Genomic DNA, 218,554 nt, shown 5'->3' with positions numbered 1-218,554 from the left:
TGTGTTACTATCTATACATGTCTTAAATTGTTTTGTTTTGTTTTTTTTGGCTGCACCGTGGGGCTTGCAGGATCTTAGTTCCGCGACCAGGGATTGAACCTGGGCCCCCACAGCGAAAGTGCAGAATACTAACCACTGGACTGCCAGGGAATTCCTTAAATTGTTTCATTTTGAATAGCAATATAATTCCACAACAAGAAATTAAGCCAAAGAGGGGAAAAAAAATTCCACCTCTAGTATTTGCTTCTCATCTTTGAGCAGGTGCTACTCAAAGTGTGGTCAACAGCCCGGTGCCATTCTGCCAGATGTTTGCTACTGCTTCTCAGCACAACAGGTGCAGAAAACAAGAGTGGGCATTGAGGAACTCTTATGGCAATTTGACATAGTTGTTTTATGTCTGTTGAACATCTTATTCAAAAATTGAGGCTTGCATCTTGTATATCTAGTTTTCATTTTGTTTTTCTAATAATAATTATTTTTTTAATGTTTTATGTTGTTGTTTTAAGCTGCCCAGTTTATGGTAATTTGTTATGCAGCCCTAGGAAACTGATGTGGTCATTCTAATTGGTGTGCAGTGAGATCTCATTGTGGTTTTACTCTGCATATCCTAGTGGATAATGATAGTGAACATCTTTTCATGTGCTTATTTGCCATCCTCTTTGGTGAAGTGTCTGTTCATGTCTTTTGTTCATTTCAAATTGGATTGTTTTGTGTGTTTTTTACTGTTTAGTTTTGCAAGTTTTTAAAAAAGTATAATTTTAGGGCTTCCCTGGTGATGCAGTGGTTGAGAGTCCGCCTGCTGATGCAGGGGACACGGGTTTGTGCCCCAGTCCGGGAGGACCCCACATGCCGCGGAGCGGCTGGGCCTGTGAGCCATGGCCGCTGAGCCTGCGCGTCTGGACCCTGTGCTCCACAGCGGGAGAGGCCACAACAGTGAGAGGGCTGCGTACCGCAAAAACAAAACAAAAAAAAGTATAATTTTAGATGGTCGTCCTTTGATGCATACATGTTTGTCGTTTATTTTTATGGTATTTTACAAAACTGTTGATTTGTAATGGACTGGAAATTTTACAAACACAAACTCATCCTTTACCACTGACAATTTGAGAAACACAGACTAGTATGTTTCCTTTTTCTTTCCTTAATGAAGGAATAGCACATGCACAATGTTGGGTTGTGACTTTTTTTTTTTTTCTAGGTAGTTATAAATAATTTCTCCAACTTGCTCATATCTAACTACCACTTTGCAATGTTTGCAAAATATTCCACAGAGTAGCTGTGGTGTAACTTATCCCGTTCTCAAAGTTAGACTTCAGGTGAATCATTTGCCTTTGGGCGCAAGGCTTTTTCTTATATTGTGGATATTATTTTCTTAGTTCCTATTCTCACCATTGTAGTTCAGCTCGCTCTTTTATTAGAATTTACACGTCAGGCTCAGGTCAGATTTCTGGATGCCACATTCCGTGTTCTCATGAAAACAAAAGGTCACCGGCACTGAATCCAAACCCTGGAAGCCTGGCTTTTGCAGTCCCAGCCACTTGATGGTACACAATTCACTGTATAGTGAATTATCTTTGTGTTTCTGGGTCAGGGAAGGAGAGCAAGTAGGGGAGATGGGAAATGGGGCAAAGAGAAAGGAGCAGAGGAGGGAGTCACACAGAGCTTCAGAGAAAGGCTGGGGAGGACGAGACAGACTGAAGGGCAGGGAGGCAAGGTGAGTGCCAGAGGAAGGGAGAGGAAAAGGGGGTCAAGAGAGTTCAGAGGTGAAAGCAGGTCAGACACATCCACACTCTAAGCATGACTGTCATACATTAGCTGGGCAAATCATTTACCCCCCAAACCTCACTTTGTTCATATGTAAAATGGGATAATACCACCTTCCTCAGAGACTTGCGGGGATGATTCAATAAAATTAATGTCAAATACGTAGCACTTGATAAATGGTAGCTGTTTTGAATCAGTGGAAAGAGGCAGGAGGTCCCCAGGTGCCTCAACAGGGGCAGAATGGGATCTGCTAACTAATTTCCTGGTCTAGGGTTTCTTGGCTTTGGGAATAGGGATTAGGGGCTCTGAGGAGAGGGCATCCCCACCACAGTGGGGGCCACAACAAATGGTTCCAAAGAGGAGAGCCTAGCTGACCCAGCCAGCCCCGAATCATGACCAGGTCCCAGTGCCCAGCCTACTGGGGTCGGAGTCTCCCTCTCTCCCCTGAAATACCAAGCTCCGCTAAGGCCCAAAGCCTGCAACCAGGAGACTCTTGGCCTCAGCAGGGCTGGGCGCCTGGCCCAGACCTCCCCTGGGCCACTGGCTTCCTGGTGCAAATTCCTGACAGAGCACAGCTGTCCCAGGCCTTGCTGGGACACTAATGGGACATGAATGGCCCTCTGTAGGTGTGGGCCGGCTTGGTTTTGGAGCTGGGGTGAAGGAGCCTGTGGTCAGAATTGTGGGGGCTAAGTCTGGGCCAGCAGGAGGGCCACCTGGAGGTGTGTGTGTGACCAGCAGGGGGCCAGCCTCTACAGGTGTTTGTGCCTGCCCCCGTCACAGCTGTCTGGAGGCCAGGTAACCAGGGCAACGAGGACCAGAGAAGAGTGTCTATGAGGATGGAGGATGGTGATGGCAACAAGGGAGTGGCTGAATGGTACACGTGGGACAGTGTGGATACCAGGATGAGGAAGGTCAGATATCCCTGCAGGCAGCACCACCCCCTTCCTCCTGCCATTTCCCAGGCAAAAAATTCAAGCCATTTTGGTCTCCTGCCTGGCCTGTACGCAGTCTCCATCACATTGTCCTTCAGGTCCAGTCCAATCTTCTCTTTTTTCTTTTTTTTTGGCTGCGTTGGGTCTTCGTTGCTGCACTCGGGCTTTCTCTAGCTGTGGCGAGCAGGGGCTACTCTTCGTTGTGGTGTGTGGGCTTCTCATTGCAGTGGCTTCTCTTATTTCGGAGCATGGGCTCTTAGGCACACGAGCTTCACTAGTTGCAGCACGCGGGCTCTAGAGCACAGGCTCAGTAGTTGTGGCGCACGGGCTTAGTTGCTCCATGGCATGTGGGATCTTCCCGGACCAGGGATCAAACCCATGTTCCCTGCGTTGGCAGGCGGATTCTTAACCACTGCACCACCAGGGAAGTCCCAGTCCATCTTCTTTAAAAATGTTTTTATTATGAAATGCTTAAGGCATAGAAAAGTATAGATGATAATATAATGAGCACTCATCTAGCCACCACCTGGCTTCAGAGATAAAACGTGGAAGCCCCTAGTGTCCCTTCTCTGATCCTGAACACACACCTTCCCAGGCATACCGCTGTCTAAATTTGACATTTGCATGATCTCCATTGTACTTTTACTATACATTCCTTATCCAGGCACAATATGTAATATTGTTTTGTATGTTTTAAAAGGTCAGCGCTGTCCAAAGGAACTCTCTGTGATGGTGGAAATGTTCTTTATCTGCACCATCCAGTATGGTAGCCACTAATTGCATGTGGTTATCAAGCACTTGAAATGTGGCTAGTGGGGCTAAGGAATTGCATTTTTAATTAATTTAAGCTTAAACAGCCACATGTAGCTTGTGGCTACTGCATTGGACAGCATGGGTTAGATCCTTCTAAAACTTGTTTTTCCCTTCTTTCCCTCCTCCCTCCTTCCTTCCTAAGATTTCTTGACATCAAGGCATGTACAGCTACCTGATCATTTTCCCTGCTGTACAGTGTTCTATTGTATGAATACACAGCCATCTACCTATCTGTTTTCCTACTGATGGACATTTGGGTTGTTTTTTTGTTTTGTTTTGTTTTCAGTAATACAGATGATGCTGTAGCAATGCTTTTTGTACATATCCCTGCCGGTCTTTCCCAACTTTATTTCTAGTGCCTGCTGTGGCAAACAGTCCCATGACCCTGATCTGGGTTATTCCACAGCCTCCTAGCTAACTGCCTGGCCCCTGGTCTCTGCCCCCCACATTCCCATTCCTCTCCTGGCACCTGTCAGCCGCCCAGCCAGGCTGATGATTCTCAAACACCACTTTCATCCTGTGTCATTCCTTCTGAGGAACTCAATGGCTCCCACTGCACTGCATCTGATCTCACAACCTGGCCCTACCCTAGGACTCGCTGTGTTTGCCAGCCTTCTTCTGGTCCTCTGCACACATCGTGCTCTTCCTACCTCTGTGCCTTCATTTTCCATGCAAAGCACCCATTCTGGAATATCTATTTTCCTGCCCCTTGTCCACATACCTAAGTGCTTTAACATCTTTGAGGGTCCAGCTCAGGCCTCACGTTCTCTGGGGTAGTTTTCATCCTGCAGCATTCATTCAGGAAATGCTTGTGAAGAGCAGTGTCCTCATGGAGCTCACAGCCTGGCTTTCACCAGCGACTCCAGTCCACCCCTCCCCACCCCACCCCCTGCTCCCAGCTTTCTTCACTCCCCTGGCAGCTTAGCATGGATGAAGCTTTGGAATCCAGGGAGGTGTGGGTAAGGCCAGTTATGCCAACCACCTGGGGGGCACTGTCTCCCCAGTCAGATGGGCACCACCAGCCTCTGCCTCCAAGGCTCTCCCTTTTCTGGGTTTCCACCGGTGGCCACTCTCTCCATCTTCTGATGGGCACAGTCTTTACATTAATGTTTCTCTGTGTTATATCTCCATTCTGATTTCAGTCAGGTCTGGAAACCATTCCTTCAGGTGGCTTTGCATCTAATTCATCTTGTATTGATACGGTTTAATTCTCAGAGAGCATCTTACTTCCCAGTATTTAGTTCTTAAAGTGCACTTTACACTTGATCCCCACGTCTCCACAACAAGATTGTATCAAGGGGCTGGGACCATGTTCTTTACTGTAACCCCAAGGATATCTAGACTAAAACGTAACACGGACAGCCGGCCCTTGGTGCTCTGCACAGCTCGACTCAAGATGCCTGGAGACTGGCAGAGGACAGACCTGCCAGGCACTGGGGGTTGGGCAGGAGTTGGGGAGCCTGAGGGCCAAGAAGTATCTTCTGGGCCAAGACAGTTCTCTCCGAAGCCTCCGGAGTATGCTGTTGGCTGCACATCTGTGTAGAGTTTTGTCCTCAGCCAGGAAGGGATCTGTGTGGGTGGAAGGAGAATGTGGCTGCCTCTGTCCACATGAACCGCCTTAGGGAACCAGAGGGCAGGAGAGAAGCACGGGGCCTCTAACAGAACACTGAAGGACCCAGCCTCTAGAAGGAGCTGGCGATGAATTCAGCTGAAAAGAACGAGCTTTGTCCTTGTTCCACAAACCCGGGCCAGACAGGGTGGGAGCCAGCAAAGAGGATGAAGGCTGAGCTTGGTGGGAGGCTGTGAGGTGATATCTTCAGATGATTTTTACCGAGGGTTCAGGATGGAACTGGGCTAAGGGGAGCCAAGGAGAGGACTATGCAGGGTAGCGGGGAACAGAAAGACAGTATTTCCATCAACCTAAGAGGATTGGTGGTCGGGAGCACTGGGTGGGTTCTTCCACTCTTGATTCAGCCACCAACTACGGGCCTCAGCTTTACCTATTCATAAAAAGGGAGGGGGTGATTAGAGAACCTTTGGGGTCTGGTCTAGCTCTGCCTGTGATTTCAAGGATGGCTCTTGAGGCTGGAGGACTGTCCACAGTGGAGGGCAGAAGCTAACTGTGAGAGAGGACACAGGCTGAGGATGAGAGGAAAGTGGGAGAACACACCGAGTCCCTGATCTGTGCAGGGACAGAGCTGGGCCCTTCACATACCTGGTCTCAGGTAGCTTTATACTGATGCTCCGAAGACAGGATTAGCTGCATTGATTTAGGGATGAGGAAACCAAAACCAGAGAGGTCAGTGGAACTCCCCAAGGTCAGCGTCCCAGCAAGCCACAAGTGGGATTCCTACTGAGGCCTTTGGCTCCTGAGTCCCTGGCCCTTCCACCTCAGGGGGAGGCTCCTGAGGGGCAAGGAGGCCCTGTGTGTGGGTATGTGCCTGAGTGGCTGAAAAGGAAGGGACTACTGAGTTGGCTTTTAGACTAATGCTGTAGTTTCTTACATTTACAAGGTTTTCATTAACTTAGTTTTCAGTACTTTCACTTGGTGGGGATGGAAAATAAGGATTTTTTTTTTTAAATGAGAAGATGGAATATGGTAGGAAGCTGAGAAAATATGAGTTCCTGATCAGGACAGAGTGAAGACAGAGAAAGTCGACTCGAGGTCAGGAAGACAGAGAGAGAGAGTCTCAGCTGTCTACCTGGTGAGGAGGATCCTCAGGTAAGAAAGTGCAAAGATGGGGCTTTTGTGGCAAGTGCTAAATGGGTTGCATAAGTCAATACTTCGTTAATATGGTAAAACGTTAGCATTTGTAAAATCTTAGTGGTGGGTACAGACGCTGTTAGAATTGAGAATGTACCCAAATTATACAGAAACAAACAAAAGGTTTGGCCAGAGCTGCCATGTTAAGCATGAGACATTGAAAAGAAATGGCAGGGTGGCTACAGAAATATATGAAAGAAAGGGGTATGTATGTGATCGATGAAAACCAAGTCTAGAAAAAAATGTAACCCAAGGAACAGAAAAAAATTTTCCTACAGCATTTTGAACTACAGAAAAATTTAACGGGACTTCCCTGGTGGTGCAGTGGTTGAGAATCCGCCTGCCAATGCAGGAGACACGGGTTCAATCCCTGGGCTGGGAAGATCCCACATGCCAAGGAGCAACTAAGCCCGTGCGCCACAACCACTGAGCCTGCACTCTAGAGCCCACGAGCCACAACTACTGAGCCCACAAGCCGCAACTACTGAAGCCCTCGCACTCTAGGGCCCACGTGTCACAACTACTTAGCCCATGTGCTGCAACTACTGAAGCCCATGCGCCTACAGCCTGTGCTCCACAAGAGAAGCCACCGCAACGAGAAGCCCTCGCACCACAATGAAGAGTAGCCACTGCTCACCACAACTAGAGAAAGCCCGTGCACAGCAATGAAGACCCAACGCAATCAAAAATAATAAAATTAAATTAAAAAAATTTAACAACAACATGAATTCAAGAAGTAAGCAAAGGGCTTCCCTGGTGGCGCAGTGGTTGAGAGTCCACCTGCCGATGCAGGGGAAGCGGGTTCGTGCCCCGGTCCGGGAAGATCCCACATGCCGTGGAGCGGCTAGGCCCGTGAGCCATGGCCGCTGAGCCTGTGTGTCCGGAGCCTGTGGTCCACAACGGGAGAAGCCACAACAGTGAGAGGCCCGCGTACCGCAAAAAAAAAAAAAAAAATTATTGTTAAACTGTATCAAGTAAATATAATTGTATATGCTAATACACAAAATGTCCAGTTCTAGATTCAGCATAAGATAGTATACCTCCACAGAGAGGCAAAAAGCTAGATGCTATTTTTACATATTTATAAGGCCCGAACAGATTAATGTACATTCTTGACATTACAGATTTATTTCTATGTTAATTCACTTTCAGAAAGCATGTATAACCATAATATACATGGTGAGAAAGTAATTTTATTCATATGTTTGGACATAAAAAATATCATTATGCAGTGTAATAATCCCAGTTGACAGTCAGAATCATTAAAAAAAAAAACAACATATATTAAGAAAGAATTCAAGAAAAGCAACAACCAAGCCCTGATTGGGCTCCTCTGTTTTGCCGGGTGGCACTGATTTATACCAGCTGTGTACAGTCATTTGTGAGTTCATTTCATGATCAATGCCTGGTCAAGTTTGCTTTTATACATTACGGAAAGTCATCTCAACATTTGCATTTGTGCAAGCAGGCCTGCTAAAGAACTCTGCCTCTGCTTTGCAGGCAACTGAGAAAGCAGTTCATCTTTTTTTTTTTTTTCCCGTTTTATTTACATATTGAATATTTTTTTTACCTTGTGATGACAGCGCAGGTACTGCTCTCTGGAGAGACACTGAAGTTCTACTATACACCATTTCAAAAGCTTAAATGGGGTTATTTTAGATGTCAGTGCAAATCTTTCCCCAAAATAAGAAAGGACATTTTTATTCTGTTTGGGTAACTCTGAGATTTTTCTAAAGAGATTTAACCTAGAAGGCGTGAAAGTCAGTCAGGGAATGCAGCTCTTCACTATCTTTGCCAAGAGTGGGGCCCCAAGGTCAGGCCAGCCTCCAGCCAGCCCACAGGCTGTGGGTAAATCATGCGCTTCTCGGGCAGAGCTGAGCCCCTACACTTCCCTCCGCCCACGATGAACACAGAGAGAAAATGGCTCCATTCTTTGGAACCACAGACCACTGAGAGAACTTCCTAAGATGGCTTTTTTTCTTCCTTTTGAGAAAAAAGGTAAGTATTAAAAAAGAGAAGACACTAGTCATAAAAGATCAAGACAATGAAGCAAAGGAATAAATATAGACTCTGAAACAGAGAACCTAACAACTGGAAAAGAAAAAGTAGTCATTTTAAAGAAAATACAAACCACCTTCCCCAGAATGAAGAATGGAATTGCAACTCAAAAGAGCACACCTTGGGAATTCCCTGGCAGTCCAGTGGTCAGGACTCGGCGCTTTCACTGCAGGGGCCCGGGTTCAGTCCCTGGTTGGGGAATGAAGATCCTCCAAGCCACACACAGTGTGGCCAAAAAAAAAAAAAGCACACCTTTTTCCAGGAAAAACTGATAAAGAACAAGAAAAAAAGAATTCTTCAGGCACATAGATGAAGAAGAAGGAGAAAAGGAGAGGAAGAAGAGGAGCAGGGAGGGAGGGGAGGAAGAATAAGAGAGAAAAAAAGAAAGGCACCTTCATTTTAAAGGGGAATCTTACGCTGGCCTGTCTTGTCCCTACCAACAGTCAATGCTGCCAAATGACAATGGAGAAATGCCTCCAAAGTTCTGAGCAAAAGGAAATGTGATGCAAGAATACTTTACTCAGCCAAGTCGTATTCAAGCATAAAGACCACAGAAACATTCTCAAACACAGAAAACACAGCGTTGATGAGCCATCCTTGAAAAACTTAGTGATGATTCAGCCAACTGAGAGTTTAAAAACAACTCAGGAATGAAGAAGTGATGGTAAAAGTACTGGTGATGAATCACAAATCATTTTAAATATAAAATGAAGGCTAAATAACTCTGAGAATTATGGTTTCAGAGCAGAAGGAAATGCAATAGACCCTGATAATGTCAATGTAGTTATAATTCACACAAATTGGGAAGTAGAGGAAGAGATAAGGTTGGAAAAAGAGCAGCCTATTTCCTTATCTTCAGAGCCTTGAACCATGCCATCTAAAAAGGAAACCTTATTAAGAACAGCTGTAGTTTCTCAATGTTTCTCATCATCTTAACTTCACAGAGATCTTTTAGGAATTATTTTTGTGTGTGTGGGAAAGAAATGTCTACTTCACTTTCTTTTTCTTCTGTTACATTCACATAAAATTGATGTAGTGTTTTTATTCTTTAAATGTCATGACTGGGCCCATTTTAATAAAAGCATTTCTATCTAGCCTTCTAACTAGAAATACCCTCGAGATACTTAGAATGCTGTTCACCTAAAGTCAGTAGTTATCGCTGGGTGGAGGTTTTTGTAAGATCACTCAAACTGTCTTCAATTCTTTATAAGATGAATCATTTTTATAGAAATAATAAAATCATTATTATGAAAAAATAAGATTGGTGAAATACCTATCTTCAACATGGTACCTAGAGGCTTGTCAGTTTGATTTATTAAGAAAGCCTAAAGTACATGTGTCATGTTGAAGGAATGTGCCCTAATACAATGGAATTCAAACTGAGCAAAAGGACATATTGGAGTGTAAAAATATTATCATGGGATAGGAATTATAACTTCTAATTTAAAACAACCTGGATGCAATTAGATCTGCAGAGTCAACACAATCTCAATCGAAATTCCAGCAAGTTATTTTGTGAAATTCGACAAACTGATCCTGAAGTTTATGAAAGGCAAAGGACCCAGAATAGCCAACTCAATATTGGAGAAGAATAAAGTCAGGTAACTGACAATACGGGACCTCAAGACTTACTATAAAGCTACAGTAATCAAAACAATGTGGTATTGGAAAAAGAAGAGACAAAGTATCAATAGAGCAGAGTAGGGAGCCCAGAAATAGATCCATATAAATATGGCAAATTGACATTTGATGAAGGAGCAAAGGCAATACAATGAAGCAAAGATAGTATTTTCAACAAATGGTGCTGAAACAACTGGACACCCACACGCAAAAAAATGAATCTAGACCCAGACCTTATACCCTTCATAAAAATTAACTCAAAATGGGTTATGGACCTAAATGTAAAATGCAAAACTATAAAACTCCTAGAAGATAACATAGGTGAAAACCTAGGTGACCTTGGGTATGGGGATGACTTTTTGGATACAACACTAGATCCATGAAAGAAACAATTGATAGGCTGGACTTCATTAAAATTTTGAATTTCTGCACTATGAAAGATAATGTCAAGAGAATGAGAAAACAAGCCACCAGCTGGGAGAAAATATTTACAAAACATACATTTGATCAAGGACTATTATCCAAAATATACATAGTCTTAAAACTCAACAATAAAAAAATGAACTACCTGATTACAAAATGGGCCAAGGTCTCAACAGACACCTCACTGAAGAAGATACACAGATGGCAAGTAAGCATATGAAAAGATGTTCAACATCATGTTAAAGGGATTGCAAATTAAAACAATGAGGTATCACTATACAACTATTAAACTGGCCAAAATCCAGAACGCTGACAACACCTAATGCTGGTGAGGATGAAGAGCACAGGAACTCTCATTCATTACCAATGGAAATGCAAAATGATACAGCCATTTTATAAGAGCTTGGCAGTTTCTTACAAAACTAAACATTACTCTTATCATACGACCCAGCAATTGTGCTTTTTGGGTATTAACCAAAGGACTTGAAAACTTATGTCCCCACAAAAAACTGCACATGGATGTTCACAGAAGCTTTACTCATAATTGCCAAAACTTGGAAGCAACCAAGTAGGTGAATGGATAAACTGTGGTACATTCAGTGGAGTATCATTCAGCGCTAAAAAGAAATGAGCTTTCAAGCTATGAAAAGACATGGAGAAAACTCAAATGCATATTTCTAAGTGAAAGAAGCCAATGTGAAAAGGCTACATATTGTGTGACTGATGTCAACCATATGACACTCTGGAAAAGGCAGAACTATGGAGACAGTAAAAAGATCAGTGGTGGCCAGGGGTTATCAGGGAGGGAGGGTTGAAGTGGCAGAGCACAGAGTATTTTCTAGGGCAGTGAAACTATTCTATATGATATTATACTCTGTATGATACTATAATGATGGATACATGTCAGTATACATTTGTCCAAACCCACAGAATGTAGAACACCAAGTGTGACCCCTAATGCAAATGGACTATGGATTCTGGGTGACGATGTGTCAGTGTAGGTTCACTGACTGTGACAGATGTACCACTGTGGTGCAGGAAGTCAGTGGTGGGGAAGCTGTGCCTGTGTGGGACCGGGGGTATACAGGAACTCTCTGAACTTTTTGTTCAGTTTTGCTATGAACTTAAAACTGCTCTAAACACACACACACACACACACAAAACACACACATAGCCTGGATGCTTCCAGGAATTATGGATGGTCTAGTAGAGGTGGGGCACAGGAGATGAGGAGGGGAGGCAAAGGCAAGAAGTGGAATGAGGCTGGAGGGGCCAGCCAGGACTCCTTGTCTTGTGGGTAAGGGAGAGCCATTGAGGACTGCTAAGCACGGAAGTGAAGTGACACGTGCTTTAGAAAGATCACTGCGGCAGCTAAGTGGACGGTGAATTGGGATGGTAGGATGTGCATGAGAAACAAATGAGGTGGGGAGTGGGGGGGGCGTGGGAGGGAGGTCCAAGAGGGAGGGGATATAGGTATACAAACAGCTGATTCACTTCACTGTACAGCAGAAACTAACACAACATGGTAAAGCAATTATACTTCAATTAAAAAAAAAACTGGAAAAAAAATAAAGTCATGAATTCACAGCCAAAAAAAAAAAAAAAAAAAAAGAGAAATATATTAGGTAATTACTGGCAAAGCCTAGGAGTGAAACAGCAAGGTTCTAAACTGAGGCAGCAACCAGGGGGTTGGACATATGACAAGGAGGCAGACGCTCCAGAGCTTGGTCCTGACCAGAAGTAGAGGTGCTTTGGGAGACAGCTGATGGAGCTGAGCTCCCGACACTTGGATTTACAGGACTAGAGCTCAGGTGAGAAGTGGGCCGGGCACGGAGGTTGCCCATGGGTGGAAGGTAAAGCACAGAGTTGAGATCTCTCCCAGGGAGAAAAAAAAGAGGAGAACCCAAGGGCAGACTGGTAGGGGAGACCAGCGTTTCAGAGACAGGCAGAAGATCCTACAGCAGAGACAAGTGGAAAGAGGAGGTTCAGGAGGGGTGTAGTGAGTTTCACAGAAGCCGAGGGAAGGAGGTGTTTTCCACAGGTCAGTGTCAAGGGCTATAGAGGGATTGAGAAAGAAGAGGACTGAAAACAGGCAACTCTGCCACCTTTTTACCTGGAATCAAGCCTTACTTTTATTTATTTATCTATCTACCTATTTATTTATGTTGAAGTGCAGTTTTCAAGCAGGTAAATGAATAGCACTGTGGAATGGGATAATTTTTGAAGAACCTACATGAGACTTGGAACAAATGAGAAGGAATATACATTTTGTAAAAACAAGTATTTTAAAAATTAACTCCAGACTTCTTGACTTATAATCCAGATAATCATTTAACAGGATGTGATTTACCACATAGTTGAATTCATACCATGGAATATTAGCCATTAAAAAGAATGGATTAGAGAGCTATGCCAGCTGACTTGAAGAGAACTCTGTGGGGTATTGAGTAAGAAAAGCAAGAAACATCAAGTGCCTGTAATATGATCCCAATATTGACAAAGCAATGACAAAAATCTTATGATTTCTGATTGTGATTAGAGAACAAGGAAGAAAGTGTGGAAAGATACATGGCAGGGTATGGCTGTGTATATATTACATTTACCTGACATGGGAAGGGGGAGGGATAAGGTGGAGGAGAGGGAGAAGGGTGCAGCAAGTAATAAAAGAAAATAAAACAGGACACTGAACACTATATAAGAAATGGCCATATTTATGCATTTATATAAAACTATGCATATATTAAAAAGAAATTATAAAAAAATGAACACACAAAAATGACTTAAATCAAATCTCGATTGAGTTGAGTGCTGAGAGGGGCCCTAATCTTGTGGCAGTGGGGGTGAGCCAGCAAGGGGGGCTGGCTGTCCTCCTGCAAGGACCAAGGACATCCACGGATGAGGTAACACTGTGAGGGCACCTGGGCCGTGTGCAGCCGTCTGGGAGAAGGAAAATGGCATTGAGGGTCTCATTTGAATTTTGGGCAAAGTGCAAGAACAGGGGAGAGTATTAACAGGAGGACTGAGATTTGAGAACTCATGGAACAGGAGATCAGAAGTAATTGTGGGCAAAGGGTTAGAACAGGGATAACAGAAGAATCTGTGAACGCAGGCGAGTACAAAGCCGGGTGCACGTGTTAGAAGGACCAAGGCCCACGTGGACAGGTAACCCGGAGGCCCACAGAAGAGCCTCGAGGCCTGCCTCATGAGTAGGATGTGGCTACAAGTCTCTGAGGTACAGGCGAAGAGAAAACTGGAAACCAAAAAAAAAAAAAAAAAAAAACTGGAAACCAAAGAATAACATCAAGTACAGGAAAGTTCTTATCAACCAACGTACACACTTTTAATTGCAAAAAGTAAAAATTTTTGTTACATAAAACTTTAATTTACATACATTCTTTACAAGTTTGCAGTACATTAAGTTACGGTCAATATTCCACACTGAACACAGAGTAAGAGCTTAGACCATTTGGAGCACTCGTGGTGGGACAGGTGTCCCCCTTCCTCTGTTCACTGGGACCACCCCGACCCACCACCCTGGTTCCCTAAAGACGAGCTGCAGCCGTCCTGGCTCCCGTCCCTGATGGCGGCGGGGAAGAGGCCGAGCACTGAGTTCCTGCTTCCGTTTGCCTCTCCAGTGTTCTCCCCCAGCCTAGGCGTCTGTTACTGACCTTTCCCCAGGAGGGAGGGAGAGGAAGAGACCACAGCCAGCACTTTTCTGAGGGTGAAACTATGGAGAGAAGTTTGGAGGGAAAGTCGCCTATGAGGCTGGGGCTTCTCTGGGAATGCCACAGGTCTGTCCGTTTCCGTCACCAATTCTCATAGGTTAAGTGAGAGTTTGTTCCTTGAAAGGTTGGAAGTGCTCTGAGGGGCTGAAGTTTGAAGGGTGGGACACTGCTGACCTCACCTACCCCACAGAGCCGTTGTTAGGAATAATAAGGACGGCTATGCCTGGCACAAAGCAGGTGTCCCGACACCCCAATTTCTGTCTGAAACTCTAAATCAGTTTCCCTCCTCAGCACGGGTGCTTGCAGCTGTGGCTCACTCTTGGATTGATGCGGGCTGACGGACAGAGTTCAGCTGCATGAAGACAGGAGGAATGGCCTGTGGGCAGCCCCACCATGTCTGGACAGTTCCAGGCCTCCGCTTGCAGTTATGTTAACATTTCTTCTCTCTACTATTCTGAAGAGGGCTGGACATTTCACAGTCTCCAGAAAGGGAGAAATGACAGATTTAGCTCTAATGCTTAAATTATGCAGGACAGGAAAACCAGACACTAGAGGACCTGGACCATAGACGAGGTGGCTGGAGGGTTTCTCACCAAGGCCAGCACTTAAAGCCACATTGCGCCCGGTGGGTGGACTCGGATGTGGTGCACAAGGGAGACTGCCCATCCATCTTCTCTGAGATGCTTTTGCAGAAGAAGCTGCTGGAGATATGGGGAGGCTGATGGCGACACAGCACGTTCCCAGAGCCTCCCATTTTTCATTTGTGACAAGGCTCTCTCCATAAGCACCTGACCTTTATAGCCTCCTGGCTCAGACATGCGTCTGCTCTGGACCCAATATACGCAGGTCCAAATGTGGAGAGACTCTCAAACCAAAATGCTATTTTAAAGCACATCTCTGGCACTCCCGTCCTTCAGCCAGTTTTAGTGGGTGAAAAAGTTTAAAAATGAAAGTTAATGAGTGTGGAACTTCTGACTCAGGAGAGTTTTTCTTCCATCAATAGGAGAACTCAAAAGCCTAAGAGATTCCTGTTTAATAATTGATTCTCAAAAGGTAGACAAGAGCGTCTTTCTCCTTGCAACCAGACTTCACTTTCCCCTACAACCTGGCCTGCTGGACAAGGATTAGATGAGAAGCAAACATCTGCTTTGAGGTTTTGAATTTTCACAATGGAAGGCACTGGTTAATGAGCAAAATATCATCTAGACTGTATTAAAATGATTGAGGCCATCACCTGCAGCTGAGGAACTATTTTGTTTTAAAATAATTGTTCCTACGCTGAGGTCTATGCTGGGTTTTGGAAGAAGGGAATAGAAAACCGAGAACTCAAAAACAAGTGATGTAAACTCCAAGGGGACCCACAACCGGAATTGGGCAGAGTCTTTCTTCTGGTCACACATCTGGAAACTTGTGGTGATGGGAAGATGGCTGGACATGGTTGTGTTCCAGCCACATTCACTCTTAAAAGAGTTTTCAGATGGGGAGGGAAAAAGTGAAAGGCTTTTTATAAAAGTCATCTGTTAGATTCTCTCCATTTCTGGCCAAAACAGTTTTGAAAACAAACCCTGGAGTTCCCGGCTTGCTGACCCTGCCCCTAGGTTCTCCTACCTGGCTGGGCACACCTGAGTCAATTAAACCCACAGCTTCATTCCTGGGCACCATACTTGCAGTAGCAGGAAAATAATGTGGAACCATTATTGGTGGAACCAGCCATCTACAGGACAGTCCTCAGCCCCAGTTTCTTTAGTTGTAAAATGAGGATCTAATACCTGCTTTACAGGACTGACAAAAGATCAGAGATCATGTATATCGAGACACTTTTTTTTTTAATTAATTGTTTTTTTTTTGGCTGTGTTGGGTCTTCATTGCTGCACGCAGGCTGTGTCTAGTTGTAGCGAGCAGGGGCTACTTTTCTCTGTGGTGCACGGGCTTCTCATTGCGGTGGCTTCTCCTTGTTGCGGAGCACGGGCTCAGTAGTTGTGGTGCACGGGCTTAGTTGCTCTGCGGCATGTGGGATCTTCCCGGACCAGGGCTCGAACCCATGACCCCTGCATTGGCAGGCGGATTCCTAACCACTGCACCACCAGGGAAGCCCCTCGAGACACTCAAGCTGGAATGGACTGGACAAATGTTACTATTTCTTTCTCTCAGAAAATGACCCCAAATTTGTCCACTTCATAGACGTTTTGTATTTTGCCGAACAGGCAGATTCTGTTTTCATAAACCAGTTATTTCACTCTCTCCCTTCCTTGAAAAATTGAGAGTGGGGAGAGGATAAGTTCTACCTCTCTTCATAAGCCAGGACAGGTGTAGTGTCTGTTCAACACCTGACTCCTGGGGACCTCAGGACACCTGGATATAATACTTCAAACTGGTGCCAAAGCAGCCTTTCTCCCCTGAGAGCTGAATTCTGGGGACACAAGCCTCTGCTCTGGGAACTGACAAGAAAGGGAACCTAACCCATGCGCGGAGGTCACCGCCCCGTGACCTCTTACTAAACAACTCAAATTCACGAGAGCAAGTCCCTCTGTTTAAAGCAAGCTCTGCAGTTTTGCTCTTACTGTGGTGGTAGAGATGGGGAGTTATGTGGTCCCACCAGCCCCCCGACCCTGTTTCCTCATCGTTATGACCCTTTTCCCACACCGGGAAACGTGGAGGGACTTTTGCTGCTTCAATGGAGGAGCTGAGAGCTAGGTGAGCAGGGGAGATCCTGCGGCACCCTCACACAAAGACTTGGATAACTAGAAAGGAATTGGCCGGCAACCCATTGATCATTGACTGGTCAGTGGTAGATTCTGCTTTTCAGAATTACCTTGAGAAGAAGGTGAATTACTTCTCAGTATCCAGTAATTAAAAGCGGAAAACCTCTTTGGAGAACTTCTCCCCTAACATAAATCTATATTCAATTCTGAACTGGACAGATTTTTAAATGATTTTTAAAAGTCTCTACTCATCTGCTGCCATACCATTCTTTGTTGAACTGTAGACAGCTCAGGGGACCTCCCAGAGGATGCCTCAGAACACTAACACATACAAGGGTTTTTCAGTTTTGAGCTGAAGAGGGTATTTTATGAACATTTAAGGTGTAAAGGGCTGGAGTAAAATGGAAAGGGCTGGAGTAAAATGGGGAAGGAACACAAGGTAATTCATAAAAACAGAAATTTCCATCAACAAAACAGTTGCTTTGCTCCTAAGGAACCCTGTCTTCTGTTAACCCAGAGGACCTGATTTAAGAAAAATGCTGAGAGGCCTCTAAAGAACTTGTTTACGTATAAATCTTCCCCGTATGCAGCAGGGGTAAGGACACTGAAAAGGCTCGAAAAGCTTGCACAAAGCTGGCCTCCAAATGATCTCTCTGATCTAAAACCTCTTAAATTGTAACTGCTTAGCAGCATGACTTTCATCTGGACACAAAGTTTTGTTTTTCCTGTATCAATTCACACACGCCTGATTCTTTTAAGGAAAAATTCCCTCAGGTACAATTCATCCTAGTTTCACTCAAGACCATGGAGGAGGCTCTGAGCTTTTCCACCCTGGACTCTGTGAACCCTCCTTGTCCTCTACAAGCCCACACACAGGCCACTCAAGCACCTGATGATCCTCACTGCTGCTTGTGAGATGTGTAGAGAAAGAGGGCCTGGGGACAAGGTGCAGGGGTGCCTCCAAGGATGAAGAAGACCCCATAAGGAGTCACACCCACCCTCTTCCCTCACCACTGTCTGCCTCTGGTCTGTAACTCGACACAGACACCTCCAGTATCTGTTTGATTTCTGCAGTTCAGAACCAGGGCTGCAGTGTGGTTTGCTTTTTCTTCAACTGGGCAATGGCATGATCAGAAGCCAGATTTTTTTTTTTTTATTTCGGTACGCGGGCCTCTCACTGTTGTGACCTCTCCCGCTGCGGAGCACAGGCTCCGGACGCGCAGGCTCAGCGGCCATGGCTCACGGGCCCAGCTGCTCTGCGGCATGTGGGATCTTCCCGGACTGGGGCACGAACCCGCGTCCCCTGCATCGGCAGGCGGACTCTCAACCACTGCACCACCAGGGAAGCCCCAGAAGCCAGATTTTTAAGAGTCGATAAAGGGATAATAAAGGGAAAAAGGAAACAAGAGTGTCCTTCTTTACACACTTAAGACACACTAAAAGCACTTGGGGAAAACAATGAGCATAGTGAATCATCCAATCAAAAGAACATAATTTTATATTTTCACAAAAAATAAAAACACCTCACCTTGGCTCCCAGTACAGAGAGAGAAATCATTTCAAGACAGAGGGTCACACAGTCGTACGCCCAGCTGGCCAACACTCTGGGTCTGGAGTTCCTTCCCCAACCACATTACAACATCAGCTTGACACGTCTGTAAAACATCTTTCCTGCAGAAAGTTGGACCCTAAAGATCAAACCCAGGGAGGCACCCTATCCCCCTCCAAAGACATTTGGTAAAAGCAACATAGTTGACAAGAACAGTGCTGCCTCAGCAGTAAAGGGCGATGGCCCATCCAAGGGAGGCGGACCAGGAGCCCAACTTCTGAGAAGCCATCCAGATAGGCAAGGGAGAAGGGAAAGGAGGGGAGAGGCGTAAGAACTGATAGAATGGAGACAAGTATTACCTTAGGAATTACCATTTCAATTACAATCAGACTCCGACCTGGCATTGCTGATACTCCCAAGAGCCATGGACACTGGGAAAGAAGTGCACTTCTTGAGTGCAGTTTGAGGTTATTTGATCCTTTTTCACCGGTTCTAGATTCCATTCTGCTTGGGAAGCTGCAATGACTTCTTTAATCATCCATGGCTTTCCATAAAAAAGTACAGGGTGTTGTGACCAGGAAGAGAGGACAGGCAGGCCCACCTGGTAGAGGATGGCTCCAAAGTCAGGACCTGGTGACTGCCCTCTCGTGGCCAGGGAGCCAGCAGAGGGCATCATATCATGCAAGTGAGGGAAGGTATCAACTGTGCTCCCTGCCTGAAGGGCAGCCTCAAGGCTTTGGTGCCAAAAGGCCTGGAAGAGGCCAGTCTCTCACAGATGGGTATTGGCAAAGTCCTGGCCAAGCAGCTGGTCTGGAAGAGTTGGGAGGGCTGGGCTCTGGCCTTTGCTTCCAACACACAACTGGCTCACACACGCATGCACAGGGCAGGTAACTAAGCAACCAACCCCTGGAAAGTGGTTTCATCGTTTTTTGTTTTTATTTTCCCCCTTTCGATCCGGTCTTCAGCTCTCAAACCTGTTCCTTTAGTTCTGTTTCCTACAGTTCTGAGAGGGTGGTTCCATCACAAATGACCAAAGGCTGGACCCCTCTGGCTATAATGTGGACCTTCCAGTGGGTGACGCCAGCATAGCCTTGAAGGGAGACACGAACAAGGAAAGCATGTGAATGTCAAGCCTACCCATGGGCACGAGCAAGGCAGGTCCGCCAAAGCTGCCCTCAGATTCACCTACAGACTCAGAGGCAATGCTTGCTCTGGAGGTCTTTTAGCTCTTCCTGGCCTAAGTATCCCCAGTTATTATCAGTCCTCTCTGTAACCTGACAGCCAATGGGAGCCACTATGAACCAAAGTGCTTCATCACCAGCCCTCACCTGGGTAACTGTGAATCACCATTCAGCAGGTTTACAAAAGCAGGATGCTCTAGATAAGGCTGATATGGGACATCAATTCTCAGGTCTCATGTTTTTCAGCAAGAAGATAGAACGGGTTCTGAGGGGCGCCAGGACCCCCTATCCAATTCTCCTGAGGTTATACATAATATGGTCTCATTACAGAACATCCAGATTAACCCAAACCAGGATTTCCTAAATTGTATTCTAAGTAGCATCCCATAAAATAGTCCAAGGAAAAAGGGTTCCCTGGTCAAGTAAGTTTGAAAAACACTGGATTTCTCCAAGGCTTTTCAGGGCCTTTTGTACACTAATGTATACTATGTTTCAACAAGAGAGGCATTTCCCAAAGTCAATGACTCAAGAGCCCTATTTGCCAAGGGTCTTTCCAAGGGGCTCCTGTTTGCCCCCTAGGGTCATGAGTGATCTGAAGAATCGATTAGGAAACACCGACCTATATCATTTGAGCAATAGGAATAGGCTAGGAAGGTAAAGTTAAACAATTTTAACACTTCAATAACTTCCTGATGGAAAAATTTCTAAAGAATGATATATACTACCCATCTTTAAACTGAGAGCGCTGAACGGATGTGCCCTCTACTTCGTGACTCCAGAAAGGTTACTACGAGCCATGACTGTACCATCGTGGCAGGTGTGTGGGCTCACCAGCATCAGCCTCTGATGCCTGACACCCACGTCATTCTTGAAAACGCCGCCCGTCACAGGTTTTCTGGTGATCCCCTGCCCCTCAGCTTTGACAGGATAATGCTTATTTTGTCAAAAAACACAGAACCTGCTTGTCACAGTGCTATTCTTCAGGGTCTCTTAGGTGCAGGAGCTGCCACCTGTCCTACAGCCACTAAATTAGTCTCCTCCACTGTCACGGTCTCCTGCCCTCATTTTTCACTGTGGCAGCTGCAGCCACTGCTTCTATTTCTGCTGCTGCTTCAGGTGTCCACTGTCCTCCTCCGCCCTCTCCACCTCCACTCTTCTCCTGACTTGCCCGCTTCCCCTTGCTCTGGTCAGTCTCCATTAGTTCTCGACGTTCCTGTCATGTGCTGGCCTTCATGGACACTGCCAACCACAGGGCTCCTTCCCCTCTGGTCAGCAATCTGCCAGTCACAGCATGATAAGCATCAGGCTCTGGGATTTTAAGCTGTTCTGGACCAGCCACAGCAGCCTTTGAGGCACAAAGCTTCTTTGACCACTGCCACTCACCCATCTTTTTTTCTTTTTCCCTAATTCTATAATTGGCATTCTGAATGCTTGTGGGAGCCGAAAACATGGAATTTGGATAACTAAAGTGTTTCTGTAGTTGTCTGAACTGTCAGGCATCTGTAGAACATAAGACAGAAACTTTTTCAAGCACAACTACACATTCCAAACTCAGAATGCCATACAGACTTGTGCAGCGTCACTCCACTAAAGGAAGATGGTTTCGGAATAATTTCCACATAAGAATCCTCTTTTCTGCAGTAATTCTCAAGGGCCAGACCAGCTGTGCTCCATTATTGGTTAATGCTTAATTTGTGCATTATTTTTATTTTTTCATTTTTAAATTGAACTAAAAGTTATATAACTTGGTTGGGTTAAAGTTTGGCAGTTCGCAGTCTGCATCCGACCTCCAAATGAGGTGAGAGGTTTCTAGGGATTGGGGTCTTCCGAATAGATAAAATTAAAAGAAATCAACTGGAAAACCAGTCTGGGCTCTGCCAGGAACTCCAGGGCTCCCCTAGGTTTTGTGAGGCAAGAAAAGGAGGGCCAATGGTGATGCTTGCTGATTTATGTGCTTCTGCCAAGAAAATTCCACTGTCAAACTGACGGCTACTGACAGCAGTTGATTCAAGGCTGTTTCTTTGGAACGGATTTTTAGAGTATCAGGTACAGAACAAGTCACAGTGGGAAATCATGGAGCCAAGGGTGAGTGATGACTGTGAGGCTGTGACCTGGCTGTGGGACCCACACGGAAGGTAGTATTTCCTTGGGTGGCTGCTGCCCTTACATACTGCCTGCATTGTTTTATTAGCAAAACAGGCACAGAAAGGGTTTCCTCAAATCTGAACTGTACCTCCTCTGGCCTGACTCAGTGAAAGGAGTCACTTAACACTGATGCTTTGCCTAACTGATGGTGGGGCCTTGAGGTGGTCACCTCTCCTCTCTGGATCTCAATCTCCTTATCTGTAAAATAAAGGATCACTCTAAATACTCCCCATAATAATTCTTTCTAAATTGAAATCTCTAAAGCCAATGGAGGGAATTCCCTGGCAGTCCAGTGGTTAGGACCCCATGCTCTCACTGCTGAGGAACTGGGTTCGATCCCTGGTCGGGGAACTAAAATCCCACAAGCCACGTGGTGTGGCCAAAAAAATAAATAAATAAAGCCAGTGGACACATACATTCTAAATGTGCATACAAGACATTTCTCTCTGCTACATTTTCTCATTACTTCTCATTACATCTAAGCATAAATATTGACCTTTTTAATAAAAGAATGCTATTTTTGACTCTACTTAATGAATCTTTGTGAAGGCAATATTTAATTTTTAGAATGTTTTTTGAGTTAAAAAGTAAAAAGGCCCTCCAGTGACCTTGCCCGCCGGGGGCTCCACCTACCAATATCCCCTGGCTCTAGTGGCATCGCCATGGACTGGCAATGTCTTCGGCACTGGAAGGGAGGGATGAGTTGCAACATGGCCTCGCCGCTGCCAATGGTAAACAGGTCATGCATCCTATGCATCTGGAGGAGAAGACATGGGGGAAGAAAAGGAAGGAAAGGAAAACAAAATAAAACCCCGGAGCATGGGACAGTAATACACAAAAACTCTTACACATATGGCTCTGAGCTTCCTCGCAGCCTAAGCAGAGGAAAACAGTACCAAGAACACAATTCACAGTTACGTCCAAAAGACAAAAACAAACTAGTTTCTCCTAAGTATGGCATCTCCTGGTACTGAGACCAGGGTAAGATTTCTTCTATGGTTTTTCCTAAAGAGACATCGTGTAGTTTTGTGGGCAGCATCCTCAATGACAGTCCTGTAGCAGAAATGGCACGAGCTTCATAATTCACAACTATTTCTAGCCACAGTTTCAAAGTAGGTCAAAGGCAAAATATCTAATTGTATTTTAACAAAAGTCTAGCAGAGGCCAACGTGTGGTGATCTAAATAGGCAATCTTCTGAGGGTCTGGTTTGACCCAGATAGATAGTTTGCATATCCTTCGGACAATGGTCCATGGAACATTATCACTTACTGTTAGGGTTTTGACAGCAGCAAGTTCAAGTTTATACTTTTTGGCAAGACTCAAGTGAGCAGATACATGATGCTACTGATTAAAAACTAATGACAGTAAGATCAGCCTCTGATTTTGAAAGCTAAGAAGATAACCAGGATATACACCTACACAGGTAACTACTGCACTGCTGAGGGCATAATACTGCTACCAACAGGCATTAAGTGCAACCTGCTGTGTACCAGGTAGAGCTGTGAACCCTGGGGTTGGGGAGGGGCAGGGAGTAGAGATAAAGGGAGAGGTTGGTCTTGCTCAGGCTTCTCTTCCTTTCTAGATGGTGAGAGAAAACCCCTAGGGTCTCCCCTTCCCTCCCCTCTTCCCCCTCCTCCCAGCCCCTGCCCTCTAGGGAAGCTCTTTATATGCCCTTATAAAGCAGGGGTAAGAAGTCTGACTCCCTGGGCCACATCCTGGTTTTTCCGCTTGGGTCCTCTAGAGCCTTGGGATGTGGCCCTATCTTCTCCTGCTCCCCAACCCTGGTCTCTCGGTTGCTCCCACAGGCCCTGGCTATGACTCTGTGTCCATGGAAACGCTAGAGCCATTTCAACTGCTGCTATAGTGACAGAAGGAGGACTAGTGTCTTGAGCTGGCCTGTGACTGACTGGTAGTAACACTGGCAGAAGCCCTGACATATGCAGTCTTGAAAAAATCCCAGAAGACAAAAATGAGCGGATGTATCTCTGTTTCATATAGGCCTGAGAGGGGGTGGGACCATGTTCCTTCACATTCAGGATGAGGAGAAACTGACAACAGGATGGAGTGGGCCAGCCCTAGGCAACACCATGGGGTGGGTAAAGTGGGCCTTGGAGCCCCTCACCTCTTCCCCCAGGGCCTCTCAACAATCAGCTCCCACTGCTTATCTTCTATCCCAAGGCTGCCTCTTGGATTCTGGGCCCACAGACATGTGACTTTACCAGGGTCCAGGGCACAGGGATGTGGACCAAGGGCGGAGTAACAAGGCTGTGGAGGAAGGACAGCCTGGGCCAGGATGGGGAACAGATGCTCTAAGAAATCAGACTCTCAGGATTTTTGCCTATTTGGGCCACTCCCCTTCCCAAAACATCCTTGAGAACTGCAACAAGATGACTCTGACAGGCGTCTGTGTAACTGTGTATTTAACCCTTTGGCTGGGCTCCTTGGTGTCCCTGTTAAGCAGACTGGTGAAATTAACTTAAGGTTCAAGTGGGAAAACCCAAGATAAAGATCAAGGCCCTCACCCAGAATTATATCATAATTATGCAGATGTAATCATACTAGGGCCCCGGAGTTCTAGCCGAAGACAGAAGGATAAAATTCTTTAAAATCTGAGGCAACAGCCCAGCACCTCCACCCTACAGCTGGCAGACAGAAGTTCTTACTTCTAGATGAAATGATTGTTTTTAAAGGCTTTGAAATTCCTTTAACACGATTCAGCAAATTGGAGCCAAACAATAGTGTCAGGAGGTTAAAGACACAGCCCAGAGTTGGTAGGGGTCACAGTTCAGCAAATTTAATTTTTTAATAAAAGAAAATTCATCCTTTTAATTATTCCAAACCAATCCAGGCTCAAAAACCTTCTTCAGGAATGAGACTCAAAAAAAAGAGCAATTCAGAGAAAAGTAAACAGACACAAACACAGAACAGCTCTGCCCAGTCCGCTGGCCCCAGAGACGGTAAATGTGGGCTCTGGGTACTTGGCCACGGACTGAGGTGAGAACCACTGCCACACACACTGGGCTGCCTGCCTCAGGCACAGGCTTGTCAGCCTTTTTGTTCCCAAACCTCTCCATGCTCCCAAGCTTTTTGCTTTCCCGGTTCTCTATCTGAAGTTTCTCATTTGTTTTTTTCTGGGGAAAGCCAACCTGGGAGTGGAGGGTGAGGAGAGACCTCTTATTAACTTGCTGTGTCCTTGGGCAAATGACTTTATCTCTCTGGGGCTCAGTTTCCTTCTCTATAAAATGAGTAAGCTGGACTGTTCATTTACATACTATTCATTCATAGTCTGCCTGCTTTCTACTTGGAGGTAGGGAAGTCAGACTAATGGGATGCTCAGGACCCTTCAAATTTTAGGATATTACTTCCTTTAATATAGAAAAGTAACTTGCCCCCAGGTGTTAAGGGCAGGAAATACATCTGCAAGGTAACTAGACTTTCTGTAAGCGTGTCTTCAGTAAAAAGTCAGGTCTGTTGGCAAGCAGCAGGAGGAGAGAACTTTAGATTACGTGGGTGACCCCTCAATTCACCCCCTAAGTTGACATGCAGGGAAGGCCTTATGACATCAGCCCAGGTACCAAATGAGAAAAATTCTAGAGCCAAGTCCTCTCAAAATTTCCTACCTTACTCCCCACAATAGGTTCTGGTTGAAGAAGGAAGCACTTTTTCAAGGAGGCTTCTTTTGGAAATGGCAGGTAGGTGAACACAGGAAAAAGCTCACGTAAAAGGTGTGATCTGTTCAGAGGTCTTCTCCTGTAAAATGTGTAAAAGACAAAAATGTAGTTAAACTGGGCAAGCCAGACTAACTCCGTGACTAACAGAGCTTGGCAAGGGTGGGAAAACTGTGGGCGGTGGGTGAAGAGGGAAAAATGTCAGGACAATATCTGAAGTATTAGGTCCATGAAGAACAGTCATGCCAAATCAATTAATAGTAAAACGCACACACACACACAAACTCTACTGCCATGATTTGTCTGTGTGGGTGGGGTGTTTATAAAATCCAGCTAAAACAACATATAGAGGGAGAAAAGAACACTCCATTCATCCTCCCTTGGCAAAGAGACTGAAGTAACAGCAGACAGGGCAAGAGAGAAGAAGGGAGGAGGAGGAGGCAAAAATCGTGAACCTTCTGAGGTGGAGCAGCATGGAGTAGGAAGCCTGTATCAGCTCGTTACACCGAGTATTTGATCATGTAAATAAACGACAAATTTAAAGAAAGGAAGAAACACAGAAATCATCTGACAAAAGGCCTGAAAAAGCAGTTTTAATTCTCTTTGGAATGGTTCTAGAAGTAAACTGGCCTTCCTTTTCTTCTAGAAAGCAACTTTCACGTGAAGAAACAGACCATGTCTTCTATAGGACACAGCAAGGAACAAGGAGATAGACCTGGGTTTCAATTCTGGCTGCGTGACCTTAAGCAAGGTACTTAACCTCTCTGATTCCCACTTTTCTGATCTGAAAAACGACAGTGATAATTCCTACTTCCCAGAGCTATTATGAGCATCACCAACGAGTAACAGATACTCAGTACCAAGGCACACAGCCTGGCTGCCAAGAAGTAACTTTCCCTTTTATTCTCTGTGCTCTCTCTGCAGTCCTCAATGCTCAGGGCCCACTCAGCATGAACACAAATGCTAAACACATACTTAGAAGTAAATTATGAGTCTATTAGGCAATCTTGGTGTCCACCACAGTGGTGCCCCTCTTGACACACCTCTTTGGACTCACCCACTTTCTCTCTCATCAAGTTTGCAACAGTGCCCTCCTGAGCATCATTTGACTTGAAGGGTGTATTGTAAAGTGCTTGCACAGTGCTGGGCATAGCAGCGTCTTGGCAGTAACTATCCATAGTACCATTTTGACATTTGGTCTGCCCCCTCTCTACACACATGCACGCTGAGCGGCCCTTTCCACACTCACCATGGGTAAGGAAACGGGAACCACCGTTCAGGAAAGCAGCGCCACCACTTGGTGAAAAACCCTTCGGTGAAGCCTTCTGTCACCTCAGGGTACTGGCACAAAAAATGCTGAAGCCCCTCAGATGACAGGGGTTGTCCGGTCTTGGCAAGGCAGAAAACAAAAGTGCAACAAGACAACACGGAATTACTAATCATGAATGTCACGGCGCTTGATGTTTCCTAGCCAATAAATGGGTAATCGATCAGTGGGAGAATCTGCCTTCTTGCTCACCTTGATCACCAGAGGATGGAGTCTCTCAAATTTCCTTGGGGTGTCTTCCAGGAGCATCACCTTGAGGGGTAATTTCTGGGTACAGCCGGTGCAGTTGGCAGGGATGGGGTCCGACTCATTCTGCTCACACTCATTTGTCCACCAGGGGTCAAAGTCTGAGAGAGGAAGGGATATGGAGAAAGCAGATAGATCAGGTAAATCTAGGCGCCACAGCAATAGAAGCAGAAAGACATAAGAATAATTTTAAAAGCTAACAGTGATAAGTGCATGTGACCTCTGAAAAGGTACATATCAAATACATTAACCCCAGAGAAGGGAACAGACGGCTTAGGGGCCAGAGGTGGAAAGGAGAGGTACTTTTCTCTGTATCCTCCTCTAGGCTTTGTGGAAAATATTTTTTAACACATACAAGTATCTCCTAAGTCAAATCAACAACTGAAGTCAAACACTTTGAGGAGCTATATTCGGAGACATGGGGTTGGAGATGCAGTTCTTCCACCGTTTTCTAACCTGCAACCCATAGGTCTGACCCGGCCACAGCACATGGGGGAGGGGCAGGCAGGAAGGGTGGCCCCATCGTCAGTGATGAGCCCCTCCGCATGCATGTCTTCTCTGACACCCTAGGCCCTGGGTTCACAAGTTCAAGTGGAGGCCAGGACGGCTCTGGGAAGGAAAACTGAGGAAAGGGCACAGACAGTAGGGATGGAAAGGAGAGACAGGACTTTTCAGGGGCCCATCTTTGGAGTAGAGTGAACTGCATCTGCCCGTTAGCACTCTGTCCGAGCTCAGGGTGGGTAGGGGCTACTAACCATGGTCTCTAGCCCCAAGGACTGCAGGTTGGTCAGAACTAGAAGAATGCCCCCCCCAGACCCTGATGTGACAGCTTGCTGGCTCCCCACACCTTCTCTGGCCCTTCTCTGAAGGGCTGGCTCTGTTTCTATGCAGCTCTTCTCGGTTTCTCTGCGTCCCTTCCCTCTGAGACTATTCTGTTCATAATATTATTACATTACTTCTTGTTTGCTTTCTGTTCCGTTCTGGGTTTCACCTGTGTTCTCTGAGATAGATGTTTCTTTCTTTTTTTTTTTTTAAGATGAATTTTCCCCCAATATTTTATTATGAAAGATTTCCAGAATACAGTAAAGTTGAAAGAATTTTACAGTAGATATCAGTATATCCACTACCTAGGTTCTACCATTAACATTTTACTATGCTAGTTTTATCATATATCTATCACTGTTACTTTATTGCTTACAGAAGGGATTTAGAGAGACAAGTAGTAGCTTTCTAACCAACAACTTCCTATTCTGAGTCATACATAAAAGTTAAAGTATAGTAGACAGTACTGTATTGGTCAAGAAAGGGTTCTAATTGTTCACATGTGTTTCAAACAAGTGGGGCTTTTCAAATACCTCAACTAACAAATCACCATCTCCCTTTAGTTCATTTACATGTTCATATTTTTACTCATTTGATTAGTAGTAAAAGAACTGAAGTATTTAATGTTAAATTGCTTTATATTAAATCGTTACATATAATTGAGTTTGTGATTGACTTTATTCACAACTAATCCTAAGGGACCAGATACAACATAACCATATAGCACTTTAATTTTAGTATTTGAAGCATACATGCTGGGAGGCTAATGTAACATAGCAGGTCTTTTGAGTGGCCCTTGCTGACTGCCCAGAATCCCAACATCTCAGTTTTGTTGAATCTTTTATAGTTAATAGAGAACATTTCATGTAAAAAAAATATGCTAGAGAATTGAGATAGATGTTTCTGATAAACTCTAATTTGAATCCAAAATGTTTCACAGATGGTTTCTGATTAAAACCCAATGGAAACCAAATCAGGAGAGAGCCTACAACAAAAGACAACAGACGACCAAATGTGGCCGAAACCAAGTCAGTCCTTTAAACCAATAAACACACGTGGAAACCGACTCTTAACCACAAAACATTTTCTGTAGTCAGCAGAAGGCAGCAGTCGTGCAGTATAAGAAATCCTCATCGGGGGAGGGCTGTGTTTGTTCTCAGCACGTCTCCTGAGCATCCTCCATCTCCTGCAGACAGAACCTGTGTTTCCCTGAGGCAGCTGCCACCCACTCTTCTCATCCAGGGGGCTACGCACACCTTGGCACACACAGTGTTCACCAGGAGCCTCCAGGGGCAGCAGAAAACCCTTTCGTGGAACCTGTTTCAGTGGCACACTCAGGCTGCAATGAAACTTTTTTTTTTCCCTTCTGGAATATTTTCAAATGTTCCTTATTAGAGGTCAAATATGATGAATTCTTGCCAAAATACAAGAACTCTGGGTAATGGACATAAAATGAGGCATAAATAATCATAACAACATGTTACAATTATACAGCATTTCCATTTCCAAAGTACTTGTGAGGGAGGGGGTAGGAAGGGGAAAGAAAACTAACGTGCTCCGCGTCAAGCCCAATATGAGTCATTTTTGCAGGTAATATATCGTTTACTGTTTACCACATAATTACTGAGGAGGCATTGCTATTCTCATTTTACAGATGAGCAAACTGAGACTGACAGGCAAGAGGAATTACCGAGGCACCTGGGTGCAGTGGGAAGAGCACAGAGGATGCGGTGGGGCGGGGATAAGAGGACAGAGGCTGCTGAGGAAGACTGTGATGAGGACTTCTAGGGCTTCCTTCTAGGAAGGTTATTCTGGATTGTGGATTGTGGATTGTGACTAGGGTGTCCTGGAAGAGAGAGGCTGGGAAGAGGAAGACCCGGTTATACTTTGTTTTTGTCCTTTTTTGGGGGAGGGAGGGGTTGTATTGTGATGAGAGGTGAAATACGAGTCTTTTTTCTTTTTTAATTTTTTTTTTTTGGCCGCAACCTGCAGCATGTGGAATCTTAGTTCCCCAACCAGGGATCAAACCCACACGCCCCTACACTGGAAGCACGGAGTCTTAACCACTGGACTGCCAGGGAAGTCCCTATAACGAGAGTCTTAACTGAGGCAGTGGGCTTGGGAAGAAAGGGGTGATTCCAGAGGCAGTGATAACACAATCTATGGCTCTAAGCAGCACTATGGAGAATGTCTGTGCAGGCTGAGATGGCGCAAGAGCTCCTCATCTAAGGGAGACACTGGAGAGCTGCATATATTTATCATCACATTTTTCTGTAGTAATGTGTCATATTCCAAATGAATCAATTAATTATGACAATCTTCCCAGGAGATAAGAGTAAAGTGTCAGGAGAAATTCTTCTAATTTATACAAAGGTGCTTCATGGGCTAGTAGCAGGCAGTTCTGAATCTAAGGGTATCAAGAGATTATTTTAACTGTAACTTATATTAGTTTTATTCTGAGCTTTAGATATTCTTGGGATTAACAGGTATAGATATGTGAAAAGCAGGTGGAGGAAGAAAACCCAAAGAAAATCAAGAAAGGAAAAGAAAACAATAACAGATAATTTAACAAGGTGGAAGAACACAAGATAGAGATCTCTAGACATGTAAACATCAATAATGTTCTTACACTGCTGACCATAATCATTTAAAAATGGAAATGGAAAATGATCTCACTCATAAAAACTGGCAATAAATTTAACAAGAAAGGTAAAACTAGAAAATTTTACTGAAGGATATAAAATAAGACCTAAATAAACATATCATACCATGATCCTCGATGGGAAGACTAAATATCATAAAGATGTCAAGTCTACTCAAAAAATACATATATGAACCTTAATACAACTTGGACAGAATCCCATCAGAGTCTCTTATTGGTGAAGGTGGAGATGGGGTGGGGCTGTGACCACAGCATTCTAAAGTTCATCTAGAAGAGAAAATGTGTGAGAATAGCAACAGGCAACAACCCGCCCCCTGACAAATTAACTCTGGGAAATATTTAAGTGCCAGAAGGCATGCTGGGGTAATACAAATGAATCACGAAATATGGTCACTGCTTAAAATCTACAGAGGATACTCCCCTCAGGCACAGATAGAGTCAGAGACTGTATTAAGAGCCTCATGTGACAGACACTGGGCAGACTGTGGACCTGAGGACCCTCACCTCTGACTGCTCATGGGTCACTGGAGAGCTCGAGCCTCTCTTTGTGCCACACATGAGGAGGGCAGGACTAGAGGGAAAGGGCATTGCTTTGCTCTCTCTGTGTAGATAATATGAACAAGTAATTCACGAAAAATAAACACAAATGGCCTAAAAGAAACACATGAAAAGACCTCCAACTCCGCTAAAAGGTGAGACTTAAAGTGAGATACCACTTTTCAGTTTCTTGACTGGCAAAACAACGGCAATATCCAGTGTTGATGATCTACATATGCTGTTAATGAAAGTTACACATTGGTGCAAGTTTATGTAGATAATTTGTTAGTATTTATTAAAGTGTAAAATGTGAATGCTCTTTGACCCAGCTATTCTACTTCCGAGAATCTGTCTTACAGAAATAATAGTATATGTATATAAAAGTGTGTGTATATGAATGTCCCAAGTGTTTTTTTTTATAATAGTAAAAAATCTAGAAACTGTTCAATTATGGAAAACTCACAGAATGGAATAATATAAAATCCTGAAAAATGTGTATACTGGGTTGAATAGCGTCCCCCTTAAAATTCAAGTCCTTCTGGAACCTCAGAAGATGACCATATTTGAAAATAGGGTCCTTGCAGATGTAATTAAACATGAGGTGATACTGAAGTAGGGTTGGTCCTAAATTCAATCTAAATGGTGTCCTTATTAGAAGAGGAGAGGACGCACAATGACACACAGTAGGAAGATGGCCCTGCAGAGATGGGGACTGGAGTTATGCTACCACAGCTAAGGAATGCCAAGGATTGATGGCAACCACCAGAACCTGGAAGAGGCAAAGAAGGCTTCTTCCCTAGAGCCTTTGAGAAGGAGAAGAGCCCTAAAACACCTTGATTTTGGACTTCTAGCCTCCAGAACTGTGAGAAAATTAATTTCTATTGTTTTAACCCACCTGGCCTTTGGTACTTTGTTACGACAGCCTTGGAAACTAATACAATGTGTCTAGCCAAAAATATGGACATAAGCCCTTTCTTGCATGTGTGAATCAAAAACTATTTTATATTTATAGATATTAAGTATAGCTATCTGTACAGCCATGGAAAAATTCAGAAAGATGTATATCAAATTATTACCAGTGGTTGCTTGGGTGGAAGAGTTAGAGGGATAGAGGTGAGAAAATTCACTTCATTAAAAGTATATTTTTAAAAATCAAAAATCTCATACCTCTTTTTTTGTTTTCGTTATGTAAGCGTTTTTTTTTTTTGGTTGAGCCGCGTGGCATGTGGGATCCTAGTTCCCTGCTAGGGATTGAGCCCTCACCCCCTGCATTGGAAGCACAGAGTCTTAACCACTGGACCGCCAGGGAAGTCCCTGTATGTAAATGTTTTATGTATTTTCCAAATAAAAATGTCTTTGGAGGGAATTCCCTGATGGTCCAGTGGTTAGGACTCCACATTTTAACTGCCATGGGCCCAGGTTCAATCCCTGGTCAGGGAACTAAGATCCTGCAAGCCGTGCGGCATGGCGGGGGAGGGGGGCGGAATAGATATATGTATATGTATAACTGAATCACTTTGCTGTACACCTGAAACTAACACAACATTGTTAACAACTATGCTTCAATATAAACTAAATTAACAAAAAAAAGAAGGTCTTTGGAGACCATGAAAACTCAAGCTGAGATTGTTAACTTTTAATGTAGAGTTCAGTCATCTTGGAAGGCAGGCCCCTGGAGAGGTACCCGACAGGAGAAGAGGCACTGTGGCTAGGCTGGCGGCCAGCCAAGGAAGAGGGGAGTGATGAGGAAAAAGGATCACTGGAAAGGGGTAGTTTATACCATCCATCTGAATTAGGGGAGCACACTGCAAGAGGAAGAGCTACTTTTGATTTCTCTGCAGGCTTCGTCCTCAAGGTGGATAAAGAATGTGCTTATATTTGGTTTGAGGGACTAACGAATGGCCAGGCAGTGAGTAGGGGGCAGTGTACAGTTGGGGCTCTTTCTCCCCTTCTCATAGAATTTCCAAAAACAAGGAGAAGTGCCCAGACTTCAACTTGGTCTCCATCTATCTGAAAAGGTTTTATCTGATGTGTGCACTATACAACTGGCTGAAGCCAACATACCACAGAGTGATCAAAGTCCCATGCTAGAAAACAGCCAGTAGCACACAGCAGACCATCCCATGCCACCCCAGGCCACAACTTTTCTTCAATTACCTAACATGCTGCATCTCACTTCTCTGCAGCCCTCCTCTGCTTCTATCCACTCCTCCAGCACCAGACAGAAAGGCCAGTGGAAGTTGGATAGCGACTTCCTAACTTTCTTTTTATTTCCAAGGCTCCTTTATGCAAGATAGTCTTCTTATACTAGCTATTTCATACTAAAAAAAGGTGTGACAAAGAAGTGAAACTCCACGTCTAAGAGTTCAATAAAACGCCATGGTCTGTATTCCAAATTCTCACCGTGATTATGGAATCATTTTGTTGTCTGAGGTGTCAAAAATGGTCTTGCAGACAAAACACAGCCTTGAAGTTAAGAAAGGCAGAAACTGTAACCGCCCAGCCTTCTCTGCAAGTTGGGCACTCTGCAGAACAATGGTGAGCCAAGACTGTCAGGAGGCTTCCTGGTGCCTGAGAGTTGTTTACAAAGAAAACGCACTCAGGCTGGCTCGCTGTGGACAACCATAACATACTCTGGAATTCTAAGTGGAGAGAGTCCTTTTACACAGACTATTAATCTGGTGAAAAGCAAAAATCAAAAAAATAAAAAACAGATTTCTTTCCAGGACCAAAAAAACCTCCCTCTGGGTAAAAACGATAGAGAAGAAGAAAGGCACAAAGCCAAGACTAGCTCCGCAAGAGCAGGGGGACTGTTTTGTTCACTGCTCTGTTGAGAACAGTTGCTGGTGTACAGTAGGGTCTGAATACACACTCACTGAATGAATGAATGAATGAATGAATGAAACCTTGACTTTTCAGAAGCTTTAACAATAGGATTAAGTCCATGGGGAGAAAAATCAAACAAGTAATCTGAACTTGGAGAAACCTCAAAATAAGGATTAAATAAATATAACCTCATGATTTCTTAGATTTCTCATATTAGAAACGTATCTAAGAAAACCCTGCAAAAGTCCATGACAAAGTCTCTGTGACTTTCACTGGTACGTGCTCAGTATTTAATCAGGCTACTCTCCAGCAGCTTGTTTTGCTTAGCACTTCTAGCATCCTGGGCATGAGGCAGGGGTGAAGTCTCGACCTTGGCCAGGCCCCCTGCATGGATGGTAACAGGCCCAGAGCCACTTTTGTACACCGTAGGGATGGAAGGAACCCAAGAAATCATCTCGCCAACAGCTTTGCCTTCAGGAAGCAACACGTTTGAACCATTCCAAACCAGAGAGTCCATCTATTTTTATAAGTTCTCCTTGTCTAAAAATTTGTCTCTAAATGTGAGACTTTTGGCAAGTTAGTCAACCCCCTTGCTCATCAGCTTCCTCATCTTTGAAATGGACATAAAAATATTAACTACCTTACGTGACTGCCGTAAAGACTGAGGAATACACGGCACAGTATACGGCACAGTGCCAAGTATACTGTAAGTGCCCAAAAGAGCTGTTATCACTTTACTCTTTTATTTGTCAATAAACAGGTTCTAGCATTTCATGTAGCACTGGCCTGGACTCTAATTCTGATTAGGTCCTTACCTTAGTTCTAAGTCAGTGAATGACCTGCTATTCCCCAAACTCCTTGATATTGGTAGATCCACTTCAACCTTCCCTTGAAAGTTCATGGGTACATAAAGTTCCAATTATGCAGTACAGATACAGGATGCAGCTTCTCATTGTATGTGAGAACTGTCCCAGGCCTCCTCAGTATATATGGATGTTACAATTACAAATTATAAATGCCCCAAGTAAACAAGATAGTTGGGCCTACCATTCTGGAACCCGGCTTGAATGAGGGCAGAGGCAGCAGGCAGTAAATGTAATGTGCTAGACTAGAGCAAAGAAACTAAGGTTCAAGTGCTAGTCTGTCACATTTAGCTGGGTAAGCAAGCTATTTCACCTCTCCTGGTTTCAATTTCCTCTTTACAAAACAGGGGTATGTACCAGACCAACTCTATAAAGTTCCTTTTGAGCTCTAAAACTCAATGATTCCATGGAAGGGTGAAAGCCAAGAGGGTGGCTGGCAGGGTCAAAGCAGATATAAAGATATGAGGCCAGGGGCGGGGGTGGGTAAGAACTAAGAATGTGAATGTGAAGAGAAAACTGCAGGTTAATAAGAGAAAGGACTTGTCAAACAGTAAGTCAAACCTTACCTATAAGGGTGCAGGCTGGGAGGATGAGCTGGGCTGAATGCCTAGGAAAAGACTAGTTCAGGAAAATGCTAAAGGGCCAATGGCTTGGAGGACCATTTATTTTTGGACGTGCAGTACCAGCCAGAAAGAACCTTATTTCTTCGGGGACTAGGGAGCTGAGAGAGAAGGCATCTGGTGACCTGAAAGAAAGGGTTGAACTCCAAAATCAAACTTAAAGCTAGACTCTTCAGGTATACCATGTAGCTACAAACTACTCCTATCAGAGGTTAAGAGCTCAGACTCTGAAGATGGGCAGCCTAGGTTCAAATCATAGCCTTATTAGATCAGGCAAGTGAGCTAATCTCACTCTACTTCAGTGTCTTCATCTGTAAAACAGACATAAAACCAGAACCTACTGCATAGGGATATGGTAAAGATCAAATGAAAGGCAGCTGAAAGACCTAACTGAAAGGCAGCTGCTTTGGGGTATGCTTTAGGCGGGAGCTTTAGGCCAGCCCTTAAGGAAACAATTCGCTGAAGGGCTTTCCCATGGGAGCTACATTCACTTTACATCCTCCCTCGACATTTACTTTAAAGGTATTGCTAAGTAGTCCTAACTGAAAGGCAGCTGCTTTGGGGTACCATGACAATAGGAATGATTTATATATTTTTTACTTTTCTGGCCCTCTTTCAGGCCCAGCAGTTTGCCCTTCTTATACCTAGTTCTCCCCAATGTTTCTATTCACCACTTACATTATTATGCATTCTTAAGTTTCCTTCCAAGTGTTATGCAAAATGCTGTTAGTTTTACATGTCTACAGCTTCCCAGAATTATCACACATAGGAAAATAGGGTGCAGTATCTCCATTTACAAGTAAAAGCAGAATCAACAACATTAAAGACCTAAAACCACACCCTTCCAATGCTCTCTCTTTACAAGTGAGCTCTAAGGACTCATTTTTATTTCCATCTGCAAGGCAAAATATTCATTTGGAGTGGCCAAACAACCTGGTTTGTTGACAAGACACCTATGTTTCTTGACTTTTTAAACTCCGATACACAGAATGAGCAATCACTGTCCATTGACTATTATTGCTTAACTTAACAGTCTGTGGAGATGTACTTTATAAGATGGGAAGAGAGTAGGTGCCATCAACCTGGTCCTAAAAATTGTTGACTTCATCTCATGTGCCAAAGAGTAGAAAATGACTTTAGGGAGGCTGTGAGGGGAGGACAGGAAAGGAGGCTGATGCATCCGAAGCAGCAGCACAGGCTGGCCTAACTGACACGTTTCTCTGGCTCTTTCCCTACATGCTCTGGACCTTCCTGATAGGAGTTGGAAACTTCATTTGTTTGAGCTTTGTTGTTTCAAAAACAACCTCCCCAGTAAATACAAGAAAGTTATATATTTGGAATTTAAATGTTTAAATACATAAGTTGATTTTTTAAAACAACTTACACGAGACTGGGTTTTTGTTTTACAATGTTCCCTTCCTCTGATTTTGATATAATTCTCGAAACCTTTCCATGATTTTCTCAAGTGTATAAAAATAGCTTTCAAAGGAGACCCAAACCAAGTGAAGATTTTTATGGCTGATTAGGTCTTGGCTTAAAGAGGAGCATTATGATTATAAAGCTTAGTTTCAACTGCTAAGTATTTTTGAAAACACTGAAGAGAAAACATACTTCCTCAACAGTTATGCTGAAGCCTAAAGGTTTCAGAACACAGTTACACAGAAAGTTCTATAATCCATTTGTGATATTAACTTACATATTCCTTCATACAGGCAAATAAGATAAACACTAAGATAAAACAATAATAAATGAATAAAATAAAATCCCCAAATAATATCCCCTTATTCTTTCTCAAAAGTAAATTTTGAATCTTACTACATTACACTATTCTCAAAAGGGAAATCCTCAAATGGTCTATCGGACCAGGAATTCCTATGCTACCATTGATGCATTGTTACTAAATTTCAGTGCTTCTTAAATTCAACTTATTGGCAAAATTGCATACTTAGGAGCTCTACATAGTGAACTGTGAAACAGAGAAAAGACTCAGTTGAAAGAGAGGGATATACCTAGAAGAAAACCTAGCCAACAGGCTAAGGACTATTAGAGGATATGGACTCAGATGCTTTCAATAAACCAATAGCTATTTATTAAAATATCTATTATGGATAGGGATCACAGGAGAGAAAACAGTAGAGTAAGATACACTCAAATCCCTCCTATGAGCAAAAACACTCATCCCCATCACATATGTTTTATAATCAGGGGGCTTGAATTTGGCTCCACCTGGTGTGTTTCTCTGACAAGCTTCTTAATCCTGAGCCTCAGTTTCTCAATCTGCAAAACGGGGTAATAAAACCCATCCCATAGAGTTTCACTGAGGATTGAATTAAATGAGACAACATAGGGAAAGTGTCTCTCATTAGATGTCAGTAAATGTTATTTCCTTTCTCATGATATACTGCCAAGAAAGCCGTATCTAATAAATAACAAATGCAGTATTCTACCTGGAAAGGGTCTGTCTGCATCACCCCCATGCAGAGGAACTCCCTTATTTTCTGGCATATACTTCTTCGTAATGGGCAAAGACATCAGCCGGATGTGATGGATGAGTGAGCGCCAGGTATGAGCTCCAGAAAGCACTGGTTCAGGTGGTAATGGGCTGAAAGGTTGAATCACAAAGTAGGCAGTGAGCAAGATTAATCCCAGGGTTACGAGGACCTACAAGGAAAGACAGGAAATGGATTAATAATTGTCACAGCAAACAAAATACTTTTAGGCCAAGGAAAAAAAACAGGCATCTTCTACTATTTCCAGTGTGCTTTAAGAACTAATCCATTTTCATAAACAAGCCACTGACATTCACTTCTGAAAGCATTTAAAGCTTGAGAACTGTGAGGACTGCAAGGCTCACCAAACTTTTATCATACAGACCAGGGGCTATGCCCATCATTTAAAAATATACACAGAGGGCTTCCCTGGTGGCGCAGCGGTTGAGAGTCTGCCTGCGGATGCAGGGGACGTGGGTTCGTGCCCCGGTCCGGGAAGATCCCACATGCCGCGGAGCGGCTGGGCCCGTGAGCCATAGCCGCTTAGCTTGTGCGTCTGGAGCCTGTGCTCCGCAACGGGAGAGGCCACAGCAGTGAGGGGCCCACGTACCGCAAAAAAAAAAAAAAAAAAAAAAAAAAAAATATATATATATATATACATATACACACACAGATACAGTTAATGATAAATACATAGCTTTCATCTAGAACATTTAACAAAGTAGTCAAATTTGCTAATAACACATCGTAACAAAGTAACAAAGAGTAAAGGCCAATTTATTCATAGAAAAACCAAGGTTCAGTGGTGGAATCAGTCAACATTAATATTTGGGGAGAATGTTGAAGAGTTTGTGCTCTAAGCTATTTCCAAGTCAGAACACATTTTTACCTTGTACACAGCTAGAAGGAGGGGATACTGGGGTGGCCCCCTCTGAGGTTCATTCTTTTCCAGCAGCTGTCTGATAAATTTTTCAATTGCTTTCTCTGACATGCCACACTGATGGCCCGTCTGTCTTACCAAATCAACAGTCTCTGAAAGTTTGTCATAAATGCTGAGCTCATTAGCAGCAAGATCCATGTCTTCTAATACAAAATCCCTGAGAGAGAAAGAAAATGAATGCAAAAAGAAAGATGGTTTCTTTAAACTACTTCCTCCACAAAGTTACTTCCTTTAGAACAGTGCTTATTGACCAGCTTTTTGACCACCTGTGGGGAAGGAACAATTCTTCTGTAAAACACAATGAATACATTGAGACAATGTCAAGATGCAATACAAGTTTTTAAGTGTTTTTTAATTGTGGGCTAGTAATAAATGGTTCACAGGCCAGCACTGGTTCCCAAACACTTTGAGGAATACCTGTCCAGAGCACAATAAATCCCTAATGGGACTCAGAAACACTAGGTCCATCCAAAATGATTTCTGAAACCAGTCACAGGAGATCTGCTACTGGTAATTTACTAAAATAAAAAGAAATGGAATATGGAAAGTGTTGCTGATCAATTATTTCTTTCCTTTCACATAAGATGAACCTTTTAGCAACACAAGGGGAGGAAATTATCACTGAAGGCAAGATTTACTGAGGAACACATTGATATGCTTTGTTCCTGACAGACCAAGAATTTCAGACAACACAAAACCATAGCATGGTAGTGCTTCAGACTTAGCAGGTTGCAGTCCTCATGCTTTTCTGCAAATACAATCTCAGACAATAAAGAGCATTCTGTTTCTATTTTACATACTTAAAGGCCTAAGATCTATAACTCATTTCAAAATTCAATTTGCGTTCTCACAGTTATTTTAAAGCCAGATTGTTTCACAGTGGCCATAGAATTAAAGGCAAAAACTAAAGGCAAAATAGAATTCTCTGTATCATGTTTCACAGTGGCCACAGAATAAAAGACAAAAACTAAAGGCAAAATAGAATTCTCTGTATCATTTGTAAAATGAAATTAAAAAGTTCTTTTTAAAAAGTGCTGTGCTACAGAACAATGTTCTTCTTCATTTATAGGAGGAAAAGCAGTGCTTGGTATCTATGCTCTCTTCTGTTGGTTGGGTTTTGTTGTTGTTGTTATTTTCTTGCTTTTACATTGCAGAGGGTCCTCTTATTTCACATATTTCATCCCCAAGTGTTGCTAAGATCAAAAAGCACTGACAAGGTACAACTATTTCCTCAGTAAGGAGATGCTGCCCCCTGTAGAACAGAGGACAACAGTCATGAAGCTCCAGCAGAGGAAGAGGTCTGCACTGCCACAAACCAGCACACATGGCATAGCTCCTCTTCTAACAATGCCTCCTCTAATGACTCCTTCCCTTTGGTCCTCTTTCTGACTATTAACCTTTTACTTCACTAGTTCTTAACTGTGCCTGCAAATTAGAATCACCTAGAGGGCTTTTAATGAATGCTCATACCAGGGCCCCAACCCAAGGCCAACTAAATCAGAATCAGACTTCTAATGGTGGATTAACAGGCAGGTAATCTAGACTTTGGGGATTGGGGGAGGGAGGAACCCCACATTAAAGGGGACACAACCTTTCTCCAAACTCTCTGCCGCTGCTCAAACTGTTTTTTTAAGACCACAAAGGCCTTCATTTCAAGGTTCAGGTAAAAGGATGGCGAAAACTCTATTTTAAAATGTGTAGTTTTGGGAATTCCCTGGCGGTCCAGTGGTTGGGACTCAGCACTTTCACTGCCAAGGGCCCAGGTTCAATCCCTGGTCGGGGAAGTGAGATCCCACAAGCTGTGTGGCGTGGCCAAATAAAATAAAATGTGTATTTTCCACAAATGGTGCTGGGACAACTGCATATCCACACGCAAAAGAATGAAGTTGGATGCTTCCTTATACCACAGAAATTAACTCAAAATGGATAAAAGACCTAAACTTAAGAGTTAAACTGTAAAACTCTTAGAAGAAAACAAATGGGGAAATTTTTATAACACTAGATTAGGCAATGGCTTCTTAGCTATGACACCAAAAGCACAAGTAGCAAAAGAAAAATAAATTGGACTACATCAAAATTAACAATTTTTGTGCTTCAGATGATACCATCAAGAAAGTAAAATGACAACCTACAGAATGGGGGGGCAATATTTGCAAATCATATATCTGTTAAGGGACAGGTATTCAGAGTTCATAAAGAATTCTTACAACTCAATTATAAAAAGACAAATACCCAATTAAAAATGGGCAAAGTATTTGAATAGATATTTCTCCACAGAAGATATACAAATGGCCAACAAACTCATGAAAAGATGTTTAACATCATTAGCCTTCAAGGGAGTGTAAATCAAAACCACAGTGAGATACCACTTCTCACCCACTGGGGTGACTATAATCAAAAAGTCAGATAATAACAAGTGCTGGCAGTGGAACTCTTGTACACTGTGGCTGGGAATGTGAAATGATGCAGCTGCTTTGGAAAACAGTTTGGCAGTTCCTCAAAATCTCAAATGTAGAGTTACCATATGACCCAGGAATTCCACTTGTATGTACCCACGATAATTTAAAACAAATATCCACACAAAAACTTGTACGTGAACGTTTAAGCAGCATTATTCATAATAGCTCAAAAATGGAAGCAACCCAAATGTCCATAAATGGATACACAAAATGGATATTAATAATATCATACATCAATAATATTCATACCATGGAATATTATTGGACAATAAAAAGGAATAAAGTACTGATACATGCTACAACATGGATGAACCTTGAAAACATTATGCTAAGTGAAGGAAGACAGTAACAAAAGACTACGTATTACATGACTGCATTTATATGAAAAGTCAAGGATAGGCAAATCTATAGAGACAGAAAATAGATTAATTAGGGGTTGCCTAGGGGAGAGGGTGGGGAGGAATGCGGAGTGACTTAATATAGGGTTTCTTCCTGGAGTGACAAAAATGTTCAAAACAAATTGTGGTGATGGTTGCACAACTTTGTGAATATACAAAAACCACTGAATTGTACATTTTATAATGAATTTCATGGTGAATTTCATGGCATAGAAATTATATCTCAATAAAGATGTTGTAAAATGTGTACTTATAGAATCTGAACTTATCCCGTTGTGGCATTTATTACATTCACTGCTATGATTTTGGCTAAGTCACTTGGTCTATTTCCTCATCCAAAAGATAAGAGGATTGAACCAGAAAATTTTTCAAGTTTCCTCTAGCTCTAAAATTCTAGGAGTGTATGAATATTTCAGGAAGCAGAAAAAATTCAATACATTAGAAGTTAAAGCCTTATGTCCAATTGCATTCCTATATTACCATTTCTTGTTATGCCATCTGATATGTCAGGTGTTGTGCTAAGCACTGCAGAAACATTATCTCAGTAAATCGTCACAGCAATCCCATAAGGTAAGTGTGATTAATCCCATTTCACAGATGTGGAAACTAAGGCTCAGAAAGGTTTCATAACTCGCCAGGATGTGAACACAAGTGTGCCTGACTTCAGGGCTGGTGCTTTTAATCTTTATGCACACTGCCTCCCTTACCAAGTATGTTCCTATTCTGAGCAGGCAGTTCCAAAACCACAACACCGTGTCCCTTGATTATCACAAATGAGTGGGTGAAAACTGGAAAGTGATCGACTACAATGATTCCTGGAAAAAGAATAAAGCAATAACTTATTACAATATTTTTCACATCTTGCTTTTGTGACCAGTGATTCCAGAGACACAGCATTTTCCTGTTTATATGAACAAAGATATTCCAAGCAAGCAAGCAAGCTACAATAAATTATCCGACAATACCCAGTCAAAATCCATTAAAACTCAGTAGAGGACCAGAAAAGGAAAGCTGTGGGAATTCTAGAAAAAAATTCCAGTAAAAAACTTTAAAGATTTGAGAGATGGGGGCACCTGTAGGTATCCTCAGGGAGAAGAGAATGTCACATTGGTGTGCACTTAGGGGCACCGTGAAGGGGAAAGAAGTGCAGGTGAGGCTAAAAGGAGAACCAACTATCATAGGTTTTGAAGACTATTTCACAATCTTTGTAAACCTCTGCCCACTTCTGATACACATAAAAATCTCATTAAACTCCCAGTTTGTGTTGCAAATAGGTTTTTTTAAAAATTCAAGTACACAATGATAATATGATACTGAATACATACATTTTTGCAGCTGTACATCCTTCTTCTCCGAGATTCTGACACATTTCTCAAGTTATCAGAAGGGTAGTTACTAATAATTTAGTGAACTTTTCAAGAGCACATGGAGGTCTTGATAATAAGCCTTCCTTTCGCCTTTGGTAAGATCAGTGGTTCTCAACTGGGGGCAACTCTGCCCCTGAGGGGATATTTGGAAAGTCTGGAGACATTTGTGATTGTCACACTTGAGGGTACTACTGGCATCTAGTGGCTATGATGTTAATTAAACGACAAAAAAAATCTTGTCCCTTTAGGTCAGACTATAGAGCAGCTCCCTTGCTGCAATCTGCTGAAAGTCAACCCTCAACATGACAGTTTGTATTAAAAACAAAAACAAAAACCTTGTCCCTTAAAAAAAAAAACACACACAAAGTCATAGCTAAGCATCAAGTATATTCATTTAGACTGAGTGAAATCAGCTGAAGCTTGATGGCAACCCCTTTACCTCCAGAAAGAAGGTCCAACTCTGGCAGAAATGAGCTTTGCCACAGAGGGAAGTTCCGATGAGCGAGCTTGACTCTTAACAGTGGCTTATACCTGCAAGGGCACAGGCAGAATCACTTGCAGAGCTGCAAAAATCAAGGTATCATGCACCACCTTGGATATACTGAATTGCCAGAACCTTGGGAATGGGACCCAGGTGCAGAAGATTTCGAACCTCTTCCCTGCTGATTACAAACACACCCCACAATTAGGAGACATTGCTGTGGAACACTGGAATCTCAACTGGGATGATTCTGTTCCAGAATCATAGCTATTAAAATGAATAATTCTCTAACATCACCTAATATCTAGTCCACAGTCAAATTTCCCCAAAGGTCCAAAAAAAGAAAGAAAGAAAGAAAGAAAGGCAAAGCCATATAACTTTCTAGAAGTCTAGGATCCAACCAATGATCACATTATCACAGTGAGCTGTCATGTCTCTCTGGTCTACTTAAATCTACAATAGATGCTGGTGTGGTTTGTTTGGTTTTTTTCTGGCCTTTTATGACATTGACATATTTGAAGCAGGAAACCCCACATCTTTAAACATATTTCTACTTATTCCTATCTTCACCACTTCTAGTTTCTACCATGAAAAAAAAAAATCCTTCCTCTTCAGATTTCCAGAGCTCATACTCTTCCTCCCTTCAGAGTCAAGCTCCCTTAAAAAAAAAAAAATATATATATATCGGGCTTCCCTGGTGGCACAGTGGTTGAGAGTCCGCCTGCCAATGCAGGGGACACGGGTTCGTGCCCCGGTGCGGGAAAATGCCACCTGTCGCGGAGTGGCTGGGCTCGTGAGCCATGGTCGCTGAGCCTGCGCGTCCGGAGCCTATGCTCCGCAACGGGAGAGGCCACAACAGTGAGAGGCCTGCATAACGCAAAAAACACCATTCATTTCTGACCCCCTCATGCCACTGATACTGCTCTCACTAAGGTCACCAAAGGCTTTCTACACATGCCAAGTCCAAAGGACGTTTTTTCAGTTAACACCTTATCTGACCTCTCTGCAGCAGCTGCCATTGCTACCCATTATCTCCCTCAAGGGCTCTCAAACCTTGGCATAATTCTCTTGTTCTCTTCTGAGTCTATGTCCCAGAATGTTGGTATTCATCACGGTTGTCCTTGACCATCTCATTCCCTCCATGGCTTTAACCACCAGCTATTAGTGATTTCCAAATCTCTTCTCCAGTCTAGAACTCTTTCCAAAACTCAAGACCCATCTATCTAACTACCTACCAGACACCCTGACCCAAATTTCCTATAGTCCCCTATATGTAATGTGTTCCTAACTGACTTATTATTTTCCCCTGCAAACCATTTCTCCTATTATGTTCCTTTTCTTAATTAGCGGAAACACCAGTTCTCCAAATTTAAAACCTCTCCTCCTGCTTCTTCATCCCCACTAAGGAACCAATCACCAAATCCTCAATTCTACATCCTGTATAGCTCTCACATTCATCACCTCCTCTTCAGCTCTACCTAAGCGGCAGTCAAGGCCCTCAACATCTCTCCCACAGACCTTCATAAAGATATATTTAATCTCTATTTCCAATCCTCTTTCTCCTTTCTGATCCATCCTCTACAAGTTATTTTTCTAAAACACAAATTGGTGCACATTGCTCATCTATTTAAAGCACCCTCCTTGACTTCCCATGCCCTGCTAGGGAACAATTTAGCATGGTGGTTAAGAACACAGGCACCAGAGTTAGAAAAAGCTGAATGCAAATACTGGATTCTCCATCTACTGCATAGCCATGAGTCACTGTTTACCCTCTTTAAGCCTCAGAGTTTTCATTTATAAAATGAGGATAATTGTGTCTTTCCAACCATGTTGTTAAGGGATTATAAGGTGATGTATTGAAAACATCTGTCTCAATACTCAAATTAAATACTTAATAATTATTATAAGATGAACTCCAAATTACTTAGCATGGCCCTTTATGATCTAGTTACTGCCTACCTGTTCAGTTTCATTTCCCATTCCTCCCCACAGTTTTCATTGCCATACTATTTCACTATTTCACATCTTTATGCTCTTGTACACATAATTTACTTTGCTTACAAAACCTAGCCCCCAGTGCTTTGTCCAATGACTGAACGCTATCCCAACCTTCATTTTTGCCCTATGAACCTTAAACACAACTCTATCATTTTGTATTACGTCTACTTCCTTGTCTTCCTCTCACACTAAATTGTTTCTTGAAAGCAGAGATAAGTGGAGAAAATAACAACACAAATAACAGACATGGAAATTCACCTCAGAGACACGGAACCGTATCAGTGTCTGTTGAACAAATTTATAGAAAGGACCTAAAGTGATCATTCTGTTCTCAAACTAATTTGATGTAAGTAATGGTTCATTTATTTTACTTTTTCTTCTTATTTTTAAGAAATACATCAGCCTAATGAGAGTTTAGGTGAGCAAGTTAGGAACTTTACACTTGGATATTTTTTGTGGAGTTTTAGAGCAGCTGTGGAAGAATAGGGATTCAAACTGGGTCTTGAAAATTGTTTTGGTCCAAAGCAGAAAGGGCAAACAGGGCCTGTGGTATTCAAGCTGGGCGATGTGAACTTCAGTCAAAACTTCAATGTAGCAAAGCTAAATTTGGTTAAGTCATGTTGTTCCTTAGAGGGAAACTGTGATAACTCAAACTCAAATAAGCAAACTTATTAAGGGAGAGATGCCCAAAGAACATTTTATCATGGGAACAACTAAGTGAGCAAACACAAAAAGCCAGAATAATAAGTATCTGGGAATAGTCTCTATTATAAGGAGACGACCAAATACTTTAAAAGAAGTATACTGGTGAATACCAAGGCTATGCAGGCTCTTAGACCAGAAAAAGTGTAGCTTGCAGGGTTAATGGTCTTAAAATACTACGCGGAACACGAGGCAGGCAAATTTCCTTGTTCTAAAAGGAGATTACAAACAGCTCATTTACTTGGGTTAATAAAACAAGTCATATTCCTTTCTGAAATCCGAGATGCCATGTTTACCATATACCAAGATCACACTTTAAAAAAACATTCTCTCCCTAACAATTATTAGAAAAAGATGTTTCGGAGGGGGGCGGGGAATCCACTCTCAACCTACCAAAAAGAAAAAAAATAAGAGATCTGTCAAAAGGGCAGTGAAATCTGGCCGTCGCTAGCACCGCTGTGTTGGACATTGCTGTGACGCCCGCGAAACAAGTTCAATTAGCGTAGAACTCGCTTTGCTCTCCCCGGCAGAGCCAAGGAAAAAAAGAGGAAAAGTCACAAGGGAATCGACTCCGGAAGAGTTGCAGGAGGATGCCGTCAGTCTGCAAAACGCCAAAGGCTCAGAAAAGGGGCCAGCGCAGGGGCAGGAGTGGCAGTGGCCCCGAAAGGTGGGCTGCGCGAGGATGCCATAGACGGGTGCGGTGACGAGGCTGTCACGAAGCTGCCTCCCCCCTCCCGGCCTCGGGCCCCAGTCACTCACATGCGGAGCCCGCGCCCCCTTGGGCTCCTCCCGCCTCGGGGACAGAAAACTGCCGGGCGTGGAGTATAGACCGACAACTTCCTGCTTCCGGGCGCGCAACCCGGAAGCAACTCCTACGCCAAAGGCGAGGCAGCGCTCTTTTTTCCCTCCCCACGCTTCCGCCAGAAGCCGAAAGCACAAAGACTCGGAGCGCTAGGGAACTCTCGCGAGATCCGGAGAGAACGGGTTCTTGCTCCCTCTGGCGTCGTTTCTTCCTCCTCGGTCCTCTTCAGTTCTTGCCAGGGTTTCTCTTCTTCGTGGGCTACCACAGACTTCATAGCTGAACTGATTCATTCAGTGAGCGTTTGTTGAGCCTCCTACTACGTGCCAGGCAGCGTGTTAGGCATTAAGGGGTGGGGTGGGAGGGATAACGTAAATGGTGGGCAGGCCCTTACCCTTGGGATCTAAAAGAAAGGCAGGCAAACAAATCACTCAGATTTACACACGGCCCACTCATTAATGTTAATTGAGAGTTTACTCTTTGCCAGACATTACAAAGGACTTTACATTCGAGAAACTGCTTCAACAACCTCCATTTACCCTCATACCAACCAAGCTGAAGTTTATGGAAAGGTTAAATTGCTCGAGATTACACTGGAAGCTCCCTCTGTTCAGGTTCTGGTTTGGAACAGGCCGTGTGAATGTTGAACTGAACAGAATTAGGACATGGTCCCTAACATGGGCTGTTAACAATCTCGGTGAGAAGAAAATCTGACACAAGCAGTTAGACAACGATGGAAGGTGGCACTGAAAGACCAAGAAGAGAGAAGGGGAGAGAGTCTACTGTAGACAGGAAGAGTAGAGAGGTTTTCTGAAGGAGCTGGAACAAGGACATGGGCGAAGTTTGGAAAAGCATTGCAAAGAAAAAGACTAGCTTGGGCAGAGGTCTGGAAGTGGGAATGCTGGTGCCACATTTAAGGCTTGGATAATAAAATAATAAGAAATCAGGCTGGAGAAGTCAGTGAGTGGTCAATGATGAAGGGCCTTCAAGCCCAGGCCAAGTGATTTGGGACTTTAATGGGCAAAGTGAAGCCATTTAATACTTCATGGCAATATCTTGTAATATTTTGGGAGGAGGGCTTTGGCTGCTGTGTGTAAGATGTATTAGTGGGGCAAAGCCAAAAGGCAGGGAACCCAGCAAAGGGGCTTCTGAAATAATCCTGGTGTTAAAGGTCTGAAACAGCAGTGGGAATGGGAAGGAAGGGATACAATTTGGGGATCTTTGGAAAAACGAACTGACACGTCTTGATGTGTCACTTATAGGGAGCAGAGAGAAAGAGGATGATCCTCAGGTTTCCAGCTCAAAAAATGATGTTTCTGTAAAAGTTTATAATTTTGTTTTTAATAAGGGACATTTATTCAGAAGACACATTAAGCTTAGATACAGAATAAATGAAGTATTATATAAGCTACAATTTAATAGTGAATTTAGAAAAGGAATCTACGCCTCTTTGTCAACTCTGTCCTGAAGTCACTGACACCTAATGTTCTCTTGGGGACAAAAAGGCCAACAAATACTGAGCCGCTTGAGGAAGGATTTGGAATGAGCAAGCAAGACGCTGTCTTATTCTTGTGTTAAACCCCAATACATCCTCATTGTACCCTAAGCCTCCCAAGATACACGGTAAGGAACTACATAAAGTCCAAAGAAAGGAAACTCAGATAACAGACAGAAAGGACCAATGATGAAAACTTTTCCATCCAGCTCAAGGGTCATAACACAAAACTGCAGGAAGTGTAAAATTAATTATACCTTACATTAGCACAACACTCATCAGTCTAATACGTTATTTTCTGTCCATTAGTCAATGAAACCTGAGCATCCTATGTTCAGTTCTCTGCCAAGAGAGCACAAAGATGAAGGAGGCACAGTTATTCTTTCAAGGAGCTCACTGTCTACTTTGACCTTTTCAACCTTGTATACCCTTATTCCTGCTTGGCAATTAAGGAAACTAGGATTGAACTGTGGTCAAGAGCACAGGCTCACAGCTGTGGTACTTTGAGCAAATTATTTAATCTCTGTAAGCCTCGGTTTCCTCAAAGTAAAAAGGGAATAGTGATATCTACCTCCTGTGGGTTTGAAGATTAAGTGTTGTCAAAAGTTCAGAAATAAGCTACAAGGATAAACTGCATAGCACAGGGAATAGAGCCAATATTTTATAATAACTATAAATGGAGTAAAACTTTTAAATATTGTGAATCACTAGGTTATACACCTGAAACTTAAAAAATATTGTAAATCGACTGTACCTCAGGTTTTTTTTTAATTTTAATTAATTAATTAATTTATTTATTTTCGGCTGTGTTCGGTTTTCGTTTCTGTGTGAGGGCTTTCTCTAGTTGCGGCGAGCGGTGGGGGGGGCACTCTTCATCGCAGTGCGCGGGCCTCTCATTGTCGCGGCCTCTCTTGTTGAGGAGCACAGGCTCCAGACGCGCAGGCTCAGTAGTTGTGGCTCACGGGCCTAGTTGCTCCGCGGCATGTGGGATCTTCCCAGACCAGGGCTCGACCCGTGTCCCCTACATTAGCAAGCAGATTCTCAACCACTGCGCCACCAGGGAAGCCCTGTACCTCAGTTAAAAAAAAAATTTTTTTTTAATTTTTGGCTGCGTTGGGTCTTCATTGCTGCACATGGGCTTTCTCTAGTTGCGGCAAGAGGGGGCTACTCTTCGTTGCGGTGCGTGGGCTTCTCATTGCTGTGGCTTCTCTTGTTGCGGAGCACGGGCTCTAGGCGCACAGGCTTCAGTAGTTGTGGCACGTGGGCTTAGTTGCTCTGTGGCATGTGGGATCTTCACAGACGAGGGATCGAACCCGTGTTCCCTGCATTGGCAGGCGGATTCTTAACCACTGCGCCAGCAGGGAAGTCCCTGTACCTCAGTTTTTAAAAAAGTTCAGAAATAGCAGAAGTAAAACACTGGATCACTGGAATAGTAGTTAGTAAAAGTTTATTGCACACACACACACACACAAAACAGTTTGCAAACTGGGGGCACTCAGAACATGGAAAGAGGCTCAAAGGTATATTTTTATAAAGCAGCTTATACAGTGAGGAGGCAGTGGTTGTTTATTCTTCACAGTGGTTGGTTATACTATTAAGAGTTTTCCTAGTGATAGGGAATGGGTTAAAAGTGGTTACCTCACATTAATTTTGGGGAAGTTTAAGTTTTGTTTATGATTTTCAGAGGCATTAACAAGAAGTGGCCCAAGTTAAGTTTTGCTTGTTTTACAGAATAAGCTAAATTAAGTTTTACTTGTATGACTAAACTGATTTGTCTGCTCAGGGAATTTCCAAGTCTGGGCTCCATCTGTGTTTGATTTTTAACAACGTGAAAGTACACAATAGTCCTTAGTTGGATGCCAGGCACAAAGTAAGCATTCATTTAGCCATCATTATTAAGTGGTGTGCAAAGCATTTACTATATGTTTATTTACCCCATTTCTTTTTTGTCCTCCCTCCAAACCTCGTCTCATTGCCTCTACTTTGCTTCTCTTTGATCCTGAGCAAACTTTAACAACCTTGGGGCATCATCTATCCCAGCCACAGTCACTCTAAGCCTTGCTCTAGCCCTGATCTATTTGATCTTCATTCTCCTGTCTCTCCCTTTCCTTATCTCTCATTTTCTTCCCTGTCCTCCCCTCTCCCCTCTTTCCAGACTCTGCCTTTGGAGTCTAGAAGCTCTGATTTGCTGTATGGCTATGGACAAATAAGTCATTTAATTGCTGAGTCTCAGTTTTCACATCTGAAAAATGGGAATAACAACATCTACTTTATATGATTGTTTTGCGCAGTAGATTATAATGTTCAAGTGCTCTGTAAATACACAGCGCCTTACAAGCGTTAGTTACTGTCGTCTCTCATCTCTATTCCCTTCCACTCTTCCTCTCCTCAGACTGTGGGACTAGGGAATTCTTCCAAATGAAAGGTTAGGCTTTAACGCCAATAGAAGTGCAGATTTGCTGGTTGGTCACGCCTTCCACGCCTAAAAGAACCAATCAGAGCGTCCGGAGAGTGGCGCGGCATCTCTCCACTTGGAGGCCCCCTTTTATAGAGCTTGCACTTTTCTCCGTCCTTGCGGACAGCTTGCTTTCGCCTTGCACCCAAGATTCTCGTCCTTGGAGATGGGGGTCCTTCCCCTTCCTCGTCTCAAGCACCCGAACTTTGGCATCGCTAGAGTTGAATGGCGGGAACCGGAAGTGCGTGCAGCGGCGGCGGGTCCCCGGCGAGTCGGGTCCCAGGCGAATCGCCGGAAGTAGCAATTGCTACGGGAGGTTTCCGCCAGCTTCGCTATGGCGGCGATCCCTCCAGACTCCTGGCAGCCGCCCAATGTATACTTGGAGACCAGGTGAGGGTCCGGCCTCTGGGCCTGGGCTGGCGGAGGCGACGCGGAGCCCAGGCTTAGCCGCAGGGCTGGGTTCCCGGCGCGCTCCTTCGGGAGGCCGACCTCCTCGTGGAGCCGCGGTCGTGGGGGCGGCCTGAGGGCTGAGTGGGGACCGCCACTGCCTGCGTCCGAGCTCCGCACCGACTCGCGCTGAGACTTCAGCGACAGAGGCCCGATTGCTTTCCTCTCACCCCTCCGTTCATTCATCCTTTCATTCAACTAACGTGTATTGAATCTACAGGCCGGGGACGTAGGATCTGAGGGTCAGAGGTGGATAAAACACAGCCTTGCCTTTAGAAGCTTACAGTATAGTGAAGGAGACAGATTTGTAAATATTAAGGTTGTAAGTAAAACAGTTGTATAAACAGATTTTAGGAGAACACAGGAAGAAGCACATTTATTCTCTCCTATCGAAGAGTGATAATATTGAGCAGAAACAGCTAGTGCCATGCCCCTGATGTGTAGCATCACATTTAGTTTAATCCTCTTAGCAACTCAGATCATGTAGGTACAATTCCAAACTTCTCTCCAGTTTTAGCAGGAGAAATGTCAAAATTTGCAGAGTAAATGGCTTGATTAAACCCATGTAGCTAGTAAGTAGGGGAACCTCATTTGGAGCCTGGTCTGTCTGCCTCACGTGCTAGGTTCTTTAGCCCCATTCATTCCATTGCCTCCTTGGAAGAAGTTAAAAGTGATCTTTCCAAAGTAGGACAAATAACCTTAAGTAACTTCTTACTACTACAGCGCTATAAAATTGAAATTTTGTCGTCTGACCTTCATCCTGACCTTTGCCTACCTCTCTCCCTACATCTGCGGTTCTCACATCAGCAGCCAAGATCCAGCCATCGTCTTTCCATCTTTCTATTCTTGCCCATGCTGCTTTTCCATCAGAGTACAGTTGTCTCAGATGCTGCTCTTGCCCCTTGGCCATTTTCCCCACCTTCTTAATGAGAAAATTCTACTTTTTCTGGCCTCAACTTGAAAGTATGTTATTTCTGAACTCACCTGTTAGTTTTTTAAATTACAACATAAATCAGAATTTAAATCCAAGCAGTTGTAGAAGTGTGTAGAATAAGAAGTGAAAGCCACTCGTCTCTGTAAAAACACCATTAATAGTTTGTTGGATGACGATCCAGATCTTTTTCTCTGTACACATAGGCATCTCTTTTATGTTCTTTTTTTTAAATTTTTTTAAAGGAATTTTGCCTTTTAAAATATTTATTTATTTAGTTATGGCTGTGTTGGCTCTTCGTTTCTGTGCGAGGGCTTTCTCTAGTTGCGGCAAGTGGGGGCCACTCCTCATCCTGGTGCGCGGGCCTCTCACTATCGCGGCTTCTCTTGCGGAGCGCAGGCTCAGTAATTGTGGCTCACGGGACTAGTTGCTCCGCGGCATGTGGGATCTTCCAAGACCAGGGCTTGAACCCGCGTCCCCTACATCGGCAGGCGGACTCAACCACTGCGCCACCAGGGAAGCCCTCTTTTATGTTCTATTTTTAAACAATAAGATTGTATGATCATATTATATATATATTTTTTTCTGTAATTTGCTTTTCTTTCGCACACTAGTACATGCAGCCTTCTGTAGTATGGATATTTCATATTTTAGTCATTCCCTCTTTGAAGACTTAAATTGCTTCTCATTTTTTTTTTGTTAGGACAAATACTGGCATAAACATCCTTGCACATATTGTATCCTTAAGCATTTTTGTAAGTTTCTCCATAGAATAGAAACTTAGAAGTTGAAATTGCTGTCAAAAGGTATGCACATTTCAAATTTGTATAGGTATTTTCTGATTGCCATTCCAAAAAGTTATTCCCTGTATTTTACAAATATCCCCCAGAATGTTGCTCCGTGAGAGGAAAAGCACTTAGAACTGTATCTTGCACAGAGTAGTTGTTAACCCGTGTTGAATGTTAGGAGTGTGAAGGATGAATAGCAAGTAGAAAGGCTTTTAGAAAGCTATGTTCTAGCACATAGTACATTTATTAATAGAGTGCTTACACTGTGCTTGGCACTGGGTATTCAGGCTATACAGAGTTGACTCAGTTCACACATTCTTGGAGCTTAAAGTCTAGGTGAGTGATGAAATGGAGGGGAAGGCACCTGTCCTAAGTCTTACTTCTTCCTTTTCCTTAGCACTACTTCAAGGGGAAAAGCACTCATCACATTGGGCAGGTATAAAGCTTTGAAGTAATCAGATTTTGCCTTTGTTGTACCCTTCCTAAATACACACAAACTGTCCCTTTTTTTTCCCCATTAAAAGTTTTAATGAATAGGTAGTAATTTACATAGCTCAAAAATACAAAAGCTTAAAAAAGATATTCACTGAAAACCTTCCTGTCTCCCATTTACCCACTTTCCACCCCCACCCAGAAACTTATGTATGTATAAATAAATTTGAATTCCCATTTTTTTTTTTTTGCGGTACGCGGGCCTCTCACTGTTGTGGCCTCTCCCGTTGCGGAGCACAGGCTCCGGACGCGCAGGCTCAGTGGCCATGGCTCACAGGCCTAGCCGCTCCATGGCATGTGGGATCCTCCCAGACTGGGGCACGAACCCGTGTCCCCTGCATCGGCAGGCGGACTCTCAACCACTGCGCCACCAGGGAAGCCCGAATTCCCAATTTTTTAATGTCCAACTTAAAAAAAAATGACAAATTAAGTGTCAGATTTTTTCTCCTAATTCAGGGGTTGGTTATATTGGTTTACAATGATCAGTGATTTCTTGTATACAGGGTGTTAAAATTTTTAGTTGTCCATGGTTATTTTGCTTAGAAGAAGTTCCAGAAGCCCCTGCATGTTTTACTCAAAGAAGGTATCTGTGTTTATGTTATTTGCATTGTGTTGTTTTCCTTTGCTGAGCATGAAATCTGATATTTCTCATAATTTCATGATTTATAAGCTTGAAAAGGAAGAGTCTTGGAGCAGTCCCATAATGTTTCTGTCTGCTGTGACCTTGTTCTTGACTGGAGCTCTACTGTCCTCTCCCCCTGCAGCATGGGGATCATCGTGCTGGAGCTGTACTGGAAGCATGCTCCAAAGACTTGTAAGAACTTTGCTGAATTGGCTCGTCGAGGTTACTACAATGGCACCAAATTCCACAGAATCATCAAAGACTTTATGATCCAGGGAGGTGACCCAACAGGGACAGGTACAGTTAAGTCAACGTTAGTTTCTGAAGCCTCATGCTGTATAACTGGGTAGAAGGTAGCCAGGGCTCTCTTCCACATACCAGGGACTGGGTTAGTTGATTCTGGTGACTACTCCTGCCCTTGCTAGCACACCCCCTTCCCCAAACACACACAAGTGGAATTGACCAGAAACCAATCTTGACTCCCGGATTTTATAGAGTCTCTCATATCTTCCGTGTATTGCTTACTAAGAGCAAATAATGTTTTGTCTGAATTATAGTAATGCATAGAGTAGTCTGGATAATCAGGAGTAAAGAAGGACATTTGCAGTGTTTTGAGGAAAAGAAAATAGTGGGTTCTTAGATTGATTCATTCATTTAACAAATACTGAACACCTGCCTTGTGTCATATATTTTTCTGAGCTCTGGGATATGGCTGTGCCTAGAGAAAAAAAAAAAACCCACAACTTCCTGCTCTCAATAAAGCAGGAAAAGGATGTGGGGATGGGATTTTAGTAGAAAGGTCAGGGAAGTCCTGTCTGAAAGATGTGATTGGAACAGAGATCTGAAGGAAGTGAAGGAATGAACCTTGTGTCTGAGAGAAGAACATTCCCATGGAGGGAAGAGTAGACCCAGAGGCTGTGAGGCAGGAGCCTAGATAGGAGATCATGTAGGACCTTGTAGGGCATAGTAGAGACTTTGGGTTTTATTCTGAATAAGGTGGGAGCTATTAGAAGGTTTTGAGCAAAGGAGTGACATGATCTGACTTATTCTTTAAAAAGATCACTCTGGGAATTCCCTGGCGGTCCAGTGGTTAGGGGTCTGTGCTTCCACTGCAGGGGGCACGGGTTCGATCACTGGTCATCAGGGAACTAAGATCCCACATGCTGTGTGGCACAGCCAAAAAAAAAAGATCACTGACTGCTGTTTGGAGAATAGATGATGTGGGGCAAGAGTGAGAGCTGGGAACCAGTTAGAAAGCTGCTGTAGTCATCCAGGCTAGATGTATGTGGTTGGACTAGCCTAATAGTAGAGACAGTGGTGAGAAGTGACTGGATTCAGGTTATGTTTTGATAGAAATGGAGCCAGTGGGATTTGCTGAGGTTGGAAGCTGGGAAGGACAGGCATGTGAGAGAAAGAGATGGTCAAGGATGACTTCAAGGGTTTTAACTGCAGTTTAGTGAAATGTGAAGGGGGAGAGAGGAGCATGTTTGGAGGGGGAACATCAAAAATTTGGTTTTGGTTCTGGACACACTACGTTTGAAATGCTTGTCAGATCTTCTGGTGGAAATGTTGATTAATGGGATATGAGTGTGGAGTTCATGGAAAGGTCGGGGATGGAGGTATGAATTCGGGAGTTATCATTTAGTTGGGATTTATTAGTGAAATTGGTAGATGCCAACATTTATAAGTTTCAAGGGCCCTTGCTTCCCAGTCTGCATTTTCTCTCTGCTAATTCCTATTCCTGCTCTTTTGCCTTTAAATAAGCTTGGTTCTCTCTGTGACAGTTTTTTCTCAGACTTTTTCTTCCTTGTCATTCTCAGTTGTCCTTTATCCTTTATGATGAAGAGGCATTCTATTTTTTCAATATATATGGACACATTTCAAAATATAGAATATAGAGGAAAATAGAAAAAAGAATGAAAAAATCACTCATAAGAGGGAATTTCCTTGTGGTCCAGTGGTTAGGACTCCCTGGTTGGGGAGCTAAGATCCCATAAGCCGCGTGGCGTGGCCAAAAAAGAAAAGAAAAGAAAAAAGAAATCACTCATAAGTTTAGCTCCTGAAGATTCCTAACCACCATTAGCTATTCCCCCAATGTCCCACCTCTCAGAAATGATGAACGTTAACTTTTGGTGGCCATTATTCTAGACATCTTTCGTTTCAGATACCTAGTTAAAAGGATGGATAACTAGCTAGATGGAAATAATTTCAAGAGAATAGGCTATGTCATGCATGCTATTGTTTTTAAAACAAAAAGTATTTTATTTAATTTTGTATATACTTAACAGAAAAATTGACTTCCTGCTATGAAAGATGAGACAATTAGTACTTAAATTTCTACCCATTCCTATTGTTTAGGAAAAACTTAGTTTTACTTGCTTCCTGTGTTGGGAAAAACTCAGTTCTTCCCTCCTGGATTTTTCCTTTACTTTTATATGCTCGCACACAACACTTCACTGACACTTCTGGTCATCAACTGTATGGAATTTTTTCCCCACAATAAGCAATTCCCTGTGACACCAGCTGTGTTTGATTAATTTGCTAGAGCAGGTCAGAGAACTCAGGGAAACCTAAGTGCTTACTTACATTTACCAGTTTATTAAAGGATATTGTAAGGGATACAGATGAACAGAGATACTTCAGGTGAGGTCTGGGAAGGTTCTGAGAATGGGAAATTCTGTTCCCATGGAGTTGGGGTGCATTACCCTCCCAGGGTGGATGTGTTCGTCTGCTTTGAAACTCTATAAACCGTGTACTATTGGGATTTTATGGAGGCTTCCTCATGTAGGCATGATCAATTATTAGCTCCATTTCTAGCCTTTCTCCCCTCCTTCCCTCTCTGGAGAAGGGGGTGGGGCAGGCACTGAAAATTCCAAGCTTCTAATCATGACTTGGTCTTTCTGGTGACCAGCCCCCATCCAGGATTCTACCCAGAGTCACCTCATTAGAACAAAAGATGGTCCTAGTGCTCTAATCACTTAGGAATTTATAAGGGTTTCAGGAGCCCTGTGTCAGGGATAGGGTCAAAGACCAATATTAGAACAAGAGATGCTCCTAGTGTTCTTACCACTTAGGAATTTACAAGGGTTTTAGAGGCTCTGTGCCAGGAACCAGGGGCAGGTATCTGTATGTCTATACATATATATATACATATATATATATATGTATATATATATATATACAAACACACACATATATATATGTATATATGTATATATAGATATATCTTTTTTTCTATTATCTCACACCTGTCCTCCCTCCCTTGCTCCCACTTTTTTGTTGTTAGTTTTATTTTTCCTTATCAAAGTTTACAGCATTTTCCATTCTGCACCCGTGAGTCCCTCAGATACAGTGTGGGTTCTACATTTCAGAGGGTTCAGTGCTCACCACTAGGCTTTTCTATTCACAAGTGGTAGAAGGCAGAATTTATTGTTGAGTGGTTTTTATTGCAAGGGCTGGAGGGTGTTATATTTTCAAACTCAATCATGTTTGAGAATTTCTGCCAGTTATGCTTACAGTTGAAAAAGATCATGACTTATTTACTATTCTTGGGCCAGACTAATTCTCTCAGATCTTTTTAGACAATTCTGCTCCATTGCCTTCTGGTTTTGAACATGGCTTTGGAGAATACTGAGGTCAGATTTACTCCTTCCTTCAGTTCAGGGAAATTTTTTTATTCATGTTTCTGAATATTTTCTCTGTTACACTTACTGGATTTTCTATTTCAAGAAAGTAGTTATTCTTTATTTCATTGCCTTTGCCTTCCATATCTGTCACATTTCTCCTGAATAAGTGAGATGATGTTTTTTCTATTTTTTCCTGCATCCACTGAAATAATCTCAGACCTTTACTCTGTGCCTTATTCAGTTTTCAGCCCTGTCTATTTCATTCTTTACTGCTGTAATTTATTTATTAGAGCTGTCTTGGTGTCATTTGGCTCTCAGTCTGTTTCCTCAGCTCTGCACTCTTTTCACCTTATTCTGTTGATTTGTTATCTTGTCTATGAGCTCTTGTTTTCTTGGATTCTTATTTTTGTTGAAGCATCTGTAGCTGAGACAACCATGGAGAAGCCCTTCTTGGATTATATTTTCTCCCTTCTTTCTCTCCTTCCATTTGTTGTGTATGTTTGCATAGTCTCCGTGCCATTTCTTGTTGTCAAATCCACGCTTAATGTCGGAACCTGCATTGACCTTACCTTTTATTTGCTTGGGTACAGTGTAAGTGGATTCTCTTTGTCACTCTCCCTACCTTTGTGGGACCAGTCATCTTCCCCATCCCAAATGCTAGGTTGCTTTCTTTCCATTTTATTCTAGCCTGCTGAGGGTGTGGGAGAGAACACCAGCTCAGCTCGTGCTGAGTGAGCCCCTGTGGGAGGGCTGACTTTGTTCTGTCTTCCCAGACTCCATGCCAGTGGTGTCCCACTACCCCCACCCCAGGCCCTGGGTAGCCCCTGAGTATAGCTATAGCAGAGGAAAAAGAGGCCTCATACCTTTTTTTCATTTTCAGCTGGGTTTCTATAACAGAAGACATATTAGCGAGAGAAAAGCATGCAAATTTATTTAATATAAGTTCTGCATGACATTTCCTTTATAGGGAAATGAAGACCTCAAGAAGGGGTTACCTTGAGCGTTTTTAGGCTAGGTTTGATAAAGAGTGGAAAGTTGTGGGAAAATGTGAGCGGACAAAAGGGGTATGAGTATAAGCTCAGTGTAGTAAACTAGGGGAGACTTAGCAAGGCTTGTTCATTCAGATTCCTCTTGGGTGTCCCTCTTTCATGAAAGTAGAGATGTTCCTTTCCTCCAAGTATACGGAGGAGACCTCTCACTTGAGAGTCTTATGACCCTTCAGAGGAATGTTAGAAAGTCCTTCCTGCACCTGCTGTTTCTCACATTCCTTCAACTTGAAATACTCATTATGCCTGGGTGCCTTATTTTGGAGTAGTATGTCCTGATCCCTGTCATGGTCCTGTGTTTCTCCACCTAACTAAGGCGGTCGTTGCTATTACCCTGACCTGCCACTCCTGAGTGCCTGTGGTGTGTGGGCTTCTGTCTTCAAGGGCTTCTCCTTAACTTCTTCAGGGTTGTTCACCCACTCCCCTTGTTGGCTTCTCAAAATTGGAGGGTATTTGTGAGAATTCTCTGGGTGACACTCCTCCTTTCCTGATTACTACTTTTCAGGAGTGCAGGCAGAAGAATCTCTTCTTTCTTTCCCTGACTGACTCTTTTCAGAATCTTTGGAATAAGTTTGTCTCCCTTTTCTTATTTGGTTGTTGCTGATGAATTATTGGCTTTGAAAGAAATTGAATTTTTTGTGTTTGCTTCATCAGTTATTGGGGAAGGCTGAGTCTAATTCTGCTTCAGTCCACTTTCTTTATCTGAAAATGTCCTGTCAACACTTTGTTGTACTTCTTTCCTGTCTTCTTCCTCTTTCTTGTTGTCATGAGATAAAATTTTAATTCATAACACCAGTGAACTGAGAGTTCTTGATTAGTGTACAAGAATTGGAAGTGACTCAGATGTGAGTGCTCTTGTCAGAGCTTCCCTGTATTTCTGTAATTAGTTCGCAATCCTTCATAATGTCACATTTCCATGAGGTGATTTTAATGAAATTGAATCACTCAAAAGATTTCCAAATAATTGCGTCCAGCCTCAAGTATAGTGAGTGGTTGAGCAGGCTTATGGTGGAAGGCAAACAGGAGTTAGGCCCTCCTGGGTCACTAGTATGGACTGCTGGCTGACTAGGTAACATAATTTTTGCTGAACATCTCAGATTACCAGCATGTGGCATTCTGGGCTCTTCAGCAGGTCGATGTAGCTTTTCTATCCCCGATGTATCCTTTTTTTTTTTTTTTTTTTTTTAATTTATTTTTGGCTGCACTGGGTCTTCGTTGCTGCGTGCAGGCTTTTCTAGTTGCGGCGAGCATGGGCTACTCTTCATTGTGGTGTGTGGGTTTCTCATTGTGGCGGCTTCTCTTGTTGTGGAGCACAGGCTCTAGGCGCGAGGGCTTCAGTAGTTGTGGCACATCAGCTCAGTAGTTGTGGCTCGCGGGCTCTAGAGCACGGGCTCAGTAGTTGTGGTTCACGGGCTTAGTTGCTCCGTGGCATGTGGGATCTTCCCAGACCAGGGATCAAACCCGTGTCCACTTCATTGGCAGGCGGATTCTTAACCACTGTGCCACCAGGGAAGTCCTCCAGGGTCTTTCTGATACACCTTTGCCAGATGTTTTCTCAATTCAGATGTCTTTGACTTTGACCTCCTGCTTCATTTTAAACCATTTTTCTTCTTTTAAATTTCCTTTATTGTAATAACTCTATGCTGGCTCTTCTCTTAGCCCTCTGAATGTCTTTTCTCTGTTTTCTACTAACTTCTTCTCTTTCTCCTCTCCCTGTAAGACATGGCATCCTATCAAGCTCTTCCTTTCACGTTTCCAGCTCTGCACTTAGCCTCACAGTGCTCACCAGCTGCCGTGATTACAGTGATTAATTACATACTGATTATGCTGTGTGTCACCCTCACTCTGATTTCATCTCGCCTCTTAGTAGCTCCAGGAACACATGAAATTTAACGTGTTGAACAGCAAGCTCTTGTTAATTTTATTCATTTGATGAATATTTGCTAAGAGTCTGTGGGGTATGCTGTGCTATTCTAAGGCCTGTGAGGAGTATTTAAGCATTAGAAGCCAAGGCATTTTTCTCTTCCTTGCAGAGTACCCTGCCCTGCCAAGAAGACAGTGTATTCATTATAAGAAACAACTAGAAAGTAATAATATGATAAATACGCAAATGCATGGTGGTGTGCTATGGATTATGTATAGAACATTTGTTGGAATAATTCATAATGAGAGAAAAAGTACAGTGGAATGGGGTTAGAATGGGATGGAGTAATATTTTGAGGTGGGCCTCGAAGGAAATGTAGAATTTTAACTTTTGAGGGGACAGGGAAGGGCATTTTATTGATAGATTTAGGAAGAAGAGTGAATACAGAATGGAGGCACAAGTGACACCCATGTAGGGCGTGAAGGAGAACCCACCACCCCAGGTGTCGCGTCTCATGCTGGACTGGCTCTGTGACGGGACCCAGCCACCTCTCCACGCCCTGGACAGATGCATAAAATGTGATTTTTAAGACCCCCGAACTGCATGCTTAGGGGAGAGTAAGGGAGGAGCAGTTCGGGGCAGAGTGCACAGAGTAGTAGGAGACAGCATGGGGGTTAAGATCGGGCCAGTTCATGGAGACTCCCAGACGGGAGTTCAGATTTGAATTAGCATCATTCGGGGACCATATGGGACTCTTGATAAGAAAAATGTGTGAGGACATTTAATCCAGCTGTGATGTACGGCAAGGTAGTGTAGTGTGGGGGTGAACAGAGGGTGGTGGAGCTCACTGGGCTTGGGGTTGAATCTTGGCTTCATACGAACACTTACTAAGTGTTATGTTAGACAACTTATGTGACCTTGCTGAGCCGCCTTATATATAAATGGGGAGTGTGGTTATATGTACCTCATGAGGGTTGTTGTGAGTAGTAAACGAGCAGATGTTTATAAAATGGTTAGCACAGGTTCAACACAGAATAGGAGGTCAAAAAAGTATGGGTGTTTATTATTTATTTTGGTTGTTAATTCATTTAACAAATGTCTGTTGGACTCCAGGCATTATTCTAAGAGCTGGGGAAAAAATAATGAATAAGAAAGCCCTCATGGAACTCTCATTCTGGTGGGAGAGACAGTGAACAAATAAGTACGTAGTACACTGTGAGGTTGTGCATGACAAATGATATGGAAAACATGATGTACAAGGGGATAGAGCAGGGATTCTCAGGCTTGGCAGTACTGACATTTTAAGCTGGATAATTCTTTGTGGTGGGGGCCGTCCTGTGTATTGTAGAATGTTTAGCTGCATCCCTGACCTCTACCTCCTAGATGCCAATAGAAGTCCTTGGTGTGACAGCCAAAAATGTCTCCACGCATTGGTCAGTGTCCCCAGGGGGCAGAGTCACCCCTGGTTGAGAACCACTGGGATAGTGAGGGAGGTGCTACTTTGAATAGTGTGATTAGGTAAGACCTCTCTGATAAGAAGGAATTTGAGCAGAGCTCTGGATAAAATAAAGTCATGAACCATGAGAATGTCAGGGACAAGGACAATCCAGAGGGAACGGCAGTCAGAGGTCTTAGAACCAGAATGTGCCCTGCAAGAAACAGCACAGAGGCCACTGTGGCTGGAGCAGGTGAGTGAGGGGGAGAGTGGCAGGAGGTATCAGAGAACCAGATCATGGAAAGTCTTGTAAGTTGTGATGAAGACTTTGGACTTTGTCTGAAGTGTGATGAAATGTCACTGGAGGATTTTGAGCAGAGGACTGCCATGATGAGACTTGTTTTAAAAGGATCCCCTGACTTCCACATGCAGAATAGACTGGTGTGGAAAGCAGGAGGCAAGGCCAGAAGCAGGGAGATGAATTAGAAACTTTCATTGTTGTCAAAGCTAAAGCTTATAGTTTGCACTGTGGTGATAGGGGTTCTGTTGGTTCTGGTCCTCTGGGAAGCACATGCCAAGACAGAGTGAGAAATTCAAGAGATTTAATGGGGTAACACTTGTGAAAGGTAAAGGGGGGAGGGAGCAAGTGTTGGAAGGAGAAGTCTTCACATATCAGTGCAGGTCTAACATCTGTGAAAGGAGAGAGGGAAGTGGAGAAGGAGCCAGTAGAGGAAAATGAAGAGCTGCCAGTAAGGTGGGATTTCAAGAAAGGTGACATCAACTGTCTGATGCTGCTGTTGGATCAGGCAGGGTGAGGCCTGAGGATTGACCAGTGGATTTAATGACAACATGGTGGTACTGATGACCTTGACAAGAGCAGTTTCAGGGAAGTGGTGCGGGCCAACATCTGAATGGAGAGCGTTCAAGAGGCTGGAGAAGAAGTGGGATGGGGTTTTTCTGGAAATTGATGCAGAGAAATGGGGAGATACTTGGAAGACAGTGTTGTCATCATTTTTCCAAAATGTGAAATAGTAATACCATGTTTTTATGCCGATAAGAATGATCTATCAGAAAGAAAAACTGATACAGGAGAAGGGAAAATTGTAGCTGCAAAGTTCCTTAAAGGTGAATGGGATTGATTAGTATGTGGTGGTGGGATAGTCATTTGAACAACTTATTTATACAGTGTATTAATAATGGATGAAGCAAGGTAAACGGGTAGAGATGTAGGAAGGAAAGTGGATTTGGTGATGAGAACATGTGAAAGTTCTCTTCCTTTCTCTCAGTGAAATAAGAAGCAAAGTTATCCACAAAGAGCAAGGAGCAGATCGGGAATGGTGGAGGTTTGAAGACAGAGGAACTGGCATAAACTTGGGCAGACTGCCTCCCAAGGTGGACTGTTGGTCACAACCTACAGTCGTCTCTCAAAGAAAATGCTCAGATTATCTCAGTTAAAGGAGGCTCATCATCACTGATACTACTGTGTTTGCTTCATGTTATATACTACATGGTTTCCATGCATTGTCTTATTTAATTCTCATAACAGTCCTATGAGACATAAGTACTACTACTGTTACTATTTTTTGGACAAGGAAACTGGGGCTTAGAGAGGGTAAGTATATTGCTTAAGGTTACACAGCTAATAAGTGGTGGATTGGGAACTGAAATCCAGATCTCTCTGACCCCAAAGGCAAGTGAGGAAGAGAGGACTCTATCTTAAGAGCTAAAGCTTCTTGGAGAACTGTAGTATTGTTTGCTGTGTTAGATCTGGTATCTGGCATTTGCCCTGGTAATTCAATAGTAGCTCCACTAGTCAGTTCGCCCTTCCTACTGTTACTAACAAAGTGATTGTATCAATTTAGGATGCTTCTGGCTGCAAGTAACAGAAAACTCAACCACAGAGGCTTAAACAAAGAGAGCTTTTGTTTTTCTCACATAACAAAATTTCTGGAGGTAAGCAGTTGCAGGCACTGGTTCATCTGCTCAGCAGAGTTGTCAGCGACCCAGGCTTGCTGTGTCCTTCCACTCCACCATTCTCAGTGTTGGCCTTTGATCTCAAACTTGTCTTATGGTTACCAGGTGGCTGCTGCTGCTCCTGACATCACCTCTGCTTTCAAAGAAGGAAGATGAGGAAAGAGCTATGGGTGAAAGACAGGAGTGTGTTGTCCTTTTTTAATCAGGAAAGCTATAGCTTTCCTAGAAGCTCTACTCAATGGCTTCTTTTTATGTCAGTAAGTCAGAACTGGGTCATCTGGCTACCCCTAGCTGCAAACGGGACTGGTCCGTACCTGCCTTTTTTGTCTCTGAGGTTGAGGCAGGCCATGGAGAAGGGGTTGGAAATGCTCAGAGGACATCTGCGGTATCTGTTAGAGGCTCTCTTGCTGGAAGAGAGGCTTTGATTGGTTTGGTTAGTTGCCTTCTTGTGTCGAATGCCCCAGGCAGAGCTTTCACGTGGGCCTCCTAATGGCTAACTGGCTGACCTGTGGCTGCTTTAGGGCTGGATATTAATCCGTGATTCCATCAGCTGTGGCATGGGAGTGGTAGGCACAGGTAGCACCAAGTATGGTAATCTTTGTGTAAGAGACCACTCTCCATGTCTTAGATGCCACTCTAGTTCATCTTGAGAGGTTTCTACAGTCAGTGAGCAGGGGAAGGAAGAAGCACATCAGAGCAGTCTTGGGGATAAGACAGGTTTTTTCGTTTTTGTTTTTTAAAGAAACAGAAAGCACAGATCATAAAGAAAAAGATTGAGGAATTTCAACTGCAAAGAATTCTTTGCATGAGAAGATCCCATTAAAAGAGTGAGAAAAGTAAACTGGAAAAAAGTATTTGCAAAAGCATTAACTGACAAAGAATTAGTATCTAGAATAATCCTACTAATAAAATATATATAAATTTTAAAATGTGAAACCACTCGGTAGAAATGTGGCTGTTGACAGAGGAGGGAAGCTAAATAGCCAGTAAACAGGAAATTACGCACAGCTTCAGGGAAACGCAGTTTAAAACACCACAAGAGATCTGACACCTTTCAGACCGACAAACATTAGAAAAAGCCTGGCAAAAGGACCTCGAGCAGTAAGGGTAAGAGTGAGAGCACTGTGGGTGGGGTGCACATTGGGGCCACTTCTGGCAAGATAGTTGGGGAAATCTAGTAATGGTGAAATGCTGATACACTGTGAGCCTGCATATCCCCCATGAGGTATAGTCCCTGAGAGCTCCTGTACTTGTGTTTGGGAGACAGTATAAGAATGGTTATTGCAGTATGGTTTATGATAGCAAAAACATTGGAAAGATCCTAACTATCCATCACCGTGAGAAAAGATTGTGTTGTAATCAATCATTCAGTGGAACGAATGCTACAGAGAGCTGCATGGAACAAAATGGATGAATATCACTTACAGTGGTGACCCAAAAAAAGCTAACTGCAGAAGAATATGTAGAGTATAATACCATTTATATAAACCTAAAAACATGCAAACAACAGTACATTTGTTTAGGGATGCATACAATATGTAGTAGAGAAGAAAATGCATGGAAATAACAAACTCCAGTTGTTTGTCGTATTATTCTTTGTATTGTTTTATGTCTGAAATATTAAATACATTGAATAAATGTTTAAAGGAGAGGGCAGAAGAGTGGAAGAACTTTGAGGGCATAGAGTTTGGAAAACAGGCCTGTGCCTGTCTCCCTTGTATCTGTACTAGAGGAGGCACACAGCACGTTTTTACCACAGAGCTTCCTGATTTTTGGCTTTATATGTGATCATTGACATCTGTTGCCTGCTGTGCACCGGAGAACTCTTTAATCACTCCCTGTCCATTTCTCCACTATTCCGCATGCCCAAAGGAATGTTTTGATTGGAATTATTGCTGCAAACCCTACTGAGTTGAACTAGGTTACGAAAAGATAACATATTATGATTAAATGGTGCCTTTGAGGCCCAAACTACTTGCAGTTGGTCAAACTATGCCTAGTGAGTGAAGTGGGGCTTCCATGCCCTTTCCTCTCATCTCCGTCTGATTGCTTAACCCCCCAGGCTTTATCTGTGACTCTTGACTGGCCTGTCCTGTTTGTGGTACCATTCATATGTTCGGTTTCAGTTCCTTGAGAGTGGGGCCCTGAGGTTCGGGCAGTCCTTGGCTTGCAGAGATCACACTTCCAGGACTCAGCCTGCGGACAGACAGCGCGCTGCTGAACTTCATCCTCATCATGCTCATTCAAGCCCTGGAGGCAGGGCTTGACCTTAGTTTGTCCCCATAGCCCTCTTTCTCCTCTCTCGTCTTCAGCCCGAGCACTTCTACTAACCAACCCCCCACCCCAAGCTCAAGCAGGAACCTTGACTCTGTAGTCAGAGGGAACATACTGGTTATATAATTGCTGTTTGGAGGTATACTGGCATGTTGGAATTTTTGGAATGAATTTTTACATAGTTTGGTAGTTCAGTAATTTTCCAGAAGCATGGGTAGCCTGGGCCAGGTGGGAGGTTTCCCCAACTCTAACATTCACCCCCATTCCTCTTTGCATGAGAACAGCATTTTCTTCCTGAACCGGGGGCTGTGACAGGCTCCCTGTGGTGGAGCATCCTAAAAGACACAGCAAAGGATTTTTTTTACCATGGAAACACCTTACCAGGGCCCAGGGGCCTCTGGGGGTGGACATGGTGCTTTAACATGCTACTTTCACAGCAGGCTGTAACAGGAAGTGAGCTCCTTGCCTCTGGCCTGTTTCCTGGCTGCCAGGCAAGCAGAGTAAGCTGATAAATCTGCTGTTTCAGGCTATTTTGTCTTGACTGGTCAACTTGGAGAATCCAAAGTAGTTCAACAAGACATATGGTTGACTAAATAATTGATTAAGAGAGCTGTCTCCTATTAGGACATTTTTCCCTATGGAAAAATCTTATTTAACATATCATTTTTCTCTAACAACGAAACCTGGGTGCGCAGAGCGGCAAGGGTATGGACTCTTGTGGATATATAAATAACGTGTGATGTTGCTAGCAAATCATGCCCAATGCCATGTTTCTTCATATTCTCCTTACAGCATACCGCTTCTCCTCCCAATGAATTCTCCCTACTGTAACATTATTCTTTTCTGCCACGTTGCCACTCAGCACTGTCCTTGTTTCTCCTTAAGCTAGTTATCTCTGACTTAAATGAATTTTATTTTCCTTCATCTAGCTTAAGGATGACAAATAGGTTTCAATTCTTATGCCATCTCTGATCCATTAAAAATGGCTGCCTGGATTTCTGGGTTGGTGAGGATTCAGAGGCCAGTCTAAGCTCAGCAGGGAAGAATGCTGATTGATTAGCAATGTCTGTGATGGGCATAGGGTTAGGGCTTGGAGCACTCCTGTCTAAAGTACCCATAAAAATGTAAAAAATTAGGAAACCTCTTAACACATCAAACCACGAATGGTGGTTATTTGTAGATGGTTAGATCACAGGGGACTTTAATGTTCCTTTGATAATGATCTATGTTTTCTACATTTTGACAGTGAAAATGTATTACTTTCATAAGCAGGAAAAAAGCACTCAGTGTTATTTTGAAAAGAAACGTCTTACCTAAATGAAACCAGTGATTTGAATGTGCTGTGCCAATGCTTGATTCTGCTGCTGGGCTGTGTATTTGCAGTGTACTTAGCACAGTGCTAGGCATGCTTACTGATTTTCCTTGCCTGTACTCCAAAAGTCATTTAATCCTGGACCGTAGTTCTTGGTGTGAGGTAGAATGTGGGCTGATTGGTTTCCTGTCTTCTAACTGGCAGGTCGAGGTGGTGCGTCTATCTATGGCAAGCAGTTTGAAGATGAACTTCATCCAGACTTGAAATTCACAGGTAGGTATATGACCTGTCTGGACTGGGTAGGAAGAGGGAGTGGATTTTAAAAGGTCACTCTTTTGGCTGTGATTCAAGGTGAATGCCTGACACCGTGGCCTGGTGCCATGTAGCTGCCCAGCTGCAGAGCCACAAAGAGCTCTGGCGGATTACAGAAAGCGGCCTCAAGAGTCCTGAGCGATTCAGAGTGCCGATCTGAGTGATCTTGATTCCAACTGCTTGTTGAATGTTGCTGTTTTAAGCTTCCTCAAAGAAGCAGGAGACCTTCCTGAATTTTTGAGGGGAATTGGGAACATGGTCCAGAGCTTAGCAGGGATCATCATGGATAGAGGCTAGGGAGTAGGTGAAGACAAGGAAGATGAGGCCATCGGGTAGTGCAGTTGTTAGCCCTTGTGCAAGGCCAGAGAGCCTGCCCTGAGGGGAAGGTTGTCTGGTCGGGTGGTTGGTCTGGCTTCTTTTTATCCCTAGGCTGGTGTTGCAGATCCAGGCTGGAGCTATGGGGGTTATTCATACTCTTTCCTCTCTTCCTTTTTCCCACCAGGGGCTGGAATTCTCGCAATGGCCAATGCCGGGCCAGACACCAATGGCAGCCAGTTCTTTGTGACCCTGGCTCCCACCCAGTGGCTTGACGGCAAACACACCATTTTTGGCCGTGTGTGCCAGGGTATAGGAATGGTGAATCGAGTAGGAATGGTGGAAACAAACTCCCAGGACCGTCCTGTGGACGATGTGAAGATCGTTAAGGCATACCCTTCTGGGTAGACTTGCTGCACTCTTGGGCACACCCAGGTCTTCTGAGATGGCCCCAGTGAACCAGTTTCCAGATGACCTAGAATGACACGTAACTCTAAACTGCGTTTTGGTCTTGCAAATCTGAGTCGCTGAGGAGGCCTGGGGTCTTGGGTGAGTTAGAGATGGAAGTATATTTTAATAGGATGCTTCTTTTCTCTTCCCCAGTGCCTGTGTTGACAGAGCATTTGCAGAAATGCCCATGCGTGATTGTTCACAGGTTACTGCTCACTGCAGATGACCCATACTGCTCCTTCTTGTGTGTATCTGCTCTATACACTTGCAATGAAATGAAGCCAACTCTGTCATTTTACAGTGCCTAACCACCTTCTTCTTGCAGAAATTTATATTCTGGGCTACACTGCAGTCTTTGGGGGCTGACACCATAGAATTCAAAACCAAGTAGTGTCTATCAGCCTTCTTAACTGTGTGCACCCCCTATTTCAGTCTCTTGCTTTTGTTCTTCCAGGGATTGTATGCATCTCTATGTATATTTTCCCTCTCAAAACCAGAACATCAACACTGCTGTTTCCGACACTTAGACATCCCACGCAAAGCCACATTGAATTTTTGCCAAGTGAAAAATGCATCCAACAATCAAGTTTCTAAGAATGTGTCAAGTGGGGAATGATAATGTGTAATAATCAAGAAATTAATTTATTAAAAAGAAGCAGAAGCATTGACCATTTTTTCCCCAGGAAGGAGTAGAAATCTATAGTGAGCATACGGAAAGACTATGAATTCTCCTTAAAAAGCAGTATCCTCATAAAGGAGAAGCACCGCTTAAGTTTTTTAACCTAAGACTTTAGAGAAACTAGATAAGAGATTTTATATATTTTTTTTTAATCTTTCTGATTTTTTTAGGGAGGGGGCGGTGAGAGAAAGGAAGTTAATACCTATGGAATACATAGAACTTCCAAAATAAAATGCCACTGATGGTTGAAATCACTGCTGTAGTTTGATTTTAAATATTGTATGAGGTTCTAACAGCCATTTGGACCTCTGAACCCTTTCAAGTAGTATTGCAGGACTGATATTCAAGTTTTCATATCATTTTAGGTTTTTGGATCTCTAGTAGACTTCTCCCATCCAAGAGTAGGTTTGACTTTAAAAAAGCAGTACCAAAGAAAGAAGTAAGTGATGTTGATTAGCATGTCTGAGTGAGGGGGAATCCCCTGTAGATTAACCCAGTGGATGTGCTGAGAGACCTGAACCATTTCATTCCCTGAACTTGGAAGAGATACACCTGCATGTCATCACAGGCCCAGAGGCAAAATGTGTTGTGGTGTTTGTTTTCTTAAATGGGTAGTTTCTTGATTGAAAAGGGGATTATAGCTTAACTATTCATCCTTATCACTCTATATATTTTGGAAATGGTGATTTACTTTATGGAATGGCCAAACAAGGTTCTGTTCCCCAAGCCTTCCCCATGTTCAGCCTCTTTCTCCATCTTTCTGTCTCTTTTCTCTCAAAAACAAAAAAGCAAAACCCATCAACAAACTATGTAAATGACTTTGTAACCTCCCAGAGATGGTTTTGGGGTATAGAGTACTATTCTGGGAAAATAGAAATACATTTCTTTCAGCCTGGACTGGGTGGACATAATTAGACCCACCTCTAGGAGCAAGGAATAAGACACTCAACCACTGACCTTCCAGAATTATAATCCTGAAAATCCCTGCTTTCACCCAGGTCATGAGAGTGGTGGAAACATACTATCGCTACTTTGAGAAGTAAAGAAGGTTGTGATTACACTGGGAAGAGAGCTACACAGGCACAGTTCCTTGTTTCTGGATAAGTATACCAAATGTATGCCGAGGTGATCACACATGCAACATATGCCAGTTTTCATAAAGGATGTGACCTCGAAGAGTAAAACTTGAACTGTTTCAGTTTCCAGTGATTCTGCCAGTTAGCCAGAGATGTAGAAATTCCTGACTCTGTGTAAAGGGAGCTTGTGTAAAAGGAATCCTGGTTGATCCCTTTGTCATACGAGTGTCCACACCCTCTCTGGAAAAGTACAGTTACGACAAGTCTTGTGGAAGTGGGGTGTGCTAGGGCACAGATAGCTCATTTCAGTCACAGCTTAAATAGATCAAGGTGAAGGTAGGTTATGCAGAGAATGCAGGATGAGTTTGTAACTTAGATGGAGATTAATGAAGATAGGTTGTGGGACTGTGAGATCTAATCAAGGGACAGGACATACATAGCTTTGGTGGGAAGGGTAGGAGATTCCAGACTTTTTAGAGAAGGCTTGAAGTTGGGAGTAGATAAGCCAACGAAAGAAGCCTTCAAACAAGTGCCCATGGGATGGGTTAGAAGTTTGGTACCCAGACTGGAAAGTGCGTGGCCCCCAAGGGTCTTAGCCCAGGGCTTCTCACTCTTTGCCACGCTCAAGAATCACTGGGGAGCCTGCTAGAAAGCAGATCCGGATTCAGCATCCGGCTAGAGATTCTGCGTTTCTAACCAGCTCCCAGGAGATGATGACTGCTGGTCCAGATACTACACTTTGAGTGGTGAGAGCCTAAAGGTCATGTTTGTCAACATGAAATTGGGGTGGGGAGTGGTTCCTAGAGCATGGAGCAATCAGGACAATAAACTTTTCTTCTGCCTCCTAGACCAGTAGTGGTCTTAGAAAACTGAAGGGATTCAAAGCTCTTGGCTTTGACTGCTAAGATTGAGCTTTAAGAAACAATGCTCTTCCACCTTCCGTTCCCATTTAGTACACCACGGACGTCAGACCATGTGTGACACTAAGATCCTGTGAGGGCACCAGAGTGGGTGAGATGGTGTGGTTCAGTAGACATCACAGAAATTCAGGGGAGAGGTCATCAGCAATTATGACATTGAGGGTAAAGGGCTCTGGAACCAGACTGCCAGAGTTCAGAGCCCAGCTTCACTGCTTAGCAGCAGTGTGATGACTATTAATAGTTTCTTAATCTCTCTGTGCCTTCGTTTCCTCAACTATAAAATGAGGATAATGGTCATAACCTCATAAGGCTATTGTGAAGATTAAATGAGCTAGAGCAGGTACTTAGAACAGGGACCAGCATTTAGGAAACAGCTGTCCTTATTACCAGCGGCCCTTGAAGCCACCACATACTTCTGCCTTTTCACACCAACGTTGCAGCAGCCTGACCTTGCACACCTCTCCCTCCCGCTGGGCTAACCTCTGAGAGCAAAAGCCCTTGTCTTATTCCCCTCTGGGAGTTCTCTTAGCACCTTATGCAATTCTTTGAGGTTATTGCTGAATACATCAAATTAAAAATTGTTCTCTGTCAGGAAAAGATTGAGATCCATTTGCAGAAATAATAGCATTACCCCAAGTCTCCAAACCCAGGCTTTAGCTGGTATGGTAGCAAAGCCTTTCCACTAAGCCCTGAGGAAGTCCTCAGCTTGAATTATTTTTGGACTGTGTCTCCAGAATATGTCAAAATAGCTTTCCCTGCACAAGGGAAACGATTCCTACCCTCAGATCCTCGAGCCAATCTGAGCTGTCACCGTGGCCCCTTCTGGCACTACATTCTTGCAACGTGTGGAGGAGGAAACATTGAAGAGCACATTTGTTTAAGTGGCAGAGTTTACTGCCTACGAAGCGCTTCGTGGCCTCAGAGCCCTGTTGCCTGTAGGGTAGATTACTATTTTTCAGGTAAATATCAGATAGGGATCTTCCAGCAACATTTTTTTTACAGATAGGGGAGAAAAACAACAACAAAAAAGAAGCAAAGTATAGGGGAAGAAAACATGTTAGGGTCTCACTCTAAGGCCAGCTTGGTCTGATTTTGAAAAATGGGTCCTTATTTGTTCTTCCAAGTAGGTAATCCATGATCCCTAACTGAAACCACAGATGGCCAGTTTTGGGTCAGGTTTGTGGATAGTGAGATGTGAGGCTTTTGTGTGACCTTGGGCGAATCACTTTACCTCTGAAACTTGGTTTTCTCATTCATCAAACGAAGATCAGAGCAAGGCCCCTATTAGCCCTAAATTTCTGAATCTAGGTCATTCTGAGAAGATTCCTTCAGCTGCCGAATTTCCATTTAGAATGCTGTTTTGGAAATTTGCCACTAGAGGCCAGTGTGAATACAGTTTAGCCTTGCAGCTTCTTCAAAAGACAGATGCCTACCAATGCCTTTTCATGATTCTAAGCCAGGCCTGGCACCCCTTGGGTGTGGAAAACCAGCAGCTGCTCAGACTGAGTGGGGCCAGAATTGAGACATCAGCCTGGCATTGAACAGGCCTGGGAAGGCTCTCTGTCGGCACAGGCCCACCAGCCCCCTTTCCTGTCTACTGGACTAGATGGAGGAGAAGCCCTCCGTGCATGGTGAGGGTGGTTGAGCCCCTGTGCCTGGGGCCTGGTTCTGTAGCATGCCTCATTGTAAAGAGCCAGTTCCCTCTTAGCCACTTAATATTGCACTTTACAGTTGAAGCCATTCATTCAGCAAGTAATCTTGGAGCCCCTCTTTTGGGCCCAGCAATAGCAAATATTTTCAGAGCCAACCAGAAGGAACCTTAGAGGACTTCCCTGGTGACGCAGTGGGTAAGAATCCGCCTGCCTGCCAGTGCAGGGGACACAGGTTCGAGCCCTGGTCTGAGAAGATCCCACATGCCGCGGAGCAACTAAGCCCATGCGCCACAACTGCTGAGCCCACGTGCCACAACTACTGAAGCCCGTACGCCTAGAGCCTGTGCTCAGCAACAAGAGAAGCCACCACGATGAGAAGCCCGCGCACCGCAACGAAGAGTAGCCCCCACTTGCCGCAACTAGAGAAAGCCCGCGCACAGCAACAAAGACCCAATGCAACCAAAAATAAATAAATGAATAAATTTATTTAAAAAAAAAACCTTAGAAGAAAAGAAATTATTGCCCTTTCTCTGTTCCATGGTCTATGGAAGCTTCTTATATGTATTTTTCTCTTAATGTCCAAAGCCATCCTCTGAGGTAGGCATTATTATGCCCATTTGCAGGTGAGCAGACTGAGGACCAAAGACAAGTAGCACTGAGCCTTGTACAAAGTGAATGAATGTATGGAATAACGGGCCCAGTGTTGCAGGGCTAGTAAAAGGCATGTCTAGGACTTGAACTTGAGAACTTCTGATCCCAAGTTTAGCCCTTTTATCTCTACCTTTGACATACAGAGGAGGAAGATGAGGTGCAGAAAAAGAGAATGATCTGGTGGCAGGGCAGGCATTAGGACCCGAAACTCGTGCCTTGCAGGCCATCCATCCTAGAGCATCCTCAGCCCAAGCTGGCTGGGAGGCTCCAGCCTTCGCTATCTCCAAGACCCTTCTAAGCAGAGCCTGCACTAGGCCTGCCAAGGTACAGCAGGAGGGGGAGAAGGAGGGAGGGAGGGAGGAAAGGAGCACAAATGACCCTAATCAGTGTGTTTATTGGATCATAACTGTATTAGCCTCACCACTCAGCTAATCTCATAGACTCACTTTCCTCTTTGTGAGGATCTAGCCACAGCTCCATTAAAAGCTGCTGGCCCTAGGGCTTCCCTGGTGGCGCAGTGGTTGGGAGTCCGCCTGCCGATGCAGGGGACATGGGTTTGTGACTCGGTCCTGGAGGATCCCACATGCCGCGGAGCGGCTGGGCCCGTGGGCCATGGCCGCTGAGCCTGCACGTCCGGAGCCTGTGCTCCGCAACGGGAGAGGCCGCAACAGTGAGAGGCCCGTGTACCGCAAAAAAAAAAAAAAAAAAAAAAGCTGCTGGCCCGAGTACCTGTGAGGAAGCCCTTGTACAGCAGAGGTGGTGGGGAAGGAGGGAGAAAGCAATATTTCGACTTCCTCGTCCTGCTGACGGGGAAAATGGCCATTTCACATTCACTGTATAAGGAAAGCCCCCAAGGAAAGGGAGTCCAAGGTTCACAACTGTCTTTGGAAACATTCAGCTCTAAGAGAAAATGTTACCTTTGTGCCTCCCCTTTTTGAAAGCATTTGTGATACTTTAAGAGAAAACAAGAGAAGGGAAGAAACTCATGTTTGGGGAACATACCACATGCCAGGTGCTTTACATGTATTATTCCATTTAATCCTCTGAAGGCCTGTGAATAAGACATAATGTCCGTTTCATAGATGAATCCATTTCATGGATGAAGCTCCATGTCAGATGGCTGGCTCTTGGCAGAGCTGAGCTTCAGGCTTGGGGTCTGCCGTCTCCCGCGGTCATACCTGAAACTCCCACAGGAATGGTTTCCATACCATTCTCTGCCCCCTCCTCCCTCCAGCTCAGAAAATATGGAAGCTGGTTTTCCAGCCAGGTCATTGTGTAACCTTGGCAACTTCCTTGAGCCATAGTTTTTCCATCTATGGAATGAGAGGGCCAGACTTGGTTTCTCTGGTCTAAACCTGGGCAGTTTTTTTTGTTTTTTGTTTTTTGTTTTTTTTTCCAGTACGCGGGCCTCTCACTGTTGTGGCCTCTTCCGTTGCGGAGCACAGGCTCCGGACGTGCAGGCTCAGCGGCCATGGCTCACGGGCCCAGCCGCTCCGCGGCATGTGGGATCTTCCCGGACCGGGGCACGAACCCGTGTCCCCTGCATCGGCAGGCGGACTCCCAACCACTGCGCCACCAGCGAAGCCCTGGGCAGTTTTATGGTGGTATTTTCTTGCAGCACATTCTCATCTAATTGGACTCTCATACCAATTTGGAGGGGATGGGCGTATGGGTATCATCATTCCCATTTTTTAAGCTAGGGGAACCTGAGAAGCAGAGATAGAATGAGGGGTTCAAGGTCATAACATGAATCGTTGGAATGGAGACAACCCAGCACTGCCTCTTGCCCCCAGGCAGGCGGGCAGGCGGCCTCTGAGAGGCTGTCAGCAACAGCTCCCAAAGCCTGACACCTGAGCCTCACCCTGGCTCCTGATAGAATTATCAGAGAACTGGGGAACACATACTTCCTGTAATCAGGGCAACTTTTCTTAGCCAGGGGTGGAGGAGGCAAGATGTGAAGTGTGTCTGATGAGCTCCTCTCTCAGTGCAGGGCCCAGAGTTAATAAAACTCAGGGAAATCACATCAGGCAGCTGGAGATGCAAGCAGACGGGCTCCAGGGGCAGGGCCACTGGGACTTCAGCTTCCACACAAAGCCAGGCTCTTGGGATTTTGTGCACATTTCAGTTTTCTTCAGCAGCCAGGCAGGCAGATACAAGCAGCTTGGCATGAAAATGAATTTAGAGCTTGGGGAAAAAAACAAGAATGTTTCACCCTTGGTGGCTTTTCAGACTGCCCAGTGCAGGTACAGCCAGGGGACATGCTAAGGAGCAGCAGTGTAGGGAAAATCTGAGGGTGGGGGGGGTGAAATAGCCCCCCGCCCGACCCCATCAGCCTGAGGTGGGGAGGGGCACAGAGTCCTGAGGCCTAGGCAGACCCTCAAGCAACTGTGGCAGGGGAGAAATGGGAGGGATTTGGGGGAATAGACTCGATCAAGCCTTTCCAGTTGAAAGTCCAGCTCTTTCATCTCTCACCCAGGCCAATCAGGAAATCATCAAGTGTGTTGGTGGGAGGCTGGGACTTCAGGGAGGGACATGGGCTGCTTTTAAGCCTTTGAAGATTGAAATGCGAGGATTCATTCTCCAGTTCCCAAGATGCGAAAATAAGAGGAAATGGGCTGATATCAAGTGGAGAGAGAGTTCAGGAGACCCAAGAGCAGACTGGCTGACTGGGGGGTAATATATTCAAATGTAATTAAATCCAGCAAAAAGGAAGAGAGGGAGGCTGAGGCCTGGGAAAGGCTAGGCTGTGGAGGACCAAGATCCAAGACCAAGACCTTCAGGGCACGCCCCCTCCTAGGCAGGAGAAGAGAGAAGTATCTACCTAAGAGAAGTGTTTTGGGGGTTCAATGGAAGGAGAAACTCGATGACCTTGGGTGAATCCAGGCTAGCTTTCTGGAAGAGACTGTACCTGAAAGAAGGGTAGAATGTGGGCCTGATGGAGAGGAAATGGCAGGAAGAAAGGCCAGGGGCAACCATATGGCTGGTCCTGGTTGGGTGTAAAAGGCTGATGGTGGGGGTGGGGAGATGGAGGTTCACATTGGCCCTTATCGCAAAAGGCCCAGAGATGGCACACTTGCATTTATAAATAAAGTCGGGGGGAGCCATCCCTTCTTGAAGGAACTGAGGTGAGAAAAGAAAAGATCTAGGAGTTGATTCTAACCTGAACTCCTGTTAGTTTTTACCTCCAGTTGCTGCTTATTAGCAAAACAACCTTGGGCCAATTTCTTTCCCTCTCTAGGACTCAGTCCTCAGATTTGTAAAATCGAAGTGAGTTGCATTATCTTAAAAGTCCTTTGCAGCACTGAGGTTTCCAATACCGCAACTAACAATACTGAGCTAAATACTGGGTTAAATGTGTGTGTGTGGCCGGGGGGAGGGCGCATAGTGACACGCTGTGATGTCTCTGCTGGACAGGGTGAAAAGTGGAAGGGACAAGGCTCTGAGCACAGATCACATGGTGCTGGACTAGGCCCCATGGACATGCGAGGGGCTGTGTTGCAGACAGAGTCACCTAGACAAGCCCTGAGTGAAGACTGGAACAAGAGAGCCTGGTGTCAGGCAAAGACAGGGGCTTTGGTCTCACACAGTCCTGGGTTTGCATCCTGTCTCTGCCACTTATCCGTGTGAGCTTAGGCAAGTTAAGGCCCATATTCTACAGATTCCTACAGCATAACTCAAAACGAGTGCTCCAACTCCACTGGACAGAGCTTCTGAGGAGACTGGGTCTCCCTCATCTCTCTATCCCTGGCAGTGAACTAGCCCAGCTCACTCCACAGAGGAGTAAAGTTTTATCAAACGAGACAATAGCATCATAGAGTTATTGTGAGGATTCAGTGTGTGATGGATGTTAACTTCTTATTGCTAAGCTTATTACATGGTAGGTTCTCAGTAAACAAAATAAATAGATAAGAATCCCTTCCCGGGCTTCCCTGGTGGCGCAGTGGTTGAGAGTCCGCCTGCCGATGCAGGGGACACGGGTTCGTGCCCCGGACTGGGAAGATCCCACGTGCCGCGGAGCGGCTAGGCCCGTGAGCCATGGCTGCCGAGCCTGCACGTCCGGAGCCTGTGCTCCGCAACAGGAGAGGCCACAACAGTGAGAGGCCCGCGTACCACACACACAAAAAAAGAATCCCTTCCCTTCTCTGTGCTACTGGTCAAGGAGCCCAGAGATTCTCAATCTGATAGTTGTCAATTCAACAACTGAATTCGTAATAGATGCTCAGTAAATGCTCAATAAATGGAAGGCTAGATGTGAGATGTATGTGGTAGTGAAGACTCGGGCCCTGTTTGGGACTGCTAGTTGGAAGCCAAGGGTCCTCATGAAGGAGTCAGTGTTTCAGAGGGGAGAGATGAACTTTTCATGTAGTCATACGATTAACTGAGCACCTATTACGTGCTAGGCACTGTCTTTGGAGATGGGAGTGTAACCATGAACAAGGCAAAGTTCTTGCTTGCATAAAACTTGTATTCTAGTGGGGGAAACAGACAAGGGTACTGCTCTGAGGAAAAATAAAGGAGGGTCAGGGGGCTGAGTGTAACAAGGTACTGTGTTAGGTAGTGTGGCCAAGGAAAGCCCCCTGCAGGGAGGGCATTTGGGCAGAGACCTGGGTGACCCGGGACAAGTGTTCTAGGCTGAAGGAACAGCAGGTACAAAGGCCCTGAGACAGGGGCCTGCAGGGCCAATAAGGAGGCCAGTGTGGCTGGAGTGAGGACTGTGAGGGGGAGAGAAAGACGAGATGAAGTCAGAGAGGCCCATGGCCCATCAAGTCCTTTTACCACAGAGAGAGATGGAAGCCAGGGCAGGAGTGACACAAGCCGACTCTGGTTTCAAGTGGATCCCCTGTCTGGTGTGAAGATTCTAGTAGCTAGACTGTAAAGGCAGGGGAGCTTCCCTCACTTGGAAAAGCAGGAGAGGCTGGAAGGAGAAGCACAAGAGAAGTGAGAGAGGAAGCCCAGGGGTGGGAGTGGGGGGCACAGGTGGGATCCTAGGGGCAGGAAAGGCTGCTGCACCAGCAGCTGGAAGGCCCTGGGGCTTCCCTTTGCCCAGATGACTGATCTAGCCATGCTGTGATGTGGGGAGAGGCAGAAAGGAGGGGCAGGGTGGGGTTCCAGGTGGGATGGTGGGGCATCTCCAGGAGGAATGGGGGCTGGAGGCGTGGAGAGCCCTGTGGCCAGCTTGTGCCTCTTCCTCCACCCCAGCAGAACATGGCTGCTCCCCAGACCTTCTCAGGCAGGTCCACACTGCACTTGGGTGCCTGACCTTGCTGTTATTAGTGGAGTTTCTTACTGAGGGAAGAGTCAGGTGACCTTGAGTCCTTTACTCCCCCTCTCTCAACTTTTTAGTGAAAGAAGGGGTTTAACCTAGATGGTCTCCAACCAAGCCCCTTCTAGCATTTCTATTAATGGATGGAATCAGACACTGCATCTCCCCTACCTCTCTACTGCCACGGTGGTTTCAGGTTCCTGTCACGCCCTCTGTCTTTCCATCTCCCCAGGGCTCCCATGTACAGTGGTGCAGGGCATTCACCTCACAGGGGCACCCAGCCAAGGGAGTAAGTCGAGGCTCAAATCAAGCCCATAGTCTCCACAAGCCATGTTCCCTGGCTAGCTCAGGGTTACATTTACCCAAAGTCAAGAAGGCCTTTTTCCAGCTTGTTCTGAGGTGCAGTGTGGACAGCCCCCACTCCCCTGTCCCACGCTCACTCCATCTTCTGCTCCTCTGTGTTCCTTCTGTCTTACCGTCCCCAGCCTCAAACAGGGCAGGTCTGAGGGCAGCACTTACACAACAGGCTTGGGGGAGGGCGGAAGGCAGCAGCTGCCTCATCTGTGAGCTCTCCCTCCCAAGCCCTGTGGTGCTTTTCCTCTCCTTATCAATGCTGCGGGTTGCCTCTCGAAATTGCTCTGCCATCATTAACACCACGGATTAGGTTAGAGGAGAGTGTGTTTGCAGTCTTGGATGGCAAGGGCAAAACGCTGATGCTGATTATTCCAGATCTTCTGGACATGGCCCATTCTGTGCTCACAGTTTGTAATCAGAGGAACAAGCATTGGTTACATGGTGGGGTGGGCAGAGCTGTGGTTGGCTCTAATCTGGTTGCCAGGCCCAGACAACACGTCTGCAGCACCTGATGCCCGGCCGGCTGGCTTGCCTGAGTATCACAGGTGACCTCAGTTACTTGACACTGTCATATCCCTCTAAGAAGAAATGACCTCTCCAGTGTCAACACCCATAGACTGCTTTTGAACCATCAGCAATTCATTTGCGCGAGCACTGTGAGCATTTTGCTCTGGGCCTGATCAGCAAGTTTTGTGTTCTGCGGTCACTGGTTAGCTATGTAGCTATGGGGTGTCTTTCAGAGCACCCCTCCTTCAGTGTCCCCTTCTGAAAAGCCTCTGTGCCCAGAGGAGGCCAAGGCCCATGGCCTTGCATCATGGCCCCTCACCTTCTGGCCTCATATTCTATTTCTGCCACTTTCATCCTGTGCTCCAGACACACTAGGGTCCCCAAACACATCTCTCTGGCCCTTAATCATGCTGGTCCCCTGCCAGAAGCACCTGTTCAGCCTTGTCTTCCAGGCAGAAGTTAGTTCATCATCCGTAGCAGCCACTGTCCTGTCTGTACCCTCACCTTTACCACTTCAGTGCACTCCAGCCCCACATCCAACTGTCAGCACCTGTACTTCTTTGCCTGATGCTTTCTCTGGCTTCTGGAACCTGCATTGCCACTTTGTGCTGGTCAGGCCAGACGTGTCAGGGAATTAAAGCCCTCCAGAAACGGCCCTCAGCCACTGAGCCAGTGACTGATAAAAGTTGGTGTATACATACCCCTGCTCCCTCACCCCTCTGGTGGGCTAAGTGTGAGGTGTGTTTTGTATGGTGTCCTAGAGCACCTCAGTGGGAATGAGCCTTAGTTGCCCACAGTGATAACTGGTTTGATAAACCACCCTTATAGGCTGCCTTCCTTACCTCACCTCCACACTCCCCACATAGCATTTCTTTAACCTCCCCGATAAACTGTTCACATTTAAATCTTTCTCTCGGGGTCTGCTTCTGAGGGAACCAAACAGACATCATCAATGTCCATCTCAGTGTCACCTCCTTTTTGCAGTTGCTCCTGACCCTCCCTTGTGCCCATTCCTGGGGTAGAGCTGTTGGTCACTCTTCTCTACTCTCTGGGCCCTTTATACCTACCTCAACAGCACTCCTCATGCTGCATTGTCATTTATTTTCTGCATGTCCTGGGGTCCCCACTGGCCTGGAACTCTTTGGGGACAGATACTATGTCCTTTTCACCTCTATTCTCTGAGCCTAACACAGCACCTGGCACAGAGATGGTGCCCAGTATAATTTTTTTCCCCCAAAGAGCCAGCCATGGAAATGCAATGACTAAGAGGGAATGGAGAGGAACAGACAAGTTTCAGAATTTTTCTAGAAGGAGAATCAGGCGCTGCTATGCCAGATGCTGTCACATTACAAGGTTATGTGGTAGAACTTCAGTCTCACCACTCACCTGCTTAATAACCTACAGTGGCTCCCACTTGTTGTCCTCCTCAACTGGGCCTAATTTCATGGATGACTTTTAAGACCCTCCATCATCTGGCTCCATCCTAAGAGGCAGTCAAGATTTGTTCAGTCAGGCTTTGGTCTCAATGGCCAGGGTTCAAATTCTCACTCTGCCAGTTCCCAGCTGGGTGATCATGGGCAAGTTACTTAGCTTCCCTGGGATAATAATACCTCATGCCTATACCTATTTTGAGGATTTATAATCGTGCATAGTCCTTGTGAATAGATTTAAAACCACTGAATTGTACACAAAATGGTAGAATTTTGTCGTATGCAAATAATATCTTAAAAAAAAAATTAAGCATGGTGTCTGGCCCAGGATAGTCTCTTCGAAAATGGAATGGTGGTTATCACTGTTACCAAGGAAGTTTTCCAAGGGGCCCTAGCACCTGGCCAGACACAGGGCAGGTACTCTGTAAATACTGGTAGAATGAATGGATAACATATTCCACAAGTATGTCTGGAATATGTCTAGGACAAGTATGGGGTGGGGGGAGGGAACAGAGTCCAAGCCCAGTTTTGCATCCCTCAGAAAAGGAGGCCCAACTTATCCTGCAGAGAGGGTCTTAAGCCCAAACCAGAGAGTGGAGCCTTCTGACACAGCAAGCCCCCACTGCCCTGGGCATCCCAGCGCCTTTGTTCTTGTTGTCAGGTCCCAGGTTGCAGAACACAGTGCAGCCAATCCTGAGCCATGGGTAAAAGGGAAACACTTAACCCAGGCCGATGAACGTGTTCTTATTTATCTTTGACTCTGGCTGTATCTGATGTTCCGGGAATTGACTTCAAACAGAATATCGAGGCGCCTGTTAAGGCCAAGCTGCCAAAGCCAGGCCCGCGGGGCGTGGCTTTTCCGGGGCCAGCCTCAGGCTCTAGGCCTCGCCAGGACCCCTCCCCGGGGCACAGAGGCGCGTCGCGTCCAAACGCCGGGTGGTGGGCGCGGAGGAGGTTTTCAGCTCCGCAAGGGTGAGACTGAGGCTGAGGAGGGGTCGCTGGAGATTTCCTGGAGAGAAGCCACAGCGCAGCAAACCCAGAAGGGCGAAACTGGGGCAGGGTGGGGCCGCAACGGGCCTGGCTGGGAGGGGGGGCCGCCTGAGAGGTGCCTCAACTCTCTCCTCGCTCCCATGGCTGGGATCAGAGCCCTGCACACAGCAGGCGCCTACTTGGTACAGGTTGTAGAGAACCCCCGGGGATCTCGGGCCGCCCTCTGTCTGGCTGGAGGAAGCTTCTAGACGTGGGGGCTGGTTAAGCCGTGTGGTCACGACGGGCCGGGGATGGGGAGGGCGCTGTCGCGTGGCTTAGGTGGCTGACTCCGCATGGCCAGGCCCGGCGGGAACCAGAGGCGGATGGGGGAGCGCCCATACACCCACTCTGCCTAGGCCTAAGGACCCTCACTGGGAAACCGAGGCGGGCCCTCCGGGCACCGGGGTCGGCCCCACATGCTTCCCCAGGAGATGTGTAATCTGTTTCTGGACTGAGACCTGCCCTCCGTTGGGGCGCACCCTCAGCAAAGATCCCCGCCTCCAAACCTCTGGTTGGGGGTTGTTGTCTCTTTTGCACAGGTCCCTCCCCACCCCCGCTCCGCATAGACCCTTCTCATACAGATGCCCCTTGGTTCACACATCCCTTTCCCTCCCCGGAGATGGAGACCCCTCAGGGAGGTGGGGAGTGGAGGGCGGGCGCAGACGGAGACGCGCACGGCCGAGACCATCTCTAGCTGTCACTCCCCAGGCTCCCAGCATCTGGAGCCGCGTCTCCACGCCCGCCACACGCACAGAGATTCACACGCTCGCACGGACACACTCACACTAGCGCGCAGACCCCGCCCGCGGCCCCGCCCCGGCCCCTGCGGGCGCCCCCTCCGGCGCTCGCGGACTCGACGCGCAGCCCGCCCCGGGTGGCGGGAGGCGGCGGCTTCGGGCAGATTTGATTTTCCCGCAGCCCGGGAGCCCCGGAGCCAGAGCCGGAGCCGAGGAGGTGGCGCTCGCAGCCGCGTCCCCAACCCCGCCGCGGAGACCCAGCGAGAGGCGCCGCAGCCCCTGCGCTCCGGGCTCGCTCCGCGCTTCCTGAGTCCGGCCACCCCCGCAGCTCGCGCCCCATCCTGCCCCCCACACCCCTCTTCCTCTCCTGCACCCTTTCTGTCCCCGCCCCAAGCTCCCCGCCCCTCTCCCGGTGCCCCCTCCACGACTCCGCGCGTCCCTCCCGGTGCCCTCTCCCCGCGCCCCTCCGCCTCTCCCGGCTGCGCCTCAGCTCCCTGTGCTCTTTGCGTCTCTCCGCTGGGCCCCCAGCCTCCTCGTCGCGTCACCCGCGCCCCCTCCTGTATCCTCGGCCCCCGCTCCCTCCGCCCCGCTTCCCTCTCTCACTTCCCACGCCCCCTCTTCGCTCTCCTCTTTCCTCCCTTTGCCGCCCAGCCCCGGCTCCGGAGTTGGGGGAGAGCCCAGGGTTTCGGTTGCTCCGGAGGAGGCGTGAATCGCGCAGGGATTTACTAATTTGGGGTGGAGGGCGCGGTGGGCTATGGAGCAGCCCGAGGACATGGCGTCGCTGAGCGAGTTCGACTCCTTGGCGGGCAGCATCCCGGCCACCAAGGTGGAGATCACCGTGTCCTGCAGGTGAGCCGCCCGCTGGCCCTGGTCCCCGGCCCCGCCCCTGGCCCCAGAGCCCCTGCGCCCCTTTGGCTGCGACCATCTACCTCCGTGCGCCCCCTTCCAGAGTGTCCTCTTCTCCAGGACGCCCCTTTGCCTGTCCTGCAAGAGCCCCTGCCCAGCCACGGGTGGCGACCGCGGAAGGGGAAGCCAGGCTTAGGGTCGTATCCCAGAAAGTTTGCACTCTGGACTGTTGTTGCGAGGAGAGAAGAAGACACAGGAACGGGGGTCCAGACGCCCGTGTGGGGAGAGGGAGGTAGTGAAAGGACATAGCAGGGTCTTCATAGCAGTCTATTTCTGATCATCCCCTCCCCAAATCCAGAAGAGAATGATTTGCCTTATCCCTCCCAGGCGTGCCCAGCCTCTGCCTTCTGTGCCCTCCTTCCCTCTCTTCTCCCCCCTCCTTTGCCCCAACACCCTCATCCTCTCCTCCCTTACCCACCCACCATTCTAGACCCCAGGATTTGAAAGCCTTTCTTCACCTCCAACAACAAAACTGACTCTCAGGAAAGGATCAGATAGACTCATTCATACTGAGATGTGGAGAATTGATAACTTAAAGTTGCACCATTAAAAAAACAATAACTGGGGGTACAAAATCTTAAGCCAAAGGACTAGAACGATGAGTGTGGAATTTTAGTCCAGCAGGGGAGGGGGAGGAGAGTTTTTGTGGGCTACCACCCCCAAATCCTCAGTCGTGTCACACAGGCTTTGGGAGTCACTTCTCCATCTAAGCTGGGTCTCCCCCAGGTTCTCCTATCTGAGAGGAAGGCTGCCCCAGGCAGTAAGGGATACAAGTGGGGAAGGGGGAATTTATCCCTAGTGCAGTCACCCTGTGGCTGGCCTAGGGTCACTGCCTTGCTGGGATTGTGAGGGGGCACTGTGGCCTACACAGAGCCCACCTCTTGAGTTTCCGCTGGAAATGCCATTCCCCTGCCCCAAGTGACTAACAGCATTTCCGGGGTCCTGGGTGTGCACTTGTTCCAAATCGCCCAGGCCTCTCTTTGGTCAGACCTTTCACCCACCCTCATGGCACCCCAACCCTGTGTTCCCAAGTTGTGGCATTGGGGAGGTGTAGATGGAGCCAGGGGAACTGGGCTGGGATGTGAAAGAGGGAAGGACTTGGCCGGGGGGCTGTGGTTTAGGGTGAGTGGGAGTGAGGGTTGATGAAGTTGAACATAGCTGGCCCCTGCATCAGGCCCTTCTGGGGGCTCCTGTGATAACCCCACATGTCTCCCCTATGGTTCCACATACGGTTTTGTCAGAATTATCTCCCAAGGCCATTTGCATCTTGCCATTACTCTGCTGGGAGATTCCTGACTGCCCATTAGCTCCAGTCTCACCTCCTCAGCCATCCACAGCTGCCCCAGCCTGTCCTCCCTTCCGTGCTGGTGCATAGCCCTGCACCTGATGCTCCTTCCCAGCCTTCAGTCATGCCTGTGTCGGAGCTGTCTCGGGAGGCTTTTCACCTCAGAGCCTCTGAACAGCACATTCTCCATCCATATCTCACCCTGCCTTCATCTCTGCCAGTTTGTGTCCCCCCATCCTGAAAAGCCTGGCCTCGTGCTCCCCACTTCCAGCCATCCTTCTCACCCTTGAGAGACACGCAGCCCAAATCACTGCCTTCTGTGTTCCCTGGGTCCTGAGCACTCAGCCTGGGCCACCGGGTCTCTCACATACTGAGCACACAACCTCTGAAGACATCTCAGGTGTGTAGACTTCATTCCTCTTCCCCCAAAGCAACTTTGTAAGCATTTGAGGGCAGCGATCCCCACCCTGACTCAGACCCACGAACCCAGAGGAGGCAGAGGGCACAGGGCATTGTGGCTTTGGAATCAGACACTTCAAAATGGAATCTGCTCCACCACTTGGCGCAAACTTTTAGCCTCGCTTTCCCCCATTTGTCAAGTGCAAACAACGAACCTGTTATTCGTGGAGAAACCTTATTCACAGAGGTACCCCTCATGCTTGGAAGCATGGCTGGCATGTAGCAGGTCCTCACCGAATACTGTTGGAGGAATTAATTTACAGGAGTAGGGGATCGTGAAGCATCCAGCATGCAGCTTTGCACTTGCTTCGTACACAGTAGGTGCTCAATAAATAACTACAATGATTACTGTAAGGCAGTAGCACTTGGCCCCTCCTGTTTGCTCTCTGGAAGCAGAGGTGTCCAAAGACTCAAACCTTTTGCCTAAGCAGTACCTAGGGATGCAGTTGAGTTCCTGGGGGATGTGGTTCTGGGATCAACTCTGGTGTTCATTCCCTTTCCTGGGACATCAACCTGAGGAGGGCATGACCCAGGCTCTGCTCCTACCCTCCCAAAAGCCAGAGAGTGCGGAATAATGAGTTTTGGTAGGAAGGGGTGAGGAGGGAGGAGTCACCTGGAACAGAAGGGAGGCAAGAAAACAATGTGGGTCAACTTGAAATTGTAAATCCATCTCTTTGCCTCAACCAGGTCTAACTATCCAGTTTCTAGAACAGATCGAGAAACGGAGAGAGAGAAAAGGAAAAGGAGGCAAGGAGGAGGAGGATGGGGAGGAGGGAGAGCTGCACAGAATGGCTTTCTCCAGCATATTCTATACTCCATGGCCACCAGTTAATGAGAGCCAAGGCCTCCTCCCCTGCATCTCATGGTCAGCATTGACTGAGCCCGGGGGAGGAGGCTACAGGGTGCCCCTGCCCTGAGCATCTAGGTGACACCTGCTGGTGGGCAAGGAATAGTAGGGCAGGCAGAGGGGTTGGTGGACTGAGAGCTCCAGGGGGCTTCAGAATGGGCAGCTGGGGATGAGGGGGCCAGTGTTTCAAAGGAACTGGAAACTAGCATTCCTGTGAGCTAGTTCCCTTCCCTTCTGCTCCTTAGGAAGGTCCCTGCCATCCCCTGCAGCCCTAGGAGGTCTCTGCTGTTGCCTAGGGGAGGACCTGACCCCCACCATGCCTATCCTAGGACACTCCTAGCTGAGCAAAGCTGCCTGGCACAGGGGCATGTCTGAGCCCCAGCACAGGACCACAGCAGAGGCCCATCCAAGCCTCTGCTGAAGGCAGGTGACACTGTGGGATGGACATGTTTGGGCCCCTGCTTCTTTGTGTTGGGTATCTCCTGGGCTAATCTATAGTCTACTCCCAAACAGTTGTTTTCACTGATTTTGGTAAACTCGGGCCAAAGATTTTAAAGCCTCTGGTTGTCTGACTCAATGCTTGTAAGAACATGAGTCTATGGGGTCTGTCTACCTGGGTTCAAATCCCTGTGATTTTGGGTAAAGCACTTAACTTGGGCCGTGGTTTCCTCATCTGTAAAGTAAGTGTAATAATCCTTATCACAGTAGAAGGATTAAATGGATCCTTAAGCCATGAATAGTAATTTATGTTGCCTATTATTTGACACCTGAAAGTAAATAAAAATCTTTCTCTATAGGTGGTTTGTGTGGGTCCTGGAGATCTGATCCATCTAGAAAGTTCTATTTCCCCCCACCCCCAGCTTTATTGACATATATTTGACATACTGTGTACATTTAGAGATTCTGAGGGGTTGTTTTGGGAGTAAGGTAGATGGTTTGTGACACCAGATTCCAGCAGACATCGTAGAAAGTGTGAGCCACGAGCTTCTCTTTCCTCTGATGGTCTGTTCCAGACCTTTCCTGACTTTATTAGCCTCCCTGCAGACCCAGTCAAAACTCACCTGTCCAGTGTCCTGTTCCCAAGGGCCCCACTATTTCTCTATGCCCCGTCTGATGCAGGGATCCAGACCAGCGTGTTGGTTAGAAAGAGCAATTTGCATTTTTTATGTAACAGGAAACCTGTGCACTTCCGCGGGGTCTTGCTGGCAGAACCACTGGACGATTCTACATGGCGGGGCTCCCAAGACCCACAGGGAAGGCAAGGAGGGGAGAATCCAGAGGCAGGTGGTGGCTTAGCCCTGCTGGGATCTCTCAAGCAGTTGCCCTCCCCCTCCAGCTGACGTGGGGCTGGTGGGCAGCTGTTGCCTCTGCCCCAGAGATGTTGTTTTCTGCTGTCTGTTCAGGTTGGCGTTTTGGAGAGGCAGCCTAGCTCAAGAGCTGTGCCCTTAGCCTCTCAGAAGGGGTGTGAATGGGCTCAGAACACTGTCTTCTGACAGGCAGAGGGAGGGTGGCTTTGGGGGAAGGAGGAGCCTGGGGGCAGTGTGGCAGCTGTTAGAGCCATTGCTAGGAAAAAGAGGTCCATTCAGCCACTGACTACATTAAGATACTGTTTAGTGGAGCCAGAGGAATAAAAACAGTGGGATTTATTGAGTGCTTACTACATGCCAGGCACTTAACATCTGTACTAGGCTGAACCATATGCAATTGCCTGTACTCAGCTACTAACCTACTCAAATAGCGATTTGGTACAAACTCAGACTATTATATTAGTTTTCAATTGCTGCATAACAAATCACCATAGTCCTAGAGCTTAAAACAACAGCCATTTATTATCTCACAGTTTCTGTAGGTCAGAAGCCCAGGCACAGCACAGCTGACTTGTCTGCTCTGGGTCTCTCCAGGCTGAAATCAAGGTGCCTGCAGGGTCTATGATCTCATCTGAGGCTTAGGGTCTAAGCCAAGCTCACTTAGGTTGCTGGCAGAGTTTAATTCCTTGCAGCTGTAAGATTAAAGTCCTGTGTTTTTTTTTGGTTGCTGGTTTGGGGCTCTTAGCTCCTACAGGCCGCCCTCAGGTCCAGCCATGTGGGCCTCTTACAACATGGCAGCTTCCCTCTTCAAAGCCAGCGGGATAATCTCTCCAGAGTCTGCTACTTGATATAAAGTAACAGAAGTGAGTATCCTATCATATTCCCAGGTCCCACTCACACTCAAGGGGAAGGGATTGTGCAGGCTTGTATACCAGGGGGTGGGAATCGCAGGGACCATCTTAGATTTCTGCCTACCACAATTACTGCATCTTTTTTTTTTTTTTTTTCTTTTTGCGGTATGCGGGCCTCTCACTGTTGTGGCCTCTCCCGTTGCGGAGCACAGGCTCCGGACGCGCAGGCCCAGAGGCCATGGCTCACGGGCCCAGCCGCTCCGCGGCATATGGGATCCTCCCAGACCGGGGCACGAACCCGTATCCCCTGCATCGGCAGGCGGACTCTCAACCACTGCGCCACCAGGGAGGCCCTACTGCATCTTTTTTAATGCTACAACAATCCTATGAACTAGAAAAATACTAGTAGTATTTTTCCCTTTTTGCTGATTAGGAAATTGGGGCTCAGGTTAAGGAACCGGCCCAAGGCTGTACAGTTAGTGTGTTTTGGAGAGGGGGATCCAAATCCAGTTTCCTCAGACTTCAAAACCTTGAGAGCCTCTTGAGTTTGAGGATTGGGGTCTCCAAGGATGAGAATCACGGTAGGGCCTGGGTACCAACCATGGTAGATGTAGCCAAGAAGTAGGTACTCTATCTCCAAGGATGAGAGAGGCCTTCCTTGCTCAGGGATGCCAGGCAAACCCAGAACCAGAGGAATCCCTAGGGAGAAGAGACCAGAGAGAGTCATGGGATTGCAGCTGGCCTTCCCTGGCATCTAGACCATATGGTAGTAGCTTACCATCTGTCCTCTCCCAGCCCACAGGTCTCCCTGCTCAGACCTAAGGCCATTGCTGGAGATGACCTACCATTGGCAAGACAGGGTGGGGAGGAGGTGAGGGGAATAAGGCTGGAACAAGCTTTGGGGCACAGAGGAATCAGATTCAGTTAGGAATGCTTTGGCTGTAGGTAACAGAAAATCTGATAGTAGGTCAAACCCAAAATACATTTATTTTTCTCAGATCACAGTGAGTCTCTACGTAGGTTATCTCAGTTCCGTTTTGTCAGCTCACTTTGCCATTAAGGATGCAGCTATCTTTCTATTCTGCCATCATGCAAATGGTGGGCCTCACTGTTATAAAATGACTGCCTCTTTTCTAGGTATCACAACCACATCCAAAGATAGGAAGCAAGACATTGGACCAAAGGCCTCTCTCTGAAAATTTCTTTTTATCTAGAAAGCACAGTCACTCCCAAAATCTCTCAGCAGACTTCCCCTTCTATTTCAGTGGCCAAAGGCAGGTCTCATGTCCACCCCAGGCCAGTATATTAGTCAGTTTGGCTGGCAAAACAAAATACCATAGACTGGGTGACTTAAACAAGAGAAAGAAGAATTTATTTCTCACAATTTTCAAGGATGGAGGTCCAAGATCAGGGTGTCACATTCTGGTGAGCACTCTTTCCTGGCCTCAGGTGGCCACCTTCTCACTGTGCTCGCATGGCAGAGAGAGAAGGTGAGAGCAGAGAGCAAGGTCTTCTTATAAGGGCACTAATCCCATCGTGAAGGACCCACCCTCATGACCTCAAATAACCCTCGTTACCTCCCACAGACCTCATCTCCAATACCAGCACATTGGGGGTTATTGTTTCAATGTGTAAATTTGGGGGGTTACACAACCAGTCAACAGCAACAAAGGACTGGAGCCTACCTTCTCTGACTTCAGGCCATCTGCATCAGATAACTGAACCAGCATGGATTCTATTAGAAAGGGAGTGAGGAATGCTTGCTGGGTGGACAGCCATGGCCTCTGCCACAAGGAGACTTTCCAGGTGACCCACAGACTACCTGAGATCCCTGGGGCTACAAGGGGCCTCGAGTTTGGTGTCTTTGAGGACTGACTCCTCAGATTTTCCTGCAGTCAGTGGACAGCCAGTGTTAAGTGACTGGGGACTGATTTTCCAAGCACAGCTTGGCTGGACCCCTGACAACCTCTTTTCCTGCTAGTTTCCTGGTCAAGAAAAAAAGACTTAGTGTGATTCCAAAACATTGCAACGTGCCTCTGTCTCCTAATGTCACTCACCTCTGCTGGCCTAGCATAGTGCCTGAAGTTCCCAGTAGGAGAAATTTTAAGACTTGATGAATGGAACGGGGGAGTGGGCATGAGGGAGAGAAAAATCGAGCACACTTCCTACATTTCTGTTGTAAGCTATTGGCTTCACAACTGCACAAGGCAGGTATGTGACTGCGTGCACAGATGAGGAAACTGAGGTTAACTAGCTTGTGCAGGGTCACAGAATTACCATGTGGCTGTGTGGAGATTCTAGTTTGAATGGATCTGAGGCCAGAGCTCAGGCTCTTTTCCCTCGGTCACGTAGCTTAAGAGGGACAGTTATTACAATAATTAATAATAACAAAAATGCAAATAGCTCCAGGAAGGAGAGCTCTTTAAGCCACGTGAAAATTGCCTTTTAGACCTTGGTGAGGTTGCCTGGCAGGGAGACAGTGCACGGGGGTGAGGAACAGGGTTTGAAAGGGGAGATGGGTGAGTGCCAGGGGCTGGATGCCAAGGTCCCTCTCCTCCCCGGCTCCCTCCTCACCTTTCCTGGGATTACTTCTGCCTGTTAGGACAGGGAGCAGGGCAGGGAGAGATGGGAAGCCCTCCAGTCCTCTTCAGCTGTTCCTTTGAGAGCACCCCTGATGAAGCTGGGGGTAGGAAACGGGAGAGTGAGGATGTGAGGGGCACTGCTAGTGGGGATTTGGGAGACCCTGGATTTTGGTAATGCAGGCGCCTCTGAATGTCTCCGGCTTCAGAGTTCAGTCTCGGTGCTCCTGGCAAGCTGGGTGACACTGGCACACCTCAGCCCCAGCTGTCTTGCCTGTACAATGAGGCCAGTGTCTACCTCCCAGCATTGATACGTAGGGTGAACAGGGTGTCACAACAAAGGATTTGGTGCTGATTATATCCATGGTTAATGTGGCCCCCTCCCACCCTCTTTGCCTGCTTGGGGTTAACCAGATGTTTGGTGTTAAATTGCTCCATGGAGAAATAGCGTGCATCTGGAGGGCCCCTCAAGCTTCGGGGTCTCTCCAGCCTCTTCCCTGATGGTGGTTTACCTGTCCCCAGTCTGCTCTCCTCAATGAAGGCTGTACAACAGCCAGATGGACCCTGATGGGTGAGGACATGAAGGTGCTCGAAGTCCTGATCAAGCCCAGCAGTAGGGAGCAGGGAGGGGAGAACGTGGGGATTCCCTAGAAGCCACCTTATTCTCCACAGGGCTTTTGTGAGCATTTATTGTATGCCAGGCACTTAAATGCAAGTTAGTATGTGCCAGACACTGTTCTGTTTTGCATATATGAACTCCATTAATTCTCAGAAAACCTGTAGGAGAGAGGGACTATTACTACTCCCACTTTACAGATGGGGATACTGATGCATAGAGAGGCTAAGTGAGGTCATACAGCTAAGGGGTAGAGCTGGGTTTTGGACCCAGCATTGAAGATCCAAGCTATGTGCTCATCACCACCAACTTTTTGCCAGAGGTTGGAGCGATGCTTAGGGAAAGAAGTTAAACCATATTTTCGGGGACTTCCCTGGTGGTCCAGCTGTTAAGACTCCACCTTCCAATGCAGGGGACGCGGGTTCCATCCCTGGTCGGAGAACTAAGATCCCACGTGCCCCGGGACAACTAATCCTTTGCGCCACAACTGCTGAGCCCGCACACCACAACTAGAGAGCCCACGCATCGCAACGAAGAGCCCTCACGCTCTGAGTCCGTGCACCACAACTAGAGAGAAGCCCGTGTGCCGCAACTAAGACCCGACGCAGCCAAAAATAAATAAATTAATTAAATAAAAAATTTTTTTAAAACCCCGTATTTCCTTAGCCTTTGAACCTAAGGAAGCTCTTTGGGAATATGATGAAAATTCTGCAAAAAAAGAATGCATCCATATGCACCAATATGCCACATTTTGCTTATAGTTTCAGAGGGGTCCATGGACCTCTATTAGGGACCACCAGTCCAGGAAAAGCTGAGATGAGTGTTCTTGGTGTGTTTCCTTTTATTCTATAGCTAGAGTCATTTGCTAGTAAATCCATGGAGCATGTATGGGCTTCGTTTAGAGACAACCTGAATGTGTGATAATCAGTTCACTGAGCAATTTAGCACAGGAGGGACTGTGTCTCCCCGCTCGGACTTCCTGAGGCATGGCTGTGTCTCCCCTCAGACTGGGGCTCCCTGAAGGCAGGGCTGGGTCTCCCCTCAGACTGGGGCTCCCCGAGGGCGGGGCTGTGTCTCCCCTCAGACCGGGGCTCCCCGAGGACGGGGCTGTGTCTCCCCTCAGACCGGGGCTCCCTGGGGACGGGGCTGTGGCTCCCCTCAGACCGGGGCTCCCTGAGGGCGGGGCTGTGTCTCCCCTCAGACTTTTGCTCCCTGAAGTGAGGGCTGTATTTCCCCTCAGAGTAGGCATCCTAAAGGCAAGGCTGTTTTCTCCCTCTCAGACTGAGGCTCCCTGAGGGTAGGATTGTGTTTCCACAGGCTGGGGCTCCATAAGGGTCTGGCTGTGTCTCCCCTCAAAGTGGGGCTCCCTGAGGCAGGACAGCGTCTCCCCTCAGACAGGAGCTCCCCGGGGGCGGGGCTGTGTCTCCCCTCAGACCGGGGCTCCCCGAGGACGGGGCTGTGCCTCCCCTCAGACCGGGGCTCCCCGAGGACGGGGCTGTGTCTCCCCTCAGGCTGCAGCTCCCTGATGGCATTGCTGTTTTTCCTCTGACAAGGCTCCCTGAGCGGAGGGCTGCGTCTCTTCCTCTTTCTGACTGGAGAGCCCCAGCTTCTATTCTGACTCTTTTTTTTTTTTGCGGTACGAGGGCCTCTCACCGTTGTGGCCTCTCCCACTGCGGAGCACAGGCTCCGGACGCGCAGGCTCAGCGGCCATGGCTCACGGGCCCAGCCGCTCCGCGGCATGTGGGATCTTCCCGGACCGGGGCACGAACCCGTGTCTCCTGTATCGGCAGGCGGACTCTCAACCACTGCGCCACCAGGGAAACCCTATTCTGACTCTTTTAAGCTTCTCATTGCAAAGGTGTCACCCTCAGGCCCTGCCCTTTAGCACCAGGCAGTTCTCATTTCAACCTTTCCAGTGCTTTCTGTCTTTGCTGGGGTCTTCTCAACGCCCAGTGTATGGTCGTTCTTCCTGCAGCTGTTTTTGAAGTGATCTTGGGGGGAGAGCAGTGAGGAAAACAGCATTTTGCTCCGCTCCCTGATCTTGATTTAAGGAACAAAAGAAGCCAAGCTTTAGGCTGTCACTTGGACATCTGAAGAATTTCATGCTTTTTGGGGGGGAAAAATACATGTGCCTGTTGGAAAAAAGTCTCTTTGAGCTCTCTGAAGAAAGATAGTGGAGAAAAGCACTTATGATCTGGTCTCTCTGTGTCCTTGCCGTTTGAGCCCTGCTTCGCGTTGGAAGACCTGGTTTTTTACCCCTTGGCTTCTTACTGGCTCTGTGCCTGTGGGCAAGTCACTCACCATCTCTGAGCCTTGGAGTCCTCAGTGGATCAACCTCAACAGAGCACTGGGAGTGTATGTGATGGGATGGGCTTCCTGGGACCTGTAAGTAGAAGTGGCTTGTGTCACCCGTCCCGTCTCTCCTTTGTCACCAAGTGAGCCTGAGCACCCACCAGGAGAATGACCGCCCCGCTTAGCACCAGGCCGATGATGAAGACTAACCTGTCTGACGAGCCTCACTCTGTCCAAGTGCTCCACGGCAGTCCTAAGGGAGGAACTGTTTTTTAACTCCACTTTACAGGTGGGGAAACTGAGGCACAAGGAAGGCAAGTAACTTGTCCAGCGGTGGGATGTGAACCCAGCTTGTCTGACTGCAGTCCATATACTTAACCATTAGGCTCTACAGCTAAGAGGAAGTATAGGGACCGGCCCTGAGCATGACCATGTTGGGAGACAAGAGCCTTGCTCACCCACTGGCCATTCCTTTTGGTTTTCCTTCATCCATCCAATTTGCCAGGACCCTGCTCTGAGTCAGGTGCTAGGCTGGCCTGGAGCAGAGTTGGGGTCCCTGCCCCGTGTGAGAGACAGAGGCACCCCTGATTTTGCAGTGCAGAGTGTGCTGAGTATGGTAATGGGTCCTATAAGTCAGAGGATGGCACAGTACAGGCCAGAGAGAGCTCAAAGGAAATGGTTGTTGGTCAGTGTCTGTCCAAGGAAGGCAGAATTGAGGAGAATGAACAGGAATGGTTCTGGAAGGATGGTAACGATAATGTCAGCAGAGAGGGGGAAGAGGGTTTGCATTATCTTCAGGTGCCATGGCCAGGATGACCCATGCCACAGGGCTCAGTGAGAGTCTGGAGGTCACTGGGCAGGGAGCCACCGAAGCTAGGTAGCTGGGTTCTATTTCTTAGTCCAGCTGTGTGCCTCTCACCCAGGCAGGTCCCATCTGCTTCTCTTTGAAGATAAGACCCCATATCTATATCTCTCTCTCTTTCTGTCAATCTCTTTCTCTCTCTCTCTCTCTCTCACACACACACACACACACACGGTCTCACTCTCTTTCTCACTAGCTTAGACATGACTGAACCTGAGTTCCAGAGCTAAACTTGGAGGAGGCACAGACCTTGGAGAAGTCAATTGCCTTCTCTCCGAGTCTCACATTCCTGGTTTATAGAGGAATTAGAAAAGGTGACCTCTGAGGTCCCTTCCAGATTGAACATTCTAGGATTTTATGTAATTATAGAATTTCATTACAGAATTCAAAGATAAACCTCAGCACTTGCTTTAGTAAGAGTCCCCCTCACCCCACCCCCTCTTCCCCTATCCCCCAACCCTCTTTATTACTTTCCAGCCCCTCACTGCATCTCAAGTTCCACCACTGTAGAGTCATCTTTGGAATTTAGGCATTTTGTCCTTTGTTTAAATCAAGACAGACACTCCTGCCCCGAATCCTAGCACAGTACAGGAGGGGAGGGTCAGCCCAGGTCCAGGTCAGCCCATCTCGGTGTGGATGAGCATATATCAAAGTGGTATCTTACCTGTAGCTCCTGCTGCATATTTTTCAGAGCTGCCTGTGTGTCATTTCATCTGATGCTCACTGCAGTGGGCTGGGAGGTTTATCAGAAGGTTTCCAAAGGGACAGCCACTAGGGGCAGGTCTGGGAGAGGGGTGATGGAGGCCAGCAGAAGGGTCCTGTGCCTTTGGGTCACGGAGGGCTAGCAGGGTAGCTGCCTTTGGGGAGAGGACCCTGAATGAAGAGACTGGAGCAGAGGCTGGGAATCTGGTCGGGGACCAGAGCTGGTATGATTGATGAGCACCATCTGGGACCTCCCCGGGTAGCAGAGGATGCCATATCCTGGCACCAGGCTGCTGTTGCATCTATCTGTCTGTTGATTGGTCTTTGGCTCCCACCTCAGAGTGGGGAGCATGGGTGATGGGGTTGACTGTGGGTCAGGTTGTCCAGACAGGCTGTCACTGCTGATGGCTTCAGTGATGGTGACTTAGGGTGAGGTCTCCTTCTAGACCTTTCTGGCTCTGCCACTGCTTGTGCAGCATGGCTACTCCCTGCCCCTCCCTGGGCCTCAGTTTCCCCCTCCTCAAGGAGAAGGTGGAACAGATGATCCTGAGGGGCCCATCCAGCTCTGATATTTGGAGTTGGCTGGCAGGAAGCCACATAGCCTAGTGTTTCTCCTCTCTGGGGAAAGGGTGCAAGGGACCGTGGGGTCCGTGGGGGAGTAGGGGAGTGGAGGCAGAGAGGAGAAGACCCCCGGGGACATCTGGGAGGGAAGTGGGACATGGGTAAGATGGTTGGCAAGGGCAGAGCTTGACTTTAGGACAGTGTAGGAAGGAGTCAGTAGCTCCAACACGTGGGAGGGCTCACAGGAAGCCCCTTCAGCAATAGAGCCCTTGCCCGAGTCAACAAGGGTCTTCAATGAGCAGGTCTCCCGGTGGGCACCTCTGGGAGGCTGTGTGAAGCACAGCTCAGAGCTGTCCTGGGGGGAGTCAGGAAGCCGGGCATTTATCCTCCAACTTCTGCCCATCATTGGCTGCCGTGGGGAGTGTAAACTTCCTGGTATTTGCAGCCCTGCCTCCCCGAGAAAGCCCTTGGAAGAGAAGTAGGAGGAAACTGGGGGTGTGTACAGGAACTAGGAGGGCTGAAGGGGGTAGGGCCGAGCATCAGCAACCTTCAGAGCTGGCGCTCTTCTCTCTGTTGTACAGATGAGGAAACAGGCTCAGAGAGGTTGAGTCACTTCCCAGCCAGAGATCAAGTTTTCTTCGAGCCATGTTGCTTCCTGACAGCAGTGGGTCACCGTGGACTGAGGGACACCAGATGTGCAGGACATGCCCTTGCCTGATATCCCTGTGATCTCCCATCTGTAAGATGGGATAATGCTTACCCAGTACTGATCTTGCAGGACGGAGTGAGAATTGGGAGCTAATATTTGCAGAACGCTTAGTGCAATGCCTGGGGTTCAGTGAGTAGGAGCCATGATTGCACAGAGGCAGGACAGGAGGGGCTCCGAGCGCTCCTGTTGTGAGAGCTCTCCGCCTCCAAACATTGTGTCCATCATTTTTTGTTTGTTTGTTTGGCCACGCTGTGCGGCTTGCAAAATCTTAGTTCCCCAACCAGGGATTGAACCTGGGACCCTGGGAGTGAGAGCGCGGAGCCCTAGCCACTGGACCACCAGGGAATTCCCAGTCATCCTGCTGCATGAGTTCAAGTCTAATTGTTAGGACCATGTGTTAGCTCTGGCCTTGACCGCAAAAGGACCCTGTTCAAATGAGTCTGCATCTCCTGGGAGGTATCATTAATTAATCCACTGGCACAGGTGAGATGATTGAATAAACTGGCTGTAAGTAGAGTCCTGAGAGAATGGTACATTGGTGGCTTGATTTCACTTTATTTTTTCAGAGACAGAGAAGTGGTAAAAGAAGAATTGCTAGAACAATTTCTACAACATTGGGAAGATTGTGTTTCGGCCCAAGAGCAAGGGGCTGTGGGTTCCAGGGCACCAGGGTCCACAGGAGTGTGTGTTGGTGGCGGGGGTGAGAGGCAGGACGCACCACACACCCTAGGAGCTCAGCTGAGGAACCTCTGGGGCCCAGCCAGCTCCAATGAGCCCTAATAAACTGTGCTGAAGGAGCTCCTGCTTCCCGTTTGCCTGAAGCCAGGCTCAAGGCAGCCTCCGGATCTCAGTAACAGCCTGAATCCCCTGAGATCCTTGGGCTGTGCTAACTCCTGCTCTCTCCCCCTCTTTCAGGAACCTTTTGGACAAAGACATGTTCTCCAAGTCTGACCCATGTAAGTCCTGCACTGACAGTAATAACAGTAACAACAACAGCAACGGCATTATGTTTTATTTTTTTCTTTTCCATGATAGTTTATTCCAAGATATTGAATATACTTCCCTGTGCTATACAGTAGGACCTTGTTGTTTAACTATTTCATATATAGTATTAATTCCAAACTTCTAATTTATCCCTGCCCCCTGCCTTTCCCCTTTGGTAACCATAAGTTTGTTTTCTATATCTGTGAGTCTATTTCTGCTTTGTAAATAAGTTCATTTGTATCACTTTTTAGATTCTACACATAAATGATATCATATGATAGTTCTCTTTGTCTGACTTACTTCACTTAGTATGATAATCTCTAGGTCCATCCATGTTGCTGCAAATGGCATTATTTCATTCTTTTTGTGGCTGAGTAATATTCCACCATATATATGTACCACATCTTCTTTATCCATTCATCTGTCCATGGACATTTAGGTTGCTTCCATGTCTTGGCTACTGTAACTAGTGCTGCTATGAACATTGGGGTGCATGTATCTTTTCAAATCAAAGTTTTCTCCAGATATATGCCCAGGAGTGGGATTGCTGGATCATATGATAGCTCTATTTTTAGTTTTTTAAGGCACCTCCATATTGTTTTCCATATCGGCTGCACCAATTTACATTCCCACCAACAGTGTAGGAGGATTCCCTTTCCTCCATACCCTCTCCAGCATTTCTTCTTTGTAGACTTTTCGATGATGGCCATTCTGACTGGTGTGAGGTGATACCTCATTGTAGTTTTGATTTGCATTTCTCTAATAATTAGCCATGTTGAGCATCTTCTCATGTGTCTATTGGCCATCTGTGTGTCTTCTTTGGAGAAATGTCTATTTAGGTCTTCTGCCCATTTTTTGACTGGGTTGTTTGCTTTTTCTGTTATTGAGCTGTATGAGCTGTTTGTATATTTGGAAATTAAGCCCTGTTGGTCGCATCATTTGCAAATATTTTCTCCCAGTCTGTACGTAGGCTGTCTTTTTGTTTTGTTTATAGTTTTCTTTGCTACAGCGGCATTACGACTACTACAGTAGCCAACACAGGAGCCTGTACTGAGTGCTCACTATGTACTAGGCATCCTTCCCAGTACATCAAGGCTATCTAATGTTTCACCGATACTGTCTGGAGAAAGAGAACTTGGAGGTCTGACCCTTCCCAGCCCCCATACTTGTGAAGCCTCAACACAACCAAGTGGGTAGGGAGGGCTCAGAAGGTCTCAGTCCCAGGGAAACCAGTGCATTTAAGAGCCCCAATGTCTGTGGCCTAGGGGGATGAGCACTGATTTTGGAGCCCAGGGTTCTAGCCCTAAGCAATGCCGCTCAAGTATATGACCTCAGACAACTCATTGGCCTCCTCTGATCCTCAGTTTCCCCATAAGGGAAGTGGGGCTGATGATAATAATAGGCCCCATGAGGCCACCTTGGGCTCTAAAGGGACAAGCGGGTTTCAGATGCTCTCTCCTGCCACACCTCTGCCACTCAGTCCTCCATCATGCACACCTGTCTACCTGCCTCACACTTTACACTTGCTCTAGCCTAGATGTGAGTGACCCCGACCCTCCTCCCAAAGGGTGCCCCTCCCAGACACATCTATGTTCTGGGCCCCCTCCTCCAAGCTGACCCCACCCCCACCCAGACCCAACACTGCTACCCAGGCCGTAGTGTCCTGAGGTGCCTGACCCTCCAGGGCCCTCCACATCTGGGGCCCACACCTTCCTCTTGACCTGGGGTGTTAACCCTTTTTTCTCTCCTCTCCTCACAGTATGCGTCATGTATACTCAAGGGATGGAGAACAAGCAGTGGCGGGAGGTAGGTACAGCCCCTCTCCCACCGTGGAAACATCAGCCTGTTCCTGATTGTCTGTCTGTCTGTCTGTTCATCTAACTCTGCAGTCATCCCACCTGATGGGTTTCCAACTTCAGCATCTAACCCCCCGTGAAGGATAGTAAGGCGTGCAGAGTCTTGTCCTTGCTGATGCAAGAAGAGACTGAAGGTGGAGAGAAAGTTCCTGTCCTCAGGGAGCCCCAGTCTGAGGGGGGAGACAGGGAGTCCAGGCCCAGCAAGATCACGGCCTGAGACATGGGTACAGCATCTAGCACCATGTCTCAGCCAGAGCAGCCTTCCCGTGGCTTTTAACTAATGTGAGTGAGTGTGGCTTTAGTTAGGTGATTCTCCTGCTCAGAAACCTTTGGTGACTCCCCTCTTCTTTGAATCAAGTCTCAGCTGCTTAGTCTGACTTCCAAGCTCTGCCATAACTCAGGATGGCCCGCTTTTCCAGCCTTGTCTCAATTCCATTGTCCCCACCCGAGGCCTTTGGCCCCTTGTGATAGGGTGTTTAAGGAGAGAGCAGACTTGAAGTGCTCGCTCTTAAGAATCACAGACACTTTTAGTGGGTGGCTGCTAGATACCTTCAGTCTATTCCCCACCCAAAAGCCAGAGGAATCCTATTAAAACCCAAGTCAAATTCCGTCCCTCCTCTGTTCAGAACCATCCGGTAGCTCCCATCTTGCAAAACTAAAGTCTCTGTGGTGGCCCAACAGGCCCTACAGGATCTGACTTCCTTTACCTGACTGACCCATTCCCTACTACTCACCCCCTCCATCGCTCCACTCCAGCCACACCTGCCTCTTCCTGCCTCAGGACCTTTGTACTTGCTGTTCCTTCTTCCTGGAATGCTCTTTCCCCAGATGTTCATGTGGCCCCTCCACAGTTCCCTCAGATCTTGACTCAGACATCACCCTATCAAGGCCTTCCCTTGGCTACCCCATCTAACATTTCAGCCTCTCCACCCTTTCCTGCTTAATTTTGCCTCCTTATCACTTTTCACCATAAGCCATAAACGATACTCTCTGGTTTACTTATTTATCTTGTTTGTCATGTGTCAGCTCCATGAGGGCAAGGATTTTCACCTGCCATTAACTCTTACATTTTGAGCACCTGGAATGATGCCCAGCACACAGTAGGTGTTAATAAATGGTTGTTGAAGGAATGACTGGATTAGGAAAAGGAGCCAGGTGACAGAGGCTGGCATGGATGTGGCAGCTCTTGTCTCATTCCCGTCTCTGCTTGCTTCTTCCCTTAGACCTTCTGTGCCAGCTGGTTTTCAGGTGCAGAGAATAAAAGGGGGAACTGGTCAAGGGGGGGTGGGGTCCTTGCAGCCCCTGGCTCCTGTCTGAACAAAGAAGGAGCAGACCTCCTTACTCTTGGAGAAGAGGCTCTGGCCAAGCAAGGATGAGGTCAAAGTCTGGGAAGTGAAGAATGTTTTCTTCCAGGGTTGAGGAGGTGGGGGTGAATTTACTGGACTCAGAGCTGAAAGGGGTTTCCCGTGATCTTCATAGCTGTGCTCACTCCTTCTGGTGATCAGAAGAGGCCCAAGGATGGGACGAGAGGGAATTTGACCTTGGCAGCCCTAGCCATGCCCTTCTGTACCCAGACCTGGGAGGGAGGCCCAGGGGCTCCAGATAGAGACTCAGCTTGGTGTCTCCACTGAGAGAGGGAAGTATCAATGACTAATGGAACAGAGGCAGCTCCAAAGAGCAGAAGGACACAGGTCCAGACCCCAGGGCCTGTGGAAAGGGAAGGAAGAGGAGTGGTGCATGAGATGACCAAAGCCAAGAGCCCACAGGGGCAGTGGTCCCAGGTGACTTGATGAGAATGAGAACGGCCAGTAAAGCTTCAGTAATTCAGACTTCAGAAACAAACCTCCCCTTCCTCGTTGGTGGACTGACTGGAGCATCACCTGCCCTGCTTCCTGATCTGCCCTCCCTCAGGCTTGGCAGAAGCAAGCGGCCAAAGGGAATGAATTTTATCCATAAAATGTATGGGAAATATTTCCGCAGGGGCTAGGCTAAAGTTGACTTTTTCTCCCTCTCCAATACTCTAAGCCAATTAAAGCATAAACCAGATTGCTGGGGAAATGTTCAGCTTAAAGGAACTAATTACTTTTGAGACCTTTTGGCCAAGCTTCATAGAGAACAGTAGTGTCCTAATGTCTCGGTGATTCATTCAGGAAAGTCTGGAAGGGCCTCTTCAGAAGGGTGCTGCTCCATGAACCCTTAATTACATCCTGTAATGAGACTTGTCTCATTTGGGTCAGGGACAACGTTGCATCTTTTTTTTTTTTTGGCTGCGCCTTGCGGCATGCAGGATCTGAGTTCCCCAACCGGAGATTGAACCCATGCCCACTGCAGTGGAAGTGCAGAGTCTTAACCACTGGACCGCCAGGGAAATCCCCATGTTGCATCTTGTTATCACACACACTGCAGAGTGGAGCAGAGGAACGGTGACAGGCCTTGGAATCAGATACACCTGTGCTTTCACTTCTGGCTCCAGCCCTTTCTGGAACAAGTTGCTTTTTTTTTTAATGAATTTATTTTTTTTCCATTAATTAATTAATTTATTTATTTTTGGCTGTGTTGGGTCTTCACTGCTGCGCACAGGCTTTCTCTAGTTGCGGTGAGCGGGGGCTGCTCTTTGTTGCGGTGCGTGGGCTTCTCATTGCGGTGGCTTCTCTTGTTGTGGAGCATGGGCTCTAGGCGCGTGGGCTTCAGTAGTTGTGGCACACGGGCTTAGTAGTTGTGGTGCATGGGCTTAGTTGCTCCACGTCATGTGGGATCTTCCCGGACCAGGGCTCGAACCCATGTCCCCTGCATTGGCAGGCGGATTCTTAACCACTGCGCCACCAGGGGAGTCCCTTTTTTTTTTTTTAATCACAGTGTTTATTTATTTATTTTTCTTTATTTCTTTATTTTTTGGCTGCATAGGGTCTTAGTTGTGGCACGCGGGATCTTCGTTGAGACATGCAGGATCTTTTGTTGCGGTGCATGGGTTCCTCGCTGTGGCGCGTGGGCTCCAGAGCAAGTGGGCTCTGTAGTTGCGGCACGTGGGCTGTCTCGTTGAGGTGCACGAGCTCAGTAGCTGTGGTACGTGGGCTTAGTTGCCCCAGGGCATGTGGGATCTTCCTTCCCAGACCAGGGCTCGAACCCATGTCCTCTGCATTGGAAGGCGGATTCTTTACCAGTGGACCATTGGGGAAGTCCCATGGAACAAGTTACTTTTAACCTCTGTGTTTCCACATATGTAATATGGGGATAACACCTACTTGTAGGCCTGTGGTGAGGGCAAAGCAAGATGATGGATATAACATACCTGCTGTGTAGTCATTGTCTGGTAAATATCATTATACAGCATCATCCAGAGTGTTCGAGCCTTACTGGTCCCTCCCCCATTTCAGTCAATATTTACAACAGTAAGCATTCTTGAGATGGGGCGGGGGGAAGAGGGAGATAGGTCGAAAGAAAAGTGTTTCACCAAAAGTGCAAGATGGAACTAGGGAGTTTGCAGCCTAGAAGGGGAGATTCCCATGTATGAATAATGCTAACAGAGGATGTGGTGAAAGGTATTGATGAGAATAGAATGGGAGTTCAGAGGAGAGAAAATTACAGCCAGAATGTCATTTGGATTTTTCAGTGGAATTTGAACCTCAACACCAGCTATCTGGCTAAGGGATGCATGATGTGGAACAGAGGAGAATGTGGGTTGGAAGGAACTTCAGGGTTCAGCTGGTTCACCCTCCTTATCCTATAGAGGAGCAGGATTGGCCTCATGTGTTGGAATCAGGGTGCTGGACCCCAGTGCAGTGGCAGCGTCCACTTTGAGGAGCTGAGTTGATCTGGGTTTCAGTGAAGCCGGGGGGCATACACAAGGGCCCAGCATCAAAGATGGTGGTGAGGGCTTCCCTGGTGGCGCAGTGGTTAAGAATCCACCTGCCAATCCAGGGGGCGTGGGTTCGAGCCCTGGTCTGGGAAGATTCCCACATGCTGTGGAGCAACTAAACCCGTGTGCCACAGCTACTGAGCTTGCGCTCTAGAGCCCGCAAGCCACAACTACTGAGCCCACGTGCCACAACTACTGAAGCCCATGTGCCTAGAACCTGTGCTCCGCAACGAGAGAAGCCACTGCAATGCAAAGCCTGCGCACTGCAGCTAAGAGTATCCCCCACTCGCCGCAACTAGAGAAAGCCCGCACACAGCAACGAAGACCCAATGCAGCCTAAATAAATCAATAAATAGATAGATAGATAAATAAATAGATAAGTAAATTTGTAAAAAAAAAAAAGATGGTGGTGAAAGCAAAGGCATGGAGATGGCTGGAGTAGCAGGCCAGTCCAGGTCCTGCAGAGTTGGGAGATATAATACAGGGCTAATTATAAAGGAGTGGGTGGGGTTTAGGGAAACCAACGTGGGCTGGTGAATCACAGGGCCTGGGGACAGTGGGACTACTCCACGCCTGAGGAGGTAAGGGGCAGGGGTGGTTCCTGGAACCCCAACGGAGCTTGTCTACAGGAGCAGGGGCCCTCAGTGGAGGGACATGGTCAGCCTGGGCAACCTCACTCTCTCCCTACCCTCTGCTCTCCTGCCTTCACTTCCCATTGGTGGAACCCCACTGGAAGACTTAGAGCCGGGGGCAGCTGTTGATCCAGTCCACACAGGTTGGCCTCCCGGGCACAGAGCAGGGTGGGGAAGGGCTGGAAGTAGATCCAGAGGGCCAACGGAGACCATCCAAAACAGAGGGTGAGCAGATGAGTGAGGCTGGTATTCAGGGTGTGAGGCTGGTAAGATACAGGGAGAGGCAGCTGAAGGGAGCTCATGACTCTCAGGCTGAGGACTGCTGGGTTCATAGGGTCAGAATGTCGGAGAGGAGACTGACCCCATTTACAAGAGACCATCAGCACCATGCCCAGCCTTCAGGGGTGACGGTGGTAGAGCTCTGTTGCATGGGCTACCCCTGGGACACAGACTTCAAGCTATTTCTGTAGAAGGAAAGATACCCTCAAACATATCAAGGCCCTACTTTGCCTGATTCTTTGTGTGACCTGCAGAGGAAAGTATCAGGAAGGGAGAGTTTAAAGAATAATCCAGATCCATCTCTATGGAACCGTCCCTGGGATGGAAGCCTGTTTTTCCCAGTAAACACGAACCCATTCCCATGGCTCTACCTGCTAGTTCATTGCAAAAAGTCTCTCTGTTAGTGGAATCTTGGCCAAGAGATACTCATTCCATGGCCAGAGGGAGTCAAGTGCAAGCACAGCAGTTTCCCCAGGCAGGGTCTCCCATGTTTGCATAAGACCACAGAAGGATGAAAGCTGCTCTCGCAGCCCCTGGCTGCCTGGTTTCAGCTGATTTTAACTGTTTGGGTCATTTTAATGCCTTCTGAGAAACCTCCGTCTTCCCATCACCTAAATCTGTCACTGCACTTTGTGAAATGGACTCAAGATGTAATTTTAGCCCAGGAAATCGACCACTATTTGCATCAAGGCTTACTAAGTCCTTCTGCATGTCCCAGGAAAGGCAGGATGGCCGGGTAGGAGGAGTCCCAGAAACTCTCTCACTAGGAAGAGGGAGCTGTGCTTGGTTCCGCATTTGAAAAGTGTAGGGGTGCAGCAAAAAAAAAAAATAATAATAATAATGAATTTCACATTGGGAATTCCCTGGCAGTCCAGTGGTTAGGACTCCATGATTTCACTGCCGAGGGTGAGGGTTCAATCCCCGGTCGGGGAAATAAGATCCCGCAAGCCCCACAGCCAAAAAAAAGAAAAGTGTAGGGGTGATCCCTGCCCCTCCCTTGCCAGGTGGCTGTCCAGGATGAGGGCCCTTCAGAAAGGAGGAGATGGGTATCATGGAATCTTAGGGTGTCCCGCTGATCAACCCACACCACCTGCAGAGCATGTGGCCCCAGCCGCCACGCCCACATGTCCCTGCCTGAGCACTCAGTCTATTTTTGAGCAACCTCGGCCTGCTAAACATCTTAACACCAGCTGGGAATGACAGTTCATCTCTGAATATTTGGGATGATCTTCCTCAGAGCATCTTGACATGAGCCTCCACATAACTTTGACTCAACTTACTGTGTGCTGGGAGATGAATGCTGGGGACACAAAGGGTGACCAGACACTGTCTACAGCCAGAGCTCACTTTCAATTCAGGGAGGTAACAAAAACAACAATAACTACAATAGTAATGCTAATAGCAAACACATATCTAACAGTGATGTACCAGGCACTGTTCTAAAAAACATTTACTGTAGTAACTCATTTAATCCTCACAGCAACCCTGTGAAGGAGGTAGCAGCAGCATTATTATTGTTATTATTATTATTGGCCCCATTTAACAAAACAGGAAACTGAAGCACAGAGTGGTTAATGTGAAAGTAGTTTCTAGAACATGACATCAGAACTATAATAGAGTTATACATAAAGGGCAAAATTCCACTCGTTCCTAATTCCACACTCCTTAGATGTGCAAGTAAGTTGATTTTCTCTTCCACATATTCTTTATTTTTTAAAAAATTTATTTCTTTAATTTATTTATTTTTGGCTGCGTTGGGTCTTCGTTGCTGTGCGTGGACTTTCTCTAATTGCAGCAAGCGGGGGCTACTCTTCGTTGCAGTGCACGGGCTTCTCATTGCAGCAGCTTCTCTTGTTGTGGAGCACAGGCTCTAGGTGCGTGGGCTTCAGTAGTTGTGGCATGTGGGCTCAGTAGTTGTGGCTCGCGGGCTCTAGAGCGCAGGCTCAGTAGTTGTGGCGCACGGGCTTAGTTGCTCTGCGGCATGTGGGATCTTCCCAGACCAGGGCTCGAACCCATGTCCCCTGCATTGGCAGGCAGATTCTTAACCACTGTGCCACCAGGGAAGTCCCCCACATATTCTTTCAATGTTTGAGGACAGCTCACATGGCCCTGTTAGTACGCTTTGGGGCAGACCTAGAATGTGACCATTTCTATCAAGAGTTCCTCTTTATATAACTGTCTCTTGTCCCTTTGCTAATCTGGGCACACTCCCTGGAACACACGTCCATTTGTCAATGTTCTTCCCAAAGTGTGTGTCCTGCACCATTCCCTTCTCCAGCTCAGAGCATCATGGGCTGGCTCCCTCCTCACAGGGGCTTGGACTAGACAATCATGCATTCTGTGTGTTTGTTTCCAAGGGTTATATATCTACCGACATTACCTACAATTCCACTGGCCTTTTTGGCAGGTGTCTTCAACTTACTTCGTATTGAGTTTGGGGGCTCCTGTATCCTCCTCAAACAAGCCGTTATCCAAACAGAATTCCTCCAGCTCAGATTTGGCAATTGAGTTTTTGAATCTAGATGTGAAATTTTACATTTATCTCTGTTACATGTCATTTGGCAGATTCAGTCTGTCGTTATGGTCTGTGAAGATAACGTTGAATTATGACTGTGCATTCAGCATCTTGGTTCTGCCTCCTGGTCCTGGGTCAGCTGCAGTCATTGTCCACGCGAGTGATAGGGGTTGAATGGGATGGAGTGCTGTGGTCCTCCACTAGAGACCTTTTCCCAGATTGATCTCAGTTATCTAGTTGACCTTTGGGGAGTGCTGTTCAGCCACCTAGGATCTACATAACTTTGTTATAACCCATCTCATATTTCTGCGTCTGGTACCTAAGGACATCATGAATAACAGTCAAATACCTTGTCAGATGACGCCCTGAACTTGATGCCCATCCTAGCTCTGAGATTTACCACGTGACCTGGGTGAGGTATTTATCTTCTCCAAGTCTCATCTTACTCATCTGTAAAATGGGGTTAGGGGAGCTCCTTGGAAGGACTAACTAAGATAATGCTTGTGAAATGCCTGGAAATATCAACTGCAGTGTGCCATTGCCCAGCTCGGGCCCCTGGGCACCCTTCACAGGGGGAACAGCCACACTTGGAGACCCTGGGCACTAAACCAACCCTGCCCGCACCAGGAACCCAGGAGCAACAGCCAACATTCTCAAATACTCAAGCTTCCTGGGAAACCCGAGTTCCCTCCTCAGCCTGGGGCTGTAGGACCTGATTCGCTCCAAGGAGTGAGGGCTTCCAGGGGAAGAGGGGCTTGAAGGGAAGCATCCCAACCCTGTGTGTGAGGAGTCCCTCATCAGGAGGGGCTCTTTCAGGAAAGGCCGGACACAGGGATGTCATCCCTGTGTCGTGCCCAGAGCACTGTAGCATGGCATACTGGCCACTAGGATGGTGGCTGCAGATGGTGCAGGAGACCCACTCCCAGACTCTGTGGCGCCTTTGTCCCCTGCTGGTGTTTATCCTGGGTATCTCCTCTCAGTCTGCCCACGAAACTCTGCCTCTCTGGTGGTGGCCTGTCTGCCTCCTGCCCCCTATCAGACCCCGACCATCCTCCCTGGCTCTGGCCCCAAAGGTCACCCACAGGCTCATCCCCAAAGTCTCCTTTTTAGCTCCTCCTGAACAGAAGAGGGCTTTTTCCTGTGGCTCTCCAAATGACAGCTCAGGAATTCACCCATTTCCCAAGGCTCTAAGGCAAAACATCAACTTCTTAGCCTGGTGGCAGAGCCTCTCCCATTCGGACTACCCTAAACATGGCCATACGACAGGAACTGCCATGGATTCAGCCCTTGCTCTGTGCTCTGCTGGCGCATCCCTAGTGCTGCAGCCAACTGTGAGGAGATGTGATTGGCCCAGGTCACATGTAGGAACTGAGATGGGGAAAGCTGAAGCGGCTTGTGCAAGGCCATGCAGTTCATCAGTGTGGGGCTGGTACTCAATCTGTTATGAAGCCACCTAACCCTGGTTGGCCGTCCACAGCTGCCAGGCCTTTGGGACAGAGAGTGGGTGCAGGCACATCTCTGCTTCCGCTCAACCTCGACGCCAGGGCCTACACAACCGTGAAAGCAGGTCTCAGGCTGATTTCTGCCGCAAGCACCTGTAAGTTAGATTGAACCGTATGAATCTGCAATTTGAAAATTTTGGCAATTTCATATGGTCTAACAGTTAAGGTTAGACTCTAACCTAATATTAGTAAGTGACCCCTAGTCACACACCTGTCCTTACAAGCTCAGAGAGGTCCCCTGGGCCTGCCTCTTGCCTGAAAAGCTTCTGAAAGTCGGCCGAGGGATGATGTTCCAGGGTTGGTAAGGATCAGGCCACAGCAGCCTCCATCTGTGGGAGAACCTAGGGGTATCAGAAGCCCAGGCCCACTCCCAAGGCGTGAGGTCACTGGTCTCTGCAGATTCTCACTCCCTGCTTGTGCAAGTGCTTAAGTGCTTGTACAGCACTCCTAACCATCCAGGTGTCTCTCTACCCTTTCCTGTTGGTTGTGAAAAATCATTGCTAACATCCCTCTGTTAATAGGGCTCTCCAGTACCCAGGAGATAATGTATTAGAGGTGAGGCCTCCTAATTAGGGTCTTTCAAATGTAACTCCCACTCATAAGATGGATGAAACTCATTAAAAAATAATTTAAAATAGTGTGTTACACACAGTAGAACAAAACCCAAGCTGTTTGACTCCAGACTTTTCCCTCCCTACCTCAGGGCCCGTTACCTGCTATCTTAGGGAAGAAGCTCTTCTTAGCTCTGTCCCTCTCCCTGCATCCAAACACTCATAGCCCCCAGTCTGGCGTACTGCCCACCGTCACTCTATTCCTCCAGAGGAAATTCTCCACCATGCCCTTTCCTTTATCCAGCTCTGATCTACCTTAAGCTGTCTCTGAGCTCCCCAGACACCTCTGTCCCAGCAGCCAAGATTGCTCCCTGATAACTCTGATTATTTAAGCTACTCAAAGAATCAACCAAGATGTATGGAAAATCTGTGTAACAACAGGCATCCTTTACTGAGTGCCTGCCATGTATCCAGCATCTCATACTCATCATCCCTAATCCTTACAACAACTTTGCAGGCAGGTACAGATTATGCCCAGACCACGGAGGAGGGGTGGGGTCCTGGGCAGTTTTAAGAGTCAGACAAACCTGGGTTTGTTTCAGGACCCTGTTACTTAGAGCTGTGTGGCCTAGACACTTATACCTTCTGAGCCTCAGATTCCTCACATGTAATATGGACAACTAACAATACTTACCTTCTGGATTGTCTAAGGATTTGAGATAACATAGGATAAGTTGGAGGAGCCAGGTAGGCACTTGGTAAAAGATAGCTCTTGTTAATAGATCACTGATGGTGCCGGGCAATGTAGCAGGCAGTTTATACACTTTATCTCAGGTAGCCCATTCTATAAATAGCAGTGTGGAGGCCAAGAGAAGGGAAGTAACTTAGGTAAGACACTGTGGTATCCTCCGGGGTGCAAAGCTGTAGCAGGGAGGTCCCTGCCCTCAGAGACCTTACAGGGAGCTGGGGAGAACAGACACATATATAGAAGGATTTTTTAAAAATTTATTTAATTTATTTTTATTTTTTGGCTGTGTTGGGTCTTTGTTGCTGCACGCAGGCTTTCTCTAGTTGCGGCGAGTGGTGGCTTCTCTTGTTGCGGACCATGGGCTCTACGCTCGCGGGCTTCAGTAGTTGCAGCACGTGGGCTCGGTAGTTGTGGCTCATAGGCTCTAGAACACAGGCTCAGTAGTTGTGGTGCATGGGATTAGTTGCTCCGCAGCATGTGGGATCTTCCTGGACCAGGGCTTGAACCTGTGTCCCCTGCATTGGCAGGCAGATTCTTAACCACTGTGCCACAAGGGAAGCCCTATAGAAGTATCTAAAAGCCTCATTTATTTATCTTGTTGAGGGTGTCGGAACAGATCCTCTCTGAGGCCCCAAGTTCCAGACCACAACTAGTCCAAGAGCCTCCCAAGTAGTTTAGACATGAATTCTCAGCACTTCACAGCAGGGAGAGATCAAGAGGGCTAGGGAGGCTTCCAGGGGGAGACAGCACCATACTTGGGACTTGAAGGATGGTGGGAGGAGGAAAGGGCATTTCAGGAATGGGACCCGACATGAGCAAAACCTGGGGGTGGGAATGGCCTGCGTGTCCATGAGCCAGCTGGCTGTGACTCAGTCCAACTGCAGCCCAGTGTGTGCTGGAGGGAGGTTAGAAATCAGCTCCAGAGGGGAGGGCGGCACCCCCCTGGGAGCCCTGTTGGGAGTATGTGGTCTTAGATTTTATCAGGGTTTCCAGAATCAGTAGTCAGGGAACTGGCATTTATTGAGCACTTACTATATGCCATTCACTGATCCAGGCATACAGTGGAGAACAAGACAGGCAGAGTCCATGCTCTGGAGAGGCTTAGTGTAGTCAGTAAAGAAATTGGATAACTTCAGGTACTGGTTGATCAGTGCTATGAAAAAGATAAGACAGTGTGATGAGATAGTTACCTGGGAGAAGGGAACTGTTTTAGTTAGAGGGGCGTCAGGGGAGGCCCTGCTGAGGGGCTGATGACGTGAGTTGAGCCCCAGTGGTGCCATGCATTAGTCTGGGGGTGGGGAGGTTCCAGGCAGAGGGAACAGCAAGTGCAGAGGCCCCAAGGTGGGAATAAGCTCTTTTTGTCAAAGGACCAGAAGAAAGACTGGTACGGTTTGAGTGGTGTGAATAATAAAGACAGTGGACTGTATGGTCACAGAGGTTGCACAGGCAGATCCTGCAGGGCTTTGTAGGCCATGTAGGAGTTCAGACACTGCTCTAAGTGTGATGAGAAGCTATTTGAGGGTTTTGAGCAGGGGAGTGATGTAGCCAGGTTTATGTTTCAGAAAGATAACTCTGTCCCCTGTGTGCAGAGCAGATTGTAGGTGAAAGGGCAGCCGCAGGAAGACAATTTGCAGTGTTTGTGGAGCTCCTGGGATGAGATGGGGTGGGCAAGGGCAGTGGGGATCCGCTTGATCCAATGGCCAAGAGTTTAAATGTGAAATGAAATGACCTTCCGCCCACTAGGCTGTGAGCCCAGTTGGGATCCCTGATGACCAGCACAGGACCTGGCCCCCGTCATAAAATGTAGACCTTTATCAAAAGATTTAAAGTAATGAATGGACTGTTATTGTTGCTAAAGCCCAAAGCAGGAGGCAAGCCTCGCTAGGAGGTGGATTCCCAGGCCAGCATGGTGTTGGCTTTCCAGACTCTCCCCTTTTTGCAGAGAGGAGTCTGCCTCTGCAAAGAAAGGTCCCTCTTGAGCCTTGGGTCCCTTGGGCAGCCTTTAGTGGATTTTGCTCTTGTCACACAGCTGAATTTCCAGGGCCTTGACTCCCTGTCATCAGGAGCAGGCAGTCTAGGACCAAGGCCTTACTTCAGGGACCAGGTGAGTCCACAGGTACCTTTTCCCATTTTTTTTTTTTTTTCGCGGTACGCGGGCCTCTCACTGCTGTGGCCTCTCCCATTGTGGAGCACAGCCTCCGGACGCGCAGGCTCAGCGGCCATGGCTCACGGACCCAGCCGCTCCGCGGCATGTGGGATCTTCCTGGACCGGGGCATGATCCCGCGTCCCCTGCATCGGCAGGCGGACTCTCAACCACCACGCCACCAGGGAAGCCCAACCTTTTCCCAGTTTTCAGGTTAGGGCTTTAGAACCTGCTTACAATGTCCCTTCAAATCCTGACTTTTCCACTTCCCATAACCTCTCTCAGTCCTAGTTTTTTTCATCAGCACAATGGGACCCTGGGACCCTGATGCCTGCTCATTGGGCTGTGATGGGACGTAATGACAGAATCACCTCAGTGCCTTGTTGTGCTCAATACTTTAAATATTAGTATTATGCAATACAGTCAGACAAAGCTATGAGGCGGCTCTGTCCCCGGTCCTGCTGATCCGCTATAGGAGGATGACTGACATTCCTACTACCCATGCAGTCTCCACATCAGCAGCACCGTGTGATCTGCCTTGACCCTCACCACATCCCAGATGAGGAAGCAGTTGGATGGAGGGGGTCCTTGCTTCGCCCAGCGACTGCTAACAAGTGGCAGAGCTGGGGTGTGATGTGGTCTTGAGTCTGAGTCCGGGCTCCTTTCATCTGCCCAGGCCACTGACTTTCAAAATGGGCTTTTCTGTCTCCAGGGTTTGATGTGGTGCCTCAGGGGCCAACTGTGAATTTGTGTGTGGCTCCTGCCACCCCTCCCCCCATTCAGCCAGAGGTGTTCGTTAGTTCTGTGTGATACATTAGACAGGAGCCTAAGATTCCCTTTAAAGAAAGGAGCCTGCCTTTCTAGTAAACCCCGAGGATCTAGGCCAGGTCCCTTGGTAGCTGATATATCTATTTATTCTTTGGCGTTAGTGTCCAGGCACACTTCATAGCTGCAGCTGAACTGTTGAGAACGCAGGCTCTGAAGTCAAGGTAACTGGGTCCAAATCCAGGCCACCACCTTCCCAGCTGGGGCGCTTAGGCAAATGCTTAGGCTCCAAGGCCTGCTGTGAGGATTAAAGGCGTTAATTCATGTAGAGGGCCTGGCACACGGAGAATGCTCCATGTCGGCGCTTCCTGTAAGGAGCCCTCAAGTGAGAAACCACCGATGCGTATGAGGAAGGCACCGCGGATGCTATCCTGTCAGACGTCTTGCTGCCATTTGATAGGAATCATAGGCACTTTGGGGTGTGCTGGGGGACAGGTGCTATTGTGGCAGGCTTTCTCAGGCTCCCCCGTTCCCCCAAAAGTGCTGCAGCCAGACCCAAGGCTCGGCCGCTCAGGCAGGACCAGAAGGACAAGCCAGTGGAGAGTGTTTTGCCAGCAGGTTGGCAGCCAGGCTAACTGGTAAAAGGGCCACTCCCCCAGGAGCTGGGACAATTGAACAGATTATCTGGAACAATGGCTAATTAGGAACTAAGCTTTTTGGCAGGAAGTCTTTTATTATAAAGCTTGATAAAATTTCACAGGCCACTACTGGTGTGTGGGGCCAGAACAGGAACCTTCTCTGCCCAGGCCTGAGCACTGGGAAGGCCGTTGGAGCCTCAGGTCCCCCATCTCCACCTCTGCCCTTCCTCACCTAGAGGCCTTGACAAAACAGGAAATGGTCTGGGAGGCCACCAGGCCACAGAAGTCATGGTTCACTCTGTGTGCCTTTAGGTAAGCCCCATGCTTTCTCTGGGCCTCGTTTTCCTTACTCTCCAAGGAAGAGATGGCTACAGGATCCTGGACCCCTCCCGTGAGAGAACCTGAGAGAAATTTCCAGACCCAAGACGGTGGTGGACCTGGCATGGGACTTCTGTGCCCATCCCCACAACCCATGTCCTCCTGCCTGATGCCCAGACCTCTGGCTCTTCTCCCCAGCCCTGGACACCCACCCAGTCCCCTATTCCCAGAGCCAAGCAGATTCCCTCGTCCTATTTGTATTTGAGTCAGATAGATTTCTGGCCTCTAATTTTAATCCCGGTGAACATGGTTCATGAGGGTCCAGGGGCTGGGGTCTGTGGCAAGATGTTAGAATATGGCATTAAGGAGCCATCAATAATATATGAAAATTATAGGGGAGCTCCGGCTGGGGAAGGGTGGGCAGCTTGGAGGTAGATAGCAGCCTGTCAGCTCTGGCCTCCTTCTGTCCTGGCCAGCACAGTCACTGGGGGCTTCGCAGCTGTGGGGGAAGGTCTCTGAGGCTTCATCCAGCTGTAATTTGTAAAAAGGCAAGAGCTGCTTAAATCAGGGGCCGTTAAGATTGTTCAGGCTTGCAGAGCCACCCACTCACTACTGAGGCAGAGGATCGCGGTGAACACCGCGATCCTGTCACTCCTGGGAGCCCTGGCCCTCCCCCCGGGCCTCCTGGAGCTCTGTTTCTTCATCTGTAAAATGGAGATGATAATAAAATCATCTCCATGGGGGTCAGTGGGGGGTTAAATGAGATCATGAATGTGTGGAAGTGTAGTAAAGATGAGAAGTCACGATACAAAGCGAAAGGAGGAGGAGGATTTGATGGAAGGGAGAAACCTGGGAGAGGGGGGCATAGACAGGCTTCTGGGACAAGAGGGCACTGCTCAGAGCCAGAGCCCCGCCTGGCCTGGGCTCTTGTCACCGCCCGTTTCCTAATCAGCTATGTGACCTCTGTCAGAGCACCCCATCCCCACTTCCCTGCCTCTCTTTTCTCATTGGTTGAGAGGAGTTGGTTCCTTCTGGCCCTAAAATCTTCAGTTCTGAGTCAACTTGTTAGTCAATGAATGTTCACAGAAATTATAGGAAGGACCAGGACTGTGGGGTGTGTGTGTGTGTGTGTGTGTGTGTGTGTGCGTGTGTAGGGGTTAGAGGTGGGGTGGGGGTTGAGCAGAGGAATAGTCAGGGGCGCTCACCTGTGCCACCTGACCTGTAGAACCACCCAGTTCCACAGGAAGAATTAACCAGGTGGAAGGGACAGTCAGCACTGAAGAAGTTCAGAGGTTGGGCTGGGGTAAAGACTGATGGGACATAGTCCCAGCCTCATTCACAGTGTTAACCTCTTATTGTTGAGTGACTCGATCAACTCCTAATTGATTAGGAGCCAGAATGCCTGAGGTTGAATCCTGTTCCTTCCACCCATTAGCTGTGTGACCTTGGGCAAGTCACTCAGTCTCTCTGAGCCTTATCTTAGTTTACTTTTCTGTAAAATGAAGATGATAATAGTACTGCCTCATAAGGTTATTATGAATATTAAATGAGTTAATATATGGAAAACACTTAGCACCTGGCCCCTGGTAGGGCTTGGTGACAGTTGTTATCAGTATTGAAGACCAATTGTGCAGCAGATGCTCTGTGCAGCCTTTCATGCACATTTCCCTCGAGCCTTCCCCTGGAGAAGGAAGGATGTTCTGTTTTAGCGATGGGGAAATGCACCTTCCGAGGGGTTACCCAGGTGGTCTCACATAGATAATAAGTAACAGAACCCTGGCCAGTGGGGCTCCTGGGCCACTGGCCTGGCTACCCCTCTGCACCTCCCTGGCTCCAGCCCCCAGTGCCCACCCCACCAGCCATGGGCATCTGTGGGGAGTTGACCGACATGTTGGGAGACATCCCTGAGCTGCTTGCTGTCACTGCTCCCAGCAAGTGGGTTGTGAGGAAGAAGAAGAGGACCAGATTTTGGAAATCTGGAAGCAACAGAGAAGAGCCTCTTCCCAGGCTGCCTTTGTTCTGCATCTCCAGTGTCTGAGCTGGGGATGAGTGGGCCAAGGGCACCACTCCCCCCATTCTCACTAGCAGCCTCCTTGCCCAAGGGCTCCTCCTGCCTTCCCTTTCCTGCAGTGGCCAGAGTGAATTTTCTTCTCTAGGCCTGGGTGGCTAAGCAAAATTTACACATTCTACTGCCTTTTTTCTAACTGAGGCCTGGGGCATTGCTAGGTGTTGAGGGGAGCCCACAGGGAGGGCAGAGCCTTGATCTTAATGGAGCAGTTAGTTTGTAAGAGCAAAGGGCCAGCCCTGAATTTTCCCCTCAGCCTTACCCTATATGTGGAAGTTATTTGGAGAGAAACCACACAGAACTGGGACCTCCAGGGGACTTAAGCACAGAGGACCCCTTTAGATGGAGGATAGAAACCTTCTCAGGCATGGAAGGTAGGTAGGAAATGTTAGCGGTTAGGGCCAGGAGCATCTCATAGACAGGGCTGAGTTCAGAGACTTGGGAGATATATACTTCCTGGGTGGCTGGGCCAGGGTTTGGGATTTATAAAGAACCAGAGTGTGGAATCACAAATTTACAGAGCATGTTTTATGTCCCAGGCTCTCTTCTAAGTATATCACATACACTAAATCATTTAAGCCTCCAACAACTCTATAAAGTGTGGATAAATGGTCATTTCCATTTTATGGAAGAGGAAATTAAGGCAGAGAGGTGAAGGTGTTGCAGGAAGGGAGACCCCTTCCAGGGCCCAAGGGTGGGCTCTTGGCTAACACTGGGAAATTAATTGTCTGAGGAGACACACACGCTGACAAAGCAAAAGACTTTATTGGGATGGGGCGCCTGGGTGGAGAGCAGCAGGCTAAGGGATCCCAGGAGAACGGCTCTGCCACGTGGCTTACAGTCTCAGGTTTTATGGTAATGGGGTTAGTTTCCGGGTTGTCTCTGGCCAGTCATCTTGCTTGGTCCAGATTTGGTCTGACTCAGGGTCCTTCCTGGTGGTGCGTGCATCTCTCAGCCAAGATGGATTCCAGCGAAAGGATTCTGGGAGGTTAGTAGGACATATTATGGGCTGGCGTCTCCTCCTTCCTTTTGGTCCCTCCCACATTCTCCCAGTTAGTTTTCAGCAGCAGCGCCATGTTCCTTATCAGGACCTCCTGTTGCAAGAAACTTACGCAAGTGGTTATCATGGTGCCTGGCCAAGGTGGGCAGTTTCAGTCAATGGTTCCCTAACAAAGGGATTTGGCCAAGGTCACACAGCCAGGGAATAGCAGAGCCAGGATTTGCAACCAGGAAGCCTGGCCTCAGACTGCTCTATTAACTACTTCACTTTACTGCCTTATGTGGGAACCCCTAAGATCTGCCTTCCAAAGCTAGAATTAGTGGTTCTTAAAGCTTTCTGCTTCCCTTTGAGAAATTGGTGAAAACCATGGCTTCTCTCCCCAGAAAATGAGGACATGTACAGATATTTGCATTCAATTTCAGGGTGTCACAGCCCACTCAGAGCTGGTTCTAATCTAGCAGTTGCCCTTCCCTGCTGGGCTCTCTGGCATCTGTGTGGATGGGGCTGGGATGGCTACTTTCTACAAAGCAGAGGCTGTGGTGAGAGCCCTGGACCCCGAGAGTCCCCACCAAGGCCCACAGGTAGGGTGGCTGGGCTGGGACCCTGCATCCCAGAGGGCTGTCACAGACCTTGGGTACCTAGGCTGCATGGGCAGGAGTCACACACTTTACTGGCGACATGAATGTTACCATGTCTAAGAAGAATGGGGTGGGGGTGGGGACCGTTCTTGGTTTGTGTTCAGGTGAGCTGGAAATGGTATGAGTGTGTGAATGTGTTTGTGAGAGAGAAAATGTGTTTGTGAGAGAGAAAATATATCAGTCAGGGTCCCAGCAGGAAAGAGAATTCTACTCAGTTGTTTTCACTGAAGAGATTTAATGGATTTCTTTCAAAGGTACGGGTGAGGTTGAGGACACCCACAGGGACAGTGCAGCACCCAGGGCCTGGCAACAACAGGGAGCTGTTTCCACCCGGGCTTGAAGGGGCAGTGGGAGGAGACAATGTTATTGTGTGTGTGAGTGAGAGGTGAGCGTGGTGGTGGGTGTGGGGGGAGCAGCCCCTCCCAGAACCATGGTGCTGAGACTGGGCCAGAGACGGAGGAAGTAGCCCACATCCTCTCATCTCCCATCTCCCATCTGCCATCTGCCATCTGCCAGTGCCTCCCACTGGCCAAACCCAACTGGAACCCGCAGAGCAAGGGAACCAGGTGATGGAGTTTGATGGGAAACAATCTCCTGGAATGTAGAGCAGGACGGAGAAGGAGCTGGGCAGGGTGGGCCGGCAGCAGGAGACTCTCCAGCACGGAGAACAAGCCTCCAAATCAGTCTAGGACTAACTGCCAGCCCAGTGCCTCCTGCAGGTCAGGAGGCCCATGTCTTGACACAGGCTTGCCCCTTCCCGACCTTGTGGTTGGATGTGGGAAGGGAAGACCTTACTGCCTGACCTGGGTTCTCAATCCCAGCCCTGCACTGGCCCTTGTCGCAGGGAAGTTTGGCGGGACAGCTGCCCACTTGCCCACATAAATCTCGACTTCTATGTGTAGCACAGCCCCTGGGAGCCACTTAATTTAGTCCTCAAAGAAGTTTCAAGTCTGCCTCCCCTTTGAGGGTCTCGCTCAAACTGATGATATGTAATTAATGCTGCTTAATTGATATTCTTGGGACTTAGTCATAGGGGTTTTAGGAACCCTTGGGAGCATCTTTTGTGACATGTCAGGAGCTTTTCCCACTGGGTTTTGTTGCCAGGGACAAGAAGTAAGCTTTTCAGAGGGTGAATACCCTAATTTCCAGGCTTATTTCTCATTTGTACTTTCTCCTCTCTGGGAGGCTGTCCCAGCCCCTGGGGTCAAAGTCCCCTCACCTCCCCGACTGCTCAGCCCCTTCGCCAATTTCACACCACAGCCTCCCCAGTCCACACTTGCCACCTACCCAACAATTCTCTAGGGTTCTCTGCATCAGAATCACTTGGTAAAACAAAGCAGATTTTGGGCTTCCCTGCAGCTTTGTTAATCAGAGAATTCCTGTGCCTACCAGTGTTTGGTGGTCTGTGCCCCAGACTTGAGCAGTGTCAGGCCCCCTCCCATCCTTAGAGACCAAGTGTGGACAAAGGGCTTCAGAATGGAATGGAGGGAGGGACAGGCCCTTCCAGGGACCTGGAAGGGCGTTCAGGGCTGGCTTGGCTCAGGATTACCAGTGGTGAGGGGCTAACCTACCTTCCCCTCCTCCCCAAGCCCCCCTTAGCAGAGTCAGATCTCGTGCCTTTGTGTGCTTCCCGCTGCTAAAACCTCATCTCTCCAAGTCCCTGCTGGCTTGAAATCTCTAATTCTCTATGTAGAACGAAATACAACCAAATTAATTTTTCCTTTTTTTTAAAAAAACACATCAGTTCAGCTGTGTTCTGACCGTCATTAATAGGGATATAAATTGGGTCTGACACGGACCCAGTGGCTTGTTGGATTTTTAAAATCCAAGTTTTCACATTTTTTTCCTTTGTTATTAGCCCAAGTAATGAAGGCTATAAAACATCTTTAGTAAGTCCCTGGGTTTAAGGTTTCATTCACAGTAGTTTAGGATGTGCATATATGTTAATTACCCCTGGTCCTGGTAATTTATCACCGCCCAGCCAGGCTCACTTGTCCCCTTTCCTGCTCTAGGAGATATTGGGTGCCCTTGGAGTCCCCCTCCATGTCCTGTTTCCAGGGGAACTCCATTTTCTTCTCCAGCAGAGATCAATCTCTAGGGAATTTCCCCCTATTGAGCTTCAAGTGCCATTTTAAAAGCAGCGCTGTCATCTTCCCTAATGGGTGTTTTCCTTGGAGTCTCTGCCGGGAGTGGAGGGAGATGGAAGGCTGCACAAAGGAATACTTGCCCCTTCTGGGCTGGGGTTTATATAAAATACTGCCGGAGGGATTTTTTTATTGTGTTTGAGAGAGGAAGGCAGTGCATTGAGGAGGAGGTAGGTCCCTTTCTTAAGAGAGGATTCTCTCGAACCTGGGTGTTTTCCTGGAATAGTCTACATTCTAGAAAGCTATTAGGAGAAATTTTCTTTGCATCTGAAGACACGCGAGATTAAGAATTAGAAAGGGCAGGAGAGGAAAATGCAGGAACTCTTTTGCAACCAGGGTTATAAGATCGTTATGGAATTTGTGGGGTGGGGCAGGAACCTAGTCTTATTCAACTCAATGTCCTTAACATGGCCTTGCACACAGGGAGGCTTCTATAAATTCTTGTGAAGTAAACCTCATCTTTATTTGGCTTTCATAATGCTTGAGGACTCTTGGCAGTTAGATGAAGTAAAAATATAATGAGCCTTGGGGAGTATCTCTGTGCTTCCTAGAAGAGATGCTGCCCGATTCGTGAGTCATTTAATAAAGCCAATTAGATCTTCAAATTAAGAAAAAATATATATATATATATAAATATAAAATGAGCTTTGGAGTTAGACATTCGTAGGTTTAGATCCCAGCTGTGCCTAGCTGTGTGAGCTTGGGCAAGTCACTTAACCTCTCTGATTTTCAGTTTTCTCACTTGTAAAATGGGTAAATGGTCACAGGGTTTTTGTGAGAATTGAATGAGATAATTCAATGATCCACTTGATCTACTAAGCATTCAGTAAGGGGCTCAGTAAATGTTAGTTTTCTTCCTTCCTCCTACCATGTTCCTACTGAGAATCTGTGGTTCTCAACTCCATCTGCATCTCAGAATCATGTAGGAAACTTTTTAAAAATACAGTTGTTCAGGCCCTACCCATTGAGATTCGGATTTAATTGGCCTGTGGTAGGGCTTGAGCGTGGATGTGTTTTTTTGTTTGTTTGTTTGTTTTGCCACTCCTCCTGGCTCGTGGGATTTTAATTCCCCTACCAGGGATTGAACCCTCACCCTTGGCAGTGAAAGCGCGGAGTCCTAACCACTGGACGTCCAGGGAATTCCAAGCATGGGTATTTTTTAAAATCTCCTGTTAAAGGATACGATTTTTTAAAGATAAAATCACGATTCCCGTAGAAATATAAAATGAACACACGACAAAGATTTATGCAACTTATTAATCAATGAGGGACCCAGAAAGATGTTATAACTGGTTCAAATAATTCCAACAACACACACATATATGAAATCAGGAATGCTGAAATGAATTTACAAATAGCTGCAAAATTGGTCTGTATCCACAGGGTAATAATCAAATAATCAATTGCATTCCACTGAGGAAAATCCATTTGCATTTCTATGGATAAAATCATCTGCATTACTCTATGCTTTCTATAATTTACAGAGTTGTAAAGTAGCTCAGAGATAATGAACGATGCAGACCTCTATGAAATCAGATACCTGGACTACTACGCGAAACAGGATGCCCAGTGATCTGCTTTTTTGTACATTTTAATAACTTTCACACTTCCTCAGCTAGGGGGGAGCACCCTGCCTTAGACCTTTGTATATAGTTCTGTTAACAGTGTTGTCACACTGTATTGTAGTTATTTGTGTTTGAGTTGTCCCACCTATGATAGAGAAGTCCTTAAGTACAGGATTCGTGTTCTATTTATGTTTGTAACTCAGCACCCACCACACTGCCTGGCCTACTTTATAAGTGCTTAAAAACTGTTGAATTCATATTTGAATTGAATTGGATAACTCTAAGAAGCAAGCAGAACGAGTATTATTCTCCATCTTCTGATGAGGAAACTGAGGCTTTGAAAGTCTCCGATCAAGTCACACAATCAGCTTGTGATGAAGTTGGGACTCAGACCCTCTCATTGATTTCCTCATTCAACCTTACTTCATTCAACAATGAGTACCTACTGTATACCAGTCACTGGGAGCAGTGGGCTTCTGCTGTCCTTGCCCTCAGGACCTTATATGTAGGGCAACATGGCTTAGAGAATGTGAGCCAGAATGCCTGGGTTGCGCCTTGAAGTCAGCAATTATTAGCCATGTGACCCTGGACAAATTACTTGGCTTTTTGGTGCTTTCATTTTCTCATCCATAAAATAGGGAAGACTGCCATAAAAGGATTAAATAAGGTAATACGGTGTGAAGTGTTTACTGCAGCTGCTGGTGCTATAATCATGTGGGACTGTGAGCCTGTGACTCTGTTAAACACTGTGTCAGGTCCTGAACTGCAAAGATGAGGAAAACTTGGATCCCCCCCCCCCATTGCTTGAGAAGCTCAGTCTAGTGGGATGGAAAGAGTAGATCATTATTAGGTCTTGTGATGAGTGCAGCCATAGGGATATGAGGAGGATTATGGGAGTGCAAGGGAAGGGGTGGGAGTTAGAGAGCTGGACTTCCGGGGAGCTGAGTCCTTAAGCATTAGCGACTGGCCTACCTGGGGTACCTGCCAGGAGGTGGCTATTGCAGTGATTGAGGCAAGAAAATGAAGAGTCCAGACCAAGGCCAAGGCAGAGGAGGCAGGGAGAGGGGAGAGATTTAGCTGATGGAATTGATGAGAATGAGAGACTGATTCGCTGTGGGCCTGAGGGCAGGAAGGTGCCAAATCTAGTGCTCCCCAGATGACCCCACAACGCCCTGGGTGGGAGGTTCTCTTTGCAGGTTTCTAACTTACTTCAGGGGAGAAGGGGACACCTAGCTATGTCCCAGACAACTGGAAACATGTTAAGAATGATTGACAACCTATTTAAAATATTTTCATTTTGTCTGCCTATCTTGTTTAGTTTGGGGAATATCATGCCCTACCATCATGGAGTGTACAGTGCTTTTACACTTTATCTTTTAGACCCATGTCCCTTTTTAAAAATAAAATCTCACCAAAAATATCTAGTGGATTGAAGACGTAAAAGAGCTGCTTTGATGGAACTGGTAGCCCGGAACAGTGCCCACACTGTCCCCCTTCCATGACATGGGAAGGCTCCTGGGAGCTCCCAGCCCTGTGGACCACAGTCTAGCCCAGTGGTTCTCCAAGGGAGGTCCCTGCACCAGCAACATCAGTGTCACCTGCATTTTTAGAAGTACAGATTCTGGGCTTCTCTGGTGGCGCAGTGGTTAAGAATCCGCCTGCTGGTGCAGGGGACATGGGTTCGAGCCCTGGTCTGGGAGGATCCCACATGCCATGGAGCAACTGAGACCGTGTGCCGCAGCTGCTGAGCCGCGTGCCACAGCTACTGAAGACCCCGTGCTCCGCAACAAGAGAGGCCTCCGTGATGAGAGACCTGCACACCACAACAAAGAGTGGCCCCCGCTCGCCGCAACTAGAGAAAACCTGCGCGCAGCAACGAAGACCCAACGCTGCCAAAAATAAATAAATAAAATAAATAAATTTATAAAAAAAAAAAAGGAAGTACAGATTCTTAGCCCTCATCCTAAACCCACTGAATCAGAACCTACAATCTATGTTTTAACAAACCCTTTAAGTAATTCTCATGCCCAGAAATGGGGAGTGACTTACTTTAAGTCATTCAGGGAGTTTAATGGGATTTAATTATTGAGTGTCCAGTGTGTGCCAAACTCTAGTGTATATGTTGCAGGGGTTACCAAGAAAGTTAAGTCTCTGAATTAGTTATGCATTGCTGAGTAACAGATTGGCCCACAGCTTACCACTTAAACAACAGGGTCATGGATCTGGGTGTAGCTCTGTGGAATCCTTTATGTCAGGGTCTCTCACAAGGCTGTAGTCAAGGTGTTGGCCAGGGCCTCAGTCTTCTCAAGGTTCAGCTGGGGCAGGATCCACTTCTAAGTTCACTCAGTGGTCTTTGGTAAGATTTAGATTCTCAGGGGTGGGTTGGCTGATAGCCTTGGTTCTTTGCCACATGGGCCTCTCCATAGGGCAGCTCACATCATGGCATGTGGCTTCATCAAAGTGAGCAAGCAAGAGAGAGAGGGAGCCTAAGACGGAAGCCATAGTCATTTATAACATAACCTTGGAAGTGACTTGTGCTCTAGTCCAGTCTTCATTAGAAGTGAGTCACTAGCTCCAGCCCACATTCAAGGGGAGGGGATTACACAAGGGCATGAATACCACGAGATGGGACCTTCAAAGATCCCACAGTCCCTGTCTCTGCCTTGCATTTACAATTGGGGCATCAAATCAATACACACCTAATGCGGAATCAGTCAGAGAAGGCAGGTGGTCATAGAGGTGGCACAAGTTCAGTGGTGGCTCAGAGAGAAGTAATTCTCTGGTTGGAGGAATCAGGAAGGTTTCCTGGAGGAGGCAGCATTAGCAACGGACCTTGAAGGAGTGGAGGATGTGCCATTGGCTGAGAAGGGGAGGCCAGGTGGAGGCAAAGGCAGTGAGGTGAGCAAGTGAAAGGCCTGCTCAGGTATCCAGGTATCAAAACCATCTCACTTGAGAGGAACCTATATAGAGAAAGGGAGAATAAAGTGACAATGGAGATTGGAGCCATAGGTGGACGGCTTCCACTGTTAGATGTGGGAGCTCTCCCCTTGATGGGGGGGTGGGGGCAGGAGCTGGGAGAGGCGTGGCTTCCATCATTACCGGGTTCAGGACTGAGGGGCTCCGAGCCCAGTGCTCCCCTGTTCCACCAGCCTGGCCGTGAGATCCACGCCCCATCTCCTCTTGTAGTTCGGACGCACTGAAGTCATTGACAACACACTCAATCCTGACTTTGTGCGCAAATTCATCGTGGATTACTTCTTCGAGGAGAAGCAGAACCTCCGTTTTGACCTGTAAGTAGAAGATCGTGCTGAGGATGGAGCTGGGGAAGGAACCATGGAGGGGAGGTGGGGCTACAGGACCTGTAGTGGGGCGGGAGTTTCCTCACGAGGGGAGGTAGGGGGGAGCTGTGATAGTAGAGGAACCCAGGGTTGGCCCAGGATAAACGTGACAATTAGCTGAATCCAGCCCCACCTTCATCAGGAGGTGGAAAGGAGGTGGGGAGGGGGAACAAAGGCACCCCCCCCGTTTGTCTCAGTGTGGGAGGGTGCTGGGCAAGTTACCTGCTTCCGGGGTGGGGGGTGTTGAGGGAAGATCTTGGCGCAACCCAGCTCTAATGCTGGGGAGCCCTTTTCCCCCCAGCTCCCCATTGACCTCTCCCTCTGTCAAAACTTGTTCTGGGAGAGGGTCCCCTCCAGTTTCCCCTCCTGCAGAGGTAACTTGGCTGATGGGGCTCAAAGCATCTGTGTGTTTATCACAAAGATGCAGAGTGCCCCTCTCCTGAGGTTAAGGATGATGGTGGGGTTTTAGTCTGAGGAGCAGGTGGAGGAGTGGTGTTTTGTTGTTTTTTCAGGGTCTAGGGTGATTAGAAAGGACTGTGCCCTAGAGAATTGTGGACTGAGTGGGGAAGAAAAGGGGTTGGCACCTGAGAGAGCAAAGGAAAAAAATGCAGTGAAAGGAAATGACTTAGGAGGACTTGAGGCCCAGAGGAGTCAATGCAGCCCATTGTAGGGAAGTCACCTGGTGACACTTTGGAGAGAGAAAGTGCTCAGGGAAGGGGACTGGCACAATGATGACTGCCCCTCAGTAGGAGTTGTCTGTACCTAGAATGACTGGCTGCAGAGATGGCCAGTGTGAGTAGAGGCGGAATGCAGGAGGGAAGGGCTGCAAGTGAGGCTGTGGCTGAGTCAGCCCCAGGTGAAGAGAGGTGCCCAGCTGCAGGATCAGCTGCCTGTGGCGGGCTGAGGTACAGGTATTCATGCCTCCCTCTTTCCTGAGTGCTCAGGCCTGAGGGCAGGTTGGGCAGGCCTGGGCAAAAGGGACCGATCAGAGAAGGTCAAAGGGAAGGTACTGAAGTCCAAGGGCAGCTGAGCCTTAGCTGGGAAGATGGGAGAACAGTCAGTGAAGAGCAGGGTGGCTCGGGTATCTGTGAACCAGCCAGGGTGTCAGAGCAAGTTTCTTTTATTTTTTCAATTTTTAATGAGGTATAACTTATATACAGTGAAGTGCCCAACTCTTAACAGCGCTACCCCAATGACGCATTTTGATATCCATTTACCACCCAGATCAAGAGACAGACTAGACAGGCTCCCATTTGCATCTCCCTGCTATTACTCCCAGAAATATCCACTGTGTTGGTGCCTGGTTTTGGGGGAGCAGGGGTCCTGGCTCAGCTCAAGAATCCAGGCAATTTGGGGCAGGATGCCCCAGCTGCCTTCACCATCTCTCTGTTCCCTGCAGATATGATGTTGACTCCAAGAGTCCTGATTTATCCAAACACGTGAGTTCTGCCAGTGCCTGCCCAGCAATTCTGAAAGTCTCTTAAATGCCAGACTCTGAGTTGGCCTTGGGCTTCAATGTGACACAGAATGTGTCTGATGCTGCATCCTGTCATTTCAGAGCCCTCATACTTCCAGGGGTGGGGTGATGGAGGAGGTGGGATGGCTGTGAGCAGAGTGGGTGACAGTGGTCTTTTCTGTACCCTGGATGTGCAGGATTTTCTGGGCCAGGCCTTCTGCACCCTTGGAGAGATTGTGGGGTCTCCTGGGAGCCGCCTGGAGAAGTCCCTCACGTAAGTGTTCAGGGGAGTGGGACCTGTCTGGTTTGCTTCCTCAGTGATGGGCCAACTTCCTGTTCATCCTTGCTGAGGGCTGGCTCAGGGGAGGGGCAAAGCAGTCAGCCAGTCATAACAGACAATCGGAAATAAGGAGACCTCGTGGGCCTTGCCCTTGCAGGGCCTTTAACCCAGTTATCTTGGAGGGACCCTGGCTCAGTTATTAGAACCCCATGTTCCTTAGCATGGCCCGAGATACTATCTACCCCACTCCCACACCCCACCCCATCATTGTACAGGGAAAGAAACTGAAGCCCAGAGAGGGAAATTGATTTGCCCAAGGCCACACAGCTAGGAAGTAGAAGAGCTGGGATTTGAACCCAGGGATCTACTCACAAAGAGTATTCCTCAGATTGTTCATGCCTTGTGAGGCCAGAGCTGGGCATGGTGAGGCCCTCCCTATCCCACCCTGCCCTTGCATCATAGGGTTTTAAGTGCTTTTAGGGGAAGACTATTACACTGAGCAGGCTCTGGGATGTGGAGTCCCAAGTCTTGTCACAGTGGAGCGTGAGGGTGGCTTCAGGGACAAGCCAGGTTGGCCAGGTGATGGGGTGACCTCTCTTGTCCCTGTTTCAGGAAGCCCCAGGAGTAGGGCCCAGGCAAGAGAGGCCTGCACACTAGGATAAGTGTCCAGGTCATAGGGCAGGGTGGGGAGAAAGGCCCCCCACTTGCTTCTGCCAAGTTCACACTGGATGCTGTCCCCTCACCGTGATCAATAACTGCAGAATGTGTTATTGTGTGTGTGTGGGGGGGTGGTCTGTCTCCCAGGCCCTTGTCTCTGACCCCCAGTAAATGTGTGGTAACTTCAGGGTCCCCAGAAATGCCTCATTGTCCCCCCAAACATCTCTTCCTCTGGGTTCACAGAAAATAGTGATAAATAGCTATCATCTATTGAGAACAGGGAGTAAACTTATGTTTGGGGGCTCTGAAGTTTATAGAGTTTGGGGTCCCGGGAGTGAGTTTGTGTCGGCCCCTGTCAGCTCCCCACTACCTGGATCAAATGCACATGAGTTATTTGGGTCTGTGCTGTCCCCTGACCCTCCTTTGGTGGAGGGACACACCTTCAACAGGGATCAAGGAAGACTTGGGATAGGGGATGGCTAGTGGGAGGAGCCTTAAAGGGTAAGCGGGATCTAAAATGTCGAGATGCTGGGTGTTGGTGAAGGAGGGCGATCTACTCTCCCCACTGAAGACACATGAAGTTTTCATGTGTCTAAGTCTAGTTGTCTCCCAGGCTAGACCTATGAATGGCTCCCTTTCATTGGGCATCTGTTCTGAACCAGACAGTCTTTTGTCTCCATGGCCTCATGTGATTATCTCAGCAATCTCCCCATTTCACAGCCTGAACACTGAGGCTCAAAGAGGTAAAGCAGAGGTTCTCAAACTGTAGCAGGCATCAACATCATCTGGAGGGCTTGTTTAGTACAGACTACTGGGCTCCAACCCCAGGTCTGGGCAAGGACCTGAGAATTTACATTTCTAACACATTTCTAGGGGCTGTGATGCTGCTTGCCTGGGGACCACACTTTGAGAACCCCTAGGGTGGAGCTGCCCAGGGCTTCACAACAAGGTTTGGGAAGAAGACCTCTCCTTCCTCTGACCTGTGGCTCTTGGTCCTGTTTTGATGTTTGACCCAGAACAGAAACCTGTCTCCAAGAATCTAGATGCCAAGTGCTCTGGCCTCTCAGGATGGGGATACTCAGCTCATGACCTGCTCTCTCTCTCTCCACAGAATAGGAGCATTCAGCCTGAATTCCAGGACAGGCAAACCCATGCCAGCTGTATCCAACGGGTAGGCCACCAGACATCTCTAGCCCTGGAGTCCTCAGACATTCAGCCAGCTCTGCAGAGGGGGCCTCAGAGTCCTGGCCCAGTCCCTGCTCCTACCACTGTGCCTTCAGCCCTGGTCAGGGACACAGAGAGGGTCTTGGGTCCCTCCTAAAGTGGCACTTTGGGCCACTCCACAGCTGGCCCTCCCCCCCGTCCAGGCTAGAGCTCCAGCATCCCCAGCCCCAGTGGCTCATAGGACTTCAGGGAGCAAGGTGGGGCTTAGAGGTAGGGGCTGTTTCTGGGAATCAGCAGGGGCTGGGCACCCTTCCTTCCCTTCCTCTCCCCCGGCCAGTTTTCTTCCACCTCCCACCTCCTCTCACCCTTCCCCTCTCTTCTCTTCATCTCCTCCCCATCTTCTTCTCCATTGCTTCCACTGCTGGATGTCAGCCTGCTCACAGAGTAGGTTCCGCTAAATCCTTACCCTCCACATGTGCTTACCAGCAGTGGCGGGCTGGCCTTGTTCCTCCAGCCCCCACCCTGAACGTCTGCTTTTGGCTGGCCTCACGCAGATATGGCAACCAAGACCCTCCCACTCTTTCCCTTTCCCCTCCTGGTTGGAGAAAGGGTCCTCACCTGGCAGGGGTGGGGGAGCCAGGGTAGGGAGCATCTGCTTGGGGGACCAGCCTGGAGGTGCCTCTGGAGATGAGCACTTTGGCTGAGTAAGCAAAGCTCCACTGGCCTTTGCAGAGGGCTCCTAGAAGTTGGGGTCCCAGCAGCTGGATTGGCCACCAGACTAGCGGGATGTGGGAAAGAGGCCTTCAGGGGACCCAGGGATGCTCACAGCCCAGGAAGTATATGGATGCTAATTTATAAGAAGAGTAGAGAAGCAGCAATTGGAGAGGGAGCAGGAGTCAGAGAGAGAAACAGAAAGGGAGAGCAAGAAAGACCAGAGGGAGGGAGGGAGGGAGGGAGAGAGAGAGAGAGGCCGAGCGAGCAGGTGGGAGCAGATTGGGGCTTGAGAGCGTGGAAGGAAAAATTGGAAATAGAAGAGGGGCTAAGAGGCAAAGAGAGGAGCAGATGGAGAACCATTGGACAGAGGAGGCTGGTGTGAGGATTCTATCTCCCTGGTCAAGCAAATCAATCTTTACTAGCAAGGAGGGCCAGATTGGGGGGCGGGGGAGGTAGGGAGGGGCTTTGGGTTACTCAGCTCAGCTGCCCAAGTGTAGGGGGACAAGCTGTCAGGCACCGCCACCTGCCTATGGCAGGGGAACCTCGAGATGCAGCCCCTGCTCTGCTCACCTGATTTGGAGAGATTTGGGCTGTCTCATCAGCCTTCAGGGCCGGCTCCCATGCCTCCCCTGTTTGAGAACCTCTCCCTTTAAGAGCTGGCACTGGGGAGAGCTCCATCAATGGTTCTCAAAATGTGATCCACAGTCAACATGCTGGTGGCCCTGAGGCTGGCACAAGTGTGGGGCTGGATTTTATCAGCTTTGCACAATTGTAAAGGAAACCGGGCAGGGAGAGAAATGGTGCTCTTGAGGGCCTTCTCTGTGCCAGGCACTGTGTGTGTGCATATTAGTTAGTAAAATGGATGCTACAATTACACCCATTTTATGGGCCAGGAAACTGAGACTCAGAGAGGTGTAGTAGTGAGCCCAAAGTCACACAGCTACTGGACAACATGCCATTTTCTTCTCCCTCCCAGTGGCCCCTGGCTGCACTGGGACCCCCCTGGGTTAGTCCTAAACAATCGAAGTGGGATGGGCTGGTGCCTGGGGGAGGGGGCCCTCCTGATCAAAGGAAGAGGTAGCGCAGATCCCCTGGGTAGAGCTCCACCCTGGGAATTGCCCTCCTAGAGGGGATTCTCTGGGTGGGTTGACTTCATGTCCTGGTTGCCTCCCTCACAGAGGAGGCACATGGTTGGCCGGGATCTCTCTCCCCCAGAGAGACCCCAGCCAAGAAGTTTAAGAGGAGGGAGCCATGGGAGAGGGCCCGGCAAGCTGCCACCAAGAGTATACCAGTCCTCCTGCTTTACCCCCTCTTACTGCTCTCCCACCTACGATGAATCAGAGTGGCTCAGAGCTGGAATGTTCCAGGACTCTGGGGATCAGCTGGGTGCAGGGTGGGGTGGCTAGCCCACGAGGTCTTTTGCCCACAGAAGTGGTCTTTGGATGGAAAGTTTGAGGACCACTGGTCTGGAAGCCTCCGGGTGAGTCTGGATGCTTTTCCAATTATAGGACTTTCACTGCAGACAGTACCCTTCTTGGCGGGCTTTTGGGGAGCAGGGGGCGGGGCAGCTCCAGGCCTGGGGGCCTGGCCCAGGAAGCAGTGCCCTAGGCCACAGGAGACTGTGTCTTCTTAGGGGCTTTGGGGCAGATCTGCTGGATGGTTGGGGGGGGGGCGGGAGGAGGATGAAGAGGGCTGATTCAGGGAGAGTTCAGGCTTGCAGCTCTGTCTTTGTCTGACTTTCCATTCTTTCATCTTCTCCTCTCCCAGTGGTGTCCCAGGGAAGAAATGTGGCACCATCATCCTGTCCGCTGAGGAGCTCAGCAACTGCAGGGTGAGTGGCAGAGGGACTCCAGGACAGGACCTGGTGGGGGTGGGGATGAAGCAGTGACAGAGAGCAAGCTGGCCTCTCTGTGACCGTTGTGTGTCGTTGGAGGGACTCGGGGAAGACAGGGCTCCTCAGTCTGACCTGGCTGTCGTAGAAGTCCACAACATCGGAGCTAGAAGGTGTCTTCCCTTTTTACAGCTGAGCTGAGGCCCAGAGACAGGAGGAAACTCGCCCACAGTCAGCAGCAGAGCTGGGCTGGGAGCCCTGGTCCACTCCCCATCATGGCCACCGCTTACTTGTCCTTGAGCCAAGACTGCCTTGGCACTGACACTGGCAACAGAGGGGCCTTTTCTTGGAGCCTGGGCGCTTGGCATTTAGTTGTCATTTTTCACTTTTAGCTCTGGAATAGGGTGACACCCCTGCATGGGGCTGAGGGAAAGAGAGCATGTGGTATGTGCGTGTGTGTGTGTGTGTGTGTGTGTGTGTGTGTGTGTTGGGAAGCCAGAGTCTGCAATCCTAGGCAGCCCTTGGTTTTGCTTCTTCTGTGGGACTGTGGAAAAGAAGGAGATGGGGACAGCTGGCAGGTAGCCGAGCACCCAAGAAGGGGATCAGGGGACCCAATAACTAATAATGTTGATAAAATGCAGTAATGATGATAGTTTCTCTCTGTCAATGTCTGGGCATTTTACATGTTATCACTACTTCTGACAACAATCCTAAGAGATAGGGTAACCACTGTTATTCCCATTTTATGGATGAGGAAAGTGAGGTTCAGAGAGGCTAATCACCTGTTCAAGGACAATAAGTGGTAGAGCCAGGGTTCTAATCCAGGTCAGCCTGATTCTGAAACCCAGGCTTATTCCCCTAAACTACCCAGGCTTGCATGCCCCTTAGGTTAATTAGGAGCCACAGGTGAGAACGTAGAGTGTCATAAGGAGAAAAGGAGGAGACAGTGACAGTGTGAGCACAAGACCAATTCTGGGGTAACCTGGGAACTCAGCTTCCTATGGGGCTGGATCCAGCTCAGATTAGAGGGCCTGGGAGGGATGAGGAGAAACAGCATTTTCTGACCTTCCCGGGAAGGCAGTATAACTATTGTATCCATTATCTATCAGTATTTACCATATTAGAAGTTAAAATTTAGGGACTTGGGCTTCCCTGGTGGCGCAGTGGTTGAGAGTCCGCCTGCCGATGCAGGGGACACAGGTTCGTGCCCCGGTCCAGGAAGATCCCACATGCCACAGAGCGGCTGGGCCCATGAGCCATGGCCGCTGAGCCTGCGTGTCCGGAGCCTGTGCTCCGCAACAGGAGAGGCCACAACAGTGAGAGGCCCACGTACTGCAAACAAAAAAAAACAAAAAAAAAAATTGAGGGACTTCCCTGGCAGTCCAGTGGTTAAGACTCCGCGCTTCCACTGTAGGGGGTGCAGGTTCAATCCCTGGTTGGGGAACTGAGATCCCACATGTGGCGGCACAGTGCTGCCAAAAGAAAAAAAAGAAATTTAAATTATGTGTTAATTCATTTAAAAATAACAATAGTTTAACCCATTATAGGTTAACAGAAGTAACATCTTTTTTGAAAAATAAGTATATTTTCCAAAATAAAAGTCATTTGTTGAGAAGAGTGCTTTGCTTTATATTAAAAAAAATTGCTTTAACGTCTGGCTTAACAGAAGAGCTGGATTTTCATATCAGCTTCTGCAGTCAATCTGTTATGATATCATTGTTGGATAACTTCTAGAAAACTCCATGTCTTATCAGCATTATTATGAAAATAGCTTTGGCCTCGTGGACTCCCTTGGGTGTGCCTGGTCCATACTTTGAGAACTACTGGTATGTATGGGCGTATAAATTGTTAGCCAATATTAATTGAGCGATTATTCTGAGACACACACTGTGCTAAGTGGTATATAGTATCAGTTTATTTATCTGATGTATTATAATATGTAATGTAATCCGTAGAATGATGTATTATAATATCTGATGTATTATGGTCCTCATTTTACAGAGAGGTTAAGGGACCTGCCCAAGGTCACACAGCCACTGAGTAGAAGAGATGTGAGCCCAGGCAGTCTGGTCCTAGAGCCAGGGTCTTTAATGACTAGGCTGTAGTGTCCCAAACTCTGCTTTCAGGGGCTTCCAGTTGGAGAATAAGACACAGAACTGTTAGGACAGGGCAGTATAACAATGACCAAACCATCCCAAACACAATTGCTCAATCTGGTTTCTCTACTTGTCTGTTTACCTCAGTGGGTCTGGAGGAACTTGACCGCAAGACTAAACCTCCCCCTCGTATACACCCAGCAGAGGGCGTGACGTGCAGTAGGTGATCACAGGGATTCTTTTGTGAATCTGTGATTGAATGAACAGGAAGCACAAACCAATGTTTAGTAGCAGGTGATGATGAAAACTCCTATGCCTATATATGCTGGCGACCTCAACGCTGTTAGAGTCCCAACAAGAGAGAGAATGCAGCTGATGCATAGACTAGAGCTTCTGTCCAAGCTTCCTGAGCCTCAGTTTCCCCACATGTATGCTGGGGCTGATAGGGTGGCTGTGAGGATTAAAGGAGATCGTGAAGGTGACTGTGCCTAGCAGGGGCTGGGCTCCTAGTGGGTGTCTAGGAAAGGTTGAATCTGAATTCCCTGAAGCCTAGATTATAACTTATAACTATAACTTATAACTCAGTCGGTGACTTATAACTCAGTCGGTGACTTCCTCCCTAGTTTATAATTAAATAAAGTAATGTAAGTGAAAGTGCTTTGGAAATTCTAAAGCTCTAGACAATGCTGGGTACTGTTATTCGTCTAGTTTTCCAGGATTGGTAAACAGTCTGGGTTTAATACCACTTAGGCTGTGCCTCGTCCTCCTCCTTCCCCACTCCTCCCTTCCCCTCCTTCATCCAGGGATGACAGCAGTTTCTTTGATTTAAGCTGTTTCAGAGCAAGTGGGGGTTGGTGGGGGCTCCCTCCCTTCCTCTTGATATAGTCAGCTCCTTTTCTTTTGGGGCATCTTTGGCTGAGTTCTGTCTTTCCCTAGAATACTTGCAAGGAAAAGAGACTAATTCCCAGCATCTGGCTGAATTAAAATAATTACATGTGAACGGCTTTGCTTCTGTCGTTCCAGCATTCAGTAGGAGGATCAAAGGAAGAGGGTGGAGTCTGAGAGATGGTTTTTCACCAGAGCAGGGCTTCCTGCTCAAATGGATATATTCTGCCAAAGCAGACAAACCCTCCCTTCATCCATGGGGATGGTGTGGGCGGGCAGGGACCAGCAAAAGATTAGAGTAGACTCCAGCGGGTCACCAGCGTGCTTTGATGGGTTATAGAAAAACCCTTCTCATCTGGAATTTAAATACCAAGAAAGTTCCAACAATCCGAATTTGATCCAAAATATTATTCAGTAATACTTGATGTTGACAACGACGAGTTAATCTCCTGAAGGGGCCCTGAATGACCAAAGAGTTCATTATGCTCATCAGTAAAACAATGATTTTTCCGTGTAATACTGAGCAGTATTTGCATGGTCCTCACAGTTGACCAAGACTCTCATGTTAACAGTCTATTTGATTGTCACCATGGGGCTCAGGGCTGGGTAGGTATGAGTAACCCAGTGCACAGCTGCAGAGAGGTTGAAGTGACCTGCCTAAGATTGCAGGATTCTAGCCCAAGCCTTGGTTCAGGGAGTCTTTCCCTCACCCAGGGATGTCCCGAGTCTTCATGGTACATGGAACAGCTGTGGGCTTTGTGGTCTTTGTCAGGCCAGTAGCCTTTAGCAGGCATGGTGAGTGGCTGGGCTTCTGGAGAGAGGCAGTGGGGTGTTGCGGGTGCAGGGAGCAGATAGCTCCTTGCCTTTCCCTCCCCAGACTCTTAGCTACTCTTAGGGCTGCCAGCCCAGCCACCCAGACCAGCCTTGCTCTGGAGCCAGAGGATCCTGGCTGGATGCACATTCTCACTGCCTCCCAGTCAGGTCCCTGTACACACTGGGAAAAGTGTGGCTCACCTCTCACAAGCCAAGGGAGTCAAACACACTGCAGCTGCCCCTCCCCCGCCCCTTTTAGGTATCACCAGCCTGCTCCTGTATTCATTCATTTCATTTCATCAGATATGCTTTGGCTCAGTTCATGCCCTTCCAGAGTTTCCAATTTAGTATGAGAGAGAGACAGAAATTGCCAACCAGCAATCACAGTACAGCAGTGGTCCTCAACCCTGCTTCTTTTTTTTTTTTTTTTAATAAATTTATTTATTTATTTATTTTTGGCTGTGTTGGGTCTTTGTTTCTGTGCAAGGGCTTTCTCCAGTTGCGGCGAGCGGGGGCCAATCTTCATCGCGGTGCGCGGGCCTCTCACTGTCACGGCCTCTCCCGTTGCGGAGCACAGGTTCCAGACGCGCAGGCTCAGTAGTTATGGCTCACGGGCCTAGCCGCTCCACAGCATCTTCCCGGACCGGAGCACAAACCCGTGTCCCCTGCACTGGCAGGAGGATTCTTAACCACTGCGCCACCAGGGAAGCCACACTGCCTCTTTTTTTTTTTTTTTTTTTTTTTTGCGGTACACGGGCCTCTCACTGTTGTGGCCTCTCCCGTTGCAGAGCACAGGCTCCGGATGCGCAGGCTCAGCTGCCATGGCTCACGGGCCCAGCCGCTCCGCGGCATGTGGGATCTTCCCGGACCGGGACACGAACCCGTGTCCCCTGCATCAGCAGGCAGACTCTCAACCACTGTGCCACCAGGGAAGCCCCCTGCCTCTTTTTTATAACAGATATTTTATAGAACTCTTTAGTATCCTGAAGGAAAATTCATGGATATACTATACACTATTCCGAAATACATACAGGTGAGGCAGTGAGCCCTTGCAGCTACCTGGGGGGAGATGGATCCAGGCAAAGAGATTAGCTCTTGCAAAGGCCCAGGAGCAGGAGAAGAGTGATGAGTGACATCAGAGAGGTAAGGGTGTGGGTGAGTGTGGGGGCCAGGTTGTGTGGGACCTTGTGGCCGGGGAGCTTAGCTTTGAATCCTGTTAAAGTCAGAACTCTCATTGTTCTAAAGACAAACTTCAGAGAGAGCCCAGTGTCTCTATATGGGAGGCTTAGGAAGAGTCCTGGGAGGGAGGGAGAAAGATAGGAAGAAAGAGGTAAGGTGAAATGGGGGGAAGTGGTGAAGGTTTTCTGAGTGTCAGAATATGCAGGTTGATGTTTGGGGAAAATGTGTGTGTGGACAGCAGGGGTGTAAGTGTCCTTCATGATAAATTATCAGGATCCAGACATCACCTTTTAAAAAAGTTAATTTGTAATGTTTTCGTCTTAGAAATTATCTTCTGGTTAAAAAAAAAACACAGAATGGGGCTTCCCTGGTGGCGCAGCCGTTGAGAGTCCGCCTGCCGATGCAGGGGACATGGGTTCGTGCCCCGGTCTGGGAGGATCCCACATGCCGCGGAGCGGCTGGGCCCGTGAGCCATGGCCGCTGAGCCTGCGTGTCTGGAGCCTGTGCTCCGCAACGGGAGAGGCCCCATCAGTGAGAGGCCCGTGTACCGCAAAAAAAAAAAAAAAAAAAAAAAAAAAAAAAGGATGTAAGAAAACAGAACAAAAACATTTTTCCTGATGCTAGAAAAATAACATGTTTCTAACAGACAGTTGGAAAATACAAAGAATAGAAACATCAACAAGAGATAATCACTGTGAAATTTTGATGCATTTCCTCCAAGGTTTTTTTTCTGGGTGTACAAATATATAGTTTTTTCTTATAATTAGTAGAATATGGTAACCAGATTTATTTTCCCATGTCACTAGATATTCTTGGAAGACATTTTTAATAGCTGTATATCATTTTTCTGTTTATGGATGAGCCATAATTTATTAAAGCTATTCTCTTAAAGGAAACAGTATAATTAATACTGCAGTGAACATCCTCATAGCTGAATTGTTCCATTTTTCTTTGAACTTTAGTTGATGGATTTTGGTTAGTATGCCAGACACACAGCCTCAAAGAGCAGGAGGAAAAACGGTCAATCTGTAGTATTCAGCCTCTGAATGACCAAATCAACAGTTACACAACTGATTGGATTGCTTGAGAAGTCAGTCATTAAGACAGGAGAGAAAAACCAGCTTGACCTCAAGGTGGTTATTCCCGTCAATGTGTAGCAACAGGCCTAGCCTCCTAGACCAACTTTAATACTCACCATCTGCATTAGAATAAACTCTAGCCTATGGAGTCTTTGCTTCTATCCCTGAATGCCTACACCCCAGGCAGGCTGGGGCTCTGGGCCCCTCTGTGAATGCAGAAGCCCTTCTGAAGGTCACTGGTCACAGAATCACCCCCAGCTCTGAGTTGTGTTTCTCCCTACTGGAATGCTAAGTTTCAGAGTTGTGGCTAATGATTCTTTTTATTTTTTAATTTAATTTTCATTTTATATTGGAGTATAGTTGATTTACAATATTGTGTTAGTTTCAGGTGTACGACAAAGTGATTCAGTGATACATATACATATATCCATTCTTTTTCGGATCCTTTTCCCATATAGGTTTTTTCTTTTTAATCAATGTCTTCTTTTTTCAGACTAAAAAAGGCAATGTACTAATTCCAGGAAATTTGGAAAGTGCAGCAAATATTAAAGAGGAGACAGTAAATGTCACCACGGTTCCACCATCTATTTAAAAGTGCTTCTTAGGGTACAGCGTGTGAGCAGTAGGGCAAAGTGGTTAAGAACGTGGGCTCTGGATCCAGACCAAATGCCATTGCTTACGAGCTATGTGACCCTGGGCAGGTTACTTGACCTCTCTGTGCCTCAGTTTCTTCATCTGTAAAATGGCTTTATTCAGATTTTTGATATTTTATGTATCATGGATTTTTGCATTGATTTTGATTTTTTTAAATATCCCATTAGGGACTTCCCTGGCAGTCCAGTGTTTGAGACTTCACCTTCCAATGCAGGGGGTGCAAGTTCGATCCCTGGTGGGGGAGCTAAGATCCCACATGGCTTGCGGCCAAAACACCAAAACATAAAACGGAAGCAATATTGTAACAAATTCAATAAAGACTTTAAAAATGGTCCACATCAAAAAAATCTTTTAAAAAAATCTCGTTAAAATCTTTGATTATTGAGATTTTTGGAGTCCCTTAAATTTTGCACTTGCCTTATCCTTGCTCTGATCCTGGGGGCTGCCAGCAAGACCCAAGTCAGAGCAGCCTTCTATTCTCCAACCCCCCCACCCCGGGGTGTTGCTACCCTCTCCCAACCTTCAGCCCACTTGCTGACCTCCTGGGTCAGGGAGGCCTAACATGCTAGAGTGGGCCAGGCCACCATCCCAGAGAGAAAGGCTGTTTGCTGTGATCTCCCAAGCAGCCTGATTAACATGCGGAAAGATGCAAATTGAGGCAATCCTGCTGTTTTAGAAGAACTTAATATGTTTTTTTAAAAGATAGGGTGAAAAGGCAGAAATTGCAGAAAATTATATATTGCGGGAGCTGTTTTATCATCTCTGCAGTTGATTCCAGAGATGCTTCTGGTTTGGGAAAGGCATATCATGTGTTCAGAAAGCCCCACTCTCAGGCTGAGAATGTCAAACAGCAGGACCTCTGACCCTCAGCCAGAATTTGCTGCTCCCTAATCCTGCTGGTCCAGTGCATTTTATTGCCTCTTTCCTAGCCTCTTCCTGGGGTCACATGTATATCAAGGGTTGATTCATTCATTAACCCTTATTTAAGGGGAACGGTTGAAGCATAGTAAATAGGACTATTGACATAACCCAGAGGCACCTTCAAAAGCAAGTCCCCAGGCAGCTCCATGCTCCTTGTCTCACGGGCTCCCCATGGGCCACACACCCATTAGGGAGGAAGCTTGCCTTGGTTATAGCCTAGAAAGCTCTCTGAAGTTCTGTCTTATGCCCACGGATTTGACAATGGCCCTGTACAGTTTATCATAATGGGCTTTTGGCGAATGTTTCTGCGTCTGGGTGGCGTTAGGGAAGGCAGATCAGGTTGAAGAACAAAATAAGCTCCCAGCAATGCCTCCCACATATTTGCCATGGGGGTGGGGTGGGGGAATGAGATGTGGCTCACTGGCGGATGTTTCCAGTTAGATGAATTTCAGAGTCAGTCTTTTTTTTTTTTTTTTAGCTAGCTTGCATAGAGGAGACTTTTCTAAAATGGATTTCACAATTCTCTGACTTCTCAAACTGAGGCTACAGAACATAATTAAACTTATCTTGATGATTCGGGGTCATCATTTTGAATCTCAGTTATTAATCTTTGGAGCCAGACTGTCTTGTTTCAATCCAAGCTTCTCCTCTTACTAAGCTTTGTAGCTTCAGGAAAGGGTATTAACTTCTCTGTGCCTCAGTCTCCTCAGCTTTAAAATGGGAATAACGATTGTAGTTATCGTAGATAAACACAAGTTGAACATTGGCAATTCCATATGGGTCAGCCCAGGAGTAGATGGCACTCGGCGAGTGTTGGCTTCTATTCTTTTAGCTGTTCTATGCTGGGCACTGTGGACTGGTACTTAACATATATCATCTCCCTTGGTCTTCCCAACAGTCTCACAGGGGGCATTATTACTCCATTTTTCAAGAGGAGAATACCAAGACTTAGGTTAAATTGCTTGCCCCAGGCTGCTCAGCTAGTAGATGGCAGAGCTGGGGTTCCAACCAGGTGTCTGTGGCTCCTTTGTACTGTTCTGTTTGGCAGGTGCTGTGCTGGGACCATGGCCCTCCCCGTGGAGCACTAAATAGTCCTGGAAGTTAGGGTCTATTAAGTTCTGCATTAATATTTTTCTGATATTCCTACTCCCCTCCCTGATCTTGCAGGGCCCGCAGGGGTTCTCCTAGGAAGGAAAAATAAGAGCTTTGCCTCTGGATTTTGCAGCATCTGTTTTGGTTGTTTCAAATATATGTGTGTATTTTGTAGTCAACCAGTATAGGTGTCATGTGCGGCTTGCCTGTATTCATTCAGGTGAAGGTGTCACACAGGTGACCTCCAAATGTGGGAGAGGTCACTGTGATAACCACCAAGCTATGTCTGGGGAGGCTGGAGGGATCCTGGATTCCCAGACTGTCCCCTGAGCACCAGCCTTCCCCAGATGTCGCCCCTTTCCCAGTATGCTCCCTGTGGCACCAGCACCAAAACCTAAACTGCCCAGCTGAAAAGGACAGTGATGATCATCCTGTCCAGTGCATCACTTTATAGATGAGGAAACAGGCTCAGAGGGCTTGAAGAACTGCTGGGACAAACTAGAACTCAGAGCTTTGCATTCCTTGCTGGGGCTCCTACTCAGCAAAGTCTGGTCTGTTTTCTGATGCTGCTGGTTCCATCCATGGGGAGGAGCCAGGGCCCACTTTATGGGCATGTGATCTGTTCAGTCACACAGGATCTGCTCTTGGTTTAATGCTCTGCTGTTACAGTCTTGAAATCTCTTAATACTCTTTGAACAAAGGACCTCACATTTTCCCTTTTAGTGGGTCCCACAGATTATATAGCCAGTGCCGGGAGGAGCCTACCAGGTCCTAGGCTTCCTCCTCTTTCTAGACCTTGGGATGGAACTCCCCAGGGAGGCATTTGAAGTGCTCCCTCCATCCAGCATGGGATGGGATTGGGACTTTCTCCCGGGGAAAGATAGTGACTGCTGGGGATGGACTTAGAAGGCTAGAGATCTTTCTGGGAGGGTGTGAGGGAAACCCCTGAAGTCTAACTGCCTTTGTTACCACCACTGTGTGATCTTGGATGACCTCTAAAAACCTCAGTTTCCTCATCTGTAAACTGGGGAGACTAGAGGAGTTACTTCATACTGTTATAATGAGGATTTAGTGAAATAATGTATGTAAAGAGAAGGCTTAACACAGCACCTGGCATTGAGTGAGTGCTCGATAAATCAGCCATTCTCTATTCCAGGTCTGAAGTCCTAGATTTCTCAGGAGGCTCTCAGATTCCTGGGGCTTCTAGGCCTTGGAAGCCCCCAATCTGGCTTCCTTGTCCCTCTCAGGTGGGTGATGCTGAGGGACATGATAAAAGCCATCATTACCTGGGCGCCTCCATGTGCTGGCCACTGTGCCCCAGCACTGCCCCTCAGGGCCTCCCTTCAGGAGACCCTCTCAGCCCAGGCTAACCCGAGTCCAGCCCTGACCCGAGTCAGAAGAAATCAGCAACTCTAAAGATACAGGGAAGCAGGCCTTGTGAACTATAGTGTGCTCTGTGCTGGAAGAGGCATGACTTTGAAATTATGTTGAGTTCATACATGTTGAATTTCTGCTCCACCAGTTGCCAGCTGGTGATCTTGGGCAGGTTACCTAGCTTCTCCAACCCCCAGCGTCCTCATCTGTAAAAAGTAACAAAGGATTATTTTGAGGGCTAAATATGATAAGGCTGTAAAACACTGAGTTCAGTGACAGGCCCACACAGATGGTATCTAATACATGTTTGTTGAATGAATGAATGAGCAAGTGAATGGAGGGATGCTCTGTTTGCTGTTGTCAGATGTCCTTGAGGGAAGGCATATGAGGTGGTGGAGGTGGGAGTGGGGCAGGGACAGAGACCATACACAGTGGGTGTGGGGAGGGGAGAAATAGCCAAATCATCATAACTTGTACACACACAGTACTTAGTGTGTGTAATATACTGTTCTCAGCGCTGTACTCAATTAACTCATTTTATCCTCACAAGCCTATGAGGTAGGCCTTGCCTGTACCCCCATTTTACAGATGAGGAAACTGAGCACAGAGAGAGTGAGTAACCTGCCCTAGGTCACACAGCTAGTAAGGGGATGGAATGGAAGCAGGCAGCCTGGCTCCAGAGACCATATTCTTTTTTTTTTGTTTTGCGGTATGTGGGCCTCTCACTGTTGTGGCCTCTCCCGTTGCGGAGCACAGGCTCCGGACGCGCAGGCCCAGCGGCCATGGCTCACAGGCCCAGCCGCTCCGCGGCATGTGGGATCCTCCCGGACCGGGGCACGAACCCGTGTCCCCTGCATCGGCAGGCGGACTCCCAACCACTGAGCCACCAGGGAAGCCCAGAGACCATATTCTTAACCATTATATTGTACCCACTGCCCCAACCTTTGACCATGTCCTTCAAGCTGTGAGAGGTTGCATCTTCATCCCTGCCACCATTTTGGTCCTCACTGGACTGTAGGACACTGATCTCCAGAGACCCTCTTCGCCACTGAGAGGAAGCGGGCAGCGTGAGAGAGCTGGGTGGCTTGCTTCCTGCCTTGCTTCCCTCAAGAGCCAGGCCAGGCCCCAGGGACTATTGACAGAGCCTTGAGCTCTGGCCAGTTGACAGCTGATTTGTCAGGATGCAGAGCTTTCAGGTTGAAGAGACCACACGGGGATGGGCAAAGAGGAGGACATGGGGGCATCTCTGCCCAGTGCCCAGCTGGGTGCAGCGAGCTGAGGGGCTAGGAGCCGTGTGAGAGGAGAGGTCAACCGATTCTCACTAGGCCTGGTACATTCCTTATGCTCTTGGGTTGAGTGTTAGGTCTGGGTCAGCCAAAGCCGTGAACTAGTCAGGGGAGTCAGAAACCCAGGGCTCTGTTTGATAAACTTGTAGGGGTTGCTCCCTGCTCTGAGCTTTAGGCTCCTCAGCTGCAAAATGGGGGGGGGTCATGGTCCAGCTCTAGCTACCTCAGAGTTAGATGAGCCTCTTGTGAGTCAGTGCATGTGAAAGTGATACTTAAACTTGAATGTCCTCTAGGAACCATACAGTCATGTAAGGGAATGAGGCGATGTGGCCAGCGAGGGCTTGGGGTTAGGGCTTGGGGTTAGGTGACCAAGCTCAGAGTGGCTTGAGTTAGTCATTGCACCTCTCTCTGAGCCGCTCAGTACAATAGTGATGATACCTCGTGCATGAACCTTGACCGAGTGGGTGACGTGCCTGCGCTCTGCTCCAGACTTCGCACACTTGATCTCATTCAGCCCTCACCACAGCCCTTTGAAGTGTGTACTGCAATCAGACCCATGTTACAGAGGGGAAACTGAGGCTCTGAGAGGTTACCTCCCTGGCCTGGTCACACAGCTACAAAGTGGTAGAGCCAGGATTCAAACTGGGTCAGCCGGCTCCAGAATCCACCTGCTTCACTGCCCGGCTTGCTCCGCCAGACCTGCCGGGTGGGGTTGTTTGAAGATGAAATGAGACCCTCCAAAGTGTTAGCTCAGGGCCTGGCACGTGGTGCGGGGCAGTGTGAGCTGCTCTCCTTTCTAACTGGCTTGGGGCCCAGAATCCCCAGGCCCTGGGGCTGTGTCCCCATAGGGACAGGGCCCCCCTCCAGCCTTCTGTGCCTCACACCCCTCTTCTCCCTCCTTCCCACCAGGATGTCGCCACAATGCAGTTCTGTGCCAACAAGCTGGACAAGAAGGATTTCTTTGGGAAGTCTGACCCCTTCTTGGTGTTCTACAGAAGCAACGAGGACGGAACGTGAGTTCTCCGGCAACCCTTCCCCCCCACTTCTGGGGGCATGGGCTTTGCGGGGAGGGATGGACCGTGGTGACTTGCCGGGCGGGGGTGGCTTGGACCATCTCCTCCTGCTGCTGCCCTGAGGCCCCTGCTCTAGAGAGGGCAGGGGCTCTGGGTGGAAGTCAGGGGCTCCAAGGTAGTACCCTGGCCGCACAGATGGGGCTGGTGGGGGATAAGGGGCAGACTGCAAGCCCACAGTGCCATTCTGAGGGTCATTACTAAATGGCTGGCACTGGGCATGTCAGAGATGGAGGGAGCGGGCAAAAACAGGGCTAGGGCAGGAATGAGGGGCCCCTCTGATAGTCCATTCCTTCTTCCACATGCATCAGTCCACATCTCTAAGCCTTGTCCTCACTCACCCACAGCCTTCCTAACACCCCACTACACATATTCCCCCCACTACTTCCTACTCAGCCTGGCAAATCTGGACCCCTTTCCCCCAGGCTTCATTCAAAATCCCTCCCATCTTTGAAGCCTCCATTTCCTTCTCTCCTCTCCCTAATCTGGAAGCCACCCACAATATGATGGAAAGACACACAACTCGTTGGGCAATGTAGGAGGTCAGTGATGTACACAGAGGGACAGGTTCTAGGTTGAGGGTCTTGGGACGTAAGCCTCTTTTCCAACTCACTCTGTGACCCTAGACAAGTATGCCCCCTCTCTGGGCCTGTTTTCTCATCAGTAAAATGATCTGGTTAGATTAGGTGGTCTCCATGGTCTCTAAGCACCACAGCTCTGGAAGGCTGCGGCTGCTTAGCTGGGATTCTGCAGAATGAGGAAGCGGCGGGGCCAGGGAGGTTAATTAGAGAAACGCTGCTGGAGAAGGGAACTAGGAAGAAGGTTTTGAAGGAGAGGGAAAAAATGGGTCCACGGGGGTTTGGGGTTTGGGGGTGGGGGGAGGAGCAGGGAAGAATAACAGGCTGGAGAAACAGTGTGTGCAAAGCAAGTGTGCCCTGAACAGAGGGCAGGGAGGCCTCGCTAAGTCCCCTAGAATCTGAAATTCTGGGTCTGTGTGTGTGTGTGTGTGAGTGTGTGTGCGTGTGCGCGTGCGCATGCTGTGTGTGTGTGTGTGTGTGTGTGTGTGTGTGTGTTGGGAGGCAGGGCAGCAGCAGGGAGGAGGTATGTTTCAGTCGAAGGGAAAACTGATTTTTAAACTAACGTACAAAACAAGGGAAATTAGGTATGATGATTTGCATAACAAAAGGATCTTTTGTCTCACCGTAGGACTCTTAGCAGGATTTCTTTAAATAATTCTTGTTGACTTTGACTTGATTGAGGGAGGGAGGAAAAGGTCTGAGTAATGTTCTGGGCGCCCATGGAAATGTCCATGCAAGTCCCCTCCAGAAAGGAGGGCAGGGGCTGCCCCAGGGCCTGTCTCAGCGGCGAGGGCTGACTGGCCAGCAGGAGGGAGGGATTTGGGTTGTGGAACAGGAGATGGACATGTTGCAGAGTGTTTGCCAATGATTATTCTAGCAGAGCGGTGTGTAGGTTGGGTGGGGAGGGGGCGGGGGAGAGGGAGAGACTCGTGACTGACGCAGTGAACAGGTGGGAGGTGCTGCGCCAGGAGAGCTGTGGAAATGCAGGGGAGGAGGCAGGGAGAGGAGGACATGGGCAAAAGGGCAGGGCAAGACCTGGCTCTGCGGAACTAGGGTGGGGACCGCCCACCGCCCCCTCCCTGGCAGACGAGCTGCAGGGAACCCAGACTGTTGAAAATGGCAAAGGAGCTGGTCAGATGGGGCAGGCGATGGGGGTTTATTTGGGGGCGAGTTTCGCTTGAAGCATGGGCTGGATCTGTCTGGGGTGAGGGGACACCAAGGGCAGCTGGGGAAACCGATCCAGAGGGACCACAGGGAGTGAAATGCCACGCCAGGAGGGAAAAGGGCAGGAAGCATCCACAGAGCACCCATGCTCCTGGCACTGCACATACCTTGTCTTCCTCAATCAGAATCACTGGTCTGGGAGCAAGAATGTGGTGATGGAGAGCCAGGCTCGGCCAGTCGCTGCCAATCATTAACTCTGTAATTTTAGGCAAGTGTCTAACTGAATGGAACTTTATGTGATGGTGGAGATGTTCTGTATCTCACTGTCCCTTATGGTCGCCATCAGCCACGTATGGCTGCTGAGCCCTTGAAAGGGACTAGTGTGACAGAGGAACTGAATTCTTTATGTCATTTCATTTTAGTTAATTTAAATGTGAATAGCCACGTGAGGCTAGTGGCTACCATTCTGGACAGTGGGGCCCTACCCTCTGCGGTTCAGTTTCTTGGTGTGTGTGATGGGGAGAATCATAACACCTCCCTCCCAGGGAAGCCGTGAGGATTAAATGAGTTAATTCGGGTTATTAGAACAGGGTCCGGCAGCGTTAGTTACGGTTCTTTGGGAAGCTCAGTCACTTGCCCAGGGCTGCACAGCTGGAGGTAGTGGTCCTGGGGCCGGAGCCCATATCTGTCTGACCCCGTTGGTTCACACCCCCACCCCACGGCCACGTCCCGAGTGTGTGTTGAAATGAATTGAGTTGAGCTGGGAGATGACTGCAGGGACCATTTCCACACTAGGGCCTCGTCCCCCACGGCAAGTACATCAGGGGATCGAGGGGCCTGTGGATTTAGTGATGGCAAAGGGATGGGGGGGCTTGGGGGAGTTTAAAGAAAGTGGTTTCAGGCAAGAGTCTGAAGCAGAAAACAGACCACACAGGGCTCAGGAAGAAAGACCTAGGGGGGAAATGAGGCTAATAGCTTAGAAGACTTGGTCAGGCAGTTTGGCTGGCAAGCGAGAGGAGCTAGAGAAGGCAGTGGTTCCAAAGAGGTGGGGAGACGGGGAGGGTCCACAGCAGGTCTGTGCGCCTGTTCCAGGTGGGAGGTTAGGGCTTCTGCAGGGTGCGAACCTCCCTCCCTTCACCACCAGTTGCTCCTCCTGATTCTCCCTCCTGCCCCCTCCCCCAGTCCAGGTTCCTCTTCCTGCCCGACCTACTGCCCCAGCCATGGGCAGCTGTGGCCCCTCCTTTCCCTGTCCCCATTCCTGTCCCCATCACCAGCTCTGGAGTGTGTGGGGAGGTCTCCCACATGTACCTCACACTCCAGTGGGTGGGCGAGAAGGAGCACAGAAGAGAAACGCTGAGCCATGGTGACAGGAATGACATTTTGACTTGAAAATTGCCAGGGAAGAAATGGCACAGGCTGTGTGGGTATGGGCGGGGCCCAGGCACCTTCCTGGATGACCTTTCCAATCCAGGAGGTAGCTGGGGTGGATGCTGGGAAATCTCATGGGGACAGCCCCTGCCCTGAGCTCCACTCTGGCTTCCAGCTGCCCCTCCACGTGGCAGGGCAGGCTTCCAGGGCGGGGCCAGTCAGGCACGGCATGGGGAGTGGGCAGGGGCGCTGGATTGGGGCCCAGCTGGGATTAAGCCAGTTCTGCACTTTTAGTTTGCAAAGCAAGCTCATGGATTCAGACTACAAGAGCTGAAAGGGTCTTAGAGATCATCTAAGCCAGGGGCTTTAATTTCACTGGCTTGAAATGCCAGCGAGAGCTATGGAAACTCTCCTCTGAGAAATACATTTATTCATTAGTTCATTCTGAAAAAAATATTACATTCACCTTACTAAGTGCCAGGTGCTATTCTGGGCACTAGAGATATACCAGTGAACAAGGAAGACAAACCCTTGCCCTTATGGAGCTTCCATTTTAGTGACAAACTATGAAAGAAATAAGGAGAAAGGTAGACCATGTCAAATGTCAAATGGTAACAGATGGGATGGAAAAAGCAGTATGGAAAGGGACTAGGAGATCTCAGAGTCAGGGGACCAGGGGGCTGTAAATTTTAGATAATGGTTCTCAGGGCGGGTGCTCATGTCGAACAGATGACAGTTGAGCAAAACCTGAAGGAAGGGAGGAGGTGAGCCGTTAACATGGAAATTTGGGAGAGAGTCCTTCAGACAGGGGAACAGCACGCACATGAAACTCAGGCACCCAGTTCCACTGACGATTTCAAGGGTTCACAGACCCCTAAAGCCCATCCCCAGATCCTTCCATGGATCTCAGATGAAGAAAGTCTAATAGTGGCCAACTCCCTGGGTTTATAGGCAAGGAAATAGAGGCCGAGAGGGGGACAACCTTGCTCAAGGTCACACAGAGAACGGGGGCCAGAACCACATCTCCTGACACTCCTACCTGGTGCAGGAATGCTTTCTGTAGTGTTATCAAGAAATGGCTGTCTAGGAATAAAGACGCAGATGTAGAGAATGGACTTGAGGACACAGGGAGGGGGAAGGGTAAGCTGGGAAGAAGTGAGAGAGTGGCATGGACATATATACACTACCAAACGTAAAATAGATAGCTAGTGGGAAGCAGCTGCATAGCACAGGGAGATCAGCTCGGTGCTTTGTGACCGCCTAGAGGGGTGGGATAGGGAGGGTGGGAGGGAGATGCAAGAGGGAGGGGATATGGGGAATATATGTATATGTATGGCTGATTTACTTTGTTATACAGCAGAAACTAACACACCATTGTAAAGCAATTATACTCCAATAAAAATGTTAAAAAAATAAAATAAAATAAACTGAAGTTTATACAAAGATAAAAAAAAAAAGGAATGGCTGTCTAGCTTCTGCCTGGATGCTGCTAGTGACAGGCAGCTCATCACCTCACGAAGCCATTGTTTCTACTGTCTGGCAACTGCAGAGATTAACAAGCCAGCCCCTCTGGTGATCTGAATTCTGCCTCCCTTGGAGCCAGGACTGACAGACATCCCTCTCTTCTTTGCCAGGTTCACCATCTGCCACAAGACTGAGGTCATGAAGAACACCCTAAACCCAGTCTGGCAAACTTTCTCCATTCCTGTGAGAGCCCTCTGCAACGGGGACTATGATCGGTGAGATGAGAAAATGTCCCCTGTCCCCAAGCACAGGTGCGGGTGGCACGGTCACGTTGATGAGGGCCATCCCATCAGTACGAGCGATCCGATCAGAGCCTCCTGGAGCTGCGTGCTGGTGGCCCTGCACAGGGTGGAACTGGGGATCCCTCTGGCTCCCTGCCCTTCCCTCACCACACCCCGCCTTTTTTCCTCCCAGTCTGACGTTCCCATTGGTGGAAGCCCTCCCAGGTTGGGGGGATGGGAGGTACCAAGGATTTCAGAGGAGCCCTGGTGGGTGTTGGGCTCCCTGCCTGGAGCTTAGTAGCTGGTCTTTTCATTGTGCCCAGTGAGGGGCAGGTGGGGGCCAGATGGCGGCTCTAGATGCATGTAGAGGTGACCTGGTCCCCGGCAGCCCCAACTCCTGGCTGAGAGACTCTGGGGAGTGAGGATCCCAGGATATGCGCTGCCAGATGAGTTGCCATAAATGGGGGTGAGGGATGCAGTGCAAACAGCTCATGGAATTTTTTGACGCTACAAAGCCTACTCATAATACACCCCACCATTGTTTGAGTGTAGATTGTTGAGTATAGATACCAGATACCTAGTTTCCAATCCTGGCTCTGTGATGAAAAAAGCACTCTCAACCTGAGCAAGCTTTGACCTGTCTGAGCCTCAGTTTTCTTATCTGTAAACTGGGTACCTAAACATCCACCTACCTTGTAGGGCTGCTTTGAAGCTCACAACCTACATGCTAAGGCTCTGGTATGCAGAGCATTTCTGCATTTCATCCACAAACGTTTACTGATGCCCTACCATGTGACAGGCACTGCACTAAATGCTGGGAAGTCAGGAGGAAACAAAACACACAGTCTTCACCCTTCACCCAACCTCTTGGAGTTTACATGCTAGTGGGGGAGGCAGACATTAATCCAATAATTGCACAAAGAAACATATAATTACAGGTTGTGGCAAGTGCAGGGGGGAGAGGGGACACGTAGGATGGGAGCTGTAACACGGTATTGGTCTGTGTTAAGTCACAAGAACCCAGCCTGGTTTCCTGGTGGTTGCTGTAGGCAGGTGGGCGAGCTGGCAGGGGCTTCTCGGGCAGGGCTGTCCAGGCAGCCCTGAGGAAGCTGGGCCTCTGCTGGCCACCCCGACAGGAGCCCTAGGGTGTCAGAACAGATACCTCAGGGCATCCTGGATGGTGGCATTGGCTTGGGCTCCCTGGCACTCTGTTCACAGTGGCTGCTGACAGGGTATGTGCGGTGAGGTGAGGGGACAGGAGCGAGCAGACGGATGGCCTCCAGGCACCCCTGTCTCCCTCCCTATTAGGCTGCTGAGCCAGGAGATGAAGTGGCTTCTTTTCCTGCCTCTCGGCTGGGACAGAAAAGCCACAGTCTGTTCCATAGGTGGTCATTGAGCACCTAGATGTGCTCAGCACTGCGCCTCCAGCTGTGTGGCATTCAAGGGGATGTAGCCGCATTTCCATCTTCAGGGGGCTTACAGGGAGCTCAGATGTGCACACGTATATTTTAGATAGCTAAATAGTTGTGCAAAATGAGACTGGAAACAAAAATAGGCATTTCAGCCAAACAAACCCCTGTTCCGTGTCTAGCCAGGTCCTGGGGCTTCTGGAATGGTGGGGAATGGGAGGGGTTGAAGCAATAGGGTCTAAAGGAGGCTCAGGGCAGGGTGGAAGGTTGTGGGGGGCGTCAGTTCCTGGGGACAAGGGATGTAGGAAAAATGGTTGGGATAGAGAGGAAGGGAGCGGAAATTCAAGGTTGGGGGATGGGAGAACATGGCAGCTCCAGTCTCATAGGGGTGGAAGGAATTGGGATTTCTGACCGCACTGCCTAGAGGTTTCGTGGGGTGTCCAGCTGACCCCCCACAACCCGCATCCCAGGGAAGGCCTCCTAGGGCCTCAGAATCCAGCCTTGTAAGGAGGGCAGCCCAGCTCAGAGGCCTGGGCTCTCCGTTCAGCCATCGGAGGAGCTGCGGGTGTCTGGGGAAGGTGCAGGCTTTGAGGAAAGCCCAGGTGGGCTCCCATCCCCCTCCCAGGCTGAGCCCTGGACTGGTTTCCCTCCAGGATGGCTGGGCAGCTTGGGCCCTCCTCCAAAGCCAGGGACAGATTAACTGTGATGTGACTGACAGTGGTGCTAATGGAGATGTCAGGTGTGTCACACTGGCCTGGTGAGTGAGCAGACCTGCCCCCTGCTGAGCCCTAGGGTCACCCACATACCCAACAGCCACTCAGGAGGTGCAGGCATTTGGGAGGCCTCCGTAGGGCAGGAGAGGGTGGACCTTGTTCAGGAAAACAAGGCCGCTTTCCTCTACTTCCGAGGCACCTCTTGAAGCCTCACAGTACACATTGGGTTTAATCCAGCAGCCCTGTCTTCCAGGCCAGCAGGGCACCAGACACCGTGTTGGGTGCTGTGGACACAGTGAGCTCTCAGACCCAAGTCTCCTTCTGAGGTTGCTCCCAAGCCAAGGTGGGAGACATGGGTCATAATAATAACAGCAAAGGCTCCTGTGGCACTTCTGAGGTAATTGATGTATGTGAACTAATTTAATCCTCCCAACAATTAGTACCTCTTCTGAAAAAGGTACAAATACTATCCACAACTCGTAGATAAGGAAACTGAGGCCCAGAGAGGTTAAGTAACTCACCCAGGGTCTTACTGCCAATAGCACCAGAATCTGGACCCAAGCAGGCTGGCTCTAGGATCTGTGTTCTTAAACTCCAGCGCTCTGCTGATGAATGGTCAAGGTGTGGGGTGAGTGGGGTGGGACACTTGGAGGACAGGTCTAGGAGAGTTTGCTCAGGGGCTTGAGCAGGTCTGCTTCGAGATAGGAGGTAGAAGGAAGACTCAAAAGGCCTTGACAGCTGCCTGGATATGGGAGTGAAGGCGACGTAGAGATTATTAGGGTTTGGAGTTTGGAGGATGATAGACAATGGTACCACTAGTGGAAATGGGAAGTGTGACAGGGAGCCAGAGTGTGTGGCTATGGGACAGGTACAGTGGTGTTCTTCCCAGGGGAGAGGAGAACAGAGGTCTGGGAGTCCCCAGGAGGGGAGCTGGCCGAGGTCAGGAGTAGGGGGATGTCAGAGAGATAAGAAGGGACCAGAGGGCTTCCCTGGTGGCGCAGTGGTTGAGAGTCCGCCTGCCGATGCAGGAGACACGGGTTTGTGCCCCGGTCCGGGAAGATCCCACATGCCGCGGAGCGGCTGGGCCCGTGAGCCATGGCCGCTGAGCCTGCGCCTCCGGAGCCTGTGCTCCGCAACGGGAGAGGCCACAACAGTGAGAGGCCCGCGTACCATAAAAAAAAAAAAAAAAAAAAGGGACCAGGGGGAGGGCAGCCATAGTCAGGGAGCTGAGAGGAGAGAGTTCAAACAGAAATATCAACTACTATTGTGAAAAAGAGGGCCACGGGGTGAGAACCAGGGATCTGCTGAGAAAGGGCAGTCTTCTTGGAATGATGGGGGTGGAAACGAGTTAATCTTATTAAGCTTTACTGAGTCTTTAGGACATGGGCCAAATTGTGTCCTAATTGGTTTAAATACAGTATCTTATTTTGTGAGTTTAAATTTCACAATAACCCTAGAAGGTGGGTACTGGTGACATGCCCATTTCACAGATGGGGAAACGGAGGACCACAGATTATGTCACTTGCCAGGGCAAGGAGAAGGTGCATGTCCCTTCTCCAGAAGTCACTTCTGGGCTGGCCCTGTAATTTGGGGTTCCCCTGGTTTGGGGTGCCCCTGCCTTTGCTGTGTTTCCAGTCCACACAAGACCAAATCCAAGCGACCCAGCTGAGCAGAACCTGAGTCAGAGGAAGTGGACTCAGGGACAGAATTAGTCTAGCCCTCCAGTGGGGTGAAGTGGAGTGAAGGGTGATGAAGGCACTTCTCCTGCCTTCCCTGAAGTCCCCCTGCCCTGTCCTTGAATGTTCTGCGACTTGAGGATTTGTCCCTGTTAAACCAGCTTCCTCTGGGTCGGGCTGCTATCACTCACTCACACCTTCATGGCGAATAAGTAGGTTTTAGAAGGGTGTTAAGGGTACTGGGTCTTCACCTGGAGAGGGGAGAGGGTTCCCAGGAGCTGGGGGGCTGTCACATCACCCAAACTTCGGCCCCTGGATTGAACCACTTGCTTCTCCTTTGAACCCCACCACACCCTGAGCACCGGGAGGGGCTGGGCCCAATACTATGGCCTCAGTTAGGAGTGTCTTATCCCTGGTTCACACATGCACAAGCTTAACTCAGACACAGGAGCCACAGTCAGTGCAGCACAGCTGGGGTTGCACAGCACCTCTGCCATCAAGCCTCACTGCCCTGGGCCTGTGAGGCTCGATGCTCTTCTTCCTCCCAGCAGCTCCTCAGAGTAATGGACTGACTCAGTTAGTTTAGGGCGAACCCCTCAAGGCCTGTCAGCTCTCGGGACTTGTAAGCATCAGGGAAACATACCTTTTCCTGTTTTTCCTGCCTGGGAGAGGAAGAGGCTCATTAGGAGCAGACCTGCAGCTCGGCTCAGAGGAGGCTATGGACAGAGCTGCTTGGTGTGCTGGGGGGCAAGCCTGGCGTCTTTGCCAGCGTCCCCCATCCTTGCTGGCCTGCTGAGGCTCACACACCCCGCTCTGTCACTCCTGCCCCACGCGTTCAGAGACCCACAGGACACTGGCTCCCTGCCAAGAACTGCTACTGACCAGCTGTGTCTGGTTTCTGCCATTGCCTTCCCCTGCCTCTGGGCACCTCCTTCTTCCCCAGTTCTGGAGATTTCGGTCTCCGAGCTAATCTGACTCCCTGCAGCCATCCCTGGAGACTTGGCTGTGACTGCTACTGAGGTGAGTTGGCACAGGAATCTCATACTCAGTGGTCTCAACCTCAGCTGCAAGTTCAAATCCCCTGAGGAGCTTAAAAAATTTTTTTTTAAATTAATTAATTAATTTATTTATTTAGGCTGTGTTGGGTCTTCATTTCTGTGCGAGGGCTTTCTCTAGTTGTGGCGAGCGGGGACCACTCTTCATCGCGGTGTGTGGGCCTCTCACTGTCGCGGCCTTTCGTCGCGGAGCACAAGCTCCAGACGCGCAGGCTCAGTAGTTGTGGCTCACGGGCCCAGTTGCTCCGTGGCATGTGGGATCTTCCCAGACCAGGGATCAAACCCGTGTCCCCTGCATTGGCAGGCAGATTCTCAACACTGCGCCACCAGGGAAGCCCCCCTGAGGAGCTTTTAACAATTCCCCTGCACAGGCTGCACCCCCAGACCAATTGATTCTGAATCTCTGGGGTGAGGCATCAGCATCAGGATTGCTAAAGCTCCCCGGGGGATCTGATGTGTAACCAAGTTTGAAAACCAGTAATTTCATCTAGAGAGGTTAGTGGCTCTGGAAGCACATTAGAATCAGCCAGTGGACTTTTAAAAACTACATGTACCTGAGCCCTATCCAGACCAATTAAATCATGCCTTCTGGCAGTGAGATTTAAAAAAAATTCTCCCCAGTGATTTTTTTGGCGGTGGCTATGACTGGGGTCCTCCTATAGCCTCTGAGCATGTTGGCTGTCACTGATCTAGTCACCTGAGGGACTGGTGTTGGTGGTCCGAAGAGAGGCTCTCCTTGCTGGGGTCCCTGAAGGTCCCCTGCAGAGCTGGGGGGCTCTGGGGAAGGACTGGGAGACTTCAGCATTGTGGGGCAGGGTCCTGGCTCAGACCCGCACCAGCTGTGTGACCCTGGGCAAGTCACTGGGCGCCCTTAAGGCTCAGTTTCCCCATCTGAAAATGAGGGGCTGGAGGTCATCCCTCCAGAACATGCACACCAGAACCACTTGGGAAGCCTTTCAACCTAGATTCCTGGACCCTGTCCAGAGCTGCCAAGAACTGGACCTGGGGGTCTGTGTGTCTGAAAAGCTCCCTGGTGATCTGCCAAGTAGCCAGGCTAGGATGCCACCAAGGTCACTTTCAGCCTTGTCATTCCAGGAATTGGAAGTTGCAGAGCCCAGGTACCCAGGCTCAGGTCCCTGATTGAAGTAAATTCCATGTGAAAAACTATGCCACGGCTTCCCTGGTGGTGCAGTGGTTGAGAATCCGCCTGCCAGTGCAGGGGACAGGGGTTCGATCCCTGGTCTGGGAAGATCCTGCATGCCGCAGAGCACCTAAGCCTGTGTGCCACAACTACTGAGCCTGTGCTCTAGAGCCCGCGAGCCACAACTACTGAGCCCACGTGCCACAATTACTGAAGCCCATGTGCTTAGAGCCCATGCTCCGCAACAAGAGAAGCCACTGCAATGAGAAGCCCGTGCACCGCAACGAAGAGTAGCCCCTGCTCGCCGCAACCAGAGAAAAGCACGCATGCAGCAATGAAGACACAATGCAGCCAGAAACAATAAATAAATAAAATAAAATAATAAAATAAAATAATTTATTTTAAAAAACAAAAAAAGACAAAAAACAAACAAATAAAACTATCCCAGGTGTGGCCCAAATGCTAAAGTGGAGAAGAGGCTTTTTTAAATTAATTTCTTTTTGGCTGTGTTGTGTCACCATTGTGGTGCGCGGGCTTCTCACTGTGGTGGCTTCTCTTGTTGCAGAGCACGGGCTCTAGGCATGCGGGCTTCAGTAGTTGTGGCTCGCGGGCTCTAGAGAGCAGGCTCAGCAGTTGTGGCGCATGGGCTTTGTTGCTCCGTGACATGTGGGATCTTCCCAGACCAGGGATAGCACCCGTGTCCCCTGCATTGGCAGACGGATTTCCAGCCACTGCGCCACCAGGGAAGCCCAGGAGGCATTTTTATAGAGATCCAACACATGCCAGGCAGTTTTACCAACTTGTCTCCACAGCTATTCTGTAAGGCTGTTATTATCCCTACTTTAAAATGGTTTTGTGGCTCAGAGAGGTTAAGCGACACCTCCAGGTTCCCGTGCAAAGGGCCCAGCATCCAAGTCCACACCCCAGCCACTTTCCACTCTTTCCAGATCACCAGCCTACCTTCAGAGGCCTAGATTTTATTTTTCTTTCCATAATAATTCTCCTCAGAGAGACATAGTTTTCTGTTTTTCACAAAAATTTAAAGGATTTCTCTAAATGGTGGGCTTCTATGCCTTCCCCATTTTATATTTTGGTAACAAAAATCCAGTTGCTGCCCAGCGTACTGGGCATCCCTTCATTTCCTGAACAGTTTCTACCCTTGATGCAGGAGAATCCGCATCCCACCCCCATGCCCCATGGAGGCTCATCTGAAGGGAGACAGCGCCTCCTTCTGGGGGTTCTGGAACTCCAAGGCCGACTCCCTGCAGACTTGAGGAGATGGGCCGCGGCCATGGGCCAAATGATGAGATATTCATAGAACACAGGCCTGGGCAGCCGCCTCTGTGTGCCCCATTTAGAACTGAAGGCTGGAGACCCAGCTCCCCCATGCCTCTTCCACCTCTCCAGACCCTGACCCTGCAGAGGGACCCTGGCATCTGCCCCATCCCTGGGCATCCCTGGAGGACTGCTGGTACCAAGGGTTAACCTGCAGCCCTCCACCTCCCTCCTCTGCCTCTGGTCTGCTAGCCTGTTGCCATAGAAACAGGCTAAAAATAAAATGGGCTCCCAAAGCCCAGCCCCAAGCTCAGGAGTCAAAACAAACTAATTAAAGCAGCCAGGCTAAAATGTGAAGATAATTACACCCTCACTCAGGAGCCAGTCTGGCATGGAAAAGCTCAGCAAGCCATCCTGAGTCAGGACCCCTGGGTCCATCCCTGACATGCGGGGTAGCTCTCCCCCACTCAGACTCCTCGGACCCCAGGGTCCCACCAGGAGAGCCGACCCTTCTTAGGCCTTGGATCTAGGGAGCACCACACTCACACTCTAATGGCCCCACCCCTGCTAAACTGCAGTATGGCTTCATGCTGGGATCTGTGCCCCATCTGGGGTGTCCAAGAGAAGGTGGGGTGAACTGAAGTCTGAGGCTGCTTTTCTACATCTTCCCTGAAATTCAGGGAAGTCCCAATGCAGCTTTGGAGCTGCCTCTGTCCCTAAGACCTTTAAAGGCTTCAAGATAGTTCCTTTGTCTCCTGGGCTGCTGCCTCTTCACCGAGGGCCCTCGGAGCCTGGTGGGTGTTCCTCCATCCCCTTTTGGCCCAGGAGCGTGAGAAGGCCACACAGGTGCTGGGTCAAGTCCACCCCACCATGGGCCCTTTGCCTTACAGGACCATCAAGGTGGAGGTGTACGACTGGGATCGAGATGGCAGGTAAGCTGGCAGAAGGACAGAAGGTGAGCAAGGCTGGGGACAGCCCCTGGGAGGAAGGTGGGTCTTGCCCTCCCATGGAGAGAGCTGTGCCCAGGTCCCCACCCATGGCAGCTCGGGGGGTGAGGGGCCTGGGTTTCCTGTGGAGGGACCACTGCTTCGGTGGCTCATCCGTGCCCAGCTCCACTGAGGCACCAGAGGGCCCGTGTCCTGCAGGACATGGTGCAAGGGGTGTAAGAGGCCTTTTTTCCTCAAATAGCTGCCTAGCAGCCAGCCAGTGTCTAAAATCTCCCCACATTTGGAAGAATGTAGGATTTTCTGAAATGTGCATGTTCTAAGGTACAGGCAGATATTAGTGACCTCCTGAGCATTCATGACCACGTTCTCTGTGTGAGGCTAAGCATCGTGTGGTGACTGAAGTGCAGAAGATGAGCTTGGCTCTCAGAGACTCCCTGAAATCTAGCAGGGGGCCCTTGACTCCTCAGAGGAGTTGTTTGTGGGGAGCAGGGCTGATGGAGTGGGATATGGGAAAGGTGAGCATATGAGTGGACCCCAGAGCGGTAAGGCGGAGCCTGAGTAGGGCTGAGCCTAACCTTGGGGAGGCCAGGGGCTTCCTCTTCTGTAGATCTAAGTGCCCCCAAGGAGCCAGTATCACTGGGAATTCATAGACGAGGACCAGAACAGGCCTCTCACAACTTTAGTAGAACCCTCACCGGCTCCTGCTTGTCTGTTGAACCAAATCCAACCAAATCCAAGTATGTCATCCTTCCTGACTTTTGTGAGCCCTCCATCCTGTGGTGCTATCAGGGGGGTCATAGAGGGGCTTTAAGCCCTCTAATCTCCACTGGTGCCTATCAAGTCTGTGACATGGATGGGGGATGCCGTGAAGGGCTGTGCAAGTACAGCTCTAAATTAGGCCGGAGCTCCTTCCAAGGAGCTCACCTGCCCAACACCTTCCTATAAAGAAACTCTAGTGCCAACACTACTCTGCCAGCTCACTCTGTCCCCTCCTCTCTTTGCTTTAACCACATCCCAGGCAAGTCAGCTTCAGGCTTCCACCCGTGATTCACCTCATCATCTTACCCTGGAGTTCCCCATACTTTTCCTTTACCAGGGAAGCTGGAGACAGCTACCAGATACCATTGGGTTCCACCATCAAGGAGCTCGTAGTCTGAATGCTGAGAGCTGTAAATATGTAGACAAAAGACAGTGTGGACTCAAGATGGGACAAGGCCCCAGGGGCATCTCCTGGGCATCACACTCCAGCAGGCATTCCCGGCCAGCATGTTAACCACTGCCCTCTATCAGGGAGAGTGGTGGCGAAAGGCAGCCAACCACAGGGTAGATGGGAGTTCTGCTTTGTACAAGGTTTTGCTGCACTTACCATCAACACATGCTTGTGGGGCAGAGATGCAGAAGGTGTAAACACTGCAGAAAGCACCTCAAGCTGCCTGGACGGACCTAGAGCTAATTGTCTTTTCAAAAAATGTTACTGGAAAAATGTCAAGTACACAGAAAAGTAGAGAGAAGAGTTTAATGAACACTTTAAGCCTATCACCTGAATCTAACAAGTGTTACATGTTGCCACAGTTGCCTTATCTATGTTTTGATGTAGTGTAAGTTACAGTTCATAGCATTTTTACCTCTAAATATCTCATTGGGAGTGTCTAAAAAATAAGGGCATTTTTCTACATAACTACAAATGTCATTATTGCACCTGACACATTGAACAGTAATTCTTGAATACCATCTAATATTCATTTCATGTTCAAATTTCCCCAGTTGTCCCCAAAATACGTACTATTGCTCGTTCGTTCAAATAAGAATCCAAGTATTAGAAGTGGGTCCTATTCTCTAGGACCCTGCTCTTTGCTGGGTGGCTGTTGGGTTTCTTGCTCCATGGGTGACACTGGACTCTTCCCAGGGGCCCACACTCTCTGCTGGTGTGTACCCCTGGAGCAGAGGCCCCGGGCAGAACTGGGAGCCAGGGGAAGGGACATGAGAGGCGGGGGGATGAGCAGAGGCAGCGCACAGCCTGCGCCTCGCGGTCTCAGCAGCAACTTTCCCTTGCAGCCATGACTTCATTGGGGAGTTCACCACCAGCTACCGGGAGCTGGCCCGCGGGCAGAGCCAATTCAACATCTATGAGGTGAGGCAGACACCTGAGGGCTGGGGTTTGCTCTGACTATATGTAGCTCCCAGTTGCTGAGGACTAACAGTGAGCCATGGCTGGGGTTTTTTGTTTGTTTGTTTGTTTTTGTTTTTGTCTTTGTTTTTGCGGTACACGGGCCTCTCACCGTTGTGACCTCTCCCGTTGCGGAGCACAGGCTCCGGACGCACAGGCTCAGCGGCCATGGCTCACAGTCCCAGCCACTCCGCAGCATGTGGATCTTCCCGGACCAGGGCACGAACCTGTGTCCCCTGCATCAGCAGGCAAACTCTCAACCACTGCGCCACCAGGGAAGCCCATGGCTGGGGTTTTTGCATGTTCTCCTGTGAGGTGGGTGTTATTGTCCCATTTCACAGTTAAGGAGACTGAATCTCAGAGAAGTGAGGGGACTTGACCAAAGCCCAGTAAGTGGCAGAATCAAGAGGCAAACAACCTAAGCTTATCTGACTCCAAATCATTGAGTTATAGTGTCCCCCACTGAGAGACTTCTTCCAACAAGGTGGGGGAATAGAAGTGCAGGTGGGCAGAAGGTGGGGAACAGTATCAGAAGGTTCCAGGCCCAAGACCTGAGGTTCTGAGTTCAAGTAGCCTTCTGCCTTTAATCAGAGCAGTCTCCGGGCCTGCAGAATATCTTCTCTTTTCTGGAAGGAAAGAGAGGAACAAGAATCAGGATACCTCCATCTAGACCAGAGAACATTGGACAAGACATCCAGTCTCTCTGGAGATAATATCGTCTGCCCTCCAAGGACACTCTCTACTGCTGAGCCTTTGCCTGTGTGTGTGCTCCCTCTCAGGATGCCCTCCCACCTTCCACATCTAGCTCAGGCCCTACTCCTCTGGTGACCTATTTTCTCCCACTTATGAACTTCATGGATAGCATAGTTCATGCCAGACCTACTGAACTGCAGATACTTATAACCCTAATTTACAGCCCAGGGTTCATATCCTGACTCCACCATGTATTAGCCGTGCGACCCTGGCTGAGTTCTTGCCCCACTCTGTGCCATGCACACTGAGAATTAAATAAGTTACTAGAACAATGTCTGGCCACTAGTGAGCATTACGTCAGTGCTATCTCCTAGTTTCATCTGTTGAGCGCTTGGGTGCCAGGAGATTTAAATTTCACAACCATCCTACAAACTGGGTCTATCCTTACATCACTCAGCTAGAGCTGGCTTTGACTCCCATCTCTGAACCCTAATCCCTGTATGCATCCACTCCCTCAACCTGTATTTCTGTTCCGAATGGGCAGGTCTTGTGTTCCAACTAGACTGAAGCTCCCCAAGGGCAGACAAGGTGACAGCCTTTCCTGTTGCCCTGGTCACACTGGCCTGGGCCCTCCTGGGCACACCGTAGGTGCTTATTATACATTCACACTGAATTCAGTTGAACAAGGCTATTTGCGAGAATGGAATGTGGATGGATTTCTTTGAAAGAGCCCTGATCCTCACAGTTAATTGCTTTGCTTTTTGTAAGGACAAAGGACAGAGCTGTCTCTGTCCCCTCACCCAGGCAGAGGGAAGCACGCTCCGTCTCTGGACTCTTTTAAGGAGATTTTTAGGGAAGTGAAGGGAAGGGGTCAGGTCTCTTGGAGTTTGATTCTAAGGATGCTTGACAGGCTCGGATGAGGCCACGATCTCTCAGACTTCAGTGACTTGTTTTCTCAGTCATTGATCCCTGCCCCCTTGCAATCAATGAGAGAAACTGCAGCGCTGGCGGAAAGAAGTGCTGTCTTTACACATCTGAAAGGCCATCAAGTAGAAAAGGAATTAACTCTGGCAGCCCAGGGGCAGGACTTGCACCATGGAGGGCATCCCTGGCAGGCCGGTTTGGGCTCAGGAAGGCCCTTCTAGAGTCAGAAGTGCCTGAAGAGAGAACAGGCTTCTGCCAGGAAAGACCCTCATCTCAGGCCCCGGCATCAGCCTGGGTGTCCAATGCATATGCCCAGCTGTCTTCTGGCCACTCCTTAGACTCGGCCTTCCCAAACTGAATGCACTGGCTAAAGTCCCTGCAGCCCTCATCTCCCCCTGGCCAGCCAGCTCCTCCTCCTGTGTTGTCATCACAGCGGCCATGGCACCTGGGGAGGCATCCTTGACACCTCCTGCCCCTCATCCCACACCCAGTGCATGACTGAATCCTACTCCTCCTGCCACCTAAATATTCTGACATTTGTCCTCTTCATTCCCGTCTACCCCCACTGTCACCGTCTCCCCTGTGTAGGGGCTTTGTGACAGCCCCATAGTGGCCTTTCCGCCTCCTTCCGTCCTCCACTCAGTAACCCAAATACTCCTTCAAAATTGTAATTGACCACATTGCTGCCCTGCTTAACCCCCGACTGTGCATGTCACCCACTGCCTCTGCCTGGTTCGCACAGGGGAGTGGGGAGCCTCCACACCAGCTGAGATCCTAAAGGGCCCTTTACCTACAAGGGGAGTCCAAGCTCCTTCACACGGGTGCCACGCCCCAGTGACCCGCAGTCTATGTGCAACCGTGTGTGTGTGTGTGTGTGTGTGTGTGTGTAAGCAGCCATATACATCACAGCTCTAGGAGCCCCTAGGGTCTAGCCCTGTCCCCTTCCCTCTACCCATCCCACTTTCAGCCCCATCATGCCATCTGAGGCTCTCTGAACCTCCATGCTGTCTCAGTCTCTGTGGCTCCATTTGTGCTGGTGCCTCCCTTGGGGCTCCCTTTGCTCTTCTTCACCTGGTGGGGCCTGCTGGGCCTTGGAGACTCCCTTTGCTGTTCTTCCCTCAGGAAGCCCCCACCTGCACACCCACTCTACCCCAAGGTCTCAAGTGGATGCCTCTCCTTGGTGCTCCTGCTCCACCCCCCACCCCACTCCCATACCTATTACCTGTTTATCATACTTCCTGCCCCCTCAAAGACCACGATGTCCTCAGGAATGGGGGCAGTGTCTTACCACTGTATCCAGAGCCAGCACCGCTGCTGGTCCTGGGAGCCACTCAGTGCCCCTTGCACAGGAGGGCAGACCCCACACCTGCCCTGGAGACCCTGGGGATGTGAGGAGAGGGAGAGGAGAAGGCTTGGAACTCCAGCTCAGGAGTTGGGAGGTTGCTAGGCTGGCCCCTAGGGGGTGCTGGTCCCCCACAAGGAGTTCGGGTGCAGCCGCTTAGGGCTGGAGAGGCTGGTATGGGGGAGGGGGGGACTGTGTGCCAGGTTATGCATGAAACCTCAGAACAAACAGGATGCTTTCTCAGTGCCCACTTCACAGGAAGATCTGAGAACAAAACAGTGCTTTAATATTAAAACAGTTATAATTAGAGAGTGGAAATGTGGAATACAGGCAAATTTAAATATAACAGAGAAGACTTCAAAGAAATGTGCTTGAGGCCAGATTTTTCAGCGATGCCCAGGCCCCCAGGAGTCCATGTTCATTCTCCTCCACTGGGAGGGCTACTTTGGAGTAAAAGTTTGAGATCCGGTAAATTCTAAAAGTTCCACACCCTCATAGAACAGGTTGGGAAACTGAGGCACAGTGTAGTCTTGGGGCTGCAGTGTGCCCTCATCTCAACAGGCTGCCTAGCAAGCTGTCGTCCCATGAATATGTCAGTGAGCACCATGTCATCTGGGAGAATTTCATGCCTGTGGTGGCTCCAAGGTTTTTCTGGGCTTCTCTCCCCAGGCTCTCAGTTTCCACCTGCACAGCCTGCTAACCTCCCACCTGCACTTCCCACCTGTGCCCGAAATCCAGTTCTTTCTTCCTTCTGTGTCTACCTAGTCACCCATGACTCCTCCCTCTCTCCTGCCTTCAGGGCCACGCCCAGCCCTGACTGCTTGGAAACACTCCTTCTTACCTGGTCACCGTTTTTTTCCTGCAGGTGGTAAACCCGAAAAAGAAAATGAAGAAAAAGAAATATGTGAATTCTGGCACAGTGAGTAGCCACCCCCTTTCTGCCATGGGTATAGACATCCTGAGCCCCGAGCTAGGTCTGGTGGCAGGAGTCATGTGTGTCTGTGTGTGCTCCTGCGGGGTGTGGGAACGAGACCTGGAGGGTTAGAGCTTGGGAGGGATGGGGCCGATGGAGCAACACGAAGTAGACGTGTAGGAGACACCAGGCCCTGTGATACAGAATGAGACATCCCAGAGAGAAACTACCATGGGGACTTCCTGTGGAAGGAAGAGGAAAAAGAGTCGCATTTATTGGGCCCTTACTCTGGGAAATTCCCCATTTGGGTGCTTTTCACAGGTTGTTTCCTTAAGAGGCAGACATTATCATCACCTCGTCATGAAAGCGGAAACCAAGGCCGCAGGCAGGAAAGTGACTCAACCAAGGTCACAGAGCTAGAAGGTGGTAGACATGGCAGTGAGCACAACAATTAAATTCAGAGCTTGCAGCTGCTGTGGGCTGTACCCCTGCTTAACCATGACCATGCTGGGATTATACCGGCCCAGTGGCTTCTGGGGGCTGATCTTCAGGACATTCGTGCCTTTCTTCAACAAATATTTACTGTGTGCTACCATGTGCCAGGTGCCTTTCCAGGCACGAGGGATACAGCTGGGAACAAGACAGACCCAAATCCCTTCCCTCCTTGTGCTTATCGTCTCGCGGCGGGGGGGAGACAGAACACGAATATACACTCAAATACCTGTGTGTGTCAGGTGGTTGTGATTGCTGTGGGAAGAAGCAGGGTGAGGTAAATGGATAGGGAATGCGAGAGATGAAACTACTATTTTAGTTATGGTAGTCAAGGAAAGCTTCTCTGAGAAGGTGACATTTGAGCAGAGATTTAAAGAAGGTGAAGGAGCAAGTACTGAGGATATTGAGGAAAAAGAATTCTAGCTGTAGGGATCAGCATGTGCAAAGGCCCTGAGGTGGAGCCCGCCAGTGCATTTATAGAACAAACCAATGTCTTTGCAGTGCAAACGCACCCAAGTCTGTACCCTTCATGTCCCTCCCACTCTAGAGGGCCACAGCCCCATCACCGAATACAGCCAAATGTAGCCATTTGAATCAGGCCAACTGCAACTCCAGACTAGAAGAGGTCACAGACAGGGAACTCCAGCGTTCCTCCAAGGAACCTTATTTCCTCCATCTGTAAAATGGGGCTAATACATCATCCCTCCCCTGCTTAACGCACAGGGTGGCTGTGGCAGACACATGGGAGATGCAGGACTGTAAATTGCAAAGTACTCTGCTCATTCAGAGGGGGCTGACCACTGCTTCTCTGATTGTAATTGTTTCACACGCAGGCTTGGAGTAATAGTTCTTTTGTCTGTCTCACAGGACTTCCCCATACATGGTGGGATGCTTAGCACCCCTGGCCTCAGCGCATAGCTAGCAATAGAGCCCCAGTCATCATGAGACCCCAAAACTCTCCCTCAGACTCCCAAATGCACCTAGGAGAGGCAACACGTTCCCCAGCTAAGAAATATTAGACGTACAGCTAAAAAAAAAAGGTTGAAAACCACTGATCTCATCCAGCTTTCTTACTTTAGAGATAAAGAGACTGAGGCCCAGAGAGGAGATATGATTTGTCTCAGGTCACACAGTGAGTTAGGGACAGAGCAGGACTGGGCTGAGGTCTCCTGACTTTCCCTTGCTCCAGTATTTCCCAGTCTTTACCATAAAAAAATCACTCAGAGTCCAGGATGCTTGTTAAAATACAGATGCCCAGGCCAGTTCCCTGGGGTTCCATTTTAGGAAAGCCAAGCTGGAGCCCAGGAATCTGTATTTTGTGCTTCTCATACCTTACTTACTATGTGCAGAGTCTCCTGGGGATCTTGTTAAAATGCCAAGAATCTGCATTTCTACTCAGCATCAAGGTGATTCTGATGCTGTTGTTCGGGGACTATACTTTGAGTACCAAGTCCCTGGGTCAATCCATATGGCCAGGCAAGTTAGGCAATTACTTCATCCCAGGGCCTGGAGCAGGGTTCAACTCTGGCTGCAGGTTAGACTCATGTGAGGAGCTAAAAAAAAAAAAAATGCAGGGCCAGAGCCCTATCCCCAAAACCCTCATATTATTGGTTTGGGGTCCTCACTCCAGCTGCAAGATGTTTTAAAAGCTTCCCAGGGAGTCTAGTGACCACAGTCAGAGTAGAGGCCACTGTCATAGTCCATTCCTAGAGAAAGGAGGCTTTGTCCATCCAGGTGCTTAACACTGTAACCACAGCGAGTGGGGGTCTCCAAGGCCCAGCTCAGTACTCACAGACCCTCCCATTATTCGGGCTAATGGCTCGTCCCTTTGTCAAGCAGAGGCACTACCTGGCCTCCCACTGAGTTGATAAAGATGACTGAATCTGTACCAGTAGGGGCCGCCCCAAATCCTAGAGTGGAGTTGTCTGACACAGGTAAAAGTTTCCCCGCCCCAATCTTCCCTCATTTAATTGAGTTTAGCTGCCAACCTTTTCACTTGTCTCCACCATCCTAAATCATTTTCATAAAGAGCTGCCAGATAGCTACCTGTCTTTGGAAAGCTGTTGCCAGAGAGCTGCCAGGGGCATAGATCAAGAGACCTCTGCTTGGGAGAGGGGGCCCCAGTTGCTCAGTTACCTCCAGGGAAAGGACAGGCTGCTTAGCAGGAAGGTCTTGTGTCTGAGAGGGTAGAGATCAAGATGCTAGAGGGATGAGGTGGGACAAATAAGATTTAAAACAATTGCAGACCAAAGAGACACATTTCAGGATTAACAGTTAGCGGAACATGGAAGCATGGAGCTTGTCAGCATTGGCAGATCTTAGTCCTATGTCAGGAAGACCCCACTCTCCCTCCACACTCCACACCCGTGTCCACTTAGGGGAAACTCGATTCCTTGGCTTGAGCCCCTGTACTCCAGTGACAGAGACGGGACCCTTCCAAAGATGCAGTTTGGCATCAAGGTCAAGAGCACAGGGTCTGGTTCCAGGCAGACCTGGGTTCCCATATCACTTGGCCATGTCCTGGTAGTGTCCTTGGACACACTGCATCACTTCTTTGAGCCTCAGTTTCCTTGTTTGTAGAATGGAGATAATAATAGTACCTCATAGAGTTGTTGTGGGCACTGTTTGCAATGAAGTAGGCAAACGCTGGCATGTGCTGGGTGCTCCATAACTGTCAGCAATGCTCTCCGTCTGCCTAGTGCTCCCCACTGACCAAGCTTCTTTTTGTTTTCAAGGTCACGCTGCTTTCTTTTGCTGTGGAGTCAGAGTGCACATTTCTTGACTACATCAAAGGAGGGTGAGAAGAGTTGCAGCCTGGTGTCTTCGGCCTCAGGGAGAGGGAAGGGGCCCCGCACATCGACATGAGCAGCCCCACCTGGCCTCTTCAAGGCCATGGCCGAAGCCCGCGATCATGGGCGCTGAGCAGACCCTCAGACAACTCACCCAGAGCCCTGCATGCCCCTGATCCTGAGTGTCTGCAGAGGGCACTACTGAGCCACGGAGGCCAGCCTGGGTCCCGTGAGGTCCCTGTGCGGAGATGGGACCTGCAGGTGGTAGGGACTCTATGACAGAGAAATGGGCTTAGGGAGGTGGAAAGAGCCCCCGTCTAGGAGGCAGGAGGCCCAGGCCCTAGGCCCCTCTTTGCCTTGAATTTGCTGGGTTACTTTGGTCATGTCACTCTCCCTCCCTGGGCATCAGTCTACTCTGCACAGAGAGTTGGAATTAAGTGAATTCTAAGGTTCCTTCCTGCTCTGAGCTTCTGATACCGATGGTCTCTCTGGTGAGGGGCGGGCAGTGATTAACCTTCACGGTGTCATTAGAGACCTACAAAGGGCAGGAGGAACTGGGAAATGAGCCAGGGGATGGTCAAACACAAGTTTAAGGAGCAGAAAGAACCAGAAGGGTCGGCATCCAGGCAGGCAGAGAAACCTGGTGGCTCCAGCCAACAGCTCATGGAAAGAGAGTCTGACTCCAAGGTGAGGTCCTACGCAGCACGCTCCCTGCCAGGACAGGTGCCAGGGCCGGGTGTGGGTAGCCGAGCCGACAGGTGCAGGCAGGTGAGTGACTACACCTGTCTGGAAAGGAGACAGGCAGGGCGGTTGCCAAAGGCTTATCCCAGCCAAGCGGGCGCTTGGCCGCCTGGTTCTCCGGGGCAGAGGGAAAAGTCAGGCCCTGGGAAGCCACACTTACTTTCTCATGACAAGGCTCCCTACTGCCTTGAGCCTGCAGCGCCCAGGTTCGAGCTCTCCTCCTACCCCCTGAGCACATGCCCTTCCTGCAGTCACCCACAGGCTTTCCTGCCCCTCCTCCGTGCCTTCTCCAGGCCCTGCCCTGGCTCCCTTCCCCCATCGAAACTGCTCTATCTGCTCTCCATCTATTAAGCAACCACCCCTTATATTCCATGGTAATTTTCAAACAATCCTCATCCTGTTTATCCTTCTCATTTACATAGTGCCCCCGATTTACAGAACACAATGGGCTGGGTGAAGATGATTATCTCCACTTTACATAACCTGTCCAAGGCCCCAGCACTTGGTTGGTGGCAGGGCATTCCGTCACCACTTCCATAGTAATGAACCCACCTCGCAGCTCCCAGGTGAGGTGTGATAGAGGTGGATGAGTTGAAGGACTGGGTGCTGTCTCATTGAGAAGGAGCTCCCAGAGGCAAGCCCTGGCCCTCCTCCTCGGCCGTCCTCACACTCTGGAGAACCTGCGTGAGAGGCCGCTGTGTGTGTCCAGGCAGGCAGCTGATGGAGGCCTCTGTCTAGGATCCTCTCCTGCCTGGCCTCCCTCCCCCGCCCCCCTGGACCAGGAGGAAGGCTGTGGGCTCCTCTGCCCCCACGTCAGAGTCCGAGATGGAGCTGGTTGCTGAGCAGCCTGCAGGGAGTACCTTTTCCACAAAAGTAGCTGCTTTCCAGTCCCTTCCTTCTTTTAGCTGTTTCAGAACCCAGAGCAGGGTTTTTACTTAAGGAGTAAAAAAAAGCCTGACTCTCCCCTCACCCTTTATTTGGAAGAGCCAGGCCAACAATGTCCCTCAGCTGTAGTCCTGAAGGCCAGAACCACCTCTTGTCATCTTGTGGCTCCTTCTCCCTCAGAGCTTGGAGTCTACTGAATGCTCTGCCCGCAGGCAGCAGACGAGGGGGAAAGAGTGTGGGGAGGACTGTCTCTGGCCAGCAGACCCTGGGTGGGGTCTCCTGCTAACCATGTCCTTCACCTTTCTTGGAGATTGAAGGGTGCCTGAGCAGCAGCTCTGCTGTGATGAAGTGGAAAGAGGGCTGTGGTTTCTGATAGGGACCATCTGCTAAATGCAGGTGAGGTGAGCCCTGCCTCATCATTTTTAAAAAAAAATAAATTTATTTATTTATTTTTGGCTGCACTGGGTCTCCGCTGCTGTGCGCGGGCTTTCTCTGGTTGCGGCGAGCGGGGCTACTCTTTGTTGCAGTGCGCAGGCTCCTCATTGTGGTGGCTTCCCTTTGCTGCAGAGCACGGCTCTAGGTGCGTGGGCTTCAGTAGTTGTGGCTCACGGGCTCTAGAGCACAGGCTCAGTAGTTGTGGCGCATGGGATTAGTTGCCACGGCAGTAAAAGTGCCCAGTCCTAATCACTGGACTTCCAGGGAATTCCTAATTACCTTTTCATCTTGTGATTCCCCCAAGCACCTGAAGGATTTGCTAAAACAGATTCCTGCACCGCACCAAGGGATTCGGATTCAGTAGGTCCACGGGGGGCCTGAGACTCCTCACAGATTCCCAGGTGATCCTGATTCTGCTGGTCCGTGGGTGCTCTTCCAGTAGCGCTCCTACAATATTTCCCACAGACCCACAGACTGGCTTTTACTGGCCGCATCCCCCATGGTGTCATTTAACATATTCCTCTATCCCCTGTGTTTCCTGTAAACAACCAGTAGATAGTTCTGGAAGCTCAGTTAGATTCCAGTTCAGTTTTTTGGCAAGACGACTTCATTTGTTCTTCCCTCAGGGGATGCACAATGCCTGTTTGTCTTTCTTTTTAGCCAAATAAGTTTTAACCCTGAATCTGACTCCAAATTTGTGCCAGGAACACAGGGAAACCCTACTTCCCTGGCCTCATGTGGACCCAGGGGCAGGGTTTGGAGAGGAAATAAGAAATCACAGCCATGTGCCCAGCAGAACATAATCATCTTCAGAGAGCTGTCACACTGCCTAACTCTTTTGATGTTCACAACAGTCCTTTGGGGGAGGGTGTAGCTGATGATACTATACCGGTTTTCCAGAACTGGAGATGAGTGACTTCACCAAGGCTACATACCTGGCAAGCAGTGGGGCTGGGGTGGAGGCCAGGTTTCTCACTCCCTGTCCATTACAGGCCTGCTTTTGTCCAGGTTACTCCCCTGCTGTTCTTCCTCTTCTAGGACCCAGATCAACTTCACGGTGGCCATCGATTTCACAGCCTCCAATGGTGAGTGGGGGCATGGGCAGAGGAGCTGGATGGGGGCCGGGGGCCTGGAAAGGGGAGGGCTTTTCAGGGCTGTGGTAGTTGGCCCTAGCTGGGAGCAGATCTCCCATACTCTCTGGCCTCATCCTCACCGAAGAGGAGGAACTTAGGCCTAGAGAACCAAAGATGCAACCAAGGTGGCAAAGGTACCCCTAGATTGGATCATGGTCACTAACAAATCTGGCCTCTAGGCCTACATACCCTGAGCCACAGCCTTGCCCTTGAGGATACCCACTCTCCCTAGGGGAATAAGACAGCTCCTCTGGGCCCATGGAGAGCCCTGGAGCAGAGGTATTTCCTCACAGGATCGGATTGCACAGCCCCTGTGCAGTCCACCCCACAAGCTGGAGGGGAGAGCCAGAGGCAAGACTGAGCCTTGTGGTCCTCAGGGAGGCAGGAATGCCCAGGAGCTCCGTTCCTCACCCTTGCTCGGGCTTCCTTCCTCCTCTGACCTTCTCCAGTGTTGGGCTGTGACCAAGTGGCCGGGAGCAATCAATGCCAAACTTTACACTGTTAGAAACATCACAACCTTCCTTGGATTCTGGACCCCCATTAGCAGTGCTCAGTGCTCATTTCTGTGCCAATCAGAAGATGCCCAGGTCTCGTACTCCACAGGTGTGTCAGAAACCCCCCCTCATGGCTGCGGGCCCTCCCATCACAGAGTGGTGGGATGTCAGAGCTGGGAGGGGCCTTAGTATTCATAACAGTGAGGAGAGTTATAATAACATCTGTTTAATCCTCACAACAGTTCAGTGAGGTGGGGACTGTTATTACCCCCATTCTACAGATGAGGAGACTGAGGCTGAGTGGTTAAGAAACTTATGCAGGATCACAAAGCTAGTAGGAGGTAGAAAGGATTAATACATGGCAGTCTGTGCTGTGCTGCCTCTTATTCATAAACGAGCAACTAAAATATGGACAATATTAGTGGTGACAAGGGCTGTGGAGAAAAACAAGTCAGGAAGAGGGATAGGGAGTATGGAGGAGGCTGTAACTTTCAATAGGCTGCTCGGGGAAGACCACAGCAGACCTCAAGAGGTGAGGGAGCAAGCCATGTGCATATCTGTGGAAAAGCGTCCCAGAGCAGAGGGAACAGCCTTTGCCGAGGCCCTGAGGTGGGAATGGTGAGAGGCCAGAACTGAGTGAGTGACAGGATGGTAGGAGATTAGGAGAGAGGTAACTGCAGGCCAGATCAAGTGGGGTTTTGTGGGCCCTTGTAAGGACTTCAGATTTAATTCCTGGTGAAACGGGAGCACTGGGGCATTTTGAGCAGACAAGAGGTGTGATTAGCTGCCTGAGTTTTGACATAGACTCACTCTGGCTGGTGTGCTGAGTATGGACACAAAGGTGGAAAGACGGAGATCGGGCTGCTGCAGTCCTATGAGCAAGAGGATGGTATCATGGAGGAGGGGAGAAGTATAGGTGGGATTCTGGATGTATTCTGAGGGTTTAGCAGCCATGATTTGCTAAAGGAATGAATGTGCGGTAAGAGAGAAAGAAAGGGGTTCCCTTGGATGCCCCCTTCTGCATTCTGAGCCTGGTGGCTTGGAGTGTCCAGGCCGGCAAATGTCGCCATGCCCTGTCTTGCAGGGAACCCCTCGCAGTCCACGTCCCTGCACTACATGAGCCCCTACCAGCTGAACGCCTACGCGCTCGCACTGACCGCCGTCGGGGAGATTATCCAGCACTACGACAGCGACAAGATGTTCCCTGCCCTTGGCTTCGGGGCCAAACTACCCCCTGACGGCAGGGTATCCCATGAGTTCCCGCTGGTAGGAGGTCCTGGGAGAAAGGGCTGAGGGCTGACCAGGCTGGGGGTGTGGTGATAGGCCTGGGGTGGGGGGCATTCCCATCCTGCCCGCCTAGGGACTTGAGGTGCAGTCTTTGCAGAGGTAGGCTGCCTGCTGGATGTAGGGGAGCTTGTATCAGAGCTTCCAGAAACCCACTCCCCACCTCAGTCACGAGCACGTCCCCTCCAAGTCTGAAGCCGTCCACAGTGGGCTCTGCCCTCCTTTTCCTAACAAGACCCAGGTAGAGGTGGAGTGGGGATGTGGCTGAACTATTCCCCAAGGCCCCAGAAATAAGGCTAAAAGGGTGTGGGTTGGGTATGGACAACTGTGGGTGGTTCCAGGAGTTCCCTGGGTTGGTCTGAAATGGGGGCCCTGTGGAGAAGGCTCCTCAGGCCACCTCCTTTCCCTCCCTCCCATGAGCTGGGGACACTCAGTCGGTTGCTGGATCACTCACAGCAGATGTCCCTCCCATGCCCATAGGGTGCCAGGCACCGTGCTGGGCACAGGACACAGGAGGATGGAGCAGCCGCTAGCCCTTCCAGAGCAGCTCAGACTGTGCAGTCATTTTAGGGGGTGGTGGGTTTGCCCGAGGTTCCCTAAGCAGCCAGGGCTCTGGGGGTCGGGGGGATGCTGTCTGAGCAGGTACAGGGAGTAGGGCAAGGAGCAGGTCTGGACCCTGCTCACCTAGAGCATGTGCTGCCCTTCACGGTGGGCCCCGAGGGCTCCCTCCCCTGCCCCGAACCCCGGAAGCCCCACCAGAGGAGTCTAGGAGAGCCCAGGCCTGTCAGCCTCCCCAACCCTGGCTCTGCCCCCACAGACCACCCAGCTGCCCTCCTTCCCATCCCTCCTTCCTTCCTGGGCTCAGCCTCCTCGCCCTCTGTGCCCCCAGAATGGCAACCAGGAGAACCCCTCATGCTGTGGCATCGATGGCATCCTGGAAGCCTACCACCACAGCCTGCGCACGGTGCAGCTCTACGGCCCCACCAACTTTGCCCCCGTGGTCACCCATGTGGCCAGGTGAGTGTGGCGGTCACTGGACCATCCCCACAGCTCACAAGGTGCTTCCTTCTACCACTGTCCTCCCGGGAAGGGGGGAGGGAGTGTCCCTTCCCACTGATTTGCTTTTCAGGGAGGCCTGACCCTAAAGAGACCCCCTCCCACCGAAGAGCTGGCCCCACCAGTGTTAAGGGTCCTTGTGTTGGGGGGACGACATGCCCAGAGTCCCACCAGACAGACCTCTGCCCCCACCCTGCCCCAGGAATGCGGCTGAGGTGCAGGACGGCTCCCAGTACTCGGTGCTGCTCATCATCACGGATGGGGTCATTTCAGACATGGCACAGACCAAGGAGGCTATCGTCAATGTGAGCAGGGATGGGGATGGAGCATGGGGAAACCTGGGGGTGCACCTCCCCCCTCCTTTAGGGAAACCCTTGAGGCATGACTTCTCCTCTCCCTGCTGTCTTTGGGACCACTCCTGGGTTCTTGCTGTAGAGCCTAGAGGGCCAGCAGCAGGGTTTTGCGGGTGGAGGGGGTTCCGGGTGATGAAGGATCTGGCTGGCGAGCTCTCTACCTACCTCTTCATCACACTGGATGGTCCACTCCCTCCAGACTCCTATGGTGCCCTCATTAACCCATCTCTAGGGCTGCTGCCCCAAACCCCAGCCTGGCTTGGCTAGTAGAAGAGGAGGGAGGTCCAAAGAGCGGGAGGCCCAGGAACATGGCTCCCCCTACCGGGTCGTCTTCCTATATAGGGGCCCCAGCCACAGCTGGCCCTCCCTCTGTGCCCACGTAAAAGCTGTCCCACATGACAGCTGTCCCACATGACGGAGGTCCAGAGGCAGAAGAGGGGACAGGAGTGTCTTGCAGAAGCAAACCTATGACCCATTTCCCCCTCTGCCTCCTGCCCTCTCCACCCCCTCTTCCCCTCTGGTGTCCCTGTATCCTTGGCTATCCTCTCTCCCTCCTCCTCCCCCTTTTCTGTGTTTCTCTGTATGTCTCCATCCTTCTCTCCTCCATTTCCTCCCTGTCCTCCTGCCTTTCTTCTTTTGACCCACCCCTTCCTGTCCTTACCTGTGATCTCCCGTTTCTTGTAACTGGCCCCTCGGCTGGGTACCACCCCGCCTACCTCCCATGTTGTCTCCCAGGCTGCCAAACTCCCCATGTCCATCATCATCATCGGCGTGGGCCAGGCAGAGTTTGATGGTGAGTCCCCACCCCCCTAGATGTTCCCCCCAGAGGCTTCAGGCCCTTGGGAATGTCCCCTCCCAAAAGAGTGAGAGCTCACCCCAGGGTGTGTGCAACTATCTGGATGAGCAGGCAGGGTGTGAGTGTATGTTTGTTTGTACAGGTAGGGGTGTGTCAAGGTGTGTACTGCACACCCACACACCAAGGCTGTGGGGAGGAGGCCCCAAGTCACTCCTCCCTCCTCCACCCTGGGAGCCTGTGGAGGGTGGGGGAGTGGCACCATGGGCTGGAAGTCAGAGACTCACGTGGTTGGGCTCCTCCTGTCTCCTGGCCTCAGTTTTCTCATCTCTAACATGGGGGTCTGGGCTGGCAGTCTCTGTCCTGCCAGGCCCAGGTGCCCACCAATTAGTCCCCCAACCCCATGCCTTTGCCCCCCACCCCCCACAGCCATGGTGGAGCTGGATGGTGATGACGTGCGGATCTCCTCCCGGGGAAAGCTGGCCGAGCGGGACATTGTCCAGGTGAAGCCCAGACCCTGCCCGCCCCACGGAAAATGCAAGAGCCCCTCTAGGCAGGCTGACCTAACTCCCCCTTCTAGGGGCTTCTCTGGAAAGGGGCCCTGGAAGGATGCACTGGGAGCCCTAGAATGGCTTGGCCACACAGAAGGAAACAGGAGTCAGTCTTAGGGCTGGACCCACCTCTACCATGTCTGAGACTCACCCCTAACACTGTGTTGCCCTGACTGGAATGCTCTGCCATGCCCTCCCTAAGCCCCAGGCCTCCAGGGTCTCCTGTAGAACACAGAGGCCTAATTACTTGTGCCTTCCTTTATTTTCTGCTGGGCTGCCTTCCTAAGTGAGATGGCAAACCCCAAGAAGCGGGGGGAGGTGTCTTTAGTGTTGCTGCAGCCCTTTCCAAGAATGAATGTTGCTTGGTTGATTGAATCAATATCAACATCTCCATGTAGGATGGCAAATGTAACGAGCAGGCAGGTCTTTGTCCTCAGGGAATCCCAGTCCAGTCAAGCCTCAGAATGCACCTCAGTAAGCACATCCCTCTGTGAACCTCTTGCACACGGAGTCCCTAGTGCTTAGGAGATTCAGAATAAAAAACTGACATTCTCTATACCACCCCCTCCCCCATTAAAAAATTAAGGGGGAGGGGTCATTCCAGGTGTAGAGACCAAAGACAGGGCGCTAGAAACTGGAGCAAGGGCAGTCTGGGAGGTGGGACCTGTGTATGCAAAGGCCTGGAGGCAGGAGTGAGCCTGAGGCACTGGGAAGGGGGGCAGACATCTCCTGGGATAAAGCCAGAGGGGCCTGACTGTAGGTGTTGGCCCAGAAAGGGAAGAGCAGAAGCAGAGAAAGAGAGCGCCCTGCAGGAGAGGTGGGAGGAGACCCGCAGGGCCCATTTTCCAGAAGCCAGGGGATTCCTTCAGCATTTCCTGAGTGCCTGCTAAATGCCTGTGCTTGGTGCCAAGACTTCAGAGATGAAGGGATCTTGTTCAGTGGTGTATTGTTTCCTGGCATGAATAGGTGTGCAGTAAGTTATTTGTTGAGTGAATGACAGAACAGGGACTATGATACAGTCGCTCAGAGAATTCACCCTGATGGGGAGGGCTTGAGTGAAGTGGGCAGAGGCTGGGGAGGAGTGGGACAGGATCCCAGACCTGGAGATTTGGGGGACTGGTGTCCAGAGGGAGACCTCGCCTGACCCTGCCTCCCCCACTGGACAGTTTGTGCCCTTCAGGGACTATGTGGACCGCACGGGCAACCACGTGCTGAGCATGGCGCGCCTGGCCCGCGATGTGCTGGCTGAGATTCCCGACCAGCTGGTGTCCTACATGAAGGCGCAGGGCATCCGCCCTCGCACCCTGCCCGCGGCCCCAGCGCACTCGCCCCCGCAGTCCCCCGCCCGCACGCCCCCTGCTTCCCCCCTGCACACGCACATCTGAGCCTGGTCTGCTCAGATGGCTGGGGCTTAGGCCAGTAGAAAGCGAGGTGGGGTACCCAGACCCAGCTACAGACCATCCTGCCCAGCCTTTAGAACACGTGTGCCTGGGAGGCCCACAGGGGGTGGGGCTTCTGGAGACTCCTTCCCATACTGCCCAAGCCCCTAGAGTTTGGGGGTACGGGTGGTGGAGGTGGAGATCTGGGCCCCTGCTCTTCTCTCCTTTCATTGACACCTGGTTCTGGACCAGCCAGGAAGATGTCAATCAGGACGACTGGGGTCCCGCTCAGCCCACCTGAGCTATTAACCTGGGTAATCCCATCTGCTCCTATATCACCCTGAAGCCTGGGCTAAGCCTCCCACCTCCAGGCCCCCTTCTCCCTCCCCTCGTCCTGTGGTGTCTACTCCTATACCTGGCCCCTGACCCCCACCCAGTATCTATCCTGTCCCATTTCCAGTGAACCCTGTGAGGCTGCTGGGTTTGCAGGAGTGCCTGAACATGTGACCCCTCCTTGGGACCCTTGCATGCAGTGGGAGTCCTACAGACCCATGAAGGGGATGCTGTGATAGTGGATGGAGGCCACATGGTGGGCAAGGAATGGAGGCTTTTCAGGCACAGAGTCCTTTCTGGTGCCTCTCAAGCCCAGTATGACGCTGGTTCTAGACACACAGATCCACAGGCCTCTCCATGGTCTGAGCCCGTAGGTACCTCCACAGTTGGCTCCTGGCTCCAGGACTCCCCTTTTCTCCCCAGAGACTGCCCGGGGTCCTTGGGGCACCATCCTCTGCTGCCCACCTGGAGGCCTGGGCAAGAAGCAGCCCAGCTCCAGCACTCCCACACTGCCCCTCTATCCTATGGGGATAGGGGATGGGAGTCCTGGGTTCAAGTCCTGCCTCCAGCCCTCGACGGCTGTGGGAACCTGAGCAAGGCCTTTCTACCTTCTGGGTCTCAGTTTCCACATCTGTAAGGCAAGAGGGTTGACCAGATGGCCCTGGGTTTACCTTCAGCTCTGATACTCTGAGAGTCCACATTCATCCCACGCCCAGCTTCCCCCATCCCACTCCTCACCAGTGCAACCCCTTAAGGCCGTCTTGGCTTTTAGGGTCACCCTATTCCATCCCATCATCCCAAATCCACCCTTGTCCTTCAGCCTTGGGCTCTAGCATCTGAGCCTGAGCCCTTGCCCCTGCTGTGGGAAAGGTGAGAAAGATGATCTCACCCCTGGGCCCACCCAGCTGCCCAGCCTTTACCCACATGGTCATGCATGCCAGTCCCTCCTGCTGCATGGGGCTCCTCAGCCCACTGAATCTCCCGTTCCTGGGTGGAGACCAGGCCCCACCCCGTCTGTTGCCAGACACTGCTTCCCTTCCTGTCATGCATGATGGTGGTGTTTCTCTGCTGTCTGGTCTGTGCCTGTCTCTAAGACAGTCTCTGTGTGGAATTTGCCTTAAACTGAAGTAAATTTGGTTCTTTTACTAAAGTTCCTTGTTTTCCTTTCTCCTGTGAAAAATAGCACAGATGTTGCTGTGTGACAGAGTCCAGGTTCTCCTCTCTCTTTCTTCCATTCTTTTGTTCAAAAAAATGTACTGAGCAACTACTATGTGCCAGGGTCTATGCTAGGCACTGAGGATGCAGCAATGAACAAAACATAGGCCCTGTCTCCACATGGAAATTAGAACAGACACACAGATAGGACAGGGCAAACACAGGAAGCACATAATAGGTAAATAATATAATTTCCGGTGGTGATAAGAGTCACAAAGAAAAATAAGAGAATAAGAGGACAGAGAATGACAGGGTGATATTTTAGATGAGGTGGTCAGGGAAGGAGGGCCTTTCTGAGGAGATGACAGTTAGGTGAGCCCCGAGGAAGTGAGAGAGGGAGGCATGCTGATATCTGAGGCAAGAGGGCTCCAAGGAGAAGGAGCAGCAAGTGCAAAGGCCCTGAGGTGTGTTTGAAGAACATTAAGGAGGCCAGTGTGGTTGAAGCTGCATTAAGGAGGGGAGAATGCAGGAGATGGGGGTAGAGAATCTGGAATGTGCAGGGCCTTGCAGGCCACAGAAAGGCCTTCAGCATTACTCTGAGTGAATCAGGGAGCCACTGAGGAGGTGAGAGATGTGAGTAACATGATCAGATTATTCCGTGGGTGACTTTACTGCATCTGATCACTCATCTCTCAACAAGTATATACTGAGCATTAGTGCCAGGCCCTGCTCATGTTGGAGACACTGCCTCACACACAGTTGCACCCTCATGGGCCTAACCCCTGCTCTGGAGCAATAAGCAAGGAAATCCTACTACCCTGAGGTATCGACGCCAAACCAATGAGAGGGACCAGGATCTGTGGCCACCAAAGCGGGGCTCTTGGGGCAGCCTAAATGCCACATAGGTCATGTGCCCAGGATGACTTACTGCTCCTCTGTGTGATGGGACTGTCACTCCTCTCTTGCAGGATCGTTGTGTGGTCAGAGTGACACGTAGATGTGCACTCATGAAGCATGTGACATTCCCAGGGCCTGCTGCACTAGGTGCACAGTAAACACCACTTTCCTCCTTGTCCCTCTTCACATGTAAGTCCCTGTGACCATGAGGGACCGGGATCACAGGGATAGGGGATTTCTCCCTTCTCTGGGTGAGTTTGCTCTCAGATTAGCCCTCCAGGCAGCCTTTCCCAACCAGCACATCACAAGAAATTGGTGCTAATTATACCAAAGTTTGGGACTTGCTTGCTTCTTAGATGATTTTATGGTAAATTAGAGCTGATTCACCACGGTCCTTATAATTAGATGCCCCTCTGACTTGCATTCTGATCCACTTTGAGTGGGTACCGGCTGGAGTCATAGCTCGAGAAGAAGAAAGTTCCCATAACCAGCAGCCCGTTTTTACCTTAACTTGGGCTCCCGTGGGAAAGCATCGGGGGGAGAAGGCCACCTGGCAGGGCAGTCGAGGCTCAGAGCCGCTGCCACTGGTGCACTGAGAGTGTCCTTACTGTGCTCAACACGGTAGCTGGGTTCTTTCCCAAGCTGTGTTCCACAGAACACTGGTTCCCTGGCATGGGTTTTGGGAAACTGCCCACTCTGAGCCCCTCTCAGAGAGTCCCCATGGCCTTCAGGGTATTCAAGGCTTTGATTAGTCCTGTGGCAAAGAGACTATTTTGACTTGGTTCATCCCAATGTTTTCTAAGCTTTTTGACCATGGGGTCAGGGTGTGTGTGTGTGTGTTTAGCCGTAACACTATCACCAAGCAGACCATGTCGTCTCGGGAATTTCAGTAGAGACAATCTCCCTGGTTCCGAGGCCAACACAAAAGCCTGAGGCTTTTTCCCAGGAAGCCAGAGGAGGTCATGGAGTTGGGGAACTTCTCAGAGGGGATGGGGTAGGAGAGGTGAAGACCTCCAGTTGGCTCTGGAGAGAAGGAAGGGGCCTCAAAAGGGGCCCCTGCCCCTGCCGCATCAGGAAGAGAAACCACAGAGAAGAAAGGAGGGCATTCAGAAATTCACAGGCCCAGACTCACGGCTCCATTTTGACTTTACTTCATGATATTCCTTTATTGGGCTGAGAGGTGTGTGTGGGACAGAGCTGGGGGAGCACAGGCAGAGAAGGGAGAGGCAACTGAAGGGTCCCCCTGGGCCATGAGCCCCTACCCAGGCAGCCCATTCAATCCCCAGGCCTTACCCCAGGATTGAGGACCCCAGGAATGATCAGCCCCCAGATCATTCCTCTACCCACTTCTCTGCCTTTAGAAGTCCCTTTACCACTCTCACTTCAAATGCCCCTGAATTAATAAAAATAAGATTATAATAATAATAGTAATGACCAACACTCATATGTACTTACTAAGTACGAAGCATTATTCTAAGCACTTTATATGTATTAAGAAAGTTTATCTTCATAACAACACCATCAAGAAGGTACTATCATGATCCTATTTTCCAGATGAGAAAACTGAGGCATAGAGAGGTCAAGGGACTTGTTCAAGTCATACTACTAGAAAGTAATGGAGCCTATAGTTATCCATCTGAGCCCCAAGGTGGAATGGGAACAGCGACCTAGTTGCCATTTAATTGCTGTGTCACCTTTGCTGGGCTACGCCTGCCCTCTCTAGATCTTAGTCTCCCAACTGGTAAAATGGAGGGGATGGGATCTATGTCATCAGGGTCTTCCCATCTCTCTTGAATCTCAGCTCTCCCATCGGCCTAACCTCTCAGACCCCCGCCAGACCCCATAGGCTTCCTAGGGCCCTGTCATGTCCAGGCTGGGTTCTCTCCATCGCCACACCAGCCCCTCCCACATCCCTGGGATGCCTGGCTGCCACTGGCCTGCAGAAGAGGTCCCTGAGCCTTGCCTGGAAGGGGCAAGAGAGGTAGAAGCAGAGGATGGGGCTGACAGCACAGCTGGAGTAGGCCAGGATGGTGCAGAGGCTGGATGCCACAAAAGCCACCAGTATGGCAGGCAGGTCACCCACAGCTGCCATATAGCCTAGCACAGAGCAGGGTCCCCACATCCGCATGAAGACCACCAGCATTACAAGGATGAGCCCTGTGTTCTCCCGGTGCTCCCAGATGTTCTACCCCCTGGGGCTACGGGTATGTTTCCATAGGAGCCAGCCCAGGTGGCTGAAAGAGCAGCCCAGCCCCATCATGCAAGGCAGGAAGGCCAGGGATCCCAGCAGGGTAAAGTAGCAGGTCTGAGCAGGGTTCAGGAGCAAGAGGCAGGCCTGGGCCTCCTCCTCCACGACCACTCGCTGGAACAGCCAGTTGGGTAGCGATGCAGTGAGGCCCAGGACCCACGTGGCCCCACAGAGAAGCAGGCGGGCACCCAGGCCAGACGGGAGGGCCACGTCAGGCCAGGCCACTGCCACATGGCGCAGAAGAGCCATGGCCACCATGCCATAGAAGGTGCAGAACATGGTGGTGTCATTGGCAGCCTGGCTGATGGTGCAGATGGTGAGGGCCAGCCACCAGTCCTGCCACAGGAAGCTCAGCAGGAGCACGGGCACCACGCCGGCCAGGAAGAGCAGGTCAGACAGCGTGATGCTCGCCGTGAGGCTGTTGGTCAAGGTGAGGAGTGGGTGGGGGACGCCCGGACCCCGGCCCACCACCAGCAGCATCGGCCCATTGGCCAGCAGCCCCACCTGGGGATGAGGCCACAGACCCCGGCAAAGAGGAGTCGGAGCAGTCGCTCAGGTGTAGCTGTGAGCCCAGCGGTGGACATGGTGTTGGCCTCCGTTCTCCTGCTCTGGACACACAAGGACAGGATAGAAACCTGCCCGAGGGCTGCCTCCCTCTTTCCCTGTTGAGCCCCCTCCTTTCACAGACCCCTGCACACAGTGGGTGCCCTTGGCATGCACCAGCCCCTTTAGACCTCACAACAACCTGATGGCACGGGCTCCATCAGTTCCCTGGGTTCAAATCCTGACTCTGCTCCTTGGGAGCTCTGTGATCTCGGGAAAGTTACCTCATGTTTCTCTACCTCAGTTTCCTCAACTGTAAGGAAACGAGGAAATAAAGAAAACAAAACAGGTGTCAACAGTAACTGTCACTAAAGGATGAGATTCAGGTAATTTTCATTTTCTTTTTAATTTCCGTATTTCTAAAATTTCTGCAGGGAGTACAAATTGAATCTGATAAACATTATTTACATATTTAGCATATATATTTATTATAGTATATATGTTTAGTATATATATTTATTTATTGTGTATACATACATATATATTTTTTAACAAAACCTTGCCCTGCCTGTGAAATGAGCAAGTTTTTTTTTTTATATATCTTTATTGAAGTATAATTACTTTACAAAAATGAGCAAGTTTTAATTTGAAGTTCAACTGGGAAAATGAATGTGCAAGTGCTTTGAGAAGGTATAAACCCCCAACCAGTGGTTCCCAAGCAGGTCTACACATTGGGATCAGTTGAGGAGTTTCAAAAATACTAATACATGGGTCACACCCCCAAAGACCCGATTTGATTGATTTGGGCTTTGGCAGTTTTGAAAGACCAGCTTGGGAACCACTGCCTCTCCGGTCATGCTATTCGGGTTACCTGGCGGGGGGCGGGGGGAAGTGCTGCACCCCAGCTGTCAGATCTTCCTCCTCACCCCTACTCCATCCCACATGCTGAGGACATGGGGAGCGCCCAAATGAGAGAACTCAGGCTGGGAGATGGGGTCAAGGCATCCCAGAGTTGGCTCAGGGGCTGATGTCGCCATCCGCTTTTCTCCTCCACCGGGGGTGGAGGCTGGAAAGCCCCTCTGGTAGTTGGCTTAGAGCCAGGGCTGGGGGTCCCCTAGGTCCCTCCTGCAGAGCCCTGCCTGGAGGACTTGCTTGGTCTCCGGGGCCCAACGGCAGCCACTTGCCTGAAAACAGCTGAGAAGAGACCGGAGGGGGGTCTCTATAAATTCTGCCGCCAACGCCCCAGATCTCAGACTCCATTTCCAGGGGCTGCAGGGGAAGGACACTGTTCCTGAGCCACTCTCTAGGCATTTGTCATTGCTTTTTTATTTCTTCTACATGGTCCAGGCTTGCCTGCTAATATTATGAAATATGATTGGAGAGGAGGGGAGGGAAAGGGAGAAGGGAAAGGAGAAGGCTCGAAGGACCTTGCCCCTGCTCTAAGCATCCATACCTTCCTATAAGAAGCTCTATAACTTCAGGGTTAAGCTTATGGGGCACTGGAGCCTAGGGTTAAAGCCTTGCTCAACCACTTGCTTAGCTATGTAACTGTGGGCAATCTACTCAATCTTCTATGCTTAACTTTCCTTATCTGTAAAATGGGGATAATAACAGGCCCCATCTCAAAGGGTTGATGTGAGAATTAAACGAGGTAATACAAGCTAAGTGCTCAGAACAGTGCCTGGCACATAGTAGGTGCTTGGTAAATGATGGCTATTGTTCTGATCCTGCCCACCCTCAGTTCCAAAAAGCTCTCTTCTCTGACACCCCTGCCCAGGCTCCATCTTATCCCCCTGCCCTCCCCTTCTCACTCCACACCCTGAGACCCATCAACCTAGTCCCACCCTCCATTTCTTAGTCAGCCTCAAGTTAAGTTATGACCAGAGCCCCCTTGGCTGACGTGCCCTGAGAACTCACCACTTGCCTGGAAGTTCACTCTGAAGTCTACCTTGAGTCCCTCCTGCTGCCCTCCTCACCTGCCTTGTGCTGCTCTGAGGTTCCCGGGCCCTGCTTGGTGACTTGGAGCCCTTTGACACCATGAAAGTCTAGCGCCCCCTCCGCAGCTGTACTTTGCACAGAAGCTGGATCCAGCCAGAGAAAGCCAGGAGAGGCCTCTGGGCAGTTGTGCAGTCTCTTCTAGCACCCCACCTCCAAGGAACTTGAGCTAGCTGCCTGAGGCGAGATCAGAGCTGAGATGGGAGGGGCAGGCGGAGAGGCCATTTCTATACTGGATCCCCCAAAGAATAAGGGCTCTATCCACTCTACTGGCTCCCCCAGGAATCACACCCTGCCTACCTGCCTCATTAACTCATTGGCCCATAGGACAGAGATGTTGGTGCCTGCCAGATCCCCAGACCCCTGAGAGAGAGCCATTAGCAACAGTAGGACCTGCCCCCCACTCTCAGCCAGGGCCAGGCATCATTTACTCCAGCTCACCTCTCCCTCTCTGTCTGTCTCTGTCTTTCTCTCTCTTTCTCTGAGCCTACTACAGCCTAGAACCTGCTCAGAACAGGAGGAGGCTTGTGGGCTGACAGGATCCAGGAAGGGAGAAGACATTGGAGCTAAGAAAGAATCAGTGAGCAGGACCAGTAAGAGAAATGGCTGGATCACAGGAATCATTCTGCATTTACTAGTCTAGAGATTGAATGGAATCCATTAAGGGCATCTGATCTAACCCTCTGGTGGCTTCTGATACCTGAATCTTCCCCACCTCACTTCTTTGCCAAGTGTTACCTGGCTTTGGCTTGTATGCCTTTAGTGACAGAGAGCTCAAAGTCTTTTAGAACTGAGCAGAGGGATAGGGGCCAAGAGCGGAGACTGATTAAATTGATTGGAGGTCTCTTTCCTCTATCTCATGCCCTCCTCTTTCTCCTTCATTCTCTCTCTTACCCTCTGCCTCCGGAACTGTATTTGCTTGTCTCTGTATGCAACTGAGGTTTCCTCTGATTCAGCTGAGGAAGTCACCAGTACCCGAATGATTACAAAGTACCAAACTCAGCACCCTGCCCACACTGGACCGCAGTACCTGGTGAGCATTATTTTGGTTAATGGTAAGATGAGACAGTCGACATTTACAGCAAACACAGATGACAGGAGATAGTCCAACACCAAGAGGCTGTCTAAGACTCTCAAAGCAAGCTCCCTAAGGGCACTGAAATTCCCAGCCCCAGGCTATAATGTGCAGCCACCTTTCAGGAGGCAAATGTTGTGCAATTCTGGGAATTCTCACAAATGCTCCAAAGAGGGACCCTTGAATAATCTGAATCCAGTTTCCCCTGCTGCTCCCCAGGCTCCACCAGCCACACCCCAGCTGCGCCTCAAGTGTATCCGGAGATTGACACCTCAAGGCAGAGGGCTGCACCAGGGGCACCATGGCATGGGGGCAGGAGTGGGATCCCCAAATGTGGCCCCTTAGAGGCACATCTTGGGGAAAGAGAGTGGGGTTGGGGCTCAGGGAGACAGGGGGGATGGAGCATATCAGGGGCCATCAGAACATCGCTCTTCCCCAGGAATCGGATTCTGCTCGAAAGAACACCATGCTTGCAAACAGATACAGTGAGTGTGACAAGGTTCACGGGCTTTGCCAGGCATGGAACAGTGGGGCTGCTTTAATAAACAGTGTACTTTGCGATTAACAGGCCATATCAATTTGTAATCAGCACCAAAGCAAGCTCTTTGAAAAGTTTCTCTCCCACGCCTCCACATTTGCTCTTATTTCTGACTACACAAGCAATACCCAGTCATTATAGAAGATCTGAAAATACAAATACATATAAGAAGGAAAACACCCTCACACATTTACCCTGTAATTTTACCACCCAGAGATGTTTTGCCAATATTGTGGTGTATTTTCCTTAAGTCACTTTTCTAGACTTTTCTTTCTTTAAAGAGTTTTAACCTCCCCACCCCGCCCCCACCACCAGCCTTATTACTCAGAAAAGTCCTTTGGAGTACAAAGGGCAGCATTAGTGCAGCCACTCCCCTGGGATCCAAGCCCTGACCCGAGGAGGATTTTCCTGAACTTCCAAGCTGGCTGTCCCTGTCATTGCTGTGTCCAGGCAGGTGGGACAGGAGCCGAGGAACAGGAAACCCAGGGAGGTGGCCCACCTACCCTGGCCAGGCCAGGTGCTCAGGAGCAGCAGCCAGCTCTCTTGGGTGGCCTCTTGCGGGCTACCTCCACCAGTGAGCCCTTCAGACGGTCTTCTTGCATCTTGAGTGACCTGTGTGAAGATGCCTGGGCATCATTCCTCTCTCTCATCTCCCAGGGGCAGCAGGGAGGGGCCCAGGGGTGCAGCTGGGGGGCTGCCCCCCTGAGCTTCCTCTCTCCCAGCTGCTCTGCCCCTGTCCTGCGTTCCACATGGCACCAGAAAAATGGGGCCACGGAGACTTCGGCTTCCTGTCTCTTTTCTGGCATTCTCTGTAGCCTACTGCGTGCCAGGCGCAAGGGACTCTGATTATGACAATGAAGCCATCATGTCCTTGCCTTGAGTAGTGAGAGAGACAGAGAGGGGAAGGGGCGATCAGGACCCAGGAATGGGGAGGCACACAGAGGGACTTCACACCAGGTCCTGGAGGGATTTAGGGAACAAGGAGGCAGAGATGGAGCTGAGACTGAGCAGTGGACAAGGGTTCACTAGCAGAAAAGAAGGAGGGGTGTGTTCTAGGCAGAGGGCAAAAGCTCAGTGTCGAGAGAGAGCTTGGGGGTTGGGGAAGCAAAGCTCCTTCGTTCATTCATTTATTCACAATATATTTACTGTGTGCCTGGCGCTGTCCTAAATCACAGAGCCTAAGGACTAAATGGCCAGAAAGAAGCCTTGGAGGCAGCAGGGATTCAGGGCTCTGTCGGCCAGGAAGCCACATTCAGGAACTTGGGCTTTTATCCTAAAGCAAAGGGAAGCCACTGAGCAGTTTCCTGTCGGAGGGATCTGGTGTGATCAGGTTTGAAGTTTAGCAAGCTCCCTGGAGCTGCTTTGTCAGAGAAGGGGCCCAGAGACCATCTGGTCTAATACCCTTCCCCCCTCACTCACTTCATTTATTTATTGAACACCTAGTATGTGCCAGGCCCCAGGGGGAGGGGCTGAACGAAACAGACATGACTCTGCCCTCCTGGAGCTACAGCCTGGTAGGGAAGGCAGGCAGCAAAAAGAAAACTGTAACTACAGTTTGTCAAGAGGGGCTTTTTTGTTTTTTTTTCAAGAAGGGCTTTGAAGGACACAGAGAAGGTAATCCAGAATAGCGGTGGGAGGGGTTGTGGTCAGGGAGGGTCCCTCTGAGCGGCTGAAGCTTATGGGGGGGGTGGGCGCGGGCGGGGAGATGGCACTGGAGCCAATACAGTCCACTGAAAGGCATTTGGATTTTACTCTAAGAGCACTGCATTATTATTACTATTTTTTTTTTTTTTTTTGCCACACTGTTTGGCTTGTGGGATTTTAGTTCCCCAACCAGGGATCAAACCCGGCCCCTCGGCCACTGCACCAAGGCTCAGAGAGGGGACGGGAGACTTCCCAGAGGTGATGCAGCTAACAGGACTGGTAGCATTGGAGTGAGGAGACTCCGGGCAGTGTTCTCTCTCCTTCCCCAGACTTCTGAGCCCTGTGCTTTCACAGGTGCTTCCTCAGAATGGGCCTTCCCCTCCCACATGAGTCAGCTGAAGGCTGTCCAGAGATTCTGGGTGGGGAGCAGCAGGGCGGCACTCACCGGGCCAGGTTCACCACAGGCTCCAGGATGTTGTGACCCAGGGCAGCGCTGCACTCTCCAAAGGAGACCCCCAGTTCCTGCAGCCAGACAGATATGGGTACAGGTGCCATGGGGGAGACCACTGAGAGTCTAGGTGGCAGTGCCCACCACCAAAGACCTGATCATCAGACAGAGTCCCACCCACTACACCCCCAGGCAACCCCAACAGGTGAGACAGCCCATCTCCATCTCCTTGTGGCCCATGGTCCCCAGCCTTGCCCCTCTGCCCACTGTCTCTCCACCCTGGCTGGACAAGGTATCAAAGATGCCACCTAGAAAACTCCACAGCATTCAGAGTGACAGTGGGAAGCCTGTGTCCCAACTTGGAGATGTGTCCTTGGGGACATTTTAAAGTCATTAGTTATATGTATTTTTAATTTCCAAAATATTTAATTGGGGGAAATATTTGAAAATGTAGCATAAAAAAGTAGAAATACAAAATATAAAACACTCCTGTTAGTGTTTGAATATATATTTCCATTGTGTTTTATATAACCGTTTTATTGGGGGGTGAGGGGGGTGGGCTAAACGTCGTTATACTTTAGGTTAAACCATATGAAAGTGCTGTTTTGATAGACACCAAACAGTCAAATATCAGCAATCTCATATGATTCAACCTAACCTATACCCGGAGATGCAGCTGCTTTTCTGACCTCACATTATATTGTAAGCATTTCCTCCACACCCTTAGATATTTTTTAGAACAGGATTCTTAATGGCAAATGCTAGCCTCTCACATGAAGCTCCACAAATTAACCACCAAAGGTTTGTTCTTATAAATAACACTGTAAAGAATATCCTCATACAAATGTTCAAGTATACATAATACACAGGTATCCAGTACGTCATTCTCTTAAGAATTATTATTTCTGACTCTTTCCTTAGGATAAATTGCTAGAGGAGGAATTACTGTGTCAAGGAGATGAGCTACTACTTTTAAGAGGAAAAAGTTCCCACCAACCAGGAGTCACAATGATGACCTCATGATCAGGAGAAATGAGAGAAGAGACAGGAAGGAAATACGATATGGAAATGCCAAGAGGGGTGGAGTCAGAGGTAGGGCAGGGAGCGAGTCTTTGTTCCACCTTTATTATTCTCCAGATTTTCTGGAATGTAGTTCAGTTCTATTCATAAATAAATAGTATCCACTGTCCCCTGTCTGGTGACAGGGCTTTTGATGCAATCTTCCCAGGGAAGAATTTGGGTCTTAAAATAGAATAAATTAGAAGGAATGTTATGTTAATTAGAGACCAGAGATAAAATTAAGATTTGATTGGGAATTTTGAGTGAAGCTTAAAAAGATTTTTTTTTTTTTTTTTTTTTTTTTGCGGTACGTGGACCTCTCACTGTTGTGGCCTCTCCTGTTGTGGAGCACAGGCTCTGGACGCACAGGCTCAGCGGCCATGGCTCATGGGCCCAGCCGCTCCGTGGCATGTGGGATCTTCCCAGACCAGGGCACGAACCCGTGTCCCCTGCATTGGCAGGCGGACTCTCAACCACTGCGCCACCAGGGAAGCCCTTAAAAAGATTTTGACTCTGAAGATATTTTTAGGTAGGTAGGGACACTGTGGGGATTTGCTAATTCAACAGTGAGGTTCAATGTCATGCCCACTGTTACCTTCTCATGTTTGGGTCTTAGGCCCCGGGTGGGTGGGAGGCTGTCGGTCTTTGATGGGGCAAGGGCAGGAACGGATCCTTCTCTGTGGTATCGGCTAGGTTGACCTATTCATTACCCTCCAGGGAGGGGTCTGCCCAACCCAGGCTGGGGGAGGGGCTGATGCCCAGGTACTCACCTGGGCCAGTTGCTGCCCAGCCTCGGTGGACACTTGCCGATCCTCCTCACAGTCTGTCTTGTTTCCCAAGAGAAGGACGACCACGCTGTCAGACACTGCATCCTGTACACAGAACATGTTCCCTCAGCAACACATGTTGAGCGCCTGCTGTGTGCCAGGCCCTGGGTAGATTTAGCCATGCTCTCCAGGAAGCTGACTGTGTGCCACTTCCCTCCACACATGCCCACCTTTCCATATCACACCCACTCCACACTCTTCCCACCTCTGGCACCTTCCCTTCCATCTGCAGTGAACCTCTCTGCCTGCAAACATGTCACCCACTTTCCAAGGCCAACCTCAAAGTCACCTCCCCCAGGAAGCCTTCCTAGATTGCTCCTGTCCATGCCCCTCTTTCCTGCCTGTGTTGAACAGCCCAGCATTTGACTACACAGGCTGGCTTGGCTCATCTCCTAATTGTTTCATGGATAATAATGATAATAGCTTCTGTTTACTGAGAGTTTACTGTATACCAGGTGCTGTGCTGAAATCAGTTATATCAGTTAATCCTCACAACTGCTCTATGAGAAAAGTTGGGAAATTGAAGTTCAGAGAGTTTAAGTCACTCGTGCAAGGTCACAGAGTTCGGATGGGATACTTGGGATACAAACCCAGGTCTTATCAGAACCCAGAACCCAGCTCCCCTCACGTATCACCTTATCCTGCTTCTCTTGCATCTCTTCAACTAGACTAGAAACTTCTAGGGAGAAGACAACATGTCTTTCTTCATACCCCTCTTCTGTGCTAGCACATACTGCAGAATTTCAGCATGTATACATACAGCAAGTAAGTATGTGGGGGAAAGAACTAGAGATGTGTGAACAGAGGAATGATCACCTAGAGTGGCACTAGACTTGCATTATCCCCAGGTGTTAAGAAGACATCACAGAGCTTCTGTATATAGGAAAAAAATGGTCATAGGATAAAGGAAAGAGTTTGTTTTGGAGCCCGTACTATGTGGTTGTAGTTTCTTTGTACTACTATGTTCCCAGCCCATCCAGCCACATACCCTCAGTAGATTATGTCACCCATATGTCTGCTGTGTCATTTGTAATCCTGGGAGAAAAGAAGGAGTGGGAAGGATACAAGTTCCCTCTTGATTCCACACACTGGGGCCAACCCCAGCAGCCATCAGCTCACCTGGAGACAGTCCAGCCAGTAGCGCACATGGGCAAAGCTCTCCTGGGAGGTGACGTCGTACATGAGCACCACTCCATCAGCCTTGCGGAGCAGCTGCCGCGTCATGCTGTGGTACCTGCCCAGAGAGTCCGCATCAGGCCATGCCAGGTGGCCTAACCCTAAGCCCTGACCTCTCTAGGCCTCAGCCACTCCATCTGCTTCTAATTGCTTCCCAAAGAGAACGTGCATGTATTTTCCTTCTTACAGTGTGCTTATTGTTGAATAGGTAACAGTCCTCGTGGCTCAAATTTCAGAAGGTTCCAAAGGGCACCCCGTGAAAAGTCTCTCCCAGCTAACCCCACCCTCATCCTGCAGCCACCCCCAGAGGCAGCCAGAATTACCCATTTCTTTTTTTTTTTTTTTTGATAGCAAGAAGTTTATTTTAGCCATTTCTTAAATAGTTTCCCAGAGGTATTTTATATATATATTGATACATAAATGTATATGTACACACACACACATATACCCATATACATACTGTTTAAACAAATACAGTGTAAAACATTGTACCTATTAATATTCAGTATTCTGTACTTTGTTTTATCCACATAATAAAATGTCTTGAAGATATTTCCCTATTGGTACATAAAGAGGGTCCTCCATCTTTTTTGTGGCTTCATAATATTCTATTGTGTGGAGAGACTCTAATATATTTAACTGGTCCATTACTGATGGTGTTTAGGTTGTTTCCAATGTTTCATAATATAAACAGTGTTGCTATGAACAGTCTTGGTCCCTTTGATATTATAGTCATGTATGAGTTTATCAATAGAATGAATTTCTAGAAGTAGAACTTCTGGGTCACAGAAGATGTGCCTTTTCAGTTTTGATCACTACAGCTTAACCAGAAAGTGGAAAGCCAGCGTTTTCAGAAGGACAGGCGATTGGGTGGCTGTCCCCTGTTGGGATGGCCATCACAGGTGCCCTGCCATGCTGAGGAGAACTCTGGGTCTGCTGTCCTGTCTCCTGCATGGGGACTGGACTCGTCTCTCCATCCCTGACCTCCTGAATCATCAGGGGTAGAAGCTGCATTTGTACTTGGTTGCCTCTTAGCCCATATTGGACTCCTCAGGGTCGGGGCTGCCCTCCACTCCTCTGTAGCCCAGGCTCAGCCACTAATGTCGACAGTGCCCGTTACCTCTCCTGGCCAGCTGTGTCCCAGAGCTGCAGCAAAAAGCACTTGTTGTCCACCAGCAGGTTTGTGACCCGAAAATCCACTCCTAGGACACACAGAGGAGAGTCAAGCTTACTTTTAAGTTACCATCCCGGATGTGCAGCTGCGGCCTGCCTGAATACATACCTGTCCCCAGTACCAGCCAGGGTGGGATGGGAACCTCCAGCTGCTGGGCTTCCCTTTTGCTCTCCAAATCCCATCCATACTTGAGGGCCCACATCCTCCAAGAAGCCTTCCCTAACCACGCAGCTCCCACTGCACTCCCGCCCTGAAAGTTGGCCAGCGTGAGGCACCTTGCATTATTTTTACCTCTACAAAAAAAAAATCTGTCTTCTCAACTGCACGGCAGTGTTTATTCCTCAGTCTACTCAGGAAAATCAGTTTTGTTTATTTATTTTTTATAATACTTCTTGTTTCATTCCTAATTATTGCATGCATCTTCCCCCTTTACCCAGACAGCAGCCTGGGAGGGTGGAAGGAATGTTGGCTTCAAGGATGACCAGTTGGGCTGTGAGTTGTCCACCTTCTGCTGCTATACTGGCTGTGTAACCTCAGGCAAGTCACTTCACCTCTCTGAGCCTTCCTTCCTCATCTGCAAGGTGGCAACTTAAAAAGACCCACATCACTGGGTGGTTGGGAGGATTAAATGACTTATGTCCAAGGTTCAGCCTAATTTCTGGGGGGTGCTTAGGAGGTGGTAATTTTTATTATCACTATGAATTCTCATCTCCCTGAGCCCCAGCTCCTCAAATTTCACAGACCCACCCTTCCCTGTGTAATGGTTCTAGACACCTCCTGTGCCTGGAAATATGGAAGTAATAATGAAGTCCCAGGGAGGTTTGGAATCTTTGGGGAGCGCCTTCCAGCCAACCTCCATTTCCCAGGGACACCAGGCCGGGTGGGGCTGATAGAGAGGGGCTGCTTTGTCCATGCTGAGCCCACTGCAGGGCTCAGACCAGCTCAGGAAAGGGGCATCTCCTCATATTATCTCTGAGCTGGTAAGACCTTCCTCAAGGTCTAGGTCTCTCATGACAGCCCCCAGAAGCACCTGCTGCTGTCTCTGGTGGTGACTGAAGCCACAGACCACTCCCACACCCATGCTCTCCACAGGAAGCTGGGAGAAGTGGCAGATGGGAGTCCTGACCTCAGCAAAATGCTGAAGCAAAAGTCTGTCTGTAGCATCCACTTCTCTTTTTTTTGGCCGCACCACGTGGCATATGGGATGCAGGATCTTAGTTCCCGACTAGGGATCGAACCCGTGTCCCCTGCAGTGGAAGCACAGAGTCTTAACCACTGGACCGCCAGGGAAGTCCCTCAATTTCTCCTTACTGCCCTCTTTCCTCCAGGTCTAAGGAAGCCCCGGGTCTGCAAGAACTTCTGAGATTATCCAATCCCACCCGCCGTGATGATATCCAGCCTCTGCTTAAATACCCACTGTGTGATCTATTGAGCAACCCTAACCCTAACTAAACCCTTGCATTTAGTAACTTTACACCTCCCTGCCCATCACCCTCCTCAATCCACCCATGTATCCCCATACCCTCCCCCAAACATGTTACAACTTAACCACATAAACTGTTAGAAATATAATGTTTTCAGCTTCCCAAGGAATCTGCTATTTTACATGAACAACCCCAGGGAGAGGGCAAGGCTGCACCCATAAGAGGGTAAAACTTCTGGAGTGGGGGCGTGTGGTTTGAAGGCAGGTGGCCCCAGGTATGAACTTTGGGGCCCAGGTAGGGTAAGAAATTTAACTGGGTCTTCAATTCTCTGTTCTCCTCATCTGTAAAATGGGAGTAGATACAGAGAAGCCTCAAAAAATGCACAATCAGCTATAATTTGATTGGCTCTGTCTCTGGTCCTCCACCAGCCCTGCTCTCAGATGGAGGCAGGTGAGAAAGGGGGGTGGGAATGGAGCAGGGTGATGCTGAGTGGGGAAATGTTTATGGCTGAGGAAGCTGGAATCGTCCCCACTGATAGTTAAGCCAGACAGATGACAGCCACCAAGGGCACCAAACCACAGCTAGAAGTGGGACAGATTTGGATCACGCACCTGGATCTCAGGTCCTCCCAGCTGGCTAGCAGCGCATGCAAAGTTGCCTTGTCTTTTTAGAGTTATGCAATCTGTATTTTTCTCTACTGAATTTTGTGGAAACTTCTTACCACATAATAATGGGAGAGGCTCAGTCACAGGGAGGGCTGATGTAAGGAATAAGGCATGTATGCCTGGTGCATTGTAGGTGGTCAGTAACCAGTAGCTTAGGTGTTAAGGATGGTGGCCTTGCAGACCCTGTGACCCTGTTCAACATCAGACCAGGCCTCCTATGGGTCCCCTTTTCCTGACAAGTCTGCATTTTTTTTTTTTTTTTTTTAAGATGTTGGGGGTAGGAGTTTATTAATCAATTTATTTATTTTTGCTGTGTTGGGTCTTCATTTCTGTGAGAGGGCTTTCTCTAGTTGTGGCAAGCGGGGGCCACTCTTCATCGCGGTGCGCGGGCCTCTCACTATCATGGCCTCTCTTGTTGCGGAGCACAGGCTCCAGATGCGCAGGCTCAGTAGCTGTGGCTCACGGGCCTAGTTGCTCCGCGGCATGTGGGATCCTCCCAGACCAGGGCTCGAACCTGTGTCCCCTGCATTAGCAGGCAGATTCTCAACCACTGCGCCACCAGGGAAGCCCCAAGTCTGCATTTTTAATTGGCTCCCCGGGTGAGGATTCTCAGGCAGAGAAAATTTCAAGAACTTATCCTTGGGGGCCTCTCTTACATAAAGTTTGAGAACTTTATCCACTGGTCTAGCACTGATCCCCATCAGCACGCACACTGATGGGACACAAAGACGTAGATCATTCCAATTTTGCTCCTAAACTGGCTGTTCCCACAAGCTCTTTTCTGTGGCTCTATGAAATGTTCAAGTGGCCACATATCCCAATATTTTTAGAGAGAGGAGGCTTTGTGCTATGGGACATTTCATTTGCAAAAGCCACTGAATTAGACATTATCAAAAATTTACTTATAGTAATAACCATAAAAATAACTAATATTGAGCACTTAATACATGCCAGATATTATTCCGAGAACTTGATATGTATTAACTGAACTAATTCTCACAGCCCCTCTATGAGGTCAGCACTACTGTTGCCCCCATTATGCTCAGAGGGGTTAAATAATTTGCTCAAGTTCATACCACTAGTAAGTGACAGAGCTGGGTTTTGAACTCAGGCACCTGTGTTCCTAACTTACCCCACTCTACAAATACATTCTGCATAAAATATTCAACTTGCCAAAGGCCACTTCCTGCCAGAGTCTAGCTGACTGGCCTAGGGTTGGTCTTGAGCAAATTCAAGCAGCAAGGACCCTGCGGTGGCCTGCCCAGGGGCCACATGGGTGGAAACCTGCTTGTTTTCACCATCAGCCAGTGCTGGCAGCTAAATTGCAGGGTGCTTTGTTGATGTGGCACATTATTAGCTAATCAGATCAATGCAGAAAAAGCACATTACCTGTAATTAGAGATGATTAGTAAAATAGCCAGATTATGCCCATGTAAAATAACGTCTAATGCAGGGCCTGTGGTGAGGGCAGAACCTACAGCTTCCTCAGGGATGGCTTGCTTTGGGCCTGTTCCAGCTCTTCAGCCTGGTCCCCCAGGTCTCCCCTCCCTCCCCTGTCACCCTCCCCAGGTGGCCCTTACCCACAGTAGCTGTCAGCCCAGTGGCGAAGGTGTTCTGGTGCAGCAGGTGCAGGAAGGATGTTTTGCCCACATTCGAGTCTCCCAGGAAGATGACGTGGAAGGCGTAATCAGGATTGGCCAAAGGCTCACTGGCCGTGCGGTCCCCTGGGGATGGGGTCAGCCCAATGCCTCCAGAGTCCATTCCTGGATCTTCAGGCCTGTTCTCTGCCCTTGGCTCCCTGGATTGAGGGGGCCCTGGTTCTTCTTCTGCATGAGTGGTTGTAGGTTGGGGCCTGGGCTGGGCTTCCAGCTCAGCCCTGGTGGGGAGGGTTTGTGTGGGCTCCTGGGGCCCTGCTGCATCCCCAGGCTGAGCCCCGGTGTGGGGAGAGCCCCTTGAAGGTGATGGTTTTTCAGGAGCTGGGGCTTGTGCCTCAGCCTGAGCCTGTGCTCTGTCAGGTGGGAGAGGAGCAGGTGGGGAATTGTGCTGGGGGAGTTCCGAGTGCCCAGTTTTCAGGCCATGAGCCTCAACGGACAGCTCTGACCTGAAATCCTGCCCTCCTTGGTCCCCTGCTTTCCTTTCGTCAGCCCTGGGCTCCTCTTCCAGACTCTGGTGGGGTAGGGCAGGCAGCCCTTCAGACCCAAGGACCTGGTTGTGAGCTTCCTGTAGTCCCCCAGGATGGCCCTCCTGTGCATCTGGGCTCAGCTTGCCCTGCTCCAATCCATCTGTGGGAGCCTGACCCACAGGCTCCAGGCCCTGGGAGGGCTCATCCAGCCCTGCCGTGAGGGCTCCAGCTCCTGAGGACCCCAGCCCTGGCTCAGAGCCAGTGGCATGTGGGTCCTGATGGAGGGCCTCTCTCTGCCTGTGTGGCTTGGCTGGGACAGGCCCAGGCCCGGGGCCCTCGTCATCTGGGTATGAGGCCTGGAACTGTTCACTGGGCCCAGCTGGGGCCTGGGGAGGGGGAGAGGTCACATGAGGAGGGGCCCCATCCTCCAAAGGAATGAGCACTTTGAGCACAGCTGCCATCAGGCCCCCTGACTCCCCAGCTGGAGCCCCTGGAAGGCCCCAGCGGAAGTGGACCCCAGGGCTAGGCCCTGACTCCTCCTTAGGTTCCAGGGTGGGGGGCTCTCCAGTCAGCTCTGGGCTGATGTCCTGCCCCTCTGGGTTCACTCCTTTCTCTTCCTCAGTCCCGGAAGGCACCCCAGGGGGGCTTCCTAGAGACCCATCTGGATCTGAAGGTGGCTCCTGACCAAAGAGAAAAGCACACGGCTCCAGGATGGAGATCTGCCTGACTACTCGGGGTGTCTGGGGGCCTGAGGAGGCTCTCGGAGCTGGGGGTGGGCTCCTGGAGAGCTGCAGGGCACTGTGGCGGGTGCTGCTGAAGCTGCTGAGGAGCTGGTCCCAGTCATCGCTGTCCCCAGTCAGTCCGGGCAGGGGAGCCTCCTCAGAGGAGACTGAGGCCTTCTCCTCACCTGCTCTGGGGACACTAGAAAGGGTGCAGGAAGCTAAGGTCAGGTGAGGGGCGGGTAGAGGTCACACCAACCCTGTCGGCATCCATCACCATTGAGTGCGCACCTCACCACTAGGCCTTCCTCCCAGTCTTTCCTTTGGCAGTGCTTCTGTCCTGGCACACACTCCCTACCCTTCCCCACCTCCAATCCTGATCATCCTCCCAGGCCTATATGGAGCCTCACCTCCTCCAGGAAGCCTTCCCTACCATTCTGGCCCATCCCACTCCTCTGACCTGTAACGAGTAGAGTGGGTGCTGTACCCGCCAAGGATCCAGCACTGCACTAGCCTGTGTGTGTGCGTGTCTGTGTGTGTGTGTGTGTGTGTGTGTGTGTGTGTGAATCCCAGTTGTGTGATTCATATGTCATGTGTGTCTGGGCACATGACTTTCCCCTGTCTGTCTCCTTGTCTGAGAAATGGGCATGATAATTCCAGCCTGGCAGGGCTGTTGTGAGGTTTAAGGAGGGAGTCTGTGTGCTCTGGGCACTGAGCAGAGCCTCGGAGAACTCAGAGCCGCCCTCCCCTCTTCCAGGAAGCCCCTGGTCTCCAGCCCAGCCCAGGGGTGGCAGCTACTTGCCTCGGTTCCTCCTCCATCTGCCAGGACACACGGCCCTTGGTGGCGTTCAGGTGCCCCCTGGTCACCTGCAGCTGCCCCCGCACCTCTTCCAGCCTCCCAGCCAGGTCACGCTGGACCTCCCGAAGCTGCTGGTTCTCCGAGCTGACCTCCTGGTGTGTGCTGCTGAGGTGGTGGAGCTGGGCCTCCAGCTGCAGGAGGTGGAGGGTGAGGAGGAGGGAAGCCCAGGTGCCCTTCAGGGGAACAAACAGCCTCCCAAGGCCACTGTGGGGCACAGACTCCAGGCTCCTGGAGACCCAGCTTAAAACATAGGATTGGGGCAGGGGGCGGTTGTTACCCCCTCACTGGCCTAATTAGTTCCATTATCTCCCACCTGGGAGAGACATTGGAATTTGGGGGGTGGGGAAGAGAGAGGGAACTGTGTAAGAAACACAAACTGCCAGCACCACAAGGGCCTGAAGCATACATGGGATCACACCCTCCTCTGCTCAACGTTCTGCAATGGCTGCTCATCTCTGAGCGCATCTGGTCTGCAAGGAGCACCTGATCCAACAACAGGTCACAAGACTGGGAGATGGAGAGCTTCTTGACCATGCCGAATGGAAGGCAAAGGCCTCACAATAGCCTCCAAGGCCCTGCACAGTCTCCCCCCACCCCCCTCTGTTACATCTCTGACCTTCTCTCCCACTACCACACCCCCCTCACCTGCTCCCTCAGTCTGTTCCAGCCCACAAGTCTCTTTGCTGGTCCTTGAACATTCACAGCACATCATACCCACCTCAGGACCTTTGCACTTGCTATTCCCTCTGCCTGGACTGCTCTTCCCCCAGATGCCACATGGTCCACTCCTCACCACCTTCAGGTCTTTCCTCCAAAGTCATCATCTTAGTGAGGCCTTCCTTGACTCCCCTATAAAAACCCTTCTGTCCCCCTGCCCTGCTTTACTTTATTCTCCTTAGCACTTTCACTATCTAATATGTTATAGATTTTACTTGCTTATTTAGTTTACCATCTCTCTCTCTGACTAGACAATAACTCCATGGACAGGAGTTATTTGTGTCTATTATGTTCCTCAGAACCTAGAACAGTGCCTGGCACATAGTGGGTGCACTATAAATAGTTGTTGGGTGAAGGAATGAATAGCCTTGGGGGGAGAGGCTTCACATCCACAGGGGACAGGACAAAATGGTCCCATGTGGAAAGTCTAACCTCTTCCCTCGGTAGAAGGGGCCCGCCTCAGTTTCCAAGGAGCAGCTACTGCAGAGGCACCTGGGAAATCAACCCATGTCAGGTGTGTGAGACCAGGTAGCAGGACCAGCCAAGGCAACGGTGGGGAAGACTCTGGGAACCTGGTCCAGTGCTGAAGAAATGCAGGTTGCCCTGGTTACAACAGATGGTGATTTTACTAAGGTAAAAGGTCTGGAAGTTGAGGAGGGAAGAGACAATAGGGCAGGGTCTCAGACCCAAAGGCTTAGCACAATGCCAACTGGAAGTGACTATAGTTTACGAGACATGAGGTGTTGGGGTAGCAGGTATTCTGACCAGGAAGCTAGGTCAGGTTCAGCGACAGTAACAACTGTGATATGTAAAGCACCTACTACCAGCCAGGCACCATCTTAGGCCCTCAAATATAGTATCTCTAATCATCACAGCAGCCTTCTAAGGCAAAAGTTCTGATCTCCATTTCTCTAATAAGGAAACCAGGGGTCAGGGAGGTTAAAAACCTGCCCAAGGTCACTCAGCTGACAATGGAGATGAAAGTTGAACACCACCCTATCACCAAGCTTCTCCAACGTTGAGACTTTGTATTCGCCCGGTGCTTTCCTGTTTCAAAATGCTTTCCCATTTATTACCTCATTTGACACTACTAGCTGGGGAGATGCAGTAGATGTGGCTATTCCCATTTTACAGATGGAGAAACTAAGGCCAAGACAAGCAAAATTATTTCCTCGGATCTGCATGGTTTTTAATTGGAACAGCAGGAATTTGAACTTGGACCTTCTGACTCATGTCCCAGTACTTCCACTGCACTACCCGGCCTCATCTCAGAAAAAGGCCAGAGACATCGCTTTCCTAGGGGCCAGCTCTGATGCAGGGGCCCAACGAGCCCAGAGAACCCTCAGGAGATGGGTGTCAGGGTCTGTGAATCTTCAGAAACTGGGCTCCCGGGGAAACCCGTCACTCACCTCCTTCTGGCCCTCAGTCAGGCGTTGCACCGCTCGTTCCTTGGCCTCCAGTACCTCCTGCATCTGGGAGCTGAGGGCCAGGCCCCGGGAGTCGCTCTGGGGAGCAGAAAGGTCTCAGCCCCTGTATTGCCGAATCTAAGACCCAGCTGGACTGGGCTGGCCCTCCCCACACTTCACCTCCACCCAGGCCTAGGGTGCAGGGTCCAGGATGTCTCAACAAGGAGGGGTCTAGGACAGCAACCCTGGCTCAGGCAATAGGAGACAGAAACCCAGAGAGCAGAAGGAGCGGCTCCGGGTGGCACGCGAGACCTGGCAGAGGTGAGCAGGGGGCCCAGGCTCAACATTCCCCACCCCACCTCTCTGAGGAATACGAGCTCAGGGATATGAGAAGTTCTACTCCCAGCAGCCTCCTGCTGCCCCACACTGGCCAGTGGCCGGCCCGCTGCTTGGCCCGCAGGGGAGTTCAGGGCCGGGGAAGAGGTTGGCTGTCGCGGAGAGCCTACCTCAGCCTGCAGCTGCTGCTTCTCCTGCCGGATTTGCTGCTCCATCTCCTCATAGAGCTGCTGGACCTCGTGATGGTGGTCAGAGTCCCGCCTGGAAGGGGTGGGGGGCGGGGCCAGGCAGCCCATCAGCACCCCGGGACCCTGCTGCTGGCAGAGGTGGTCTGGGCCTGGGTTTGCAGTCTATGCTACTGTCTACCTCACTCTGCCAGTGGTCACTGACCCCCGTCGCCCTGAGAACAGTCGTCCCAGTAACAGCTCCTGACATATATGCCCTTGATAATGATCATCTGGTCCCATCATGCCGACTCCCATAACCATCATCAAGATGTTGTTGGTTCCTGTGGCCCTGTCTCATAGTCCCCAAAGCCCCATCACTCTGTCCCCACTTCCCGCTGTTGCTGTCCTCCTACCCCCATAACTCAGACTCCCTGGCAAGGCTGTGCCCATGCCAACCCCAGGATCACCACATGCATTGTAATCTATGTGAGTGGTGCCCTGGAGTTAGGTGCCGCAGTGGCCCTGCACCAAGACACACTGACCATTCCCCCTTTGGCTGAAGGCCTAACTCTGTCCTCCCCAGTAGGTTCCCTTAGTCACCCCTTCTTCCAGTTCAGCTCTGCCCGTCCGGCTCCCAATCCCTGCAGTGGACGCCTGGCCTCCATTCTTTGGAGCTGAGAGAATTCAATTAAGATTCAACTAAAATGTAAAGAGCACCCACTGTGTGCCAACACCGGGCAAGGCACCCTGGCCCCAACTCACTTCCTCAGGGTCAGCTCCAGAACCTCCTTGTCAGTCCGTGCTTCCTGCAGGCGACTGTTCATCTTGGCCAGAAAGCCCTCCAGGTTGCCTGCCAGCTGGGGCTCCTCCTGCTGCAGCTTCCTCCATAGGTGCCAGATTTCCGCCTGCCTGGGAGGAGAGGATAGCCAGAGATTAGACACGAGGCGGGACCAGGAGGCAGGGGGAGCCCCACTCCTCGGTTTTAATGGCAACACTCCAAGAGACTTGGGCACCTGGGCCACGAAAATCTATTTACACCCTACAAGGTGAAGCTCAAATGCCACCTCCCCCAGGAACCTTTCCCAGTTGTGCCCTTTCCCTTTGTGAATCCCCACACTTTGTCTCTCTATGGTGTGGTGATTAATTGTGGGGTGGGGGAAGTTGGGAGTCCGATGGCCCAGGGCTTCCATCTGTCTTCTCTCTTCTCCCACTCTAGCTGTGTGACCTTTAGCAAGTCCCATGCCCTCTCTGAACTTATTTGTAAAACGGCCACTGGAGAATGAGACACACCCAGTGAAAGCACCGGCTTGGGGTCTGGCACACAGTTGGCACTCAATAAATGCTGCTTTCACATAGATTTAACTAAGTCATGAAGACAGATGCCTGAGGGCTGAGCCCAGGCCAAAGCTGCCAAGTGGGTAAATCACCCCACCACACCTGTCCTGCCAGGCTGCACCCCAATCCCACCCTGCCTGCCCCACAACAGCTGCCCCACCCTCTGAGAGCTTGTCCTCACAGAGCCCTGCGGGGCGGGAGAACCTGGGAGAACCTGGGCAGACAGGCGAGGGCGATTCCCTTGCTGGTTCTAACAGACCCAGTGGGACATGGGGGGTGTGAGAGGGGCATTTCTAGGCAGTAGCCCCTTCTCTAAGCATGAGTGAACGCCAAAAGCCCAGAGCCTGAGGCAGTCTCCAAGTTCTCCTGTCTCCAGTCCTGCCCAACTCAAAGCATCACCATGCCTGAAAAACATCTCCCATCATACCCCTGGAGGACCCTCTTTTTGGCACCCTCGAGGAGCTTTGTATTTTTAAGAATTGAGTCCCCTTAGGGAGCTGACCCTTCAACTCACTAATCCTTCTGAGGAGTGACCATGTAGGGCAGGACAGGGAGGGAGAGGGTGAGTGGGATGGACTCCTAGTGGGTAGGCTTTCTCCACACGTGGCTTCATTTAATCCCACAGCAGCTCTTATGCTCACTCTGTGGCCGGGGAAATAGAGGTCGGAGGTTAGGCTACTTGCCCACAGTCGCACAGCTAAAAAGTGGCTAAACCAGGATTTCTGCCCAGCTCTACCTGGTGGCTCCCACTCGACCTTGTGTCCAGGAGAGTCCTCACCCCCACTGACCAGCAGTAGCTCTCCCTGCACCCACAACCATGATGGCCTTACTCGGGAAGTGAGTGACTGGCTGCCAGTTGCTCCGTGAAGGCAAAGAACGCCTCCTTCTCCTCAGCGTCGGCCTCCTCCTGCACTGGGAAGCTGGTGGCTACAGATCCTCGCTTGGAGGACTGTGGCCTCCTTCTGTGGAGCCTGTGGGTGCTTGGGCTAGAGCCAAAGATGTTCTCTGTGAGACAAAGGAGTGCAGAAGGGAGCAGAGTGGGGTTCGGCTCAGTCCCTTGACCTCCCACCTTGCCTTGCTCCAGTCATTGGGGATATCATTATATCTGTGTCAGTCACATTTTACAGGGCCAGGGTCATACATTCCTCACATCAACCTTTGGAGTCTACTCAAGGTAGACACTGTGTCCCTTTTACAGATGAACATCTGAGGTCCAGAGAGGCCAAAAGACTTGCTGGAAGTCACACAGCAGCTCCACGGTGGCCAACACAGTCTTTACACTCAGTCAAGGGATATTTATTGAGCAGCTACTATGTGCTAGGGACAAAATTGGCCAAAATCCCTGCCCTGGTGGAGCTGACAGTCTATGAATGCTGAAAAGGACACATTTTTGGGGTTTTTTTTAAAAGTAGTTTGCCAAGTGAGCTAAAGGAATGAACAGGGTAATTTCCACTGAGAGACTAGACAGAGTCTACTTTAGAGGAGGTGGTCAGGAGTGTCCTGAGGAAGTGACACTGGAACTGAGATGTGACTAACAGGAAGGAACAAGCAATGTGGATTTCTAGGGAAGCATATTCCAGGCTGAGAGAACAGCACATGCAAAGGCCCTGAGGTAAGAGCCAGATTGGCATGCTGGATGAGGCGAGTGGTATTGAGTGAGCCCAAGAGATTGGAAGGGTCTGGATGGTGCTGGCCTGTAGGCCCTGGGAAGGGGGTTGGATTTTGTTTCATAGGCCTTGGGAAGTCCCCAGTATAGTGGGCACAATGGACACAGATGTGAAGATGGCCTCTTGGGGCCACATGGACAAAACGTTCCCTCTGCCCCACTCCCGATTCCAGACCCTCATTTCCCTTCCCTACTCCCAGTTTCTCAATCACCAGAACTGGAGCAACCACCTCCTGGGGCGGCCCCAACCTATAAATGCAGATTCCTGGCCTCCCTTCCTGTTGTCCCCCAAACTCTTGGACACTCAGCAGACCTGAGAACTCCAGATGGCTTTGCAGACTTTAAAAGCTGAATAGTGCTTTTCAGGGTCTCTGCAAGGACACCACTCCTTCCGTTCCCTGGGCCAGAAGGTCTTCCCCCATCAAGCTCAGCAGGAATATTGTGCATCTCTGGCTTTGGTGTCTTTAGGTCCTTCTGGGCATGTCTTGAGAAGCCGGTGTTGGAGTAACCTTGGCCAGTGAAGGCTAAGGAAGGGCCAGGGAAGCCCCCACCCACTAAACATCACCCTCTGCTGCTCCCTGGGGCCTTGATTTCCTTTAATCAAAGCTAGAATGTGACCTTCTTCAGGCAGAAACAAGGCCTGTGGTCTCAAGAACAGGTGGTGCTTAACCTCTTGCTCAGGGAAAACCTTTGACTGGGGTGAAGACAAGGGAGTCATCAGAAAGCAAGCCTGGAGGCCTCTCTGGAGGAGAGGGATGCTCAGGGGAGCCGCCAGCCAATAAACTGCTCTCTCTGGTGGAAAGGAAGTCAAGTCTCCTGGGTTAGAGTCTTCAGGCTCAGCTCTGCCTTGAACCAACTGCCTTCCCACTCAGGCTAAGTGTTCTCATCTCCACAGAAATCTGTATGGTCATCCATGCCCAGAACTGCCCTTGGGCAGGTTATGAAGGTCCTGTGATTGGTAGGGAGTCCTGGGGTCTTTCCTGCCTGCCCAGCCTCGCCTCATGCTGGGCACACTCCCCAGAGGCCCTCCCAGGACAGACATACTGAGCCCAGAGCTGAATTCTTCAAGGGAGAGGCGTCCCTTCCGCTCCACATCCACCCAGTCAAAGATCATCCCCGGCTCCTCCTTGCTGCCCAGGAAGCTGAACTTGGCCACCTGCAAGGAAGAGGTAAGTTAAGTTGGGCGCTGTTCCCACTGGGGAGGGCTCTGGGTCACCCTCAGAAAAGGAGAGGGTGTTTGTCTGTAGCCATCTCCACTTCCCCTCTCCCCAGTTTTGGAGTCCCACCACCAACCTGACCTCAAGGCAGACCCTTGAGGCTCTTGGACCCTATCCAAGGCTGCCCTCTCAGCAGTACCTTGAACTTCATTCACACCTTTTCCCTTCCTCCATCCAACATCAAAACCTACCTGATCTGAGTCTCATCCCTTTAGGACTCTAATAAAGGACAGTAGCCAATTCTCCCCAGAATGTGTTTATCAGTCTTCAAAAATTATCTAAAACTATTCAATGATGCAGTATAACAGACTATGTTCTGCATTAAAATATTAATATCTAGTTTAAAATTTTAATTAGAACTTGGAGGACTTCCCTGGTGGTACAGTGGTTAGGAATCCGCCTGCCAATGCAGGGGACACGGGTTTGAGCCCTGGTCCAGGAGGATCCCACACGCCACGGAACAACTAAGCTCGTGAGCCACAGCTACTGAGCCTGCACTCTAGAGCCCATGAGCCACAACTACTGAGCCCACGTACCACAACTACTGAAGCCCATTCGCCTAGAGCCCGTGCTCCGCAACAAGAGAAGCCACCGTAATGAGAAGCCCGCACACCACAATGAAGAGTAGCCTGCGCTCGCTGCAATTAGAGAAAGCCCGCACACAGCAATGAAGACCCAATGCAGCCAAGAATAAACTAAATAAATAAATAAATTTATTTTTAAAAAAAACCTTGGAATTGCTTGTTCATGTTAAATATAGAATTAATCCTAGATTATTTTTTTTATTACATATGGGTTAGGATTAGGCTCAGATGCATTCAGCAAAAACAAACTAACAAACAATAACAGAAAAACTCAAATAGCTGAGGCTTAAATAATAAAAGCTGAGATAAGTAATCTGAAGTATTCGGGCCAGGGCTGCTGTGGCAGCTCCACTATGTCTGCAGGGCCTCAGACTTCAAGCTCGAGGCTTAACTGTCCCTCAGTGCCACCCTCCACATGAAGGTGAAAGAAGCCTCTGGAACTCAGAAATCTCTATTCCAGACAACAGAATGGAAGAAGCAAGAAGTAAAGGTGTCCTCCTTTCCTCATATGAAAATAATTCCATCCCACCTTTCCCAGATGCATATATTTTACATAGCTGCAATCATATCATGATGTATATAATGCTGTACATTTTTCTCTCTTTTTTTTGTACCTTTTTCTTATCCATAATTTCTTCATATCCATAACTCTCATTGAAATTGCTCCTTCATACTCTTGAATGGGTGTTCCAAAATTACTTACCTTTTCCCCTATTCTTGGACATTTTTTGGCTCTGTTTTCACTTCTATAAATAAAATGCAATGAATACCAAACAGAAAATTATCTAAAACTTGAAAATAAGTACAAAAAGTGGACGGCACATCCTTTCAGTATTCTACAGGGGGCCCAAGGCCACCCAAGCATCTTCTAGATTCTGTGAATGTACTTAATTCAACACATGGTACTGATTAGGGGTCCCAGACTAAATGAAGTCACATGTTGACTTGTAGATTTTGTCCAGGAGAGATGTAAATAACTTTTGTCTGACAGAACAGATAACCCCAAAGATTTATGGCCTGTTGTACATTAACCAGCTTTAAAAAAATCTATCTCAGCAATCCAATTCTAACATTTCTTTGTTAAATTGTCCAGCTTTTAAAGTGCTCTTTCAACTATTCATAACATCTCTCATTAATAAATGAGTTAAATAAAACCTCTCGTATAGACTCATTTTATTTTTGTCTAAGGGTCATGATTTTACCTTTTTGGAAATTCTACTTCGACAGTTTTGGAGGTTCATGGAGATGCCCCAGTGGACTCAGCTGTCAGAACCGAGTAAATTGCATTGCTGGAAAAAAGAGCCCCAGATGGACTCTGGGAACCCAGGAACTTTTTTTCTTGGCTCTTGAAGGGAATCCCAAGTGTGACAGAACTTTAAGTTTGCTGACTCTGTTTCTCTAGTTTTTACGTTTTTGTTTTAACTGATTTTCTGCTTCTGGTTTTGGTGGTAGCCATGATGGGGAATTCCGTTTTATGGACTGACCATTTGGAGATCTCCATGGGATACATGAAGGAGACCTAGTGTCTGTTGGTTGAGAGACAACAGAAAATCTGGTTTGCTAATCCTTTGTTGTTGGTGGTGGTGTGTTTGTTTTTCTAGGTGTGACCTCAAATCAGGTTAAGAATTTTGTGCCCGCTGGGGAGGAGAACAGCTCTTTGAAATCTGATCTGGAGAGTTTTTGTTTCTGTGTTTACTTTTGACCTGTGGCTAGGGTTGGAGAAAAGAAGCCCTGTCTGTGTGTCTACATGTCTGTAATTCAGAACGGCCCTTAACTCTCATTGTGAGTGTGAATATTTTTCTGTATCTTGGTATTAATGACTTAGAGTACTACATCTCTCACAGGGGTTCTGTGTGGATTGGTTTGTAGAGACAAATAAGTGTTTATATAAATCTAATGGCCCCCAAAGTCACAGAAAAAAAAAAAAAGAAACAACTTCTAATGCTTTAAATGTGCTGGACTTAAAAAAAATCCCTCTTACAAGAAATTGCTAACTCAGAAAACTTTTAAGGAGCCAGGTTCAGATAATTAAGGTGAATCTTTGACAAATTAAATTAAATTGGTTTAGGACTTCCCTGGTGGTGCAGTGGTTAAGAATCCACCTGCCAATGCAGGAGACATGGGTTTGAGCCCTGGTCTGGAAGATCCCACATGCCACGGAGCAACTAAGCCCGTGTGCCACAACTTCTGAGCCTGTGCTCTAGAGCCCACGAGCCACAACAACTGAGCCCGTGTGCCACAACTACAGAAGCCCGGGTGCCTAGAGCCCGTGCTCCACAAGAGAAGCCACCGCAATGAGAAGCCCGCGCACCGCAACGAAGAGTAGACCCTGCTCACCACAACTAGAGAAAGCCTGTGCACAGCAACAAAGACCCAATGGAGCCAAAAATAAATCAATCAATAAATTTCTTTTTAATGTGAAATTGTATTCAACTCAGTTGATTTATTATTGTAACAAATTTTATATCAACAGTACTTATATATATATATATATATATATATATATTTTTTTTTTTTTTTTTTTTTTTTTTTTTTTGCGGTACGCGGGCCTCTCACTGTTGTGGCCTCTCCCGTTGCGGAGCACAGGCTCCGGATGAGCAGACTCAGCGGCCATGGCTCACGGGCCCAGCCACTCCGCGGCATGTGGGATCTTCCCAGACCGGGGCACGAACCCTTGTCCCCTACATCGGCAGGCGGACTCTCAACCACTGTGCCACCAGGGAAGCCCAGTACTTATATTTTTTAGTGTGTCACCTTACACACAATTTCCGAGAGCCTTAGGTAACTTTGAAACTGAACTAATAGTAATTAAGTTAATTGATAAATAATTTTTGGCTACCTGGAAAATTTCTAAGAAAAATTTAATACTGAAACATTGATAGCTAAGCACAATTTTAAATATATATCTTTTTACTTATTTTTACATGCTAAAGAGCAGCTGTATCTTTGGGTCATGTTCATGAGCGAATTCATTTTTTCCACTTTAAATAGTTATGCAAGGGAAAGCAGGGATTCAAGTAGATATGTGTCTACCCATATTCATATCAGCTATATTAACAATAGCTAAAAGATGGAAGCAACTCAAATGTCCATCAAGGGATGAATGGATAGGCGAAATGTGGTATATACAAACAATGGAATATTACTCAGCCTTAAAAAGGAAGGGAATTCTGACACATGCTACTGCGTGGATGAACCTTGAGGACATTATGTTAAGTGAAACAAGCCAATGACAAAAAGACAAATACTATATGATTCCATTTATATGAGGGACCTAGAGTGGTCAAATTCAGAGGCAAAGTAGAGTCGGGGTTTCCAGGGGAGAGGGAGCTGGGAGAATGGGAGTTAGTATTCAATGGGTACAGAGTCTTCTTTAGGGAAGATGAAGAAAATCTGGATTTGGATGGTGGTAATTGTGATGGTTGCACAGCATAATGTCACTGAATTCTGCACATAAAAATGGCTAAAATGGCAAATTTTAAGTTATGTATATTTTATCACAATTTTTTTTCAAGTTGTGCAAGGGATATGTGTGACTGTAGAAAGTCATGTTGTGTATTTGTGAGCTTTGCTAGTTTACTAAAATGCTAAGACAGTTCTCAATTATTTACCCATTAGTTTTTTCTGGGAAATAGAGTTTAATTACTTTGTTAAAAGTTATAATCACTATGATGTTTGAGATGATACTAGGAATGAGAGTGACAGAGAAAAACAACTGTGTCTGCAAGGAAAATGGGATGTGCTTTTGCTTTACAAGGGATAAGGGAAGTGGTTTTGTCTTAAAGTGCCTGGTTATTCCAGAACATGAAAAAGCGAAATCTGAATGGATATAGAGAGTAGTAGAGGATTTGTTGAAAGGGAATCTTATTTGTCTTGATTTATAACACCTGAGTCTGAAAATAGACTATGAAGTATATGTTAACATTTTGCTAAATTTGGCTCAGTTTTTTTTTTTTTTTAAGAAGATGTTGGGGGTAGAAGTTTATTAATTAATTAATTAATTTTTGCTGTGTTGCATCTTCGTTTCTGTGCAAGGGCTTTCTCTAGTTGTGGCAAGCGGGGGCCACTCTTCATCACGGTGCACGGACCTCTCACTATCGCGGCCTCTCTTGTTGCAGAGCACAGGTTCCAGATGCGCAGGCTCAGTAGTTGTGGCTCACGGGCCTAGTTGCTCCGCGGCATGTGGGATCCTTCCAGACCAGGGCTTGAACCCGTGTCCCCTGCATTAGCAGACAGATTCTCAACCACTGCACCACCAGGGGAAGCCCCCTGGCTCAGTTTTGATGGGTTTAAAAATCAATCAATAGGGGGCTTCCCTCGTGGTGCAGTGGTTGAGACTCCGCCTGCCAATGCAGGGGACACAGGTTCGATCCAGGGAAGATCTCACATTCCGTGGAGCTACTGAGCCTGTGCTCTAGAGCCCTTGAGTCACAACTACTGAGCCTGCGTGCCGCAACTACTGAAGCCCAAGCGCTTAGAGCTGAGAAGCCCACGCACTGCAACGAAGAGTAGCCCCGCTCGCCACAACTAGAGAAAGCCCGTGCGCAGCAGCAAAGACCCAACACAGCCAAATAAATAAATTTGTTTTTAAAAAAAAAATCAATCAATCTTGTGAAAGTTTTACTGCCACATGTTATATTAATGCAAAACTAGAATTTGGCTCCATCTTTATTAAAATAATATATTGGTCTTAGAGCTCTAGGCAAGGGTTAAAAAGGGGTTACTATTAATCTTCTGTGTAAGTTGCCCGGAAAACTGATTCCATGTCTCAGCAGAATAATTTTCTCTACTTTATTTTGGCTTTATCATGTTCTAATTTTCTTTAAAACAAAAAGCAGAGTCACTTCCCCTATAAAAGAGCTAAACATCCTTGCAATAGTGTTGCCTTCTATGTTTATTTCAAAATGTTTTATTTTATTGTCACTTTGATTAAATAGGAAACCAAGTACTATTTCTCAGGATCCCATGATTCTAACTTAATCTAGTGCCCTATCTTCTCTGATGGCTCTTTTGGTTTTGCCTTCCCAACATCAGATCCTAAATTTAGAAAAAAAAATTAAAATGTCAGGATATCTTTCTCTTTATTTATTAAGTACCTCAACTCTATTATAAGAGCATCGTGGGAAGAACTGTCAGATCAGAAAAGATATTCAGCCTTGGGCTTCCCTGGTGGCGCAGTGGTTGAGAGTCTGCCTGCCGATGCAGGGGACAAGGGTTCGTGCCCCGGTCCGGGAAGATCCCACATCCCACGGAGCGGCTGGGCCCATGAGCCATGGTCGCTGAGCCTGCTCATCCGGAGCCTGTGCTCCGCAACGGGAGAGGCCACAAAAGTGAGAGGCCCGCGTACCACAAAAAAAAAAAAAAAAAAAAGATATTCAGCCTTTCCTAGGCTAAGTTTACATAGGTAAAACACTCTTAATATAAATATTTCAGAAACTGCATGCTTTAGGGGAAGGCCCTAGAGATTTCTCAATGTCTTTACTATGCAAAATATGTTCTTATCTTCAGGGGAAACACTAATCAGACTCTTAAGAAATAGTTATATACCGTATCCCAATAAAACATTTTACTCTCTTCCATTCTGATATTATTAGTTACTGTAATAACTACAGGCTTTCAGTCTCATTACTAAACCCATTTCTGCTTTCCTACCCTTGCCTGAAGGCTTGGCTACAAGCTGCAGGGCAGTTTGTGTCTTCCACAAAGCACACACTCAAAGTCTTGTGGAAAAGGACTGTACCAGGTTCTATGAACTATTGATGCTTTACTTGGGTACAGGATTCCAAGCTGGCATTAGCCGACCTTCAGACTGAGCCAATGGATCACAATTTCTAGGACTCTTTTCAGTCCAGAAGCAGCCAGCTCACCCAAGATCCAGTAGATCAAGAATTAATTACATGGAACTGAATGAATGGTTGAAGGAAATCGAGTTGTGGTTATTTGCTGGGAATATAGTTGATTTTTTTTTATTGTTTTATTTTTATGGATGTATGAGACTCTTCTCTCTGTCTTTTTGAGCTGTCTCTAAGCTTCAGTTTAGGAAATTATGCTTTCATAAACTGAAGTTTAACATTTTAAATGGTATCTGAATCTCACTTACCCCCTCCTGATTCAGAAACCAATACTTCAATACTTTTCCTGAATCTCTTTTCTTTCTCTGGCAATATAGTTATTTACACAGTTTCAGTAAGGATCTGTCCTCCTTTATACTGGGATATAATTGAATAGATCAGTTGTGTGACTGGATGTTGTATTAAAAGATGATTCTAATTTAATCAATTGTGACAAGTCCACTGTAAGGTGCACTTGTGGAAGCAATGCCTGCAAACCTCTCGCAGGAAGCTGGCCTGGAAACAGGTGATAAGGAAGGTTACTTCTGGGCAGGAGAGGGACCTTAGAAAAATTGGGAACCTAAGGAAGGTAGGAAGTTCCTCACATTTATAGGTGCTGCAGGTGAAAGATGCTAGAGAAAGTCTTATGCTTGGTTTCCATATTAGTAGGGAGGCCAACCTGTTCCAGTTTGCCCAAGACTTTCCCAGTTTCAACACTGAAAGTCCCACATCCCAGGTACCCCTCCAGCCCAGGCAAACTGGGACAGATGGTCACTCTAGGTAGAAGAGCGAATAACAGAGGTTTTAAAAGTCCAACTTAAGATTCCATATGAAAACTTCTGGAGAGAAGCTAAAATGGCTCAATACTTCAAAATTCTAGATTTGCAGAGCCCAGTCAAGAAGGCCCACATGCTTTATTTGCACCCTCGCTGCATCTAAGGAAATGATCGAGCCAAACCAAATGAGACCAGACTTTTTATGTCAAAAATAAAAAACTTTGGAGACTATTTATGATCACAGGAAATTATCTGAAACTTGGAAATAAGGCAAAAAGGTAGACAGCACATCCTTTCAATATCATATGGGGGTAAGGACTACCCAAGTGTTGTCTAGACGAGAGGAATGCACTTAGTTCATCTCATTGTTTACCTTTCATTAGAAGTCCCAGACTTATCGAAGTTACTTGTTAACTTGTAGATTTTGTCCAGGAGAGGTGAAAATAATTTTTGTCTAGTAGTACAGATAACCCCAAAGATTTATGGCCTTTTTTAAAACTGAATTCAGCAAACTTATCCTAACACTCTTCTGTAAAATTGCCTATACATATTTCAGCTTCTCAAATGGTCCTTGAACCTGTCATAACATCTTACTGGTTCCCTCACTAATTGATAATAATAATGAATTAGATAGATCTTTGATAAGTATTAACTTTATAGTTACTCAGAAGTCTTTTTTTTTTAAACCATTTTGAAAAGTATATTTTAACATCAGCCATTTGTACTTTTTTGTGGCCGTGAGGTTGGAATATAGGAAGGGTCAGTTTTGATGGGGGAAGAACAAAGTCTGGAGCATAGAGCAGCATCAGGAGGAGACAGCAGGTCCAGTGAGACTCCAGCAACTCCCATAGGACCCTTTGTAGAAAATGAAGAGAAACCAAAAAAAAATAAAATAAAATCCAGGGCTTCCCTGGTGGCGCAGTGGTTTAGAGTCCGTCTGCCACTGCAGGGGACACGGGTTCGTGCCCCGGTCCGGGAGGATCCCACGTGCCGCGGAGCAGCTGGGCCCGTGAGCCATGGCCGCTGAGCCTGCGCGTCCGGAGCCTGTGCTCCGCAACAGGAGAGGCCACAACAGTGAGAGGCCCGCATACCGCAAAAAAAAAAAAAAAAAAGAAAGAAAGAAATATGGCCACTCATTTTAAAAAAATAAATAAATAAAATAAAATAAAATCCAGCCAATCTTGGTCTAGGTCACAGCCTAAGATTACTTCTTGGCATGTACAACCTTGGCTGATCTTCTGTTTCATTGAAGTTTGCAGCCATTGACATTGTTTGATTTCCAGGGCCCTGACTGCTCCCCAAGATAAACTTCCCTGCTCAGTGGGCCTAAAATTATACCATTTGCAAGTTACTCCTTTGGCCTAAAACCTTTCCTTTGTTAATATGCAAATTTTCTGGAAGAGGGTAACACAAAAGGCCTTATCAATCATTTACACATTAGTATAAACAAATTCCTAGCCTTTCCTAAGAGCAAATTTGAGATGAGAGAAAGGGAAAACAGCAGGAAAGCTCTGCTTTCCTGGGATGGGGAGTCTCAGAAGGCTGTGGAAAAGGGATTCAGGGGGATGGGGCCTTGGACTCACCGCCAGGTCCTCTCGAGTGACAAAGCCCCTCTCCTTGGCACCACAGTCCTGGAAGAAGCCCTGCAGTTCTGCAGCTGACTGGGAGGACCAGGACTCTGGCTCAGGGGCCACAGAGGCATCCTGGCCATCAGCTGGCTCTCGCATCTGACGCCAGCGGTTGGAGCCTAGCTTCCGGGTCTTTCGAGGCACTCTCTGTCCACTCTCCATGGTGCTTTGGCCTGGGGACAGAGAGGTGAGGGGACACTGGGCTGCTGAACAAAGTCACTCCCTGCTCAGAACTCTCCCATGACTCCCCATCACCCCTGGAGAAAACCCACGGTGGCTGACGAAGCCATGCCTGATCTGACCTGCGCTGGCCTCTCTGACTCATCACCCACCCCCAGCTGACAGCCTCCCACACATCCCGCTCAGGGCCTTTGCCCTTTCTGTTCCCTCGCCTGGAATGCTCTTCCCTGAGGTATCCACATGCCCTCATCTCCTTCAATTCTCTGTTCAACTGTCAAAAGTCTTCTCCAGGACTTCCCTGGTGGCGTAGTGGTTAAGAATCCACCTGCCAATGAAAGGGACATAGGTTTGATCCCTGGTCCTGGAAGATCCCACATGCCGTGGAGCAACTAAGCCCATGTGCCACGGCTACTGAGCCTGCGATCTAGAGCCCACGAGCCACAACTACCGAGCCCACACACCACAACTACTGAAGCCTGCGCGCTCTAGGGCCTGCATGCCATAACTACTGAGCCCGCGTGCTGCAACTACTGAAGCCTGCGTGCCTAGAGCCCGTGCTCTGCAACAAGAGAAGCCAGAGCAGTGAGAAGTCCGCGCACCGCAACGAAGAGTAGCCCCTGCTTGTGGCAACTAGAGAAAGCCCACGGGCAGCAATGAAGACCCAACGCGGCCAAAAAAAAAGAAAAAAGAAGTCTTCTCCAGCCATCATAAGTTCTATTGCCTTACTTGGGGGTGGTTACACAGGATGGTCCAGGATCTCACTGTCTGAAAGACCAGAAAGAAGCAACTTGCTGCTCTGCCAGCTTGTCTCCTCACATCACAGCTTCCGGAAGGGGCTCTCTCCGTCCTCCCTTCCTCCCTCTCTCAGCCTCACCTGGCCTCCAACCTCTTTTTCCTCCTCAACAACGTTTCCCTACTCCTTCCACATATGCACCAGGGAATCCGTAGCCCCCCCACATGGCTTTTATGACCTTTCAAGACATGCGCATCCTTCACCCCCTCACCTCTGCATCCCATCATGGTCCATGTCATCCTTTCTGAACCACTCACCATTCCTGGAATGCCAGATTCCCTCCCACGCTTGCTCCCTTTGCCCCAAACCTCCCTGATTCTCTCACCCCCTTGCCTAGCTGATACCTCTTCCCCCCTCACCTTAGAGTCTAACCTCCTCCCTGAAGCTCCCCCATGCTTCAAGCAGGGTTCATGCCCCTTTATCTGTGACCCCATGATGTTCTGGGCTCCCCCTATAGGAATATTACTCTGTGCCTCGGTCCACACTGCTCCCAGCTCCCTAGTACCTAGTAGGTGCTCAAGTAAGGGTTGTCAAATTCATTAATTGGGCTACTTTCATCTGTCACTCGAGGTCAGTTAGTCAATTGATAAGGATTTGGATGGATAAGGATGTGTCCAGGTGAGGCCTCAAGGTAGGAGAGAAGGAAGCTGGAGTCTGGAAGGAGTAGAATCTGGTCCTAGTGGGGGGGTGGCGAGGGGGAGGTGAGAATAAGTCTGGGACACGTAAACCTGTATAGGGTGGGAGGGGTTTGATGTGCACATAGGCAGCTTCCTGCAGGTGCTGAGACTTGAGCCAGGCTCTAAAGGAAGCGGGTAAGATTTAGAAGCAGCGAACAGCCTGTGTGATGGGACTGATGAAGCAGGAGCACTACACTCACCCTGGACTTTTCCTGTTGGGGTCAAAGGTCACAGACAGGCTGAGTGGAGGGAACGGGACTCTGCCTCAGGGATAACGGGCTCATGGCAGGGGTCTGGAGCCACTGGTCTAGCCTCCCCTTGGGCAAGTTCCTTCACACAGTTTGCATAGAACCTCAATGAAGCAATTCCTCACCCTTGGGGAGGCCCCAAACTTTAAAGTGAAGTAGAGTCCTGACGCCTTATCAGTTACTGCCTCTTTCTCTCCCCTTTCTGCTTTTTCTCTCTACCTGTTTCTCTCCATATCTCTTTCTGTCTCTCTCTTGGGGCCTTCAAAGTCTGCTTCAGATGCAGTTTTAAGATTATAGATGTAAAATCGCAGTGGTGTGCTGGAGCCACATATTAGAGGCTTGCAAGAGCCAATTGTGTACCTCTCTTCCCAACTCAGCGGCCTGCAATCAGCCGCTGAGGGAGTATTTACACCAGGGGAATCAGCAAATGCTACAAATCAGGGTTTTTTTCCCCAAAGAACAGTTACCAGAACATCTCCTCTGCCCAAACCCTTCCCAAGATCTAGCATGCATTTAAGCAACAGCTGTTCACTGAGCACCGACTGAATGCCAGCACAGTGGAAAACGAGCCTGCTGTGATGTGTGAGGCTCCATTAGGCAAAATAGGAAAAGTGCCCCTTCCTCTGGGCAGATGCAGCCCAGTGCCAGGGCCCACGGGTTGGCAAGTGGACTGTGGGCTGAACTCCAGTCCCCACTCACCCCCTTGGTCAGGCACCCTTGTACAGGACACAACCTACATACCCAAGTAGAGCCCCTGGCCCTGTAGTTATATGGGTGGACTGACTCCTGGTCTCCCCTAGAGGCACTCACATAGCCTCATGCAGGAGAAGACACAAAATTAATTACAGCACAGTGTGGAAGGGGCAATAAACCTGTGTGCCAAGTGCTGTGAGAGCACTGCAAAAGGAACAACTCTCAAGTGCCTATCAGGGAGGACTTCCTGGGGGAGGTGACATAATTTAGCAGTGAGTTCCAGGGCAGGAGAGATCAGTTTTAACCCTGGATCGCCTCATGATGCCCAGCCTTGCTCTGGGCATGTGTTGGACCCTCAGTTACTCACTGTTTCCTCCACTGACACACACTGTCCTTCAGAATGTGGGTTGTTCTACTAGATAACTGAGTAGACTCAAAAAATATTAGTGTCGTAAAAGAAAAAATAAAGCAGGGGGACTGTTCTTTATTCAAGAGAATAAAGATAAATGGCACCTGAATATAGTATGCAATCTTTAATTGGATTTCCCTTCAAAAAACAAAACAGTAGGGGGCTTCCCTGGTGGCGCAGTGGTTGGGAATCCACCTGCCAATGCAGGGGACACGGGTTCGAGCCGTGGTCCGGGAAGATCCCACATGCTGCGGAGCAACTGAGCCCACGCGCCACAACTACTGAGCCCACGTGCCACAACTACTAAAGCCCGCGCGCCTAGAGCCCGTGCTCCGCAACAAGAGAAGCCACCGCAATGAGGAGCCTGCACACCGGAACGAAAGAGTAGCCCCCACTCACCGCAACTAGAGAAAGCCCGTGCACAGCAACGAAGATCCAATGCAGCCAAAAATAAATAAATTAATTAATTAAACAAAAACAAAAACAAAAACACAGTAGGAATAAGGGACATTTTGGGGGCAACTGGGGAAATTTGAATATGGACTTTATATTAGATGATATTCACTGAGCAATGTGAAATTTCTTAGGTGTGGTACAAGTGTTGTGATCATGTAGAAGAATCTCTTTGTCTTTAAGGGATCCATGCTGAAGTGTATAATGTCTGCATTTCACTTTCAAATGGTTCTGAGTAAATACATAAGCAAATGAACAGGAGATAAGTGTGGGTGGGAGGGGGAGAGTAAATGGGGCAAATTGTTAGCCATCTGTCCTATAACATTCATTGAACTATTTGCTCAACTCCTTTGTAGATTTGGAAGATTTCTTAATAAAAGGCAGAGGAGATAGGAATTCCCTGGTGGTCCAGTAGTTAGGACTTCATGCTCTCACTGTCGGGGCCCAGGTTCAATCCCTGGTCGGGGAACTGAAATCCCGCAAGCCATGGTTTGGCCAAAAAAACAAAAACAAAAACAAAACACCGGTAGGGGGGGGAAGCCAAGAATGAGATTCCAGGGGTTAGAATAGAGAATTTCCTCCACGAATCTAACTGTCCTTCCGCTAGTATCTCCCACTCCCCCATCACCCTCCATGTTGCCCCTGGAAACAACGATGAGATACACAGCCCTCCTTGCGGTGCATCTGTCCACACCCAGAGGTCAACATCCATCCTCACTCACCATCCCCCTAAGAGGGGAGCTCCCTCCCTCCATGACCCCACGACCCTCCAATGGGCTGGGCCTTGGGCCTTGTGTATTGTAATCAAAGAAACACTCACTGAGTGTCAGTACCAGAAGAGAGTCCAACCCACCCTCTTGACCCATAAATGTGGAAAAAGTGGCCAAGAGAGGCAGTGACTTCTAGTCCCAGTGCTTTAGAGTCAGACAGACTCTGCCTCCTGAGCCCTGCCGCTCACTGGCTGTGTGACCTTGGGCAAGTCACATAACATCCCTGTGCCTTAGTCTCCTCACTGGAACATGAAACTAATATCTACCACACGGGGTTGTTGTGACGATGAGAGGAGACAATTGAAGTGGAAACACCACTTCCCATTCCCAGCAGAGCCCACCTCCCTTCTGGCTTTACTTACTTTCTTTTTTTTTTTTAATTAATTTACTTATTTATTTTTGATTGGGGATCTTAGTTCCCTGACCAAGGATTGAACCCATGCCTCCTGCAGTGGAAACACAAATTCTTAACCACTGGACCACCAAGGAAGTCTCCTGGCCTTATTTTCTCTTAGTGCTTGTCCCCTTCCCAGAATAGAGTATTTTTATTCATTTATTTGGCAAAATTTGCGTCTCCTCTTACTGAAACAGAAGCCTCATGTGAGTAAGGAATTTACTCTTTTGTTCACTGCTCTATCCCAAATGCCTAGAACAGTGCCTCGCATACAGTTGGTGCTTAGCAGATATTTGTTGAATATATAATCCATGTAAAGCACTCACAGCTATGCCCCGAAAACAGCAACCACTGGGTAAAGTTAGCCATGACAATTGTGGTGACAACATGGATGAGGGTGAAATTCCATTTGAGTCTCATAAAAGTTGGGTGCTGTACAGATATGATTTATCCCCACTCAGCAGATGAGGAAACTGAGGGAGGTAGGCTCCGAAAGACGGAGACCTGCCCAAGCCATGATGTCAGAGGCAAATCTGGCACCAGATCCACTCTCCTGGTTTGTCATGGGACAGACTTGCCCCAAGACCACTTCTTGGAGAGGTACCTCCCCGGAGGACAGGAGGCCCCTCTGTGGATCACAGATGCCCCACAGAGCAGCCATGATGGGACAGGGCTTTGGAACAGGGCAGAGTGGGCAGGCTTTGCTCGGGTCGTGAGACTTGGGAACTCAAGTTCCACATGTGCTTCTGTTGACAGAGATAACACACACATGGGATAACACACACATAAGGCAGCAAGATAAGATTCCCAGTGCAGAAGCTTCTAGAACTGAAGTGCCGGGGGAAGAGTCTACTGTGATGTGGGTGTCACATCACTGAGTCTGTCAGGCTCCCACAAGTGAAGGGAGTTAGAATCCTGAAATAGATTCCCTGTGACCACATCGCAGGACATGGGATGCTCTTGACATCACTGTCCAGGAGTTCCTAGTCGAGCTGCACCCTATTTCCATCAGTCCCCTGGCACTTTGTAAGAAAGCAGCACTTCCTGGACACCTCACCAGTCCCCACTATGCCAAAGGCCTCAGCATCAGCCCTCTCAGTCTGTCAATCCTTCTCTCCCTAGAGGGTACTTGGTGGCCCCCTCCTTGCCTGTCAGGAGGCCTAGGGCAGAAAGGCAGCAGGTGACCTACCACCAGTTCTGTCTCAACACACCTGTCACCATAAGTCAGGGACAGTGGACTGCCCCCTCACGGCTTTGCAACGTGCACCTAAAAACAGTCTATGCCCCCATCATGGCCAGGTATGGCCCCTCAGAGACAACAGGGATGTCCTTCAGTCAGTCCTCACGTGTGTACATGTGTGTGCACACATATATGTGCACACGCGCACACACACACACACACACCTCCCTCATGGTCAACTCTCACAGTCAGACAGGACACCCCTCACAGCTGCTGGCGTCTACGAAGGTCCCTGCACTCTCAGAGTCACTCAGAACAACACCCTCAGAGTCAGCCAGCAGGGGCAGCCCTCCGTCAGAGGCCCCTCCTCTGCCATATTCCCCTTATTATTATTTTTTTTTTTGGCGGAGTGCTGTGTCTTGTGGGATCTTAGTTCCCCAACCAGGGATCAAACCCAGACTCCCAGCAGTGGAAGCACAGAGTCCTAATCACTGGACCGCCAGGGAAGTCCCCACATTCCCCTTATTGATCATCACTACCTCATACTTGTAACAGTGGGAAACCTCATCCTGGCCAGGAGCACACATACACACACGCACCCCCCAGCACTACTACCTCTCCCCACTTCCTCGCCCAAGAAATCATATAAAGTTTGAGGCCAGACTTGAGGGCAAATGAATCCTGCTCCCAGGCATCCCAGAAATCAGCTCCCCACTGTAGGACGTGGTTCAGCAATCAGGCACCACAGGCTTTCCCTCAGGAAATGGAGAGTCTTGTAAGAAGGATGCTGTGGGGGACAGGGGCAGAATCACAGCATCTGCGATTGCCTTAGGGCCCCTCCCAGTTCCATCATTCTCTCTCCAAAGGGCTGAGGAACAGGGTCTGCGCTTCACTCCAACTACTTCAATAACTACAAGTAATAGTGATAGTCACAGAACCCAAATTGTTCATGTCAGTGGGTCTGAGAGACCTCCTAGTATATTTATCCTCTCCCTTCCCCCCACTAACCTGATAGAGAAACCGAGGCTCTGAGAAGCCAGGTGACTTGCCCAGGGTCACATGGCCATTTAAGGATAGGTAATCTATCCAAGTCTCCTACCCAAGTGCCTTCCGCTAGATGCAGAGAGGTCCAAATTCATGAGAAAAGGGCTTAGCCCTTTGCACCTCGTCCCAGGAGCCGGGTGGGGACCACAGCTCCCTCCCCCATCCTCACCCCGCCAAAGAAAAGAAGCATTGCAACTCCAGGGTAGCTCCCACCTCTCAGAGGCTCCCAATCGTGCATGCAGCCCCGTGCCTCCTGGACCTGGTAATGAGGCAACCACTGCCCCCAGGAGCCCACGAGCTCTGGAACTGTTAACAGTCTTGTCTCTTGCTTAATCACTCTTTCCGTTCCCCGGGGAGCCAACCTCCTGTGTTAATCTATGGGACTTCCTGTCGAAGTGACCACTGATTACACTTTCACCATCTTGCCTGGTACTCCCAAGGAGCCCTAGCCCTACAATCTTAGAACTGGAGAAAGCTGGAGCTGGTGGGGAGGCCACAGAAGCTCTTCAGGGTAAGGTCATCCAGTTCTCAGTGGCAAGGACAGAACTTTGACCCTAGTCTCTGGTTGCCAG

The 218,554-nt window shown here is 48.6% G+C and overlaps 4 protein-coding genes across 12 annotated transcripts; 2 read left to right on the top strand and 2 right to left on the bottom strand.

Annotated features, from left to right (window-relative positions):
- Positions 1 to 18,281: 18,281 nt before the first annotated feature.
- Positions 18,282 to 46,928, bottom strand: LOC308623447 (bombesin receptor-activated protein C6orf89 homolog). 6 transcript variants are annotated; one of them, XM_081245826.1, is made up of 10 exons: positions 46,842 to 46,928; positions 43,341 to 43,432; positions 42,242 to 42,349; positions 38,627 to 38,834; positions 37,696 to 37,909; positions 26,865 to 27,019; positions 26,595 to 26,734; positions 25,298 to 25,427; positions 22,310 to 22,433; positions 18,282 to 19,440 (listed from the first exon to the last, which is right to left on the bottom strand). In XM_081245826.1, the coding sequence occupies exons 4-10, from the start codon at positions 38,813 to 38,815 to the stop codon at positions 19,346 to 19,348; spliced, it is 1,047 nt and encodes a 348-aa protein (XP_081101952.1). In that variant the 5' UTR covers positions 38,816 to 38,834; positions 42,242 to 42,349; positions 43,341 to 43,432; positions 46,842 to 46,928; the 3' UTR covers positions 18,282 to 19,345. The 6 variants fall into 6 exon arrangements, with proteins under 6 accessions (XP_081101952.1, XP_081101951.1, XP_081101954.1 ...); XM_081245825.1 differs by lacking the exon at positions 42,242 to 42,349; XM_081245828.1 differs by lacking the exon at positions 43,341 to 43,432 and having other exon boundaries at positions 46,842 to 46,915.
- A 3,991-nt stretch (positions 46,929 to 50,919) lies between these two features.
- On the top strand, positions 50,920 to 73,586 carry PPIL1 (peptidylprolyl isomerase like 1). Of its 2 annotated transcripts, XR_014016912.1 has the most exons (5): positions 50,920 to 51,221; positions 54,254 to 54,408; positions 67,847 to 67,915; positions 68,457 to 68,818; positions 70,397 to 73,586. XR_014016912.1 is itself a non-coding variant. In XM_081246834.1 (4 exons), exons 1-4 carry the CDS (start codon positions 51,166 to 51,168, stop codon positions 68,675 to 68,677), a joined length of 501 nt encoding a protein of 166 aa, XP_081102960.1. In that variant the 5' UTR covers positions 50,920 to 51,165; the 3' UTR covers positions 68,678 to 70,288. The 2 variants fall into 2 exon arrangements, 1 of the variants encoding a protein (XP_081102960.1); XM_081246834.1 differs by lacking the exon at positions 70,397 to 73,586 and having other exon boundaries at positions 68,457 to 70,288.
- A 10,185-nt stretch (positions 73,587 to 83,771) lies between these two features.
- CPNE5 (copine 5) lies at positions 83,772 to 175,886 on the top strand (the record flags this gene model as incomplete). Of its 3 annotated transcripts, none has more annotated exons than XM_081246687.1 (22): positions 83,772 to 83,866; positions 97,909 to 97,949; positions 99,737 to 99,783; positions 124,380 to 124,483; positions 125,931 to 125,970; positions 126,185 to 126,261; positions 128,036 to 128,095; positions 130,232 to 130,282; positions 130,570 to 130,633; positions 142,922 to 143,025; positions 147,827 to 147,931; positions 156,097 to 156,138; positions 158,209 to 158,284; positions 162,145 to 162,198; positions 165,420 to 165,481; positions 168,573 to 168,619; positions 170,246 to 170,427; positions 171,335 to 171,462; positions 171,704 to 171,806; positions 172,590 to 172,647; positions 173,077 to 173,150; positions 174,365 to 175,886. In XM_081246687.1, 22 exons carry the CDS (start codon positions 83,772 to 83,774, stop codon positions 174,581 to 174,583), a joined length of 1,833 nt encoding a protein of 610 aa, XP_081102813.1. In that variant the 3' UTR covers positions 174,584 to 175,886. The 3 variants fall into 3 exon arrangements, with proteins under 3 accessions (XP_081102813.1, XP_081102812.1, XP_081102814.1); XM_081246686.1 differs by having other exon boundaries at positions 99,737 to 99,840; XM_081246688.1 differs by lacking the exons at positions 83,772 to 83,866; positions 97,909 to 97,949; positions 99,737 to 99,783; ... (1 more) ...; positions 125,931 to 125,970; positions 130,232 to 130,282 and having other exon boundaries at positions 126,232 to 126,261.
- A 7,937-nt stretch (positions 175,887 to 183,823) lies between these two features.
- Positions 183,824 to 218,221, bottom strand: RAB44 (RAB44, member RAS oncogene family). The gene is made up of 14 exons (XM_081247644.1): positions 218,196 to 218,221; positions 211,097 to 211,314; positions 202,150 to 202,261; positions 200,270 to 200,444; positions 198,867 to 199,013; positions 198,108 to 198,198; positions 197,605 to 197,700; positions 195,422 to 195,609; positions 193,359 to 194,821; positions 189,636 to 189,717; positions 188,459 to 188,573; positions 187,283 to 187,384; positions 185,451 to 185,527; positions 183,824 to 183,973 (listed from the first exon to the last, which is right to left on the bottom strand). Exons 1-14 carry the CDS (start codon positions 218,218 to 218,220, stop codon positions 183,883 to 183,885), a joined length of 2,982 nt encoding a protein of 993 aa, XP_081103770.1. The 5' UTR covers position 218,221; the 3' UTR covers positions 183,824 to 183,882.
- Between the last annotated feature and the right edge of the window lie 333 nt (positions 218,222 to 218,554).

This window comes from Mesoplodon bidens, assembly GCF_964165515.1.
Source record: "Mesoplodon bidens genome assembly, chromosome: 10".
Classification (NCBI taxonomy): domain Eukaryota; kingdom Metazoa; phylum Chordata; class Mammalia; order Artiodactyla; family Ziphiidae; genus Mesoplodon; species Mesoplodon bidens.
This window is presented reverse-complemented; position numbering and strand designations above follow the sequence as displayed.

What these genes read in the sequence shown, in the direction of transcription:
- LOC308623447 (XM_081245824.1), bottom strand. An exon ending in TCCTTCTAGCTGTGTACAAG is followed by an intron (nt 37,910 to 38,626) that starts GTAAAAATGTGT and finishes CTTTCCTTGTAG; the next exon opens with GTCCTCGTAACCCTGGGATT. An exon ending in TTCCCGTTTCCTTACCCATG is followed by an intron (nt 25,428 to 26,594) that starts GTGAGTGTGGAA and finishes CACATTTTACAG; the next exon opens with GAGAAGACCTCTGAACAGAT.
- PPIL1 (XM_081246834.1), top strand. Translation starts at nt 51,166, where the DNA reads ATGGCGGCGATCCCTCCAGACTCCTGGCAGCCGCCCAATGTATACTTG. An exon ending in AATGTATACTTGGAGACCAG is followed by an intron (nt 51,222 to 54,253) that starts GTGAGGGTCCGG and finishes CTCCCCCTGCAG; the next exon opens with CATGGGGATCATCGTGCTGG. An exon ending in AGGTGACCCAACAGGGACAG is followed by an intron (nt 54,409 to 67,846) that starts GTACAGTTAAGT and finishes TCTAACTGGCAG; the next exon opens with GTCGAGGTGGTGCGTCTATC.
- RAB44 (XM_081247644.1), bottom strand. Translation starts at nt 218,220, where the DNA reads ATGCACGATTGGGAGCCTCTGAGAG. An exon ending in AGAATTCAGCTCTGGGCTCA is followed by an intron (nt 200,445 to 202,149) that starts GTATGTCTGTCC and finishes TTTGTCTCACAG; the next exon opens with AGAACATCTTTGGCTCTAGC. An exon ending in ACTGGCTGGACTGTCTCCAG is followed by an intron (nt 187,385 to 188,458) that starts GTGAGCTGATGG and finishes TTCTGTGTACAG; the next exon opens with GATGCAGTGTCTGACAGCGT.